Source organism: Dermacentor albipictus, chromosome 3 (genome assembly GCF_038994185.2).
Source record: "Dermacentor albipictus isolate Rhodes 1998 colony chromosome 3, USDA_Dalb.pri_finalv2, whole genome shotgun sequence".
NCBI lineage: Eukaryota > Metazoa > Arthropoda > Arachnida > Ixodida > Ixodidae > Dermacentor > Dermacentor albipictus.
The window spans coordinates 137,843,487-138,056,614 of NC_091823.1; the positions used below are offsets into that span (position 1 = coordinate 137,843,487).

Below are 213,128 nucleotides of genomic sequence, written 5' to 3' on the forward strand. Positions count from 1 at the left end.
TCGCGAAACCTGGTGGTCATCAGAAACAGCGAGGGTCGAGCACAGTGACAGACAATCCATCACAACCACTGTGGAACGTGTTGATGTATTCAGCTTGCGGAAGGATGTAATTACAGCTGAAGATTATGCTAGAAAGATGGGTATGATATCTTGAAGGCGAAGAGAAAATGACTTATGAAGAATAGGGGGAGATATTCAATGTCCCCACTCTTCACTTTGGGAAGCGTCAGTGGCAATGCCTATCTTGATCGGTATGTGAAAAAAGTATTAATTTAATACGGAGTTTACCATGCAGTAAGTTAATGCCTTTGCGTTGTTGTCAAAAATATTATTGAACTGAACTTTAAACCAATGAATTTTGAATGGCCGTGACCATATATTCGACAATGCAAGGCGCTTTACAGGGTATCCCACGTAGCTTCAGCCAAGCATCGAAAATATGCAAATGCCACGTAGCTGGACAGGTAATATTGACAGGCAATGTGGACAGGTAACGCGAATATAGGGAAAATTGCCCCGTCACAGCCCACCCGAGGCATTTTCCGTGCATTTAGGGCCTTTTCTTTCGCGCTCGAAAAACCACTTTTCTCTAACACGTATCGAGCAACAGAAAGCTGTATCGACAGTTTTTTTTATGCTGCTCTACAATTTTCTCATTAACACTTTTCATCTAAGTATAATATTAGAGAAGTTCAATAATTAAGTCATCTTATTAGGTTGACTGTCAAGATTAATCAGAGTGTTTCCATGCGACGGCGAGCAAAATTACCTTCGTTGTATACTTTTAATGATTGGCTCATGTTATGTGGGGCACGCTGTATATAAGAAACAAATTTCGTTCTGGCGAGAGGATATATACAGAATCATACCTCATGGACAATTTTAGATGCCTACACTGACTGAAAATATTTTGGTGCGTGGCAACTTAGAATGACTAAAGGACGGATCTTGATCCTGGATTTCTCACATAATTATTACAAAGCACGTTATGCCATCACTTAGCCTTGATTCTTACCCTCACTTATTCCTCCATTTCCACATTTTTCTGCCTTTCACTGCCACTCAATTTACTATTCTATTTCAGAGTTATACGCATATACCAACTATACGATCCTTTTTTCTTGTGTACATTTGCCCACTCCAGTTTTCTCGCCAGACACCCCGCTGTTCGTCCTTCCGTTTTTCCGCTGTTCGTCCTTCCAGCCAACAATGCCTGCAAATAAATAAATAACATAAAAATTAGCTGGGATAGTTGCAAGGGTATGAGACCCTCGGCGATGAATGGGCTGAAAGCATCCGTAGATGTTACATCAGGAGCAGAAAGGCGCTGACGCCAATGACGGCCGTAGGGGACGCTTCATCAGGGACGGATACAATCTGGATAGAATCGGTGGTCTCGACGAAACAATGTGAGTGGGGATGAAAGCGTGTTATAAACGGGCACTGTGCTGTAACCGGCGACGAGGTCAAGTACAGTAAAAGGCAGAGGAAGGGCTATTCCGGCAACGAAGATGTCGTATTGCGTGAAAAAGACCATTCCATAGTCGATAGCACCGCGAGAGACTGGTACAAGTGCTGACAAGCATGGCGGTATATCGGTGTGTTCCTGATGGCAAGTTTAGCAGAAGAATGTGGATCAATGAAGGTGAGGTCACTGAGTTGGTTAATTCCAATTCAGCGCGAGCGCAATCGTTTACAGCGGTGTGAGATGAGAGAAAATCACACCCTATAATAATTGCCTGGGAGTATGATGAGATCACTAAACATTCTTTAGTGTACATAATGTCTTCAGTCACGACACGGGCTGTACAGACTGCGGTTGGTTCAAAGGATTGAGCACTTTCAGACCGAAGTGGCAATGCAGAAAGAGGTGTCCTTACCTAACCTAGTGCTCGGCGAAATCTGGCTTCCGTAACAGAACCAGCTGCGCCGGTATCAACAAAAGCGACTGCAGCGACACCTTCGACAAACACTTCAATAAAATTAGCAAGTAAGGAACGAGGACTTCGGCACTTATAAATTTCCGCAGTTCTTTCCTCGGGAACTGCGTCGCCAAGTTTCCCTCGATGTTAGAGATGTGACACCGACGAATCGGTGAAAGCGACCGGCGACGTACGGATGGCGATCAGCTATAGTCGAAGAAAGGACGATCGCTCAGAGTACGAGAGGCCGGTGGGTTGGATGGAGTGTAATTTTCACTGGAGTCAGCCGGATAGCGGAGCGCCCGGAGATCATTGTCGATTGTTTGCATGCGACGGCAGAACTTTGCGACGTGTGCGGGATAATTACATGCAAAGCATATACGCCGATTGTAGTGCGTGCGCCACTGGGTGGAAACAAGAAGGCCGGCCCAGGAGCTGGAAGGACAAGGGCGGCGCACGATCTGCTGAAAGGGTCGTATCGGCTCTTGGCGTGGCCTGGCAGCTACCGGTGCATAAGTTATTGGAGCGCCCACGGGCAGGTGGTGCGTCAGCTACTTCTTGAATGACGTTGCGCTGAGCAGATGGTGAAGGACTAGCCGGCAACTGAGTGAAGGGTATCACGGACAGCTATCATGCGACTTCTTCGCGGAGAAAGGCCTTGATCTGCGTGATCAGCTATGCATTGTCTGAACCAATGGCCAGGCTGGAGATCGATGCATAAGTTGTAGGAGCCCACGTCAATGTTCGCTGTTTGCGTAGCTCGTCGTAGTCTGACAGAGGGTGACAACGTCGGCGACAGTGTTCGGGTTCTTTGCCGGTAGCATTTAGAAGGCATCATTATGAATTCCTTTCGTGATGTGCTTCCATTCCACTTCAGACATGGTGGCGTTGACGTGTTTACATACATAGATCGACAAGTTCTGTATGTAACTGGTGAATGTTTCACCCGTTTCCTGTGCGCGTGTGCGCAAAGGCTGCTCGGCTCTAAGCTCATGAATGGCGGGCCGGTTAAATACCACCGCAAAAGTCGCCTTCAACCTAGGCCATGTTCGAAAATCCGCCTTATGGTTCTTGGAGCAGAGGTTGGCTGCAACCGCGAGATAGAAAACGACGTTGGTTAGCTTCGTCGAGTAATCCCATTAGGTATGAGCGCTCACCCGCTCTAAGGAAATAAGTCAATGTTCAACGTTGTTGCCGTCCGTCCCTCTGGAGGTAGTAGGGTGTCGCTGGCGAATAGTGCCAGGGCATAGAAGAGGCGGCGATGGGAGAATCAGCTGGTCGGCGTCTGGCATGGCGGTATGTAGCGCCCGAGTGCGGAGTTCCAGGATGGTAGAGTTGAAAGGGACCCAGCACCTCAACCAGCGTTCATTAGACAACGGTCCGATGACGTGTAGAGCGCTTCACCAAGCACAGTTTCTAAGGTCGAGCATCTGCGGCACGCGATGCTGTTGGCAACCCTTCCGCCTACGTACAGGCGTTCTTGGTGATGTGTGGTGTTTTGTGGCGCAAGGGCCAGGTTTAGCCTAAGAGCGCCATGACAAGTGGTGATGTTGATGCATTATGGAAGATGTGTCTTGGTTGTAAAGTGGCCTAAAAATAGTAGCTGTGAAGTGTGTAAAATCTACGTGCTATACCATTATGGCGATGACAAATGACGAGTACTATGAACATTAAAATCCATTGTAGAAGAATGATGCAAAATATAAAATATATAAGATGGTAAAATCACTTGGAGCACTGCTACCTCGCCAGAGCCCTTGAAACACAAAGGCCTAGAGGCGCGTGCTATACGAAAGAGCTATCACAGCGGCATCCTCTAAAGCGAGGACCCGCTACGAACATGGGGTGCTAAAGACATGCAGGACAACATCTTTCAGGAAACTTAGGACTGCGTTGGTGTCAAATAAAGGTTTTGGGCCAAGTAGCATTACGGGATGTAGGGGGGTGTGCTGCAGGTATGCTAGGGAAAAATGTTTCCTTCTTTCAGATTCGGCTGCCCGACCCTCCAGGAGGACGTGCAGGACAGTCAGCCTCTCCCCGCATCTACCACAGGTTGAAGGATCATTTTCAGTTAGTAAGAAGTTATGCGTGCCAAATGTGTGTCCTATTCTGAGGCGACAGAATAGGACATCTGTTCGCCGTGATTTTGTTTCGGAGGGCCAAGAACCTAACTGTGGCTTTATCACATGCAGTTTGTCATTTACTTCTGCGTCCCACATACGTTGCCAGTGGTTTCGCAGTTTCCTTTTTAAGAAAGGCTTCACGTCTGTGACAGGAACCGAAGCAGTACGATTAACTCCACGCAATGAAATTGATGTGTCCATCTGGTCCGCTAGAACGTTACCCTCGATGCCCCTATGCCCAGGCACCCAGCATATAATCACATGTTGAGTAGATGCAGATGCTTTACATAGCACGGAGTAGAGTTCATTAATTACCGGATTTTTGTGGTTACAGAAGGACATCAAGGCCTTCACAACACTAAGGGAGTCCGTATAAATAACAAATGTTTGGAGCTTGCATTTTTTTATATGATTTACAGCCGACAACAATGCCTAGGCCTCAGCCATAAAGATACTAGTTTCCGGATGTAGTACGTCGGATTTCGAGAAGGATGGACCGACGGCTGCATAGGACACCCCGTCGTGTGACTTCGATGCGTCTGTGTAGAACTCCGTGCAGGAGTGTTTGTGCTGGAGTTCCCGGAAATGCATTTGGATTTCAATGTCTGAAGCGTGTTTTGTAACTTGAGTGAACGATGTGTCGCTTTGTATCAGCTCCCGCTCCCAAGGAGGTAGCAGCTTGGCTGGATGCATTAGGCGGAGCTCGAGGAGCGGAACATGCATTTCTTCGCTATGCTCCCTCACACGCAGCGAGAAAGGCTGTCTTACGGAGGGACGATTGCGAAAGAGTGTAGCATATGTCATGTCATTAACGGTTTTAAAACACAGATGTTGAGGATTTGAGTGGACTTTCAGAAAATATGTTTGGCCGATGTATGTTCTCTGCAGATGAAGTGACCACTCATTCGATTCTACATATAGACTTTGTATGGGACTCGTTCTGAAAGCGCTAGGGGCCAGTCGGATTCCTAGATGGTGGACTGGGTCTAGCATCTTTAGTGCGCTCGGGGCGGCAGAGTGGCAAATCACGGCACCATAGTCTAGTCGTGATCGAATGAGGCTTTTATAGAGATTCATTAAATACTTCCTGTCACTACCCCATGTAGTCTGGGATAGAAGTTTCATTATGTTCATTGTTTTTAGACATTTTTCTTTAGGATGTTTAATGTGGGGGACGAAAGTGCGTCTGTAGTCAAGTGTAACACCTAGAAATTTGTGTTCTTTGTTTACACGTATCTGTTGTCCACGCAGTTCTATGCAAGGATCTGGGATAAGTCCTCTCTTTCTTGTAAAAGAACACAATAGCTTTTGTTAGGATTGATCTTAAATCCATTATTGTCTCACCACATTGACACTTTGTTCAGGTCATGCTGTACCTGTCTCCCGCATACTGCGAGTTTACAAAATCTGAAAGCTATTTGAATGTCGTCCACGTAGACAGAGTAAAAGATGGCCGGTGGTAATGAAGCACGAAGCGTGTTCATCTTCACGATAAAGAGCGTGCACCTGAGCACGCCTCCTTGGGGTACACCCGTTTCTTGCGGAAACGGACGTGAAAGTGCATTGCAGACTTTTATCCGGAAGGTACGATTTCACAGATAGCTTTCTATTATGTTAAGCATATTACCGTGGATGCCCATTTCTGACAGGTCTCTTAAGATACCGTAACGCCACGTTGTGTCATACGCCTTTTCCATATCGAGAAATACCGATAGGAAGAACTGTTTATGTATAAATGCGTCCCGGATATTCCCTTCAACACGTACGAGATGATCGGTTGTGGAGCGCCCTTCTCGGAAGTCGCACTGATAAGGATCAAGCATTTTGCCCTGTTCAAGGAAATGAATGAGTCGCCGATTTATCATTTTTTTAAACACCTTACAAATGCAACTTGTGAGGGCTATCGGGCGGTAACTTGCCACTGAGGAAGGATCTTTGCCTTGCTTCAAAACAGGGACCACAATGGCTTCCTTCCATGCAGTTGGAAGGTACCCTGCATCCCAGATGGTGTTGAAAAGTGTGAGTAGTGAAACTTGCGTGTCATTGTGCAAGTTTTTGAGCATTTCATACATGATTCTATCAGATCCTAGTGCGGAGCTCTTGCATGCGCTCAGGGCAGCTCTTAATTCGGCAATACTAAAAGGACGGTTGTAAGGCTCATTCTCTCGACATTTTCTTGTTCATGGCTTACGTTCTTCTATTTGTTTATATTTTAGGAAGTATTGCGAATAATGATTCAAACTTGATACGCTCTCAAAGTACTCCCCAACTGAGTCTGCCTGATCTTGCAGTGTATCGCCCTGTGTATTTACTAGAGGGAGTGAATATGTTTGTCGCCTTCTTATTCTATTCAGCATGTTCCAGTCTTTGGCCTCATTTGTAAACGAAATAATACTCGATAAATACTTCTGCCAGCTTTCTCTTCTGGCCTGTCGGCGCGTTCTCCTACCTTAGGACTTCACTTTTTTAAAGTTGACAAGATTTTCTGCAGTGGGCGAAGCGCGTAGCAACCCCCACGCTTTGTTCTGATTCCTACGTGCGATTCTGCATTCATCGGTTCACCACGGGATATGCCATTTGCATGCCGAGCCACTTACTTCACGTATGCATTTAGATGCGGCATCTATTATGACGGCTGTAAAATACTGCACAGCAGCATCAATTTCTGACGAGGACATGTCATCCCATGATATACTAGTGAAGTTTCGGAATTTCTCCCATTCTGCTCTGTCATTCTTCCACCTAGGAGCCAGTGGTGGATATTCGTTTTCTTTAATAAGTGTTCTTAATAGTATGGGCACAGAACACCTATACAAACTTAGAGAAGGGAAACTGTACCTTCCACAGTGCTACGGAAATAAGCGTAGCGGTGGCGTCGTGAACTAAAGTATGTGACCACGGGTGGCGCTGTACAACAGGAAACGGAAACGGGGTTTTTCACACGCTTTACCAGGTGTTCTGTGGCTTTACTGGGTTTCTGGCTTCTGCGCCTCGATCGTGCTCCCGCCAGTTTAGTTGCTGCGTAGCAAACGTAGCGCCTATATTAAGTAGGCGCTACGTTTGCCACACAGCAACCAAACTGGCGGGAGCACGATCGAGGCGCAGAATACATGTAGCGCTGAGTCATATCGAGTTAAGGCACACTCTGAACTGACTTTTAAGGGCATCCCGAGCGGTTTTTCGTTTATTACGCCGCCGTTACGCCGAGTTGTGCCGCCGCGCTCCAGCTGTTGCATTTCGTGTAGGGCTACTGACAAAATGCGGTTTCCAGGTGGCACGATGGCCTCGACTGGAATAAACGCACACGACACCAAAGATTGGGTAAGCCTGAAAATATTTTATTTGCATTTTACAAGTACAACAAAAAGCACACGTCTACTCATCCACACAAACGCGGTTACATAGTCAAGAACATAGGCAAGAAATGGCTCATTAATAAGGGTAGCACAAACGCACCAGAAAGAAGACCTAAGCTACAAAACGTACGGTCGGCTGCTAAGTATAATAATTTCCCTGTCACCGCGTGTCACTTTTATACAGCATCTTTACAGCACTACCAGGCCGGGTAGTTTGGCGGAAAGAATGCAACAGCTTACAGCCGTCAGCTGCCTCTGTCATAATTATCCTAATCTCCGCATCAACGTCGTGCAAGTCCGCATACAGGCATCTGTATCTGAACCATATATGTGCCAGATTAATACATGTGTAGTGAAATTATGACAACCACTGCGTCTTATCAAACGTATTGGTTTTGCAAATGCGCGTTACAGCTGACGGAACGACATACTGTAAGTGAAGCACAAGAGAACAAGGACAAAAGGAGGATACAACACTTGAAGAAATGAAGAATTAGTAGGCGTACAGCAAACAAGCGATGACGGAGAACACACAATGATCGGGTGTTCTGTGACATCGCTTTGCGTATTTACGGTGTTATGGAGATCAACGGCATAAAAACGTACCTTCAAGCGTACTCCCTCAACCTCCGCCGCATTCATCATGATAATCAACGCCTAAACAAAATGAGGCACTATTTTTTGCCAAGAGTAGACCTCTTTACAGCAAGTCTATGTAATGACTCGCAGGCGAAACCAGCATGCTTTCGAAAATGTTTTACCGCCGTAGTATTCGAACGCCAACGGCCAGGAAACACATCGTTGCCAATAGGCTGTCGGCTGTCGGTGGTTAATCAAGTACAAAAACCTTGACGCTATGACTAAAAAGCAGCTTCAACAATCAAATTAAAAAAAAATCAACTGCCTATTTGCCTGAGGTAACAAAACATCTTTAGACACCTCGATTGTTTATGTCAATGGTTTGTGTGAAGTAAAAAATTCACCATGTTTAGCGCCCCTAGCAGAGAAAGCACAAATTAAAGTATTCGACCAAATTACAGTAACTCCACTTGCGCGCTTACGGTGAAACGCGCCTCGATTGATTTTTCGCCCTCTGTGGCCATTTGTTGAACTTGAGAGTGTACGGGGCCTGGTATGGGGAGGTGGTCGCTTCCGTAAGGATTGTTGGTAACTTCCCATTCGAGTTCAGGCAGTATGGACGGGGAAACTATGCTCAGATCAATTGAAGAAGAGGTATTGTTTGCAAGAAAGTAATATGTGGGTTTCTTCTTATTCAGAAGGTACGCACCAGAAGAAATCAGGAACTGTTCAACGAGACGACCTCGCGCATCGATACGAGAGTCTCCCCACAGGGAGCTGTGCGCATTGAAATCGCCAAGAACAACATAAGGCTCTGGCAATTGATCTATAAAGGATTGGAATTCATGCTTCGTTATTTTTGTAATGTGGGGGTATGTAAAGAGAGCTAATGGTGATGAGTTTGTTTAGGAGAACATCTCGAACCGCCACTGCTTCAAGGGGCGTTCGTAGCTGTGAAGGTTGACACGCTATGCTTTTATGAATAAAAATGGCAACTCCACCTGATGATGTGACAGCATCATCGCGATCTTTGCGAAACGTGACATACGGTAGAAGAAAGTTTGTGTGTTGTGGTTTTAGGTGTGTTTCCTGTAGACACAGCACTTTTGGATTATGTTTTTGTATAAGCTCTTGCACATCATCAAGGTTCTTAAGAAGACCTCTGACGTTCCATTGAAATATTTGCGAATCCATATTTGAAGTGAATCGGTGCTTTTTAAACAGAAACACAAGTGATGCATTAGGTTACAGAGCTCTTTCGAGGCCCTGTAACCGGGTTTTTGCTTTTTATGAAGCGCTCGAGGGAGCCTCGGCGCTCCTTAGGCGCTTGTTGCGCCTTGATGGTAGATGTAGTGTCCATTGCCTCTAGTGAGGCCCCGGACACGTGCTCTTGCGAGCGAGAAGTTACCAGCGAGGGTCCCACCTTGGAGGGCAAGACCCCTGCGCCCACCAGCCCGGAGGTCGATGGAGCTCCCTGAGGGATTTGGCTGTGCCGGCTGTTGCCAGCGCTGGAAGGGGCCGCGGAGATTGGGGCAGCCTTGGCTGCGCCCACCTTCGGGGTCGATGGCCCCGTCTGCTGTGTTGGCGTAACAGCGTCAGCTGCAGCCGCCGGGGGGGGGGGGGGGGCGGATGGCGTCACTACCGCCTCACTGGTTGTGGGTCGGACAGCCGCCGGAGACCGTTGCGGCGCTGCCCCCTGACGCGCAACATCGACAAAGGTGTGCTTTGGCAGGAAAGATGCCCGCCTGCGTGCTTCTTTGAATCTTATGTTTTCTTTTACTTTGATCATTAGGATCTCTTTCTCTTTTTTCCAAGCTGGGCAAGACCGCGAGTACGCGGCGTGCTCGCCATCACAGTTCATAGAGTGGAGAGTGTTTTCAGACGATTCAGCAGGGTGCTCATGAGCACTGCATTTTGCACAGGTTTGGCGGCCGCGGCAGTTCGATGAGCTGTGGCCAAATCGCTGGCATTTCAAACATCTCAGAGGGTTTGGGACATATGGTCTGACCCGGAGCTTCACATATCCTGTCTCAATACTCTCAGGGAGCACACTTGAACCAAAGGTAAAAATTAGATGTTTTGTTTTGATCTCTTTTCCATCGCGCCTCAGCAGAATTCTATTAACATTGATTACGTTTTGATCGCTCCAGCCTTCTAATAGTTAAACGTCTGTAAGCTCCATCAGGTCATCATCCGAAACTACACCACGGGTGGTGTTCATCGTACGGTGCTGGGTAACTGTGACTGGGACATCTCCAAATGATAGAAGGTTAGGCAGTTTCTCGTGTTGTTTGTTTGTCGCGATGCTCCAAAAGGAAATCACCGCTAGGCATCTTTGATACTTTATAACCTGGTCCAAATGCCTGAGTTAGGGTTTTTGAAACAACAAAAGGTGAGATTTTTCGAGCTTGTTTTCCTTGTTTTTCAGAATAGATTACATGAAATCGCGGGAAAGTTTCTTTTTGGCGTCCAAGAAATTCGAAGATTTCTTCGGTGCGTCCCCTTTTCAGGGAGCAATCAGATAGTGAAGGGAAAGAACTAGCCATAAGTGGGAGTGTATTTTTCGGCAGTAGCGCCTGCCAGCCAGCATGGAGCCCAACAAGGGGACGCTGCAGCGCCTGTAAAACAGCGCCTACAAGCGCCAGCTGTACGCTACCACTATAACGAAATATGACATAACCCAGGTTGGCTACCCACACAAGGTTAACCCTTGCTGCCAGGAAGACCGGAAGTAATAAAAAAATGAGAAGGAGACTGGAAAGATGAAAAGTCAGAAAAAGACGAAGGCTGGAGGGAGAGAGACACAGGAAAAGGCAACTACCGATTTCCCCCGGGTGAGTCAGTCCGGGGGTGCCGTCTATGTGAAGCAGAGGCAAAAGGGGTGTGTTGCCTCCGCCGGGGGGCCTTAAAGGTCCAAACACTCAGCATCAGCTCAACCCCCAGGATCCCCCTTTCCCCAGACACGGCTAAGCCGCGCACGGCTACACGCGGGAGGGTACGGCCCTTACGTGCTCGGGTCCGTGGTGCCGCTACACACCAAACGCCTGCTCACGAAGACGCCCCTGCGGGGTCCAGGCGTTCTTCATTTCAACATATATATATATATATATATATATATATATATATATATATATATATATATATATATATATATATATATATATATATATATATATATATATATATATATATATATATATATACACACTCTCTGCTCCTCTACTTCTTCGCGCATAAGATGGCGCGTTTCTTCTTGAAATTTAAAAGCGCTTGACTTGAGTGGCTGCCCACACTTACCCAGGTTGGCTACCCACACAAGGTATAGATATATCTATGTATGTATATATATATATATATATATATATATATATATATATATATATATATATATATATATATATATATATATACACTCTCTGCGCTTCTACTTCTGCGCGCATAAGATGGGGCGTTTCCTTTTTTGAAATTTCAAAGCGCTTGACATGAGTGGCTGCCCACACTTCACACGCACCCTTTTTTTACACTGCAACTTATACGTTTTCCCCATACAACATCTTCGCATAACTAGCTACAAACTTCACAACCTACACTTCCCCCTTACCTAAACACATTCTCGAGAACCAGGGCAGGCGTTGTACATTGCACAGTGCTTCGAGCGATAGTTACGAATTCTGATAGGGCTATACGCGAGAACTCTCGAGAGGCATGGATACCACCAAGAGAGAGCTAAAGCTTCCATATGCTACTTCTAAATTGTACGACATCGTACCTTCATAGGATTTTTCAAATACATTAGAGTTCCTGAAGCCTACTGGTATAAAAGCGGAACCTACCCGAATAACTAGTCACTCAGAATTTGAAAAGTTGGCCACTTCAACAGAAATCTGGGCTAATGCAAAACGTAAGGACATCCTACAGTCGCGCACACACTACAAGACTTCTAATTCATTTATTTATGCCATTGCTGAGACGTTCATTTCACAAAAACAGTCAAAGATGGGGTCTGATCAGGGCAAAGAAGGCAAAAAAGAGGAAGCTTACAGCTGATATCTTGCCGCTTGTCCTCCCTATAAACGGCGCCTCATATTGCAGATGTCCAGGGTAGCTTGACAAAAAACTCGGCTTTTAGGGCACGAGCACCCTCTGCGCCAATATTGAGCAGTTGCGAGTAAAGCTCCACTGCACGTATCCAAAGCACGCACACACACATACACTCCCTCAAAAAGAGGCATACAATCAAACGTGCATATGCACATGCTCGCAGACACGCACATACGCTAACACGTGCAAACAGACAGGGACACACACAAAAGCAAATACACACACGCACGCAAACACACAGACGCGGTCACTAAAACAGGTGCGCACGTAGACACACAAGCAAACAAGCCCTCACACAGAAACCGGCACGCACGCTCGAACACACACAAACAAGTGCACAAACACAAAGCTAGATGAAGACATTGCGAAGAAATCCGTCCGGCAAGCATTAGCAGCGCGCGAGTGCGCCAGGGAGGGCCAATATCGCGCCTGTGCTTTAGAGATGTAGCGAAGCCAGTCCTCACTTCTCTTTCAACGCGACGCAATAGTGGTCAACCAAATTTCACCTAAAGTGCGAACGACCGTATCACAACCCGTGCGTAACCCACAAGAGAACCATTACTGAAACTTCAAGCGCTCAGAAACAACACTCAAACGCGCAAAACAACGCACACCACGCCCGATGTAGGTTTGACACAAACGCTATTCACGCGGGGCGCGATGGAAATAGCAATCTTGCCGTAATACGAACGCAGCTGCTCTTGCGCCTACATTAGTGAATTATGCTAAAAGATTATAATGAAACATTTCTAGAACCAACAATAAGATGTAACAAAACAAAACAAACACCAAATAAACGGACACTTGCCTGAATTTTTTAGTCATTAGAGTACTACCAGCCGCCTACACCGGGTACGTTGCAGCAACTCGTTTCTGCCTCCATGGATCCATCTTCCAGTGTGCATAGAGTTTCCTACGAAAAATGCGGGGAACTCTGGCATTAGTGTCTATGGGAGCTGCAATGGGAGTGGTTGTCCCAGCATGGGAATTATGGGAAGCACATGGATTTACCTAAACTTCGTCCTTTGGCTTCAAACCGGTTTTGTGGCTTTGTAATGTCCTCATTTTCAATAATTTAATAAACATCATTAAAATTGCCCGACGGCAGGATTCGAACACAGGGACTCTAGCACAGAAGCCTAATATTGAAACCGTTAAGCCACGAACACGCCCTCAATGAATGAAACGCCCTTATGAATTTATCGCGGGCATGCCAGTGCCTTGAGACGCTTGGCGCGTTTCAATTTTCTCAGCTGGACAAGCTCAATCGTTGCAATTAATAGCAAATGTACGCGTTGCCGGCGTCTTCTGTACGTCGAAGAATATAGATTGCGCTGAAATATATGACAATAAGATTTATACAGCGTAATATACAAAGCCACAAGAACGTCTGAATCCACAAGCACGAAGATCAGAAGAATCCATGCACTTCCTTCATTCCCATGGTAGGACAACGACTGCAGCGCCAGAGTTGCTTCTAGTAATGTTTGTAGGAAACTCTATGCCAGTGCGTACCAACGCTTTGCTTTGAGATGGGTAACGGATAATTCACAACGCTCTGGCCACGTATTTGTCTACACCACACAGAAAACCAATCACGTGTTTAAAATCATTTGGGACAGCGTGAGACGCGTACAAATGCCAAAACGAGACAATCCATCTCTTGTAGCAACGCAGTGCAAGCGATGATAGAGCAGCTTCGGCCTTCCAGACCTGCCGCGCGCCGAGTTGTCGCGTCACTTCCGGTCGCTTTTCATTGGACAGGGAGTGGCCGCGTACATGGCTTTGGGCCGAGCTTAGCCACGGCTGAAAAAAATATCTGGCATCAGCCTTCAGTTATGACATGTTTTCTTGCTAGCTTGCCGCAACTTTGTTGTGGTCTCTAATGCCATCTTCGGCTGGTCGTTTCTAAGCGCTCTGGAGTGCTCTCGCGAGTGGTGTTGTCTTCGGCTGGTTGAAAGAGAGTGCGCGCTCTGCGTTCGACTGGTTGTCGATGCTGTTGGCGACGGCCCACCGTAACCTTGGCAACCTAGGCCACTACATGCTGGCGTCTCGACGAACGCTCATCCCACAGGCGCGTCCGCCGGTTTTTCCGACAGCGTCAGGAGCTTTAGATGGACGAACCATCGGACGTTGGCAGTACAGACGTGGTTTCGCATTTGCCATTTCCTCCTCCGAGAGTGAGTTGCCCGTTCGGCTTGCGCGCTTGTCCTCTACCTCTGAGCTCGGGAAACGCCGGATCTTCCCGACCCTGCTTCGGCGGATGGACGCGACCAGTCGAAGATACCATAAGTAGAGCGCTGAGCTGAAGTTGCCACTACGTTTCATGCCGTGCATTTCCTTTCAGAAAGATGTCTGTGCCGCATCACTGTAGGCACAGCTTGCGAATTATGGCAGTGAGCGAGACAATCGGCGCTCTTCTGGAGGTGCAACCACGTTACCCTATAAGCCCGAAGGACGCGACCATACGAGATCACAGCGTAACGCTTCAGCGAGATTGTGGCTGGATATCGACACTCGCATCATGGTTGTGCGATGGCGAGGCGTAAGCTTCCACGTCATTCATTCGTGACTGTTAAAGGAGTGGCACTTGTGCTATTCCGTAGTGCATGTTTCCATTTTAATAATGTTATTGCCGGGAATTCATTGCGCTAAATAAATAAACGACATCAGTTATTTGTACTCGTAGCTCTATTTATGAAACATTTCGATGTCGGGCTGAAGTCACTAGGATCAGGTACTTAGAGCGACAGCATTCTTCACAAGTTTTGCACTGCAGTTCTAGCTTGCTTACTCAACCTCTGTGTGGCTACAAACAGAGCTAAGTGTAAGGATGGATGGATGGATACAACTTTCTTGTACGTCCGGCAAGGTTTAACGCGACCCGGGCTCAGGTCTCCCATGGAGGAACGTCAAGGCCCTGCCTCAACGCCGCCTCACGGGCTTGCTGGACTGCCCACGTCTGGATTCCGAGGTCTGAGCTGCGCAGAGCGGCGGCCCACCTCGACGACAGGGTCTCCGGAGTAACTGCCATCCCTCCTATAACTACACTGCACTCCCACAGCATGTGTTTGAGTGTTGCTGGTCCTTCCTGGCACAATTTGCACGTGTCGTCCTGATGCTTATCTGGGAAGATGCGTTTGAGACGGAATGGATTAGGGAACGTATTTGTCTGGAGTTGTCGCCAGGCGACGGCCTGCCTCCTGTTCAATTTGGGACTCGGCGGGGGGTATATCCTTCTGGCGTTCAAATATGCACTGGTGATGTCGTTGTATCTTGTGAGCCTGTCCCGTTCCGCTCGAGAAGCGTTCGCTACCGTGCGAGAGGCGTTGCCCTGTTCGGCGCGGCGGGTCATGTCTCGCGCCGTCCGGTGCGCCGTCTCGTTTAGGTTCGGGAGCGCGTCGCCTTCCGTGGTGACGTGCGCGGGGAACCATATGGTCCTCGAGCTCGCGGTTTTGGATCTGCCCGCTTTGGCCAGAATGGACATGGCTTCCTTGGAAATTAGACCTTTGGCATAATTCTTTACTGCCGTTTGCGAGTCACTTAGTACGACTTCGCATTCCTGTTCTGTGAGGGCTAGCGCAATCGCTACTTCCTCCGCTATTTCTGAGTGTCTGGTGTATACACTACATGTGGTTCTGATTTTTGATTCTGCGTCTATGACTACGGCGGCGTATGTTTGGCCGTTCGCATATTCGGCTGCGTCGACAAAGCGCGCGTTTCTGTCCCTGCCGAATGAACGGAGCAGAGCCTCGGCTCTTGCCTTCCGTCTACCTCGGTTGTAATCGGGGTGCACGTTTCTTGGGATGGTTGCCACCGTAATGGTCTCTCTGATTTTGTTGGGGATTTGCATTTTCTGGCCGTGCTGGTTGTGGTACGTTATGCCGAGCGTGTTCATAATGTGTCTTCCCGTCGTGGTGGTCGACAGGCGTTCGAGCTGCGAGATGCGTTGTGCTTCGGCTATTTCTTCTATGGTGTTGTATATGCCCAGCTGAGTCAGGAGCTCGGTGCTCGTCGATTCCGGTAGGCCCAGGGCTATCTTGTACGTTTTCCTTATGAGCGTGTTAATCTTGTTCTTTTCCGCGACGTACCAGTTGTGGTAGGCGGCTACATAGGCGATGTGGCTGACAACGAATGAGTGGATCAGTCGAATGACGTTGTCTTCCTTCATGCCCGCGTGTCTATTGGTTATTCTCTTTATGAGTCTCGTGGCGCTGATGACTTTGCCTTCGATCTTCCTCACGGTTTCACCGTTAGCTCCGTTGGCCTCAATGATCATTCCGAGGATTTTGATCTTGTTCACTTTGGGGATTGCGTTTCCGTCTTGGGTGTACAGGCGGATTTCCTCGTACTCCCGGGGTCCTGTGTAGCTCTTTGGTGGCATGCCTCTGCGCGTGGGCCGGTAAAGGAGTAGTTCGGACTTGCTCGGGGAGCATTTGAGGCCCGTTCCTTGGAGGTACTCTTCCACTTTGTTCATGGCCGTTTGTAGTGCGTGTTCAATTTGCCCATCACTGCCGCGGTCTGCCCATATCGTTATATCGTCTGCATATATAGCGTGGTGGATTCCTTCTATTTCGCGTAGTTTGCTGGGGAGACCCAGCATGACTAAGTTGAAAAGGAGCGGAGATATAACTGAGCCCTGGGGGGTACCTGCACTTCCCTGGGCTCGTTCTTCGGACTCGAGGTCGCCAACCATGAGGGTGGCTTTGCGATCGTTCAGAAAGTCCCTCACGTAGTTGTAGGACCTTTCCCCCAGGTTCAGATTAGACACTTGTTTAAGGATCGACTCGTGAGTGACGTTGTCGAATGCTTTCTCCAGGTCTAGTCCTAGGATGGCTCTGGTGTTTCTTGTCTTGTCGTCAAGAATCTGGTTCTTTAGTTGTAACATGACGTCCTGCGTGGACAGGCGGGATCGGAAGCCTGTCATGGTGTGGGGGTAGGCTTCCGTCTCTTCTAGATGGCTGTTGATACGGTTCAGGAAGGCGTGTTCCAAGACCTTACCCACGCACGACGTGAGAGAGATTGGGCTTAGGTTCTCCAAACTCAACGGCTTTCCGTGCTTGGGTATGAGGATAGCATTGGACTTCTTCCACTGCTCCGGGATGCGGCCTTCTCTCCAGAACTTGTTCATATAGCCCGTGAGTTTGGTAACAGATTTGTCGTCCAAGTTTTTGAGCGTTTTGTTGTTAACCCTGTCCGGTCCTGGGGCTGACTTGCTGTTGAGTCCTTGGAGTGCCGTTCTGATTTCCGCCTCACTGAAGTCTTCATCTAACTTGGGACTAGGACTGCCAGTGTACCGGCGGTGCTCGACCGTCGGTCGTTGCGGGAGGTATTTGTCGCAGAGTTTCATGACGATTTGCTTCTCGCTCACCGCCCCTTTTTCTTTGTGCAGAAGTCTCTGCATGTCGGCTCTTTGCTTGGATTTGCACTGGGTTTCGCCCAGTAGGTGCCTCAGCAGTTGCCACGTATTTCCGTTGTGGAGTTGGCCATCCGCGGCATTGCAGACTTCGTCCCACTGTTGCTTGCTCAAGGTGTTGCAGTGCTCTTCGATTTGTTTGTTTAAGTCGGCTATCTTTTTTCTCAGCTTTCGATTGAACCGCTGGCCTTGCCATCGGTTTTTTATGGATTTCTTGGCTTCCCAGAGGTGGGCGAGGCGACTGTCCATCTTCTCCGTCAGGAAATTGGGAGTGATGGTTTGCGTGGCCTCCCCGATATCCCTGGTCAAGTCTGCGATCCATCTGTCAATTTCACCGATTGGCTCGTCGTCTTGCCTGATATCCCGGTGCTTGCGGAACTTGTCCCAGTCTGTCCATTTGAAGCTTTTGACTGGGAGGGTGGTTCCCGCTCGGGGAATCGTGATCTCGATGATCATGTGGTCGCTACCTAGGTCTTCTAGGGTGTTTCTCCAGGTAGCCCTCTCGATGTTTTTGACCATTGTTAAGTCCGGTGTGGTATCTCTTGCAACCGAATTGCCCATACGCGTTGGGGCGCTGGAATCCGTGATGATCGTGTATCCCAAGTCTTGCGAGTCCTGCCATAACTGTTTGCCCTTGGTTGTGGTGTGGCCGTATCCCCAGGCATGGCACGGCGCGTTGAAATCCCCACCCACTATTAGCGGGTTCAGGCCGGCGAGCTCGGCTGCCTTTTTGAGCATGGAGAGAAAACGCTGCCGTCTTTTGGATAGGCTACTGTATATGTTCAATATGAAGATGCTATTCTTTTGCGTTCTGTTAGGAATAATTTCTATCATTATATGCTCGGCCTGCGGGCCTGTAATCTCATGTTCAATGGGTACTAGACCCTTTCTGATTAGTGTGGCAATGCCCCTATCGTTTTGGAATTTAGGGACGAGGGCGTGGTAGCCCGGGATGTTGGCCGACGCGCCCACGGTTTCTTGAAGCATTATCACATCGGGTTTGGGTTGGATGTTTCTTACGTATTGTTGTAGGACAGGTATTTTCCCGGCTATACCTCTGCAGTTCCACTGCCAGACCAATAACTCTTTATCGTGTCTGGCCATCCTGGAGTCTTGAAGAAGAAGCTGTTGAAAAACTGGAGCGGTGCACGGGGGGCGGTGCCACCATGGGAACGTCTGAGATTACGGGATTTATATTATGAGTTCCCATGTTTGGCTGTGGTGATTGCGACAGAGACGGTGCCCACATCGCACATTCTTCGAGCTTGACCACCCTGGTTGTGAGGCCGGATATGGCGGAAAACAGAGTGCCGATTGCACTTTGTAGTTCGGTAAGCATGGCTTTTATTTCCGATCTAGCCTGTTCGGCGCGGCTGGTGTCTTGGCTTTGTACGGCTCGCTTTTTCGCGGGTGGGGTTGCTTTGTCCGGTTCCTCGCCATTGTTGCTCGGAGCAGGAGTACTGACGGGAGTGGGTATGGGGATTTGCGCGGGAGGCGCGACCTTTCTCAGTTCGCGTACCTCTTGGGTTAGCTGTTGTACAAGGCTCTTGAGCATGGCGTTCTCACGTTTTATTTCTGCAATTATCTCATTGTCTATGTTTTTTGTGACTTGCGGTTCTGAGGCAGTTACTCCGTATACCCCGCGCCTTGGCGCACCCTTGACCGCGTCTGCCCAGCTCACCTTTTCTGGGAGGGCCTGGATGGATCTGGACCTGGCTCGGCCCGGTCCTGGGGTGCGACTGCGAGCTCTGCTCCTCGAGTGGCTGTGCTGGCGGGAACGAGGGGTCCCGGTAGCCGACGTCGATCTGGACCTGGCCCGGCCTCTGGATCTGGATCTTGGCTTTTGCAGGGCGGGGGCTTGATCTTCTCCGGATTCCTTGACCGCCTCGAGTTCTGCTTCCGCTTCGGCTCTTTTCCTTTCCCATCTTCGTTTCTTAACTATATACGGGGTCTTGAATTTTGCTCGGCAGGATTTGTCTGCCGTAGGGTATTTCCCTCCGCATAAGCGGCAGTGTGGCGTGCACTGGTGATTGGGGTCTGGGTTCTTGGCACCGCAGCCCCTGCAGATCTTGTCCTGGGGATTTGGGCAGACGTCCATACGGTGCCCCAGTCTACCGCATTGGTGACAGATGTCGACCTGCTTCCTGTACAGCGAACAGCGAAGCAGAGTGCTTCCATACCTGACGAGAGTGGGCACTTTTAGGCCTTCAAAGGCGATGATGACTGTGGTCGTGTTGCTAAGACGCTTGGCTGCCAGGGCTGTCGGGTTCCTGTCGTTCACGATCTTGGAGTTAATTGTCCTGGAGTCTTCTTCGAGTGGTATGCCTCGGATGACCCCCTTGGCCGTATGATCGGGCGCCGTTTCATAGGCGTTGACTTCGTATTGGCGGTCGCCGATCCTGATGACCTCGAGCTTCCTGTATTTTTCTGCATTGGTGCTGCTGGGTGTGCTGATAACGACGATATTTTGCTGGGTGTTGGGGCAGACGGTGTCTTCGCTGGCGTCTTGATCGGACACTCCTGCAGCCCGGTATATAGCTGAGGCAATCCTGACTGCGCCAATCGTTGCGGTGTTGAGGCCGCCCTTGGGTCTAACGACGATCTTGATGCCGTTCCTCGGGAGAGCCGGCATTCTGCTGGCCTTGAGTATTTGTTGTTTTACGTTCCGTGAGCGTCGTGGCGGTTGTCGACCGTCTCCCTCGCCGGTGCGGGAGTAGGCTTCGTTCTTAGGTCTATCCCGCGATGCGCTGGGGCCGGACCGGCTTTTGGAGCCGATCATGCACCAGCCGGCATCTTCACCGAATTCCTCAGGAGATATCTCCTCTCCGTCGACCTGGACCTCCATGCTTGGCGAAAAGTGATTCTTAGGGCTTGGGTATTGTTAGGCCTGGCGGGCGGTAGCTCGCCTAGGCTTGCCTCCAGGCGTGCCCAGCGTCTGAACGCGGCGTCGGCGTTGCTCGGGCGACGTTGTGAGACATCAGTTATTTGTACTCGTAGCTCTATTTATGAAACATTTCGATGTCGGGCTGAAGTCACTAGGATCAGGTACTTAGAGCGACAGCATTCTTCACAAGTTTCGAATTTTCGAATGCAATTTCGAAATTCGCAATTTCGAAATTTTCGAATGCAGCAAGCTGCCAGGAGCGTGCTGGTGTCAAGTTTCAAGGTGGGAAACGTCGTTTGGCTACTTTAGAAAGCTAAGTGTAAGAGCAATAAAATATATATTCATGTGGTTCCAAGCCAGTAATGTTTAAAATTCTCTAACACGTGCACCCTACACTAATCATGGGCGAATGTGACGATGAGAAGTTAGGCCACTAAAGTAACAGCCATGCGTACTGCCGTATCACTTTTAAAGTTAGCCCGTGACTGTACCTTATATGGTTGTTCACAAATGAATTGCGGTACTTAATGCAAGCAAGCTGTGAATTTCGCTAACATTCTCAAAGTCATACGATTAAAAAATTCAGCAGGCGCGCAATATCGAGTCAGTGTGGCATGTTTATGCGCTTGAGTAATTATTGTAAATTTTTACAGTGATGTGTTACACGGTGTGGGCTGTAAGTTGAATAAAACAACAATGGTGTCATTCGTAAGCATGAATTGGCACTCAGCGTCATACATTGTTACTTTCAGAACTCTCGATTCCACGAACACTTGCTGACAGAATTACGGTCACACTACCATCAACAGAGGGCAGAGGCCATGACATAGTACGTCAGTGGCGACCTTCCCTACTAGAAAATCCTATTTGTTTTCAAACGGGTTTCATCAAATAGGGTTATGGAACGGGACCCCGTTTGATCCTGTTCAGTCCTGACCTGTTTAAATCCTGTTTATTCCTGTTTAAACCTGACCCGTTTAAATCCTGTTTAAACCTGACCCGTTTAAATCCTGTTTGTTCCTGACCCGTTTAAATCCTGTTTAATCCTGACCCGTTTAATCCCGTCCTATCTAACCCAGACCTGTTTGCCCCTGTTCAGACCTATATTTTGCTGCATTCATACCTGGTCCTTTCAGAATGGATTGATGTTGCTTAATATAATTTACTCTTAAACCTAGCTTGTACATTTGTGTATTTGCGATCAGCATTGAAGAGAAGTAGATCTGCATTATGTTTGCAAAAAGAATGCCACTTTCACATGTAGGTTTGCCTGGTACATTGCTTGATACGAAGATGAACACAATTTTCGGCATAAATTGATTAGCACTACAAACACTGATGTGATACATCATGAACAAGTTTTGTATGACCCACGAGTACGTTCTCTATGTATGACCTACAAGAAAATGCACCCTGAAGAAGACTGTACCTCATTTTCTTATTTACTACAAGTATGCAAATGTAATTCTTGCAGATTTAGTATTTGTTCGATTGCTTGTACTCGTTTTAATGCAGTGCTTTTTGTTATAATGGTTTGTTCACAAATCCACAGTAAGGCGTAATTTTTGGGTGAAAAATGTCAGGCAAAGCATTGGCATGTACTTGTAAGTGATAAAGACAAGTATACTTTACGTAGGTATTTCTGTACACCAACTTGAGCCTTCATTAAGCCTGAAGTCATCCGGCTTAAAAAAAAGCATGTCCTAAATGTCCCAAGCACTGTTTATTGGACCTTCTAACGGTATTTCGATGCATCCAGTCTGCCGAGAGAAGACCGCTGGAGTGGGTTGCTTGGGTGAGAGCGAGCAGGGCACCTGAAAAAGTAAAGCCAATAATTTATCTTGACTCATGCAACAGGTTGGCACATAGGCAAATTCGCCTATGTTCCCACAGATAAGAAAGGTTCAGCATTCCGGTCATAGGAGATAATGAATAAATCTTATTGAAAAATATGTGGTTTCATGCAATGCCTATGTTTCAAGGGAACATGGATTACTGTGGGGGAATAAGCTGTCATAATTAGCAGGCGATTGAAGCAAGTGTTATAGGAAAAAGATGGACACATCGTTTGATTAGCAATAATTACTAGTATTGAAGCAACAGAATACAAACATGAAATACCTTTAAAAACAACACCGACAGGTTGAGATAATAAATTATTCAGAAACTAAACCCTTCTGCCAGCAAAATACCATAGTGTACTGGCTTTGACATTGCGCTGCTCAGGCAGAGGGCATGGGATTGAATCCCGGCCACAATGGCTGCATTTAGATGGCAGGGAAATGCTAAAACCCCAATGTAAGGTCTATTGGGTACACGTTAAAGGAGACTAGGGATCCCGCCAACTTGAAGTTATAAAAACCGAGGTAAATTTCGAGATAAGCAAACTCACAAAAGTAGAAGGCCCTGGCCATGCGAAGACCATATAAAGCCTTTTAAGGTAGGTGCCAGCAGCCGCAAAATTTCTTGCAAAAGCGAAATATAGCAGAAGCGGTATTTTTCCATAGATCACTTTTGCAAGGTATTTTACAACTTGACACCCGACATGTTGGGCATGTACGGGCAACAGCAATTCTTGCACAGATCATAGCAAACACTGTTGCACCTAGGTATACATAGACACATAGGTATAGGTACAGTCGCCGACTGATTTTCCGGACTCAGAAAATTCTAACTTGATTACTCGGTCTGCTTTACGGCACCCCCATTCTCCCCATGGACCATAATGTATAACAACTTCCGAAAGTTCGGACGCCTTGCAACCTCTCGTCTGATTTTTCGGACACTCCTTGAGCCAACTTGATCGAGAGCACCATGCACCGACTCTGACCGTTGCATGGTTCTACTTGCTGAACGACATTTTTGTTTTGAACGGAGCCTCCTTGCTGCCCCACGAAGTGGCGCTACTGCAAATCCCTGCTCATCATCATCGTCTCTGCCTGGTTTGTAGCTACAGCAGTTCCGGTCTCAGCTTAGTATGCCATGTCAAGACAATCCAGCAGCTGATTTGTTTGTTTCTTCGTGCACGACGCTGCGAGTAGGCCAGGTTTTTTGTTTGTGCAACTGATGTCGGCGTGACGATGTTTGATGAAGCAAGATGGGCCAATTCATTCCACTAATATCTAGAATAGCTACCTGTAAGCACCACCTACCTTTCAACAACATTTGCAAAGCAAAAAACCTCATCCTGAAAAGTCTGCACGTGAAGACATCGGTAGCATCATCAGCGTGGGGCGTCAAGATAATTCGGCAAGCCAAGAAATTACTGACAGCATGCCAACAGGAAATCAGTGGCTGAATAATGCACCTTCTACCAATTGGTAGGCAGTGCATTTTCGCAAAGCCCTAACTACAGCAGATCATTGTTCAGGAGTTCCCGAATGAACAACTCTATGCCATTTTCACACCGACTCTAGGGAAGCACCTCTGCACAGTTGCAAGAAAAAAAGCTAGATGCCCCAAGAGAAATGAGCCCACTCAAGCCATGGAAGTTGTGTTTACCTTGTCTTCCTACAACTACTCAAAACCTAGGACTGCTGTTTTGCACAAGGGAACAAACGTCAACATTGGTGCCTCGCCCAACACAAGTGGTCTGCGCTGTAGAAGGTGCCATCAGTCAGCCCACAGATGAGGCCCACACCAGTGCTGTCAGTGTGCTGTACAAATTGCAGAAGCACAGCCTACAAGCTTGTCTGCCTTAGTGTGATCGCACCAATGAACGAAAACTAACGAATCAAGTTTGTTTCGTGCCGAGAACAGTTGCCTCATGCTGGCTTGGTTTGTTGTGTAGGCATGTAAATGATGAAAAGGCTTGCATCACTATCTCTGAAAAAAAATCATGTAACAAAGCACGTACAGTACACAGGTGCAGTGTCTATCACATACCATTTCGTGCAGTAGAGGCTACATCGGATAAACCGGCCAATGTATAAATGACTGGCAGCGTGACCAAGCAAACTTGATGCATGGGTCAGTTAGCAGTGGTAGTGCACTGCTCTCGGCGCACATGCACCTATGTTTGAAAGCTGCTTGATCGTGACAAAATATAAAGACAAAAGCGCTGGAGAGATATCTGAGGCTTTTCTTATATGTATGACGAGGAACCTAGCGCTAGCTCCCCATGCAGAGAATTACTAGACAGTGAGACTGCTTCTTATCATTGTAAAACAAGTGTCACGCTCACCATGTGATGCGTCCTTTTCGTTTCTGTGCGAACAGCATGTATTCAGATCTATTCTCCCCCTTTCACCTTTTGCACAATATCACTGTGCGAGCAATAATACTGAACTGTTAGTAGCACTCTGTCCTGTTGCCTCCTTTCTTTCCTTGTGAATTGTGTGCTAAATAAGGCTTTTTTGGTGAAAGAGTGCTAGTTTAACGCATAAACTAGCGCCATGGCACTTTGCAATAAAGGACTGTTATAATTCTCTAAAAATTTGTCCTTGCAGAGCAGTGTCAAAAGAACACCTTAAAGAAAGAACATGAGTGTATCTATCATAAAGACCAATCCTTGTCTTTTTCCTTTAACATAATTTTCAATACCGATATTGAAGTACAAGCTCACCATATTATATCACCTTGTCAATGAAGCAAGGCACAATGATGCCCAACTGGCGCGGGACCAACTTGGATGTGGAGATCAGCGCAGATCAGCAACATAGCATGGTCTGCTTACACTTCTTCGCCAGGTCCAGCCATACCTACAGCAGTTATAAAACAAGTGAGCTTAGAATCACAAGCGAAACAATATAAAAAGTGACACTGAACAAAGCAACTTTCATTAAGCATAAATAGGATCGAAATGCTGACGTTATGCCTATATGTAACTTCACTTTGAGCAACAAAGCATCCAATTTAAGAAAGATTATATGTATCAGCTATCTATGTGAGAAAGATTAATCGAACGCCCTCTATTTGCCATACCCCTCCCCTTATGCATGGATGTCTCTCTGACTGTGTGAGCTGATCCCAGGTATAGTGTAATTAAAGGTTGTCACTTGGTGGGCCAATCCCGATACCATTGCATGACTTGTACAATAATTTTAATGTGTTGTAACGCTGGCCATCCTGCAGGCACTGCAACATTATAGCACCCATAAGGCTAATGGTATTACCTGATAAGGTTAACTAATAGGTGTCCCCAGAAGCATAACTCGGCAAGTACACTCGGAGGCCATTATTATAAGAGAAGCAATGGCAGAGGTGAAGCTTTATCCTGTGCCATATGCAAAATGGCCGAGCACGCCCAGCTTCTGGTTACATTCTCACTTGTGACCACTGCAACAGGCTGACTGACATGCGTAACCAGCAGTTTGTAGGACCACATTTTCATAACCTGCAATTTGTTTTACATCTGAAGAGATCAGCCTCAAGCTCCATGATGCGCTGCACTCAAGAAGCATTATAAACTGGCAACATTTAAATACTTATATATTATACACGCAGCTCATAGGCTCCAGTTGGAGTATTGCATGAGGTGGCAAGAAAACAAATTCTGAACTAACAAGGAGAACATTCAACAAAACAAGTCAGACCAAAGAAGAAAAAATAACATACTCTCATAATGGGACTATGTATCTGGCAGCTAGCTTCTAAAAAAGACAATTAGGAATGTTTTACTACTGGTAGCGCTTTAGGGGATGGAATGTAGAATTCCAAGCTTCATACACTTTTAAGCCACCTTTCGTGGCTTTTTGTTTTGAACCATTCTCTGTACTTTTAAAACAAAGAAAAACATGTAATGCACAGTAATGTAACACAATAATGTAATGCACAACAGTGAATACTTAGAAAAATGTAATTAAGAACATGGAGTCTATGTGGGCACAGATGTTAGAAGTCTACATGAAAGCATAATAATAAAGGTGGGCAAAGCATTTATGCTTTTGTCGGGCAACCTGCAGCAAGACATACAGGTAAAAGGATATGCATGCCTCACAACACCGTCCCTAAAAATATCTGTCACAATACAGTGAGTAGGTATATCATGCATATATACAATAGCTCCTAATTATATTTAACTCAGAGGGGGCTACCTATGTAACTTGATCAAACTGAAGGTGGGCCAAATTCTAAATATACGATTCAAGTAGACAGAAAATGGACGTTATGAAAATGCATCTACAGAAAAAGTGTTGTACATTATTGTTGTACATTATGTCACACCTGGCAACCTGTGAACATAAAATTTTGTAAAAATGCTGCAGACACTAAATTCTTTGTTGGGGACATAGCACACATTATTTTAAAGCTTGCTCTCAGCACCCCCATTGTTGCATACACACACACATTATTAATAAAGCGAAAATCGCACATCTACCCGCTCGTAGCAATTGCTATAACAGAAACCCGTACAGATTCCTCGAAAGGAAAGCCTCACAGTTGAAAAAAAGAAACCGTCCAGGTCTGGGACTCAAACCCGGGACCACCGCCTTTCCGGGACAGCCGCTTTACCACCTAAGATAACCAGGCGGCTAGCAGATGGCCGGGCCAAGTCGAATTTGTCGACAACATGAAGCAAAGGCAAGGGTCTGACGTAATAGTTCTGCGGAAACGCGCAAGGTGTAGAGAAGTAATTAATAAAGGAGAAAAAAATATTACGTCAAACCCTTGCTTTTGCTTCGCGTTGTCAAGTAATTTGACTTCGCCCTGCCATGTGCTAGCCAGCTGGTTATCTCAGATGTAGAGTGGCTGCCTCGGAAAGGCGGTAGTCCCGGGTTCGAGTCCCGGACCAGGACGAATTTTTCTTCAACTGTGCGGCTTTCCTTTTGAGGAACACATACAGGTTTCCTTTGTAGCAAATGGTACGAGCGGGTGGATGTCTGATTTTCCCGTTATTAATTACTTCTCTCCCCCTCGTGTGTTTGCGCAGAACTATTACGTCACACACACATTATCAACCATTATTTACCTTGTCGTGCAGCACGAAAAGCAGCAGCGAACTTGAAACCAGTAACTGACAACATTTTTTTTTAGATTACAGAGCTTTACGCTGCTTCAGGGATTTATCTGACTAAACTTCCTAAAAGCAAGTGCCCCTCCGATGTTCTCGTTAGAGATATTGCATCGCTAATAATAAAGCAGTACAAGTACCATTACAATTAATTTTTTACATGCATTTTAACCATGTCATGCCGTCAATCTCTCAACAGCTTTAAAACATCTTAACCAACACAACTTCATTGTCTTTCTAAAATGGCATTCATAAAATTGTAAAATGAGCCCACATTTGTAAACCCACGAAAAATTCAGGAGAGTTTCCAAACATGGATGATACCAACAATATCTGCAGCTCGTGTAAGTGGCAGCAATGGCTTTGCACACACCTTGTCACAGCATGCACATCAGGTACTTTTCCGTGCTGTTGAGGCTGCAGAAGTGCCGCAGGTGCATATGTGGAGGTGCCTCTGGTTCACAAAATCTTGCCATCCCTAAACAATAATAAATACTTATTTATTGTAATCCCTGTTGAAATTGCAAACTTGTGATATAAAAAGATCACGTCATATTTTGAAGAAAGTCTCATACAACCAGTTACATGAAGCTACAACTGGTTGTGCAAATATCTGATTGTAACATCACAGGCGGTTAAATAACACGTAAATCGAACTGTAGAGAACATGAATCTACTATGAAAAGGTTCACACAAACGTACAGCTGTATAACGTGAAATGTGAATTGTACTATCAAAAATTCCTTAGGACATGAAAAGCGTTCCAAAACCTAACTTGTCTATGCGGCGCAACAAAGCACTGCTCCCAAAGGACGATGCGCTTAAAATTACAACAGACCACCTCATTTCTGGAGAGACAATACAGAAAAGAGAAAGATTTTTCGATTAAAGAAACATTGCTTATGTAATTTCGGCTTCTCTGCTAGATCGGAATCCTTTACAAGTACACGAAAACACACAGGACACTAATACACGTCATCTGACGACACCCTATAAACAGAAGAATTTCCATACAAGCTAAAAATCTGGCCATGCGTCGACGAAGAAATCGGGTGCTATCTCGCGCAGCTGTTAGCTGTGACGACACATAGACGTACTACTTCTAGAAATGCCTATACCATTTCTTAATGAAAAATTATGTACACAAACAGTAACTTTCTTTGCTTGAATTTTTGTGCCCATTTAGATCAAAAAACCAGCCGCGCAAGCGTGCTTCATAGGTGAAAGTAAATAAACCACAGATAGAGCTGTTGGTAACATGAATACGTTTTATGGCAATTTCCATGGAACTTTTTCCTAAATGTGCACTGCGACATGAAGAACAACCATTTTAAAAGCACATTTATCATTCTTGCTGCTTTACAAATCCGGATCCGGTTGTTGTACGGATCTTGCGATACGTACAACAACGCACACTTCACGAACCATAGACAGGAAGAATGCGCGCAAGCGCCGGACTTACCTTTCTAGGCGTACTCGGAAAACGCTCCTTTTAGTGTCGCCGGTGCCGTGGCATCGACTGCACCAACATTCCTTCCGGCGCACACACTGTTGAATTGCGGATCAACTACAGGACGTAAGAGCACTACTTTCACCAAATTCTTCCGTACAGCGCGATACGATGCAACAGTGCCAGAGGAGGAGATCCTGTTCATGAGCCCGGAACAAAGGAAGCGCGAAGGGTCATATCTTCGACATCGGCGCACCACACGAAGGATACTGCGGGCTACATACGCGGCCCCAGGGGTTTTGTGATTCTCAATGCATACAAAATGCACCACAATTTCTCTCGGCACAGCGTACACACGATTAAACAACTACATCGGACGGCGTAAATGCAGCAAGCACTAATGTGCTTGCTGCACATGTGGCGACAACTGAGGACGGCAAAATAATATCACCTGTAACTTTACCGGCGCTACCTGTGCTGCCATCTGTAGGCCGCCACCGAAAGCGACCGTGCTTTCGGTGATCTCATGGATGGTGACGGCGTTGTATTTCGATGTTATGCGAGTCGTACAGCGTCTTGTACGACGTGTTTCAGCAACGTTGCTTTTAATAGAGAGGACAGCAATCTGCGTATACGCCGTATAGACGTCTCACCTACTTGAAAAACACAACAGCAAATTTTCAGTCTGTCGTATTTTGGGATGTTGTGACTGTCGTTCTGTTCTCTGTAGTGTGACGCCCTGTAGTCGAAAATTCTGTAGTTCCTGATCAATATTTGATTAAAATTGACAGAGGCGATTTTAAGGATATGTAAAATTATTAATACGAAATAAAATAAAAAAATAAAAGTAGAAAAAAATGCCTTTCGCCTAGGATTCGAACTTCGGACCTGACGGTTCCGAGACAAGCATCTTACCACTGCACCACGCCGAATCTTTTTTTCTTTCTTTCATGGTATTTATTACAGTAGCAACAACCCGATATTCACCAATTGTGCATAGTCAGAGAATGGAGAGCACACTGACAGTCACTCAGAGCAAAGGTATCGTTCATACTGTGGGTAGAAATGTGGCTTCACTTTAGAAGGGTGGTAAGGATAGGCACCTCGCCAAAATGGGGTACCAGTCCGGCTGGGTATCAAGTCCATCATAAACCTGCTTTAGGTGTAGGGTCATTTGGATGAAATTCACCCTCGTAGGTACAACCGTTTCGGCGTTTCTGTCCATCATTCGCGTTTTCCACAAACTGTCCCGTACAAAAAAAATATTGAGAAGGCATTGAAATATTGTTGGTCAATGTTGAGTTTTTATTGAGGAATTATTGAGAGTATGTTGGAGAATTGTTGGGTTGAGTGTCGAGCACTCTTGAATATTGGCCATTGAAATCAAATTGAAACACCATTGGGTACCTCAATGTTGAATAATTGTTAAGTTACCATTGAAAGTCCATTGTGCTTAGACGGCCCGTTGTGTTCGTTTTGTTGAATGGTTGTTGAGTTACCATTGATTCTGCGTTGAAGTAACGTTGTGGTAGTTCTGTTGACCTGTTGTTGAGTTATTATTGCCACAGCATTGAAAAGCATATTGTGGCACAGTTTAGATGCCATTGAGATTTCAGAAGTCGCCACTGAAATATGATTGACGTTTCGTTGGGCTAGTGTATTTTTAGTCATATATTGAAATTGCTTCACTGTTCACACTTGCATGCCCCGGTGCCTGCTCGTAACTTTCCCAAACACAAACAAAATCAAAAGAGAGACTGATCAACTTGAAGTACCTTTATTTACACTAAAGATGCGTGCACGTGAAACATTATTACAGTACATAAGGCACCACTACATCGAACCTGGAGACATAGGCTAGTACCTACAGCACTCTAGCAGTGTAAATACATCTGAAAAAACCTATACATATGAATCCAACCAAAACGATCATTGTGCTCTTCACTTTCGCCTTAAATTTATGACTAGAAGGCAAAGCGACTCAAAAGGCAGGGCTTAAGCATACCCTTGTAACAACCAACTTTGAACACATGAACACTTGCAGCTGCTTGCATGTGAATACACAAAATACATCTGAATATGTTACATTAAAATGTTGCGCACACTAACACATCACAGGAAGAGCTACGGCTGACAGTAAGAAGGCAAAATAACCAACTTGAAACAAATGACTTCACGTAAATATATACAACCTTTAGCACACGTCTTTCACCAATGAAGTACCAAAGTAGACTTGCCTGAGCTTTGTCTTCGAGATATATATTTTTTCATGTTGTGTATGCTGTGTATCCGTGTACAGTCACCGCGCGGAAGCTGTGACTAATCGGTTGGCCGTTCTCCGCAAATCCCAGAGAGGCGAAATATATTTCGCGGTGCGCCGCATCATTAGCCGCAACCTAAATCGAGGCGCGCTTAAACGCTACGGCACAAAAGGTGATCACACTAACCGTATGGTATACGATGAGCCACTACGGAAAAAAAATAATTCTGATGCTCCACGTGCCAAACCAACGATCTGATTATGAGGCACGTCGTAGTTGGGGACTCCGTATTAATTTTGACTTCCTGGAAATTTTTACGTGCATACAATGCACAATGCACGAGCGTTTTTGCATTCCGCTCCTTTGGAATGCGGCCGCTGCAGGGATCGTATCCACGACCTCGAGCCACAAATTGCCACGGAGGCCGCCATAGTTACGAAATGCGTAAGCGTGAAGTGCAACACTGCCTTCCGGTACGAGTGTGGTACAAGCGTAGCACAGCTGCACACCTGCTGCACGATTATTTGTCGCGCTTCTCCTAAACTCGTAGTGCCTGCCTAAATACTTTGAAAGGCAGCGCGCCTCTCACGTATCGGAACGCGATAACAAGCGCTTAGACGGCATACGTGAGCCCCCATGAAAAATGACGCGGCCACTGTAGAAAATTATCACTGCGCAGAGAAGCCGATCCTTATGTTCCAATTGTGTTCTCTCATACAAATGAAGGAAACGTTATTAGACAGCAACAAATGAAGCAATGCAATTTTACGCACATGGGGCGCCGCTGCCTCTTCGCCTACCATTGTTTCAAACGAAGTGACGGCGGCAGCGAGAGTTAGTATCGCGCGCATTTGCTCCGGGGCATGCGGTTTGCTTCAAGAAAGTGAACGGTGTGCTTAACATGTCACGCTCGTCAATGTCAAAATAGAAAAGAAGGCTACGTGCCCAAGAAAACGAGATTACTTACCTATCTTCAGAAGTGCGGCTGCGACTGTTTCGGGGTGCCTTCTCTCCAACAGGCATCATGGCCTCTGTCGCGCAACTCATCAAAACCGTCAGGCTCGCACATCAGTAGAAGACTAGTTGTTGGGTGAGCCAACCACTTCACCGGATAAACGTCCCACTTATAGTCGTTAAAGCATTTCACTAAAATGTGCGTCATGATGTCCGAAAAGAAAATACTTTCATCAAGAAACACGAGGCGTGAACCACCGCACAACTGCAACCGAATAACTGAGTCCGAAAGCCGTTCGCCGCTTCACATGGTTTCACTATCGTATTCAGTTATAAAAACCTTTCAAACACAATATAACGGCACATAAGAACCACTAATTGATTAGCAATAATTTTTCATCAACTAACATTCATAAATTTTTAAGAACTACCCATTTTATAGCGTGAACAATAAATACTACGACCAAAAAATGCGACTACGAAACTAGCGGTAACCATGTCTACTGTTGCAAAAGTGTGCGCAAAACGAAGCTCGGTTGCGCCCGCTTGCGCGCACACATACACACCCGAACGCTACCTTAACGTCTGTCGCGCCACCTGGGAAGAAAATTACTACTAGTTTTGCTATTTTTACAAAAATAAAGCTTCTAAAATAGTTTTTAGCATCTTTGCACATGACGAGGTGACAAGTAAGCTACAATAAGAGTCCATTAACTGTATTTCTTTCATTTCCGTTTGGTGTTCTTAGCTGAACATACGAGACCTGCAGGCTTGGAACATGAGAAGACGACAGTTCGGCGAGGCACAAATAAATCGCGTGCTTCTTGCAAGGCGAGAAACGGGAGCAGCCGCAGATACGGAGATTAGCTGTGATACTGTTGCGGCTGTTGCTGAATCTGAAGCTCTTTGAAGTCAATGGTTATAGCGGCTGCGCGCTGTGATCTCAAAGCGCGTTCATTCTTTGACTCTAGTACCACGGACATTGGACAAAAAACTATATTTGCTTTATGGACAGAGGGTACGTCGCAGGAAATTCGAAGACCTCACCCGTGTATGTTTGTAGCGTGTGCGCGCTTGCATCCTACGGTTCCCACAGTGCGTCCGATGCTCGAAGGTAGCGTCGTCGCCTGTCGGCACCTGTCTTATCGCCGGCCGCGCTTCCGCCGTGTCTACTTTAGGGGAACTCCACATGCGCGTAGTCACCGTGTTTGCAAGTGAATTTCGCATTCTTCTGCTCCCCGAAACGTGCTCATTTCGGATCGTACCAATGGTTATGTCATCTAGTGTATGTTAAAACGACGATGGCATTTGTACACCGGCGAAGAAATAAATCGTTATGAACTTGGGCGGTCATGAATCTAGTCTAACGTTGCAGTTTTTACGTAGCGAAAATGGCTACGAAAGTGGGGCGGTCCCGGAGATAGGCGCTTCCAAGCGCCAGCTGTAGCGACAGCACCAGGAAGTGGCACGCGGCGCACACGCCAAGCATTTCAGAGCTTACTGGCTTTCGAATGAGAGGAGTATGCGCGCGCTCGTGGCCTATTGGTTAGAGTACCGGGCTCGACGGCCGACGTTCGATTCCACCCCATCGGTCACATATAATTTTCTATTAATGAAAGCGAGGCGAAAGCAGAACCTACCTGCCGCAAAGTGGCAGGAATGAGGTTGGTACGCATCGCAAAACATGTTTGGAATGTCTTCATTTGCGATTTCTAATTATTGTATACTGGACTCAACTGCTACACAACAAAAGAACAACTAAAAAAATCAACACAACTTACCCAATAAATTGTTTATTGAGAACACTCAACGGTAATATTGTTGTGCAAGGGTTGAGTGAACTCAATTGCTCCTGAAAATTTGTTGAAGTCCGTTGTTTCAACAATTCCCCAACAATATATCAATGGTTAATCAACACTCATTTTTGTACGGGGTGCATTCCGATGAGGAAAAACATGTCAAAAGGCGCACTATTATCAGCGGTCGGCAGCAGGTATCGCACAGTATGAGCGTTGATGTCAAAGTATTTTTTTAATGTCCGTTGGAGGACATCCCAAAATAGTATGGCGTCGGTGCAGCTAATAAAACAATGTTCAATCGTCTTTGGCACGTCACAAAGGCGACAGTTAACAGAAGAGACAAAGATACTCTTTTTCTGTAGCCACGTTTTAACCGGTATGGTTTCACTATGAAGTTTATAAAAGAACGTTTTGCAGCAAGGGGATACATACATTTTACGAACTCGCTTTAGAACATCATGACCTGGTCATTGAATGTATAGTGATCGGTAAAATGGAGGCGGAAAAAGCATGCACAATAGATCTTTGTATAACGTTTTACGCGACGCAGAGTACAAGTATTCAGTGGAAAACCGAACTGTCAGGAACCGAATCGCCAAGTAAACTTCTTGCATGAATCCCCACAAGCATAAACGCGAAGAAAAATTCGAAGAAACAATTAAGTCGGGTAACGCATTAACAAGTGTGACTTGCATGAATGACCGAAGTATAGGATGCGATGTATCACGAAAAAAGAAGAAACGAGACACTATTTGCCGCACATAAAGATGCACTAAACCCAGCCCACCTTCACTAACGGGCCTGAAAATATTGTCTCGCCTCATGGGCTCAAAAGTTGAAGACCATACGAAGGTTGCAAAGATTCGGTGAAAGCGTTGGATGTAGAGCCTGGCACAATGTATAACTTGCAATACACAGTAAATTTTTGTTGCTAAGAACTTATTGCAGGCCTCGGCTTTCCCAAAAATAGAAAGTCGGTGTGGAACGAATGTCTGAGCGTAACTTTGCAGGGCCGAAACTTGTTCTTTCCAATAGTGTGCGCTTAATTTATATGCGTCTAGCGGCACGCCGAGATACTTTGGCGGGACACCGGTCCAATTAACGCCTGCAAACTGCACCACGCTGAACATCACTGCTAACGTACATTTAAACTATGTCAAGAGTGTAAATTGTTGTCTGGGTTGCTGTTTACATTTGCATTTTAAAAGCCACGATGCGCTTTCACTTCACCGCGTCAACTGCCGCATCTCTAGATGAGCAAAAGTGTTGTTACCATCGACAGGTACATCCTGGAGTGCTAGACCATCGATTTTGCTGTAACGATATCCATATTTCATACGCAATTCAGAAATAGACAACGGTGACCGGGGACACTGAGGGTTGTTACTGCTAATTTCGACAGTTGTCTCTTGCTCTTTACACATTTGAGCTCGCATATAATTCGTGTGTTCAATGCAATATAGCTACATAAACACTCGTGGGTGAGTCTTCATCTCGACAGAATACTGGCTTCTCACGGCAGCGCTGTACCAGATTAATGAGACCCGAGCGAGACAGCTTTTCACGCAACTTTGTGGAACAATCCAAAACTTCTTTTCCGCTTCGCATATGCTTGTGCAATATTTGTGCGAAATTAACTAATGTGTGAGTGTAACCGCACATGTAAGTCCACAGGCCTGTGTGCCCCATCTTACCAAATAAAACAAAGCGGATACGCAGCCATTCCCGCAGATGGTATGATTTTGATCAGCGGCCGATTTTGAGGAGGCCGGTAGGGCGTTGCTGGTGCCGTGTCGTCACGGCACAATTATAACAATTGGCAACGTTGACTTTATGCCGGTGTCGGTGCTATCAGTACTGCCGGCTTCAGAGAAGCACGATTGAATACCGCGCAAGAAAAAAAGTACAGTGTACACCAGCGATGCGAAGCTGACATTTTAAAGGGCCGCGACGGAAAGTGCTTCTGTTGCGACTTCAGAACTCTTGGCCGTCGCGACCGAATGTTTCTGTTGCGACGTCAGAATCGCTGTCGTAACGTCAGAAATGTCTGTCCCAACTTCAGAAACGTTAGGAACTTCTGTCGTACAACAGAAATTGCTGTAGTTGCAGCAGGAATTCCTGTCTTTTTCAACTGGGCAGGACCGGGAATCGGTTTGAAATTCGCAGCTAGCATATCGCAGTTTGGTCTGTGAAGGTTCCGAGGTGGTCACGCAATTTCTGTAGAGCTTGATAATGGCCCCAATTTAGCACTAGGGGCTAAATTGTCAGGATGTTGAACAATAAAAAAGTTCCTCCCCATTTCTATTCAAGCATTAAACTCGTATGCATGATATCATCCAGTATGGTTGCCACAAAGCTCCAGAATAAACCAGCTTTTGCGCCAAACAGGCGACCCTATATGGTGGCACTGTGTCCAGTATAAGCCAGTTTAGTTGCAAACAGGGCCCCTGTTAAGACCCATTTCTGCTTGAACTGGTCGCGCCTATACCTGCTTGCATGCCAAACGGGACCCCGCTCAGCCCTGTTCATGTGTGAACTGGTCCAGTTTATACCTGTTTGCATGCCAAACGGGACCCCGTTCAGACCTGTTCGTGTGTAAACTGGTCCAGTTTATACCTGTTTGCATGGCAAACGGGACCCCGTTCAAACCTGTTCGTGTGTAAACTGGTCCTGTTTATGCCTGTTTGTTGCTAAACAGGTCCCTGTTAAAACCAGTTTAAACCTGTATAACCCAGTTTGAATTTAAATAGGATTTTCCAATAGGGTTGGGCACTGCAGTCTTACTGGTAATGTAAGGGCCGACAAAGCTGCCCGTGAGGTCCATGGAGCATGAAAACTCACCTCGATAATATTGTTGTGAAAGGATGCAGCATGGAACCTCAGCAGTATTGTCCATATTACATAAGAAAATAGACTACACCCGAGTTCACCAACTGGAACCTCTATGCCATGGACCCAAATATGAGACTAGATTATGGCTTTTATGCTGCTTTACTCGACGGTAAGAAACATTCGACAGTTTTAGTACTGAGCCATGACGATACGTACGCAGCACACAAGTGCTTTGCGGAACGTACGAGCGCGTGTCGCATTAGGGCTTTTAGTACAGCGAAATGCCTACGTACGTAAGTGGGCGAGCGTTAGACACCAAGTGCGTCGGAGTGCATTGGCCGCGTCCCCCAGTGCATCGAACCGTCGGTCGAAGAAGACGCTCTAGATCTCGCTAACGTGATACAACGTGTGGGCGCGTTGCGGCGGCGTCGGGCTATGTATAGGCCGTTAAAAGACCATATTTTAATCAGTAAAATGCCCAAGTCATATCGAGAAAAATAAAAACCGAGTACGTGCTTTCTGAGGCTGACACAGTCATTTGCGACGCACTGCTCCAAAAGCAGGTCGAGCCTTTCGCGCAAACTGCACACACTGAACAATTTCTCAAAACAAAGTTCCTACTTTTGCTATGCATTCCCACCGTGCAAGAGCCGGGAATGGGTTGTGCGCGTTAACTTCACGCAGCAAAGCCAAATCGTAGTCCATTGCGAAGTACAGCATTTCGCTGGTCGCTCTTCACACTGCCATTTTGGGAAAGTCTTTTGTCTCGCGGTCTCCCTAACAAACGAGAACCACGAGAGCAGCTCGCGAGGCTCCCTGCGTACGCACGCAAAAAATGGGATGGGTGTGTACGCAGCGTCCGCGTATGCATCACGTACCGTTCGTATTGCATTCTGCACATACGCACTTTGCAGAACGTAGCGATCTTACGTGCGCAATGCTGATACCTGCGCTACGTACGCAGTACTAAAACTGTGCATTACCTTGCCGCCTGTGACTTGGAGTATCTTTTACGTTCACCGACTTATTCCTAATTAGAATGACGGACAGTTATTATTGTAGCACATATTGTGTAAGAGAAAAACAGTGCTTGTGCGATTGTCCAGCATACAAGGATGAGAGATTATCCCTCAGACTGCCTTAGGGCGCTTACATGACAGTGCTTTATCAGAACAAAAGACCTCGAGACTATGGCCTCGTGCGTCAGCTATGTAGAAAGTCACAAAGCACTGCTGTGTTCCTTGAAATGCACCAGCATTTATGCCCACTTCTGATGAACTCAGCGATCAGTCCTCAATTGTCTGCGTAACAATTCAAAGTGAGAACTTATATCTGCGTTATCATATTTCAGTCCTCGTTCCGAATAACAGAGTAGCCCACCAGGCTCAACCTACTTAACCTCCCTGCCTTTCTCTAGTCTGCTCTCTCGCGCGCGCTCAGAAGAAAAATGGCGTATGGAAAAATGCTGTCGCAGAGCCGGATAACTCGGGCAATGCGCAGAAAATATCGGAGTTTCAGTATTTCCAAGTCTGCGAAATCATGTAATTGATTACTACTAACTGTCAATGCTCCCCTTGGCTGAAAAGCAGCAAGGGAAAATTGACGCTCTAGGAAAATATCGGTTACATGCGATTATAGTGCTTCATTGCTTCAAGGACTGTAGAGGAATCGAAGACTTCGAAAAAAAAAGCAGTGCCTGACGATGATTCCCGATTGGTGTTTACGCCGCTGATGTTTCATTCCATTTACAGCGCACAGCGTGTAACTCATCTTGCAAGTCTTTAGGCAAGGTTCTTGAAGTAATAAAAGGCTTCGCAGTGATAGACAATACGGACAGCGTCTGTTGACGTAAAAATACGGCAGTCATTATTCACTTCTTACCAGCAGCTTGTCGTAATTAGTAGGCACGCATTATTATTCAAGCTGGGATATAAATTGATACAACAGTGTTGCACCAAACTGAAGCGCGAGGGGCCGGAACTTTTGAGTGCAACATAGCGGAGACCACCATAACGACAAAAAACGGAATGACCGCCTCCGGAAGCCGCTGACGCTCGATGCCTTCTATGGGCCTTTTACGCTGTGTAACATTTCGTTGCACTTGGTCATTAAATGCCCTCCAATTTTTTGAACGTCACTAATGTATGGCTTACAGAAAGGTAATTATGTCGGTTGTGCTTTCATTTTATTGAGTGTCTGATTTTGAGCCTTTATCAAACTTCTCCTCAAGCGTCTGTTGTCTAATCAGTTTTGTATGCCCTACAAAGTCGGTCGAGAACTGCGCCCTAGAGTACCTATCATCGTACTCTTAGCACGTATGTCTACGGCGAAATAGATGATACTATGTTCTTACGCGGTTCACAATATCATTGCTCTCTATTTGAAGCTGAGAAATGACAGAAAGCTGAGCTAGTTGGTAAGGATTCGTTATGCAAAAAAGGTGAGGCGTGCAGACAGGACACAAGAGAAGACAAGAGAAGTTCGTGTTGTCCACTTGTCTTCTCTTGTGTCCTGTCTGCGCGCCTCACCTTTTTTCCATAATGCTCTCTATTAGGACTCGTATTAGACTTTTCCCACAGCCTTCGACGATGAAGCCTTGAAGTGCCTAAATGATCAATCAATGCGGCTAACTGGCTGCCTCTTCCAGATATTCCGTGGCGTTGTTTAGGACGGTATACTGCATCCTTCATATAAAGCCCCTCACGTTGAAAGTGCCGTTGAATGTGGACATATTTAATGAAAATGCTGGATGCCTTCGTACCAAAGCCCTTGAATTCTACGCCAATGTTCTTTCTTGCTCCTTTACTATAATTGTAGTTATCGCGACAGAAAATATTTGAACAGCCGTGTCGGGGGGGCAGTGAGACGAGTGGACGGCGAAGAAGAAAAAGAGTACGCGGTGGGGCGCGGCGGGCGGCACCCGATGGGAGCGCGAACAGTGGTTCGAAACTGGACTGCTCGGCAGAATGATCACGGGCGGCGGCGACCTCAAAAGCGATTGAGACGGCTACCGGTCCGTCTAGATGGCACAGCGGGGTAGCCCAAGCACGAGCGGCTAATGGGCCGCTCGCACAACCATCCGAGGCTCACCAGCGGCTAATGGTCCTTCACTGGTGGCAGTGCCTGTGGTCCCGCCTGAGAGCCGCCGCCGAAACCGAACATTGCTGCAGTTCGCGTGGCCGCCGGCAGTGCTTCCGGTCCTGTTACACTGGCAGGAACCTGCATAACCAGCCGCCAACGGGCCTGACATGCTCCTTGAGCCCAGAGCGGTGACCGTCTTCTTCGCCCTCTTTCCCGGTGCCGGGGCGTGGCTGCTCCACTAGATGACACAGCTGCGCGCATTCAGAGTACCAAAGGACGCCGCCATGGTTCTCCGCGTTAGTCGTTCGTAGGATGAGAGCGGGAACTTCACAACAACGAACTTTGCCGCCTTGACATGGACGACTAAAATAGAACCTCGAAGCCTGCCTAGACTTGTTTAAGTGTTGTCTGTACATTTGTGTTTTATGTGTATGTAAATGCTCTGCGCATCCGGGCATAGAAGTGATCTAGACAATGTCAGTTCTTCATGCCTTTCACGCTGTGCGTTCACCCTGGACCCACGAACCCCCGTGTGTATCCCAGGCAGGCTCAGAGTGTGTGTATACACGATAGCAGCGGACCATAGACCAACGGTGATGCAATAAACTAGTTTTGGACCTTTGCACGGAGTCGAATATGCACAGCGACCTATGGATATCTATGGGCGTCGCCACATCAGACTCTTGTAAACTGTAATAACATGGGGGCCCTTGCAAAAACACTGCGAAAATTGCGGCGCTTACCTTTCGACTAAGCTACAAGTCCAAAGGGAAGCTAAATAGAATGGCAGAGAGGCGGAGAATAGGAGGCACAGAAGTTGTACAACCCACGTAGTCGCAAAACAAGTGAATAGCAGCCTTGCTACTCTTCACTCACAGTTCGCTCACAGGTCAAGGGGCGGAGGAGGGGATAAGAGAAAGGTGACCTGAGAAGGCAAGAAAACGCTACTACTATCATCATCATCAGCCTGGTTACGCCCACTGCAGGGCAAAGGACCCTCCCATACTTCTCCAACTACCCCGGTCATGTACTAATTGGGGCCATGCCGTCCCTGCAAACTTCTGAATCTCATCTGCACACCTAACTATCTGCCGCCCCCTGCTACGCTTTCCTTCCATTGGAATCCAGTCCGTAACCCTTAATGACCATCGGTTATTCTCCCTCCTTATTACATGTCCTGCCCATGCCCATTTCTTTTTCTTAATTTAAACTGAGATGTCATACACTCACGTTTGTTCCCTCACCAAATCTGCTCTTTTCTTATCCCTTATCGTTACACCTATCATTCTTTCCATTGCTCGTTGCGTCGTCCTCAATTTGAGTAGAACCCTTTTCGTAAGCCTCCAGGGTTCTGCACCGTAGGTGAGTACTGGTAAGACACAGCTATTATACACTTTTCTCTTGAGGGATAATGGCAACCTGCTGTTCATGATCTGAGAATGCCTGTCAAACGCACCCCAGCCCATTCTTATTCTTCTGATTATTTCCGTCTCATGATCCGGATCCGCCGTAACTACCTGCCCTAAGTAGATGTATTCCCTTACCACTTCCAGTGCCTCGTTACCTATTGTAAATTGCTGTTCTCTTCCGAGACTGTTGAACATTACTTTAGTTTTCTGAGATTAATTTATAGACCCACACTCCTGCTTTGCCTCTCCAGATCAGTGAGCATGCATTACATTTGGTCCCCTGAGTTACTAAGCAAGGCAATATCATCAGCCACTCGCAAGTTACTAAGGTATTCTCCAATAACCCTTATCCCCAATTGTTCCCAATCCAGGTCTCGGAATACCTCCTGTGCACGCTGTGAATAGCATTGGAGAGCTCGTATCTCCCTGCCTGACGCCTTTCTTTATTTGGATTTCGTTGCTTTCTTTATGGAGGACTACGGTGGCTGTGGTGCCACTATAGATGTCTTTCGGTATTTTTACATACGGCTCGTCTACACCCCGATTCCGTAATGCCTCCATGACTGCTGAGGTTTCGACAGGATCAAACGCTTTCTCGTAAATAATTAAAGCTATATATAAGGGTTCGCTATATTCCGCACATTTCCCTATCACCTGATTAATAGTGTCAATAAGGTCTATGGTTGAGTAGCCTTTACGGAGTCCTGCCTGGTTCTTTGCTTGACACAAGTCTAAGGTGTCCCCGATTCTGTTTGCGATTGCCCTAATTAATAGTTTGTAGGCAACAGGCCAGTAAGCTGATAGGTCTATAATTTTTCAAGTCTTTGGCGTCCCCTTTCTTATGGATTACGATTATGTTAGCGTTCTTCCAAGATACCGGTATGCTCGAGGTCATGACACATTGCGTATACAGGGTGGCCAGTTTCTCTAGAACAATCTGCCCACCATCCATCAACAAATCTGCTGCTACCTGATCCTCCCCAGCTGCTTTCCTCCTTTGCATATCTCCGAAGGCTTTCTTTACTTCTTCCGGCGTTACCAGTGGGATTAAGAATTCATCTAGACTATTTTCTCTTCCATTATTGTTGTGGGTGCCACTGGTACTATATAAATCTCTATAGAACTCCTCAGTCACTTGAACTATCTCATCCATATTATTAATGATATTGCCGGCTTTGTCTCTTAACGCATACATGTGATTCTTGCCAAGTGCTAGTTTCTTCTTCCCTTTTTTTAGACTTCCTCCGTTCCTGAGAGCATGTTCAATTCTCTCCATATTATACTTCCTTATGTCAGCTGTCTTACGCTTGTTGATTAACCTTGAAAGTTCTGCCAGTTCTAGTCTAGCTGTAGGGTTAGAGGCTTTCATACATTGGCGTTTCTTGATCAGATCTTTCGTCTCCTGCGATAGTTTACTGGTATCCTGCCTAACGGAGTTACCGACTTCCATTGCACACTCCTGAATGATGCCGACAAGATTGTCGTTCATTGCTTCAACACTAAGGTGCTCTTCCTGAGTTAAAGTGGAATACCTGGTCTGTAGCTTGATCTGGAATTCCTCTATTTTCCCTCTTACCGCTAATTCATTGATCGGCTTCTTATGTACCAGTTTCTTCCGTTCCCTACTCAGGTCTAGGCTGATTCGAGTTCTTACCCTACTGTGGTCACTGCAGCGCAACTTGCCGAGCACACATCTTGTATGATGACAGGGTTAGCGCAGAGGATGAAGTCTATTTCATTTCTGTCTCGCCGTTCGCGCTCCTCCACGTCCACTTCCGGCTATCCCGCTTGCGGAAAAGGGTATTCATTATCGGCATATTATGCTGTTCCGCAAACTCTACTAATATCTCTCCCCTGCTATTCCTAGTGCCTATGGGATATTCCCCCACTGCGTTGTCTCCAGCCTGCTTCTTGCCTACCTTGGCATTGTAGTCGCCCAATAGTATAGTGTATTTAGTTTTCACTCTACCCATCACCGATTCCACGTCTTCATAGAAGCTTTCGACTTCCTGGTCATCATGACTGGATGTACGGGTGTAGACCTGTAAAACTTTCATTTTGTACCACTTATTAAGTTTCACAACAAGACCTGCCACCCTCTCGTTAATGCTATAGAATTCCTGTATGTTACCAGCTATATTATTATTAATCATGAATCCGACTCCTAGTTGTCTTCTTTCCGCTAAGCCCTGGTAGCCCAGGACGTGTCCGCTTTTTAGCAGTGTATATGCTTCTTTTGGCCTCCTAACTTCAATGAGCCCTATTATATCCCATTTTGTGCCCTCTTATTCCTCCAATACCCTTGCTAGGCTCGCATCACTAGATAAGGTTCTAGCGCTGAACGTTGCCAGGTTCATATTCCAATGGCGGCCTGTCCATGCCATATAATATTTCGCAATCACAGTGACGCCGCGCACGACCTGACGTGTTCCGCGTGGTCTTAAGTTTTTCTACGACTCCTGGCAACATTTGGTACTTTGTTCCTTGTGCTTGTATTTTTCAATTTAGCGGTTCTCCTTTTTAGCATAGGTACGATGCACTTTGGGAGGGGGGCACTGACATGTCTACTTGCTTGTCTCGATAAGTGACCGCTGTTCATCGGCTGAAGATAGTAAGGCGCAATTGCTCGGCTCAAGGTTCTCAAACTTTATCGATGGTTTAGTCCCTTCCCAATTGTCACCGGACCTTGTGTGATCTGAATGATTGCGTAACGCGAGCTGTGTAGTGCTTTCTGGAATGGACGTTGTTACTAGCGATTACTCTCGAACCTTCGTAGAGGCATATGTAAAAGCCGACGTGCTGGATGCGCTGTTCCAAGTTTCATCTATCGCCCACTGTGATCACCGCTACATTTCTCCTTTAGTGGGCACTGGTTCGCCCAATAAAAAGTTGGTTTGGGTATTGACACGTTTTGCTACCGTGTTCTTCTCCGTCATCCGTCACTATATTACGCGGTTCTCTCTCTCTTTTCCGTGTATATATATATATATATATATATATATATATATATATATATATATATATATATATATATATATATATATATATATATTTAGCACCATCGCTACCGGCATGAGCTCGTGGTTGCTGTCCTTCGCCGAACGCTTGTGGCTGCTACCCGTTCACGCACGTTTATAATAAACCTCATAAGCTAACCTCTAATAAACCACCCTGGAACTTCGGAGTAGCGCTCTGCCCTCCATCATTTCTCACGACGCACGCACTGCTCCAGCTCCTCCAACGGCGCCGGCCACCTTGGTTTGTGCTGGTGCTTTGCTTCAGCGAGATCCCCCTATATTCTCCGGCACAGATGACAAAGCCGTCGAAGATTGGATCTCGTCTTATGAGCGAGTGAGCACCCATAATCAGTGGGACAATGTTACCAAGTTAAGAAACGTCGCATTCTATCTTAGGAACGTTGCGAAACTATGGTTTTTAAACCGTGAAGCCGACTTCACTTCATGGTTGGTGTTCAAGACCAACTTTATCCATGTTCTTGGTCGGGCAACGTAAGAAATCTTCGTGCAGAACAACGTTTGCGCACACGATCCCAAAAGACCGGAGAGAACTTCGCGAGCTATAGCAGGGAAGAAGTTCGGGCGTGTTGGTGGTATGCATTCAAACTGGGATACATAGCGCAAAAAAAAATTTTTACACAGGGACAAGCAGAACACAGGACGCTCGTCCTGTGTTCTGCTTGTCCCTGTGTAAAAATTTTTTTTTGCGCTATGTATCCCAGTTTGAATTCACGAGCTACACTGAAGACATTGTTGACCTTTGCAAACGGGTCAATGCGTCGATGTCAGAGGAGGAGAAGATAAAACATATAATGAAGGGTATTCAGGACGACGCGTTTCAAATGTTATTATCGAAAAGTCCTCACACTGTCGCTGAAGTGATAGAATTGGGCCAGAGTTACAACGAGTTGCGCAGGCAAGGGTTTCACACCCGACGTCCCACCCCACCCGCCGACTCTGTGTCAAGCCTTGGAATCGACGACAACCATGCTGTTCTGTTCGTGAAAAATTGAGGAATGCGTTCGCGCAGAGGTCGCCCGCCAATATTTGATATCTTTTGATATCTTCTGTCCAGGAACCTCCACCCGCTTTGCCTCATACGATCCGCGACTTCATTCTAGAGCAAGTATCGCAAGCCGTTCTTCCAGCTGCTGAGCAGACACTCATAGCGGCACCTCTCACTTACACTGAAGCAGTTTCCCGACCTCGTCCACAAACGCCCTTGCCGCCCTCTATGCATTGACCACCGACATTTTTGCCGCCATCCATGCCGCTTCACGACCGACGGCATTTTCCTCCTATGCCGCTACCTGATCAACAGCATTTTCCGAATCCTCAACCATGACTCGGACCTTACCCCCACCAGTAACGCATCTTCGATGACCGCCCAATATGTTTTGCTTGCGGTGGTTGTGGTCACGTGGCGCGCTATTGTCATCGTTGCATGTTTCCTCTTCAGCTGGCGAGCGCCACCTTTCACCGCTCCGTTTTCCTCTTCGCGTTCCAGCCTTCCTACCTCTTCCTTTTCCCCAGACCACCCAACCACGTCTACCTGCCTCTCATCATCTCTGCGTCAAAGCTCGCTTTCTCCGATGCGGCACGACCCGTGTCCACCGAGCAGGAAAACCGATGGCCGCAGTTCCCGAGGCACAAACTGCGCCCACGTTGCAATGCCCAAGTCCTCGTCCCTCTCCAGGCAACGTAATTGAAGTCACTGTCGAAGAAATCGCCGTGCTGGCACTTGTAGATACAGGAGTCACTGTATCCGTAATTTCCGCCGAACTCTGCCGTACACTACGAAAGGTTTTGACCCCTCTCTCCGACTTCTCCCTTCGAACCCAGAACGCTCAAAATATCACGCCTCTCACTGCCTGTAATGCTCGCGGCTTCGTTCAAGGTCTACTGTATACCCTCGAATTCGTCGTGCTGCCCTCGTGTTCCCATGACATTATATTAGGCTGGGTCTTGCAAATAATAACGCCGTTATTGACTGTTGTCACGTCGTACTCGAACTTTCTGCACTTCCCGACCTTGAGACTATCGAAAACGCCCATTCTAGTGGTAAACTGTTTGTGTCCGAAGACACTGCCGCCCGTCCACGCTCTTCCCTGCTTGTGCCTGTGTCGTGCGCCACTATTTCTGATGGCACTGTTCTCTTTACGCCCTCTAAGGTGTTCATTCGCCACCGATGTTCTCCGCAGCCCTTTGCTCTCCTTACTCTTCGCAGTGGCGTCACGAAAATGGTCGTCGACAATCCCACGGCCTGCCCTTTAGCTTTATTTCATGGTGAATGCCTAGGCCTTGTTCAACCGGTCGATACCTTTTGCACCTTTGACGCTCCTGCCGTTTCTACTTCTGAGGACCTTGGCGCACTTACTTGTGACCCTGCGGTAGATCAGTCACTCCTCGACGCTTTCCACTGCTCCATAGACGATGGAACGTCATCTTCAGAACGAAGCCAGCTTATTGCTCTCCCGCAGAGGTTCAGTGCTTCTTTCGACAGCCATGCTTCCGGTTTGGGCCACACATTGACCGTTTTTCACCAGATAAATGCCGGCAATCACGCACCTTTACGACAGCGCCCTTACCGAGTATCTGCCTCTGAGCGCCGTCTCATTGACCACCAGGTTGCTGACATGCTCAAGCGTGGCGTTGTGCAGCCTTCCAGCAGTCCCTGGGCATCACCGGTCGTCCTCGTTAAGAAAAAGGCTGGCTCTATTCGATTCTGCACCGACTACCGACGTCTGAACAACATAACGCGCAAGGACGTTTACCCGTTACCGCGCATCGACGACGCCCTCGACTGTTTGCAGGGAGCTGAGTTCTTTTCGTCGCGGGATTTACGCTCCGGATACTGGCAAGTCCCTTTGGCACCATCTGATCGACCTAAAACACCATTTGTAATACCTGACGGATTATACAAATTCATCGTAATTCCGTTCGGCCTGTGTAACGCTCCAGCCACTTTTGAGGGAATGGTGGATAATATTTTACGCGGCCTCAAATGGAACACATGGTTACGCTACCTGGATGACGTAGTTGTCTTTTCGGCTGATTTCCGAGTGCATCTCAGCCATCTCGAGCAAGTTCTCAAATGACTTACTGACGCGGGACTTCAACTTACCTGAAAAAAATGCCGTTTCGGTGCCCGAAAGCTCACTATTCTTGGCCATGTTGTATCGCGAGATGGCGTCCTTCTAGATCCAGCCAAGCTCCGCACTGTCACCGACTTTCCGCAACCAAACAAGGTAAAGGAGCTTCAAAGCCTTCTTGGTTTATGCTCATACTTCCAACGTTTCATCCGTAATTTCCCTTCCATAAGTGCACCCCTGACAGCCCTTCTAAGTGGCGAAAAAGAACTTTCCGCTTGGTCACCCGCCTGTGATGATGCCTTCATGAAATTACGCCACCTGCTAACCTCGCCATCTGACCTCCGCCACCTCGATCCTGCAGCCCACACAGAGGTCCACAGCGATGCCAGCGGTGTCGGACTCGGTGCCGTACTCGCACAACGAAAAGGGGGGTTTGATGAATATTTCGTTGCCTACGCGAGCCGAACTCTGACAGAGGCCGAGGATAATTACTCTGTTACAGATAAAAGCGTTTAGGCATTATTTCGGCCCATGAAAAATACCGTCCTTATTTGTATGGTCACCCTTTCGATGTCGTCACTGACCATCACACCCTTTGTTGGCTGTGTACCCTTAAGGACCCATCTTGCCGACTTGCTCGCTGGGCCCTTAAGCTACAGGAGTACGACATCCGCGTCCTCTACCGTTCCGGCCGCAAACACACGGACGCTGGCGCCCTTTCTCGCTCACCGGTCTCCGCTGACTGCGCTTGCCTATCCGCCCTTGAGCCCATAGTTCCATCTCATGCACTGCGCAACATGCCGTCGGAGCAGCGCAAGGATCCCTGGATCAGTGCTCTCATCAGCATCGTCCCTGATCCATCCACCTTTTCCCCATCTCGCGCTCTTCGCCGCCAGGCTACCCACTTCTGCATTCGCGACGGCCTTCCTTATCGTCGTAATTACCTCTCTGACGGTCGCAAGTCGCTTCTCGTGATACCCCGCCATCTCCGTGACCTTATCTGCGACGCTTTTCACGCAGACCCTCAGTGCGCACATGCCGGCCTCTTCAAGACCTATGCTCGACTACGCATCCAATTTTATTGGCGCGGTATGTATAACTACGTCAGAAAGTTCATTCGCTCCTGCGCTCAATGCCAACGCCGAAAATTACCTCCCGGACAAGCCTACCCGTCACAACCCCTTCCCTGCCCTCGTCGGCCTTTTGGTCGTGTTGGTATAGACATCTACGGACCGCTACCCTCCACTCCAGCAGGCAACCGCTGGATTATTGTTGCAGTGGATCACTTGACCCGCTATGCTGAAACTGCTGCTCTGCCGACTGCCACCGCCCGCGACATTGCCTCGCTTCTATTACGACATTTTGTTCTTCGCCACGGTGCCCCTCGCGAACTTCTGAGCGATAGAGGCTGCGCCTTCCTTTCCGATGCTTTGAAGGCACTACTCGACGAATGCCGAATCGTTCACCGCACCAGTACAGCGTACCATCCGCAAACTAACGGTATGACCGAGCGCTTCAACCATACTCTTGGTGATATGCTCTCCATGTACGTCGCCTCTGATCATTCAAACTGGGACCAAGTTCTCCCTTTCGTGACGTATGCGTACAATACTGCGACCCAAGCGACTACTGGTTTTTCCCCTTACTTTCTCCTATACGGACGAGAACCTTCTACTACTCTCGATACCATTCTGTCATATACACCTGAGGCGTCCGAAAGTACTCCGCTATCTGAAGCTGCTCGTCATGCCGAGGAATGCCGCCAGCTTGCCCGCTCTTTTTCCACCGATGACCAGTGGCAGCAGCAATCCCGTCAACCTGCCGACCGTTGTGCACCAACTTTTTTGCCTGGCTCTCTCGTATGGCTTCGGGTAGCCGCTACTACACCCGGCCTCTCCTCAAAACTTGTCGCAAAGTACCTAGGACTCTACCGCGTTCTCGAGCAAACGTCCACCGTCAATTACATCGTAGAGCCCCTCACGCCATCGACGGACCTACGCCATCGCGGCCGCGAACTCGTCCACGTCTCTCGCCTTAAGCCGTACTACGACCCAATAGTAGTCTCTTCGCCTTGAGCCGCCAGGATGGCGCCTTTTTCTGCGGAGGGCGATTGTAATGAAGAAGAGTAGCCGCCTGCGCCACAGCACCATCGCTACCGGCATGAGCTCGTGGTTGCTGTCTTTCGCCGAACGCTTGTGACAGCTACCCGTTCGCGCCCGTTGCTAATAAATCTCTTAGCAGAACTAAATTGACCTCTAGCAAATGTTGCATTCCCTGTGTCCAAACATGCAAGGCGACTATAAATGCTCCACTCCCATAGTCGCTTTTCACAGAAATCTGTTTTTAGCTGAGACGCGATTCGAATTAAAGTCCTCTGAAAACAGAATTTTCTTTTTACAAGCAGTCACAACCCTATCAACTTTAATTTGCACATCGGTGGACAAGGGAGAATATATAATTGAGGAGAGATAATACACAGGGGGACGTAAATCTACATTGCCAGAGTTTCGAAGTTGGAGCCAGTGGTTTCAAAAGAAATTTTAGCTCTTTGACAACTTTTACTTGAAACACAAAGCATCAATATTCTGTCACCTCGGGGATTTCGATCAAATGGGAAATGCCGAAAACCTTTTCAATTAAAATTTTCTCTGGTGATTGCCAACCAAGTTTCCTGACGTATAACATCTGCGTTAAGTTGATTAGATAAGTAAAACATGAATTAAAGCTGAGAATATAGAGCGACAATTCCACAACAATACCTTCATCTGTCCAATGGTGTTCAGGGCACAACAGAGAAAACTGCCGCCTTTACGATACATCTTTTAATGATAGGTGATAACTGAATAGTCGTTTGATCTTCATAATCGTATAAATTGCGGATATTGTGTTTGGGAGCTCAAGCATCAAGTTCTATATCTGTGACACTAAGGGAGACTGAATGAGACGACTCATGATCGCCTGGTTGGACAGGCGGTGTAGTAGTGTCCATTGGCTGCTCTATAGACGTAGAAGTTGTGTCTCTCTCGTCGCTAGCCATTGGAGGTGTAACCCCAGGTACAGAGGATTGCAACCATGCCTTAGTATCCTGCATTGTTTGTATTATCTGGCGGGTAATGATTTGCCCCAAGCATTCGTGTAGCCTAGATATTGTTGCGGGAAGAAAGCAGGCCCACGAGTGTAAAATAACTTATATTTACAAATGATGGATATGGCGTTCAGGCAACCGCCAGACTTCGTCTTTCTCTAGTCCAATTCAACGTCTTCCTTCACTTCACCGTAACATCACCCTCCCGGTGGGGGAGCTCCGTCCCGGTGCAAGTTAAACAGCCTCACTTATTGGGGGGACAAAGGGCTTGAGCCTGGTGACGTGAACAACATCACTGGTTAAGTTGGGAGGCACGGAAGGCTGACCGAGTGGGGCGATCTCGTAGGTCACGTCGGACAGTTGGCGTAAGATCTGGTACGGACCAGAAAAACGGGACAGTAATTTTTCCGACAAGCCGACACGACATGAAGGCGTCCAGAGAAGGACAAGGGAACCAGGTGAAAAATGGTGGTCTCGGTGCCGAAGGTCGTAGCGTCGCTTTTGAGAAGCTTGCGAGACTGTGAGGCGATGACGGGCGACATCTCGGGCCTGGGCGGCTAAGTCAATAGCATCGCGAGCGTAAGCAGTGCTGGGTGACTGTACTGCGGAAGGTAGCAACGTGTCAAAAGGCAAGGTGGGGTCGCGGCCGTACAAAAGGAAAAATGGTGAAAATCCGGCAGTGTCGTGACGGGACGAGTTGTATGCGAAAGTGACGTATGGTAAAGCGACGTCCCAGTCGCGGTGATCGTTGGAAACGTACATGGCGAGCATTTCAGTGAGTGTGCGGTTGAGTCGCTCGGTGAGGCCGTTCGTTTGAGGGTGGTACGCGGTAGCAATCCGATGTTCTGTAGAACAGGAGCGGAGCAGATCATCAACGACCTTCGATAGAAAGTAGCGGCCGCGATCCGTCAGCAACTGGCGAGGGGCGCCGTGGTGCAGGATGACGTCTTTTAGTAAGAAGTCGGCGACATCTGTAGCGCAGCTGGTTGGCAGGGCTCGTGCGATGGCATATCTAGTGGCATAATCGGTTGCTACAGCAATCCATTTGTTTCCTTTGATGGAAATTGGAAACGGACCAAGGAGGTCGAGGCCCACACGGAAGAAGGGCTCTGTAGGTATATCAATGGGTTGAAGCAAACCAGCGGGAGGCATAGCAGGCGTCTTCCGGCGCTGACACAGGTCGCAAGAAGCGACATAACGGCGCACAGAGCGATAAATGCCAGGCCAGAAGAAGCGGCGCCGCAGGTGGTCGTAAGTACGAGTGACGCCCAGATGTCCAGCAGTAGGAGCGTCATGAAGTTGCTGGAGCACGGTGAGTCGAAGGTGCTTGGGGACGACTAGGAGGAGCTCCGGGCCGTCAGGACGAACGCTACGACGGTATAAAGTTCCATCGCGCAAGGTGAACATCCGAAGGGACGGGTGATTGGGCGAGGAGCTTAGGCGTTCCATAAGTGTTCGAAGAACAGGATCCTTGCGCTGCTCGTCGCCAATGTGGAGGAAGCCGGAGAGGGACAGAATACTGATGTCCGAGTCTGCATCGGTATCGTCCGGTTGATCCACGGGATTGCGGGACAGGCAGTCAGCGTCTTTATGCAGGCGTCCTGACTTATATATAATAGAAAATGTATATTCTTGTAGGCGCAATGCCCAACGTGCAAGTCGTCCAGTTGGGTCCTTCAAAGAGGAGAGCCAGCAGAGGGCGTGATGGTCGGTGACAACGCAGAAGCTCCGACCGAAAAGGTACGGGCGAAATTTCGCGACCGCCCATACGAGCGCGAGACATTCTCTCTCAGTAATGGAGTAATTTCGCTCGGGCGTGGAAAGGCGGCGGCTAGCGTAAGCGATGACACGGTCTTGGCCCTGTTGACGCTGAGCGAGGACAGCGCCGATGCCATAACCACTCGCGTCAGTTCGTACTTCAGTGGGCGCAGAAGGGTCAAAGTGGGAGAGAATCGGGGAAGTGGTAAGCCGCTCAATCAGGGTAGAGAAGGCTTTCTCCTGTAGCGGTCCCCAAGAGAAAGAGGCGTCTTTCTTAAGAAGGTCAGTGAGAGGGTGAGCGATGTCCGCAAAATTTTTCACAAATCGCCGAAAATAAGAGCATAAGCCCAGAAAACTACGGACATCGTTCGTTGAACAAGGTACAGGAAAATTTCGCACGGCGTGAACTTTCTGTGGATCAGGTTGGATTCCGGCGGCGTTGACGAGATGACCAAGCATGTTAATTTCACGGCGACCGAAATGGCACTTGGAGGAGTTTAGCTGAAGGCCAGCCCTGCGAAACACGGAGAGTATGGTTGTGAGGCGCCGCAGGTGGCTCTCAAAGTTCGGCGAAAACACAATCACATCGTCGAGGTAACACAGGCATGTAGACCACTTCAAGCCGCGCAAGAGAGAGTCCATCATGCGCTCGAATGTAGCTGGCGCATTGCATAATCCAAAGGGCATGACTTTAAATTGGTACAGACCGTCCGGTGTGACAAAGGCGGTTTTCTCGCGGTCCATCTCATCGACGCTAATCTGCCAATAGCCGGAGCGGAGGTCAATTGATGAAAAGTATTGGGATCCGTGAAGGCAGTCAAGAGCGTCATCAATGCGAGGCAAGGGATAAACATCCTTCTTTGTTATCCGGTTGAGGTGACGGTAGTCAACGCAGAAGCGCCACGAGTTATCTTTTTTCTTTACTAAGACAACCGGTGATGCCCACGGGCTACTGGAGGGTTCAATGATGTCCTTGTCGATCATCCTGTCTACTTCTTTCTGTATGATGGCCCTTTCTGTTGCCGAGACACGATATGGCCGCCTATGAATGGGGCTGGCGTCACCGGTGTTGATGCGATGCGTGACAACAGATGTCTGGCCAAGTGGACGGTCGTCCAAATCAAAGATGTCCCGATAGGATGACAGGAGATGACGAAGAGCTGTTGTTTGCTCGGAAGGAAGGTCGGGGGCGATCATCTTAGAAACATCGTCCGCAGGCGTCGAGTACGAAGGAGTGGATGACAAAGGTCCGTTCGTACTGAGGAAGGATTCAGAGGTCAAAAAAGAAATCTGAAATTCTTCCAAAGGAGTGATATGCGCTATGGCGATACCGTGTGGCAAAACATGTGACGAGAACCCAAAATTGAGGATGGGCACGCGAGCGCAGTTTTCGCGGATCCGAATTAAGGTGCTCGGTAGGGCAATATTACGCGACAAAACCACGTCAGTAAGCGGCGACAGGACGTACTCGCCATCAGGTACGGGAGGACAGGGCGTCAGCAGGACATTTGTAGCAGCCTGTGGAGACAGCCTTGCAAATTCAGCAGCACATAAGCGGTGTGGAGCACAAGTGGTTGCGTCGGCAGGAAGCGGCAGGTCCAACTGTACAACACCTGCGGAGCAGTCAATTTGGGCAGAGTGTTTCGAAAGGAAGTCGAGGCCGAGAATTAGGTCGTGTGGGCAGTGTTCAAGGACGATAAATAGAACAACGGTATAATGGCCCCCAATGGTCACACGTGCTGTGCACATTCCAAGGACAGGTGACGTACTCCCATCGGCTACTCGCACGGTGCACGGTACGGCGGGGGTCAGAACCTTTTTGAGCCGGCGGCGGAGAGCAGCGCTCATAACTGAAAGCTGCGCTCCTGTATCAACGAGAGATCTAACAGGAACGCCATCGACTTCAATGTCCAGCAGGTTTCCACATGTAGGCAGGGTCAATAGAGGATTTGTGGGCCGGGTCGGAGTTGCAGCTTCACCTCCGGGAGCTGCACCGCCTAGTTTCCCGAAGCGAAGCGACCGGTTGCAGAAGGGGACGAAGAGCGGTGAACGAGAGGCGAACGGGACCTACGACCTTGCGGAGACGGGGATCGGCTGGATCTTGGTGGAGCACTGTCGGCGTTGATGTTCCTAGTCGGCGTATAGGGCGAGAAAGTGCGATTGTCGGGTACTTGGCTGTAGTGACTCGGAGACGACCACCGAGGAGGCGACGACCAGTGGTTGCGGCAATGACGGGCGATGTGTCCAATACCGGAACAATTAAAACAGATGGGTTTATCATCCGCTGTGCGCCATTCAGCTGGGTTGCGACGGAGTGGTGGAAAGCTTTGCGTCCGGGAGCGAGCGGTCGGAGAAATTTGGTAGGTGTTGGTATGGCGGACTGAGCAGAGAGATGGAATGTCCAAACTTGCTATTTCCTCCCGAACGACCGCTTGTATAAGGGAGATAGCGGGTACGCTTTCCCGACAGTCTGAACGAACGGGAGCCGGGGCCATGGCCTCAAGCTCACGGCGAACGATGCGTGTTATTTCTTCCGGTCCTGCGGGCTGAACGAACCGCGGCGGGTCTTCGCAAGAAGATGTCGCGGCGGTATTGGGCAACCGGTCGAAAGTTTGAGTGACGCGGCGGCCCTTCGCTTGTTCGAAGCGCCGGCACTCCTTAATAATTGCATCCACAGTGGCACAATCCTTACACATCAAGAGATTGAAGGCATCGTCTGCAATACCTTTCAATATATGGCCAATCTTGTCTGCCTCGGTCATGTTGTCATCAGCCTTGCGACAGAGGGCCAGCACATCCTGTATGTACACGACATAGGATTCTGTGGACGTCTGAGCGCGGCACGCAAGTTCTTTTTTAGCTGCCAGCTGACGACCGACAGGTCTGCCGAACAGGTCTCGCATTTTTTCTTTGCAAACATCCCAGCTCGTTAGGTCAGCTTCATGTGTGTCATACCATTGCTTCGCAGTTCCCTTCAGATAAAATATTACGTTTGCAAGCATCATTGTAGGATCCCACCTGTTGTTGTCGCACACTCGCTCGTACATCGTAAGCCAGTCCTCGACGTCGACGTTGTCCGTGCCACAAAATGTTCCCGGGTCCCGTGGGTGAGTGAGGATGACCGTGGGCACGGGCTGCCGAGGCGTTGTCGCTTGTGTCGGTTGATTTGCCATTGTGGCAGCAGGTAGATGACGTCCGCTGCGAAGTTCCGTGGTGGTACCCCGCACCTCCACCAAAATGTTGCGGGAAGAAAGCAGGCCCACGAGTGTAAAATAACTTATATTTACAAATGATGGATATGGCGTTCAGGCAACCGCCAGACTTCGTCTTTCTCTAGTCCAATTCAACGTCTTCCTTCACTTCACCGTAACAATATCTATTTATCCATAGCTCTCCACAGCCGACTAAACTGCTTCCGAGAGATTAACATCCACACATGGAGTGCTACGCATTGTAACACGAGAGTATCAGAAGGCCCTGTCTTCAAAAGCTTCAACTCCATCTCTTCGGGAGCAGCGACGGCAGTCGATTACTTAAATAATGTGTATTTCTTGAGGTTGAGCTGAGCAGTGGGAATAGTCTGCTCGATGTGGTCCCCCCACAGAGGGCAGATTGGGCAGAACATTGGCTTGAGGGATAACCAATCTGCACAGGTGTGGCAACACAAGCTCGGCTTACAACCGCCTGCGCTGTGCCCGAATCTCCAACAATTCTAATATTCAAATGCACGCAACGCGAATATTCCTAAAAAGAAATACAAGAGGTCACATCTTTATTTCTGACGGACATGTATGGCGAGAAGAGTGGCAACGACTGATTCAGTCGGCATTTTCTTGTTATATAGAAGGCAATTCCAATGGCAAATAACTGCTACATGTGATGCGGAGAACTCATCCCGGGTTTCAGCTGTATTTAGGCGGGAGTCTACGTCCTCTACGACACTCATTGTGCACGGAAGGTGAGGCGTGAAAGAAAAAAATTCACCTGGTTGGAAGCGAATGATGCGCATTTCAGTAGATCTTCAGCATAGGTCAGCTCTAGTGACCTGTGTGTACACTACATACTATATCTCCCAGTCCGCAACTCTCACAAGTTAGTGATGGCCTGGAAGTGGTTGAACATGGTTTTAAATTACTTCTTGAGAGCTTGTCGGTTCGTGTGCCTGATGCAACCTGCATTGGTAGGCGCGAGCACTACAGGTATGTTGCTGGCGCCACTGCGAAAAAATAAGCCCAAGGGAATTCACAAGGTAGCAGGGATGCTCACCTGGCAGATCGCGCCTGGCCAGAATCGGTCGACATCAGCGCAAGATGGATGATGTGAGAAATGCAAAATAAAAAATTGGAGACTAAACTAAGGGTACTGATAAACTTGAAATCGCCCGATGCTTAGTCCAAATACCACTGATCGTCAACGACGCTTAAAGTGGCACCGAATGAACGTCCCAGCTCCTCGAGGTCAGGCACAAGGCCAGGTTAAATCCCCTCCATACAAGTTTTTGCCAACCAGGCAAAGTGACCGAGCCTTTTCTCCTCATCCGTGCTTGTCCCCAACTTACACCTTCAGCTTCCGGCGTCAAGCCGAACATGTGTAGTTCCAGCTTCTGCTTTTAGGTGGAAGCGACGCCACTGCTGCACAGAGACGCGAGCGTGCAAGAAGCGACATATCAGGAACCGGAAATCCAGGAAAGGCAACGATGGGAAACGAAAACCCTGAATACGGAAACTTCGGAAGCGGAACTAGAATGAGCGATGAATCAGGGTTGGTGCTACATAAAAAAGAGTGGTGGTGGCGCGTGGATGGAGGGGCTTTAGGCCAGCTCATTCACGCTCTTCCATCTGCTGCTTCTTCGTCTCTGCTGCTGTGTCCTCATACTCTTGTAGTTATTATAGCATCGTCGTTTTTTCGTACTGACGCCACTCTCGTAATCCCACAGTCTTCACGCTGTCGTCATAATTGCGTTGTCATCGTTGCATCCTTGTCATTTGACTTTGTAATCTTATTGTCATGCCAACGTCGACACACTGTCGTCGTCATACAGTCGTCATTTCAGCGTCATCAAAACACTGTTATCCAGTCAGTGTCATCATACCATAGTAATCCTGTAGACATCGTTATGCCATCCTATTGTGATTCGTCGTCTTCCTTCGAGCTCCGCTATTCCGTTCATCGCAAAAGGGTCATCATGCCGTCGTCGCCGTCATCAGCAACATTTAGGTTTCGGCACCACGCTGCCGACATGCCATCGTCATCATACCTTCGTTGTCATCTAACTGTCATTACATCGTGGTCGTTCTCCTGTCAAGGTCGTTTAATTGTTGTCATTTTGTTATACTGGTTCCTAATATCAGGTGCCGCCGTCATCAGTTAAGTAAGCATTCTCCTACCACTGTTGTCATTATATTGTTTTGAGCATTTTAAATTTATCATCGTATTCTTGTCATGTCCTTTTCGACAGTACAGCACCTTACTTTCCCTCGCAGACAGTTATTGTCTTGCGTTTGTCGCAGTACCATCGGCATCATTCCAGCAACCCGACAACACTGTCGCCTCGCGATCGTCGTCATTCTAGAGTCCTCATTCTATAGTCATCATGCCATCGTCGTTGCATCGCCGTTGGCCATCACCATCATGACATTGTCGTCATGATATCTTCTCCATTCAATTGCTGTCGTTGCGTCGAAGTCATATTCATTTTCCTGTCGTCTTCATGTGCGGCATGTGCATGAACAAAAGCAATGGGTTGCTTTTGAGCGAGGCGCTTCTCAATGGAAATGAGCCCGTCTGAGTCGTGTTGTCTCTGCTTCAGAATTACCGCTTAGCAAAAGCAGTGTTCTTCGCAAACACAAATAATGCATCGAATTACGCCATTCCAACAGCGTATGGAAGCAGCAGATTTCGTTTTGCTTCGCTGTCTTTCAAAAAAATTATTATGCTTCAGAATGCTCATATTGGACTAGCTTCTCCCTTTTAAATACTGGCTTCCCATGTCCTAACTTCTTCTAAATATAAGAAGGTACAAGTAGCGTTCGCTATCTCTCAACATTAAACGTTGCTAGGTTTGGCTATGCTGAAATTCCCACAATTTTTCTAACTGCCACATGTCAAATTCAGCAGGCCAGAAATTTCTGTACGTGCCGTGAATAATGGTTTACTGCTAAAAATACCACGCAACAAATATTAGGTATTGTCTGAAATTTCATATGCAGGGTTTGTTCAAGGTAGGCGAGGAGAGAAAACTGCAAGATGCAACTAGAATATTTTCGGCGTCTCACTAGAACCTGCTCGCCTTGTTTACTAAGTGGCTTTGTGTCAATAATGCTAATTAGGGTGGGAACATTCTGATGCACGAGATCATAGGAGAAAGCAGCAACAATAGTTGTTTTATTGCTGGCATGACATTATTTTATGTCTATAATACCATGACTTTTTTACAGATCCCTGTCGGATGCAGCGATACCTGTACGACAGCAGTTCAAACGGTGAAAGTCACACAAACAGGCATAGAGTGCATTGTATGTTTCCTAATTTTTACCACGCAACAATATTTTTCTCCTAATCAGTATATTTCGATGTGGACCTCTGTATCAGTAATGGGAAAAAGTGTTTTGTCAATTTGCCGCTATGAAAATTTAGGGAAGAATTTGAAAAGTCACCTTACTAAGAAACTTTGGCCTGAGAACTTTACGGGAAAAAGCGTATTCATAAAATTAAAGGCGTTCATAAGATCACCAAGCTTATTTTGCCTGCCGCAACAAACACGAGCGTTGCAGTCGATAGCAGGCGGGAATGCAATGGAAGTACAGGGACCGTATTATTGAGCGGTTTGCACTGGAATCAGCTCACTCTCACGAATGCTATTGACCAGCGCTTAGTTGTCTTCATCCCTCGTGTGCGTGACTGCAAAGTCCACTGTCGTCGCTCAGGTCGCGATCGTCGCGATCGATTTATAAGAAAAGCGAACCCGTCATTCGATACAAGCCGAACCAGGGAGAAGTGGGTTACTCTGCGGCAGCGCGTGGTCGCAAGCATGATCATGAGGGTTACTAAAGAAATGCTGGGCGCCCGGAAGCCTCACGCTGGCTAACATGACGAGAGGGAGACGCTAATGGCGAATGCTTTGGTTGCGTTGCTAGTAAGCGCCGGCGATAAACAATAAATATACGTAGGGGTTTTACGAGCCGGAACCAAGATCTGATAATTAGGCATGCCGTAGTGGAGGACCCAGGAAATTTGGAGCATCTGGGGTTCTTCGATGAGCACTTAAGTCTAATTGCACGGGTGTTTTCGCCTTTCGGCCCCATCGAAATGCGGCTGCCGTGATCGGTATGGCATCGGGATGCAATTTCACGACACGTTCGATATGAGTGAGGGTTAACTGGTGTGAAATAGACGCACAACAATCACAAAAGGAAGACGAGAATGAAGATCGCATCTTCTCAACTTCCTCCCGTCGTTGTTGCGCCGGCATTTCACACCTGCTATGTACCAACTAACCCAACAGCAATTATTGGTGAGTGAAAGTTATTTCCGAATATATTTTAGGATTCCAGAGGGCACAGTTCTATGGCGAGAAGCTAGAATAAGCTCCTGAAGCCCGAAGATGCTGTTGTGGAAGACTGTGGCCAGCATGGAGGTTCAATTGCACGGTATACTGACAGAGATTCTCGCCATTATATCCCTCGGGCCTGGATCCTATTCTCGAGAGCCCAGGCAAACCACCGGCAATCCAAAACGGGACCCAGTGTGAACACACAGATCCTGCTCTGCGGGCGACGCGGAAGGCCGCTATGATTCCCGCACTCCACAGCCCCTCGGCGCAGCTGCGTACGCTTCGTACAGCTGCAGAAAAGATCAAGCAGCTACCACGCGTATACAAATAAGGATGTAATGTCGTCGTGCATTCCTAAGGAGGACTTGACCTGGGGTGCTATGCAGGATGCGCCGAGTTTGGCGAAACTCGGGATCTTCACGAGCTCTGGTGACACCCCAAGATGAAAGCACGAATGGTACTGAGACACAGTTTATCTTTCGACAAGCCTCCAGTTTCATTGGTTTATCTGGATACACTCTGGCTGGCTATCATTCCTTCGGCCTTGCCTTCTGGGCAGTCGACAAACTGGGGCTCACGGGATCATACCGTCGGTGCATGGTTGTGCCTTCTTTCACTTGTTTGTCGTTCCACCGAGTGCATTACATGCACAAAAAAACAAACGCATTTATACAGTTTGTTTTTAACAACTATATAACAGCGTTTGTTTTTAACAAACGCATTTATAAATGCGTTTGTTATAAGACAAACGCAATTAGTACGATATAATTAGTTTGACGTGGTTTAGAAGCATATTAAAGCTTACAACATGTACAATGAATGTGCATTAGACAAATTTGTAATTTAGTACGCTTCGCATTATACCACGAGGGAACACTGTGGTGGCGTCATCACATCGATTCACCGGGCGAGCATGGCGGCTAAGCATCGGAGGCGCCCAGTGTAAACAACCTCGCTTCCAGTGCGCCACGTATTGATCAGGCTCGACGATGACCACTATTTCTTGGATATTTCTGTTGCTCCGTGAGCAATCTTTCCGTGCACCCCAAAAGACTGCCAATAGCTTCGGCGATTTTACAGATCGCAACGCGCACCTACTATTCGCGGCGCAGTGCTGAAGAAACAACTAGTCCGGTGCTGCTTCTGCGAGTGCGCTGAGTTCCTCCACTCTGCGTGACTGCGAGCGTCACGTATATTACATAGTGTGTGCAAAAGGAAGACGGCCTATATAGCTACGATGCGACAAGGAGGTGGTACCGACGATGGATCTCGCTACCAACACAGTGAAGGAGACATCGACAAGCTGCAGATAAGTACGTTTCTACTGTTTCATATTTAGCATAAAAAGAGTGCACGGATTAAGTCACTTTCGTAGTAACGAACTGAATGCCCAGCAGTTTAAAGAAGGCAGTGAGAACCAACGAGTGTTCGTGCTCTTACATGCAAGTGGGCCCACGAAAATGTGGAAAAAATGAAGGTGACCTTCACTAACTTGGTGAGATAACAAAAATTCATGAGTGACATTAAGCCCGCAAAATTTATGGAAGAGTATCTTAATTCAAGTGAAATATCAATAGCAGGTACTGATATAAAGCAGGAAACTTATACGAAAATTTCATGAGTTGATCAGCACATGGAAGGCATTACCGAATAGTGATCACCACGTTACCAATATCCTTGAAAAAAAAGTCTAGAATCATTGCATTCTACCGGTTATGCAATACGGGACATAACCCTGGAGGTTAACAAAGAAGCTTGATATGTCAAGGACTGTGCAGAAAGCGAAGGAACAAAAATTGTTGGACATAGCATTAAGGCAGGAAGACAGTGGCTTAGTAAACCGTGGCAACCGATATGCTAGTTGAGATTAAGAAAAAAAAGGAATCGGCAGGCGGGCCATCCACGTATTCGAGCCCTTGTTGCCCATTCATACCAGGTGATTACATAAGCATGACAGAATGGATGTCAAGGAGAGAGAACTACAGCCGAGGACGGTAGAAAATTGAATAATGGGACAAAAATATGATGTTTGTAGGCGTAGGATGCAATCAGCTTGTATAAGACAGTATTGTAGGGTGAGGCATTTGTTTTGCAGCGAACAAAAATAGGTGTGTGGTGCTGACAGTAGAGGCTCGTGAAGGTGCGGGGCAACCTCAGCTGCTGGCACACTAATCAACATGACAATTGGCTCTGAAAAAGAAAACCCCAGTTATGAAAAATAAAGCAACGTTGTCCCAACGCATTGTTTCATTATGCATACTACACTAGAGGCTTCCACAGTTAAGGGCACTTAGTACTAATGGTGCAATGTTCATTTTTCTTTGTAAATATTTGGTTTGTATGCGGCTGATTCATTCTAATACAAATTTTTGCAGCACAATATTCTGCTGCTGGAGGCACTCAACCGCCTGGTGGCAGTAGGCGAGCACCAGGAACGTGCTCTTGAGAGTGTGGCAGAGGTCCAGAGGGCTGCTCTGCAACAGTAGTATCGGTGCCCTCACTTCGCTCCTGTCGAGCCCACAAAAGGCACCTTATAAGGGAGCTTTCAGTTTAATATTTTGTTTATTTTTCAAGAAGATGAATAAAATTATTGGAGTAAACATTGTGCTGTGCATATTAGGAGACTTGCAACATGCACTTTGTGTCACTTCAAAATAGGCAAAAACGTAAGCCAACCTGTGCCACTCTTGGACCATGTAAATAAAAAATACACTAATGCAGTATACACGTCATTATGCTGTTTGTTCTTTATATGTGCAAGAATACAGTGCGTGTTGATTAGCCACAAGATGAACGGTGTGTGTAATTCACTATGAAGACAGGAAACAGCAGGAGCTTAATAATGCTATTACCTACAGACTGCGCATATGACTGCAACACTCCCCGATTCAAATGTGCCATTACATGCACGTTCGATACTACATATTCTTTAACATGGTCTTACAATTGCATGTACTATATTTCACACATCTTAAGCGCTTGCACAGCACACTTCTGATGTATCCATTTTATAGGCCAAATAATTGTACACTTTGTCCTTTTGTGTCTTATGAAAAGCAACATCCTTTACAGTCGGCTAAAACTTCAGAAGACAGGAGTGGCCCCGCCCAGATGACCAAAGCGCAGCAGCCGATTGCCTCCACGTCTAAAGAAATAGTCCCTCTTCAACGAGCAGCTTGGAGAGGGACTATCTGTCCGGCGGCACGATGTCAGTCTAGAGTGCGTGCCCATTGGTGCAGGCTTGTGTTCACCTGCCTTAAAGTGCAGATTCTGCAGCATCCTAAAGTTGTATCCGACTATAGAAACACGTAATGCCTTGCACCAGTTGCATAGACTTCTGCAACTTGATAGCACACAATGATTAGGAGCAGAAATTTATAAAGGCATCCAAGCAAAGCTGGCTGGCCACACTTCCATTATGAGGGGCTGTAAAAAGGTCTCGCCAAATATTCCCATGAGCTCCTTGAAAAAGAGTTGGTGTTTGGCACTTCTTTAGAATCAAAAACAGATTACAATGAATGTTGTGTAGCATATCAAAACAAACTGAGCTTGGTTATCTGCACAGCATGTAATGGGAGGTTGTGCTTCACATAGGAAACAAACTGCACTGTCCAGTACAATTTTGAGGCCGGTATGGCACCTATTATGTCAACGGTGTCTATATACAAATTACACTTTTCACAGGCCATTGATTTCACCATTATTTTTGTATGATGGTTCTTTCAATCAGTGCTTGTATTACATGAGCAGGTGCATTTGAAAGCAAAGCTTTGTTTGCAAACCTTCCGCCTTCCCTAATTGTGTGGCAAGGCACTGGCATGTTGTCGAATAGCTCACACTTCCTCGGTCCTGCACCAAAGAAGCCCAATGCTCTATTTGAAGATGGATCGCACAACAATTCAACGGCACACAAAGTAGAGTAACACACACATCAAAGCATTCTGCTGTGTGTATTTCTCTTCTTTGTGTCCCGTCGAATTGTTGTGCAATTGAACTTCAAGCTTCTATACCAATACACCGTCTTCAACATCACCAATGCTCTAGTTATTAGGCCACAATGGTGCACATCTTTGAAATTTCCCAACACAAATTAGCTCTCCAAAAAACACAAATGTTAAATTTTGCAGCACAGGTGTACGTATGCACGTGCCATATTCTTTACCGCTGAACTCACAGGAATCAAAGGGGCAAGCATTAACCAGCCTTGCTGCTGCCGTTACCATTATCATCATGACACCAATGGAAAGACAGAACCACGTTTCGGTAAAGCGAGTGCCGGAGGGAAAGGTGTGACATCGAGGGCTTACAATAAAAATAACGTTTACGAGAAATGTTCAATGCCAATATATGCTGCATGTCGCTCAGCCTACTCTGGAATTGCGGCAAGCGTTCACTCGTTTGAGCATATCACGTATTGTGTAATCAGTGATCTAAAGCTGTACAAATGGTCTATTTGCTCTGAAATTTTTATTTTTATCATGGTGGGCTAAAGACCCACTTTTCATAGGCATCTGCACCACATTTCCTGCGATATGTAATTTCGCTTTGGTGGTTCATGACATCTTCACGTACAGAGAGTTCTGCAGAGCATTGGATGTGCATTGTTCTGCTGCTTAAGAATTAGAGCCTTTATGAGACGAAAATATACAATTTATCCATCCAGAATAACGCCGCCCCCCCAAAAAAAGAAGATACACTGAAACTCTGGCGCATGCATCGACAGTGAACAGAGCAAACAATCTGAAATATTTTCTTCATGCAAGCCAACCCACTAAGATTCTCGTAGCATTTTTATTTAGCCACAAATGCATAGGCACAACCGGCTTGGCGCAACATCCACATCTCGCGCTGTAACAAATTGTGCAATGCCTCGCTGTTTCATAGTGCGGCCGATAGATTACGCATGACCAAAATTCAGCATTGTGCATACTAAGTAACTTCACCAATGAAGAACCCCAAGTTTTTTATAGTATTAGGATTCATAGGTTACTTCACACAATTTCTGATATCAATTTATCTATTTATACTTAACTTCTTTCCCAGGAAAATGAGCCATTTAGAAGGCACCCTAACAGACAAGTAAAACAATCGGCAAAAAGCCATCAACCAGCGAAAAAGTCAGTATCATAAGCAGCCGCATGTGAGATGTCAGTAACACAAAATTTAAGTCGGCTAATCAGAAGTCACAAATTTGGCAATATGGAGTGTCTAAACATTGCTTCAATTTAATCACAGTAATGCTGACATTCAAGGCGCCTTAATTCCTACGTACGCTCCATCGACACACCCGACTACGTTCGCAATGTTCCCACGAAGTAGGAAGCATTATTTTATATATGCCCGCTCAGCCGCAGTATTCTGGAAAGCTAGCCACCGCTTACGCACTGCCGCATCGATAAGCGCGTCAGACACATCTCTGACACAGTTGCTAACAGTAGTTTGATGGCGTCCATTGTAACGCTCGGCGCCTACGCTTCCCTGAAAACTCCCAGTCCCGTAGAAACGGAGGGCACAGATGACTTGCTCTATTACTATGAGCGAATGAAGCCCGCCATGCTGTCTCCGCAGACGAGAGTTCGCCTAGCTCGTCACACAGCCAGCGCACTGATGTCTTCGACAGGCGAAAATGACGCTGAAACTCCCCGTTGGTCATGTAGGTGAACGGTTCCGGACGGTCATACTGACGCTTGCTGCCGCTGGATGCAATGAAACAGGCTGCTGCTGCCGCCGCCATGTTCCCGAGTTGAACTCGGAGGGAGTTTCGCGATGTACGAGTTTAGCACGACTTCGCCTGTCAATCAAAAGCAGAGGTCACGCCCCGCGCGAGGCATGTAACTCTTGTGCGCGCACCCACTACAGTTAAGCCACGCCAAACTTATCTTCCGGCAACAGCGACGCGGTGTCGAGCTGAGAGGCATCAACAATCTTGACCGCCGACATAAAACACGCACAACACACTGTCATCGGTGATGTACTGAGCACCACTATCAAAAACAAAGCGTTGACTGTCGCAGCCTTATGCACACATCTTCTCGGGCTGAGATGGCTGCAGAACACGGTTTCATTGCCTGCATTCTGGCGCGTAGCGCACAGTAAATAATTATTGGCACGTCACTGTAGCTGCTTGCAAGGCGTCGATGCGCCGAGGGGGACGACGATGCTGAGGAGTGCGTATTGCAGCAGTCATTTGAGATGCCTGCTCTGTCATCGGTGTTGAAACGGAGCCACAGCGTCGTAAACACGATCAGTGTCCGAGAACCGCTCGCTCTTCTAGATCCAGTGCAATGGCATTTCTTCATCACAAGCAATGTGCACTCAACAGTTCCAACACCTCTCTCCATTCGAAATCTGATTTCATAACTGCACACAAGAGCCCTCACCTGCCAAAATGCGAGTGCTGCGGTGTCGTTACGATATCCATCTGCGATCGCTGCTGGCTCCAGCAGACGTAATCCGCAAGCACCTTCGACAACACAACACACTCGTATACTGCGTACATGCGCTCAGAGGCACCTTCACTGGGCAAGCGATGACAAGCGATGAATTGTGTCGCTGGGGAAGCACGCACTTTTCGCAATGTATCGCAGAGGCTTCGCGCACAAAGATAAACTGGTACATTTTCACTGAACTGCGTCACTACGCACTCTAAAATAACATACCGCCATGTTGCAGCGACAGCCGTTGTGACCTTTTTAGTCGGTAGAGCGGGGGCCTTAATAGCCTAGTGAAGCGCCTGCCATGAACAGCCGTACCGCGGCGCTGCGTTTCTATTCTCCTAATAGAGAAAGAGTGGCCATGACCCTCCATGGATCATCACACTGCCAATAGCACTGCAGCGCCCCTAGGCGACTTATCACCGTATGAATGCCTTCGTGCGTGCGACCCGATTCCATGTACCGCGTCTACGCTTTGGCCTCACTGTCACCACTCGCGGCAAGAAGTGCAAAATTTAATAATTTGCTCGATCTCCGTTTGTCATCACAAATTTCTAACGTTGAAAACGAAAAACAGATACTTAAACAAATGAAAATGTTCGTTATTTTATTTGTTGTATTTTAACCTATTCGTTTGAGTGAAAGTGTAGGTGCAATAATGCGCCGCATGTACCCTGTTCGCATTCGATGGAGGAAAGACAGATGGTGCTCGAAAGAGGAGGCACGCCCTTGACGCGCCCGGGAAAGGCGTGGCAAGCGGGTCACGGCAAGTGTGCAGACAGACAGCGGGACAGTCACGGTATCGCTAAGTTGTGATAATCCGTTGATAACAATACGCGGTGCTGGCGCGTGTCGTTGTGCAGCCTTCTGCGCTTGAAACGTGGAAGCAGCGTGCCACGCAGGGTGCGCTCATGTTGTCATACGCGGCTTTTTGTCTACATATTTTTTTGCCTGCACCTTCGGCACGTTCCGCGCTATCTCCGTTCACTGACTGGCGTCGAGCAAACTTGGGTAAAACTCGGGTGAACGAGAAACTCGGCGCATCCTGCATAGCACCCCCGGTTACGATCAAGCCACGTTACCTCTTCACCACTATCATGCCGACCGAACCACCTAAGCTGTAACGTCAGATTCACCCCATCAATAACACGTGCACAGTGTCTCCAGCGAACCAAGACGACCTCTCCACCCTAGCACAACTCCATAAAATCACTTGCGACCACCGTCAGTATACTACGATGCCATATATTGCAGTCCTCAAGGCTCAGTCATGTGGGTTAGTACGAACGCTTACCAGAAGGAATCCCTACAAGAACCCCTGACAAACCTAATTACCCGCAACCCCCACGAAATTATACTAGAAGCACGAGGGACGGGGCTCACACGATCCATACTTATTAGCTTAGATCGTGCCACCATTAGCAGAAAAATTGTTTATGGCGGAGTGCTACATGTATGCGTGCCCTATGCATGAAAGGTCGGGACGTGCGGCAACACGCGGGCCATCGGCCACTGCGTGGAAATATGTGCCCAACCTCGGACTCACACGTGCACCAGGTGAGGCCAGTCGCACCTGAAGGAGCCAAACCCTACATGCGCACCAGAGCCCGCACTTTTCGGGGATCCAAAAATGCAAATATTGACACCCGCGTAGGACAGCAAGCCCATTTCCAAACGCGAAGCACGATTTTAACGACGCGTTAAGCGTGACTCACGATGCCATGCTGTCGCTAAGCACACGAAACCTCGTGATGCCAGGCAACGACCCCGAGGTTCTAAGAGCTTGGGCGGGCTAATATTTGCCGACAAGCTCAAGGCACACAATACCACCAGAACACCCCCAAGCCACATCCCACCTACCCCGAACCCCTACAACCAGGAGTTCCGCGCCCGGCGTGTGCAGATAAGCTGCCTAACCACCCTTTTAACTGGCCACCCTGCAGCCCTTTCCCATTTGCCTCAACATCTCTTCCCAGCACCAATCCTCCGACTCACTGAGGCCCAAAGACTATCCACATAAGCCAAACATCCCCTCCCTCCCCTAAGAAGACACGCACTTCGGACCCAATCGACAATTACCAGGGTTATCTCGAAAGCTTGTAAACCTGATTTGACACTAAGTTGGTAGCCCTAGAGACATGCCTCCAAAACGAATTCAAAACACTCGCCGAGCAACTACCCACTTACCTTGAATCAAAGGTAGGCACACGATTCACACGCCTAGCCCAAGCTCTAGAACGTATGTTCAGACAACTTGAAACCTTCCGTCAGACGCTCGAGACAATCACCAACTCGACTCATGAGGGGCCCCCTACTTCCATTCCCTACTCCTACACCCCTATCCCACATACACTACCACCACATGAACCTACCCTCACTCTCCCCCCACGCAACAATTTCGGGGGTAGGAACAACTATTTCCATGTATTACTAATTCAATGGGACTTCCGTGGGTTATGGGACAAGCAAGCGCCACTGAAACTCCTAATACCCACCCTCCCTGTTATACCTAAACTCCGTCTGTTACAGGAAAGACAACGTCGAGTCGAACTCCCTTGCTACCATGCGATACACTCAGGCACCACCGACACTCGCCGAGTGTCCACACTCATACATCGCACCATGATCTACCAACAACACACAATCACCTCCTCCACCCCGTGTGTCCTCTTTGAACTAATCTTCATGAAAATAACCCACCACCGATTTTTAAGCCACCACACCCCACACCAGGCCATGACCACGCTTGATGCACTACAGAAAATTCGCCACATCGCAGACCGCAATTCCCTACTCATAGGACGCGACCTTGGCTCCCTGTATTCAGACACCGCATCCCCTGGAGACCAAACTCCCCCTCATTTCCGTGAGCAATGCACCCAACCCCATTCTTCCCTTACCCACGGTCTCCTTGAATGCCCTGCAGAGCCTCCCACGTGGGCCTTGGAGCTCCGGCCGACCATGGAGGAATGGGAGACCCTGCTGCGCTCGACGGACCCAGGCAGACAGATGTTCCTCACTAATTGGACTGTCCACGTCAAGAAATTTCATGAAATCTTGAACATGCAGTGCAATGGGGTTGTGCCGGAACCCAGGGGCCTGCGTGCCCCTAATTCGGTGGTCAAAGAAACTTGTTTTATTTGTCTCTCTCCTCAAGGTGGTTAGAAGTGTGGATGGAGCTCTAATCGGAATTGTCGGCCATAAGAAGCTCAGCCCCACTGAAACGCAATCCTATTAGAGCTGCTACGTACACCTCATGAAATATAACCGCATCCTTTGCCTCCCGCATTGCTAGAGAGGTTCAGAATACGGGCCCAGAACTGCTTCAACAAGCAACCGCTTTGCCTTCGTGATCTGCCCCGACGGCAAGTTACTTTTGAATATGGTTCCCGAAATCCGTTAGGGCTACAAGATTGCATCGCCATTGCTCTACGCCACAGGAACATGAAAACATAATTCCATTGAAAAGAAAAGTTGAAATAATGCAATTCGCCATACATATAAGGATGAACAGTACACCTGAGAGTGTATTGTTTCCAATTATGAGGCGTTGACGCGTTTTGTGATGTTCGCGGTGACGTTAGAAGGAGTAAAAGCAGCTTTGAGGAATTTTGGTGCATTCTTGAAATTTAGCTTCATAGGCAGGCGATAACTCAAACCCAAAGGTGCCGTTTTGGTTGGACGCATGCGATGTGGCATCGCTAATGGTTAGGGCCCCTTTATCTTTGTGGGCACCTATCTTAAACCAGTCTATTATTATTTAAAGGCGGGCGGCTAGTGGGGGTATGTCATACCATTTGCGGTAAAGACACGCGGTAAATAGGAAATGTTACTACTGTATGCTAACAGCAGCACCCGGTCCGCAACATCGTCTAAGTTAGTCACTGTTTAGCATGAGGCTTTATCTTTAAAGCCGTATTAATTGTGTCTGCTGCTGAAATGAAAAACTGCGCCGTGTTATTGGTGGTGTTGCGGCCGATGCCTTGTACCACGTGCAACAGGGGATAGAAGTGACAGAACACCACAGAACAAGTTTTACGCGACCTTGTATGCGCATGGCATTGCTGTCGACCATATATATTTGCTGTACAAGAAAACCAGCAATATAGTAGTAATTGAACAATCGATTCAAATAACTAAGTAATACATTTAGTTCTTTCTTCTATGTCTTTTACGTTGCCTTGCCATCTTCCGTTATTCCTATTTTTATTTTCGCCGTGCTGTGGCTAATTCCTGTAAAGAGTTCGCATCGTTCCAAATATCGCAGAAGCCAGAAAACATCTATCTGAAATTTTGCAGGTCTGAATGTGCAATAGGTGGTCGACGAGGTCACAACAACGTGCTTATAAAGTTTAGTGTTAAAGTAGTTGCTTCATAACGCTAGAAAAAAGGTACGGTGCCAACAAAGAAAACAAGCGCGAGACAGTAGAGGCAAGGGCAAGCGCAAACTTTCAGCTAACATTTATTTTAATCGGTTGTTAGCATATGGATAATAACACAATTGCGTAATGAGACAGCGCGTATACAGTGCCTAATAGACCAGTGAAAATGTGAAAATGATTGTGTCACTGCAACACGCTGCACCATGTACCTGTGGTTGCTACGAAAAAAATAAACAGGCCTAGTGCTTACGCACGCATTACCGTTGGCGGCAATATTTAACGCTTCAATCGGTGTTTGAGTGTTTGAATATTTTTTTCTTCCAAGAATCTTGATCTTGAAGTCGTGGGGCACACATGCGAACGCCATAATGTGTCAGCAAAAGCGCAATCCATATGTCAGGCAAACTATAGTCGGATACAACTTAAGAAAAAAGGGGAGGCCCCGCCCAGACGACCGAAGCGCGACAGCCGATTGCCTCCGCGACTAAAATAGTCCCGCTAAAGAAATCGTGCTTCTGAAACGCGCAATGCTCGGTATAAACAAAGACTTTAGTATTTTGATGACTGGTTTAGTAGAGCTCTCATGTGCTACAGCACATGCCGGATCACGACAAAAAAATAACCCCGTGCCTTCCACAATGCTTCCTGTCGTCTGCTCTTTCGCTTCATTGCAAGTGACAAAAGTAGAAAGAACAGCTCTGCATGGATTTTGCGTTTGTTTACATGTACACGGCACATTTACTACTCTTTTTCCTAGCTTAAAGTGAATCAGTTGCTATTGGACAAGTACTTATATAAAACAATGCATTTATCGCAACCATTACAAACCTGGGGCGTGAATACTCGAGGCAGGAAAGGTACGAAAATGCTTCATTTATCGTAATAAATAAACACTAATGGTGTTAAATAGCATAAAATTTATATTTTTTTGTTTTTGTGTTTCACAAATTTTTTACCTTGTTTTTTTTTTCTCTTTTTTTTTGCGAGCCTGAAATCTCGCCAGTTCGCGCAAGGCATTCCGTGCGAACTTTCCGACATGGAGCCCAACGAGGTGACATCGGAATGCGATTCTTTGTTGCCAAACGAGCCTTGTGTAGCCTCGATGTCCACACCACCAAAGAACCTCGACAAGAACAAGAGTGGCCACATTCTGAACAGCGATTCACGCAATATGATCCTCCATTGCTACACGTATTGGCGTAACAGGGAGCCTGAAGACAGCGTGGAGGCCACGACCAAGTTTGTCGCCGAGATGCTCGGTGTCAGCGAAAGCACCGTGTACAAGGTGAGGAGGGAGGACAAAGCATCGCATATTTCGGGTGGCAAACTGTCGACGCCCTCGCGAAAGCGCCCACGAAATGCGGAGCAAAGAAGACGCAGCACGAAGTACGACAGCTTCACGTTGTGCGCGCTGAGGTCATGTGTGCACGATTTCTTTCGCCGCAACGAGATACCGACAGTCGAGAAGATAAAGAACGAGTTCGCGAAGCGTATGAATCTCTCATCACTGAAGTGGTGTACTGTGCGTCGTCTGCTTGTCGAGATCGGATTCAAGCACGAGAAGAGGAGCCGCAATTCGCTGCTTATCGACCGCGATGACATAGCTGAATGGCGGAATCGCTACCTTCGTGACGTGGAACGCTACCGGGCGGAAGGCCGAAAGATCTTTTTCCTGGACGAGACATGGGTGACGGCGGGACACACTCGGTCGATCGTGTGGACAGACACCGTGGTGCAGAAGCGCGGACGCCTATATGCGCGAGCAAATGGTCTGTCGACGGGTTTGAAACAACCTTCTGGGAAAGGCCAGCGCCTGATTGTGACGCACATCGGCAGCGAGGATGGCTTCGTCGACGGGTGCTTAAATATATTCCGAGGCCAAAAAACGGGCGACTACCACGAAGAAATGGACGGCAATCGCTTCGAGGGATGGTTCAACAACGTTCTGCAGAAGTTGCCTGCTGGTAGCGTCATTGTTTTGGACAATGCACCTTATCATTCCCGGCGAGAAGAGAAATTACCGACGACAGCTTGGAAGAAGGAAAAAATACAGGAGTGGCTCAAAAGCAAAAACATCACCTACAGCGAAAGGATGGTTAAAAAGCAGCTGCTTGAGTTGGTAGCATCTGTAAAGCCACGCTTTCTGAGCTACATCGTAGACAATGCAGCTGCAAAGGCCGGTTGCATTGTACTCAGGCTCCCACCATACCACTGCGAATTTAATCCCATTGAGCTTGTGTGGGCAAAGGTGAAAAATGGCATCGCTGCGGACAACAGAGATTTCAAGCTGTCTACGGTCGAAGACGTCTTGAGGGAAAAAATAAAGCGTGTAACGGCGGAAGACTGGAAGAAGAACATTCACCACGTGATGGATCTGGAGGCAAAGTTCAGGCTTGATACATCTGGGAGTGACCATATTCAACCCATCATCATCCAGCTGGGTGAAGATGACAGTGAAGAAAGCGACTCCGACTGCGAGCTGTCCGGCATTGAGCCACTCAGTGAAGAATAACAGCTTCTTATTAATGAAAGAACAGCCCTTATTAGGGCTACCCAAATTTCGCCGGTGGGTTCGCAGCAGCCAAGCGTTCTCCCGTAACCTCTCAAATAAATAAGCAGTTCATTTGGTGACACATTCCTTTTAACAGAAGCTCAATTCTGAAAAAGCAATGTGCTGCACAGATCGTGCTGAAATGCTGGAAAATCTGAATGCAAATACAATTATTAACCCTGAATAAATATGTGGGGCCCAAAATGCTCGTTCGGGCAGCCATTATCCAGCTTCACAGGAAAAAGCAGTAGTCATCGTGAAATTGACAGCCACTCTTAGCAGCCTGCACTCGAAAGCACATTCATGTGTTTGCATTGTTTATTTTAGTTATCTGGCCCAGGCAAGTAATGCGAAGACAACAATTATCAAGCATCATTAGCTTAGTGCGGCCCCAAATACTCATTCAGGTAGACATTCATAGTAGTACACTCTAAGAAAAGTTTACACCCTTCGGAGTGCCCCTTCTGCCACACAATGATAATTGTTATCTGCCTTGATGCGTTTCCTTTCTTGAAAATGCCGCGCCCGCTACTTTCCTGTCAGGAATGCTATCATGCTGATAACGCGCATGCCGTTCGTTACTGGAAAGTACCGGGCTCGCAGCGTTAAAGAAAGGAAACGCATTAAAGCAGATGACGATTATTGTTGTGTGGCAGAAGGGGCACTCCAAAGGGTGTAAGCTTTTCTTAGAGTGTAGTCGAGGGCACACTTGAAACGCACCATTAGCAGTCTGCACGTCAAAGCGCAGTCATGCTGTCACCACTGTTGGTGAAGCGGCAGCAATCAACGCGAAAATGACAGCCACTGTTGGCAGCTTGCATGAAAAAGCACGTTCATGTGGTGGCATTGTTTAACCTGGTTATCTGACCCAGGCAAGTAATGCGAATAAGACAACAATTACCAAGCATCATTAGCTTAGTGAGGCCCAACATGCTCATTCGGGTAACTATTAATAGCAGTAGTCGAGGGCACACTTGGAAGGCACCATTAGCAGTCTGCACGTCAAAGCGCAGTCATGTCGTCGCCACTGTTGGTGAAGTGGCAGCAATCGATACGAAAATGACAGCCACTGTTGGTAGCTTGCATGAAAAAGCACGTTCATGTGGTGGCATTGTTTAACCTGGTTATCTGACCCAGGCAAGTAATGCGAATAAGACAACAATTACCAAGCATCATTAGCTTAGTGAGGCCCAACATACTCATTCGGGTAACTATTAATAGCAGTAGTCGAGGGCACACTTGGAAGGCACCATTAGCAGTCTGCACGTCAAAGCGCAGTCATGTCGTCGCCACTGTTGGTGAAGTGGCAGCAATCGATACGAAAATGACAGCCACTGTTGGTAGCTTGCATGAAAAAGCACGTTCATGTGGTGGCATTGTTTAACCTGGTTATCTGACCCAGGCAAGTAATGCGAATAAGACAACAATTACCAAGCATCATTAGCTTAGTGAGGCCCAACATACTCATTCGGGTAACTATTAATAGCAGTAGTCGAGGGCACACTTGGAAGGCACCATTAGCAGTCTGCACGTCAAAGCGCAGTCATGTCGTCGCCACTGTTGGTGAAGTGGCAGCAATCGATACGAAAATGACAGCCACTGTTGGTAGCTTGCATGAAAAAGCACGTTCATGTGGTGGCATTGTTTAACCTGGTTATCTGACCCAGGCAAGTAATGCGAATAAGACAACAATTACCAAGCATCATTAGCTTAGTGAGGCCCAACATGCTCATTCGGGTAACTATTAATAGCAGTAGTCGAGGGCACACTTGGAAGGCACCATTAGCAGTCTGCACGTCAAAGCGCAGTCATGTCGTCGCCACTGTTGGTGAAGTGGCAGCAATCGATACGAAAATGACAGCCACTGTTGGTAGCTTGCATGAAAAAGCACGTTCATGTGGTGGCATTGTTTAACCTGGTTATCTGACCCAGGCAAGTAATGCGAATAAGACAACAATTACCAAGCATCATTAGCTTAGTGAGGCCCAACATGCTCATTCGGGTAACTATTAATAGCAGTAGTCGAGGGCACACTTGGAAGGCACCATTAGCAGTCTGCACGTCAAAGCGCAGTCATGTCGTCGCCACTGTTGGTGAAGTGGCAGCAATCGATACGAAAATGACAGCCACTGTTGGTAGCTTGCATGAAAAAGCACGTTCATGTGGTGGCATTGTTTAACCTGGTTATCTGACCCAGGCAAGTAATGCGAATAAGACAACAATTACCAAGCATCATTAGCTTAGTGAGGCCCAACATGCTCATTCGGGTAACTATTAATAGCAGTAGTCGAGGGCACACTTAGAAGGCACCATTAGCAGTCTGCACGTCAAAGCGCAGTCATGTCGTCGCCACTGTTGGTGAAGTGGCAGCAATCGATACGAAAATGACAGCCACTGTTGGTAGCTTGCATGAAAAAGCACGTTCATGTGGTGGCATTGTTTAACCTGGTTATCTGACCCAGGCAAGTAATGCGAATAAGACAACAATTACCAAGCATCATTAGCTTAGTGAGGCCCAACATGCTCATTCGGGTAACTATTAATAGCAGTAGTCGAGGGCACACTTGGAAGGCACCATTAGCAGTCTGCACGTCAAAGCGCAGTCATGTCGTCGCCACTGTTGGTGAAGTGGCAGCAATCGATACGAAAATGACAGCCACTGTTGGTAGCTTGCATGAAAAAGCACGTTCATGTGGTGGCATTGTTTAACCTGGTTATCTGACCCAGGCAAGTAATGCGAATAAGACAACAATTACCAAGCATCATTAGCTTAGTGAGGCCCAACATACTCATTCGGGTAACTATTAATAGCAGTAGTCGAGGGCACACTTGGAAGGCACCATTAGCAGTCTGCACGTCAAAGCGCAGTCATGTCGTCGCCACTGTTGGTGAAGTGGCAGCAATCGATACGAAAATGACAGCCACTGTTGGTAGCTTGCATGAAAAAGCACGTTCATGTGGTGGCATTGTTTAACCTGGTTATCTGACCCAGGCAAGTAATGCGAATAAGACAACAATTACCAAGCATCATTAGCTTAGTGAGGCCCAACATACTCATTCGGGTAACTATTAATAGCAGTAGTCGAGGGCACACTTGGAAGGCACCATTAGCAGTCTGCACGTCAAAGCGCAGTCATGTCGTCGCCACTGTTGGTGAAGTGGCAGCAATCGATACGAAAATGACAGCCACTGTTGGTAGCTTGCATGAAAAAGCACGTTCATGTGGTGGCATTGTTTAACCTGGTTATCTGACCCAGGCAAGTAATGCGAATAAGACAACAATTACCAAGCATCATTAGCTTAGTGAGGCCCAACATACTCATTCGGGTAACTATTAATAGCAGTAGTCGAGGGCACACTTGGAAGGCACCATTAGCAGTCTGCACGTCAAAGCGCAGTCATGTCGTCGCCACTGTTGGTGAAGTGGCAGCAATCGATACGAAAATGACAGCCACTGTTGGTAGCTTGCATGAAAAAGCACGTTCATGTGGTGGCATTGTTTAACCTGGTTATCTGACCCAGGCAAGTAATGCGAATAAGACAACAATTACCAAGCATCATTAGCTTAGTGAGGCCCAACATACTCATTCGGGTAACTATTAATAGCAGTAGTCGAGGGCACACTTGGAAGGCACCATTAGCAGTCTGCACGTCAAAGCGCAGTCATGTCGTCGCCACTGTTGGTGAAGTGGCAGCAATCGATACGAAAATGACAGCCACTGTTGGTAGCTTGCATGAAAAAGCACGTTCATGTGGTGGCATTGTTTAACCTGGTTATCTGACCCAGGCAAGTAATGCGAATAAGACAACAATTACCAAGCATCATTAGCTTAGTGAGGCCCAACATACTCATTCGGGTAACTATTAATAGCAGTAGTCGAGGGCACACTTGGAAGGCACCATTAGCAGTCTGCACGTCAAAGCGCAGTCATGTCGTCGCCACTGTTGGTGAAGTGGCAGCAATCGATACGAAAATGACAGCCACTGTTGGTAGCTTGCATGAAAAAGCACGTTCATGTGGTGGCATTGTTTAACCTGGTTATCTGACCCAGGCAAGTAATGCGAATAAGACAACAATTACCAAGCATCATTAGCTTAGTGAGGCCCAACATACTCATTCGGGTAACTATTAATAGCAGTAGTCGAGGGCACACTTGGAAGGCACCATTAGCAGTCTGCACGTCAAAGCGCAGTCATGTCGTCGCCACTGTTGGTGAAGTGGCAGCAATCGATACGAAAATGACAGCCACTGTTGGTAGCTTGCATGAAAAAGCACGTTCATGTGGTGGCATTGTTTAACCTGGTTATCTGACCCAGGCAAGTAATGCGAATAAGACAACAATTACCAAGCATCATTAGCTTAGTGAGGCCCAACATACTCATTCGGGTAACTATTAATAGCAGTAGTCGAGGGCACACTTGGAAGGCACCATTAGCAGTCTGCACGTCAAAGCGCAGTCATGTCGTCGCCACTGTTGGTGAAGTGGCAGCAATCAATACGAAAATGACAGCCACTGTTGGCAGCTTGCATGAAAAAGCCCGTTCATGTGGTGGCATTGTTTAACCTGGTTATCTGACCCAGGCAAGTAATGCGAATAAGACAACAATTACCAAGCATCATTAGCTTAGTGAGGCCCAACATACTCATTCGGGTAACTATTAATAGCAGTAGTCGAGGGCACACTTGAATGGCACTGTTTGCAGTCTGCACATCAAATCACAGTCATGCCACAGCCATTGTTGTATTTGTTTATCTGACCGGGCAAGTAACACCAATGTAAGCACAATTATTCACCCTGAATAGCTCTGCTAGCATTGTTAGTACTGAAATATGCTGAGTGAAGTTGAATGTGTTTTATTGAGGCAATTATTTAATTCACAAGCCATCGGCATACTGATGGACAGCCAGGTTCAGACAATGACATTTGTGAAGTAATGAATGGTGATAGTTGCAAAAGCTCTCAGTGCACTGCTTCGCTGGGCTCCATTCACAGAAAAATGCCTTTGCAACGACGAAAGCGTCACACAGGAAATGATTCCCCACTGCACAATGTTATTCGTGTTGAAAACTTTTACCATCATATGTGATGGGCAGCGAAACCGTCTGTTTACTAAGACTGAATGCATGAAAATGCAACAGCATAGAACGATGTTGCTTTGCAATATGCAGCCTTTCATGTGCACTTCTGGCGAGCTGCCACATGTACTGATGCATAAACATGAACAAAGGTAAGAGGCAAAGTTGCTGTGCAACCCACATGACGCTTTTACGAAAATGTATCTCTAAAGCTTTCTGTTTTCATAGGCGATCAAAATTTGTTTTGAGCAAGTTGGTTAATTACATTGAAGCAACAACACAAGAAGGAAGGACAGAAAACACAGCAAGTAGGCTGATTGAGAAGACGAGGTAGACCAGTGAGAAAGGTTTTAATGAGATGGAAGAGGCCAGCCCTGCAGTGTACAGGAGTTAGTGCTTTGAATGAGATTCGTTAATGAAAATGTGTAAAGACGTTGCTGAAAGAAAACTAGCAAAAACAAATGCTAATATAAAATAAAAGGACAGAAATAAGAGTATGCGCAAACATGCATGGAATCAGGCACACAAACGCGAAAACTAAGAAAAACTCAAATATAAAGAAATGTGCGAAATAAAAAAAAATCACAAACGCAAGAAAACATACACACATTTACAAACAGACCTGGGTAGAGGTATTATAGGAGCGGGTTCACAAGCTGCTGTGCCTACCTTCTCGTATGTTTTTTTTTTTTCAACCGTTCTCTTAACACTGTCTTGGGAATTTTTAATTGCAACATAACACAATAATTGAAAAACAGCGCGAAGCTATGTTGTGGGAAACCATGTCGAGCGCTGGCAACACAACTTATGCATGACTGTGCCACACCACGCATTCTGCAGCTTGCGCGCACGGTGAGCACTGGTGGAAAGCAATCAATCGACGGTGCCACACAACGCACGAGCACGGCCATTAGATGCTCGGCCATCTCACTACTGAAAACGATCGTTCACGCTAAGTTGACGGCGACAAATATTTGCGTTGGAGGCTTCTTTTGCAAATATTTTCTGTTGAGACGCTCGTAGGTTTGTTTCATGCGCGCACGCTTTTCTCATTTCTCCTGAGCATGGTTTTGCTCCATCACTTCACCCCGTCTGACGAGAAACGCAGCGGCACAGTACAGGAACACACCCACCGCTGACAGTAGGCACCAGACTTTGGCAAACTTTTCTCGTCGTAACTTCTCTCGGGAGCGGAAAAAAAAAACAGACATGGAACAAACAAGCAGGATATGTGTTTGCAGCGGTCGCCGTGGGATCCTGTTTTCAGGCAAGGCGTAGTGCAGCGTCAGCGATGCTCGCTTCAATGTTTCTTCGCCGGATCATGGCTTGGAATAAACGCACGCGGCACAAATGAGGCGTCGTAAACTCGCAGTAATATTTCCGGCATGATAGACAATCACAAACAGTTTGGGAATTCACTGTGACGAGGCGTCGACGCGCACAGCTGACGCGACTTCGCCCAGTTCGAAGCCCGGGCGGCCATCTTCTCCGACGGCGGGGTCACCGGCCGTCTGGCGCATGACGTCAGTCCAGAGTGCGCGCCCATTGGTGGCTGTTCGTGTACATCCGCGTCGGAGGAGTAAACGCCCCCTTTTTTCTAAAGTTGTATCCGACTATAGACGCTGCGTTATTGGTTTTTCAAAGGAACATGACGTTTTGATAATAAACAAGAGCATTGCGCATTTGCATGCGCATTGTCCAGTTCGTGTGAGCACTCGTCGACTTAGGGGGATCAAGACATTTAAAAAAGAATAGGATTCTACTGCCAGAGACCTGATGCAACCTCTTTAGTTTGTCTCCCAACGTAATGCATGCGTCGATATTAGATCGGCATGTTGGGGTGACGCAGTCGTTTTGCCCATATTTAGCATATTTTACAGCGAAGTTGTTAGGCTCTAGTTGGTCGGAATATCTCTCGACGTCATCCTCACGAACCAAGGAAAAAAAATGTTCAGCGATGGAACCAAAAACTGCATACATTATTTGGTATCACGCATACACCCTACAACACAGCATTCGTTTCAATGTAGAATAACCACAAAACAAGCATACAAACCATATAGTGGACAATACGAGGCACGTGGCACTCATCGCATACATTCCACAGTAAAGACTACACTTGCGCAAGTTGCCGCGGCGACTGTAGCTTGCGAGGGAGGGAGTGACGTCAGTAGCCTTTCATATGTAAACAAACGAGCATAGCAACTGATTTTATTGTTCTTCTAGCACCACATAGGGCAACACATAGGGCTCTGGAGGGCCAGCGTTTATACCAGGACCGGCTAAGGGAAAATGCGATCCGCGGTTGCATGCTGCCGCTGCTCATGTTGCCGTGAAATTGCAGCACAGGGGATGTCAGCACATCAGCAATCTCCTGTGGCTGAATAACGCGCTGGAGGAGGAATTGAGCGATGAAGCATTGCATTTCTGAAGCAATGTAATGCTTCAATGCAATTCAACGCAATGCAATGCAATGAAGCAAGCTTAGATGTTGTAGAGGTGATTTTCAGCAGCTAGGCTGGAAATGAATTTTTGCATGGCTGTAATGGTTAGTATTTTTTTTTTTCATTCTGAATGTGCGCTGTCTCAATGCGTATGCGTGGAAATAGTATATTCGCGGCTTTGAAATAAAACTTTGTTGAATGTTTGCACTTGTCCGATTCTCGGCATTCTTGTGGTTGCCTGTTATTTGCGCAGTATCTTTTCCTAAGGAAAGAGAGCGTGCCTTTGTTATATTCAAAGTCGATCGTGTCTATTCTGACTTTACTTCTTCTTTCCTTTTTTTTTCTGCAGAATATTACACCTGACACTGCGCGAAGGATGCAACCCTTCCTCGGATATGTCTGTCCTGTTGGCTGGTGTAGCGACAGCACCTGCGTACCAAATGGCCTGTCTTTGGAATGTTGGAATTCGAAGTCTAATCCTTCACGTCGCAATAACTAATGCGCGATCACCCGTAAAGTCAAGCAGTTCGAGCTTAAAAACAGCATTGTTACCTAGTTTGCAATTTTTTGTAACTAAATATACCTTCCACCTTTTCGGGAATTTGTGTAAAAGTATACTACAGCTAAGACTGCCTTTCCTTTTACAGAAAATTGGTACTTCTCTGTGACGCAAGTTAACTAAACACTAGTGACAGATAATTTGCCTTCTGCCTTCGAGCTTTGATTCTTAGCCTTGTCGCGCTTGAACTAGAGACACAACCATTAGAGAAGCACGGGGTCCAAACACCCCGACTAAACAAAATATAAGAAGAGCATGTGAAGCACGCACAAGGTAACGAAGAAGGTGCTGAGTCATCACCGTGCCCCAACAAGCACACGAAGGACAGCGTGTCCAAGACCACACACAAGCTTTGAGGAGCGTGAGTACTTCGCATTGTTTCGACAAAAAAAAAATTAGATTAAGGGTTTTTACGTGCTAAAACCACTTTCTGATTATGAGACGCCATTGTGGAGGACTCCGGAAATTTCGACCACATGGGGTTCTTTAACGTGCACCTAAATCTAAGCACACGGGTGTTTTCGCCTTCCACCCCCATCGGAAGGCGGCTGCCGTGACCGGGATTCGATCCCGCGACATCGTGCTCAGCAGCCCAACACCATGTTTGGAGAAGAACACTCGCTTACTTGAACAGGTATGTATAATGCGCACCTGTTTTCGCAAGATGGCGGAGGTTTCAGGTTTGCGCTGTCCACCGAAGTGTCGGGAATAGTGGGGGATTAGGTACGTTTACACCCGTTTATTGCGAAACTTTACCCCTGGGCACGACCCATCGCTGCTGCTTTCCGGAGACCGGATAAAAGTCCCTATTTTCGCTCCACTCTGTAGGCCTCAGTCGAATTCCTCCACGACAACCTGATACCCGTCAAAATTTATTTATGTGTTATACCTCAAAGGTCCCTGAACCGGACATTACATGAGGACCTTACAAGTATTTCTCTGACCCTTCTCACGTTTGCTGTAATTTCGTATCAGTACTTAGAGGTTTATTATAAATAAATCATAAGTTTTATTTGCTTGTCTATTCTCTCACACTAATATTGTTGTCCAGACTCAGCTGTGCTACTTGCCCAGCGGGTAACTTATCGTGCAAAATACATGAACAAATTTGGAAAGAGATTCAGGACAGAGCGCTCTCCTGCTTCTATTTAGTATCGCAGAACAGAGATAAAGCATTTCTGCTACTTGCCCATATGGCATTCCTTCCTAATAGCTTCTTTATAGCACGAACCGCTTTTGGCGAGGATCTTTTATATGTCTGCTATGGTCACAAAATATCCTTTCAGTTTTATATAGGTCGGCGACTGCCGTTTGGCGAGCCTTATTGAGCTATAGTTTCAGATAATTTCGAAATCTAGTGACCCCTATGTAAAGTCTTACGCTTGAACTACAGGTCATTGCACCCCTAGCCACTTGCAAAACTCGATGGTCTCCATACCGAAACAGAAGAAAAAAAACATACGCATCGCGGCGAAAGTGACGTACACCAAAGAATGTGGAGAAGCAACGTCCGCGCTGTCTGCTTTCCTTGCTTGTATTCCGTTCCGGCGTATCAGTGTCCAAATCCCGCACATCTACTAGCCACATAGTTTTTATACTTTGTTAGCTGCTTCGCGCGATGTGACAACGCCTTTGCGTGCCCACGATGTTCTCTTAATGCGAAGTATTCTCCGAATCCAGCCAGTTCTCCAGGCGGTTGCCTACGTTCAACAGCAGGGCCTCCATGCGTTCTGCCTCGGCTCGAAGTAGAGCGCATTTCGTTGGCCAAGCTAAAGGTGCGGTATAGTCTGGCTTAACGCGGACGGGATCCAAGCGTGGCGCAAATACACTACATCGGCGAAAATTGGGCGCTCTACCGTATAGTGTGTCTGGCGCGGGAATAGAATGTGTGCTATCGCACACCGGGTCAGCCGGAAATGGATGCATGGCGCGCTAGCTTGGCTGACCAGCAGCATGCTGTTCGGGTTGAATGAAGCGAGCGTTTTGCGTTCGCGCCTTCGACAAACAAGCGCTTGCTCGCCGGGCATTTATCTGCTAGCGCCGAGACAACTGATCACCGCGCTACTGCGTGTCACGTTTAATGCACAGGGTCAAATTTAGCGGTCTGAGCGTCTCCGCCTGACATATCCGACTTCACGGGTGGCTGCATGACACGCTGGAAACGCCTGACTCGTCGACCAGTCAGATCGATCAGACAACTACCGCCATCTCTAGTAAAGCTGAGGCTTGGCACAAGCGGGATGGAGGGGATCGGTACTAAGTGTGCTTGAACTCATGGTCAGACCGGCCCGACTGTGGCCGTGATAAAGCTTCGTGGAGTTCGCTTTGGCGACATTGCATTCCTGCAAGGTTTGCCACCGCATCTACACCATGGCCGGCGTGTCGGGTTACACTTCGTAACAAATGCAGCAAGCGATTCCTGTTGGTTTCCGGCACTGTCAGAAATGATTTGGTTCCTCTACATCGACGCATATGACGTGGAGACGCACGAAATATCGTGTTGAGGAAGCACTACTGGAAATGATAACTCGAGAATATCGCCCTCGAACACAACTTACTTTTGAACGTAACACTTGGTTTTCATTCTCTATCGCGGCATATAGTATTTATTATAGTCACCATGAGAAAGCGTTTGATATGCAGATATTGATGGGTAAGTGACTGCTGTTGAAATACGCTTTGTGCAGCTTCGCCAAGTGCAGTTTACATGCTTTGTGGACGTTGGCTGGTCCGCGTCGCACTTGCCTGCTGCGCCGCGGCGCACCGTTTTGTGACAGTAAAAGGTGCGTTCGGTCTTGCACTACTTAGCGTTTGTGTCACAAAGCCATTGCTCTTGTTCGTGTACGTATTCGAGCACCTGACGTCCACACAACCCGTCGGCATTCTTGCAACAGTTCAATACACGAACGCTACAGAAAGGACGCACGCTGAGAGAGACGCCCTTTAACTCGGAATTGATGAGCGAGCTATGCGCCTCGCTGCCTAAGCACAAAATGGTGCAACTGAGAGATCAGCATCTGTGTACCTTTCTTCAATATTCGCCATATCCGCATCGCTACCGCTTTGCCACCAGGTGCACGCATCGTCTGCTTAGGCGTTATTTAATAGCTGCTAATAACTAAATTAGGCGATTACGATCCCTGCGGCTTCGCCAGGATTACTTTGAGAGCATACGCTAGGTATTTGTATCAATTTAGCCGAAGTAAAATTTCGTTGCAGTAGGTCTTTAAGCATTTCTTTTGAGTTGTGAATCTGAAAGCATTATTGTCTATTTGAACGTCGCTGAGAGGTCCTTCGAGTTTTGCATTACGAGTAGTGTACCATAGCGCTATGTGCTGCCCGAGCATCAAGCTGCAGGTGACTGCGGTGACAGTGCCGCATGCCACGGATGCGCCGACGAGAATCGGACGACGCCCTCTCACTTCACGCAGCACCTGGCGCGCTACTACGGCTGCAGGTGTTCCCTGTCGACCGCTCTGCTCCGTCAACGCATGGTCACAGCGTCGCAGCCTGTGGGAATCTAGGTGCCATTTGGCTGCTGCTAAAGACGCCGCCAGCTTCTTCGCTCGATGGGCCATTTGACGCTTTCTCATCAATATAGCTCATAGTCATTTTCAACATTGTCGCGCTAGTCTGCTGTACAAAGAATAGAAGCGAAAAATACCGCACCGCTGTGTGCAATACGCAGAAGAATTTAGAATGTATATTCGTAGATGTAAAGGCCAGTGTGATTTCACTGAGTATTCTAAATGTGCAAGGTTTCTTAATTCCTCTCAAACATGACCTAATCGACACTTCCAGAACGTGTCGTAATCAACGTACAAGCCTTAGTACTTAACCCTGTCAACTTGCTGCACTGGAGACCAATTATAGTTGAAATAACGAGAAGAAGCAAGCCAGGGGATATGAAAACAAATAACTTTGCTAGTGTTGCAAAAGCGCAGGAGCCATATTTTTTTACAGTAATTGATATTCGCTTTCAGTAGTGCTATGCTGTTATTTGCCAATAAGAACTTTGTAAATTTCTAATCCCTTTTGAGCAGCCTACACGATAGGATATTTAAAGATATGTCATCTGCATACTGAAGTATTCAGCAATATTAGACTCAACTGCCAGCGCCATTGTGTGGAAATTGAACAATAATTGTACAATCACTTTGCCTTCTGGCACACCACTGCGCAGTAATGGTTTTTGCAGCGCAGCTTCTAGGTCCGCGCTCCTACGTTGAGCGTCGGCGTGCCTCGGCGTCCCTCTGCGGCCCTCGTCACCGAGCGAACGAGTGCAGCGAAAGATGAAAGTGAACGCGGAGTGCACCAGGGGATGAAAGGCGGCCAAGGCGAAGAGAGTGCGAGCAGGAAAGCCCAGGAGGAGACTACTGCGAAAAGCGTAACATGAAAAGCGGAGGGGGCGAGTATAGCGAAAGGGTGAGAAGGAAAGCGTTGTGCCACGCAAGACGGGCTCTGAGGCGATAGCCGCTATGAGATGGCGCCAGAGAAGCGCGCCTTCGTCTGTTCACCTGTAGCATGTGGTCAACGCGTCAACCGATACCGTATATAGAAACAAAACGCTGCATTAGCTGAGGTTCGTCTGCGCAGGTTGCTGAGAATAGCACCCACGTGTCATCCACACGCTGCCTCTCGCGTTGTCCCGATTAGTGATGCCACCAGACCACTCTTCTTAGTGCTTACAGAGCACCACCCGTGCCATCAAATGCATCTAGAAACGAAAATGAAATGAAATGATATGAAAGTTTATTTTTCATCTTGTAAGGTACAGATCTTGTAAGATACAGATGGAGAAGTGGAGGAAAAAAAGCTGTCCATTGAACAGCTTGACAAGTCCCCCATCCCTCATTTGGGCAGAGGCAGCATCACATTATTTCATTCAAATATACGCATGTGTACGGTACATACATAATATTGCACATCATATACGTTACTCAAGAAGTCATGAAGATCATCAAGGAAAAATACGGATATAATGGTCATAGAAGTGTGTCATAGAAGAAAAGACGTGTAGACCTGCGCTCAAATTTCGCGTTAGGGAGTATCGCAATCATTGGTGAATTTTAAAGTGAAGCTTTTCATGTCTCACTGATTCGTCTTTGAGCGCCGAAAACGCGCTGCAGGAAAGCTAACTTACACATATGCGTAGAAAGCTACAGTTTACATTCGCAGTGCCGCGCCTGCGTTGACTGGCTGGCCGGTCAGTGCCTATTACCGGCGCGAAGCGATGAGCTCAAGAGTAGCGCATGCGCACAACGTTTACTAGAAGCGCAAGTTGCTTCTGCTAGGCAGGACACCGGCGGTTAACTGTCGCGATTAACTGAGCTTCTCTGCTTCTCGGAGAAAGCAAGTGTGCGTGAACACGGGCCCGTCTTAGGATCAAGGAACAAGTTGAAAACCCCTCTCTTAAAAAAAAGATGGCTGAACGCCACGCTACCCAGACGAACTCTGCATCTCTGCATTGCTGTACGTGCATGACGCAATGCATTGCCGGCCGTCACTATGGGTAGGCTGTGGGTGCAGCGCACGACAGAACAGCAGGCTGCCGTACGCAAACGTAAGCGCGAGCGTGATCGTGTCCGTAAGGCCAATCCCGTGCATCGGCAACGGCATGCAGAAGCCACTTGGGAGATGCTTGTGCAGTCGAGATCCCTACTGGCGTTCTGATAGTCAGCGTGTACAGCATACGCAACACGTCTCGTTGTGATGCGGAAACGTTCCTGGCAGAAAAGATGAAGACCTTAAAGCCACACTGTGCGCCGATCCTCATGTGCGGTGACATTGAACCGATGTGGCGAAAAAGCACGGCAAATGGAACGAAACTTTCAGGCTAGATCACTACGCGTTGAAACTGTATATGTTACCTAGACCCAATGACGCAACGCCGTTCCTGCATTGATCTCACGTTTGCAAGCAGGCTGTCTTACGATGGCAGTGCCTCTGACCTTCTATAACAGTGAACACGCAGCAATAGTGTGCAAGTGTAAATACGTTCTTGAAATTGTCACTGTGTGCGTGTAATCAACGGCTACATTATCTAAAACAAAGGCTACGCAAATTAACGAAGTGTGCCTACATTCAACATCAACGTTCAAGAAATGCCATCCTTAACAGGTAATCAAATCACATATGCAAAACATCAGATCACTCAGCGTTTCTTGGGCTCGTTGCGCGGTCGTTGGCTTCGGGCTTTCAATTTGATTGAGTTTGCGTAGGGGCAAAGCTTCGCGTCCAACCATCTTCCTTTAAGGAAGGGGCTTTTATTCTTTTGCTTCGGATTCAGGCCAAGACGACGGACTGTATGGGGTTCCATCGCAAACAGATAGCTTGGATAGGGGAACTGGAACACATATTATTGCGATAGCAATTACAATAATACTCCAAGCGCGTTTTCGCCGTCGTCGTCGACGCCGTCGCCGTGATGTTTTCTATGTGCGACAAGAGTGCGGCAGCGCACCGTATGCTAGAAGTGCCAGTGAAAGAGGTTGAATGTGAGCCGAGGATGGTTAGCTCACGCGCGCTGTCGTACATCGCATGCAAGGCAACGGGGTGGGTGGATAGACTACGGAGGCTGAGTGCGGCCGCCCGATCTCTATAATAAAAATCATCATGAAGGCGGAGCACAGTCTAGACGCACCGAGGTCTGATGGCTTTACGTGCGCTGTGTTCTAGCCGCGTAGTTCGCGTTCAAGTGAGCGGCAGCTCGGAGGTCAATTCCCTCGCTCTTGCCGACGTCTTCCTCGCGCCAGCGTTCGGACAGTGCGTATCCGCTGTCATTGAGTGAGATGTTTTTATGTTTGTTAGTGCGTGCGTGATACCATGTTTGTCAATTTATTTAGTATCCGCATGTTTACACGTTTCTACGGCCGATAATACTACCACATCTTATTTGGTGTGGCTGTCTGATAATTTGTGATCGCAACAGATGCTGGGTCTTTCGGCATAACTGCGACTTTTGGTAAAGATTTTAATTCTGAGTAGCATGATCTCCTCAGTAGAAAGGTCTCGAGGCGTATAGTTTACATAAAAGAAGTAGTTAGCAGTTTTTGGTAGGGCGTATGAAAAAGCATAAAACTAGTTTTGAATGGATTAATCAATAGCCTATTAGACGTGCACCACTCTTCCAGAGAGTTTAAGTTAGCTTGAAGGTTAGGTACGAGAGCCGCGTAACCATAATGATGCGAAAAGATATTAGTGTCTTCAGTGTAAACAGGGGAAATAGCTAAGCCAGAGGGGGAAGTCATTATTATATCTAAAAAATAACAGGGATCTTTTTTTCTGAATAGCCCAGTTCCGAAATAAATAGCATATGGCCGACGCCGATCGCTCACGCAAAGGTTATTCGCACCTGCCGGAGAGCATGAGTTTAGTTGCATATACCAAAACTTGCTGCGTGACCATGTAACGTTATCGAGCCCTTTCGGCACGTATACAACATCGCTTTGCGAACTCTTATTTGTTGGGGATCCATTTTTGTGGAATTTTTAACAGTGCGTTGCAAGCCACCAAGAGTTTATACAACCCACCACAAACTAAGTAAGGGAAAGCGGACAATTTGCAGACGCCGGCACCTCCTTCTTCATCCGCTCACCTAATTTCACTGCACTGGCTCATTCCCACCAAACCCTCTCCACTTGAGCGTGCTTCTGGCCTCTTGCAAGCCAATTATATGATAAAAAAGAACGCTCAAGGTAGGCAATGTTTATCGTTTTGTAAGCAAACAAAAGTGAGTTCCTGTAAACGACGAGACCATTTGATTGGGCTGTTCAGGCAGGCAACGCTGCGCGTCATCGCCAGATGCTTGCATCAGTGGTTACGTAAATTTGACGTTAGAAGATTGGAATAAAAATATATTGGATTAGTTTTACGTTATAGGGGCCCTGTTCACATTTGTCTATTTCTTTACTTTTTTCGGACGCTTAAACTATATGCCTGATGTTTAACATACATTGTCCATTTGCAGTCAAAGTGAATGTAAAGTCTGTTGTGGCGGACAGCTAACCTATTTAAATACAGTATTAGATTATCTGTTCTGTGAACACACTAAGGAATAACGGCAAATATAAAATACAGCAGGTGTCTTGCGTTACTTGTGTTTTACCTCTGTAACAGCATAACAATGCGTCCTTATTCCTTAGTCTGCGTCCGCTACAGCGGCATCTTCCTAAGGGCCGCAACCCCTTCCCTATGGGCTGCGCAAAGGGCCTCTTCGCTCCTCTTAGGAGTCCTTCAATAATAGTTTGGCCGTCAGGGTGGCAGTCGTTGTCGTCAACAATTTTTTTCCCCCGGCTCACACCCTCGCGGAGGACGGCAACAACGAGGCAGCACACGACGCGGCTCGAGGGCTTACGGACCGAGCCGCGGTCGCAAGTGAAGCCCCGACACCTTCCGGCCGTGACGGTGCGGTAAATGAGTGGGAGTGGGAGGATAGAATGACCACATATGATGACATCACGAAACATGATAGGTTACAGAGGTGCATATTTCCGTGACTTTAGGCAAAATTGACAAAAAAGCAGGCTGTCGCATGGCGGCAGTTACAAACTAGGGTGTATCCGAATCCTGCGCTCTCGCACATCATATATCCGGATGTATATCCTACGGACAAATGCAAAACATGTGAATCCAGAGCCACTCTGGAGCACATAATATGGGAATGCCGAGAGATAAATAACAATAAAGAAAACGCGTCCTCTAGCAGCAGCCTTCGCACGCGCTGGGAAGCAGCGCTGGTCAGCCCCGCCCTCGAGGTTTAACTATGGGCCGTCCAGCGGCCCGAGGATGCCGCCAGGACCCACGAACTCCGGGCCGTCACCTAGACGGGGCCTTTGGCCCTCTCCGCCAACTCGCAGCTGGGCACACAATAAAGTTATTTCCTCCTCCTCCTCCTATAGTAACCTCTCACTAGCGATCGTAGTGTAATGCCCACGAGGCTACTGGGAACAATTTCAGTTGCACTCTATTCGCGAAACCGGTTCCAACGAATCAATCAACAGCAGATTTAGGTGCATATAATCTAGATAAGGCAGTCCCATTTGGCCGCAGCAAAAAGCTCCTAACTCATCCTGCTCATTGGTGGCACTGTGACATGCGTGTGCCACTCGCAAAACTGCTGACATTGTAAGAAAGAACACCGAAGGAATGGAAAATTGCGCGGCTTATTTTCAACAGGGATGGACGGGATAGTTGGTGGTTGATATTGGAATGCATCATGTAACCGCACAAACAACAAAGGACAAAGAAACAAAGAAGGAAACACAAAAGACAGGTGAACAGAAGAACAATTGCGCATTTTTTTAGAGCAACAATGCCAGAAATGGAAGGTTTCCTTAGCTACGATGGTTTAACTAATGGCTTGCTTTAACTTCGAGCGTGTAATTTTCAAGGCAAGGTTACATGATCGTATGGAGCCAGCATATGTTGGTATTGGGCGTCTATTTAGTCCAACTTTTGTATAAGGAAAAACATACGATTTATAGACATGCAACATAAATAACTTGATATTCGCATTTGCACATATTCATTTTTAAAGAACCAGCCTAAGGAAACATCAAATTATACGCCATGGTTTCATGTATTTGTAAAATATTGCGAAGTGGTTTAGACAGGCGTCTTACTCACAAATACAACTTCCACGTTGGTTGAACGCAACACTGATTTCGTGCTGACATCGAACCCATGAGGGAACATGCATTTTCACAAGTCAATGATTACTTATTGGGGCGTTAATTATTATCAAAATTTTGGAAAGATCTGATATATATTTTTAAAACAAACCGATTGCGATTAGCTAATTTCTAGACCACTTAAATGCTCAGAATGAATATATTCCATCATCAGGCGACTATTTACCTTTCTCGTGAGGCAATACGCCAAAAGAAAGCGTCAGTGAGAACCGTACGATTTGATGGTGCCGATAGTCCACATACTGTTTACCAGCCTTAGGGATGAAGAACACTTTGTCAAAGCAATCACCTACAACACCCTCATTCCCCCCAGCGTTGGCTTTGTGAGGCTTGCTAGACGGACTAAATGTTTCCTTAATGAAAGGACCGCAGATGCATAAATGCTCATCAGAGTGACTGTTTATACTTCACTCCTGCGCTATATTTCACAGTGTAGCAGTAAAACGCACAAGTCGAAGTTACTTACAACCCGAAATAAATTTTTATGACGTACTTCAGCGCTCTCTGTGCGCTTCAATGTAGGTTGTCACTTGTGTTATGCTCATCATCCCTCCCTGCTTTCTTCTGGACGGCACCTTGCTGCATCTCCGAAATAGGAAGACAGAGGCCGTCGACTACGAAGTTTCTTACAAAGATGACGGCAGATAACAATGGCCTAGTAATGGTTACCTTACATTGCCATCGACGGATAGTGCACCCATTTACGTAATCTTTGTGGTTGTGACCCAAAGTGTTCCTGGGGCAGTATTTTATAGGCTTTATCTCATTTACAAGTTTTCCCATCTTGTATAAGCACGGTAAGCAAAGCGCATGCGTACACACATATATATATTGCGAGATATTGAACTCAATACGAAATATTTTACTGAAAATTATTGATTTGCCAAGTTACATAGTCATTTGAAGCCAGAAGAACGAAGTTAGGCGAATCTACGTACTACCCATAAGTACAATGCCGACTAAACCGCGTTGCTTCCACCTCCCAGCGATATCAGCGCCAGAGTTCCCTCTAGTAGCAGCTATACTGTGTGCAGCCAAATACTGCACGCAAACGGTGGAAGTACCACTCCGATGCCTACGTCATCCTGGTTTCCTGTAGTTCCCGTTGTTTGAGAACCAAGCTCCCGGAAGCATGTATCCTGGAACTCCATCAGTTGTGACACTCACCTTAAACGACCGCCAAATAAGGGCTGAGCGGAAGAAATTTCAATCTGTGCACTCGTTACGTTAATTTTAGCTAAAGTGTATCTAGGCTGATTCCCTAGTTATCGACAGGACTGGCAGGCTGTACAACTATTATAAGCACTTCATGCATGTTGAGGGTAAAAGAGGTGCCCTTATTTACTACATGTTTTTACTTTTACACGATGTACTATGCTTGAGTATTTCGCAAGGATCACATATATTAACGTTGACATTATCTGCGCATAATGTTCTTGAACTATTCTTGCAATGCTGCCGACAAAAAAAATGTATTCGTGGATCTGTGTGAACTGGCGAACATTTTAGCGTAGATTCCTTGTACCAATACAGACATAACGGCGAGAATGGTGAAGACGTAGTCATGGCTCTATTAGTGATAATGGGAGTGTGTGAAAGGCACATCTAGAACATCTGTACAAACACTACTATAGATGCAGTGGGCTCCGGAAAATTGAAACTGGCTTAAATGGAAATGCCAGACAAAAATAACTTATTTTTTTTTGTAAACTGCGGTCAAACGGAATCTTTACCCAAATACCATCCACTTTATTTACGTATGCAACAGGATAAGTCTGACAAACATATCAAATAGTAGTACTATATAAAAAGACGAAAACCTATTCGGTGGGGCAGTGGCGAAAACGTTAAGTCATATTAATGATGTAGAGAATACATCATTCTCTACATGATGCAGAGAATACACCACCGGTAGAGAAAACGGTAGATTTTCTGCATGCACCATGATGCCAAACCCCCATATCCCGCATACGCGGCAGATTTTTTGCCACAACAATAGAAAGGACAGAAAAAAAATGTAGAATTTCACTAAACTTATTTACACAGAATGCTTTTTTTCTATGTGCATGAGCAGACAGCAACAATTGAGCGTGTATTAATAGGTGACCGCCCTGCACGCTCCCTCCCTACCGACAGACGTGTAATTAAAAGCAAAGAACTCCGCCAGCTTCTTGAGCATGTGGAGCCGAGGGAATGGCCCGTAGCCGCAGGTACCATTGACGTCCTCCAGCTGGATGTCCGCAGCAGCCAAGGTGTATTTCACGTTTGTCGCGTTCGCCTTGGCTTTGCAAAGCTGCATTGAACATCCCCGAGACAACAACTCGTAAGAGGTCACTGTCTGTGTCAAATCGAGTGCCTTAAAGCTGAGCACGATAATAAATTACGTTACGCATTTCCGAAAGAAGCGCTTCACTTCTAACCCTGAGAAGTGGGTCCGTGACAGCAGCAAGTGCGTAATTGCAACGTTTTGCGATGGCGAGCATATGATATCATAGACGATAAGAGCCATATATTCATAAAACTGCTCCCTAGGTATTGTTTTCATGCTATCTGCCAACGAGCCTTAATAGGTGTTCAACAGCATAGCAATGGCCGCCAAAGTGTGCAGTTACACAGACTAATATTCAGAGGACAGCGAAGTTCGTAGTGCAGAACATTGTTTCAGTTGCACCAGCCAACGGCGAGTATTGACAGCCCTATAATAGGAACTAACTTCGTTGAAACATTTCAGTTCAATGCTATACATGCACAGACGGGTGATGACTCCAATTTTAGTTGTGACTCCATGAAAAAAAAATTGCACATTCTTTGCTGATCGCAGAAAGCCTTGTGTCATTTGGCATCGCCACAACACACACATTCATCTGCACCGCGGTTTGAAGCTTATCGAACATGTGCCTGACCGGCAACGTGGCCAGAGGCGGGACCCCTCGCCACGTGATACAGGTGACCAACGCTACATCGGCGAACACTGCCTCGCGTATGGATTCAGTTCCAATGGCAGCGTGTCTAATATTGTCCGCATTTCCATTATTTCATTTGCGCGACGGGCCCACTTTACCGATGTAGAAAGCGACCGTCGAGACGAACACAACACCTGAGAAGGAAACAATGAAATCTTCGCGTGCATAACGGAATTACTTCCTTGAAGGTGTACATTTTTCGTAGTGAACGTATTTGGATGCCGGTTGTGGATGCACTGCGCAATTATGCAGAAAGTTTAATTGCGCAGCACATGTCGATATCTATACGAAGCGAAGCCTACGTGAAGTGGTTACCTAAATTCTTGAGAGGTAACGGTGATGCGAACAATTCGATGCTGACAGATGTACGCCCAGAAATGTACGTGACGTGTTTAGCAACGCTCAGGGTTTTTACACCTCCTGCGTCACGGTCCGAACCGCCAATACTGGAAGACTGGCAAAGAATGAGGCCGCACCGTCAGTGCGACATACTAAATGTTGAATCAAGGAAAGTGCATGAAATCAAATAATTTATCTAATAGAATGAACCATTTTCTTGACAGATCCGTGAGCTTTGGAGATGTACGTGAGCTGAGATTGTTGTATGTTATTGTAGGACACGTACATGTTGTATCTAGGAGACGTACAGTAGTACATACCAATTCTGGTGGATTTCCCAAGAACTTTTAGGCGCATGCAGTGCGTGTAAATCAGAAGCAAAATTAAATCAACGAATGTAATAAACATACTCAGCAATTTCAATAACAGCTTGGTACGCTTTAAAGATGCGTGGAAGCGCACGTATGCTCACGTTTAATGTAGGAACAAATTATTTGTTACGCAGATCAGGTGCTCGATATAAGCTATCAGCTTACATTTTTTATACTCCGCTTCGTGCTGTCCATCTTATAATCTTTGTAAATATATATATATATATATATATATATATATATATATATATATATATATATATGGGAGTGTGTGTGAGAAGAAAGGGGGGTAACCAACGGGCCCAATTTTTGTTAATCACACCATAAGAAGCCAACAAACGAATACACCAAAAGACAACATATGGGAAATTACTTGTAGTTACTAAGTGAATAAAACAAATATAAATTCAAGGACAACTAAGGTGCATGAAAGGGCCACTTGACGCAGGTGAGGAAATATCTTATGACTACGCATTACGTGCATGATGGTCTAACCAATTGAGCTTTCCCATCAACTTTCTTGGGTATTTATGTTTTACCACTAAATCTAACATAGGGAGAGTTAGCCAGCTGCGCCACTCGTAAAGCGAAGACGTGGGAGTGTACCCCACCTACGGCAAGTTAATATTTTTCATTCACTTTAACTGTCATTGTTTATTGTTTATTCAATCCAGGTATTGAGTAGTACGCGTTTTTTTTACCCTACGTTGTCCTATGCTCCTTTGTTTGTTGGCTCCTTATGATATGATTAATAAAAATCGGGTCCCTTAATTAACCACCTTTCTTCTCGTTCAGCACACAACGAGGGTCTCGAACCCGGCGACATTGATGCCTTCAGGTAGCATGCATGGGTTTATTGACCAGTTGCCTTCACCCAAAAGGATGACGTACTCGCGACGCCAGGGGCAGAAAGGCATCAGCCGCCAAGATTTCTGAGTGGCGGCTTGTGGCTAACACTACCAAGGTTAGTTCTAGTAGTAAAACGTAAATACCCCAGAAAAACGGCTCCGCGGTAGCTTGGTTGGTCAGAGCATCGCATGCGTGATGCGAAGGCAGGGGATCGTTCCAAGCCTGAGGCAAGTTTTTGTTGCATCCACTTTAATTATGACTAATTCATCACTTATTTATTATTTAATTCAATTACGAAGTACAAGTAATTCCCCCAACGGTTTAAATATATATATATATATATATATATATATATATGCTACGGTCACGAAAGTCTGCAGGAGTTTCGCTATAAAGGATCGTTATAATAGAAGCGGTCACTGGCGTAAATCTTTTCCAAATTTCTCTTTTGCTACAAGGCGAGGCAGTATAGAACCACATGTATTTACACAATAAATGACTCGTTCACTAGCTATCTAACAACTTCGCCTCTGTTTCAATTTAACAGTACCGTTTTCACTCTTATATTCTACAATTATGTAACGAGAACCTTTGCTTCAAACTTTAACAAGAAACAGGGGCACAGGAAATGAGTAATGTTCATTTTTACTGCCACGTGATTGCCAGCAAATTGATAATTTTTCACACTTTAATGCGAGTAGACATGATCTGAAAAGTTGAACTCAGTGTTACCATGCGTGCTGTTTGGACATGATTGGATTGTCTCACCTTGGTACGAAGGTTAATAGGGCTGTCATAGGTGAAGACCAATTCTGCTCCGACGTCGTACGCGACGCGGGCCTGGAACGCCCTGTCTTCGTAGAACGAGTTGTTGTAGGCAGGCCGAGAGCAGGCCTATTGTGGAAGGAGACAATAATTTGTGGAACTTGTGAGCACAGATCTGACAGCCCTAGCACAAAATCTGACATATCCTGTCTCATAGTTCTTTTTTGTTCCGATACAAATCATGTAATACCAAACAGGATTACTGAACAGGGGACATACGATGTTTCGATAGGGATCGTGCAATAAAATTCGCACCACTCCCTAAAAAGCACGAATCGACACTTTAAGTTGAGCACCGCATACGCTCCGCTCAGATTTCACGCGCTAACGCACTGCAGAGAACCGCGTAGATTTGGCACCTGATAACCGCGTCTTTCCGAGACGCAGGCGGCCCACTATCAATTCGGATGCAAAATGATCGAGCAAAATGCTCGGCTTTGCAAGTCGAGCGCGAAGCGATCTTTGTTGCGCATGCCGGCACTAGCGTTGTGCGCAAGCGCACACGCGTTCCCGCGGAGCGGTTTTTGGGCAGTTGCGAGCGCATGGCGGTCTGAGCGTAAATGTTCAACTGAAACATTCTAATATATATGAGCGGAAACGAGCAATTCTGGGAGTTGTCCCGTTCTACAATGCAGGGACAAGCCGTTGCCCGAGTTCTAACAGCGTTCTAACAGATTGGTATATACTCCCTAATATTCATGATTTTTCCCAACAACATAAAAAAGAAAGATTATAAGAAAACGTAGCCCAATATATTCTATAAAGGGCACAGATGTCCGGCGGTAATCAGCACTCTAATAATTCCAGTTGTTGACCGTCTTTGCATGTACCACAGCACTAATCGGCAGAAGAGCAGCCCTCTCTTTTCATAAAGTTTGCAGCATGTGTCCATAAAAGCGTTGTCGACAAATAAAAAAATATATATATGTCGTTTTTGGTGTTGCTCTTTGAGCAGTTTCTACCTCTTCCGTGGACCAATTCTGAAGACGGCCCAGTGTAGACATCAGTGCGGCATGGGGTTTTCCGATTTACCGGGTATGCATCGCAGGATATGTGGCCCTCAGGTAAATCTGCATGCGCTGCTGGAACCACTGTGTGACTGTGACGATTACTGTCACGGTGATGATTAGGATGTTGAGGATTATGAATGACAAAATTCAAGCGATTCAACATCTTGTTAACGTCGACCAAGTCTGTCTCTACGCGCGTACCTCTCGAAAAATCATGTGGTTCATGCACCCCTATCTCTCCTCATCACGTCGTACAAGAAAACGTTGTCTTTCATTGACTTCAACTAGACGGTCAATAGCGGTCCAACTTGTTCTTTTTTCTGAAACGAAAATAAATGCTGCAGTTTTATGTGCATGGTAAAATCTCGATCTCCTTAATAAACTTCCCATAGCGGGGACAACAGAATAATTTACGCACATAAGGTGCTTTATCGTGCAACTAAATTGTAGTACAAGCGCGTTCTTGCGCTTCTCCCTCACTAAAATATGTGACCGCCGCGATCAAGATAGAGCAGACGACAGCCCAGCAATGCAGAGACGTAGCCACTAGTAAACGGCGGTGGTTGTTTCGAAAATTATAACTACATATTGTGGTCCTCATGAAGCCACACCTATGCAATTTACTTGCGGATTATTGTTTTGGACGTCGTAACGGTATAGTAGCCCTTAAAACAGCTCGCAGTGTCCACGACGGAAAATGAGCACGAGCCTTACTTATGACTGCGACTTTTTTCTGCGATATATAAATTAAACATAAGTGCACTCTTCGGAACAGAGAATGGAAATGCAGTCAGACACAAGGGAGTAAGTGCTGCAAGAAAAGTGTGCATAACGGCCTACCCAATAATTCGTAGTTCTGAGTATGTAACAGAGTAGTCCTCTTTTTTGCTGCGAGCCTGATTAAAAGCGAGGTGAGGTTTATGGCAGAGTAAGGAGCGTGAGGCTGCCGCATTAAAGAATAATAGGCAACCCGTCTTTAACCCTTGCACGAATGGCCGCCACGCTGTGACACGCTTCGTAGTCTTCGGGTACTGAATGAAGCTTCCCTGAAGTACGGTCTATCTGAAGCTCAGCGCAAGTATAATAAAGATAGCCTTTATGGTTTTACTCCCATTGTTGCGTTGGTATCCGCCGCTATGTACGTCAAAATCCGTAGTTGCAATTCCAAAATGCATGGTTAGCAAGTTACAAAGAAATATGATTCAGGTCATAAGGAGTGGAAGGCAACACCAACAAATTGGCATTCCACGATACAACCTCTCGTCCGCTCTGCCGATGCTACACACGTGAAGGTTGCCGATTTTAGAGAGTACAATCGTTGCAAACAGCGATCAGAATTGGCTAACTACCGCTCAGAATCTCCGCGCTGGATCAATCTTATGTCTACGCCTTTGTAGACATGCACACGGCCTTTATCGCAGCCGCGTAGGTGGCCCTAAAATTTTTTTTCTTCAAAGCGTAATGAAAATGACTGAGCGCGACGGCTTTGTCTTTGTCCTGATGGGCTTCTTTCGCGGTGGTACTTGTCATGCTTACTGGTTGGGATTACAGGGAGACTAAGTATTGGAGCAGGCAAAATGTATATTTGGTAAATAGCAAAGAAGCACAGCTGTAAGAAACTAAAGTGGTTTCTTTGTGCATTTTTTTCGTAGTAGAGATATATGACCAAGTGCGAAGGGCCAGATTATTAAGAAAGAGCCGAAACTTTCCATTAGGCCTCTGTGAAACGCAACACCTGCAGACGAACACGGTTTTCACTTCATTCAATTCTGCGGAGAGATCGCTCGCTATCATCTGGGAATGTTCAATCCAACAGACACCGCAAAAATTAGTCTGAGTCTTACTGCACCCCCAAAACAGTGTGAGCGTACAAGAGCCATACTAGTATCGATAATATTTATAAATATCTAAATATAATTATATACATGTATATATATATATATATATATATATATATATATATAAATATATATATATATATATATATATATATATATATATATATATATAAATTATGACTCGTGTGCGATACAAAAGTCCATGCTTAGTGTGTTCCAAGAAAAAAGATTCAGGCCGTGAGCACTGGAAGGCAGAGTATATATATATATATATATATATATATATATATATATATGTATATATATATATATATGTATGTATAATAGAAACGTCCAGAAATGAATTCTGAGGGGCCCGTTCTTTATTAGTCAGAAGCTCCGACATTAAATGTACCAAGGACAGAATAAAGTAAATTAGGGGTACTTGTTAACTGAAATAAAAAATCGCAATTTAATGGGATTGAAAGAAGGAAATAGCATTTTGGCGGCAGATGGCATACAAACCCGCGTCTTTGCATTACCTGTGCCATGCTCTTATCATTTGAGCTACCGCGGCGCCGTTTGCCCATCTTGTATGTACGCCAGCTTGGAATACACGGGCGAACCAAATGCCGCTCTAGATGAACCCATTACCACAGAAGTGAGACACGATGTGATGTCTGCCACAAAGATCATCACGCCAGGCAAGGATGGCATCACCATCGCCATGATAAGGAACCTGGACGAAAACTCCATCAAACGATTTACCGAATTCGTAAATAAACACTGGGAACGGGGGACTATCCCGGACGACTGGAAACATGTGGAAATAGTAGTGATTCGGAAGTCCGGAAAGACTCCCTGGCTGGAAAACGTGCGACCCCTTTCGTTGACGTCCTGCTTGGGAAAAGTATATGAGAGAATTGTGCTTCAGAGGTTGGAGACGCACCTGGAGGATAACGAGCTCATGCCACATACTATGTTTGTATTCAGCAAATTCTTCTCAACGCAAGACATCCTCCTGCAGAATAAGGAGGAGGTATTTACTACCATTCTAAAATACGGAGAAAATATATTGCTTGCACTCGATCTTAAGGCGGCCTTCGACAATGTAAGCAATAGGGCTGCGCTGGAGGGACTCAGCAACATTGGTTGCGGGCAGAGCATACACAACTACGTCAAAGCTTTCCTTAGTGACAGAACCGCCACCATTGGTATAGGAGGCATCAGGACTGACAACTTCAACATGCCCAAAAAGGGAACACCGCAATGCTCTGTGATATCCCCTACGCTTTTTAACATTGTTATGATCGGGTTAGCACGGAAGCTCGACAAAACTGAAGGACTCAGGCATGCCATATACGCCGAAGATGTCACAATCTGGGTGACCAAGGCGTCCTTAGGAGAAAAACAAGACATTCTGCAGAGTGCAGCAGATACAGTCCACGCATACACTGAGCACTGCGGACTTGCCTGCTCCCCGGAGAAATCCGAGGTGCTCAGTCTGCAGAAGAGGATACCATCTGTAAAACTCCATCGACATCTTCATAGGGGGAAGAAGATTCCGGAGATATCCTAAGTTAAGATCCTTGGCATGTGAATACAAGGCAACTGTCGTGTGGATCACACAATCAGAGAGTTGGCAAACACTACAGCCCAGATCACCAGGTTATGAGACTGTGACAGGGAACCAGCGTGCCGATGCCAACGCCGGAGCATACGCCAACCCGGGGGCGCGCCATGACGGGGAAGCGGACACAGTCACCAGCCGCTATGGAGCAATTTTAGAAAACCAAAGAGCCTAAAGGAGGATCTACCCCCCTCCCCACAAAGACCTTAGTAGAGAACAGTCGGTTTCCTGGTGACAACTGCAGACTAATACACACCCCAATCTGAGTCTGCTCAGCAAAATCTGTCCGTCAACATATGACAATAAATGCCCACTATGCGGGGAACACGCAACGCTTTGCCACGTTACATGGGCCTGCCAAAAACCAAAGGTTGCGCCAGTACACAAAACACCGACAACAGAACAGTGGGAGACTGCGCTGTCCTGCTCGTAGCCTGATGAACAGCTCAAGCGTATCGACAGAGCTAGCAAGATAGCAAAATGCACAGGGGCCCTGGACTGAGGGCTCCACCTTCGCCGGTATACCTCCTTTGGGAAAATAAAGTTTTTCATTCATTCATTCCCATCCCCTTTCCGGGGTATTTAGGTTTATCTACTATATCTAACCCTAGGACTCTTAGCCAGCCCCACCACTCACAAGCCTTGGCGCCCGATGCGGAGAATCCTTTCTGCCGTAGGCGTTAGGTGTACATGAATTTTTCGGGGAAAGCAACTGGTTAATAAAACCGCAATGCTACCTGAAGGTGCCAGTGTTGCCGGATTCGAGACAGTCGCTAAGTAGCGAACGAGAAGAAAGGAAACCGAGGGGCCCGACTTGTATTAGTTATGTCATAAGAAGCCTAGCTCTAGTTCCAGTAGATAACCATAAATATCCCTTTCATGGTTATATTGCGCTTAGTTTTACACTGACGATATTAAGTGAAGGACAGGACGTCGGCGTACGTAGCGCAAACTATCAACTGTTTAATACTGTTAAGGAACGCGCTTATATACACGGAGATATGGCTCCGGGGGGGGGGGGGGAGATGTAAATATATATCACAAGGTGACGACATGTGAACATAGTTCGGGCCGGGCGTGCATCGTTCACTTGCACCCGTTCACCCTGGCACGTGAAAAAATACGTGGAATGTTCTATTTCAGTGGTTTACCGAATTCCACTAGATTGCGGGAAAGTATACATTGGGCAAACTGGACGTTCGCTAAATGATAGGTTATGGGAGCACAAATACACGTGCCAGCTTCTGACAGCACCAAGCAATTTGGATGCACACTGCAAACAATGTAAATGCTCTCCGCTACTAGGAAGCACCACAGTCATTGGCACATCAAAATAAAATATGGAGTGAGAATTATGGGAGGCGCTTGCGACAGCTAAACGGGTGCAAGTGAACGATACATGCCTGGCCCGAACTATGATCGCATGTCGTCACCCTTTCATATCTTTTTATATATGCCCCTCCCCTCCCCGCGCCATATCTCCTTGTATGTAAGCGCGTTCTTTAAGAGTATTAAACTGTTCGTAGTTTGCGCTACGTACGTCCACGTCCTGTCCTTCACTTAAAATTGTCAGTGTAAAACTAAGCGCAATATAACCATGAGCGTTCACCAAACATAAAAATGCCAGAATAATATAAGTATGCCAGAAAGTGGATGCCGAAACGGCGCTACGTTACCTCAAATGGCAAGAGCGTCGCACGCCTAATGCGAAGACTTGTGTTCCTACCCCACCTCTGGCCAGTTGTTCTTTAATCGGGTTTTATTTATGATTTCGTTAAGTTCATGATTGAATACAATTTCCCTTATGCTCTCCTTGCTGTCTGTCAGTATTATGAACGGCAGTTTTTGCATACCCGGGAAATGTCGGTGATTTGATGCTCTCGCAGGAGCTTCTTTTGCATGCACGCGCCCCCGCATTTACTGCCGAGCGAATAGCCAGTGGGCCCGGTACTCGACGTGGAACCTTTCTCACATGGTGCGTACCACCGACCAGCCATGCCCACGGCCACAGCATTCATGATGTTCGGAGGCCAGTGGCTGTAGTTGGTTGCAAGAAGAGTTATGCTGCTGCCCTGCAAAGTGAGAAAAATCAGTGACGATTACGATACTCCCTAATGCAAAATTTGAGCACAGCTCTATAAGTGTTTTCCCTTAGCAATATGTTGGACGGCGTGGACAATATGTGTCGTGCAGCCCCTTACAAATGGGCGTTACGTGGTACGACTGCCTCGCTAACCTGGAGAACGTGAAAGCCCGCGCGGGGGTAACGCCTGGCCGCGATTCCCAGCCGCTGCCGCCGCCAATAAACCTCTAAAACGATGCGTGCTACTCTGGCGCCATCTCATAGCCGTTGTCGTCGCACTGCGCTTTTATTCTCACGCTTTCACCATACCCTCCTCCGCTTTCGGCCTAATGCTTCCGCTGCACCCTCCTTTCCGCTTTTCCCTTCCCGTCTTTCATATACGCTGAGCTACGCGTTCGCTCTTGCATCCTTATTTGAAGTAGTAGCTTAGCGCAAATAAAACCACGAACACAAGGGAGACAGACAAGGACAAGCGCTACTCACAACTGTTTATTGGAAAGGAAGGATGGTGCATATATATATATATCCTCTTGTCACGCATGCGCCTACCAAGCAGAAGTGAAGCCGGAACATGCACATCAAAGGCGATCGCGCAAGAAGTTAAATTCGGCATCCAGTAATGTGATAGAAGGCTCACTCACACATCTATCTCTATTCTTCTGGATAAAGAAGGCCTCAAGAGCGAGCCTGGAAGACGCGTTGCCGCTCCTGCCGAGAATAGTTGTCTCTGAAAATCGAGCGTCGCAACCACACGCAGTAATATGAGCCACCAAATGTGCGCCCTTATCCTCTTTTTTCTTTAGTTTTTGCGCGTGTTCCCTCAGACGGTCATTCACACAACGCTCAGTTTGACCAATGTAGAGCTGCCCAACAAGGGTGCAAGGGAATTGCATAAACAACCCCTCTGGAGCACTCAACAAAGGGCTTCTCATGCCTCGTGCGGCAGCCCCGCCTGCTCTTGCAGCAAACACGAGAACCCTTTCCCAGGTGGATGACCCTTTCCGTGTTAAAAGTTCATCGGAGGTCGCGCAATTTGTTAAATGTAATGACGGCATTAAGTATGGTTTTTCCGTTGACGTAGAAGATCTATTCTATTCAATTCCTCAGGACAAGCTTCTCGTTTTCTTAAGGGAATGTATTGAATACAACGACGTGGTCGACTCCCAGAACTCGGCGGGCCTTTCAGTGGACAGCTTTTTAACATTGCTTGAGTTTTATTTAAGTGTGACTTTTATTTTTTACAACGAGCAGCCATATCTGCAACGCCGGGGAGTGGGTATTGGGTCTTGTGTTGCTCCTATTTTGTGCGACATTTTTTTGTCTTTTATTGATAGGTCCTTAGAACAGGTTTTTAATGGGGGGCAGGTTTTAAAAGTTTTTAGGTATGTTGATGATTTTCTAGTGCTTTTAAACAATAAGGGTGACTTTACATCCCCTGCTTTTATTTTAGACGCTCTTAACAACCAAGGCCAAGGGCTTGTTTTTACCCATGAACTTCCTGACGACACAGGCCTGCAGTTCTTAGATTTAAAACTGTCTTTTGAAGTTCGCCACGTCTGCTGGTCCTATCAACCGCGAGCCATGAAGCAATTGCTGCCATACGATTCCGCACACTCTAAAGTGGTGAAGCGAGCAGTTGGTAATCTTTGCTTGGAATCGGCTTTGCGGAAATCGTGCGCACACCAAATGCGGTCTAGTTTTGCAAACCAAGTTGGACGCCTTTTGGCAGCTGGTTTCCCTTTGACGGTCGTCAATGCTATAGCAGAGTCTCTTCTGCAAAAAGTAAAGCTTGGAGCACGAAGGGCGAGCGCAGAAGTCGAACGACAGAAGGTAAGACCAGAGGTTATTCCCTATGTACACAAGGTGTCACACAACCTTAAAAAGGTTGCTAACCGTCATGGTATACCTCTGGTTTTCTCTGCGCCCAACAAGCTTTCGAAGCTGTGTTCTCGTGTTTGCTGCAAGAGCAGGTGGGGCTGCCGCACGAGGCATGAGAAGCCCTTTGTTGAGTGCTCCAGAGGGGTTGTTTATGCAATTCCCTTGCACCCTTGTGGGCAGCTCTACATTGGTCAAACTGAGCGTTGTGTGAATGACCGTCTGAGGGAACACGCGCAAAAACTAAAGGAAAAAGAGGATAAGGGCGCACATTTGGTGGCTCATGTTACCGCGTGTGGTTGCGACGCTCGATTTTCAGAGACAACTATTCTCGGCAGGAGCGGCAACGCGTCTTCCAGGCTCACTCTTGAGGCCTTCTTTATCAAGAAGAATAGAGATAGATGTGTGAGTGAGCCTTCTATCACATTACTGGATGCCGAATTTAACTTCTTGCGCGATCGCCTTTGATGTGCATGTTCCGGCTTCACTTCTGCTTGGTAGGCGCATGCGTGACAAGAGGATATATATATATATGCACCATCCTTCCTTTCCAATAAACAGTTGTGAGTAGCGCTTGTCCTTGTCTGTCTCCCTTGTGTTCGTGGTTTTATTTGCGCTAAGCTACTACTTCAAATATGGACGACCAACTAGCCCAACAGTCAACTCTACTCTTTCATCCATCACTGCGCTCGTTCGCTCGATTACGCCGCCGACGCCGACGCTCGCCGCAGGAACGCACGCCTCGGAGCTCGCGCTCTGAAAAAGCGAGGAAATATGTTTTAACAGAACTGTTTGCTGGCCTAGTTGGTGCTTGCTGAAGGACACAATTTTGCCGCAAAGACACATAGAAAAGAATGGACGGCATTACAAACTGATTTATTTTGGGTGCTGATCCAGGAATAAATGGAGAAATACACGCATGTGTGTGCTGTTCACAAACCCCAATTTCCAGATGTCAAACAATCTCATCTCTGACTGATAAAGCATAGGTGTTTAATTGTTGATTGATTGATTGATCGATTGATTGATTGATTGAGTAACTTTTATTTTACAGTCCTACAGAACGCGTATTAGCACGTCGCGGGCCGCTCCCACGTCGGGACCGACAGGCCTAGTGGTTAGAGTTTTTTTTTATATTAGGCTTTCATAAGCTCCCGTGCTGTCTTATTGTTATTTATGCCAAGAATCGTAATCTCCCGGAAATGTGGCTGACAAGTGGCGCGAGCAAACGTGCCACGCCCTCTTTCATTACATTTAGGACGTATTCGCTGGCTCATTCATTTATACAACGCGCCGTGTGTCGTACATTCAAAATTTACTTAGTATGTGCAAAATATTATGTGCGATTCCTACACGGCTACACATTCGTTTCTTTTTTTTTTTTACACTCATAGACTGCACCGTTCAAATTCTTAAGCCGTGTCTCTCGTCTAACTTATATGGTAAGCAACCGCAGCTACGTGTATTCATGAACTATGAGTTACCGGATTAAATTTGCTGCTACAAGTTCTTCTGAAACTCTAGCACTTGCTCCACCACATTTCGGCCATGCTGAATCCTTGCGCAGGAACACGAGATGTAGCGTGCCTCACTTCTTCCCTATTTCTTTTTTTTCCCCTTTAACTTGCTCTGATGGAATCCGGAATGACGTACGACACGACAATAGTCAGCTCCCGGTTCATACGGGTTCTCCTCATTCTCCAATTCGCTTCGTACGGAATAGACCAGGACGCGTTGGCGAGACCAACACGGAAGTATTTATCAACATATTACGCGTATTTCGTTGCAGAAAACCAAGCTTGTTTTTTATGGCCATCTTAAACAACCTACGCACTACGTAAAAACACCACAGAAAAACCTGTGAAGTTTGCAGCATATCACATGTGGTCCACAAGTTTTTTAAGTGAGGCCTGAGCTCACTCGCCAGTCTGTTCTTAACGATAGCTAAAAAAATTAAATTATGTGGTTTTACGTGTCAAAACCACTTTCTGATTATGAGGCACGCCGTAGTGGAGGACTCCTGAAGTTTTGACCACCTGTGCTTCTTTAACGTGCACCTAAATCGAAATACGCGAGTGATTTCGCATTTCGCCTCCACCGAAATGCGGCCGCCGGGGCCGGGATTCGATCCCGCGACCTCGCGCTCAGCAGCCCAACACCATAGCCACTGAGCAACCACGGCGGGTAACGATAGTGGTGCGAACTCAATCCTCACGCATGGGTGCCGGCATTAGCCAAGAGGCATCTCTATATTTAATATAGAACCACAGGTAATTTCTTAATTTTTTTCTTTCGATTCGTAGTCTACTGGCTTCGTGTGGCTGAGCCTCATATGACTGGCAGAAACGGATCCAACAGTCACTATTAACATAGATGGTAGAGAGGGGTCGTCGCGGAAATACGGACGCGGGAGGGAACCTAAAGCACAGCACAAACACCGACTGTCTACTGAAGGATCACCGAAACGAAAAGACCGAAAACTCGTACGCACATGCTCGAGAGGAGGCAGCACTGAAATGAATGAATGGTGGAGACAGCCTGGATGGGAAGTTAGTGGATATTAGAAAAACTATAAACAGAACCCTGATCAAGATGGTGTTGAACGGGGCGGGCATTCTGGCTATCGCATGGTGACCTTGCTCACTGAACTGAAAAGCTCAGATATCCAGCTGAAAGTCGCTTGAGGAATTGGTGAAGGTATCATGCGCTAGCAGGCAGGCGATTACTGCCCCTCTTATTGAACTTTTGTTTTTTTTAGTTTTTTTTACAGCAAAAGCTTTCAAGCACTCCGCTAATAATAATAATAATAATAATAATAATAATAATAATAATAATAATAATAACTGAAACGAATAATTCAAGATGCATTGTTGCAAGCCAACGGGTATGCTGTCATCGTTTCTGATCAGCAGATGGGCTCTTGAACAGGAGGCATTGCCATATACGCAAAGGACAAAATATATGTACAACTATGCGCCCTGACTCGCAAGAGCACAATGCAACCGACTGTGGCGTTGTGTGTGCCGTACCAATGAAAGTCGGAATTGTGATATCCGCTGGGTGTATATCTCCAGGCACAACCAAGTGTGATATCGAGAAGTTCATGACCACGCACTTTGCACGGCTTAGCCATGATAAACTATCCACGTGATCATCGTATGAGACTTCAATGTTCACTTTTCAAAAGCATACAAGAAACGCTTCACTCAGTTTATACTAGAAGAGCCTGATTTTGGGTGCCACATCATTACAAGTAGCCCAACTACTCAAGAACGGTTGTCTACGCAGCCACCTTTGATCAAGATACTGTCTCACGTTACAACCAAACAAATCCGTGTATATCAAAGTAATCACAAAGCTATCGTCACTACTACTAAAAATTATTAATATAGATTCATGTACCCTTGTATAAGCGTGTGTGATGTGCTGCAGCTTCGCTGGTCATCCACTTTTACAGAGTGGAATGGCTGCTATTTTTTGGGTGGCTGTCAGGTATTCCACATATTGCGTATCAATCCAATTTTTTTCCAAGCTATTATTATTGCCTTCGCTGATTCATTATCGCGTTGCGTGGGAGGTGTATGTAAAGTAACGGATTTAGAAGCAACATTTTTATATTGATATTGTATGTGAGGTTGTATTGTATGAGGTTGTTCCAGTGGCGCTGTAGGCGCCGCTGGAATTTGCCGCTTCCACCAATGTACACGTAATCGTAGTACGCGCAGGGCTTGTTCTATGCCATACATGGGAACGTTCCTTTCTCATTTTGTCCTGGTCACTGCTCCGCTGGTGGCCTAAAATACAGGAATGAACGTGGACCAGTTGCACATTGCAGCGGCGCAGGTTACGGGTAAAATTATCTTGTAGTGTTATGGACCGACATGGCGCTGCATTTCGGCAGTATCACGTAGATCGGTGGACGTGAAACACAATGCTGGAATACGAGCCGAAATACGCCATATTCGACAGCACTATTGGACAGGCGTTTTGTGTCGTGTTTTTTATACGAAAACGCGTCTTTCATGAATTATAGGTGTAAGGCTTCGCCACTGTGATGTTTGAGTCGCACATCCGACATAGCAGAAAATGAAGCAGACGGGTGCACGTGACTAACGGAAGCTCTCCAGAAGAAAACATGCCAGGCGGCTCGGTTGGATGTCTTGTTCAGGGGCCACTTCTCAAGGAATATTTGTGTTTCATTGGTCCATGTGGCACGGCCTTGTGTGCTGGCTCGTCCTGTCGCTGGTGGCGGCTCGGGAATGTGTCACTGCTGCTCTCAACCCAACTGTCTGACCTGCCTGGGCCTGGTCCTTCAAACTGGCCCGATGATATCGTGTGACTGAGCTTCTTAGTGGGGTTATTAGGTGCTGCCTTCTAGGACTATCTCGGAAATGGTCCTACCTGATGACGTTGTCTTGATACGTGCCCACAAAGGTGGTAAAGAATGGAAATGGAGCGTTTATAAGTTGCACTTTGAAGACTTTAGGGACGTGCATACTTTATAACTGGCCAAATAGGGGCAGCGACAACGCAAAATGCTGCAAAAATTGGCAGTCATGGATTACAAACATGAAGGAGGAAGCCAGGTCAGCAACCACATAAACCTGGTAAACAGAAGGCGGAACAAAGTCAGTGAGCGACTCCATAGTTCCGTAACAGAGATCAGGTGCCAATGAAGATATCGACAAGTGGTGGAGTAAGAATAGCCGATGTTAGCTGGCAACTTGATTACGAACAAAGTACTTAAACTGGTGCTGCAGTACAGTCTCATCAGTACAAACGGCTAAGCCAGACAACGAAGCGGCCTGTGGATGGCGCTGAGAAGCAGCGAAGTCTTGCTTGCATGAAGCAGCGATGCTTCGGCAGAGCCTCATCTCTACAGCTAATGTTGTGGCATTTAAAGAAAGCCGGTTATGAAATAGATTAAATATGACCAGTCTTATTGTAAGTTTTGCTTTCATAGGTCAACATTTGCCCACAATCTAAACGCAACCCTCGGAGACTCGCTCAAAAAAATTTAATTTTTGCTTATGTCTCACTCGCACTCAGACTCACCACAATTCTGCTCTACCACGTTCGCTCAGTTTCAAACGGACTAAAATTATTCTCAAGCAAAAAGACTTGGGTTATGGCTGACCATAATTTTACTCGACCGTGCTCCCTCTAAGCCTCATCAAACATCGACTAGGACTGACCCGGACTAAGACTTATGCATCAGTATATGTGTGAGAAACACGACTCCGGAGTCCGTTTGTCAAGACATGCAGGTAATCGTCATCCATTCTAAAGTTTGTGAAAGCCAGTATTCTGCAATGCGCCATTGTACAATGTTCTACGCAAAGCTTGTGATTCGCGATAGGTTCCACCCCTTTAGCGGAGTTGGTCTTAAACGTCATGCGCATCGTGAGACTATGATCATTGTTGAGCTTTGACGCGACTGACTTCAGCCGTTTCCTTGTGCGATTTCAATGTGCCTTCACGTCGATCGCAGTCACTCACTCGTTAGAAGGAGTCAAGCCATCCATAGATGTCATGGTCTTCTATGCCAATGAAAGTGGCGATATCGTAGCGGCGTAATAAGCCATGACAGAGCACAAAAATCACCATGATAGCTAGTTTCGAAGAGTCTTCGGGCATGGAAAAGGCGGTCTAGAATGTGCAGTTCCAAAATTTATGGTTGTTTTCGGCCCATTGCACATCTTGAGGCAGCAAGAAGGCTAAGTTACGAAGGACATATACCTCAAGCAACGCGATCGTGACTTCATTAGCTAGTGGAACGATGCTTCTTTGCAGAAGTGCTTTTATATTTTGTATATATTTTTATTTTTTAAGCTTAAGCTTGTAGTCGCCGTTTTTTCTTACGCTGCCACCGATGCTTCCTTGCAGCCTCTTGACGCTGGTGCTTTGCAACGTGATTTGTTTTCGGTGCGTACTTGTCTTTGTCGCCACTGTGTTTGCGAATGCTTATCTCCTGCCTGCAAGAAGTCCTTTCGCTGCTACGGCAGTCTAATAAAATGCATTGAATGCGAGTGCCTTTACAATTTGCAAAGCTGTTCACGCTGACCTGAGAGCACATTTAAAAACAAGCGACATGCTTGCTGTAATACGCGGTGGTAATAGTGTTGCTGGGATAGTCGCTTCATACTATATTACGGCCCATAAAAACTATAGCATGTTAGCTCAAATCGACATAGGAAACGGGCAGGCCGCGTACAGCCTTCTGTTGGGAGCATGGCACAGTGGGATGGGGAGTTGTACTTCGGCAGCCACTGGTTATGGGACGGCCGCGCGGGCTTTATCTTGAAAACGATCTGTTTTGGAGGTGTAGTCTAGGTGGGCTGACGGCTCGTAGTTTTCCGTGCGCTATGTTTTCCCCGCTCAAGTTGCATTCAAGCGATAGACAACCCGATAGACCCTCGCTGCTGCTGCCACGTTGTCTCACGCCCGCGTTTTGACAGCAAGGGCCCGCGGTCATTGAGTGTGATCTGTTCCTGCGTGCGCTGGCATCATGCTTGTTAATTTAGCCAGTTAGCGAACATTCACAAGTTTATACGTACTATACAACTGCTACCCTTACTTAGCGGATCTGTCTACAAACTTTCTATCGGAATCGGTGCTTCGTCTTTCTGGCGAAACTGCGACGTTTTACAGCGAAACTGTATACCTCTACCGTCCAAGGACATTTTTGTGTCGCTGGCGTGGTAAGCAAGAAACTCCCCATAAGTTGGCCGATTCCGGTTGTAGTGCAATGCGGGGCGAACCCGCCATGGAGGTGGAGCCGGCGTTAAGCATATCCCATACGTGGGTACATCCCGAAGATAGTGCAATTCCGGGCCGACCCGCGGTGGAGGTGAAGCAGTCATTAAGCACTCCCCATACTTGGGCTGATCCCGAATATAGTGCAATGCCTGACCTGCCCGTGGCGGAGATGAAGCAGGTGTTAAGCACTCCCCATACGTGGGCCGACCCCGAAGAAAGTGCAATACCAGCCCGACCCGCGGTGGAAGTGAAGCAGGCGTTAAGCACTCCCCATACATGGGCCATGCCTGAAGTTAGTGCAATACCGGCCCTACCCGAGGCGGAGGTGAACCAAGCGTTAAGCACTCCCCATACGTGGGCCGACCCGGAAAATACAGCAATACCGGCCCGACCGGCGGGGGAGGTTTAGCAGGCGTTAAGCACTCCCCATACGTGGGGCGATTCTGAAGATAGTGCAACACCGGCACGACCCTCGGCGGAGGTGACCCAGGCGTTAAGCACTAGCCCTACGAGGCCGGTCCCGAAGATAGTGCAATGCCGGGCCTACTCGCTGCGGAGGTGGAGCAGTCGTTATGCACTCCCCTTACGTGGGCCGATCCCGAAGATATTGCAATACCGGCCCGACCCCCGGCAGAAGTGACGCAGGCGTTAAGCACTGCCCATAAGTGGGCTGACCCCGAAGATTGTGCCGTGCCGCGGTGACCCACGACGGAGGTACAGATTGTCTTTAAGGGGCCCACATACACAGCTTCGCCTGGTGATCCTTCTTCCCAGAGTGGAAGGGAACATAGTTTTTTTACTGATACACGTTTACCTTTGCATATGTTAGCCTGTTTAGGGAAACTTTGTTTGGTAGTTAAGGGGGTGCCTTTATTCTCCATCATATGCTAGCTTTTGCCAGCGTCTGTGCATAAGCAGCGATGGTAGATGAGGACGTGGTGTGCGCGTTCTAACACTTTGAATTAAAATCAGTAATTTGTCATATACCTGAACTCACATAATAATAAAATGCGGACGGAGCTAGAAGCTTTTGAACATTGTGATGTACTCATTAATCTATTTGTTTTCTTTCCAACCGTTTTCTTTCAGTAGTAATATATACCACCATATATAATATATATGAGAAGGGAACGGAAGAAACTGGTACATAAGAAGCCGATCAATGAGTTAGCGGTAAGAGGGAAAATAGAGGAATTCCAGATCAAGCTACAGAACAGGTACTCGGCGTTAACTCAGGAAGAGGAAGTTAGTGTTGAAGCAATGAACGACAATCTTGTGGGCATCATTAAGGAGTGTGCAATGGAAGTCGGTAGCAACTCCATTAGGCAGGATACCAGTAAACTATCACAGGAGACGAAAGATCTGATCAAGAGACGCCAATGTATGAAAGCCTCTAACCCTACAGCTAGAATAGAACTGGCAGAACTTTCGAAGTTAATCAACAAGCGTAAGACACCTGACATCAGGAGGTATAATATGGATAGAATTGAACATGCTCTCAGGAACGGAGGAAGCCTAAAAACAGTGAAGAAGAAACTAGGAAGCCGGCAATATCATAACAAATATGGATGAGATAGTTCAAGTGGCTGAGGAGTTCTATAGAGATTTATACAGTACCAGTGGCGCCCACGACGATAATGGAAGAGAAAATATTCTAGAGGATTTCGAAATCCCAAAGGTAACGCCGGAAGAAGTAAAGAAAGCCTTGGGAGATATGCAAAGGGGGAAGGCAGCTGGGGAGGGTCAGGTAACAGCAGATTTGTTGAAGGATGGGGGACAGATTGTTTTAGAGAAACTGGCCACCCTGTATACGCAATGCCTCATGACCTCGAGCGTACCGGGATCTTGGAAGAACGCTAACACAATCCTAATCCATATGAAAGGGGACGCCAAAGACTTCAAAAATTATAGACCGATCAGCTTACTGTCCGTTGCCTACAAACTATTTTCTAAAGTAATCGCAAATAGAATCAGGAGCACCTTAGACTTCTGTCAAGCAAAGGACCAGGCAGGATTCCGTAAAGGCTACTCAACAATAGATCATATTCACACTATCAATCAGGTGATAGAGAAATGTAGGGAATATAACCAACCCTTATATATAGCTTTCATTGATTACGAGAAAGCGTTCGATTCTGTCGAAACCTCAGCAGTCATGGAGGCATTACGGAATCAGGGTGTAGACGAGCCATATGTAAAAATACTGAAATATATCTATAGCGGCTCCACAGCCACCGTAGTCCTTCGTAATGCAAGCAACAAAATCGCAATAAAGAAAGGCGTCAGGCAGGGAGATACGATATCTCCAATGATATTCACAGCGTGCTTACAGGAGGTATTCAGAGACCTGGATTGGGAAGAATTGGGTATAAAAGTTAATGGAGAATACCTTAGTAACTTGCGATTCGCGAATGATATTGCCTTGCTTAGTAACTCAGGAGACCAATTGCAATGCATGCTCATTGACCTGGAGAGGCAAAGCAGAAGAGTGGGTCTAAAAATTAATCTGCAGAAAACTAAAGTAATGCTTAACAGTCTCGGTAGAGAACAGCAATTTACAATAGGCAGCGAGGCACTGGAAGTCGTAAGGGAATACATCTACTTAGGGCAGGTAGTGACGGCGGATCCTGATAATGAGAAGGAAATAATCAGAAAATAAGAATGGGCTGGGGAGCACTTGGCAGGCATTCTCAGATCATGAACAGCAGGTTGCCATTATCCCTCAAGAGCAAAGTATATAATAGCTGTGTCTTACCAGTACTCACCTACGGGGCAGAAACCTGGAGGCTTACGAAAAGGGTTCTACTGAAATCGAGGACAACGCAACGAGCTATGGAAAGAAGAATGATAGGTGTAACGGTGAGGGATAAGAAAAGAGCAGATTGGGTGAGGGAACAAACGCGAGTTAATGACCTCTTAGTTGAAATCAAGAAAACGAAATGGGCATGGGCAGGACATGTAATGAGGAGGGAGGATAACCGATGGTCATTAAGGGTTACGCACTGGATCCCAAGGGAAGGGAAGCGTAGCAGGGGGCGGCAGAAAGTTAGGTGGGCGGATGAGATAAATAAGTTTGCAGGGACGGCATGGCCACAATTAGTACATGACTGGGGTTGTTGGAGAAGTATGGGAGAGGCCTTTGCCCTGCAGTGGGCGTAGCCAGGCTGATGATGATGATGATTATATACCACCAAGAAAATGTCATAATGAGCACACAATTTTTCGACCTTGTTAGTAAAATTTTCGTAGTTCCGTGGCTTGTCGCGTTAAATATTAGAAATTCTATCGATGTGTGAGGCATGCACAGAATGTCAGTTAAATATCCTTTGCAATTGATCGCCGACTGCTTACCTCATATTTTTATTATTTATCACAATAGGAAAATTCCCACGTATAGTGTGGGAGAGTCGCTGTATGATTCAAGATAGGCAACATAAACATTGTTTCCAACTACCAGCGTATTTTAATCTTGTCTCTATATTTTTTGAGAAAGCCTAATTAAAATTTTACTTGAAATTTTACATCCCTCGTTCACCTTCGTAAGATTTTCAATCTAGTGTAATATGGTTTTTAAAAAGACGTCAGTGTAAAGAGTTTGCGCTTCTTTTACTGAACGGACATATACTTTAAAAAGAAGGTTCACAGAACCCATCATAGGGGTCAATAAGCACAAGCTGGGTGATGCGACAGTCCAGGCTTAGTGGAAAAGAGTATGCCGCTCATCCCACTTGTGTTGCGTTGGCGAAGCGGCTTAGCGCGGTGCATCATTGTCGCTAAATGTGCGTCTTCTCTGCTACATCTTTTTTTCCCCTCTCATGCCGCCAAGAGGTCAACTGAAGCGCTCTACCAATTGTGGTCATAGGTTTGCCGGTGATATGCAGATGTACATTAGTGGACAACAAGGCATTCAACGAGAAATTCTTGAATTTCATCTGTTAGGAACACATGGTCCCAGTAACTAATTAGTTCGCGGTATGCACCGCAACGTAGCAGGAATCGTTGATGTAGGAAGGAGACAATGTCATGAGCTGTTGCAGCTGGCGCAGGGACTCTTTCTTCGTACTTGGTGAGGTGGCCTGTGGCCCCATTAAATGAGTGATTTCCTGCAGCTATTTATGACAGTCGTCCATAAATATATGTGGCATTCTGTTCAAATGGTCGCGAGGGGTACGAGGAGCGTCAATGGTTCATAGGCAAGACAAGGAGCAGGCATGCGGCGTTGACGGTATGAGCAATACCTATTGTACTTCAGTGCAAAAGTGTAAATTTCACGCCAATAAAGTGAAAGAAGTGGACTGCTTAAAGTTTTGTAATGCCTTTTGCGTACACACTGAGGATCGGCAGGGAAAGCGTCACATATATCAGCGCGGAGGTGTCTGGGAACAACTGGTATCCACTTGCGGCCTTCGAGACGGTTTTCGCAGTGATGGAGGACTTAATTACGAGTGGGGAAGTAAGCAGCATGTGGGCCTAGTGCTCCAGATGGTGGACCTGCAGGTGGATCGGTGAGGTTATCCAAAAGAGCCAAAATGAAGTTATGTGGCTGGAATGAGTCTAGCGCCGGGTTACTGGCAATTTCGCTGGGTACAGGTGAACGGGAAAGAGCATCGCAATCGACGTGTTTCTGACAGCTCAGCGGCCCAGGCGGCCACAAAGATATCTCACAGACGACAGCCAGCAGAATTCTTGTTAATAGACGACGACATCGTTGGGTTGGCCGTACAGGTGTGGCGAAATTTAGGTAATGTTCTAGATAATCAGTGCTCTTTCCCTGTAAAAAGCAGTTAGTTTCATCTTTTGTGAAAGCGCGGCTCGCGTAAGCAACAACATATTCGCCGTGTCTCGCTTTTCGTTCGGCGATGGCAGTGGGAAGACCAACTGCACCAGCATACGTGTGGATTTTGGTGCGGGAGGGGCGGCTTCATCGACATATTACCGGATAGGGGGAGTGGTGACTAGACGAAGGAGCATCGCAAAAGCATGATCGCAAAAAGAACAGGTGAAATGGTTCGAGTCTCTGCGAAGAATCTTTGTCAAAGGCGGAATGATTGAGGCAAACGTTTGGATATAGCGATGTAAGTACTAACAGAAACCGATGAAACCAATCAAGTCTTTCAGATATATGGCTCTTAGAAATAAAGTAACAACGTGGAGCTTAGCGGCGTCAGGCAGAAGGCCATCTTTCGACATAATATGTCTGAGAATGGTAAACTTGTGTGCACTGAAGAGAACATTTTTTTCCCAATTCAGTTGAGGGCCAGTGTTAGGGAGACAGCGCAAAAAAAAGCCCCAGTCGATGTAGGTGAATAGGCAAATCTGGGACAAACACGATGACATCACTGAGATCACATGGACACGTATTCCATTTGAGGCCGCGGGTAATAGTGTCTATTATGCGCTCAAAGGTTGCGGGAGGGTTTAGGAGGTCAAAATGCATCATAGTAAATTCACATTGGTCGTCTGGTACAATAAAAGCAGTTTTCCATCTTCTTCTTAACTGAAACCAGTGTGGACGATCAAAGACTGCTCGGTGGCTGAATAATGCTGCACTTCAGCAAGTCAACTGCTTGATCATCATGACGCCGCGTTCTGTTTCCCATACGAGGTATGATCGTTGCCGCAGCGGGGAGTGAGGGCTCGTGTTGATCTGGAGGCACACAGTTGACTTTAAGCCAAGAGACATACTGTGACAGCCAAAACCAGAAGGACACTTATCAAGGAACTTATGAAGTCACGTCGTTACATCGGGTGCAAGCCGTTGTCGATCGCATGGCGGGAAAGGCCTTAGGAGGGTGGAGCATTTAGTGGTATAGTGTTTTTTTCCGATAAACCATCAATAGCTGGAAAAGTGGCAAGGATTTTGAAGGGCTCCACTTGGCCTAGAGATTCATTCTGAAGCAATTGAAGCGGGAACGGAAATTGCTTGCGCGCAAGTAATTCAGTGACGGTAGCATCAAGGGCAAGCATGGCGGCTGGAGGTGGGGGCCAGTGTCGAGGAACAAAAGCATCGCAAGGCGCGAAATGAGCACCACGATTGATATTGACACGTATCCTTATCTTTATCGGGCAACCACGTTTCGCAGCCTAACAAATGTAATCGCACAGCGTGGGACACGCCTGTATGTATCCGAAGTTTCTGGAACGTTATCGATGCTTCTATCCGCTGTCTGTTGTCGCCGAACGTTATGTTAGCTGATTTCATCATCTGACGCGAATGGTGTAGAACTTTGTGGAAGGCACGCGGGTCCGAACGATTAGTCTGGAACATTCTATGGCTGCTCTATAAAAGCCGACGCGCTTGACCCACTGATCAGTTTTTCGACGATCGCCGAGCGTGTTCGCCGCTATCGTTGTGCTATAAGTGTAGCCTGTTTTGTGGGCACAGGTTCGCACAATAAAAGTTATTTTTCTCGTTCACAGTACTGCTACTGTGTTATTCAACGTCACCACCACGTGACATCTGGTGGAGGTGCTTTGCGTTCATGCACCGGACGCCCCCACAAAGCCGTGACCCAAGCCCTCACTCGGAAGACACCAACTTCGACAAGAACCAGCGAGGTAGCCGCAGGCTGCAAGGACTACCCCCGGAGCACGGACTTTTCCCCGAGACGACTAGGAGGATGGCCACCAAGTCTACCCCAATGGCAGCACCAGCGTCACTAGTCGTGCTTCAGTAGCCCAGGGAGCCTCCGACGTTCCGCGGTTCAACTTTCGAGGACCCAGGAAGCTGGCTTGAGACGTACGAGAGAGTCGCTACCTTTAACAACTGGAACAGCGACGACAAACTGCGATATGTGTTCTTCGCTTTGGAAGACGCGGCCAGGACGTGGTTCGAGAACCGAGAAGCCAGCTTAACGACCTGGGAACTTTTCCGAAGCGGCTTCCTGCAGACATTCGCAAGCGTCGTACGCCGAGAACGAGCCCAAGCGCTACTAGAAACCCGGGTGCAGCTACCTAATGAGACGACCGCGATCTACACGGAAGAAATGAGCCGTCTCTTCCGCCACGCCGACCCTGAAATGCCCGAGGAGAAGAAAGTCCGCCTGCTGATGCGTGGTGTGAAGGAGGAACTCTTCGCCGGAATTGTACGAAGCCCACCGCAGACCGTCGACGAGTTTCTACGCGAGGCCACCAGCATCGAGAAGGCACTCGAGATGCGCAACCGGCAATTCGACCGCCGCACGAACTCGACAAAGTACGCCGGAGTTCAATCACTGGACACCGACGACCTGCGCGAGACTATCCGAGCGGTCGTGCGGGAGGAGCTACAAAAGCTGTTCCCACCATCACAGCCACAAGTGGCTTCGATCACCGACGCCGTGCGTGAGGAGCTCCAACAACAACTTGAAGTAGCCCCTGTATCGCCCCAGCCTGAGCTGCAAGCGATGACGCAAGTACGCCTCCGTTGCACGCCGTGAAGGTCCCCCTCCGCGACCGCGCCAGGGCCCTGTCACGCCGCAGTTCCGTCGTCCGCCACCGCCAACACGACCACCCGTCGCCCAGCGCACCTACCCGAGAAAGACAGATATTTGGCGAGCACCCGACCACCACCCGCTCTGCTATCACTGCGGAGAAGCCGGCCATGTGTACCGCCGATGCCCATACCGCGATTTGGGACTGAGAGGGTTCGCCGTCAACGCGCCGCGTCCACAGCTTGGCGAGCGCCCACGCGATATCGCCGATTACCTCGCCGCTACTCAGTGGAGTTCTCGACGACGGGTCGCGTTCGCCATCACCGGGCCGCTACCTGTCGCCGCAGCGCCGACCATACACTGGCCCAGCCCGAGGCCGGTCAGCGAGCCCATATCCGGAAAACTAAAAGCAGCAACCGATGGAGGTGCGGTTGCTGTTCGTCGAACTGACGAAGATCCTCCGCCGCCGACGAAGTCGATGAATAAACCATCTCGACGACCTAATGACGACACGCCGCCGTCCCAACGAAGCCAGCAAGCCAAGACTACACCGATGAAAGACGACTTGACGACGCGACGTTCCAGCTTCAGTTCAACACGACGCAGCCGTGATCCGGCGCCAAGACCTAACTGCAACGCCAGACAAAGAACCACCGACCTCGATGAGCTTCTCGACGGCCACGCAGTTACCGCCTTAGTGCACACAGGGGCTGATTAATCCGTCATGAGTGGACACATCGCCGCCCAGTTGAAGAAGGTTAAGACTGCATGGGAAGGCCCTCAAATTCGCACCGCAGGAGGACACCTCATCACACCGACTGGAATCTGCACGGCAAGAATAACCATTCATGACCGAACTTACCCTGCCACTTTCGTTATCCTCCAACAGTGTTCACGAGACGTCATTCTCGGTATGGACTTCCTGAACCAACACGGCGCAATCATCGACCTGAAGTCACAGTCAATAACGTTGTCGGAAGATAAAGCGATACCGCCGGAGAGCCCTCGTAGTCACCACGCCTTGAGTGTGCTCGAAGATCAAGTGAGCATCCCGCCTCACCCCAGCATTGTTATTTTGGTCGGCACCGAAACACCCGCTGACGTAGAAGGCGTCATCGAAGGCGACCAACGTCTACTGCTCGACCGTGAAATTTGCGTCGCAAGAGGGATCGCTCGACTCCATGGAGGGCAAGTGGAAGTTATGCTAACCAACTTCAGCCGGGAATTCAAGTACATCAACAAGGGCACGACGATCGCGTACATTGAGGAAATTCTAGAAACTAGCCATGCCTTTGTCCTCTCGGATTCAGCCGCATCTACCCCGATGAGCATTGCCCCCGAAGCAGACTTCGACGTGAATCCAAGTCTTCCTATGAGTAAGCAGCAACAGATCAGAAGCCTTCTCTGACGATACAAAGACTGCTTTTCGACGTCATCGAGGATTAGACAAACACCAGTTGCAAAGCATCGCATAATAACCGAAGAGAGCGCTCGACCACTCCGCCAGAGCCCTCACCGAGTTTCGACGCGAGAACGTGAAGCTATTAGGCGGCAAGTCGACGAAATGCTGCGCGACGACATCATCCAGCCGTCGAAAAGCCCGTGGGCCTCTCCTGTAGTCCTGGTAAAGAAAAAGGACGGAACCCTACGCTTCTGCGTCGATTATCGTCGACTGAACAAGATCACGAAGAAGGATGTGTACCCTTTTCCACGCATAGACGATGCATTTGATCGGCTCTGCAAGGCTAAATACTTCTCGTCGATGGACCTCAAGTCTAGCTACTGGCAAATAGAAGTCGACGAGAGAGATCGCGAAAAGACTGCCTTCATCACGCCAGACGGCCTCTGCGAGTTCAAGGTCATGCCATTCGGACTGTGCTCGGCGCCTGCAACGTTTCAGCGCGTCATGGACACGGTGTTAGCCTAACTGAAGAGGCAGACGTGCCTTGTCTACCTGGATGACGTCGTTGTATTCGCCGGAAACTTCGAAGATCACCTTAGGCGGCTTGCGACGGTGTTAGAAGCCATCAAGTCATCAGGGCTCACTCTGAAGCCGGAAAAGTGCCGCTCCGCCTACGATGAGCTTTTGTTCCTAGGCCACGTGATCAGCAAATCAGGAGTACGCCCCGACCCACAGAAGACAGCTGCCATCGCAAAGTTCCCGCAGCCAACCGAAAAGAAGGCAGTGCGCTGATTCCTTGTCATGCGTGCCTACTATAGGCGCTTTGTCAAGGACTTTTCACGCATCGCGGAGCCACTAACACGTCTAACCAAATGTGATGTCGCGTTCAAGTGGGAAACGCCGCAGGCCAAGGCATTTCAAGAACTCAAACGACGCATGCAGTCGCCGCCGGTACTTGCACACTTCGACGAGGACGCCGATACCGAAATCCACACTGACGCCAGTAGCCTAGTCCTAGGTGCCGTCCTAGTCCAGAGGAAAGAAGGATTTGACAGGGTGATATCGTATGCTAGCCGGTCGCTGTCAAAAGCGGAAAGCAACTATTCTACGACTGGAAAGGAATGCCTCGCCATCATCTGGGCTACAGTTAATTCCGCCCTTACCTCTATGGCAGGCCATTCAAAGTCGTCAGTGACCATCACGCATTGTGTTGGCTACCTAACTTAAAGGACCCTTCAGGACGGCTGGCGCGGTGGGGCCTCAGACTACAAGAATATGACGTCACGGTAATATACAAGTCCGGAAGAAAACACTCCGACGCCGACTGCTTATCGCGCGCCCCCATCGATCCCCCGCCGCAAGACGCGAGGACGATGGCGCCTTCCTTGGGATAATAAGCGCGGAAGACTTCACTAAACAGCAACGAGCCGACCCGGAGCTAAAAGGCCTCATCGAGTATTCGAAAGGGTACACCGACGTTGTCCCTAGGGCATTTAGGCGCGGATTGTCTTCGTTCACGCTATAAAACAACTTGCTCGTGAAGAACTTGTTGCCAGTCCGCACCAGCTGCCTTCTTGTTGTTCCGTGAGCGCTGCTTCCAGAAGTACTCCACGCCCTAAATGACGATCCAACGGCTGGGTAACTTGGATTTTCCCGGATGCTGTCGAGGATACAGGAAAGGTATCAATGGCCGTGTCTGACCGCCTATGTCGCCCGTTACGCCAAGACATGCCGAGACGGTCAGCGACTCAAGATATCACCGACAAGGCCAGCAGGATTACTACAGCCAATCGAACCTCCTCGCCGACCATTCCAGCAGATTGGGATGGATTTGTAGGGGCCGTTTCCGATATCAACATCCGGTAATAAGTGGATCGTCGTGGCGACGGACAATCTCACCCGTTTTGCTGAAACTAAAGCTCTACCAAAAGGCAGCGCAGCCTAAGTGGCGAAATTTTTCGTGGAGAACATCCTGCTGCGACATGGTGCCCCAGAAGTCCTCATCACCGACAGAGGAACGGCTTTTACAGCAGAGCTCATGCAAGCCATTCTGCAATACAGCCAGACAAGTCACAGGAGGACAACTGCCTACCATCCGCAGACGAATGGTCTTACGGAGAGCCTGAATAAAACCCTCGCCGACATGCTAGCAATGTACGTCGACGTCGAGCACAAGACCTGGGATGCGGTCCTGCCGTACGTAACATTCGCTTACAACACGGCGGTGCAAGAAACAACACAGATCACGCCATTCAACCTAGTGTACGGCAGGAACCCGACGACGACGCTCGACGCCATGCTGCCGCACGTCTCTGACGAGGAGAATCTTGACGTCGCTGCCTATCTCCAGTGCGCCGATGAAGCCCGACAGCTCGCCCGCCTGCGGATCAAAAACCAGCAGAGGACCGACAGCCGACACTACAACCTCCGACGACGCTTCGTCGAGTACCAGCCCGGCGACCGCGTTTGGGTATGGACCCCTATACGCCGACGAGGACTGAGCGAGAAGCTTTTGCGTCGCTATTTCGGACCGTACAAGATCATCCGACGTATTGGCGCGCTCGACTATGAGGTCGTGCCAGACGGCATTTCGCCATCACAGCGGCGCCGCTCACGACCTGAAATAGTCCACGTTGTGCGACTCAAGCCGTACTACCAGCGTTAATGAACTTTGGGGCTTCGCGTAACTGATTTTTGGACTTTATTTCTTTTCGTTGTTTTGTTACATATGGTTAATAAGTGTCCTTTTGTGTTTCGCTCTCTTATATTTGTAGCATCGGGACGATGCTTTTTAAGAGGGGGGTATTGACACGTATACTTATCTTTATCGGGAAACCACGTTTCGCAGCCTAACAAATGTAATCGCACAGCGTGGGACACGCCTGTATGTATCCGAAGTTTCTGGAACGTTATCGATGCTTCTATCCGCTGTCTGTTGTCGCCAAATGTTATGTTATCTGATTTCATCATCTGACGCGAATGGTGTAGAACTTTGCGGAACGCACGCGGGTCCGAACGATTAGTCCAGCACATTCGATGACTGCTCAATAAAAGCCGACGCGCTTGACCCGCTGATGAGTTTTTCGACGATCGCCGAGTGTGTTCGCCGCTATCGTTGTGCTATAAGTGTAGCCTGTTTTGTGGGCACAGGTTCGCCCAATAAAAGTTAGTTTTCTCGTTCACAGTATTGCTACTGTGTTATTCAACGTCACCACCACGTGACAATATTGTTGGAACAGAACACACGTGCCAGGACAGATGCACATGGATAAATGAGAATGTAGGGAGCGATAACCAATCTCGCGCAGGAAAGTAGAGCGTCATCGTGTATGATATCGCCAAGTTCAGCATGGGAGCATCAATTACTCCTTGAAAGCAGCAAATAAGAGCCCACCCTAAAATACTACCTTTTGAACAAGAAATAATACCTGCTTAGATGTCTTCTTGAATGACAAGAATGGCGGAGCACGCAGCCGCATGCTCGAGATGCTGTGCGGAGGGCATGTGCAGAAATGGGCGAAAGAAAGGTGTCACGATATTTGGAACGGAACAGCAGAGCTTTTTGTGAATTGCAGAGACGGCTGCCCCTGCGTGAATGAGAGCAGGCGTAGGGATACGTTCGACAGCGACTTCAATACGTGGGGCGGCGAATAACGAGGGCTCGGGCTTTGCGTCAACAATGGACTTTTTTCCTGGGGCACTGCGCTATTAATTTTCGTGTCAGTGGTGCAGGCAAGCCGATGTATAGAGGATAGTGAGCGACGATGGGGAGAAGGAATCAGTGGTCGAGAGCTCGTCGAAGGTGAGGGTGGTTTGGCAAGTTGCTGTCTGAAGCGTAAGGCAACGGATGGCTGTAGACAAGCGCAAGTGCGTCGTCATGTGAAGGCAGTACTGACGTGCGACATTTCCAGGTAGACAACACAAATAACAGATGGGCCACTTTTTCTAGATGCGCCAGTGACTGATGACTTGAGATCATGGTCGTGTGCTTGAAAAAGTACGACGGAGGACGTGTGTGGCCGTGATCGCACTACGGCTTCGGGATAGGCAAGCGGAGGCGGAGACGGGAACATCCGCGGTTGTGGTCACAGCACGGTTTCGGCGTATGCTGGCGGAGCCACGACTGGAAGCGTCCAGTCGGCTGGAAACCCTTCAGACATCTGCTCTTGTATTATGTGCCGTAGCATGATTGAGTGAAGAGATTGGCTCCTGCGTCCAGAATATCAAGGACAGCTGGCGAGCAATTTGCTCACGTACGAAAACATTCTACTGGGAGATCAGAAAGGGGGTGTGCAGAGTAAAAGTCAAGTTGGACAGCAACTCTTCTGGCACGGAAGGGCGATGGGTGAACAAGCCTTGTTGGCAGAGTTCATCATAGCTACGAAACATGTCAATAACTTCTGAGAACGCTTCGTAGGCTTTTCGAAAGCACAGTTAGGAAGGCGCCCTTTTCAATTTCCTGGCCTATATGTTTGATCGTGTCCACATCAGTCACTGCGGCATCGATGCGCTTGCTCAGGTCTACGTTATTCTTCTGATAACTAATGAAGGTCACCCCGCGCTACTTTGCTCAAGACAGCGGATGATGCTCCGCACTAAGCTCGCGAATCGCAGCACGGCCGAAGACATCGGTGAACTTCTTCTTGAATGCAGTCCGGTGTGGATGGTAATTCATTGTTTCAAAATACGTCAGCGACTCGTTTCTAGAAAAACAATCATATTTGTAAATTTGGCGTTGCCATCCAACTTCTCGTGGAGACTCATTCGGTCGTCACATGATGACTACCTGTGTGCTACATCGTAGAAATCAGAGCCCCTAAATAAAGCGAAGTGACTCTGACGGAGCGTGCCATAAAATACGATGGAGCGGTGTGATGGTAATGTCATACTCATTTTCGTACTCGTCATGTTGATATGTAGCTTCCAGCTGCGCAAGTCCCGTTTTAGGGAAAGCCATGCATTCTCCAGCAAATATATCAAAGGTTCACAGGTCACGTCGTCGGCGCGAACAAACAACCGGGGCAACGCGACAGCCTTGGTTTATTCTAAAACAGTCTCCAGTTCGGGCCTCTTGCGATCTGAGGCCTCTTGCGGGCCACTGATGCGAATTCGGAGCATGAATCTTCTTCTCTGAGTGGGTATCTTCCCCGCTAGGGCTCGAAAATTTTCAATATCAAAGCTTATGTGGGAGGTGGCACGAAAAGACACCGCGACTGCTCATATCCAGCGTGCTAGCGTGGTCCATTCTCGCGCTACATGCACGTGAGCCCTCTTCTTCTTCACCACTCTGGAGGAAATAATAACGCCCCTAGAGCGTCCTCCGCCCTTGTAGTGCGAAACACGATAGAAATGTGTGCAACAAGGCGCCCGTATGCAGAGAAGAGAGACTAAAGCACTATGCACTTGAATGGCAATGCCTACACTTCGTTCCAGACATAGCAGTCAACACTGTGGAGGCTAGAGAGACTTCATGCAGTGGCTTCATTCTCACTCGGATATAGTTCGATCCTTTTTGACCGCAAATGCGTGCAACTGTTATTTTTATATATAGGCTGCGCAAGAAGTGTGTGTATTGAATGACACAAGTTCTTATTCTGAGAAGCAAACATTCTGTTATATACCGCTGCGAAAGCGTTGTTTTAAAGCATCTTTATCTTGTTTTCTTGCTTTTTGGGTGTGTTTTTTTATTTGCCATCCGTCGCGTAGTGAATCATGTGCATGCTCGCGCGAGCGAACGCTGCTGGCACGCCGCGAAGTATGAACGGGACGTGCGAGGTTAATGTTTCTTGGCCGAACATCTTGCATAGCTTCCACAGCGTTGACTGCTATGTATAGAGCGGAGTAAAGCGTCCAGTAAGAAGTCCAAGTAAAGCCAGTTTCGGCCAACGGCACACATAAGAAGGTGGTCGTGACTGAGAGTATCTAGACACAGGCCACATTGTATTCCCCATTGAGGGCGTCGTCTTGCGCTGTCGAAGCATGCGCGCCGAATGCAGTGCAGCTCGACAAGCAGAGTTGAAACGTATTGCGTGGTACTTGCGCGTGCTGAGAGTTCATGCCGTTGAGGGAAATAACGCTGACTACGGTGTCCTCGAACGGCGTGCAATGGTGGCAGTGACGGGAAACGGCGAATGTCGATGTGCCTTATTGCCCTTGCTGATTCATGCTGCATCAAGATTTCAGGTGCGGACACGGTTCAGCAGGACGGTCAATTGTGAGGACCAGCAAGGCCTTGATTCCGAGATGGCGTTGCAGTCATTGCGGTGGCTTATCGTCCGCTGCATAATTTGCCAGGGGCTCTGTCAGAGTTGGAACGGAAAGCATATGCTGTCGATGTTGGTGTTGCCGGGTTCACACAATCCGAGAGCAATGTATTAGGCAGCGCCGGCAGCGTGGGTAGTGAGAGAGGCGAAGCAACAATGATGCCGTAGGCCGAAACCACGACCTGCCACGGGTTCTCGTAGATTGCCGAGCCTCCTAGAAGTTTAAGCTCCGTAAGAAGACCGTCTAGCAGCTCGCGACTTGCGTGTAGATAGCGCAAATATTGGCCACTCACGTTGACGTAGAAGTCATTCTTGAGCTGAAGACCCCAATTGGCAGACCTGCTCCTGCAAAGCTTGGGTAAACCACTGAAGGAATCCGCGGAAGGTGCGAGCACAGAACATCAGAAGGCTCTACTTCTGCTGTTTTCGGTGAAATCTCGAATGCCGACAGCGTCACGGTTGCGATGGTCGCTGAAGGCATTGCCAAGCTTTTGCTTGTCGCGTCGCCGTGCCTGCGAGAGTGAAATTTGCGCCTAGTGGAGCCGGTGGGCGAGCCTCTGACTCGGTGATGAGTGAGGTGCCCGCAAACGTAAAGCTAATGGTTTGCGGGAATGTCCAAGGAAGGAGAGTGGCGGGCCGTAGAGTAGCCGAAAGCACTTGCGTTTGTCCAAGTGAATTCATTGGAAAGAGTCGTCGCGCAGCTGCCTTCAAAAGCAGGGAGGAGGCTAACGGACCGAGTAGATGTTTGATGCTGGGGCTGGCGAGTGCTGACGATCGGCATGGGTGGATGCAGGCTATGTGGGGCGATAAAACGCGGAATAACGCGACGGTTCAAATGGCGTTACAGTATAACGCTCGAGGTAGTGTATTGAGCAAGGATGGCTGCACGCAAGTCTTCGTAGAAGTCGGGACCATGGAGTGGTAGGCGGAGCTTGGAACGCAGCTGGAGCCTGCAACCTTGTTAATGCGGAAGTGGCTGTCCAGTTGTGTGAACCAAGTGTCTGACATGTCGATGTAGACTTTCTGGACACTCTAATAATGCTTGACACCTGCCAGACCCCATGAGGTCACATCACTCTTGCCTTGAGAGAGTCGGCGCATTACCGGTGACATGGCTGGTCGTTATCGCCCGGATCACCAGTTTGTGGGAGGAGGAGTGAAGACGTAACCGCTAAACCCACGGCTTGTTCAGGCCGGCCAGCCATGGTGCCACCAGGTCTCGGGAGTGGCAGCCACCGTGGTCGCTCAAGTGAAGCGCGCTAGTATGCTCTCTTTTCGTGCTACATGTACGTGAGCAGTCTTCTTGTCTAGTGGCTCTGGAGGCGATAGTTTGCTGATACACTTTGTTCCAGGTGTTTCTTTTGACCTCTCGAAAGCTTTCGATAAAGTTAGCCATCAGGCTCGTCTCCAGAAACTTCATCACTGTCGTATAACACGTAGTGTCCACTCTTTATGTAATCTTATCTACATTGGCGAATACAGTATGTAGAAAGTAACAGGCTCACAACTTCTCTGAAGCTGGTTAATGTACTTGAGGGAAGTATGTTATGCCCATTTTGTTTATTTTATATGTCAATAAACTTGTTACCACTGATGAGTCAGTGAAGTACGTCATTTACACTGACCATAAAAATTCCTATTTGTCTCGTCTCTGAACTGTTGAGTTCGCAAATCATATCATCATACATTTACATTTCTGTTATTTCTGGTCTATGCAAAACTATGTACAACAGAATGTCAGTAATGCAAGAGCAGTAATAAACAATCCGCGTCACAAAGTGCTTACCAGGCAGTTGCTATTTATCAATAACGCACCAGTGGAACACGTTCAGTGCTTCAAAACTAGCGGCATCTACTTTTCTACAGTTGTGTCACCGCCACTGGCCCAGCAGAGGGAAAGGCACTGACGCGCCCACACGCACCCTAAGGTACTGTCGGCGTCTTCCTTGGGGAAGGGGAAAAGGAACGAATGCATGCACGAAGTTTAATCATGCCGTTCGCTGGACGGAGACAGTACTGCAGAGCCTAGCCAGACATCAGTGCTCAGCGTGCGCCATGGGGGAAAGAGAACAGAATGCGCGCACAAACGCTAGCGTGTTCTCGCCGTTACTGCTTCCTAGGCGATTGTTTAACGGTTGTAAGTGCTCAGCCTGCTTGAAATTTCCAGGCTATCATTGATGCTTTGGTAGCATAACATAAATTGTTCAACACATGACTCAGTCGTAACAGACTGGACCACCGGGGGAGGAAGATGCCGATGGGAAGGGCACTACATCCTCTGTCCGCAGGGATTGCACGGGTAGTCGTAGCCTAAGGTTGGTGTCCAACAGAGCTCGCGTCTGGTAGAAGGTCGGCGAATCTCTCCCTACCGGTGTTTCATTCCACATTGAGAACACAGCTAATGCCTTGTGAGGTGAAGCGGCTATCTCTGGCTCACAGTAGGCGTCAGTGGGAACCACATCGAAAACGCCGCCACTTAGCGGGCAAGCAAGAGATACATTCTCACCAAGCTCCACAAGGCTTATGTTCCCGTTTCTGTGTCACTATTGTATATGAATATAATACAGCAGCACTAAGATCTCTCTCATGTATTAGTCTACTGTAGAACACATACAAAAGAGAAGCATAACTGAAAAAAAAACTCATGCAGGAATGAAAACGCCCAGAGTTGATATCCTCAGAGCTCATTCCTGCGTTAGAGGGTATGACTTATGCCATCGGCGTTGCTGTTTTAATTCCACTTGTTTTAACGTACCTGCAAAGAATGCTGCTGCAAAGCAAGAATCCAGTGTAGGAGAAGGCCATTTTTTGGATGACGTTGTTTGTAGCCAAGTGAGAGAGCAATGCTTCGTCTCAATGGGGAACTTTGAGCCAGCAAGGTAGGAAGACAGTTTCTTAAAAGCCCTTACAATACACACGCATTTTTTCTCGGCGGCGCTGTACGCCTGTTCGCAACTGGTCCACTTATGACTTGCATAGAGAACCAGGTGCTCTTCCTATCCCTCATCGTTTTCTTTAAGTACAACACCCATGCCTCGTACGCTACCATCACACTGAACTTCGAACTACTTAGTGGAGTCCGGCGATCTGAATACTGGTTAACTTGTAATTGCGCCCTTGAGGAAACCAAAAGCACTTTCTTTTTTTTTTCGTCCATGATGACCTCTTGGGGTTCTGTTTCTCAGAGGGCAGCGGTTAGAGTACTTGTCAATTCCGAGTACTTTGCAATGTACCTCTGATAGTTGCCTGGGAAACCTCAGAACGAGCCAATGTCGGTCTTCATGTACGGCTGCGGAAAATCCTGTCTCACGACCCCCTTCACGCCGGCGGTGACGGCTCCGTCCGATCACATGTTCAAGGTGGATTGCCTCTGCCTGCACCAGGTGGCATTCTGCTCCACGTAGGCGCACCAGTACAGCCCGCATATGTTGCATCTGCTCAGGCCATGACGCGTAAAATGGCACACTGTCGTCTAAATATGGCAAAGCGAACTCTTCCTGCCCCTGCAGCACTCTGGCCATAAGGCTCGGAAAACAGCACGGCGCGTTCTTTAAGCAAAAGCTCAATCATTTGGGGCGAAAAGTACCCAATGGTGAGATGAATTTACCGTATATGCTAGCCTGCTCTGTGATGGGAGCCTGCCAGTAAGCTGTGACTATATCTAGGGTGGAATTGAATGGAACGCTGCTAGCTCTCTGGAAGCGCTCTTAAATGTTGGGAATTGGGCAGATTACATCCTATGTGATCGAATTTAGCTTGTGCTAACCGACGCGAAGACGCTGATCTTTTCCAGATACTTCAACTAAGATCAAAGGCAAGGTGTAGTAGCCTCACAAGCCTCTATCATTCCCAATATCAACATTTTCTTCACTTTTGCCTCCATAATGTCGTACCGACTCCATGATACGGGGTAGACCTTACACCACGCTAATGGTGAGGACGGTATTTCGACGTCATGCAGAAGCACAGATTCCCTGCCTGGATTGTCCACAAAAATATTCCGATATAATTGCAGGAGGTTTTGCCCCTCATTTGACTGGTCAGGTGCCAACTGCGCTTTAGAAACCAGATTGTTAATTACTTCATCAGCGGCATCTCCGTTCGTCGCTGAAACTAACTCTGGAAACTCCACTGGTATCTCTTGAGCTACGTTTAGCAAAACGCCCACAACTGCTTCCCATTATCTGTATGGCTTGAGCAGGTTACGAAGGTAAATTTGCTCTACCAGCCGCTACTCCTGTAGGTGGTATCTGATGGTTTTTGAACAACCTAGGCTAGGCCTTACCATTGTACATAAATTTGGGTTTTCTGTGATGTTCTTAGAATTATCACTTTATCGCCCACCAAAAACTGACGCAATCTGGCTGTGCGATCATAGCAGATCTTCGCTCACTGCTGGGCCTTAGATATCACATCGCTTGATGATTGCCGAGCTCTTTTCATACCTTCAAGTAGCTTAAGGACTTATTTTAGCCTTCCCACCATTCTCGAATCGTGCAGAGCACAGGCCACAGTGCGAATGTCAAGACTGTCAAATGTTGAAATGCCTCTTTTACCTTTCAAGCCATTCTAGTAGGTATCCAGCTGGCACTGTTCAAATCACCAAACTCAAGCCCGGCCAATCTAATGCCACGTCCCAGTACCAGTTCTGTTCTTTCTTGCAACACTATTTCTGATACTGGGGCACCATTTTGGGTGTTATGCTGTCTTTACTGCCGGATAAGCTATCTGTTGAAATTTACTTCAGTCTCTGCATTATATTACATGCTGCGTGTTAAACAACATTCTGATGACGCATATGTGAAAGTGCACACAGCCACGGCTTACCATGCGGATGCCGTAAAACTTATCTTGTGTAAGGTCATCCAAGACGTCCGAGGTTAGTACGGTTGGTGGCACCATGCGGCAGGTATTGAAGGTGATATCGGGTTCATGATGGTGCACAACAAGAACAAAAATATCCACCGGCACATTCCTGCACAAAGACATAGACGATCAGTATGCGGCCAGGTTCATTAGGTGCATTAGGCTAATCATCCGTTTTTTGCACTTTAGTTTTTTTTTCCTTCCATGATGGCTTTGTGGTAAAGCGTGCTGCTTCTGTTGCACAAAGTCTCGTCAGACACATTCCAGTGTGTCTTGCAATGCTAGGCTAGTTCTGAGAGTACCGCGCAGAATAACAAGCGAAATTATTTCTTAATTCCCACTCTTACAGACTTTAAGCCAATACATCGCTACGACACATAAAATCCCAAGACAGATCACACTCGCTGCATTTGAATTCATCTATTAGCCCTCGAGGCCGAAGAATGTGCAAGGCTAGCATAAGCACTGTCAATACCTTTATAATATTGTGACACTCAGAATTATATAGACGCCATTGAGACTACTACAAAGGCAGCTTCAATGAAGCTCCAGTACCCTGGGTAACTATCTTGATACACCAAGCAGGAGCTCACACGCACTGGAGCATGCTTACATTATTCGTGGTGGCACCCATGGCGTGAGTATGACTTTTTTATCAGGCAGAAAGAATGGTTAGAATGGCTTCCATTAAATACCATTTGAATGCAGCATGACTAAATCAAAATCCAGTGATAATAAATTTAGTATACGTGGGAGGACGTGAGAACGTACTTAACTACCATCACAGCCCGTCATCATGTCAGAAACTGACTAGTGGCTAAAAACCACTAATGACGCTGATCACCTTATGAACGCTATGAACTCTGAATTGTAAAGATATGTGAAATATCTTCCATGAAGTATCATTTTCAGTTAAAGATGGCGTTAGCAATAACCGAAGTCAAAATCTTTATATCGCCTTGACATCTGCAACAGCCATTCAGCCATAGTTCTCATTTAAAATGGGCCATGTCTCGTGCCATGTGGGGAAGGTATGAGGCAGAACTAATCTCAAAATGATGTAACTTTCATTTATTGCATTTAGCATTGAATCAATACAGTGAGAAGACGTATTGCCACCATCGAAACTAATTTTGTATGAGGCGCAAACTGCAGCGAAATTTATCTTTTTGGGCGACTTTATCATTTGTGGCGCAGCCTGCCAATGCGTCGGATTGCTGTCTTTGAGGAACCCTTGTGATGTTGGTTCAGTATCGCCTAGCATCGGAGAAATTTTGAGGGACATTTTTCGTTATTGCAGAGCACCACATTCCCAGTGATGCATGCCTAATTACCCTAGCTGGCGTCAGAGACGTTTATTGAAGAGCGTCACACACCTACTGGCACATACCCAGTGATCCAACTTGGCGTCAACGAGGTTCGTTAAAGACCAGCAGAGACCGAGCGGAACATATGCAGTGCACCACATCAGCGCGAAAGATTTTCTTCGAACCATGTCGCCGACCTGGTGGTGGTGGTAACAACTTTATTGAGACTCTGCTCAGTTATGACCTGGCAGGCCCGAGTCGTAGAATGGCCCCTCACGAGGAGCGACCCTTCCGGCCCAGGCAACGAGGGCTTTTTGTACTTTTTCATCCGGCGTTCTGAGCAGCTCTTCCCACGTCTGCTGTGAGGGAGCTGGCAGAAGGGACCTGGGAGCGGGTAAGCCCTCGCACCCCCAAAGAATGTGATTTTGGGTAGCCAATGTTTGATTTGTGCAATTTTGACATATTGGGTTCCATTGCCCGTTGGTAATTATGGCTAGCCAATGTGGGCTGGGGAACGATTTAGTTTGGATTCGACGCAGGATCGAGGCTTGCGCTCGCGTGAGGCTTGCGTTTGGAGGCGGGTAGATTCGCCTTTTTTGCTTGTCCTCGCACGCGACCTTCGCATGTCGCGTGCGATGCTCTACCAATTGAGCTACCGCGGCGGCGTTTTCCCATCCACTTTAATTTCCATTTATTTATCATTACTTTATTTCATTTATTAAGCACATGCAATTTCCCCCATGTTGTACTTGGTGTCAGTGTTTGTTGGCTTCTCATTATATGACTAATAATTATCGGGTCCCTCGGTTGACCCCCTTTCTTCTCGTGTTTATATATATATATTCTAAAGGTGTTTATTTGGCAGAGCTCGGGAGCAGCGCAACGTCGACGGGCAGGGCAGTCAGAACTTTTCAAGCACGAGAGCCGTTGCTGAGCAGGAGCGCTCGACCCACTAGCGTTTAGAGCCAGTAGCGCTGAACCCACTAGCGTCTCTTCTAAAAACTCTTCGCTACAACCACCCCCCGGGAGCGAGAAGGGAGCCGTCCGGCGACCTAACAGTTCGTCACGATGAGCGGGTCGTAGTAAGGCTTTAAACGGTCGACATGGACAAGGTCGCGTCCCCGGCGGCGCATGTCTTCAGATGGCTCAACTGGTTCGATGACGTAGTTCACAGGAGATGCGCGTTCGAGAACACGATAAGGGCCTTCATGCTTAGGGACCAGTTTTGATGAGAGGCCAGGGGCAGTTAAAGGGACTGAGAGCCACACGAGCGCTCCCGGATCGAAGGTGACCGTGGCAGTGGCGTCACCGCGAGTGCTCCTCTGGCGCTCTTGAACATCGGAAGTAAAGGCCCGTGCGAGGTCACGGCAGTCTTCTGCATATCGGACCGTGTCAGAAATAGGGACGTACTCGGATGCATCCGGCCGGTACGGAAGAATGGTGTCGATGGTGTGCGAAGGGTGTCGACCATACAGCAAGAAATAGGGTGAAAATCCAGTGGTGCTCTGCGTAGCGGTATTATACGCGTAGGTGACGAATGGCAGAATGGCGTCCCAGTTCGTGTGGTCGGAGGCAACGTCCATTGAAAGCATGTCGCCGAGCGTACGGTTGAAGCGTTCTGTGAGGCCATTCGTTTGAGGGTGGTACGCCGTAGTTGTGCGATGAACAACGTGGCACTCTTTGAGAATCGCTTCAACTACTTCCGACAGGAAGACGCGTCCGCGATCGCTGAGCAATTCTTGAGGTGGACCATGCCGCAGAATGAATCGGCGAAGCAGGAATGATGCAACATCGCGCGCTGTAGCTGCGGGGAGAGCGGCGGTTTCGGCGTATCGTGTCAGGTGATCTACGGCCACAATGGCCCAGCGGTTACCAGCCGACGTCAGGGGAAGTGGTCCATACAAATCGATGCCAACGCGCCCGAACGGTTGGGTAGGGCAGGGTAGAGGCTGCAGGCCAGCTGGCGAGAGGTGGGGTGAAGATTTTCGGCGCTGGCAGTCGTGGCATGAACGAACAAACTTTTGAATGTAGTTGTACATTCCTCGCCAGTAGTAGCGTCGTCGGAGGCGCTGGTAGGTTTTGAAAAGTCCCGAATGCGCACACTGTGGATCAGAGTGGAACGATGCGCAGATTTCAGAACGCAGGCTTCGAGGTACAACTAATAACCACTGGCGGCCGTCAGAGGTGTAATTGCGTCGATGAAGCAGGTCGTCGCGAATGGCGAAATGGCGAGCTTGACGGCGCAATGCACGAGTGGTTGGCTGCGATGACGGATCAGCAAGGCAGTCTATGATGGAGGCAATCCAGGGGTCCTTGCGCTGCTCAGAAGCGATGGTCCCAATGTCGACGGAAGAAACGTCAAGCTGGGATATTGCGCAACAGGCATTGTCGTCTGGCAAGGGAGAACGTGAGAGGGCGTCAGCATCAGCATGCTGGCGTCCGTTGCGGTACAGTACGCGGATATCGTAATCCTGTAAGCGAAGCGCCCAGCGGGCGAGACGGCCTGAGGGATCCTTCAATGACGACAGCCAGCATAGTGCATGGTGGTCCGTGACGACATCAAATTGGCGACCATACAAATAGGGCCGGAACTTGGTAAGCGCCCAGATGATCGCCAGGCATTCTTTTTCCGTGACGGTGTAATTGGTCTCGGCTTTAGTAAGCATACGGCTTGCGTATGCCACAACATATTCAGGAAACCCTTCTTTGCGCTGTGCTAAGACAGCGCCGAGGCCAACACCGCTGGCATCTGTGTGTACCTCAATAGGTGCCGTTGGATCGTAGTGGCGCAAAATGGGAGGAGACGTCAGCAAACGACGGAGCTTAGTGAACGCCTCGTCGCACTCGGACGACCACGAATGGAGAGGTCCGTTGCTGCCAAGGAGCTTCGTCAGGGGTGATATGACGGCGGCGAAATTGCGAATGAAGCGCCGGAAGTAGGAACACAAACCTACAAAACTGCGCAATTCTTTGACGGACGTCGGTTTAGGAAATTCAGCTACGGCACGAAGTTTGGCTGGATCGGGGAGGATTCCATCCTTCGAGACGACATAGCCTAGTATCATAAGCTGCCGCGCTGCAAATCGGCACTTCTTTAGGTTCACTTGAAGGCCAGCGTTCGCTAAGCAAGTCAAAACATGCCGTAGACGTTGAAGGTGCGTGGTGAAGTCAGAGGCAAAAAGAACAACGTCGTCGAGATAACACAAGCACGTGTGCCACTTCAAACCGCGGAGGACTGTGTCCATCATGCGTTCAAAAGTTGCTGGCGCATTACAAAGTCCAAACGGCATGACGTTAAATTCGTATAGGCCGTCGGGTGTGACAAAGGCTGTCTTCGGCCTATCGACGTCAGCCATGGGCACTTGCCAATAGCCGGAGCGTAAATCTAGAGATGAAAAGAATTCTGCTCCTTGTAGGCTATCGATGGCGTCATCAATTCGCGGCAGCGGGTATACATCTTTGCGAGTGATCTTGTTGAGGCGGCGATAGTCTACACAGAACCGTATCGAGCCGTCTTTTTTCGTAACAAGGACGACAGGGGATGCCCATGGACTGTTCGAGGGTGGGATCACTTCGCGGCGAAGCATATCGTCCACTTGCTCATTAATCACACGACGTTCCGTCGCAGAGACGCGATATTGTCGTTGCCGCAATGGTGGTTGGGAGCCAGTGTCAATATGGTGCGTGACAGCAGACGCCCGGCCCAAGGAAGGTTGCTCGACATCAAAAGAAGAACGAAATTCTTCTAAGATGCGCAGAAGCTGCGAACGCTGAGGTGGGGTGAGGCCATCGGCAATAGATGAATCGAACACACCTCTGGGCAAAGGGTCGGACGTCGACAGAGAACCGAGCGTGTTGTAACTGGCGCAGGACGTGTCTTCGGGAACATCCGTAATTTGTACGGCGTCGAGCACTTCTACGTGGCCAAGACATTCGCCTTGAAGCAGCATCACAGGGTATGAGAAGGGGTTACATACAAAAATAGCTGTGGAGCCCTGTTTGACGTTCACAGTCGCAAAAGGCAGCAGCAGACGTTTTCGAGTGTAAAAGCGGCCCGACGGAGAAAGTAGTGCGATGGCGTCAGAGAGGCTGTTGCACTGCATTGACACAATCACTGACGAGTTGGCAGGAACGTTTGTGTCGTGCCTGACGAGTAGTTTGTTCGCAAAAGGAGCATTATCGGCAAGCGTCATATCTGCTATCGGCGACAGTTCTAGTTCGGCCCGTGCGCAATGAATGACGGCATCGTGGCGGGCGAGAAAGTCCCACCCCAGGATAACTTCGTGGGAGCACGAGGAAATCACAATAAATTCGACGGCGTATACAACGTCCTCGATGAGAACACGAGCGGTGCACGCCGCAATCGGGTGAATACGCTGTGCGCCTGCTGTGCGGAGGGCGAATCCACCAATGGGCGTCGTAACCTTTCGAAGGAAGCGACAAAGCTTTGCGTCCATAACTGATACAGCGGCTCCGGTATCCACGAGGGCAGATGTGCGCACACCGTCAACTAACACGTCTATCACATTGGTCGGGCTACGTTGAGGACTTCCGCGTTTCGACGGCGTCGCAGCCCTTGCCTCATGGACTGCGACGATTAGTTTTCCTCATCCCGAGCTTCGGGACGAGGCCGCATCGGTGATGGGGAGCGTCGGCGTGGAGAAGTTGAGCGGCGGATGTTAGCGGACCGGCGGAATGGTGGTGACGCAGCCCGAGGTTCGTCATCGTAATAAGGGCGCGGAGAACTCGCCATAGAACTTGGCCCATAAGGTGTAGCGCTAGGCGACTGCACGCGACTACAGTAGCGTGCGACGTGGCCTGCATAGCCGCACGCAAAACATATTGGTCGATTGTCCGCTGTACGCCACCGAGTCGTTGCGGGAGGTCCCATCCATGTGGAAGGACGCGTTGGACGTGGCGCCTGGTGAAGTGATTGCATAGCCGGCTGTTGTCGGGGCATAGCGAGGACTTCGGCGTACGTGAGAGGTCCCCGTTGATGGAGTGGTTGAGGCTGGGTGACGACTTCCGCGTAGCTGAGTGGCGCAGCCGTCGGCATCTGTTGGGGCCTGGCCATGACTTCGGCGTAGCTGTGAGGCGCAGCCGCAGGAACACGCTGGTGGTGCTCAGGCAAAACCTCGTGCAGTTCTTGCGCTATGACGCGGCGAAGCGGAGGCGCAAAACTTGGCGTAGGCGTGTGTACCGAATGCGGCTGTGCAAAATCCATCAACGAGAGTTGCCGGGCAACTTCCTCGCGGACGAACGCCTTCATTTCTGCGAGCAACGCTGCCTGGTTGGACATGGCAGACAAACCAGCGAGGTGTTCATCACGTGGTAGAGATCGACGGGTCAGTGACCGCTGCCTGCGGAGTTCTTCATAGCTCTGGCACAGTGTGACAATTTCAGCCACAGAGCGTGGACTTTTGGCCAGCAGCATGTTAAAGGCGTCGTCTTCTATGCCCTTGAGTATGTTTCGGATGCGATCAGACTCCGCCATGGTCGAATCGACTTTCCTGCATAGATCCAGGACATCTTCGATATAGCTGGTGAACGTTTCGCCTGGCTGTTGAGCTCGTTCTCGCAAACGTTGCTCGGCACGCAGCTTGCGAACAGCAGGGCGCCCAAACACATCGGCGAGGGAAGTCTTAAATTCCGACCATGTCTGGAACTCTGCTTGGTGGTTGTTATACCACAGGCTGGCCACTCCAGCGAGGTAGAACAGAACATGGCTCAATTTGGCTGCTTCATCCCACTTGTTATGGTCGCCTACTCTGTCGTACGCCGTGAGCCATTCGTCCACGTCAGTGCCGTCCGCTCCAGTGTAGATAGGAGGGTCGCGATGACGAGGCACCCCGGGACACGCAGTGGGCGCAGGAGGAGGCGTTTGCTGGGAGGCGTCTTGGGGCATGGTAGATGGTATGGTACGGGACCGGAGTTCCAGGATGATCGTCTGAGGTCACCCCGCACACTCCACCAATTCTAAAGGTGTTTATTTGGCAGAGCTCGGGAGCAGCGCAACGTCGACGGGCAGGGCAGTCAGAACTTTTCAAGCACGAGAGCCGTTGCTGAGCAGGAGCGCTCGACCCACTAGCGTTTAGAGCCAGTAGCGCTGAACCCACTAGCGTCTCTTCTAAAAACTCTTCGCTACAATATATATATATATATATATATATATATATATATATATATATATATATATATATATATATATATATATATATATATATATATATATATATGCATAAAACGCTCACCCAGTCAGATAAATGCTGTTCTAGCGCTTTTACAAAACGATACGGCCGGAAAATGGTACCGCCTGGATGAAAATAACAGTCCGTACTGGCTCCGGAAAGCATTGTGTTTGAATGTTGGAGTGCTTGAAAAAATTGGTTCGATCAAATGACTTCCTGTGTCACAGGTTCGTCTAGACAATAGCTGTTTCAGCGTCGTTGGCTGCTCCGGGAAAGCTGATATATAGAGTGATTTATCCTTATTAGAGTTGTTGAATACTGGGGGCAGAGCGGCGCAGAACGTTTGGTAGAAGGGAACAGTCACGGCGCGGGTACCTGGTGAATACTAGAACTTATGTTCTTGAGCATCAGAGCACACCAACTATTATTTCTTAGTAGACTAGGGAAAGTGGAAGCACACCAATCTTCTTTGTAATCAGTGCGATAATACGATAAGCGGCAGTCATCCTGCGTTCCGTTCCAAGGCGTCTGGAGGACATCTGGGTTTCGCGTCGACTCCTCAACACTGCTACAAAGACCAGAGCTCGCAGTCATTGGTCGCGTACAAACTGCTTAAAAATGAGGCTCTATTTTCGTTTGCATAACTTCGTTACAATACTAAGGCTATCACAGTCAAAGGCTATAAGGCTATAAGGCTATACACAGTCAAAAGAGAAACGGAAAAAATGATTTTCAGTGTCACATATGCATGCATAAACGGTGCAGCTCATGCGCCTTTATTCTATGTGGTAACATGCCTTTAAGACTCCGAAATGTAGTGTTATTTAGGGCAGGAGACTAGTATTTGTCGATGGTGTTGTATCTAGTATTTAAAATTGAACAGTGCCCATGGCCCTGGCGTATTGCAACCAATTCGGCACAAACGCAACCAGCGCAGTTTTGAGTACGAGCCAGCGAAATCCAGCGAGAACCGGTGCGTGTACAGCACAGACCCGTGAGCCCCAGCGTCATAGCAGCGAATCAAGCATCTCGTCCAGTTTGACCCAGCTCTTATCCAGCCATCTCGCCGGTCTGCCAGTGACTCCTAGCGAGCGCCTGCGTCCTCTATGCGGCCCAGTGTAAAAAAAAAAAAGAACGTTGGTTTCACATTGAAAGGCACTGGAAGACGCTGGGTTCTGCAATAGGGATAATATCACGTAGTTCTTTGCAACCGTGCTGTTTACGCACCTTACAATGCAATGGTTGTTTAGAGAAAAGAAGCCATTAGGCGAACACGCATTATTAGAGTTTTCGGACGATCCTACCACTGTCAACCAGGTGTAGGAGTCGTCGGGCGACCTCGCCGCTCCCACCATTTGTAGGAGCTGAAGGTCGTAGAGAGGAACTCGGTGAAAAGGATTTATTTGCATATTAACATTTTGAATAAGACATACATCGAGAGGCTAGCGTGACTCCGATATGGAGCCCGCAAGACTAACATACAGCAAACAGCTTACGAGCACACAGCTCACTAGTACATTTCTAGCATGACAACAAGCACTCAGCTCCCGACGACGAGCACACTCTAGCAGCCGTCAAATGCTGTTTATAAGCACTTGGTCCCCCCTGGATTCCAAGCGAACGGATACGTTCGTCCAGTCATCGTTCGACGTCACCGTTTGACGTCACCGAAGATGACCCGCCCTTTTGGAGGAGGTGGGCTCACATACTCGTGTTGCACACACACACAGGTGTAAAGGTCCGGGGCCGACGTCACAGGGCCTCGTATAACTCTGCTTTGTCCCGGGTGGCGCGGCCGAGTACCACATACCTGAACTGACCGCGCGCCACGTGGCTGCCGGTTATTCGCAGTTCTCTGAAGTGAGCTCCATCTGGTTGGATTGGAACATGTGCAGCGGGCTGAAAGTTGGCACGTTGCCACCCCGTACGGCCATTCCTAACAGCATGTGCTGCATGCGCAGCTGACCCCGTTGTTGCGCCTCGCACGACGCACTCTCAACAAATATCAACCGCTTGGGTCCTGTAAGAGATGTATCGCTCGGCAGTACGTCGGTTGATCAGAGCTGGGATGATGACACTTTTGATAGCTCACTTGGTCACAGTAGGCGTAATAAGTTCAGGCCTGACACAAATACATGGCCTACAAGTGCGAAAAGTTCGGCAGACATTTGCACACACATTTCCCAGATATGTGTGCGCGCGTTGCTGGACTATGGCGCTCCTGCATATTCGAGGATATTCGAATATCTCCAGGAAATTCAGGCAGTGGCGTAGCTAGGTCGTCTGGCACTCGGGGCACATAGGTCTTCTGTCACCTCCTCCCCCCCCCCCCCAGGTGTAGTCGAGGAAGGTGAGGATATTAACAATTTCCGGGTGTCTTCAGAGGTATAAGACCACCCCCCCCCCGCAACTTGCCCCTTGCACCCGGGGCTCAGGGCCCCCCGGCCCCCCCGTTGCTAGTCACTGCATTCAGGCAGCAAGAGGGAGGTTTACAATTCCTCTGACCACGGTGAAATGGGTCCATATTTATAGGGAAAGAAATCGCGTGAGCCCCAAGCATCTACGATGCTGGCTGCTCGAACGGCGCAGGAAAGACTCGGGTGCCACAAGTATAGGGGTCATTTTTCTACACTAGTGCAAAACGCCCTATATCCCGCCGTGGTTGCACAGTGGCTATGGTGTTGGGCTGTCTAGCACGAGGTCGCGGGATCGAATCCCGGCCACGGCGGCCGCATTCCGATGGGGGCGAAATGCGAAAACACCCATGTATTTAGATTTAGGTGCAAGTTAAAGAACTCAGGTGGTCGAAATTTCCGGAGTCCTACACTACGGCGTGCCTCGTAATCAGAAAGTGGTTTTGGCACGTAAAACCCCATAATTTCATTTTTGAAAACGCCCTATGCAAAACAAATGGGTCCTATACGAATAGGGCGTGAGCATGATTGAAAAACTAGACCGCAAGACGTAAGACTCACCTTACTTGTAACATAGGCTAAGCATGCGAACTTCCAAATTTGAAAAATGTAACATTTTAAAGTGAAAGCAATCGTAAGAATCTCCAGGCCCATTAATAGCGTCGGCGTCGTTGTTATGTTCTGCATAAACTGCAAGAGTTATAACATCGTCCCTGCGTTGCGAATGCGATAAGCGCCCGTGAAATTGCAGGGGAAGTCGACTATAGCGCCTCCATTTCGCACGCGCAAGGGAGGAAAAGCGGGGAAGAAGCACGCCGTCTTCAGTCTCACGCCAGGCACCGGGATGAGGATAGGTAGGGGCGTCCTAACCCGGTGGCTGCTGCGTATGGCGCAGCCACGCGTGGCAGTGCGTACTGCGCTATAGTCCTATCTTGAGAACGATGTGCAACGGTGACAGACTTTAGGCGTCTGCATTCACCGAGGGTCAATAGCTTCGTGTGCGCTGTGCTCTCGCCGTTTAGTTCAAGTTTAAGAGAGAGGGAGCACGAAGGCCAGTTCGTTCAATTCTGCCATGCTAACTCCCTCCAGCGTTTTGATAGCGAGTTTCAGCGGTCAGCGAATGATATGGGTTCATGTTTGTTTGTTCTACCGTGAGCTCTTGCTTGTTCATTTACTTAGTAAAGGAATGTTTAAAGTTTAAACATCACCACTATCCGTACTGGGTATAGCTCTCTACTAATTAGCTATCGCAGTTGAGGTTTCGCCTGTCGGGCAAAACTGCGCCTTTTTTCTCATTTATGTGGACACTCCAGACGGATTCCTGCCGTTGCCGTCGGCGTAATGTTGCCTATACAGTCCAAGGGCGATAACATGGTCCCTGTGCGCCGTATGCGTTATATGCGAGTGAAAACATGCGAGGTTTAGCCAACGATGGCTAGTCAATCTCGCGCGCCCAAGGGAAGAAAGTGGGGATGAAGCGCGCCGTCTTCCGCCGCGCGCAAGGCACCCCGTGGGTAGAAGAGGGACGGGGGAGGGGCGGTGTTTTTCAGCGGCCACTGCTGCGTGTGGTACAGTCGCACGGGTCCTATCTCGAAAGCTATCTGCGACGGGGTCAAAGTGCTGATATGCGCTGTGTTTTCGCTGCTTAGGCCGCGTTGAAGCGGGGCAGCGGGAAAGTAAGTTTTCTCGTTGCTGCTGCCGTGTTTCGTCACTCCAGCATTTGACTGCGAAAACACACCTCATCAAGTGAGATGTGTTCATGTTCGCTTACACGGCCGATAAAGCCACTATCGTTACCTCGTAAACCATTCTACTAGTTTGCAACCACAACTATTGCTTAGTATTTCAGTCGAAACTACGTCTTTTTTATTTCGTTACGTCATTTCTGTGCTCTAGTTCTCACGCACCCTCTGAAGCACTCCTATTTTGTTTCACGCGCTACACCTTGGATGTGTCTTCGATACAGCCTAATCTTTTCTTTCTTATGCACTGTGATTGCTCCGTGCACGCAATCTTCATTTATCTAAACTTCAATGTTTTTTACATTAATTTTATTGTTGCAGATTTGCAATCACGCAATTTAGAGGTCTTGTTGCCGGTAGTAGTAAGAAAGAAATCCCAGTCCCATTGGTCTTCAAGTTCCCACAGATAACATTCGTTACTTTCTTTGCATTACGTGGCCAGTTAAGGTGCCTCGGATGTGTCGTGCCCACCACGCCACTAGTTGAAGGCAATAATATTCATTTTTGGAAATCTAAAAATGCTTTTCTGATGCGTTTACGCTTTATAGAATAGCCGGCTGAGTGAGTTACCCGACAGTGCCTCGATAATCCAATTTAATTGCGCCGCACGACTTAGCAGGAGCCAGAGCGTTTGGGTTGTGGCGAAAATTATAAATGGGACTATTTTTTTAAATGCTGTACTCACTTCAGTGCCTTTCCAACGTATTCAACGTTTGCATCATTTGTCATCCAATTGTGGAGAATAGTATAACTCGGCCGTAGTTTAGCGTCTTTTTTATCATTCATTATCCTGGCGATCATCTGCAAGGAAAAAGAGATCGCAGCCATGATTTAAATAGACAAATGTACCCACAATGGTGCTCTCCTCTTGTCAGCCAGACAGAAAGAAAAACCGCTCAATGTAGGCAGTGCTAGTCGATTTACAAACAAACACAAAGTGACCTGCTATAAATGAGAAGAGCGTTTCGGTTACAAAGCACGAGGTCGCGGAATACAAACCCGGCCACGGCGGCCACATTTCGATGGTGATGAAATGCGAAAACAGCCGCGTACTTAGATATAGGTGGTGCACGCTGAAGAACCCCAGGTGGTCAACATCAGCGAAGTCTCCCATTACGACGTGCCCCATAATCAGATCCTTGTTTCGGCACGTAAAACGCCATAATTTAATTTTTAATTTAAGCGTTTGATTTGGCTTTTCGAACTACGCTGCGGATTACCGCCTAATGCTTCGATGGTGATTGCGTACATTTCACGTCAGAAGATTGGAATAAAAGCAGATTGGCATACTTTTACTTTATCGGACTCTTGGTCATCGTTTTCGTCTGCACTTGTAAAATGTATTCTATATGTCTATACTGTAAATGGAAGAGAAGAAAGTGGGTTAACAGAGAGACACGATTTTCACTAGTCACAGCATAAGAAGCCAACAAACAAAAAACCGACGACGACCTAGGGGAAATCACTTGCACTTACTAACTAAACTAAAGAAATGATAAATTAATGAAAACAAGTGCATGAAAAACAAGCTGCCGCAGGTGGGGCATGATACCAAGTTTAACTACTAGAATTAACGCTGGGAGTAATACATAAACGGAAAATGAGACGTCCACCTAAACGTCGCAAAGTGCTACAAAGGCTTTTGATGTAATTAACTACGTTCGCATGGATGTCTCATTTTCCCTTTACTAATTACTTATATCCCCCTTTCCGGTTTTCACAGAACTATTACGTCTAACCCTGGGAGTTCTAGCCACTGCCACCATTCACGTGCCTTGGTGGCGGATGTGGAACATTTATTCTGTCGCAGACGTCACTAGTAAGTGATCTTTTTGGGTGCAGGAAATTGGCCCATAAAGCCACATATGCTATCTGAAGGCATCAAGATCGCCGGATTGGATACCATCGTTATGACCCTCACTGATAAAATCAGTCGATTTATTGCCGAGTGGCCTCCATCCGAAAAGGTCACGCACCCATGACGCCTGCGGTAGAAAGGATGTTCCACATCTCCCGCCACGGTTTGCGAATGGTGGCGCTGGCTAACACTCACAGGATTAGTTCTAGTAGTAAAACGTAAATACGCCAGAAAGTCGGTGAGAAAACGGCGCTGGGTAGCTCAGTCGGTAAGAGTACCGCCCGCGTAATGCAAAGACGTGCGAAGACCCACCCTTTAATAATATTGTTTTGCTGGAACTGACCATTTTCTGGCCGAAACCACCTCAAGATGAATGTCAGCGTTAATGCGATTTCATTCAACCAATGTAGGGACTCAACGTTTTGTTAACGCCGACACGCGTCACGCTCATTGAGTGCCCGCAGCCGGGCTCCTTTCTCGCGCGTAATTCTGAACACGCTGCACCTTCTAGGTGCGCCGCTCTCAGGGAATGTCGGCTTCCTTTCTTTTTCTTATCCAAGACTACAAGAGATGCCCACGGGCTTTCCGACGGCTGTACGATGTCGACGCGCAGCATTTCGCTTACTTGTTGCCTTATTGGTTCACGTTCTCGCATCGAAACTCGGTAAGGGCTCAGGCAGAGTGGTCGAGCGCACTGTTCGGTTAATATGCGATGCTTTGCAACTGGTAAATGTCGAATCCTCCATGACGTCCAAAAGGAGTCTTTGTATCGTCAGAGAAGACTACTTAGCTGCTGCTTAGTGAAGGGGCGACATGGATTTATGTCGAAGTCTGGTTCTGGAACTATAGTCATTGGGAAGATGCGGCATAATCAGAGAGGACAAACGCATTGCCGGCTTCCACAATTTCCTCGTTGTATGGGATCATCGTGCCCTTGTTGTTGTGCTTGAACTCCTGCCTGAAGTTCGTCAGCATCATTTTCGCTTTCCCTCCGTACTGTCGAGAGACCCCTCTTGCGATTGAAATTTTACGGTCTAGCTGTAGAAGGTGGTCGCCCTCGATGACGCCTTCTACGTCTGCGGGTGTTTCACTGCCGATAGAAATGACAACGCTGGAGCGAGATGTGATGTTGTCTTGGTCCTCAAGTGCAGTCAAGGCATGGTGCCTACGAGCGCTCTCTGGCGTCACTGCTTGATCTTCGGTTACCGTTATCGACTTTGACTTCAGGTCGGTTATTCCGCCGTGTGGGTTCAGGCAGTCCATGCCGAGAATGACGTCTCTTGATCACTGTTGAAAGATGACCCAGGTGGCAGGGTAGGTCCAGTCATGAACGATAATTCTTGCCGTGCACATTCCAGTCCGCATTATTAGGTGTCCTCCAGCTCTCCGGATTTGAGCGCCTTCCCATGCAGTCTGAACTTTGTTCAACTAGGCAGCAAGGCGGCAATGGATCGATGCATCACTGAGTGGCCGGGTCCTGTGTCCCCTAAGGCGGGGAGTGCGTGGCCATCGACAAGCACGTCGAAATCGGCGGTTCTTTCTCTTGCATCGCAACTAGGTCTTGGCGTAGGATCCCGGCTGTATGGCGTTGACGTGTGGGTGGTATGGCGCAATGTCAAGCAGTTGGTCAGTGCATTCATTGCTTCCATACGTCGTCGCGATGACGGCGTATCGTTACGTGGGGGAGATAGTGTTTTCAGCGTCTTCGTTGGTGGCGGATGATGTTCGTCAGTTCGACTAACAGCAATCACTTCTGGATCGGTTGCGGCTTTTGGTTTTATGGATATGGGCTGACGGAGAGGCCCCGAGCTGGTCCATTACATGGTCGGCGCGGCGGTGACAGCTAGCGACCTCGTTACGGTGAACGCGACGGTCGTCGAGGTTTCCACCTAAATGAGGTGAGGTAGTCGGTGATATTGCGAGGACGTTCACCTTCCTGCGGGCGCAGAGCATTGCCGAGGAACCCTCATTGTCCCATTTGGCTGTGTGGGGACCGGCGGCAGACTTGGCCCACCTCTCCGCAGTAATAGCACAGCGGACGATGGCCGGGGGAGCGCCAAGCATCAGTCTTTCTTGGAACGCTACGCTGTACTACGGTCGGGTGTGCTGGCAGCGGCGGCAGTGGACGACGGTGTAAGTCATCGCTTCTGGCTGGGGCTGCGGTGAGTGGGGCTGCGCCTGAGGAACCTACCAGTGAGTAGTGTAGTTACTCCTTGACCCTGTCAGAGACTGAGGCCACCTGGGTTTTCGACGAAGGCAAGATATTCAGCTGTTCTATGCGAACACTGGCCCTGATGGTCTCTTGGAGGTCGTCGGAACCGAGTACTTGGATGGCGCACTGCGGTGTGAGCACATGGAGGTCAGATTAGCTTGTGCGCATTTCCAGAGTTTTCTCAATTGTCGATGCTCGTGTCGCAAACTCAGCTACGGTCTTCGACGGGTTGCGGACAATTCCGGCGAAAAGTGCTTGCTTGACGCCCCGCATCAGCAAGCGGTCTCTTTTCTCCTCCGACAATTCCGTCTGAGTGTTTTGGAAAAGACGGGCTATCTCCTCCGTGAAGACTTGGACGATCTTGCTAGGCAGCTGTGCTGGCTACCCTAGTAGAGCTTGGGCTCGCTCTTTGCCCAGGACGCTTGTAAATGTCGGCAGGAAGCCGCTTGGGAATAGGTCCCACGTCGTTAAGGTGGCTCCTCAATCGTCCTGGTGGCGTCTTCCCATGAGAAGAACACGTGGCGCAGCTTATCCTCAAAGCTCCAGTTGTTGAACACTGAGATCTTCTCGAAAGACTCGAGCCAGGTTTCCCGATCCTTCCATGAGGCCCCAGAGGAGGTAGGTGGCTCCCTCGGTTGTTTTAGCGCGATTCCTGCCGTTGTGGTCGTTCCCTTGGTAACGATCTTCCTGGTCATCTCAGGCAAATGTACGTACTCCAGCGGCAGACCTTGGAGCCTGCGGCTAGCTCGCTTGTCGCAGGCTTAAAGGACCCATTATCCATTATGCAACTAGTAGTTGCATAGCGAATTCCCACCAACTAGCTCCGCTTTCTGTCGTTCTAAACGTTCCTCGCTAGTCCTTCGCGACGTTGGTGCTGTCTTCGTGGTTCGGGCTTGCATCACTGCTGTGAGGGGGCGTTCGGTACATAAACGCACTAGAACCTCCACCAGACGTCGCGTAATAGTGACCGAGAAGAAAGGAGCAAAGCTGTCAGTGACGAAACTAACGTTTTATTGGGCGAAGCTGCGCCCTCAAAAATAGGCTATACTCAAACAACGATATTGGCGAACACAGTCGGTGACCATGGAAAATCTGGCCTGCGGAGCGAGAGCGTCGGCTTTTATACACGAGTCATCGTGAGTTCCAGAATGATCGCTTACGCCCGCGTATCTTCCGGAAAGTTCTACAGCCGCCAGATTATGCAAGGCTCAGGGACAACCAGACCACGTATAAAACCCGCGATAACATTCGAGAACTTCCGATATATGCTGGAACACCCTCCCCCGAGCGATGCTTAACATTATTTAGCCGTTGAGAAGCAAGCAAACGCACGTGTATATAATATATATATATATATATATATATATATATATATATATGTATATATATATATATATATATCCTTCAAATCTAATCGCTGTTTCTGAACGGTACAAGGGGGGCATAATAGAGCGTCATAACTGAGGTAGTAACATTACATCATTTCCACTATAAATTCTGTTTTCGCAGCATCTAAGGGCTAGTTTGCTGTGAACAAGTCAGTGTAATGTTTGATCTTGCGTTTTACCATCGATACTTTATAACAGGCAATGTGTAGCCACACATATCTTGCATTTTCTTTTTTGAAGCGGATGCCTACCTACACCTTGTTTCTTATCGTGGAAAAAAACCGTTGCATTTTGCACAGGTTGTGTTGGTTGGTTGAAAGAGGGAGTTCCGTTACCGTATAGCGTACAATCCATGAACGCCTTTGACGAGTGTTTCTAAGTAACTTTGTGCGACTAAAAGTATAGCCGGATTTGTAGGAGATTACGACACTCACCTGCAATCCCGTCGCTGCTAATCTCACAGCAACGGAAGCAACGAAATTTCTGAATGTGATACTTCCACCCACTTGACCATAGTGGTATATCCGGTAGTGGTCCCACAGCTCGTCTAAATGCATCTTCGTGGTAACGTTGCTTGTAAGGTTCGTCATGGTGTCTTGGTGGCTGCATGTTCTGATAAAAGAAAGCGTGTGAAAGAAACTGATCAGAATAATCTCAGATGATTACACGGCTGAGGTGCTTGCAATGGCAATATCATTTTGGTATTTACGTGGAGTTGGTGTCTTGTTCTTGATATTGTTCTTGATGAAGAGTTGAATAGGTTATGGGAGTTGGGCTGCTACCATGCTTCCTAGATCCAGCGCTTTCACAGTGAGCTTTCGCAGTTATCGACTGAGATACGTTCATGTTTGCTTGTGCGCTCTTGACATCATGGTTGTTAATTTTGTTTAGAAGCTTATGCGGCCGATAAAGCTACTGTCCACTAATTTGCTATCACAATCGATGCTTCACCTTTCGGGAGAAACTGCGAGTTTTTATTAGGGATACGAGGCTGGTGAACTGTATGCAAACTTTCGAAGCTTCATTTTTTTTTTCAGATTGCGGACATCGTGTGTTTGCCACGCGGTGAATCACATCACCCGCAATGGTAAACACTAGGCCGAACACGTGGGCGCATTTAGACTTATGGAGCGGCGGGAAACGAGCTGTCATAGGTATTATAGATTCTGTCTTGTGACCTGCTTTAACGCAGTTAAGAATGATAAAAATATCCGTTCAAAATTGTTATCAATGGTTCTGCTAAAAGATGTCAATAATTGGAGAAATGTAGACTAAAAACGCATTTTGTTTCGAAAATATTAGTCGGGCCCTTAGTGATGCTGACATAAGTGCAGCGCCGTCAACCTAATATTTCTCGTGTATTTGGGCAGTTTTGGCGCCAGAATAGTTCTTAAACTTTCTGAGTAAGGCATTTCGTTCATTCACAAGGCAGTGTAGCCCATGAACAAAAAAGATCTTATGTTGGTCCGTACTAATGGTAGTCGAAATTCATGACGTCTGCTTAAACCACTGCTGGCAGCGTTCCCACCCCGATCTCGTTATAGCACCGTTTATGCCTTTCCGAGTTTTGTGGCATTGTTACCAAGCGTCTCTACAAGTTCTCTATTTCGTTCCACTTCTTTCTGTAACGCCTTAGGGCATGGAAAGTACAAAAAGTAAAGAAATAAATAATATTGCCTTATTTAACTTATATGTTTAGTGCGCCTTGTAATATAAAAATTCTACTCCTCACATCAAATTTTGTGAATGAAATTGTCACATGTAGAACATTTAAAATCTTGCGCCACATGCAATCAGAGCAGGTAATGCAGCAGGACAGGCCAGCATAGTGGACGATGACAGCATGAACTCCATAAAAAAAAACAATTGAAAGAATAATATCTGTGACGGCTTTCGCTGTTAGAACAAAACACAAAGCCAAACAAAGGTTTTCTTTTGCAATGAACCGCTGCTCCTAGAATGATTTCTAAAGTTACAACAGACAGGGGCGGGGGAGGTGGGTGGAGTGCTCAGAAATGCTGCCTGAAACTGCCAACCGCTTTTTTCACGTGCACTTTAGACTCGGGAAAAGCAGCGCTGAAATTGTACCATGAAACATTTGTGCGCCCATTCTTGTGCTTTTTAGCGAATTGCCGAATTAAAGTACCAAACCTAAATTGGTCTAATACGTACCACATTGCAGCACATTTTATACGTTCCAGTTTGAAAACGTGCATGACGTGTAGCGTGGTATTAGACGATAAAACGCCGACTATTCTTATCACCGAATGAGGCATGTAGGTCACGTGGTGCAACTGGTGAAGACTGGTGCGCCTAAATGGCGCACCAGTCTTCCGAGTGCGGTGACTCAAGACTGTGCAATCACCATTACACCGAAACCTTCCATATTTCGCATTTCATTCTTTGCCTTCTTTTGTAATCCACTTTCCCGCTCCTCTCCCGTCGAGTGCTGATGGACTCGGCTTGCGGCACCACGGCCACAGTGTGCACGTAAGCTTCAATGGTCCCAGTACAATGAGGCCTCCAGATCATGTTTCTGTGACATGAACAGTTGTTTTTTCGGCGTCCGAAACCACGTTATTGGGCATGCCGTGTGCTATTACTATCAAAATGTTTACACAAACTTGATGAATTTTTTTCGCCTAGATTTTCGCACTAACACATTGACAATTACGCAACTTTCACATAACTTACATCAATGAAATTTTCTGGCTAAATTTGAGCCCATTGTTCTCTTTCTTTTTGGTTGGTGTGTCCTTAGAAAAAAACTGCTAAAGGCAGTTTTTCCCGAAAATTGACTTTCCATTTCTCATACCCTCACATCTCTATTGACTTACAGTGAATGTTGAAGGGGCACCACGGTCGTCCACGCTATCTCTGAATTATATTTGAATGGATAGGGAAGCAGCAAATGTGGTTAAAACACGTGCAAAATATGGGATCCTGCAGTGACATTTCAGCCTAAAATGCCAAAGTGAAACAACTTGAAGAGGAGTTCACGTTCGTGCGAACCCTTCTTCCGCCTTTTAATAACGCCACACGTTTTATTCTTTGGAACTAGAACCATAGTGCGAGCATATCTCCAATGAAATTGAATCTGGGTCTTCAACCGCTAGCAACACGTCGAAGAATTTCCCGCCTTTCATTTTTCATAAGCTATATCCCTACCCTACACTTCATACAAAATTCATGTCGTGAGCATGTTACCAATCTTACCGTACTCATCATCAGCATAAAGTTAGAATTGGTGCTTGTAACACGACATATTTTTACAATCATTTTTGCCACGTACGTCGAAAGATTGGAATGAACTGCCTTCGGACATTGTTTCCACAAATCACAATGATAATTTTCGAAAAGCACTAGCTAACACTGTATAATAAAAAACATTTGTACGAGCTGCTGTTGGTCTTTTATTTTTTTCTTGTTTAATGCTACTTTTATATGTCATGTTCTATTACTGTACTTATCATACTTTTAGCTAACGCTGTAAAATAAGGAAATATTGTGTATAAGCTCATAATTTATTTCCTTCTTATTTGTTGTGTAACCCACTCCCCTCTCTAATGCAGAAATGCCCTGTGGGTAAATGAATGATTACAATAGCAATGATAGCAGACGACAGCTATTCTGCTCGAGTCAACAGCCTCGAAACCCCTCCTGATGATAGGAAGGGCCATTTTAGGTTATATTGTGTAAATGCAGGAAATGCGGGTCACCATTGTGCAATATACTCCAAAAATGCCTTAACTAACCGCGCATGTCTCGCTACATGCAAAAGTGTGCTCAACGATGCAACATCGCTGTGACCGATGTATTTCGTCCGTAATTGTTGGACGCTCTATATAAAAGCCATGCAAACCAGAGAATATGGAGGATGGACCGCATCTTAGAACCACTCTAATGAAGCAAGGTTTTCAGGCATGTAGTCTCAGGGGAGGTCGAAGTCCTTAAAAGGTCTGTTTTAGCTTAGCTCGGTTTACAGTGCTAGACTGATCGCCGAGACCAACATGCGAAAAGAAAATGACGCAAGGGGACCATGACGTATTTCCGGCTCCTAAAATTACATCTGGCGCTTGCAGGACACAAGAACACGGCCTTTAGAAATTGCCTTCGCTTACTCCAGAAAGCAGTTGCGGAGAAGGGCAATTACATTTCGTCACTAGTTTGTTCTACCAGGCTGCTGTACGGATCATCATCATATGTCCACTGCAGGACGAAGGCCTCTCCCTGCGATCTCCCATTACCCCTGTCCTGCCTCAACCGATTCCAACTAGCGCCCGCAAATTTCCTAATTTCTTCACTCCATCTAGTGTTTTGTCGTCATCGATTGCGTTTCCCTTCTCTTGGTACCCATTCTGTAACCCTAATGGCGCAACGGTTATGTAACCTGCGCACTACATGACCTGCCAAGCTCCATTTTTTTCTCTTGATGCCAATTAGAATATCATCTTACACCGTTTACTCTCTGACCTAAACCGCTCTCGTTTCGTCTCTTTACGTTATGCAGAGGAATCTTCGCTGGATTGCTCTTTGCGCGGTCCTTGGTCTCGAGCTTTTTGTCAGTCTCGAAGTTTCTGCCCCATATGTCAGCACTGGTAAAATGCTCTGATTGTACACCTTGCTTTTCAATGATAATGGTAAGCTTCCTGTCAGGAGCTGGCAATGCGTGCCGTATGCGATCAACCCATTTTTATTCTTCTGTGAATTTCTTTTCATGAGCAGGGTTCCCTGTGACTAATTGACCTAGGTAAACGCACTCCTTCACAGACTATACAGGCTGACTGGTAATCCTGAATTGTGGTTCCTTTGCACGGCTATTCATAATTAACTTTGTCTTCTGCATATTAATGTTCAATCTCAGTCTTACACTCTCTCTATTAAAGTCCTGAATCATTTGGTGTAATTCGTCTGCATTATTGCTGAATAGAAGAATATCATCGGCAAACCGAAGGTTGCTGAGATATTCGCCGTCGATCTTTACTCCTAAGCACTCCCAATTTAATTGCTTGAATACTTCTCCCACGCACGCAGTGAATAGCAATGGAGAGATTGTATTTCCCTGACTGACCCCTTTCTTTATAGGTATCTCGCTGCTTTTCTTTTGTAGAATTAAGGTAGCTGTATAACCTCTGTAGATATATTGCAAGTTATATACATAAGCGTTTTGTGCTCCTTTATTACGTGATGCCGCTATAACTGTTGGTATTTCTACTGAATCAAATGCCTTTTCGTAATCTATGAAAGCCGTCTAGAGACGCTTATTATATTCTGCGGATTTCTCGATAACCTGATTAATTACATGCATGTGATACATTGTAGAGTATCCCTCCCTGAACCCAGCCTAATGTTCAGTGTTTCCCTTATTCTATTGGAGATAATTTTGGTAAATATTTAATATAATACTGGGAGTAAGCTAATGGCGTACAATTTTTCAAGTCTTTAACGTCTTCCTTTTTGTGGATTAGTATAATGTTTGCAGTCTTCTACTTTTCTGGGACCTTTGCAATCGATAAACACTTCGTGTAAAGAACCATCAGTTTTCCAAGCATCATGTCTGCTTCATGTTTGATTAAACGACTCTTAATACACTTCTCCTGCCGCTCTCCCTCGTTTCATGTCTTGGAAGGCCCTTCTGACTTCATCAGTAGTTATACGAGGAGTTTCTGTATCCTGTTCATTCTGTTTCTAATTGAAGTATCCTGACTCCTCTGGGTACTGTACAAGTCAGTATAGAATTATTCCGCTGCTTTACTATGTCATCGAGATTGCTGAACATATTTCCCTGCTTATATTTTAGTGCGTACATCTTGGTTTGTCGTAAGCCAAGCTTTCTTGTCACTGATTTCAGGCTACGGCCATTCTTTAAGGCTTCTTCTGTCTTTCTCACGTTATAGTTTCGAGTATCACTTAATATCGCATTGTTGATCAGTTTTCACAGTTCCGCGAATTCTATCTTATCTCTTGAATTGAACACTTTCATTTTTTGCAGTTTATTTATTGGGTGCTTTATTACTCGGGGAGTTTGCCTACTGGTTGCCTTGGTGACTTGCCTCCCACTTCAACTGCTGCCTCTGAAGCCAACCTAGTTACGCTTTCATTCATTAGCTCTATGTCATTATTATCTCGCTGTTCTAAGGCTGCGTATTTGTTTGCAAGTACCAGCCTGAATTTGTCCGCTTTTACCCTTACTGCCTGTAGGTTGACCTGTTTCTTCTCGACCAATTTTGCTCTTTCTCTCTTCAAATTGACCTGAATCCTAGCCCTCACTAACCTATGATCACTGCACTTTAACCTACCTATCACTTCTACATCCTGCACTATGCTGGCATCAACTGTGTATCAATGGATGAACTGCACCTCAAAAATTCAGGTAACAATTCTTACTCTCACCAGATGCTCTCAAATGCTTCCAGCTTATAGTGGGACGTGTACATGGTTTACCATTCAACACTTAATTGGAGTTAGAAAATTGGCCGCTATAAACTCTTCAGTTAGTATATATTGCAATGAAGAGAGCAGTTTTGTTAGGAAGTGCATGCATTGTGTTTACTAGTATGCGCCTGCTGGGGGTGCAGACTTGTGAGGCATTTCAGTTGTGACGTAGCCATCATAAAATTTAAGGTAATCGTTTCGCAGAAGAGCGCAAGAAATAAAAGCTGCGGTGGAAGAAGGAGCGGAAAAACCCCTTCGTGGTGCTTCCGCGGCTTCTTCAATGACTGCCACTGCGAAGGCTACGGCGCAACAGGGCTTGACCACAGCGCTCCGCCTACTGAATGCCATCATTGCGTGCAGTTAAGAAGGAGGCTTAGCTGGTACATTCCTATCAAATACAAGAACAAGGAGAAATAATGTTATTTGTTCAAAGGGTGCACCAAATTTGATCGAGCTTGTTGTACTTTAAAGAAAAAGGTAAAATCTAATGACTGTTGGTTGCGAACTTTTGATTTATGTCGTCAATATTTTAATAAAGGCTGTTAAAAAGGCAATTTTTCAGAAAATGAAACTTTCATGTTTACAAGTATAAGTCGACAATGAAGAGGTATTGCACAATTGTGTAACCTGCACCTAAATGTAAATATAAAGCGCCCGCAATTGATATAGTTTACATGGCTCTCAAGTAAACCACTTATATATGAGTTAAATTTTTGCAAACCCCTTGTAAACAATGTAACAAATTCCCATAAGAACTGACATGTCGAATTCGCCCGCTTTGAGTGCTCTTACGGATGCAGTTTACAGACCTGTATACTCGTTCCTGATGCCGAGCTGCGGATTTATAAAATTCGTGCTTTAAATGATTCGGACCTACCAATTTTTTAAAATTTATTTTAAAAAATGCGCACGATAAAAAAATTCCGCTTTCAGCAGTAAATCGAATTTAAGTTTCTCTCTCAAAGCGGCAAGTTTCATTAATATCGGCCAAGTGCTTATTTCAGAAAAACGCTACTGTGCTTTACGTGTATTTGAATAGGTGGCATCTGAGTTGAGTCCTAGCAGACTGCACGCGATTGAGGGCGAGTGAGCCGGACGGCGCTCACCCACTGAGGCGCCATTTGTTGTAGAATGTTGCGAAGGTGCTGTGAGCAAATTGGATTTAAAGCCCCTAAATAAATATCAAAGGTAGCGCCATGATTTGAAGATTGCCGCCGTCCTCCTGCCTTGTGGTTTACCTCGACTCTCGGCCCTCATATTGTCTAAACTCCACAGCGTGTTTTCGAGCGCTTTTTTCTTGCTTGTTTTTTTTTTGCTTTCTCCGCCATCGCGTTGCCAAAGATTGCTAGCCGCGTGTCCAAGCATCACGTTTCGCGCCTTCTTTGTGCTTATGTAGCGCGTTCCGTGTTGGCTATGCCGCGTTGCTGTGCCTTCAAATGCAGCACAATTGAAAGGGGCGGCAAAGGACTATTCTGTATTCCATCTGCCAAGCGATACATGGCACGGATGAAGGTGTGGCTTCAACGAATCAGTCGGACTGATTTCAACCCAGCGCAATTGTCCCAGCTCGGTAAGGTAAGTTACGGATTATTCGCTCATCCCTAATCGCACATGCTGCAATTGTATGCGGCTTAGTTTTCGCTCTCCTAAATGCCATATGCTCGCGCTGCATTTATTTGCAACTTTTGTTTTCACAAAATGAAGCGCCAACGGTAACGGCACACAAAGAAGGAACAAAAGACAGGACAAGGCGCTACTTGCATCGGTTTATTGAAGTCATGGTAGCTGATTATATAACCATGGGGGGAGGACGAAAAAAGAGGGAAACTGCTTATGTGAATGCGCACTTGCGAGAACTCTGAAGATATATTTGAAGGGAATCGCCATTATTTATAATCTAAAACTTATCTAAGAACATGCTTTAATTGTTATAAATGTTTAGAGACGGGGTGCTCACACAGGCGCCCCCTCTTCTTTTAATCTGGTTGGCCTCCAACAATTCACGCGCCACAGAATCTTTACTTGTAAACATAATTGTTGTGTCATGAAGCCTTTTTTCGCATACTTGTTTCTTCTCATTCCCGCAGGCCTTGCAATAAAGCGAAAAGTTTGAACTATAGCCGTTTTTCAATAAAAGCTTATGCCCCCGCAGGCGTTCATAGATACATCGGCCAGTTTGGCCGATGTACTGTTTCCCACACTCGAATGGTATGCGGTATACTAACCCTTCTTCACACTTAACAAAAGGTTTCGTATGTTTAATAGAACACCTTACTTTCTTCGAGTCATCAGAATCAATCAGGCGGCGCAAAGTAGCAAGCTGTCGGGCCGCGGAAAAAAACCACAGGGACTTTGTATTTCACGGCGAAGTGTTTAAGATTATGTGCCACTTGATGTGAATACGGTATCACCACTGGTGTAGTTTTCTTTTCGAATGTCTGAAATTCTTCACCGCTTCTTTTCCTTTCTTTTTTCACCTTTTTCATAAGCACCTCCGAAACTGCGCTTAAAACCAAACAAGAAAAGCCAGCCTTCCTGACCTTCAAAATCTGTTCGTCAATGCTTGCTTGGGCCTTAGGACAGCACGAGTTTTCAAGGGCGGACTCGAGGCACATTGTGACAATCGCACGTTTTACAGTCTTGGAGTGTGTAGAATCACACGGCAACAATTCCTTGCGGCCACGGGGTCGGTACATCCAGCAGGAGCCTTCGTCACCCCTTACTAACGAAGGGTCCTGCTGACGAAGGCTCCTGCGAAGGCTCCTGGGATGTACCGGGTGGATGTACCGACCGCGTGCCCGCAAGGAATTGTTGCCGTATGATTCTGGACGCTCCAAGACTGTAAAACGTGCGATTGTCACTATGTGCCTCGAGTCCGCCCTTAAAAAATCGTGGTGTCCTAAGGCCCAAGCAAGCTTTGACGAAACGATTTTGAAGTTCAGGAAGGCTGGCTTTTCTTCTTTGGTTTTAAGCGCAGCTTCGGAGGTGCTTATGATAAAGGTGAAAAAAGAAAGAAAAAGAAGCGGTCAAGAATGTCAAGCATTAGAAAAGAAAACTAAACCAGTGGTGATACCGTATTCTCATAAAGTGGCGCATAATCTTAAACACTTCGCCGTGAAATATAAAGTCCCTGGCGTGTTTTTCAGCACCCCGAAAGCTTGCTACCTTGTGCCGCCTGATTGATTCTGATGACTCGAAGAAAGTAGGGTTTTCTATTAAACATACGAAACCTTTTGTTAAGTGCGAAGAAGGGGTAGTATACCGCATACCACTCTAGTGTGGGAAAAAGTATATCGCCCAGACTGACCGATGTATCAATGAACGCCTGCGGGAGCATAAGCTTTCATTGAAAAACGGCCATGGTTCAAACTTGCCGCTTCATTGCAAGGCTTGCGGGAATGAGAAGAAACAAGTATGCGAAGAAAGGCTTCATGACACAACAATCATGTGTACAAGTAAAGCTTCTGTGGCGCGTGAATTTTTGGAGGCCAACCAGATTAAAAAAAGAGGGGACGCATGTGTGAGCACCCCATCTCTAAACATTTGTAACAATGCAAGCATGTTCTTAGATAAGGTTCAGATTTTCATTAATCGCGATTCCCTTCAAATATATCTTCAGTGTTCTCGCACGTGCGCATTCACATAATGAGTGTCGCTCTTTTTTCGCCCCCCCCCCCCGTGGTTATATAATCATCTACCTTTGACTTCAATAAACAGTTGCAAGTAGCACCTTGTCCTGCCTTTTGTTCCTTCTTTGTGTGCCGCTACCGTTGGCGCTTCATTTTTTGAAAGCTATGCACCAACTAGCCCCACGAAGTGTTTTACTGCAACTTTTGTGCCTGAATTCAACCAAGTGGTCTACGAACGCTACGTGCTTTTAAGAGCGTTAGTTCTCATTCACCACGTTCGTCGATTTCTTCGGTCCTGCTACTACTTAGCTTCGGCGTGAAATTTTCAGTCCGACGAACTCAAGGTGGCGCCCTTCATAGTAAAGTGATATAGCAACCCGATTGGTGATTGATTGGTGACATCATTAGTATATCGATTTTGTGATTGATTGGTGATGTCACTGATAAATCGAAGATGGCGGCCCCATAGTGTATTAATGACAACCCAATCGGTGGCATCAAGTGACTGTGACGTCATAATCCAAGATGGCCGCGAAATTCTGGTTCCAATAAGGAAGTCGTAAGTGAACCACGCGAGTATGACGTCATAATAGAAGACGGTGGCATAGTTTCGAAATCTAAAACTGAAGATGACGACCAAATTCAGGTACCAATGATGATGACGTAATGGTCCAATATTGATGATAGAGGTGCGTGAAGGGATATTGACGTCATGGGACGAAATCGCGCCATAGTTCTGGTTTCCAAAATCTAAGATGGCGGCTCTCGGTGTGACGTCATAGCTGAGATGGCGACTAAAATTAGTTGTGCCCGTACGCACCCTACAATCATAGATCCTATAACAGGGCAGTAGTACAATTGTCCCAATACGGGACTGGTATATATATATATATATATATATATATATATATATATATATATATATATATATATATATATATATATATATATATATATATATATAGGTAGGTACACATTCGTTCCGCTCTATATACTCCGACAAAAATGGGTACCCATCCGGGGACAGTTGTGTACCAAATTCGGTCTCTAAATAAAACCGTATGGGTTGTGGTAAATAAATAAAGCCACAATGAAATACTCGATAAACATTGCATACATGGAATTACTAATTGCAACGAACACAGATATCATTGAAAGGAGAATTCTAGGCCCACATTGACTCAACAAACGAAGCGAATTCCGAGTTCGGACGTATCCTGAGGGGTTTGGTACTCGCCAAGGGTTCGACGTATACAAATCGGACCGTTACTAAACAATTTGTCTTGACGAGATATATATCGCAAAAGATGGGTAGATTAAACTAATCACGTAAGCGCAATTTCTCCGATAGATGGCGCTAGGCGTCGATCGCTCCGCTAGGCGGCGTGCATGCATGCCTATGTAAAGAGCCGTAAACCCTATGTGGCCATTCAAGATACCATCGCCATCGTATCCAAGTGTGTTTCCACGAATGAAAGTTTGCCTACGTTACTCGTGGGTGATTTCAATCACAAAGAAAGTACCTTTCAGGCAAGAATGGATGACTCGTTCGGCCTGAAACTAGAATCAGTCGTTAACGAACCGACAACCCTATAGGGAACTGCGTTGGACTTGGTTTTCTCTGACTTCGTTGGAGAAGGGTGGGAATTCGTCGTGGCCAGAATAGGTTCCATACCTAACTACTTCACTGATAATAGGACAGTGTTTGTGCTAATTAAGAACAGCCGAGAATGTCAGTCTATGTATGACGACGAAAGTGTTACGGAATAAGACAGTTTGTCCAACCAATCAAGTGAAGAATTTGATGAAGGCGCCAGTGAAGCAGATGTTCAGCAGTGACGTGTGTGATAGTTGATTGCAATATGTACAAGCGAAATGTTTGTGAGTGGGTTTATCATATAGAAAAATAAACGTAGGAACTCGCATTTCCATTGATGTACCTCACTTTTATCGCATTCATATAAATTCTTGTAAACCAAACACGCACGTTACTTCAACGTCTACCAGACGGTGGCGGGATTTTTTGTTGACTCGGTGATGCATTTCACGGCGCTGTCTTTTTTTGGCCTGAATGTATACGAAGAGCCCATTTTGAGTGTATCGCCGTACGTTAGCAAGGTGTGATGGTACGTAGGCAAACAGGTGCACTGATGCCGCTTCAACAATACAAGCCAATATCACCCGTTAGCGCCTTATCCATCCGCATCGAACCGTTGTGAACCGGGACCAAACGTGCTCGGTCAGCGACACCACCGCATGGACTGTACCTTGAAGCGATCTGCGGTGCCGACAAAGAATGCCCAGTGCTGATATAGCTTCGCGCTTTGTGTTCTCGCCGCTTACTTAGCGTTGAAGAGAGACGCGCCCGGAGCTTCTTCGGAGGGCGTCTCCTAGTACAGCACCGCGTAGGGGGAGCCAAAGTTGACAGAAGTGAGGGCGAAAGACCGCGCTACTTTTATTTCATTAGGGGCTTAAACTGGACTGGGGCGGAGATGCTCTCTGCGGCATAGTCTATGTGCTTTCGCTCTGGACGCCGAGGCCGATTGTGCTATGTGTCCTCTCACAATTTTTCTTCATTTTCAACAGCAAATTTCCGTTTTCACTATTTTGCCAAACTGGTATATTTGAGGCCCGCATTGTACAACTCGACGTTGTCAATGTTGCTTTCATTATGGCGTGCGTAGTCTGCTATCCAGCGCTCGTTGGTTGCGCATACGCCCTGTTTATGTTGTGGAGAGCTTGTACAATACTTCTTTTCAATATATTTAGCTGCTTTGGTGCGCCGATGTCTCCTGTCGGCTGTTACCAATTGTAATTTGAAACTGCTGTGTTAAACCCATATTTATGAAACTAATGCGTATCTCGTCACAGCAGCTGCACGTTAAAGGTGCACCTGCTGTGTTGTGGAGAATTTAAGAAATGAAAGCGATGTCACTGCACGAACATTGTTTGAACGATGAACTAGCTTGCCCGGTGAATCTCTTACCCGTGTAAAATTATTCCTGTAACCGACCAGCATAACCTGGCCTCCTGACATCTGTTCGTATATTAAACAAGGTTAGCCGATTTTGGATAAGCACAGCCGAATTTCCTGACGAAATTTGCTTTACGGGGAAATTTGAGCTGGGGGCCAACTCTGATTTTCCTATCCAAGTACATGAACAGTGCAGGTGTGTATTTTTGAGAGAATCGCTCGTCCGATTTTAATAGACTTCATTGCACTTCAAAAGGACAGAAACCTGCTGTTTACTCGAAAAGAAGCAAAATTTTAATTTGGGGCCTGGAGCTTTCTTTTTTTTAAAAAACCTCACGAAGGTTAGCTAAGTAACAAAAAAAGTTATAGCAATATGTTCGCACATGCGTAAGTTCTCAAAAAGAAAAGTATCGTAGTTCTCATATGGGCACCTTTTACAGCATCTAAAACTGACATATTCGATATGCGAATTTGTGGCCTAAGCGCAATTATTTCAATGTTTAGGAAAGGTACCCATTTCTGAAATATTTGGGTTATATTTCACACTTTTATGTAACAGATCAATTTCGTCCGTATTACATGCATTTTACATGCAGTTTACAAAACAGTGACACATTTTTTTTAATGCTTCATTACATTGTTATGAACATCACACTTGAATTTTTTTTTTTACATTTCGCAACATTTAAAAACACTTTAGAAAAAGAGTGAGGGCTTAATAAATATCTGATTCAGACAGTCCGTACGTTTGAGTTTCTTTTAAACACTGCAATCTAAAAAAACATTGCTACAAGGTTTCCCGTGTAAAATTATTTCTCCTTTCCTATTTGTTTAACTGGAAACTCACGAGTTTATCATCTGTTCGAAGATAACAGGCAGCAACTCTTCTATAGTAATTGCCATCGATGTAAAGGCACTTACGCCTGCTCAATGCCGATTCCAAATTCAGATTTCTTGGCCTGCTTAGACGTATCTAGGAAGTACTGGAAGTCTTCCTTGTAGGGTGGTGCCAATGTGTAACCGCTCTTGTACACCGAGTCGAACGTTATTAAGGTGCAGAGTCCGTCCAGAGGAAACGTGTACGTCGACCTCTTGAAACCAGCTCGTATTGTGCACAGCAGCGATCCATCTGGCAGCGGTTTCTCTGCAAAGAAAATACGTAATTGCGTGCATGCGTGCAGTACAAAATCTAACGGCACATTTTACACCCTATACTCTAATGTACGCGTACCACGCGCTGAAACTCATTTCTAGTCTTAAATTTTAAGGCTTTTTTAATTCCTAAGCTTTAAGCATAGTAGCACCACTGCCTTTTTCTCCTTCCAGATTCCGGTATCTAAATGTGCCAAAAACGCCTTCACTTTTGCCCGGCAACGCGCCGCGGTAGCTTAGCGGATATGGTGCTGCGCTGCTAAGCAAGATGTCGCGGGATCATATCTCGGTAGCGGCGGGCGCATTTCGACGGGGCCGAAATGCAAAAACGCCTGTGTCCTGTTCAGTGGGGACACGGTAATGGTACCCTGGTTGTCAAAATTAGTCCGTAGTCTCCCTCTGCGGCGTGGCTCATGATGAAATCGTGGTTTTAGCACGTAAAACTCGGGAATTCTTCTTTTGCCTGGGAGCAGTTTTATCTTACAAGGAGATCAAGAGCGTGTTATAATGAACAAATTGCAGATAATGTTATGCAGCGACATCGGAATATTTACCGCACAATTTCTGGAAAAGAAAGAGACAGTCTGAAGACACCTAGCTCGCGCACGCGAGAACACGACTCTATGCCGGGGTGCTCATTATCTGGGAACGCTTGATACACGAGGCGCATGTAAAGCTCTCACCTAAAACCCTGCCTACAGGGTCCTGGAGGCATATTCAGTAATAGGCGCTTAAGGGCGAGCAGGCTCGTCCAGGAGAGCATAGCTGGGGTCCGGGATGGTTTAGGGTGATCCCGTATACGTCGGACACAGAAAAGTTTAGGGATCGAAGTTGTGTCCATGAAAAATTAAATTGTCAGGAATGTGGACATACGACACACCTGCTTTTCAATGCTTTTTCAGAAGCCCCTTTTCAAAAGCGAACGTCAATAGAAGACGAAAATGCAGAGCCGTGCAGTAGCAAGCGCAAAAAGAAGGCATAAACACTGAGCTATGCATGCGCAGGCAAAGGTTGTTTGTTGGACCCTTATTTCTGTGCAGATGTGAACGCTGCCAGTTATACAGCGTGTTTGAGCGAAAACTTTCAAAAATCTTCACAATTTGCCTGTGGCGGACACCACAATTTTAGTTCATGAGCTGGTCTACTCGAAGCAGCGGACAATACTTGAACAAAAATTTAGATCCAAAATCGACTAATTAATAAAATGCACTAATGAAGTTTTTAAGTAATTACACCATGGCCCTTATTGCCGTTTACAAATTCTAGCCGTGGAGTTCGCAAGGCCGATCCACTTGGAATGAAATTTCAAGTTGACACCAGTTTCGAGATGTAAATTCCCGAACTTTGCGGAGAAATGCATTGGCGTTCCAGTTAATTTGTTAACAAAGCGCCATTTCACGCACTGAAGCACACAAGTAACTGGCGCGCCAAAGCATTTTTTCGCAAACTTCGGAACTTGTATCTCGAAGCTGGTGTGGTCCTCAGAATTCGCGTCATGTGGATCCGCCTTGCGAAGTCCACTGCTAGAATTGGTAAACTGCCATATGGTTCGTAAGTTTAGTTACAAAGTTAATTAGTGGATTATGTTAATTAGTCGAATTTGCGTTTCAGTTTTTGTCCGAGTAGTGTCCGCCGCTTCGAGTAGACCGGCTCGTAAACTAAAATTGAGCTATCTGCCACAGGCAACCTTTAAAAGATTTTGAAAGTGTTCGCTGATGCACCCTATATACAAACTCAATACCTGTTGCGCAAGTACAAGCTTGCGTAACATTCGTATACCGGGTACGCAAGTAGTTTGAGGAGATGGGTTGGAATCGCAACAGAGTATAATACTCAGGTTACACCTCTCTAGGCGCAGAACATTGTCAACGCCAACCCGTGTGTCACCTATCTAGCACATTTATTCCAGGCTACCAGCTTTCAGTCTGACCCTAGAGACGAAGTTCATTTCCCTAGTCGCTTAGCAAGCAGACGTCAGTCACTACTAGAGGTCGCCACGCTCTTAAATGTCGCAAAATTCTTTATTTTCTCGGTGAGACAACAGTTTGTGGCCAATTAGAATTTCGACAAAGGCAACTCAAGCGCTGCCAGTTGTCATACGTTATTCAGACGGTGGTTGGATTTCTCCAGCACGTGGAGATCATGATGTGTGAGAACCCTGAAAAGCCATTTATAGCCACTGCTTAACAGTTTGAGGCGGAGGAATGAAAAATCAAGCTTTCTGTGCATAATTTAATTTGGTGTCCCTCACTAAGTTATGGATTTGCTTTTGCCCACATGCCTGCTCCAACCCGCAGATTGACTGCTTGCGAACATCAGCGACTCCGCAGCCCTAAGTATGGCATCCTGATTCCAAATACTTTAACCTGTGCGCCGCTATGTGTGGCGAGTGTTACTGATAGAATTAGTAACAGCCACTCAACGATAAAAGCTTGTAGACGCCTGCTACTGTGGAAGCACTGCCTAACATGAACACGCAATATTTCATCCGAGTACATGGATATTATCGAAGCCGAATTCAAGCTATGCGCTGCGAGCTGCAGCGCCCCCCACGGTCTCCGCAAGTTGTTAACCACCACGACGAATGGCGCAGCGGTGCTTCCTGCCGACCACGTCCTGACGAGCGTGGTTTGATGGCGTTTTTTCCACTCACACTATTAGTGCGGGAGGGCAGTGAAAATAATTTTTGCGTCGGCCGACATTTTCAGCTCTTTTGCTGGATTTACTAGCCCTACAGGCTCCCCAGTACATGCTTGAAATTGCCGATAACTTCATTAAATTGAAACCCTGTCACAAATTTACTCCGCTAAATCCCGAAAAAAATACTCGGTCATATTGCACCTAATAGTGGGAAATAAAGATTGTTCCTTACATCATGAATTTCGATAAATTAAGGTTACTTATATCGCACATTCACTGTAGTATCCATTATATAATATTTCGCGAATACATTGCAAATAATGTATCTCAGAAAATTTTACCTACCTGGTATTTAGAAAATGGAAAGTTTCTGCCAATGCACCACACATTGCACTGGATCTTTTATTAATAGCGCAAAGTGATAATTAGGACCAACTAAGAAGATTGTTATTGTCAAAGTGAAGGTATTGAGAATAACATGCGGCCATATATTTCGTGTTTATTAGGGCAACCTTTTTGGTTTTTGTATACAGCAACAAAGTGCCAAGTGCTTGCGGTAACGGCTGAGTGAGAAAAAACGAAAGCTCTTTTCTATAGTTTAAATTACGGCAGATGGTACCACTGCTTTACAAAGTAGGCACAAATGAAAGGTTCTCCTGTTTATATTTGAGCACGGAACGCTGCTATTCCATCTACAGATAGTGCCAAATAATACCGAGTGCGGAATGCACATGTATATACATTTTATTGCGAGAGATCGTACTTAGCCAATAAGTGTAGCAGATCGAGCAACGCAGCGTCCTATAGTACGTCATACCCCCAGTACATACCATAAAATATACCCAATTTCGCCTCCAATTTTGTGTTTTATGTAAAAGCATATTAACAGTTTTCGCATCTTAATATAGCGAATCTTCGATTCCAAAACGTAATCGAATAATGGCTGTATTCTATGACTGAACTTAATCGGACAATACTCAATTTATTTTTCGAAAATATCAAATGATCCCACACCTATAGTATTCACATATGTGCACAATGCCTAACCAAGGGGGCGTTAGTGAGCACCACCCATGACCATCGTGGTGGATGTGCAATATCCTTTTTATCATGACGCCACTTAGCCTACGAACATTTTAGGGGCACACAGCTGGCTGATTAGCATTTGTGTGCGACGTGATAGGACCAAACCTGCGGGAGTGTTCATCCTTGCTATGCAATAAATGAGAAGGGGTAACTAGGGCCCAGCTTTATGTTGGTCAGAACCATTTGAAGCAATGTGCAATGCAGTCATGGAAAACATAATAACGTGTTTGTTGTTCCTAACGGAAATGTAAAAAAATAGCAAGGTAAAGAACAAAAGTCGGGGAAAGCATTAACTGTCGGTAATAGGTGCCGAACCCTCTGAATTAGGCGAGATAGCCGCGCGATATTCCTCCTAGCGCTTTACACAACGATGACGTAAAACACATGCATTGTTAGGCAATGCCACTATGCAGCGCTAAATGTGCGCAGCACCAATTCACACAGCGCTTATCCTTGGAGCACCAACGCTTGCGGGACTTGAAGGGTGCGGGTGCGACGTATGTGTGTCAGTACAAGTAGTTTTGTACCCTTCGTCCTTAATATTTAGCGTCTCTGCGAAAAATTCAATTTTGTGAACGTTCCCCACTGTAGCGCTCTTTGAAATGCGTTGCAATGCTTAAGAAAGACGTCTGCCTAGGATAATTGGCGCAAATAAACTTACGAGTCGTCGGGCCTGCTGTCGTTGTTTGGCCGGCAGTGGGTGATGTTGGGACTGCAGTAGTTGTCGATGGCACCCTCATTGGTGTCGGTGGTTTCCTAGCGGGGGTGGGTGGTATCACAACTGCTGGTGTCGGTGGTGCCGCAGCTGTTGGCTTCGGTGTGGTCGCAAGCACTGGCTTCGGAGTTGTCGCAACCACTGGTGTCGGTGGTGCCCCAACCGCTGGTGTCCGTGGTGTCGCAACCGCTGGCTTCGGTGTTGCCGCAGCAGCTGTTTGAGGCACAAATGTGCTGCCCAAAGGCACCACTCCAGGGGGCGTCATCCCTGAAGTTTGTGTGGGGACTGAAATAGTTGCGTAATTCGATGTCACTGCAGGCACGATTACGCATATGAAATCGCGCGATAGCATTGAAGTGGACAATGCGCGTTACAACATGTCGTTGTCAAACTACTAACGTTGCCAAAACATGTGTTGATGTACTCTACGGCCTACTTGCAAGCACATAATGAAATACGAGTTTATTTCTCTTCGTGGTACACTTTTGTCATCACAACGAGCGGACGCCGAAAAAAAACTTATCCTTTCTGCAGCGTGAGAAATACCCTGAGCCATTAATTCACTCGCCACTAGGACGAATGCACTGAACATAGAAAAAATGGAGAACACCAACAATAACAAATTTTTAAGACAATGGTTTAAAAGTCCCTGAAACCGACTTACTTTCATACGTCAAAACACAAGCGACCTAAATACAATATAAAGCACTGATGTAACAAGACACTTCTTCTGGTACATTCTATAGAATCAGTAGGCCAATAATACAAGCATTTCAATAAATAAATAAAGAAATGGCTACAACGCTGATCAGCTTTATCAAGTCGGAGAACTAAATACTAAACATTTTCAAACATGTAAAGGTGGGTAAACAGGATGCCCCCTCGGATTTGTTCCGGCAAACTTCTTTGCATTGAGAATATTAAGGTACCTAGGTACCTAGGTACCTAAATAATGTTTATGACGGGCACTGTTCGGGACATGTAGTGCGACAAAAAAGGTTAGATCCATTGGATAGCATGTCGGATTTGGCAAGCAGGTATGCAAGTTTTCTTTGAACAAGGACAAGAGTTTGCCATTTATATCGAGATCTGCAGTTTTGTACACGCTCAACAACTTGTAGGGATACAACCTGAGTGACACTGAGGATATAAGAAGTTGTGAAGTACGGGGTAGTGTACTGTTTAGCCTGCGCGCACACGGAGCTCTAAAGAGTAAGGGCTAAAATATTCGCAGTTCCGCCCGGAAGGCGAACCACCGATTGCGGTAGCAAATTAGTAGATAGCTGTAGGAAGTAATGATACTAGTTTTGCCGGCCGTATAAACTTGTGAGCATTCGCTTACTAACTGAACTAACAACGATAGAATGTGTACGCGTGAGTCAATCAGGACGCAAAAAGAAACACACACAGAGAGACAGCGCTGTCTTTGTGTGTCAGCTTCTTTCTGCGTCCTTGTTCAGTCGCGCTTACACATTCTATCATGGACTGAAGCCAACTAGCCCGCGAACGCGTTTAGCTAAATTAACGAGCACGGCGTCACGCGCGCACAGGTAACCTTAAACGCTACTCCCTCGATGAGCCGCGGGAAGTTGCTGTAAAAAGTCTGCAGTGAGGGATCAGGGCAGGAGCAATCGAGTTGATCTTCAGGCATCCCTCGCTTCAGTGTGAACAAACGTCGAAAGCAAAACGCATACGTAGCGGCCGGCACTACGCGCACTCTGCAAACGTCGCAGATCGCTTTGAAGATGAGGGCCGCGCGGGCGCGCACTTTGGCCACGTCGCAGATTGCTTTCAAGACACACGAGGACCGACTGTCCGTCCCTACGGCGTCCGCCATTCGCGTGACCAACGCCGTAGTAGACGCCGCAGTTTTTTTTTTTTTTGGGGGGGGGGGGGGGTCTTCGACGTACACATACGGCTTAAACAGATACACTTCATAATGGTAAAAGCAATGACCGTCTTGGGCCCTTGCGAATAGTTAAAAACACATGATTAGCTCTAGTTCATCCAATATATGTATCCATTCGGGTGGTTCTGTTCTGTTCTTCACGCAGATATAGCACGCTTTCAATGAAATGCTCTCTCGAAGAATGAATAACAAGCCTCTCATGACGCTCATCCATTCTTGTTTTCCACAGGCTATGTAAACATATTGCCATAAACATGTCACATGGCATATCTGCGTTCTCAGTTGGCAAGAAGCGGATGCCGTACGGTGTTATCGGTAGTTCTTTTTTCAACGTTCTTTGTAGGATGTCCCACAAGAACATTGCATCTGAACAATCAAGAAAGATATGCTCAATCGTCTCTGGTTGCCTGCATCTTTAGCAGTTGACAGACCACGGCACAAAGATTCCCCTTTCTCTTAGCCATGGCTTCACTGGTAGCGTTCTACTGTGTAAATGGAAGAAAAAGGTTTTTGCGGATGACCGTATCGGCATCCGCTTCACTCGCTTGAGCACGTTTCTTCCTCTGGATTCAATGCGGTACATAGAACGATAGGTAGTCACAGGCAATGATACATCAAGTAAATCTTTGTACAGTCCTTTCCGTTTAACAGATGCAAGGTAATTAAATGAAAAGCGCGTATGTAGGAAGTGAAAGGCCAATACGACTTCTCGCAGGAAGTCTCTGAGCCTAGGTCCTGTGCTGTAATCGGAGGACACAACGAATTAAGGCAATGCATTCCTCAAACGCCTTTAAAGGACTGTGCACAAGAATGTATCTTTCTGATCACGTAGGAACAAAAATCTCGACACAACTTGTCTTAAAAAGAGATGAACCAACCCTAGGCCTCCACTTTTCACTGTTCTGAACAAATTAGTGCGACTAGAGCGCTCCCATACGGAACCAAAAATGAAGATCGCAAACTGCCGGTGTATTCTTTGTATGCTGACTCTTGATGCGCACAATGCTTGCAAAACATACCAAATTTTGGCCACTAAAAACACATTGCACACTGTTGCTTTTGTGATTATTGATAGTTCTCTCCCACCCATCCTTGCAGTAGACGCCACAGTTGTCTCCACTCTGTACGGAGCGGCGGGCGACGAGGGCATCGAAGCACCCTAGCAGCCGCCGTAAAAGAACGCCCCACCTGCCTCGCGCGACCACACATCCGGGCACGCATCCGGGCAAGTATTGAGCCGCGTCCCTCACCCGCGGAAGTGAGATTGAACCACGTGCAGAGGCTCAACCTCACACGCTTTCACTCATACGGTACCTCACGGCGAAACCGACGCCCACAGCGATGACGGCGGCAAAAATTCATCTGCAGTATCCATGTAATCGCTATTGGAATAAAAAAAACTGAAAACTTGATATTTCATCATGAATATTCTGAATGTGCCGGCTGCAATGTGACGGGATAATTATGGGTGAACAAACTGATTGTGGTTTGCGAGAAGTGCCAAATATGCCTCAAAGCTTGTATGTGAAACAGCAGAGCAAGCAGTATGATTTATCAATACACGTCATAGTATAAACAATAATTTCGGAAGGTGGACGAGAATTTTATAAAGATTAATTTTTGATCCATGCCCTTCTTCCCCCGACTACGGTAGCACGATTTTATAAAAGTAAATCCCAGTTAAATAACACAACATTAAATATCACTCTGTCGTGCTTTGGGACGTTCAGTTATCTTTTGTTTGTAGTCGAATGTTCTTGATGAATATTTAATTCAAAAATGAACAGAAAGCTATTTAGGACTAGGTAATCTTGTTAGTGCAAAAAAAGTAAAAATGGGAAGTAAAATATTCGTAAACCTCAGCCGGGGATTCCAACTTTCGCCCTAAGGCTTCTCACCCAATATTTTACCACTCCACCCCGCCTAACGTCGTTAAACTTGTACGGTGACAACGGACAGCGGATAGAAGCATCGATAACATTCTAGAAACTTCCGATACAGGTAGACGCGTGCGTCCTGCGCTGAGCGATAACATTTTTAGACGTTAAAAGCGCTCACCCCTAAAAGAGAAATGAGTGCACGTGTCAATATTACTGTGACATCTCGCCACATTGAAAAAAATGGCGAAATGGACGCAATGTTTTCAGAACCACAAACATGAACAGCTTTGTAGTTGCGAAAAAAGAAAGCGTTCAGCTTTTACTCTTCTTCGACAGGTATACCAAATACTTGTTTTGGTAGAGCATTGTCATCTACAGTGAAAGCTCGTTAATTCGAACTTCAATAATTCGAATTTATGGATAATTCGAACTGTACGATTTGGTCCGGCCAAGCTCCACAGAAGTCTATGTATAAAAAAGTCCGTTAATTCGAACGCGAGAAGGTTCCCTCACAGATAATTCGAACTACGCTCGCTTGGCACACGTCTAGAGAAACGCGCCTACTGCCTACACACAAGGCTGTATTGCCTCCGAAATGGAGAGAACGGCGAGAGAAAGCAAAATCGGAAAAAAATCTAACCGACGCGGGGTCAGCCAGAAGGCAGCGGCGGCTGCCGCCTCTCCGTTCTACGTAACATCCGAGACTTCTTGCCCATTGCGAATCTCGGAGGGTTTGCAAATCTTGTACAGCTGCTAATGTTGTGCGGAGATGGCACGGCAAGCTCCAAAACACAGCGAATCACGTACGTCACAGCTGCACTTGCAATCAAGAACCAACGAATCCGGGCCTTCGCCACCTTCACATGTTCAGCGTCTTTGTCTCGGCAGTCTTCATTGGTTGTGCACCTCTGTTTTCAGCTTAGCAGGTATCGGCCGTCGCGATTCATTGTGATGCTGTTAAGCTTCGGCTAACGTTCGTTTCGGTGGACATCGGTGGTGTGGCACAGTCGGACCCAGAGCTTCGACTTGAAGATGGCGTGTGCCCGCGGCACACGCCATCACTTTCTGACACGCGAAATTCCTGACATGCCCTACTGCTTCCAAATCGCAGTGTACTGTTGCCCTCCTTCACTTTCGTTAGTTCGAACTTTCGTTAATTCGAACTGAAGCGGCTTCCCCTTGCGGTTCGAATTAACGAGCTTTTTCTGTATGGTCTGCGAGGCTAAGCCATCGCGTAACTTGCGAAAGCCAAATGCCTGGCTGTCCGAACAAACATGGCCAGCATTTCGTAAAGTGCGCCACAAAAGTCGTATAAGAAATTCCTCTGTCCTGCGGAAAATCCTACCTTGGACAGACAGGCCGTTGTGTGAACGACCGGCTTAGGGAACATGCGAAAGGTATAAAACATAATGAAGGTGAGCGACTTGTGGAACACTGCACTGCTTGCACCGATTGTTTTCCACGTTTCCGCGATGCGAGGATTTTGGGCAGAGACAGGCATCAGACATCGCGTGAAACATCGGAAGCCTTCTACGTCAAGAAAGCGTGTCCGAACTGTGTTAGTGATACATCGTTTTTTTTTTTTACGAGGCTGAGCTGAAGTTGCTATCGTGCCTACTCTGATAAGACTTTCTACTCCATGTTGCCTTGTACGCATGCGCGGTGTATTGGAGGGCTATATATGTCGAGTGCTTGCACCCTCATTAAACAGTTGAAGTAGCGCCCATGGTGTCACCGTGTTTCTTGGGTGTGTTGTTTTTTGGCGCAAAATCATTTCAGTATGAAGTCATCCGTTGCCCATAATGTGTAACTGTAGAGAGGTGAGCTTTCTTACGGCCCACAATTTGTAATGCAGCCATTTGGTAGAATTTCTAGTCACAACTTTAATTTTCCGTGGTATACTGAAGTTAATTTAGCATGAACTAGTGTATGTCGATTATGAAACATATTTTTCTTAGTTGATCTCATTTTTTTGTAAGAATTATAGTAATGCACTCTTTACTGTGTTTCTCAGCGTCACCCATGTGGCAGTTTGCATCATCGTTTGACCTATAGTGGGATCCGAGTGGACAAACCGCTACACTGCATTTTCTTGCTTGGTCCATTGCTGAACATCTGCAAGCCCCACAGAAGTGAACAAAGCCATCTGCATTAAATGGAATAAACTTATTATCCGACCTTCATAAGTCATCTGAGCTGAAGCTACAACTAGAGAAGAAAGAGCATGTTTTCTGGAAAGATTTACTGCTGCATAACGTCAGGAGCTTACACCCGAGGGGTTATGGTCTAGAACACGGATGGTGTTATATGCTGCATAGAATAACTTCGTCAGTAGCAGTACTGCCTGCGTTTGTAGGATCAGAGTGCAAGGTGTTTTGGCAATCGTATCAGAACAGAAAAACACTAGAATAACGGTAATTTATAGTTTTACAGATTGACACTCACATCTAGTAGAAACTATTAAGGGACTCGTACAGTATCAATAAATATGGATGAAAAAACGAAACTTGAACAAGAAATAAAGTGGTGTCAGCTACAAGGTCAAGCCAAATACGTGCAGTCAAAATTCGTCTGTTCGTGATCTTTGAGCTGTTAGGATGTCGGAAAATAGATAAAAGTCTCAGCCAGATTAGTGCAACAAGTTCTGCAGTGAATTAGGTCATATAGGCTGGAGCTCTTCTCCGCTCGTACAACAATGCAAGCGCAGCACATATAGCACACTTCAAAAGACAGTTGTGTGCGCTTTTGTTGGCAGCCTGGTTCCTGCAAAAGAGAAGAGGCTAGTGAAAACATACAGTTATGTTAAGGCAGATCAAATTTAGCTGAAGTATTTGCCGTTCCAAACCAAACGTCCCAAACATTGCGCTCGAACTTTTCCGATTCCATGCCAAAAAATTGTGGTGAATCATTTTGCTATTCTATTCGTTCTCGTGAACTTTTTTTGCAAGAAAAACATTTTGGCTACCTCTTACAGTGTTACGAATGTTGCGGTGGTGGGTGAAACCTACATTGCCAAAAAAAAACACAAATATACAAAAGTACACAGAGGACGTTACAACTCTGGTCGCCGCTATAACAGTATTTGCGCCTACGTAATCCCGCCTATTGGTGGCCACTACTTTTTCCCACAGTGTGATTGGGGTGGAACAATACCTTGATTCAGCGCAGAGTTTACCGACTTTTAGAAAATTCGACAAGTTTTAGATGCACAATACCACTTAAGAGACTGACTGAATAGTTGGCAGTAAAGTCCTTGAAAAAGTACTGAACTAAATGGGCGAGTAGTTCGGACTGAATGAGGAGCAACCATAAAAAAGGAAATGAAACGGTGTATTTGTATGTATTGAACCATGTATTTTAAATGCGCTGCATTTAAAATACATGGTTCAATACATTTGGACGCCGGCCCGCAAGTCCGCTTCACTGTGCCACGCGCGTCTCCGGGGGAAAACGAAAGATACAGTGGGCTCGCAGCTAAAATGGTATGCTGATTTGTGTTCTCTGCTGATGGCTTTTTTGATAATACTAATCCTACACCCATTCTCCGGTTTAGCATGGCACCGCCGACGAAGTAGGTGCCACCAAGAAAAGTAAGACAGCTGGCTTAGAAAGATGTTGTCATAGCAAAAGTGTATATGAAACACTGAGTCATCCATAGTCAATGCTTCTAGACTGCTTCTCGATCGCTTCTTGACCCGCGTGATTCGTGCTACGGAGCGGAATGGTTTCTTCAGCCCAGCTTCTGCACAGGTGAACTTTGCTTTAGAGCTCGCATCGCTGACACAGCCCGTGAGATGCACGGTTCGTCTTGCAGTCGCATCTCATGGCGGCACGTAGCACAAACATTGCGAATGGTCCGAGTACACCACTGTGTTGCCATATTTTACACGGGGCGCCTGTGTTCTTATGCAGGAAGAAGCTTGGTCTGTACAACTAAATGTAGAAGTGCTCAGGCCTACCAGGTAGTGCTGGGCGAAGCCGCAGTATACCTTCCATTCTAGCAGATGACCACAGGATGATGCACTAAAACTGCCAACTTTATTAAAATAAGCCCATATACAAAGGAAATATTGTTTATATATTATATTATTATATAATAGCTTAGGCAGGAAAAATGCCGTGGCCTGCGATCAGCGGAGCCACTAGGTGTTTTCTGCGGAAGACCAAGCCACATCTGAGATGACGTAATGCTCACTGTTTGCAGCCGTACAGCGTGTATTACACAAGAGGGCGTCGTAGGATTCAGTTTGGTTTTCGCGCGATCGTGGATGCTGAGAACGGGAAGAGGCGAAGATCTAGAAGGACGATGTCCCCAAACAATTACTCAGCTGACATCGGATGCAGCACGCATGCCGAGAAAGAATGTAGGGTATACCATTTGGCTGCTTAAGTTTAAAGGCGATTCTGCGGTAGCTTTTAGCGCAGGCAAGAAGACGCTAATATTTATTATCCTAGTACGGCCGATATGATGCAAAAAAGATGTCGTACTGTATGGCCAGTGCTTCTGCACCTGAAAATTGTGCCTGTGAATTGGTAAGCATAAAGATTTTTCAAGAAATTTTATTTTTGGATTCATGAATGAACTTGTACAGTATAACTTATCTTTCGTCATCAAAGTTTAATTGACCACGTCAATGTTCAGCATTCGGTCAGTAGTATACGCCACAGGCTCAAAATAATCATTTTAATTGCCACTCAATTTTCCGAGAAGCCTTTAGACACGCTACAAGATCTCAAGTTTCAACATTTTGTGAGAATAGAAGAAGCAAATTGCTTAAGAGAGCTCACAACGAGCCTACAGGATGACGAATTGACACTTCACCGTACAAAATCATTCTTTTTTCTTCAAAAGATGCTGCCGTATAGTATCACTGAGTTAATACGGAAGCGACGTTTCATCCCTTCGTCACACAGAATCGCACCGTACAATCTCGTGCCCATCGTGCTAAATTCCTCGTGATTGAGGACTGTATATCTCATAATTATTTAGCTTTCAGACGGTGCATCATCACAGTACAAGAACAAGAAAAATGTTGAATGTCTGCGATAGCGTGAAAAACATTTTAATTTTATCGGCAGAACAAAATTTTTTGAAACGTTTCATGGCAAGAGCGCTTCTAACCGGGTCGGCGACACCATGAATTAGTTGGCAGCCAGGGCCAGTCTTGAGAAGCCCTATACAGGACATATACATGCACCCCGTTGGCTGAAGAATTGCTGTGCGTGCCAGAGAGAAGGATTGAAAAGGAAAAAACATAAAATGCAAGCAAGGTTGGATAATACGATCTCTCTCAAAGTTAGGGGTACCTTTTCACAATTTCGTGCCATCACTGCAGATGTCTATTATTTGTGGGCTCAACTCTTACTCCGCCACATGTGCTTTGTAAGGGCCAAAGGCGGTCGGTAACGCAGTGAAGAGCTGCAACCTCTTGAAAGCGACAAAACAAGGCACACGATATGAGTCCTAGGAGCCATACTGCGCCTGTCCTACCTGCACCTATGTGGCGATGTGAGAGTAAAATAGCTGCTCCCAGGAATGACGTTCCTGCCTGCCACGTTTCTAAGTTTCCGGTCATGTGAGACCGTAAAGCCAAGCACCATATTACCAGCCGCATGGTTGTCGCATCGTTCAGTTGCCGCGGTGAAGTGTCCACTGCTGTGAAGCGCACTCACTGGCCGGCGCTTATGTTTACGGCCAAAGTGAACGCTCTACATGAACATAATTTTCTCGCTTAAAACAAAAATACTCCGATTAGACCATCAGAAATGCATATCTTTAGTACAAGCTTTAAAATTAATTTGACCATTCATCATTACTTAAGCCGCTCCATTATTATTTATGTGCCTGAACATCAGGCATTTTCAGTTTTTTCAATGTTTGGACCTCTTCCATATTGAAACTAATTTCGCATCGACTTCAGTACTTTTTAATACGCTCTACGCCAATAGTTGTGTAGTTTCTCTAAGATTTGTAAAATTTCCAGCAGGTCAAAATCAACCCGTCGTCACCCTAATTCTTCACCACAAAGCACATAGTGAAATAAGGTAGCTGTCGCTAATGGGAGAGAATTAGAAGGGGCGATTCATATTATAGCTGCTAGAAGATTAAAAAGGCGCTCCGTATATTATTGTATATTGCGAGATTTGTTTTTTTTGCAAAGGTTGTTGCGCCCATGGCCGCAACATTCAAATCGCTGTATATGACCTAAAAAATTTCCCTTGTGCAAATGGGTTGGGAATGGCACGACAAAATGATTCAGCAGCAATATTTTTTATAGGATCGAAGAGGGTCGAGTTCAATCTGACCCCACTCTATTCGTTTTTTAGTTCACTTTTTGTTGTAAATACTTTCATTCAGGGTTTTTATTTTCTTTTTTGTGATGCGATGCGGTTTTTATTTATATTTGCAAATAAGGTTTTTAAGTTGTTCTGGCGCTTGTGTAGCCAGAGAGACATACAGAGATTTGACACCCATTTAATGCACCCACTAATAGATGGAATATTTCTGATAAAGAAAAGTGACACATATCTGCAACCATTTCCTAGCATTGTTTGTATTAGGAGCTACGTCACTGCTACATTTTTTATCACAATAAAAAATAATATGAGGTCCAAAGTTATACTCTGTTGTGCTGTTATTTTTGGTTACATATTGAAATAAAAATCGCAAGCACATCCATAAGCATGAAGGAATCATCAGAAACGCCATTTCATGGTTGCTAAGTTCCTCATTGGGATAGGGTGTTCATACGCATGATAAGCTAACCAACGCGAGTGTTTTGAAGCAACGTTCAAGTAACGGTCTCTTATGACTTTGAATACCATCGAATGTCCACTTTCTACGGAAAAGTACGCTGCACCCGTTGTTTTATAAGAGCAACTAACTGGTGGAAAGCAAGAAAAATTGCAAAAATTATAGCGACGTACCTGCTTGTTCACAGAGACGGTAGCCTTATTGTAGCGCGCTTCGCCGTCCTAAGATTAGCGTAGGGAGGGACCATCTATCCAAATACAAACCGCTCAGGCGGGGAGAATGGTGGCGCTTGCGCAGCCAGATCTACAAGAAGCAATCTGACACAGAAACAATACACCCACTAATGGCAGGAATCTTGAGAGTTGTTCTCTTTTCGGTGGTCGAAGTCCGCCGCAGTCGCATTCTATCACGCCGTACTTGAACTGATGCAGCTTTTGTACGATATTCCGCGAGAAAGATGTGAAGCACTGACGCTCGCACCTATAATGGAAGCGTCAGGCCTTTTACCCCGCTCTAGTGCTTTCGGCGATCGACCGCAGAATACCTGTATGTAAGTCATCAACTGACTTATGTGCGGAAAAGCACGACAAATCACTCCATGGAGTGGCGCTATTTTTTACAGTATGACTTACCTGTTTCCGCGCCGCTGTATAATTACGCCATTGCCGAAGCACACCTGAGTATTTCACTTGGCCGTAAAACAACGCCCTTGAAGATGCGCAGCATCTTTGTGAAATGAAAAGCTATAGAGGCAACAGGTAAAAAGCAGACAAGGCGAGGCACAGATCACATCGCAGCCTTGCTTACCCTCTAACTGCACACGAAGAGCGATTGGAGGCAGCGGTGCGGGGCTACCTTGAGATTCTCGAGCAAAACGCTCGGGCTTTCCTTCACTGAAGGGGTGTTTCGGGTAGAGGGTCGAGTCGAGGAGCACTTGTGAATACCGGGGTCAATCGCCAGAACGAGCACGGTGTAAGTTGTACTTGTGTTCCGCTGTCCCGCTTGTTGAGACAATGACCATTTTTGCTTTTTGTTCTACGTACCTATATATCGTTTAGAAAACAGCGAGCTGAAGCGTACTTAATTTTCGCATTATGGAATACGTCGTGAAATGGCTCGAATTCCATACAGCGAAAAAAAATGTGCATTCGTATACGTATTGCTTCTCCTTTGAGTAACATTTAATTGGCCCGACCATTTGAGGGATTGCCTCTTTTGCCTCTTTTTATGTGGGCTGATCCATATTTAATGTTTTTGTACTGCGACAACAGTACTTACCGCCTCATTCCTGTAACTACAATGAACATGCTTCCTCGGAGCCTAGGCCCTGAAGTTTGACGCAGGGAGTGCCACGGAATGGCTGCATTTGGTTCATTTTAGCGTTGTATTTACGAACCCGTGTGTGCTGGGCCTACAAACGCCGAGGCAACAAACTGTTACTCCTCGATAGTTCAGCACATTCTAAGCTTATAATGAGAATGGTTAGACGCCTAACCTTTGTTAACGGTCTGCCTAAGTCATGCAGGTTTATGAATGAAACTGGCTTCCACATACAGACTTGTGACCCTATTGATGCGGGGTTGTCCAAGCGTTTCCATTCGTCTATTACACGCAACCAATTTAGGGAGCTAATAAAGCTGGCACTTTGAAATATGGCAGCTATGATACTGATGTTCCAGCAAGAAAAAAAAAACCTATTCCGAGTTATTTCGCGCTCTTCTATATTTCAAAAATTCTCAGAAAGAGAGGCGTGGACGTCGTCATCTGTGGGTTTAGTCGCCTTTGTAAACTGCACATGCTAGTAAGTTACCACTGGAGGTTGTATAACCCGAGGCAGCACTGAGTAACTCTGTCAGATGTTTGTCAGCTGCTACGAATGTTTTGTATACTCCGTCTGACTGTGATGAAAGAAGCGTACGTCGAATAAACAGGCGACTATCTCAAAGCATGGACCACAGATCGCGCGCCCAACCTTGAGCGTGCGCTTTCCTGTTAGTGAGCTTTCCATTGTATGGACCATTGCTGAGTGGGACAGTTTGCACAAACAATGGCAATGAGATTAGCGGTAAATGTACGCGCAAAATTTTAGAAGTGGAATAAATATGAAAGCTATAAGACACTTCTATGCAACCCCCCCCCCCCCCCCCGCCGGCGCCTTCGCCTTGATGTGAATATTTTTACAATGAGCTTTATTTTCTGCCACGTTCTAATGAAATAAAAACTAACTACGTACCTTGATAAAAGGTGACTGTTCAAATATGCGACCCGATATTTTTATTGGTGTTTTTTGACTGATGCTCTGCCTTTTATATTGCCAGGTGTACTTATCTTTATCGGGCGACCACGTTTGGCCGCCTAACAAATGTTATCGTGCAGCGCAGGACGCGCCTGGAACATTCCACGACGGATCTATAAAAGCCGACGCGCTTGACTCGCTGATCAGATTTTCGACGATCACCGAGCGTGTTCGCCGCCATCGTTGTTCTATAAGTGTAGCCTGTCTTGTGGGCACAGGTTCGCCCAATAAAAGTTAGTTTTCTTGTTCACAGTATTGCTACTGTGTTATTCAACGTCACCACCACGTGACAATATTGCTTCCATTATTTGTACTTGTATATGTGGGTTCATAAGCAAAAAACCTCGATTGTAAGATCAATGCTCATGGTGTCGGTTGTACGCCTTTGCGGTTCTTGTGTTTTGATCTTTCACGCGCAGGTGGCTTACGCTCGGTTTCCGGAAATCAATCCTAATTCGAACCCCATGCTCGCCTTCAACAAAATAATGGAAATACGATGAAGGCTTTCGGCACATTCACGCTCTAGGCCTCACTTAGATCATGTCAAGCGTGAGCTTAAAGTTAAAGCGCATTTCATAATAGGGGGGAGAATATGTCGAGCTCTCTAGCTAGTGGAGTCGCAGTCAACACTCGCGAAAGATTCCTGTCACAAGCCTTTCCACATGATCATTCGATGTGCCTTTTCAATCATTGAATTTTTTTATTTTTATTTATCTAGACGCATTACGTTATGTATGTTTGTGATTACTCTAAGTGGCCGTAGAGAGGGCGCTGTGGCACAAGTGTTCATTAAGGTACAAACCTTGGTTAGCGTGTGGCTTGTAGACGCCGCCCGGTCGCCTTTGTTCTTCAGATCCATCGTCACTACCGCCATCGGCACCTTTATCGGAAAGATCTGTGTCTGTGGCGAGACAAAGAGAAGTGGGCAAACATTTAGTACGACTGATATGCATTGCTGTGTATGCTCGCGTCCTCTGAGGCATTGTCGACTGCGAGAACATGCGATGCTTGTTTGGCTCATTTTACTCGTGAGACTGCAGCAGTAATGAAAACAGGATTGGTACTGAACGGCGTAATATAAAAGGCGCAGTTGAAAAAAAAAACTAACTACTTTTTCTGACTGTTCGAGGTCCTTGCTGTTTCAATTTTTATTTTTATTCACATCTTTTGGCCAATAATTCTGTATGCAGTAAACTAGGATTTAGCAAAATTCTTGCGTGGCTTCCCACGATCTCTCTATCAGGTAGTTACACAAAACTTGAAGTTATGGCCAGCATACGAGGAATTCTATGGAAAGAACGGAGTGTAGCAACATCCGGTATCCTTGCCATCAATGTGGCCAACACCACAGCGAATCCGCTTTCTTAATTTTAGATAGACTACTCAGACAAAAAAAAGGAAATCACCCGAAATTGGCCGAACAAAAGTTGAAAGCTTCATAGAGCGACTTCACTGGCACTATTTAATAATTCTTCGCATAATAATACTTTTACTCAGACAACAGCCACACTTATTTTTAGTGAAGTTCATTCATTGGCACAGTCTATATTCTACAATCATAAAAAAGCAGTGGCTGTTTCGTTTGACAATGTTCCAGAGCACAGCTCAACACTTGGAATTGTGCTAAGCAGAAGACGACTACCAAAGTTCCGTTCGCGCAGCTAAGATATCTATTTATGACTGTACTCTAGCTAACTTACTGTGTAATAACACTAAGAAATATTGCAACATAGTTAAGGGCGGTGAAATTTATTGGATATCGCTGAATGATGATTCAGGCGAACAGAGACAGCCAGCTGATTCTCTTCGCATATTTAACAAAGCTTTCACCAGTAATTTTTCTTCTCATGGTCCAGGCAAACTTCATAATTTTTTCTCACAGAATCCCCCCCCCCCCATGTCTCCTGTTACGATAGAATATGCTGGTATAGTAATGGTAATGAACACTCTGAAACTTTCATCCTCTTGTGGCGTAGATAACAACAACTTCAAATTTCTAAATCAAACAAAGATGTGCTCAGTTCTTTTCTTTACTGCGATTTTTCACCAATCACTTGATAATGGTTCCTTACCGTCGGACTTGAAGATTAAGAAGGTGGTTCCTATTCATAAATCTCGTAGCACGCACTGTCCTCTTAACTACCACTCAATTTCATATTTCATTAACGAGCATGCATTCCTTGTAAAATTAAGGAGCATATAATGGATTATACCATCTTAAACTTTTTAGACTCAAATAACTTCTTCCCGGGTGCTGAAGACGGTTTCCGCCGATACTACTCATTAGACACAGAAGTACTACTTTTCCCACATCGCTTGCACACCATACTGGACAGAAGTTCCCAAGTTGACAGCAAAATCTCATCTCATCCTCTCTCTATGATCTCATCCACCATCCGCCTTTACGCAGATGATTGCATTATCTACCGGCGTAAATACTAAAGACGATCAAGCTGCCCTCCAGAACGATGTGAAGCTTATTGGAAATGGATGCACATTGTGGGGGATGATGGAACTAAATGCTAGGAAGTTTAATTTTATGCAAATTTCTCGGAGGCGCTCTAATTTAAGTAATTCTTATTCTTTATTTTCTGAGGGCCTATTGCAGGTGGAATCTTATCGTTACCTTGGCATCACCATCAATAGCAAATTAAGTTGTGTTGATCATATTACAAAAATCAACGCCGACGCTTCACGTACACTAGGTTTTATCAGATTACTTCCCACTTCCCCCGCCAACATACGAAAACTAGCATATGAAACTTTTTTCCGCAGTAGGCTTGAGTATGCATCCGTGATCTGGAGTCCCGATCAGTCCTACCTAATTAACATGTTTGAATCCCTCCAGAACCGTGCAGCACGCTTCATCCTTGACATAGGACTTTCATTCCAGCGCAAGCTCCATTAAAGTATCACTTGGCGTCACTTCCTTAGCTCTCAGACGAAAAGTTGCGCACCTGTGTTTATTCCATAAGTTATATTTCAATTTCTGCTATCTGCGTGGTTCCCTTATATCTCCTCCCACTCGTACATCGCGCCGCCTATTCAATTCAAATCGCGGCGAACGACTTCATGGCTCCACTAATGCTTTTAAGAAGTCCTTCTTCCCGATCGCTATTGAAGAATGGAACCTGCTGCCCGATTCACTAACTAATGAGCACGACGCGACAAGGCTTTAGGCGATGTTGTTAAATCATCTGCGTTGACATGTCCTTTTTGCTCCGATTTGTGTTGATATGAAATTTTATCCTTTTGCCTGTATTGAGTTGTTTTGTTTTCTTCCCCTGTAACCACTATGTACTCACCCTGCTGCGCTAACCATTCGCCGACGTGTGTGGCGCTTGTGGCATAAAGGCAATATTGACAAGCACCGTTTTAAATGTCGCGTTCCTTGCTTATCTTTATGTCTGTGTGTTACACTGTTATATTTTTATGAGCTTTGTTTTTATTATCTACCTTGTATACGCTCCCCCTTTCTGTAATACCCCGACAGGGGCTCTTAAGGAACAATAGATTATTATTATTATTATTATTATTATTATTATACGACGACAACGACGACGACATACGACATATTTAGCCTCCGCGAAAGCGTTCGATAAAGTATGCCACACACCCCTTATGGTCAAACTTTCGGCGTTGAACTTGGATAATAAATTACTAACAAGGCTAGAATACTTTCTTACCAGTCGACTTCAGTACGTTACGGTTGAACGATCACGATTCTTCGCCATCATACGGTCCATCTGGCGTGCCTCATGTCTCAGTTTCAGGCGCATTTATTTCCTTATTCTACACTAATTACCGATCAACTTGCGTTCCTTCCAATATTCACCTTTACGCCGGTGATTGTTCTATATATCGGGAAATTAGCAGTGAGCACGATGAACACATATTACATTCTCACTTTGATTCCATAATGGGCTTGTCCGATAAGTGTCTCATGGAAATAAAGATTATAAATGCAAATTATTGCGTGTTTCCAACAAAAACCAACGCTTCCCAATTTATAAACTTAAAAGTAGTGCGCTCGAACAAGTTTCATGCTATCGTTATTTAAATTTCAATAGGTCTCCGACAGAACTAATATTGTTTCTTTATAGAGCACTTGTGCACCCAAAATTAGCATATGCCGCTTCTCATTGGGGTCCTGACCATGGTAACCTTATTAATGCAAATGAATTGATTCAGAATAACGCCACACGTTTCATACTTGCCAATTATTATCGTAGATCCAGCGTAACAGCAATGAAGCCACTTTGGAGTTGTCTCAGTTATCACTACGCAGAAAACTTTTTTGTAATGTTTATTTCAGAATGTCCACCGTGATCATCATCTACACGGTGAGCTTATCCCTCCACCTATGCACCTTTCATCGCGGGTTGACACTTGTGTAAAGTGGAGCGTGCATCACCTCGCACAAACACATTCCTACAATCTTTCATGTCAAACACCTCACGTGACTGCCATCACCTTCCTGCCAGGTTTTTTTACATCACTTATTATGCGTTGTTCAGCTAATCATTATTCGCATTTTTTTTTTCATTCTGAGTGTGCCATATAGCGTGCCATTTTCTTTGTATCACGCTATTTGATTTTTCTTTTCTTATTTCTTGTATTCAGCTTTGATAGTTTTTGTGTTACCATTTTTTTGTATGACGTAGTATAACTTACCGTTCCTTTGTAGCCACTCCCCTCTACAATGCATTTGCATGTGAGGGTGTTTTGAATAAATAAATAAGTGGGGAGCAATACGTATGGAAGTACGAGGCAAAATAAATCCTCCTCTCGCTCATTTGGGTTATGCATAATACCACTTTTGAAACACCACTTCTTTTCAGCGCGTCCTGTATCTTTTCTGTGTTTGACAATGACACAATGCAGAATGCCGGAGGGTCCCGTACCACTGCAGTCGATTCACCTGAGAGAGACGCGTCTGTATGAGACTGGCCTGATAATACTAACAGCCAGCTATATGTCTTGAATGAACAATCAACTGAAACTCAAACGACTAGATATGGCAAAATAAATATGCTTCATGCTCGTGTTGATTCGAAGTTCCAGAATAATTTAGAGCTCTAGGTGTGCCGTTCAAGGTAAAAATTGGATGCTTTGGTTTCGTGCTCTCATAAATTCCATTGATTTGCAATATTCAAGTGTCACTTTGGTGTTGTTCTACCGCTTCAATTATGTACTTTTAAAATATTGTTACGGGGATGTTGCGAGTGTATAAAAACTATATTTACAAAATATAGAGAGGATGAGTCAGAATAGCTAAGATGGCTGACCACCAACAACACGCAGCAGCCAGAGTCTCCAATCTTGTTCTTCCTCTCTCTTCTCTCATCCTTCCCTAACAGGACCGTCGGGTGGCGAAGCGCCGTCCCGGCGCATGGCAGGCGAAACATTTAATGCGAAGTATGGCTTCATGCGCGAAACGTGTACGACCTCGACAGGCGTCTGACTTGAAGATGCATCAAAGTGTAGCAGCGAAATCTCGTCATTGGCGTTGAGCTCGGTGATGGAGTAATTTCTCTCGGCAGGGGACAGCAGATGGCTGGCGTAAGCTATCACGCAATCGGTACCATTCTGGTGTTGGGCGAGAACAGCGCCAATGTCATAGCCGCTTGCGTCAGTGTGGATTGTGGTCACGGCAGATGGATCAAAGTGGGCAAGTATGAGAGGCGTGGTCATACACCCGATGAGAGTGGCGAACGCGTGAGCCTGCTCCGGGCCCCATGAGAATGACGTGTTCTTCATTAGAAGATCTGTCAAAGGCCTAGCAACGTTGGCGAAGTTTTGACGAAAGAGCAAAACTAAGAACACAGGCCGACGACGCAGCGCATGTCAGAGGCATAACATGGCACAGGGAAACTGGGTACGGCGGGAACTTTTTCCGGATCTGGTTTGACACCGGATGCGTCAACGAGGTTTTCCAACACTGTGATCTGACGGCACCCGAATTTACACTACGTGGAGTTCAGTTGAAGGCCGGCTTTTCGGAAGACCGGAAGAATTGCAGCAAGTCGTTTAAGGTGGCTGCCGAACGTGGGAGGAAAAACAATAACGTCGTCAAGGTAAAGACAGGTGACGCATTTGTAGCCGCGCAGAAGAAAGTCCATGATACATTAAAATGTCGCAGGAGCATTGCATAGGCCAAAGTGCATGACTTTCAACTGATATACGCCATCAGGCGTGATGAAGGCCGTCTTCTCGCGGTCCAATTGATCAACTGAAATCTGCGAGTAGCCGGATCGAAGGGCGATGCACGAGAAGTATTTAGCACCGTGCAAGCAGTCGAAGGCGTCATCGATGCGTGGTTGTGGATAGACGTCTTTTCGCGTGATATTGTTTAAGTGGCGACAATCGACGCAAAAACGCCAGGTACCATCTTTGTTTTCCACAAGGACGACAGGCGAAGCCCAAGGGCTGGCTGATGGATCGATGACCCCTTTGCGGAGCATTTTGTTCATTTCTGAACAACACTGATGACTCTACGTTCAGCATGCGATACACGATAGGGACGCCGACGAATAGGATTCGTATCTCCAGTGTTTATACGGTGGTGAACAACAGATGTTTGGCGTAATGGCCTGTCAGCGAAATCAAAGATGTCACTGTTCGATTCAAGCAGAAGTCGTATGTCCGTGGCGTGTGCAGAGGTGAGGTCAGGTGCAATCATTTTCGCGAAATCATCCCTTAAGGAAACAGAGCTGTCAGCTGCAATTGGTGTTATTAAGCCACTCTCGAGATTCAGACTCTCAATGTAAAATTCGCAACCGCCAGAAAGGCTGGCCAAGAACATGCCGGCCGGAAGCACTTGAGGGCAAAGGCTGAAATTAAGAAGCGGTAGAACGACGTCGCTATTAGTAACCGTGACTAACGTATGCGGAGCAGCAAGGTTCCGGTCCAAAAGTAAATCGATATTGGGTGAAGCACATATTCACCGTCAGAAACCTGTGACTGGGCGGTCAAAGTGACGTAAGTAACTGCCTCGGGTCAGACACGTACGCAGGATATTTTTTTCGGGGGGCTGGGGGGGGGGGGGGCAACCCAAGATAACCTTTATATCCAAATGAGGGGGAGGGTACTTTACTAGTACAAATGTGAATGATTCCCACCATTTGCTATAAAGACGCGTAAAGCCACAAAAGAGAATAGAAATCACATGTATCTCACAGGTACGCCTCTGGGATAGACATCTTTTTTACTTGGACAACAAAGAGCCTCACCAAATGGACTCACGCATGGAACATGCGCAGTAAGAACCTTGCCAAGAACAAGTTAACAAGCGAAAGTGCAAAATAATGATTTCCAGTAGCGCTTTTCGAATAACCTCTGGAAGAATTATAGAGAAATGTATATTTGTGGAACAATCACAGTTCTTTCGGATCCCTCGTTTACGGCTGTACCAAGTAGCAAACCCGACTCGAGTTGTCCTTTGGGAAGTTGCGTAAACATGCATGGTCACCTGTCCCGTACAACTGCGTAGAGTGCAAGACGCTGCGGTTCTATACGTACTGCGCCCACCGCGGAAAGTAACAACCCCCCCATTAGCACAGCAGGGAAGCGGCTACGTCCAGCGGCTCAATCGATATCTGTAGAATCGTTATTCAAAACACACAAAATTTTTCTGCACTTCGGGCGGCGTTTTCTCTACTTCTTTTTCAATAGAAAGATGTTGATCCATAAATATTTTCACTAACCATTTTTGCTTTTCCTCCCTGTTTGGCTGTTGCCTTGGCTTTCTTCCTTAGTAGATCGCTTAATTTCTCATCTCCTTGCGACTCTTGCTTCCAGTTGCCAATTTTTCATGAAAAGTGCAGTACAATAAGGGAAAAACTAGATGAGGTAACGGGTGACAGTCATTTCTTATGGTGTGAACGGTTATTGCAGGGTCTGTTAATGGACACTGTTTCGCAATATTTTATTTTCCACTTTACCTAAGCCATATCACGGATTTATGGTTCCTAGGATCTGCCAGCGTCGCGGCCAGCCGTCACTCGAGGAAGTAATGAAGAAAAAGGAAAAGTTAAGCGCAACTGGCGTTTTCTCCGGCCGCAACTCATTCCACGAGCATACAGACCAGCCGGCTATGAACCGAATCCCTTTCCTGACTCTTGGGTCAGTCTAAATAAAGAAGGTTGAACTAACGAAGCAACAGAAATGCGCGTGATTATTGAATACATGGTGACATAAAATTGTGTTGGGCATTATAAATAAAATAAAATATAATCAAAATTATGAACTACGTCCTGCCTCATGCAATAGATGTTGACAAATGAATTCATCTTGAGTTAATCGCGCAGGCATGGAATCGATGAGAAAGCTAGCCCCCACACCCCAGGAGATCCCGATAACTACCGCCATCCAAAAGGAGTGAAAAAATTGACAATCATTCCATTTTGTGAAGATGGAATGGCAGCGAAAGCTGACGGCAGTCAAAGCTCTCAAACAAAAAGCAATGTGTTTGACCTCCGCTGCGGGTTGGCTTGAAGACAGTGCAATATTGAGCCGATGCGCGGCGGAGGTAAAGCAGGCGTTAATAGAGAGTTTTAGCCCAGCGGGTTTACGGCCAGCGGAGCGGAGCGGTCTCCACCGTTGCGCCAGCGGAGCGGCGCGCGAAAGAAGAATTTTAGCCCAGCGGATCACCCGCTCGAGCGGGGTTAAGAGCGGGGAGCTCTGCTGCCCCACCTAGTGGTTCGAATAGGAATTACTGAGAAATGAAATTGAATTACGCTTGCTTTTATTATGCAAGAAATGTTGAATAAAGATATATTACACGTTCTCAGTGCATTATTTGTTAATAATGTACTGAGTATTAATGTACGGGTCAGCGCGGCAGTCGCCGTCTTCGATGCAGAACTGCCGGCGTTCATGTTCGCGGCTGCCGTCTTGCATTTCCCATACACGCCCGCGCGCCCTTACGCACGCTCGCGCGCTGCGTATACGCTCCGCTGGGGAGTGCTTTCCAGCGGGCGTAAACGCTGCTCCGTAAAACCGCTGGCCGCCTCAGCGTGGTGCGCATGCGCAGTCGCGTCTCCGCTCGCCCGCTCCGCTCCGCTGGCCGTAAACCCGCTGGGCTAAAACTCTCTAATAACCCCCATACGTGCGCCGCTCTCGAAGATAGTTCAACACAGGGCCGACACTCAGCGAAGGTGAAGCAGGCTTTAAACATCCCGCATAAGTGGGCTGATCCCGAAGATATTGCAATACCGGGCCCACCTGCAGCGGAGGTAAAGCAGGCATTAAGAACTTTCCACAAGTAGGCCGATCCCGAAGATATTGTAATACCGGGCCCACCCGCGGCGGAGGTGAAGCAGGCATTAAGAACTACCCACACGTACACCGATCCCGAAGATATTGCCATACCGTGCCCACCCGCATTTTAGGTAGAAGCAGGCATTAAGAACTCCCCATGCGTAGGCCGATCCCGAAGATATTGCAATACCGGGCCCACCCACGGCGGAGGTGAAGCAGGAAATAAGAACTCCCCATACGTAGGCCAATCCAGAAAATTCCGAAGGGTGCGTTATAGGTTCCCGAGTCCAAGGGGTATGTGCCATTGATCTTGGACCCTTCTAGCACTATCACCAAGATCGGCCCCCATGATTTTTTTCTGCGAACGGACGCCGAAAAATACTACGGAAGTAAGTCATATACTCCTTTCGCTGTAAAAGGCAGCAAAATGTTGACCGTCGAGTAGATTGATTCGTCGACGCTTTAGGAATGTGTGTGAAGAGTGGTGCCTTAGGCAGATAGAAGGGGGGAGGTATGCCGAATAATTTCGGAGGAGCGGAGCCTCCCCCCCCCCCCCTAGGTACGTGCCTGCCTCCGGTGACAGACGCACATCTTGAAGTGAGGCCAAGCGCTGTGGGGCAGTACTCGGAGCATCGGCGAGTTGAGGCAGTTCTAACTGAAGAACGCCGGTCTAGCAGTCGATGAGAGCGGAATGAGTGGATGAAAATTCCAACCCAAGGATAACGTCATGAGGGCAGTTGTCGATCCCAGCTAAGAGAACAGAAGTAGGGCGGCCGGCTATAATTTAACGCGTAGTACACCTTCCAAGAACACCAAGAACGCCACCGTCGGTCACACGAAGCGTTTGGGCAGCTGCTGGGGTGAGGACCTTCTTTAAACGTCTACGTAGGCTGGCATTCATCACAGATAGGTGGGCTACAGTGTCGACGGGCGCTTGGACAGGTACGCCGTCTGTTTTAACGTCAATTACACTTCTCCTATGGGCACAGACAGAGGATTTGCTGCAGTAGTCGGCAATGCAGCACCACCTCCGAGGTCTGCATTTCCTACTTTTCCGAGAGGGTGCGGCCAAACGCCACAGGGGGCGAAAGGCGACGTGGCTGCGGCGAACGAGACTTGGGTCCGCGTGGCGATGGTGAGCGGCTGTACCCCTTTTTCCGAGCAGAGTTGGCGGCATGGTTAGACTCGGCGGGGGGCGAAACATTGCTGGTATTTCCATCAAAATGGCTCAGGTTGGTTGGCGTGTGATTTGTTGAGGGCCAAGAGTTGCGACAGTATCGGGCGACATGAGCAATGCGGTAACAGGTGAAACATATCGGCTGGTCGTCGGCAGTTCTCCACTCAGTCAGGTTGCGATAACGCAGACAGAAGCGTAGGGGTCGGAGCGAAAATACTAGAAGGGCGTTCGTTAGCTCTGGGATACGCGACAGCACACACAGACTTGAAACCAGTTTTCAAATTCCTCGCGAACGATGGCTTGCACGAGGGGAACTGAAAATGTGGTAACATCAGGGCTCGAACAGAAAGCTGCGGGCGCCATCGAATCTAGTTCAAGTCTAAGGATTCGCACCACGTCCTCATATGGCGACGCGTGCTACTGTGCGGGTAGATCTTCACACGTCGACGCTTGCGGCAGTATTAGGAAGACTGGCGAATGGTTGCAAGACGCTTCGGCTTTTGATCTGCTCGATTTGTCGGCCTTCTTGAATGATTGCTTCAACTGTTGAGCAGCTCTTGTACATAAGCAGATTACACGCGTCGTCAGCAATGTCATTAAGCGCGTGTCCCACCTTCTTAGCTTCTGTAATGTCGTGATTGGCTTTACGACAAAGTACCAGCACGTCTTGGATGTACCAGACACACGACTACGTGGAGGATTGGGCACGGGAGGCCAGTTCCCGCTTTGCGGCAATTTTACGGCCAGTTGTTTTGCCAAATACCTCTTTCAATTTCTCTTTGCATTGGTCCCAGCTGGTTAGCTCCTCTTCTTGGTCTTCGTACCACACCTGTGCCGTGCCTCTTAGGTAGAACTACAGGTTACTAGCATAAGCGTAGCGTCCGACCTGTTGATTGCGCTCACGCGTTCGTACATGGCGACCCACTTTTCAACGTCGGCGCCATCAGTACCGCAGAAAGTTCCAGTATCCTTGGGTTGCACAACGACAACCGAAGATACATATATATATATATATGTGTGTGTGTGTGTGTGTGTGTGTATATACATATACAGATAGATAGATATATAGATATAGATATAGAAAGGAAGAATAATCTCGGAGACGCTGGCTGCTGCGGTGGTTGGTGGTCAGCCTTCTTAGCCATTCTGCGACTCATCCTGTATATATATATATATATATATATATATATATATATATATATATATATATATATATATATATATATATATATATACACATTCAAATACCTGTTTAAGTGCGGTGTATCTTTATTGCATCCACTCCCTCCGCAATGCCCTAAACTACTCGTTTGAGTATTTGTATTTTTTCTCGTTTTATTGTACCCGTCCCTCTGTGCCGCCCTTCTAGACCTCACAGTGTTGTAAACAAATAAATAAATAAATAAATCGCATTTTAACCTCATCACCTCCCCAACCCCCACGTTGCCATTGTTGCGCATGGTGTGATGTGAAGGCCATCATAGCCATCACGAACAAAGCATACTATGCCACGTAAACTTGCTATGAAGAAATACATTAGCCCGATTATTTAGATGCGATTTAGTCTACCCACCATTGTTTGTTAACACAAACGCCGTGATAAGCAGGAGGATCATGAGGACCACGCACATTCCTACGAGTAGGAGCCACAAGGTGTTGCTGCTGGCCCTGCAGTACAAATACATGGCAGTACGACTAAATGAACAATCGTTTCATCTCGTGAATGAAGCAGTTTACACTACCAAAAGATGCTGTAATACATGTTTTCAAGAACAAGACATATAATAACAAGCTTCGATAACGTTTTCAACTGTCACGTAATATCAGTTCTGTTGAACTCAATAAAAGAATAGCGCATAATATGTGGACATGTTTCCTCCGCTCGTACAGCTTCATCTGAAGTCAGTTCTAATAGAGAACAAAACACACGCCAATATAAATTCCCTACTATTAAGCTGAAGGCACGATCAAGGAATCGTGGTTGTTCTAGAGATGCCAGTTGGTTTAGCTTGCCTGAATAATTCGCGATATGTCATGGTGGTCTAGCACTGGCGACAGGAAAAACAGTACCTGGTAAGCTAATTTGCCACAATATTTTGGCGATTGTTAACTTGACCTTTCGCAGTTGTCATTATATCCAAGCATCACAAAAGCATATCGACGTTAAAACACGTAATATGCGGCATACTGACTAGATAAAGCTTACTCCCACATGTACGTGCCGGGGTACTAGTCAATGGAGCACACATTAGCTTGCAAAGGAAAAAAAAGAATGCTAAAGATCCTTGTACTTTATATGTCTCAAGTTTACTTACTTCAAATCGTAGTATTAAAGGGCCATGTTGAACAAAAATACACCTTTACCGCGATTTTCATGAAGCTGATGTCAACTCTCGTTGTAGTTTCAATATTTATTCTAGGGGAATGAGCCTTAAAACGTCACCGGCTTCAATTCATAAATATCAAGGCGCGGCTGGAGCAAATTTGCTTTAAAAGGTAATGTACGAAATTCTGTCACATTTAAATATGCATTATCTTTTTTTCGATTACGCACTTTCATTTCTGTGAATTTATTGTCCCCTTGTTTTAGTATCTCGCGCCCAAAAGACTACATTTATGTTGTATAGCATGAACGACTTTGAAATGTTACTATTTCTTGTAGAACACCTTGCACAATGCTTGTATATTGATTTTTGGCAGTTGGGATCTACAATAATATTTCTGTGAAATACAGACTAGGTTGTAAAGGTAGTTTCAGAAGTACTGTGTTTGGGAATCTACAAGTGAAAGAAAAATATATATGATAAAAAAAAGACAAATGAGTCAACGGAAACTTCCAGCCCTTAGGAGCTCATGGTCAGCATTTTAAGCAAACGCAAGAAGGCACGCTTGTACCGAAAAGAAAGGTTTCCTCAATATACTTACTCCTTGGGTTGCTCGCCTCAAGAAAAAACAAAGTACAGAAGGAAAGGTTAGTTGAATGTTATTTCATCTACATGGGATCTTATAGAGCCGTACAGAGCGTTTCAGCAAAAAAATGCCACCCTCCTTAAAGACTCAAGAAGGCTTGCCATTTATCACTGCTTGGCACTCTTTATCCATGGATGTCCTTTGCACGGCTAAACCATTCATTATCAAGGTTTGCCTTAAGGAAAAAATAATATCCAAGAAAGTGTGAAATATCCAGGTGTGACGCTTTCTTAATATTACAGCTTCTTGACACTCATATTACGCTAGCTGAAATAAGCTGAAAAATAAAATTTATCGGAAATGTGTCGTTACAATCCTCAGAGCAAATGTTTGAAATACACATTATTAAATTAGGTCCTGCCAGAAAAGCTCTCAGAAAAAATTATATTGGGAACAGCAATTTTTTTTCTGGCAGTGTCCTGTTTGTTGCTCTTTCTTTAAGACACAGCACAGATATACGTGTTGCGGCAAATCAGACCTATGATTTGTAAACTCGCTTGGTTATTACAGATGAATTACACAAATATAAGTAAACAGCATGCCTTGTCTTGTATATTACGAAACAGAGGTACTATCACGTTGCAAAATCCTATTGCAGACAGAGAGTCTGAATAGTTGCACGTTAAAGAGCCATAAAGCAGTGTGGACAACATGGTTGAAACAAAGATAGGTGTCAAGTCTTCTAGAAATATTGGGACCGGGCTAGTCAGAACAGACGCGACATAATACAGCAGTAGTTGAAGTTCGAAATGCACTATGCTGGTGCTATTACGCGAAAAAAAAAAGGTTTATGTAGAGAATCTGAGTCCAGAGAATGCAAAGTTAGAGTAAGAATGCAGATGAAAATATCTCTCCATTGCTCTTATAAGTTTTTGTTCATTACTCGCTTAGAGTAATCAAGTTGCTATCGATATTATTTCTGAATTAGCAGACGTGGAAACTAGGGCCTTTTTTTAATTTTCACTCTCTAAACTGCGAGTTTCTTCATATAGTTAACATAAGTCCAATTTATTGTTGCGGAGCGATTAATACTTAGATGAACGAAGGGTCTGGCAGAGAAGATGAAGAGCACAGTGTGGCCCGGATCAGACATCTTTTCTTCCCCTCGCTGTCATTGTAAATATATTATTGTCTGCAATGGTGGAAAACGTGGCCTCAACATCAGCACTTGCCACTTCAATGGTCGTGCTGGTGAAACCCAGGGATCCTGGCACATTCTCTTGTTCCCGTGAAGCGGACGTTTAGGATTGGCTGGCGCAGGAAGAAAGAGTGAGTTCTAACAACCTATGGGACACTTCCTTGTGCTCGAAAATATTATTTTTGGCCAGGTTTGGCGTTCACTAACGCCTACTCCTATTGCATAGGAATAGCCGAGAGCCCGGTGCGCGACTCCTGTGGGTAGTTGAAAACCATCGAGTACCTATTGGGTACCTCCCCTCGCTACGACGTACACCGCATCTCTGTGCGGACAGCTTTAAATCGATTGGACTCAAGACCGTTCTCCGAGTCACATACTCAGACAGTGACCACACCCGTCACTGACACGAAAAGCGATTCGTGCACTAGTACACTACTTGAAGTTCGCCGGCTTAAGCAACCGTATATAATGCCCCCGTGCATTCTCCCTAAAGGCACTCAGTGCTTCCACTCTCCATGTTATTCCTCTTTCGATTCCCCTTTGCCCCATCGCCAGTGTATGGTAGCAAACTGGGTGCTCGTCTGGTTGACCTCCCTGCCTTTCCTGTCCTTCCTCTATCTGTCTCTCTCTCTCTCTCGTTCGATAACCGCGAATCTGAGAGAGATAGGGAGCTGGGACACCTGCGAAGAAAAACTACGGTACTTGTTTGAGGAGGCTGTTGCCGAGAAGATCGCTGTGTAAAAGATTCTCACGTCACGTGCGTAGAGGTCTACATAATCTTACGTCTCGTACATTGAAGACGTGTTATCACCATGGCGAAAGGCCGATGCAAGGACGTGGGAGGGCAACAAGCTTGCGCATAGCTCGAAAGGGATCGCCGACGACATTTTCAAGCTTTACTGCGCAAAAACTTCTCTATAGTTGACGCTATTACAGAGTATTGCCGGCGCTTTGAGCCGGCTAAAACCTGGAGCATCAGCCACGCGTTTGCCCGTCTTTCCAACACGGCGGTGCCGTCGTCGTCTTCGAAAGACCACGCCGCAGCACAGCCGTCCTCTTGAAACGCTGCCGACAAGCTGAAGCTTGAGCTGTTGATATCGATGACATCACTATTTCGGCGCTCGTCGATACTGGGACGCACATTTCTGTAATCAGTGCAGATCTTCATCGTCGCCTTCATAATGTGCCAACGCCTTCCACTTCTCGCGTTTTCCCCGTCACTGATGGAGAGACTGCTGCCGTTCTTGGCATATGCACCGCTCGCGTCTCTATTGCTCGTCATCCCACTTCAGCCCAATTTGCTGTCATTCAAAAGCGCCCCCATGGCCCAATCCTCGGCTTAGACTTTTTGTCCAGTCATTCTGCCCAAATTGGCATCATGACCACTGCTGTTAAGCTTGATCTGCCCCATCTTCCCCATATTTTAGCCGACATACCACCACGGTTATGCTCTTGCCATCACGTTTGATTGCTACCTGAAGCTGGTGCATACGTTGCTTTGAGGTCTTAAGATCATATTCCCGGTGGCGAATACATCTTGCCTCCGATTGTCGACGTTCTGTCAGCCCGCGGTGTTGTCCTTGCTCACACAATTGTTTGCGTCGCTGAGAACACACTTGTCGTTCCCCTTCTCAACGTCAGCCTTTCGACTAAGGTTATCCCGCAAGGCAGGTCACTCGCCAAAATTTCTGCGCTTCATCGCTGCGAAATTGCCGCTTTGGATGCATATGTTTCGCGGCCTTCTTGCACCGCTGCCTTCGCTCATTTATCTCTCGACGACATTACCAAGAAGAATGCTCCCGATCTGAGCCATACGCAAGCTCAAGATCTCTACCACGTTCTAGCATCCCATCGGTACGTGTTTGATTTTGATGGTAGCTCTCTAGGCCAAACATCTGTCCTGACTCATTGAATAAACACTGGTGACGCAAATCCGATATGACGGCATCCAGATCGCGTATCCAATCACAAACGTCGCCTTTCAGAATGAGGTTGACAAAATGATCACAACATACGTCATCGAACCTTACTTAAGACCGTGGGGATCACATGTCGTTGTTATGAAAAAGAACGACGGCAGTGGGCGTTTCTGCGTTGATTATCGGAGTTTGAACAAAGTAACACAAAAAGACGTCTAACCTTTACTTTGCATGGATGACTCCTTCAATAGCCATTATTGAGCCCAAAATTTTTCGTCAATCGACCTTCGGTCCGGCTATTAGCAGATTTTAGTCGACCCTATAGACAGCGAGAAAGTGGATTTATTGCGTCAGATGACCTGTACCATTTCATGGAGATGTCGTTCGCACTGTGCAATGTCCCAGCAACTTTAGCACGTATGATGGATTCTCTCCGGTGGCGATACAAGTGGTCCATGTGTCTCTGCTACTTAGAGGATGTCATTGTCTACTCGCCTACGTTTTACAGCCACCTCAACCGTTTATTGGCCGTTCTTGCCATCTTACGTAGAGCCATCCTTCAGCTGAACTCAGCCAGGTGCCATTTCGGGTCACGCCAAATAATTATGCTCGATCACCTTGTCAGTGCTGCCGGCGTTCAACCAGACCTCGACAAAGTGCGAGCAGTGCAACAATTTCCCGTGCCATGCTCAGCCAAAGACGTCCGCACTTTCGTAGGATTATATTCCTACTTTCGTCGCTTTGTGTGGAATTTCACGTACATAGCTCGCTCTCTCAATCAAGTTTTGAAAAAGGACGTTGCTCTTGTGTGGGGATCCGAACAAGCAGCTTCATTGCCTGCCCTCATCCATCTACTAAATACACTACCAATACTGGCCCATTCTGACACCGCATCAGCTGCATAATTGCGCCCTGATACCAGTGGTCATGTAACTGTGGCTGTCCTTGGCAAAAACAATATTGTGAGGAACGAGACACCGCTTACGCGAATCACGTTCTTTCATTATACGAACAAACCTTTTCCGTCATTCAACGCGAGTGCCTGTCTTTAGTGTGGCCTGTCAGAAAATTTAGAATTAACTTGTTTGGCCGAACTTTTCCTGTTATTACAGACCATCATGCCCTCTGCTGACTCCCGTCGCTCAAGGATCCGTCTAGACGACTCGGCCACTAGGCACTGTGGCTACAAGAATACTCGTTTGCTGTGCACTAGAAATCCCCACGCCTACACCAAGACGCAGATTCCTTGTCACGCCACCCTCTCGATCTTCCTGACCTTAATGATCCTGACTCAGACGCCTGCGTACTGTCCATCCTTCTTTGGGATGATATCCCCACCGAACGACGAGACGCGTCTTTGCGGCTCATCATCGACTGTCTCATCACCCCATCACCAGACAATTCTGGTCGCCTGTTTGAGGTACACGACAACGTTATGCAGGGCCGTAATATCAGCTCAGATGTCCCAGAGCTTCTGCTTTCTTCTGCTTGCTTCTACGTCACCATCTACGCTCCAGCATCCACCAGCTTCACGACTAACCAACAGCCGGTCACCTTGGTGTCTCGCTTGCGTACGCCCGCATCCATCATCGGTTTTTCTGGCCTGGCATGTGCTGCTCTGCGCACCGCTACGTCGCTGCTTGTGAAGGCTGCCAATGGCGCAAGAGTCCTTCAGCGCTGCCAGCAGGCCAGCAGCTACAACCGATTAATAACCCTGCAGAGCCAATCTTCCGCGTCAGCCCTGACCTTCTAGGCTGTTTCCCGACATCCATCTCGGGAAATATATGTGTTGCGGTCATGACAGTTTACGCCACGCGTTTCCCAATCATCGGATATTGCCGAGACGCTGTTCCAGCAACGTCGCTGACTTTCTCCTCCACGACGTAATTCTACATCATGGCTCCTCTCGGTAGCTCCTCACCGATCGCGGGAGGTACTTCCTGTAACGAGTGGTAGATGACCTTCTTCGTGCCTGCTCCACTGAACATCAGCTCACCGCTGGTTATCATACATGCACGAATGGACTGACCGAGCACCTAAACCGAACTCTAACTGATATACTGACCATGTATGTTTCACCTTATCATTGTGACTAGGACAGCACGTTACCATTTGTTACCGTCGCGTACAATTCGTCATGGCATGGTACGGCTGGATACTCCCCGTTCTAATTGCTGTTTTTTTCGAAATCCTACATGGCTATTCGAGACTCTCTTCCAGTCGGCTCCTCACTCGCCTACTGACGACGCCAGTGACGTCGTTGGTCGAGCCCGTGCAGCTCATAAACTTGCCGACAACCAACTCTGTGATACTCAAGACTCCCCAAAACCCCGGTACGACAGCCGATAAGGAAGTATGCACTTCATGCGTGGCTCTCTATTATTCCAATGGCCGCCATGCCGCCGGGTTTGCCTATGCGGAAGTTCCTCCCACGTTACACCTGGCCCTAAAAGAAGGTGCGCCAAATCGGTGATGTGAATTACGAGAGTAGAAACCTGGGCTCTGCTTTTTCAACTTCCTCAATACCACATGAGGTTGTTCACGCTTCCCGGCTGAAGCCCTATTGCCCTTGTAGCTCCTTACCTTCGTCGGATGCGCCAGGACGGCGCTTCCGCCACGGCAGGGTGATGTTACGGGGCGATTGATACATAGAAGGACGCGTGATTAGGAAAAAGCGATCAAGACACGATGAGGCCGCTAGCTCGTGGGCCGGATCAGACATCTTCCCTTCCCCTACCTTTTTTAATGCTTTCTAAATGTATCCTTCGTCTACATCTTGCCTCCGTCACAATATGTTTTATATAAAATACTCGACCACTTACTGCTGCTTCCTTCCATAAGTGAAACATCTGTAAAAAGAGAAATAACAAAGACAGAATGAGAACATTGATTTGTTAGGTGGCTTGCTATTTGTGTAATGCAGCATTACTCTGTCTGGGAATACCATTAATTTCATAGCCACGTTTTCGAGCTACAGAAAGATAGTCATCCGCTCGAAAACAAAGAAACCCCATGCTTTATAATGCTACAACAAGAAAATCCTGCTGACAAATGCTGAATGGGTAACGCACAGGTGAGTCGAGAATTAAAGAATTTGGGACAACGATCCTTTAAAGTAATCGCTATGGGCCTCGTCTCCATAACTGCAAGCTCCAAACAAAAGAGAGGTCTTATACACCTGTTGCACACAAGAAGAGAAGGTTGAAATAATATTTCTGGCAGAATAGTCCTGAATCACCTGCACTGTTGCGTCATTGCGTTATACAATGATGTGCGTTGCCATATCGTGAAGCCTTATGCCCAAAGGTGAGACACCATTGTTGACGCAACATCCCATTCGCAGTGAATGAGCCCGCCGTGGTCATGAACCTATTCCGAGAAATTAATTATGGACACGAGCTGGTGGGCTATAATTAGGGCATCACAGCTTAGTCAATAATTGCGCGACTGAATTTTTGATCATTCCTCCGCATCTTCCTGCTAACATTTCTTCAGTATGGCTACCATATTTAAGCCATCTTTCTTGGTATTTTATTTCTTTTCTCGTTTTTTTTTTCTTGGGTGGGGGGGGGGGCGGGGGAGATGGCATGCTCTACATCACAGCGACACACTATCTCGTCTCGGAGCTCGGAGCGGCCACTCTCCTGCAGAAATGGCCCAAGTTCTCTGCCATATTCTCCACTGGTCTTTCAAAGGTGGAACACGCCAGGGCTTAACCCTAGTGGTCGTCCTCTCTCTGTAGACGCTGCTCGCCCTAACAAAATATTGAGGAAGAGAATTCAATGCCAATCACAGAGAAGTATGAGACAGGTGGCCTTGGCGCTGAGTGCGGCTTTGACAACTATGAAAATAATCATGTGAGGGGCCTCAGTATGTTCCGCTACAAGTACCAGAGAAGACATGGACTGTCTTCTCTGGAAAAGTGTAGGAAAAGTGATGAGGGGGTGAATGCCGGCTCCTGTTGACATGGGCCGTAAGTGGAGGAACACTTGTCTTCACAGAAGAGGAAACATTAACTATAGAGGCCCATCACCACTCTCAGAACTCTTGTGTGCTGTTCCGACAACAGAGATTGCTGATGCGGCCATTTGGACAGTTTTTCAAAGCTCCCATGCGGTGTCTGTAGTGGTTTGAGCTGGCAAACAGCAACTGTCCGCATTTACCTTGTCTTTGTGACAATTCAAAAACACATCGACACTCACACTTACCTCAAATATTTCCAGATCCGAATTGGCTGCCCTTATCTAAGTCCCGCTTCGGCGAGTAGCCTTAGAGTTTCCAGCATGATGGCACCCCACAGACAAATGTAAGAGCCAATCATAACCATAGCAGAGGAGTTGAGCTTTCACGTTCGATTCCCTCCAGCTCAATAGTATCTGCAAGCTACCGTGACGAAAACGTGTGGGTTTCTTTCTCTGGGATAGTCTTGACAAGGCGGCCCGCACCCATCAGTGCTCCGGCGTTTTGGCCTTGAAAACATCGTCAGAACGAGCATGGGCAAAAATTCCGTTGTAACGGCATTTGTGCACACCACGTGATGGCGTAGATAGGTGACGGGCCGCGCATGGGCTGAGGGCCACGGCCTGTGGTCCTGCGTAAGAGTTGATTGACGAGCCGGGACCAGGTATAACCAATGAAAATAGCGACCCATCAATTGAGACTCAGTTGAACACCTTTTGCGAGTCACTTCGCTTTACGGTTGACATCGGTACTAATTTCCATGGCGGCAGATAAGTAGAGTTCTCAATCAGCCATACATCAGACGTGCATCAGCCTGCCTTACGACCTAGTAAAGAAGAGAGAATCGTCATCTTTAGAAGGCCAGTAACAATCTCAATAGAACCGCTTTTGTACTTTTGCTGAATAGTGCCATTTTCACATGGCGGTGCACTAATGTTTATGTACTACATACATGCAAGCTCTGCCGCTTTGCAAAAAGTCGCAGTTTCAGCCGAAAAGCGACGCATTGATTACAATAACAAACTAGCAGACAGCCATACGAAGTAAGGATAGTACTCCTACTGGCCGTATCAAGTTCTACGTATTCGTTTGCTAACTAAATTACAAAGGATGGAGTCAGCCCGTGCAGCAAACACGAAGACATCCCATTCGATGACCGCGGGCACTCGCTGTAAGAACGCTGGCCTGAGGAAACGCGCCCGCAGCAACGAGCGAAGTGACCTTCGTGCTGCCTATCATTTCAATGCAAACTGAGCTCCAAGAACACATAGCATGCACAACGGAACGAGCCACCAACGCAGATCACTCTCAGAATTAGGCTCCGCTTCTACGCAGAGCGGCCACATACGAAGCTGCAGCTAGATTTGAATGCCGCCCAGTCAAAATATTCAAAAATAATCAAAAATAGCAAAATAATGTCTGAATTTGACATTCGCGTAGTCCGTTGAACTGGCCTGGGCCTATCACAGGAAACTGCGAGCTAAAGTGGCGCCTTTTGATCTTCTCCTTGTGCTCGTCATTCGACTAGCCACGAAAAAAAAGCACGCCAGGAGCACCCACCCGAAGATCAGAGAACAATTGCTAGTGTTGGTGGAGACTGTAGGACATACCTGCCAGAACAGCGACAACTATGTTATTTACTAAATGTTAGCGTAATTAATTCTCGTCTAGTCTGATTATTACATACAGTCCTAAGCACTCTGTCCAACAATTCTTTGCGAACAAACGTAGAAGTGTCTTAACGGCAATATTGTTGCTGGCGGGAACATTCTGTCGAAAATGGTGCGGTCCTCCTCCCTACAGCGTTGCGCATGGCGTGACCGCACAGGATATTGGCTTCATGGTGGCTTATACAGCATAAACTTCCCTTCACACAAGAAGCCAAGCAGCTCATCAAGTCGATACATGAGTGTGACATGGCACAGCTACAATGAGCCACATCGCTGGCTCTTATCTGCGGTGGTATTGTGTCTTCTGTGATTTCGTGGGACAAATCACGTTATGTTATTTCTGGGTGGGCTTTTACCATTGAAGTTAGCTAAACTCTTTTTGTGGCACTATTGAAAACTCAGCCTGGCAAAATCGCACACAGATTACCAGACATAGCTTTGTTTTAGGGCCGAAAAAATATTTTCCAGTTCTTGACATGTATATAAAGCGAAGCATTATTGGTTACTGGCTCATGAAACATGTGTGCATGTGTACATTAAAGGGCAGCATGTTATCCGAAGCTGTGATTTTGTTTGCAGCGAACTAGAGAGAGGCTGGATATTGCACACAAATATTTACTTGTAGTGCAGAGTATACATGTGTATATATATATATATATATATATATATATATATATATATATATATATATAAACGAGAAGAAAGGGGGTTAACCGAGGGACTCGGACACTCCCAGGGTTCTACTAGTACACATAAATACCCAAGAAAGTGGATGGGGAAACGCCGCCGCGGTAGCTCAATTGGTAGAGCATCGCACGCGACATGCGAAGGTTGTGGGTTCGGTTCCCACCTGCGGCAAGTTGTTTTTTTCATCCACTTTAATTTCCATTAATGTGTCATTACTTTATTTCATTTATTAAGCACATGCAATTTCCCTATGTTGTCCTTGGTGTCAGTGTTTGTTGGCTTCTCATTATATGACTATATATATATATATATATATATATATATATATATATATATATATATATATATATATATATATACACACTTAAAATCTTGGTCCAAGATACCTGGTACCCGCCGTATATATATGTATTGTAGCGAACAAGATAGACGCCATAATGGACCATCCCCTCCAGCGCTTTCCAGCGGGGTCAGGCTCTCCTGCGCCAACAGCCCATCCGTATTGCAATACATACGGTGTCGGCATCCGGCATGCGGCGCCGGAGCCGACCGTTTCGCGAGAGCAAAAATCATTCCGAACCACGCAGGCCGTCCGCCTAGCTCGGATGCGTTACTGAACTAACTGTAACTCTCAAAGTAAAATGCCTCAGAACAATAATAAAGTTCCAACTACACACTACCTGCACATATCGTAGCGTCGAATTGTACTTGAACATAGTAGCTAATGTAATTCGTTTACACGAAAACATGACACAGGCCCCTTTTCCACCGTTTCAACCATTCATAGAGCGGCGCGCCCCAGTAAGTTCCTTGCAACACCACCATCTAGATGGCGCACGCATCCGTGGCAGCGGGCCGTCGAAAACCTTAAAGCTCGCATTCGTGCATAGCGTTCACCGGCAGCGTTTCTGAGCAAATATTACGGTTACATAGGATGTAGTTGCCGGAAAGTGAGGAGCAGTCAGGGGTCTTTGAATGCTATCGTGATCCGCTCTTAAAGGCAAAGCTTAAGCGTCCTCAAAATTTTTCTTATGCACATTGTCCACGTATGCGTCCGTTACATAATTGTTTCCGTAACATGCTTGTGTCTTAGCTGTCCTCTGTTCGAATCCTACCTCCAGGCAATCTCATTATTATTCACCCAAATTTTTATGCAACCGTGCTTAGTTCGAAATGATGAGTGTGCAAAGTCATAAAGCCTACTGAAGTCTAAAGGAAGAAGTGTAGGCAAATCCATGTAATAAGCAGCAATGGTATGCTGGCTGAATCACCCGGCTTTTAGCTTGTGTGCACCCTAGCAGCACACTTCTCTCTAGTAAATATTTTATGAAACTCTCTGTTAAGACGGTCAATGAGCTCGTTACCTGCTTCTTCCCAGCACAATCTTTAGATGGCTCTAGCCTATTAAACGTGTTCGGTGTTTGAGGCCAAATACGTATCTAGAGTGCCTACAACTCGGCAAGAAAGGTTTGCAATAAAAACTTCGCTTTAAATATCAATTTTACAGCAGCGACAAAGTTATGGTTTGAGCAGCAGCCACTTCTGACGAGAGAAAGGCAGTGGGATGACTGCGTAACTTCGTACTTTCACGTACGCATGCAGAAACAGCTTACCGACTCCACTGGACATCATGGACATTTCATCTGTAAAAATAGAGCGAAAATAGTCTTTACACAAAGACCACAGTTACCTTCTCCAAACTTCAGTTTCCATGACCATATTAATCTCATCGCGCCTTTGCATGTGCTCTTCATGACGTATATACCTATCACGCTAACCAAAGTGTAGAGCAGTAACTAGTGATGTGTTTAATTTCAGGTGGTGTCAAAGTGCATGACAAGGCTGTGTCTAATATGATCGTTTTGTGAAAGTGTACGACAATGTGAACAAAATGCGTGTACGTCTGCGGCTGTCTTTGGCAGCGTGGTCGCGAAGGGCTCCCTCAAGCCATCCCTGAATGATTTTTCCCTTCGCCTGCCATCACAAGTATATGGAATAACCCAATAAAGAATCAATCATTGAATATATCTGATTCAACGATGCCTGTCAGAGAGTTTTGTTACGTAACATCGACGTAGAATAATATGACAATTCCACCAATTTGGGTGTACTGTTCTATTATTGAACGACTTACCAGGACTGTTGAAGTGCGCAATTTCAAGTCGCATACTTTCATCACTGACATATTTATTGACCTCGCTTACATCACAGATGCGTGTGTGCGCTCGTAGATGCCAGTTAAGAGAACGAAGAAGAAAATGTGTGATATAACCGTTTGTGATAATTCAGTTCAGTTACAGGTGGACACAAAGATACAGCAGTCAAGAGCAGGGAAGTACGGAGGCCTCGGCGCCTTGTGTTTTGGCATCCTTTGTTTTGTAATTTGTTGAAGTCTTGCTTTGCGCAGTTTCTGTACAATTATTTCGGTGGGGTGGGTTAAATTCTCACTCGTCGTCTGATGCAATAACCAAAACGTTTTTGAAGACGAAATCAATGACCGAAGAAATGAAAAAAGTATGCATGAGTGAATGATTAAATACAACAGCAAATGTTGGACGAATGAAGCAAACCCATTGACTTACCGTCCATAGAACTGAATCCGGTTTGTTCTGAAAGTGTAATTTCATCCACACATTAGTATTCATAGACATGAGGTTTGTGAAAATGTTCTGCAGTTTTTCTGGGCCACAGCAGAGCTCACCGGTATACAGAATGACAGACAGGTGATAGAAGAAGGAAAGCTGGGGCTACTAATGCTAATAAATTCCAAGAACACATAGCATGCACAACGGAACGAGCCACCGACGCAGATCACTCTGAAAATTAGGCTGCGCTCCTGCGCGGAGCCGCCACATACGCACCTGCAGCTAGAGTTGAACGCCGTTCAAGCGCAATACCTGACGCCGTCGCAGTTTCTGCTGCTCTGGCCAACATAGAAAGTCCTTTCAGCTGGGCTCTGTCAGTATTAGCCCCGAGAACGAACACGGGCGGCGCTGCGAGCGCCGCTCGCGTGACGTCAGGGCACGGACTCGCGCCTGTCGTCTGCTACAGTTCGGGCGTTGTCCGGGCGCTTTCTGCGGTGTTTTCGTTTGTTCGCCCTCGTTCTCTCTGCTTGCATACTTATGGTGGTCGTCTCAAATATATTTTTACGACGTCTTCCTTTGCGAACATTTATTCAAAGAGCTAATTTCTTAGTCAACAATGCAGCTCTCGAAGGCAACGCTACAGTGCCAGCCGAAGCGACGCAGACCAGCCCATTGCTGGTTTTTCATGCGCGGATAGACAATCGCAAAAGCATAGCCTATAGGAATCCAGTTATGATACCATACCTGCCGCGGTGCAACAAGTATGTCACAAAGGTGGCTATATATGACTTCTACAGCAGTTACGTTGATTTTATTCCGCTAAAATAGGTTTGCTCACGACGGGTAGTTCATGGTATAATATCGAATTTTGCATTTCCTCACAGAAACGCTCGGCAGTAGCACGGGGACTTAACTAATACTGGAGCTTAGATTCTACACGCCTCACTTGCTTCTTTAACTGCCTGTCAACATTAGGCGGTTCTTCACGTGTTTACTTTTTTTAAACGGCGGAAATTTGAAGTAAAGTTAATGAAGGCTTACAGCTATTTACGGAGTACAAATGGGAATGTACCAATATATATTTCCTTTTCCGTGTTACACGTTCAACTCACCTCTTTAGGGCGCGTTTGTTAATGATTAATAATGCAAGTTATGTTCCTCTTTTTTTGTCTATATTACCAAGTGTATATCCTTTAGTTATTTCAGTGCCGCAGTGTGTTTTGCATTGTTATTGTGGAAATATTTCACTGTTCTTTCATATATTGTATAACTGCAATGTTTTATGGCCACTACATAAATGTAATTTATATGGCGCTTGATGTGTTACCCCATGCAGCCATATTGTACCTAAGGGGGTGAGGTTACCTCAAGCCGCGTCTGTGCGACTTTTTTCCCTCATCCACCTCCACTTACCACTCCTCTGTACATGTGTGTGTGTAAATGGAAATTAATAAATCAAATCAAACTCACTTGAGAAATTTACTGGTGCTTGCTGCTTGAGGAATATACATGACCAATCTGTTTGGCGAACTGACACAGGCTGCTCGGCCCAATTTTTTTAGTGAAGTATGCCTGCTGGACCGCATAGCTGCAGCCAGAAAGAAGTCGAAGCGTCAATGATTAGTAGTATGGGACATATTGAAGATATCGAAAATCCCCCGGAGGAGGGTCAGAAATCAAGTGAAAGTATATGCAAGGCTTGTGGTGCTTTCTTTATGAATGTTTGCGATTGGATTGGAGCAAACTTAATTTGCCTGCAAGGTTCTCTTTAATGTACCGACGAAGCGAATAGTTTGTATAATTGAATAACGCTGGATCGAGACATGGTGAGACAGAAGGTGCTTGAATTTTCCTTTTGTATACAGTAAATCTAAGCTGCGGTGTAGTAGCTCGAGAATACTTTAGCCATTCCAGTTGGCGCTGTAAAAAACATGCTTTATGGTTTTAATTCGAAGTTGTAGTGAACTGATGGGTTTCGCGAACATAGCGTGCCTCTCCATACGGACAGTCGATTGCTACCATTACGTGATCAGGGGTGTGCCATATTGCCTATAAAGGCTACTGAGGGCCACTATGAAACATTTCATCACTTTCAATTGAGTGGCTCTCGATCTTAACAACGAAACTTTTCTCTCAGGTGATTGCTACTATGGTGTTTGTGAATTAACTATGTAGATACTCTACATGACGCGCCGTCGTGTTAGCAGCCATGAGCAATTCGTTTTTTGGAGGCCTGTTTCAGAGGGGGATGAAAGTAGCAGCAAACTTTTTCATAAGAAATGCGCGCCTAACTATTTTTTTACGCATTAATGAATGGACATATTTGAATAGAACAACACACCAGAGTAATAGGATTCATGATGAGAGCTTCGCTGGGCAGTGTCTTTCTAAAATCAGATAACATGTTGACGCCAATTACCAAATTTTTCTTCCACGTAAAATGCAATGCCTCACATAGCTAAATACTAAAGTAATGTTAAATGTTTAGCGAAGCATCATACACAACTTCGCGCGTTGAATTTGCAGATATTCTTTTTTTAGCCAAAATTTACCGATAGACACGGCGCATATATGCATTGCAAAACCTAGTAGACCCCTTTAACGCTACTTAGCTTGCGATATCCAAGCCGCAAAGTTTCTCGACTCACACGCTTTTGAAGAAGAAACTTTGGTTAAGGTATGGCAGCTGAAAGAAGCCGACGTATTCTTCAATACGTACGGCTCGAGCCACCCATACCCCAAGCATACACGAAGGGAACGAGCGCGCGCGGCAGCCGAGCGAGCCGGAGCGAGCGCCGTCCTGGCCGTGACGTCACTCGCGAGAGGGCGCCACTCCTAATTCTCGGGGCTAATAGTCGCCCTGCCCCAACAGTGAAAATGCACTATTCCTCCAGCGTATTTCACTGGCCTTAGCAACAAGGCTCCAGCAAAATTCTCACGTTTTCCTTATCCGGCCTAGTGTAAGCATGGTAAGCCCACAGGTGCCCTCCTAGCTCTTTGCATGGCGCCTCCGGGCTTACAACTCTGTACTAATCTGCCTCTAGCCACTCAGTGGGTGTCATCAGGTGAAGCGTGACCGCGGCATTCGGGACTACGATATGTTGTCATCTTGCTACCTAAAAACAACTTCTTGGCCCTATTAAGGCTGATATTTTCTTTGCTATCGACTTCAAAAGGCGGGCTCTTCCACAAGATCTCGCATAGACGAGGAACTGTTGCCTCTGTCAGCGAACGTCATATTGCCATGTGAGCGCGTATGCAGGTATTCGTCTCAGCTCCCACGGGCCTGCAGTTTTTTTTTAGGCCTTATCCTGTTAAGTGCGAGCCATGCATTCACGAGGTTCAAGTGTGTAACACTAGCACCGCATTAATTATTAAGTGCCTAAACTCTCCCTATGAATGTTTTAGCCTGTTGGAAGCCTGCAGACATACTCGCCAGCTGAGTGTCGATGACACCTATAACAAAACACGGACACGTAGGCATGTGGCAGCTTGCAAAAAAGGATATATTGACGCTTCTTCTCCATGAACCCGATATGCAAGAAAGCGGAAGGCTATAGCAGGAATACACACCATTCTAGGAAAACCGTAACTCACTAGCCTGTTGTTTTATCACCAATCGTCGTCAACTTCATTGCATATCCCACACACCTAACATCACCTCTAGAAATGCTGCAACAATAAAGTAAAACCAAAAATAATTATAGTGAAGCAAGGGCTGGAGAGAAGCATTTTTTTCACTCTAATTGAAGGGCAGAGATGAAAAGTAAAGAGAAATTAAGGTGGGCGTGAAAGCAACTTCCCACCTGTGAAAATAAAAACCACATCCATCTCAATATTCTTGTACTACCCGTAGCTTAGGAATCTGTCCCTACCCCCAGATGGGACAGCTGAGTCCTCTTTTGTGTCTGTTATTTTTTTACTTGCTGACCATCGTCCGCCGACCCACCACTTACGTCACAACCAATCAGCAGGTGCCCCACAAGGGGCCTTCTACATATTAGCTTAAAAAACGGGGAGATTCCGCACACTTCTTTTCTACCCTCCCCTATACCTTCCTCACCCCTTCCCTGTACAGCGGTGTTAAGGTGCCGTCTCACGAGAGGCAGTTGCGGCGCTGCACTTCCTCTTTACCTTTCAAATTAAAAGCCACTCACACACACACAGTCCACGTCACTTTCTCGTAAGAGTCCTGCTATCAGGCGCCTAATAGCCCCAGCTTTATACACGCCTGACAAGTGCAAACAATGCGACTCTAGAGCCACCTTGGAACATATCCTATGGAAATGTACAGCTATAATACAGGATAACTGTGATGCCGCCTCAAACAGCGACAGCCTCCGCGTACGCTGGTAGTCCGCGGTGCTCAGCTTTTACCTGCAGCACCAACTCTGGGCTTTTCAGCGAGCCGAGGAAGGCGCCAAGGGCCAACAACTTTTGGCCGAAAGCTAGGTGGTGTCCAGGCCCACCCAACCCAAATCGCAGGGCATTCAATAAAGTTATTTGAACGAATGAAGCTGCTACAGCATCCACTTTCTTTGCGTCGAGCCATCGCCGCGCTGCTGGTCGCTAGGACTGACGGTCCGATTGCTAGCGCTATACAACTCTCTCTTCAGCTCTCTTAATGAAGTAACTAGTTAAATAACGCACACCTGTATCGCGTGCTGGGCTACGAGAAAGACTTTAAAAAATTATATGATAGGGATTTAGGGAAAGGAAGGACGATCGCTTACCCATGGTTGCACTGAGGAAGGTTGCTAGGCGCAGTTGTCACGTCTTCTCTTCTCTCGAAATACTGCCTCCTACCCACTACGGGGGATTGTCCAAGAAGCAGGGGGTTTATAAAATAGCTGTAGATGAAAAGAAAGCCTAGATTTTAGTGGCACATACCCACTGGGGAATTCGCCAACAACCAGGTAGGGAAATATACCAATAAGAAAAAATAAATATAAGTTATAGTAAACAATGTTTATTTATGATTTTAAAAGAATGAAGTTAGAAATTAAAACAAAATTCAGTTAATCTAACTAATTTTACTGAAATATAGCAAACTCTTAATGCTTTGTTTTATAGTCAGTATCTTTCTGAACCTGCCATAAAATCTTGGATGGCATCGCGCACATTGTTGTCGATGTGCCTAAGGGTCGAGGCTCGCAAAGATAGTGCATATTGAAATAAGTGTTATCTAAGAAGGCGGAATGGTGTCTATAATGTTCTTTTTCGCAGTTCAGGATATTGTTGACAATCAATGGGCAAATTATGTATTGGTTTTGGTTCCCCACAAGAAGAGGTCCTAAAACCTGGCCAGATCTGTGAAGGTAACGTTTCCTCAGCGAATCTGCCATTACGTTTGTAAATAGGCTCTTATGTCCAGGTACCCAAACCAGTCGAATCAAATCTGAAGGAGGGGCCAATAGCAATTTGATAGCTCGCGAAACCTGGTGGTCATCAGAAACAGCGAGGGTCGAGCACAGTGACAGACAATCCATCACAACCACTGTGGAACGTGTTGATGTATTCAGCTTGCGGAAGGATGTAATTACAGCTGAAGATTATGCTAGAAAGATGGGTATGATATCTTGAAGGCGAAGAGAAAATGACTTATGAAGAATAGGGGGAGATATTCAATGTCCCCACTCTTCACTTTGGGAAGCGTCAGTGGCAATGCCTATCTTGATCGGTATGTGAAAAAAGTATTAATTTAATATGGAGTTTACCATGCAGTAAGTTAGTGCCTTTGCGTTGTTGTCAAAAATATTATTGAACTGAACTTTAAACCAATGAATTTTGAATGGCCGTGACCATATATTCGACAATGCAAGGCGCTTTACAGGGTATCCCACGTAGCTTCAGCCAAGCATCGAAAATATGCAAATGCCACGTAGCTGTACAGGTAATATTGACAGGCAATGTGGACAGGTAACGCGAATATAGGGAAAATTGCCCCGTCACAGCCCACCCGAGGCATTTTCCGTGCATTTAGGGCCTTTTCTTTCGCGCTCGAAAAACCACTTTTCTCTAACACGTATCGAGCAACAGAAAGCTGTATCGACAGTTTTTTTTTATGCTGCTCTACAATTTTCTCATTAACACTTTTCATCTAAGTATAATATTAGAGAAGTTCAATAATTAAGTCATCTTATTAGGTTGACTGTCAAGATTAATCAGAGTGTTTCCATGCGACGGCGAGCAAAATTACCTTCGTTGTATACTTTTAATGTTTGGCTCATGTTATGTGGGGCACGCTGTATATAAGAAACAAATTTCGTTCTGGCGAGAGGATATATACAGAATCATACCTCATGGACAATTTTAGATGCCTACACTGACTGAAAATATTTTGGTGCGTGGCAACTTAGAATGACTAAAGGACGGATCTTGATCCTGGATTTCTCACATAATTATTACAAAGCACGTTATGCCATCACTTAGCCTTGATTCTTACCCTCACTTATTCCTCCATTTCCACATTTTTCTGCCTTTCACTGCCACTCAATTTACTATTCTATTTCAGAGTTATACGCATATACCAACTATACGATCCTTTTTTCTTGTGTACATTTGCCCACTCCAGTTTTCTCGCCAGACACCCCGCTGTTCGTCCTTCCGTTTTTCCGCTCTTCGTCCTTCCAGCCAACAATGCCTGCAAATAAATAAATAACATAAAAATTCGCTGGGATAGTTGCAAGGGTATGAGACCCTCGGCGATGAATGGGCTGAAAGCATCCGTAGATGTTACATCAGGAGCAGAAAGGCGCTGACGCCAATGACGGCCGTAGGGGACGCTTCATCAGGGACGGATACAATCTGGATAGAATCGGTGGTCTCGACGAAACAATGTGAGTGGGGATGAAAGCGTGTTATAAACGGGCACTGTGCTGTAACCGGCGACGAGGTCAAGTACAGCAAAAGGCAGAGGAAGGGCTATTCCGGCAACGAAGATGTCGTATTGCGTGAAAAAGACCATTCCATAGTCGATAGCACCGCGAGAGACTGGTACAAGTGCTGACAAGCATGGCGGTATATCGGTGTGTTCCTGATGGCAAGTTTAGCAGAAGAATGTGGATCAATGAAGGTGAGGTCACTGAGTTGGTTAATTCCAATTCAGCGCGAGCGCAATCGTTTACAGCGGTGTGAGATGAGAGAAAATCACACCCTATAATAATTGCCTGGGAGTATGATGAGATCACTAAACATTCTGTAGTGTACATAATGTCTTCAGTCACGACACGGGCTGTACAGACTGCGGTTGGTTCAAAGGATTGAGCACTTTCAGACCGAAGTGGCAATGCAGAAAGAGGTGTCCTTACCTAACCTAGTGCTCGGCGAAATCTGGCTTCCGTAACAGAACCAGCTGCGCCGGTATCAACAAAAGCGACTGCAGCGACACCTTCGACAAACACTTCAATAAAATTAGCAAGTAAGGAACGAGGACTTCGGCACTTATAAATTTCCGCAGTTCTTTCCTCGGGAACTGCGTCGCCAAGTTTCCCTCGATGTTAGAGATGTGACACCGACGAATCGGTGAAAGCGACCGGCGACGTACGGATGGCGATCAGCTATAGTCGAAGAAAGGACGATCGCTCAGAGTACGAGAGGCCGGTGGGTTGGATGGAGTGTAATTTTCACTGGAGTCAGCCGGATAGCGGAGCGCCCGGAGATCATTGTCGATTGTTTGCATGCGACGGCAGAACTTTGCGACGTGTGCGGGATAATTACATGCAAAGCATATACGCCGATTGTAGTGCGTGCGCCACTGGGTGGAAACAAGAAGGCCGGCCCAGGAGCTAGAAGGACAAGGGCGGCGCACGATCTGCTGAAAGGGTCGTATCGGCTCTTGGCGTGGCCTGGCAGCTACCGGTGCATAAGTTATTGGAGCGCCCACGGGCAGGTGGTGCGTCAGCTACTTCTTGAATGACGTTGCGCTGAGCAGATGGTGAAGGACTAGCCGGCAAC

At 46.7% G+C, this 213,128-nt stretch overlaps 1 protein-coding gene and 1 long non-coding RNA gene across 5 annotated transcripts; both read right to left on the reverse strand.

Annotated features, from left to right (window-relative positions):
- Positions 1-22,090: 22,090 nt before the first annotated feature.
- Positions 22,091-29,423, reverse strand: LOC139057934 (uncharacterized). Its single transcript, XR_011513104.1, has 4 exons — positions 28,796-29,423; positions 27,707-27,811; positions 24,946-25,081; positions 22,091-22,195 (listed from the first exon to the last, which is right to left on the reverse strand). It is a non-coding gene; the product is annotated as an uncharacterized lncRNA (long non-coding RNA).
- Positions 29,424-92,490: 63,067 nt separating this feature from the next.
- Positions 92,491-209,983, reverse strand: LOC139057936 (uncharacterized). Of its 4 annotated transcripts, none has more exons than XM_070536739.1 (15): positions 209,906-209,982; positions 205,170-205,196; positions 204,201-204,230; positions 199,093-199,119; positions 193,169-193,184; positions 191,817-191,911; positions 180,608-180,706; positions 166,913-167,251; positions 162,295-162,517; positions 148,770-148,947; positions 143,563-143,678; positions 131,188-131,335; positions 102,420-102,638; positions 96,053-96,178; positions 92,491-93,055 (listed from the first exon to the last, which is right to left on the reverse strand). In XM_070536739.1, exons 1-15 carry the CDS (start codon positions 209,907-209,909, stop codon positions 92,858-92,860), a joined length of 1,845 nt encoding a protein of 614 aa, XP_070392840.1. In that variant the 5' UTR covers positions 209,910-209,982; the 3' UTR covers positions 92,491-92,857. The 4 variants fall into 4 exon arrangements, with proteins under 4 accessions (XP_070392840.1, XP_070392841.1, XP_070392842.1 ...); XM_070536742.1 differs by having other exon boundaries at positions 92,917-93,055; positions 102,539-102,638; positions 209,906-209,983; XM_070536740.1 differs by lacking the exons at positions 193,169-193,184; positions 209,906-209,982 and adding an exon at positions 205,449-205,484.
- Positions 209,984-213,128: the final 3,145 nt, after the last annotated feature.

Bases quoted from the DNA above. Each gene is read 5' to 3' on its own strand.
- LOC139057936 (XM_070536739.1), bottom strand. The intron at 102,639-131,187 runs GTAAGCCGTGGC...CTCACTTTGCAG, and splicing joins AGTTTTACGGCATCCGCATG to GGCAGCAGCATAACTCTTCT. The intron at 96,179-102,419 runs GTATGCAAAAAC...CTTCCACAATAG, and splicing joins AAATCACCGACATTTCCCGG to GCCTGCTCTCGGCCTGCCTA.